Below are 288,358 nucleotides of genomic sequence, written 5' to 3'. Positions count from 1 at the left end.
TATCACTGTCATTGGTAAATCTAGCTCAATATTTCGACTCCGTGAAGACATGGAATATGGCAAGGAAGATCTTTAAGTAACGTATATTTGTATGCATAGATACATGATGATGTGCAAAACATGCTTTAGAGGCGTTGCAGTATGTTGAACATTAAGTAAGTAAATATGACTCGTAGCAGAAAAATACAAATAATTAGTACATTTTTGTTTCGTAATTGATCCACTGAAGATTATAGTTTCTCTTTGTGATTAACGTACAGACAAGAAACAATTACAGTTGCAAGTAATTCCATAATTAGAGTATCTGCAACTAATTTCACCAAATAACGCTCGTCTTCCTGCAACAATTTGTTGTAGGTTTCTGGAACGGCACGTCATACATGTTGAAAGTTGTTGTAGTTCATAAGAAGGTTTTGCAGGACAGATGCTCAAAACTACTGTTAAAAATTCATTGACGTGAGTAGGCTTCACACTTGTGGAACGTGTTTTGCGCTCACGTGTATTCACTGTGTACATCGAACAACTGCTTGGTAAAAATTAACATGAATGTTAAATGAACCGATCGTATGAAATGCAGCTCGCCCGTGTCGTCCAAGAAATTAGGCGGGCCGTATGTAGTGGATACGATGTTTCTTGATTTTCGGAAAGATATCGATATTGTTTCACACTGTCACCAGTAAACGAAATAAACTAGATATACTGTCAAATGAAGAACTGGATGTTTGCATTATCTTTAATTTCAGTCTATTTTTTCCCTGACAATAACAGATTTCGTTCAGTTACAGAACGTCTTCTGAACCGTTGAAGATAAGTAAAAGCCTACTGCAGGAGTTTGCAATTTTGCGCACATTTCTTAAAGAAAACAGAAAAATTGCTCGATAAAGAAAACGAGTTTCAGAGGTATAGCATTTTTAACTTTTATAGAGACATACCGCCTCCTACACACTGACACCAATACCGCCAGAGCGATGTTTTCACCGGCCTGTAGGTGAGAACTAGGCTGCCCCAACAACGGAGCAAACCAGTGCGCGTTACTTTCTCCTGAACCATGGAAAACTATGCCCTCTGCTGGAATGCTACCATAAAGCAGTAGATTGAAGACGCGGTGACCGCTGAGAGAAAGAAGTAACAAGCAAGATAAGAAATGTATGCAGCACCTGAAACTATATTACATAGCTGAATTGCATGATTCTTTTCTGTTGCTATTTTAACTTTGTGCTGTGTTCGTAATTTTATTTTTTCAACTGTTTTGATTTAGATGTAATGACTTTGCCATCTTGATTTATTTATCTTTTTATTTATATATTCGTCCATAAACCATTTATTAAAATAGAATCGAGCATGTCAGATACGTTACAAAAATAATATATACATATATAAAACATTAACAAAGTAGAAAAGAATCAGGTGAGGATAGGACAAGAAGTCAAATATACCACAAATTGAAGGTGACACTTTGAAATTTCTTAATAATGTACATCCGCCTACTACTTTATAAATCCTACCTCCTTTTCCAGTGCACAGCAGATCTTAAGTGTACTACTGCACGATTTAATAAGTTTATGAACATATTTTATACTTATATTTTTTTACAGAATTATTCTTGAATTCTTCATAAATGCTTCGGCTGCAGAGTGACAATGTATTGCTGCCAGACCACCATCGCTCCGACCGGTGAGAGAAAGAAGTAACAATCAAAATAAGAAATGTATGCAGCACCTGAAACTTGTAAGAAACCTGAGCGCACTATCGTCGCTAACTACCAGTATTCTCACCACTGCGCTCTCAGTTCTTGATAAAATGCGAGCCTACACGATAGCTTTTCTGTCCTGACCGTGACGTAGGCTTCAGCATTCATTCCCTACAGGCAAGTGTATTTAACCCCAGACCTTGGCTTCATTTTCCTTAAAATGATTGAAGGTTCTCTTACAAAATAAAGGTCAGTTGGGGTGCTTACAACGCTACTCCATGTTTGCGAAATATTGTCGCACTGGAATAGGTAGCAAGGAGTGCTAAAGTTTCTAACCTGAACATAGAATAAATGTGGCAGTCGTTCCTTGGTCAACTGGAGAATACAAATGAAAATAAATTTAACAAAAGAGACACCTCGAATACTGACGCGAACAAGAGGGACATGGCCCATCGTACATTGACCGACGAAAACTGCGAAGCACCCAGAAGACAGTGTCAGATATTAATACGAGGGTTGGAACTTAAATAGTGGCAACTATTTATTCACAACCAATACAAAAGAGGTGTATGTTTGCACCTGTTACTGCCCTTCAAAGTAGAAACCTGCGTTGTGTAGAACCCGTTGCCAGCGAAGTGGAAGGCATAGTATACCGTTAGCAGAGCCTGTTCTGTTGATGGTGTGAATGGAGCGGTCTACTGCCTGTCGAATCTCTGGAATAGTTCTGAAGCGAATGCCACGCAGTGGTTCCTTCATCTTCGGAATCAAATCAAAGTAACAAGGACTTAAGTCCGGGGAGTGTGGTGGATGGTACAGTACTTCCCAGTCCCATCGACCGAACAGAGCAATCACAGCTTCCGCTGTATGTCGTGCAAAATGATGGGTGGGTTGCGTAGAAAGTGTCGCCGCTTCTTTCGCAAAGATGGTTACAGGTGTGCTCCAAAAACGAACAGTAATACTGTGCATTGACGGTCTGCCGTGGAGGAACGTAATGCGTTAGGATAACGGCATCACAGTCGTACACGTGAATCACCATACCTTTATACCGCTCCATTCGCACCATCAACAGAACAGCATCTGCTGACGGGATACTACTCCTTCCACATAGCTGGAAACGGGTTCTACACAACGCTGGCTACTACTCCGAAGGACAGTAACAGGTGCAAACATGTAACTGTTTTGTATCGGTTGTGAATAAATAGTTGCCACTATTTAAGTTCCAACCCTCGTATAACTTCGTACACGTACACGCCATTGGTGGGTCTGTAAATGATTAGAGTGGCAATTCTCTGTGATGGGTACAATCGTCACCAGAGAGCATTCGGGCTGTTAGTGTTTAGGGTTGTTACCAGACCTGATAGGGTATATAACAGTGTGAATAGCGTCATGTGTTATGTGACAACTGTGAAGGACAGGGAGATGCAGCGTACTCCTATGACACAATGTTATCAGCACCTCCTAGAGTCTTAAATAGGCCTCATTGTGGGTCTGCATTTAGTCGGCTGGTCGAATCGTGCACTATCCAGATTTGTAGGGTATTCTGATGTTACAATGACCCAATGTTGGATTGCATGGCAACGCGAGAGCAGATACATTCGTCGTCAAGGTTCTGGTCGAATGGTTCAAATGGCTCTGAGCACTATGGGACTTAACTTCTGAGGTCATCAGTCCCCTAGAACTTAGAACTACTTAAACCTAACTAGCCTAAGGACATCACACACATCCATGCCCGAGGCAGGATTCGAACCTGCGACCGTAGCGGTCACGCGGTTCCAAACTGAAGCGATTAGAACCGCACGGCCACATCGGCCGGCAAGGTTGCAGTCGGTCACGTCTGACAACCACAAGGGAGGAATACCGTATTGTGCAAAAAGTACATCGAACCGCTTCACACTTGCGCCTGCCATCCGAGAACAAGTAACAAACTCCCTGCAACATTATATGTCACTGCGTGCCATTGGACAGAGACTAGCAGCTGCCGTACTAGAGAACTACCGTCACATGGGTAGGCTGCTGTTAACACCAAAACACAAACAACTGCGTTTGGAGTGGTGTCGTGAGCGGGAACATGGACTCCTGATGAATGGCCTCGTATTGTGCTCAGCGATGAATCTGCACCTCCCTGGATGACCGTCGCGAGTATGGAGGCGACTTGAGGGGAACTCCCAGCCTCCCAGTGGTTTGATGAAGGTGGTTTTACTCCTGGCGCCGTGGTGTGGCAAGCCATGAGGTGTGACTTCAGATCACGACTGATAATGAATTAGGGAACCTTGACAGCACGGAAATTTTGCGTTCTCGTGTGTCACTTCTCATGCGACAGTCTCGTGGTGCTATTATTCATCGTGACAATGCTCGTTCACACATGGTACGGGTCTCTACGAACTGTCTGCGTTGAGCCAGATCTGTCCTCATGAAACATACATCACCTCCCTCCTACTGCCAGTATCCAGGTTATCAAGGACTAGTTACAACAAATGTAGGCTATTTTACCTCTGGAGAGGGAACAACGGCTTTATGATACCCTTCCCAACAGAATCGGTGAATGCATCCAGGCAAGAGGGATTTCAACACCATTCTGATAACTGTGTGGGGTGGCGCAGTGGTTAGCACACTGGACTCGCATTTGGGAGGACGACGGTTCAAACCCGCGCCTGGCCATCCTGATTTAGGTTTTCCGTGATTTCCCTAATCGCTTCAGGCAAATGCTGGGATGTTTCCTCTGAAAGGGCAGGGTCGATTTCCATCCCCATCCTTCACTAATCCGATGGGCTCGATGACCTCACTGTTTGGTCCCCTCTCCACTCGAACGACCACCATTCTGAGCTCATACCCCTAAGATCTGTGTAGATCTGACTAGATTATGTGATGACTGAGATAACATCACGTACCCTGTCGATCTGTGAAGTTTCATTTCGTTTCCCCCTCCTCTCGTTCTGAGTGCTTTACACTTTAGTGACAATAGTGCATGTGATCTATCAATATTAGTATAGCGAAATGAGTTATTGAAACTAGCGAACAATAAGGTGATTAAAATTATTGCTCACTGAAAACTGTCAGCATTCCCTGAGCTTCTGAAGCTTTAACACTCTGATAAGTTCCTACAGATATTGTGACTGAACTGCAGGTACATCTGGTTCGGAGGTTGAGTATATCGATCACAGAAATGTGTGTTGCTCTCTCAGAGACCAGCCAAACAGTGAGCGCAACTGCTTTCCTCGCGTACCATTTAAAATATGTCGCCGTTAGAAAAACTCTAAACTGACCAAAGTGGCACTACCTCTTATGATGTGAAATCTTAGGGTGCTAGGTTCTGAGGACATTTTACCACCAGCTTCACTTTGCAGGTGTAATCTTGCACGTGAAGCCAGGCTTTTGTCTTACAAAGACTTGACTGTAATTGAAATGACTCATATTGGTGATAATTTGAACCTAATTAATGTCATCTTGTGACAACACACATGTATCAGAAAAAAAGTACTGCTATTCCTTGGGAACCTCATTGTGATATCAGTATCTCTCGGCCGCCCTTGAAACACACGTAAAATTAATATTTTTGAGCTAATTAATTAATACATATTTTCATTAATTTTTTGTCTCAGTTGCTTCTTCAAAATGATTCAAATGGCTCTGAGCGCTATGGGACTTAATATCTCAGGTCATCAGTCCCCTAGAACTTAGAACTGCTTAAACCTAACTAACCTAAGGACATCACACACATCCATGCCCGAGGCAGGATTCGAACCTGCGACCGTAGCAGTCGCGCGGTTCCGGACTGAAGCGCCTAGAACCGCTCGGCCACCGCGGCCGGCTCAGTTGCTTCTCTTACTTAATTATGTGTGAGTCTTCCAGTAAATCTAAGGCTGTAACAATCCATCTCATGCCTTGGGATTTCCTAGTGAGGCACTTTTCTAGTCGATGTTAAAAAAAATGGTTCAAATGGCTCTGAGCACTATGGGACTTAACAGCTGTGGTCATCAGTCCCTAGAACTTAGAACTACTTAAACCTAACTAACCTAAGGACATCACATACATCCATGCCCGAGGCAGGATTCGAACCTGCGACCGTAGCAGTCGCGCGGTCTAGTCGACGAAACTCTACTGTATGTATATGATTGTACAAAAAAAGGAATTGGATAAAATTACCTCAATATAGGTAACTTGTTTCATCTAAAAGACCATGTTTTAATTAATATTAGTTGGTAAAACATCGATAACTGTTGAAATACTTCTTTTCGGCAAAATCGGATTCCAGATTAGTAATCTGCGAATGCAACCCCATATATGCATATTCTGTTCAGATTTATATTTTGGCATTTCTGTAGTTATTTTCTTTTTGTATATTTTTATACCCTCTATGCTCATATCATCTAATATGCCTTAATTGATGCCATAAGAATGACGGCACAAGTCATCATAATAAAAGAAACTGCCTCATCTGAAGGCGAGAAGTCTTATAGTGAATTTGGGTAGTTACTAGCAGAGTGGTTTTACAGCTTCGGACGACGCTGTGGATATTCTTTTCTGAGTAATTGTATGGTGGCAACACTGAAGACTAACACATTATCTGGAGCAGATGTTGTGCTGGGGTCCATCAATAATAAACAAATAATAAACAAATATTAAAGAAAATTTTGTAAATTTTTCAGTCCTCAGTACCATCTCCAACATCAAATATACCCGGTGGACGCGCAACCCTGGACAACAATAATATAAACACAACAAAATAAGTATATCTAAGGGAATCTTGAATTTGAAAAACTACTATTGGGGGCTCGAATTATATATAAAAAAGAACTAAATATAGGTAGACCTCAATATACACAAAAGAAAAGGAAACAATATTTATTCTGACACAGGTTACATCAGTGTGCAGGTTAAGTACTGATTTGTCTAGGAGAGAGAGTAAAATCTGTAGTATGATCCTTAATGAGTGTGAGGACGTTGTGTCAAATGTCATTCCTCCAGTCATTTCATAGCTCGTGGCATGCAACATACAGTATTGTCTCAACACAGCGTACATCTAGCCTAGGACTGCAAATTCTTTCAGGAGAAACTTTTACTTTCCCTTTTCCTATCGCTTTGGGTAGACGTTACGTAGTTTTGCCTCAGTGATTGTTCTTTATCAGGGATAGTTATTGGAACTCCTGGAATCGCCACATCATTAGTACCTCTCTTCGCCTGCAGCAACAATGTGCGCTGATAGCCTTGCCGTTAAGCTGCCTAAACTTCGCAACAACAGTGTGCATACGCTACGAATAAGAACAGTGTCAAAAGGGAAGGAAGGAAGGAAAACAAACATCGTTCACACGGTGAACAGTGTCTTCAGACGTTTCTCTCTAGGTGAAGTCAGTGACCACGCGGTTCAGTGCGAGTAATGATTTTGCTGATAGCTGATTTCGTTCGTGGAGGCCGTATCCCTTCAGATTAAGAGTTATTGCCCTAAATACTGTAGGATCCAACTTTCTTTCGTCAGGTTCCATGTGTGTTTAGAGTGTTTTGCTGCACTTTGAAGGAGTAAAGCCTGGGTCGGAAATTATGACTTGACTGTGGTTAGAACAGGAAACGTTGAGGAACTCCTAGCGCAGTAATGATAGAAGATCACTACCATGTAGAGATCCTTGTAGAAATACATGCTCGCCTTCTACTATTTACAAAGAGGGATCAAACTTTCCTTCCGCACAACTGCAGGCCTCGCATACGCCCCTTGCAACGCAAAACATTCTTCCGATGCCCTGTTCCTCACTAAAGATCAACTTAATCCACGTAGCCGAAACGCTGAGGCATTTCATCGATCGAGGAGAATACTGACCCAAACACACTTTTTCCCAATGAATTATTTGACCTTAGAGTGGTTTTCCTGCAATTGCTCTTCAAACTCTGGGTTTTAACATCTCAAAAGTTCCGTATATTTATTTAATATCTTTTGCTTCTCTACATTAACCAATACTACACTTCTATGCACTCTTTATTTGAAACAAACTTCTAATTGCTCATAAAATGGGTGCCTCTCTATTCTCTGGGGGTGTGCTCCGACAAAAAATAGGAGTGACATTCTTTTTTCCAATAGAGAAAAGCCCTTCAAATAAAAAACTGAAATTCGATATATATATCTCTCTCTCTCTAGAATATCAGATTTTGCAATTGTATTTACCAATAGTAAGTTCCCATGTCACACTGGGTCTTCTTTGCAGTCGGTCGTGATGGACTTTGCGTTTCCTTTCGTATTCTTCCAGTGTTGCGTGCAGTATTCTGTATCCACTCAGGCTCTGGAGTAGACGGAAACACTACAACTTCTTCTATGAAGGTCTTCTCGTGTTCTGCTTACTTTAATTCTTTCGATGTGAATCCGGTAACTAGCGTACTAGCAACTTGATGACTCCTCAAATTCAACACCATTTTAACAAAATTCAACAAAAATCATTTACGTAATTTTATAGGAGAGGTGTCGTTTGGTTATGCTCAATATCGTTAATCCAAATAATTTAAAAAAATATATAGTACTGGTCATTATTGTAGATAGGGTTTGATGAAGAAACAATTGAATTTCTTCACTAACGGTCTTTATTGAGACAAAATATTAAAAATTACAACTTTATACATAATTCAACATATCCAGTATTTCATTTATGTTTCTGCATTATTTTATTAAGCTAAGCGCTATAAATATAGGTTCTAAGCATTTAAATTCAATAGACTCGTAAGTATATCACATTTTGTGATTACCTGAATAAGTAGTTAAAAATATAAGTAAAAATAAATTTTTCAAGTAAGTTAACACATGAACAATCGTTTCCACAGGAACAAAATCTGTGTTTTACATCTTAAACCTGTGTTTTAAGCCCATGGGAGTAAAAAGGTTATTAAATTTAATTTTTGAATGTTATGTTCTAAGTTTCAACCATGCAGTATAAAAGGAGGATTATTTGAGTTTGGTGAAATCGTGAAAAACGGAGCCGGCCGCTGTGGTCGAGCGGTTCTAGGTCCTTCAGTCCGGAACCGCGCTGCTGCTACGGTGGCAGGTTCGAATCCTGCCTCGAGCATGGATGTGTGTGATGTCCTTAGGTTAGCTAGGTTTAAGTAGTTCTAAGTCTAGGGGGACTGATGATCTCAGATTTTAAGTCCCATAGTGCTTAGAGCCATTTGAACCATTTTTTGAAGAACGGAGATGTCGAGTTTTGATTTAATTTGCTATAATTAGGTGCCTTTTACGTTGACAAATATTCCGTTTTGTCCTACTTTCTTTTAGCCATTATTGAAGTGGCAGAATCACTTAGAAAATGCATTTTGAAAAAAATGGCGTTTGTTGAGTTTTGATGAAGCAGTCTTCAATTGTAGTAGGAATTCAATCTATTTGATATGCTTTTGATGACAATGAATATGGTCCAGTTTTCCTACATCGCGGAAGCTGCGTTCGACCAGGTTTTCCCGAGGCGTTGCAATAACTGGGCCAATGAACAGAATGTCCCTTGTTTCGTTCCCTCTCCGCCAAGAGCGAAAAACAAGTTGAGGCCCATTATGTGAAAGGAAATTGGAGATTTGTGGTAAGTTCCTATGGGACCAAACTGCTGAGGTCATCGGTCCCTAGGCTTACACACAACTCAACCTAACTTAAACTAAGGACAACACACACGCCCATGCCCGAGGGAGGACTCGAACCTGCGACAGGTGGCAGCCGCACGAAGCGTGGCAAGGCGCCCTCAGACCGCGCGGTTAGCCTAAAACATCTGGTGAGAACTATGGCGGTCTCGGTCCTTAAAGTATAAAACTTAACATGCGCCGGTCGGTGTGGCCGAGCGGTTCTAGGCGCTTCAGTCTGGAACCGCACGACCGCTACGGTCGCAGGTTCGAATCCTGCCTCGGGCATGCATGTGTGTAATGTCCTTAGGTTAGTTAGGTTCAAGTAGTTCTAAGTTCTAGGGGACTGATGACCTCAGATGTTAAGTCCCATAGTGCTCAGAGCCATTTGAACCATTTTGAACTTAATGTGCATTGTAAACACTTCTATTATGGCGAAAATATAATTTACTCTTTATACATTTGGTAACTTTCCCATTATTTCCACCGATATCAGATCTCTGAGTACGGCAACGGTTACATGCTGCAATTTTTCTGGCAGATTTTTCTCTCTGGTTTTCTCTTCTGGCAAAAACACTTTGCGTGACCTGCTTTACGGTCTTCCGTCCCATATCTTCAAAATATTTGCTCCTTTTTAACACCGCCCGCACATTTATCAAGACCACAGTGACCTAATAACACATGAGTCCAATCACTGAGTTCCGCTTATGTGGACTCAGGAATGCACAGTTTCCATTCTTCACCGTTCCGGTGGCTGCGATACAATAATACGTCTCCTTCATACTTTGTGATTCGTTAACGTTAGTTCTCTTGATCTATTTGTCCAGAATGTCAGCTAACAAAAAAGTCCTATAACGATTTTAGTGAGTTAAAATTAACATAAGATGACTAAGCAGACCTAGAGGACTTACTTATGAGTGGTATCCTCCAACATTTCATTCATTTCAGATAGTTACAGTCCCATCACACAATTAAGAGGACGTAAATTTTTCTTGCTGAATATAGAAGGAGATTTTTACGCATCAATCAGGATTTGAAAATCTACAGTTTAACACCGACCCCTACCGAAAATATTGTGGAGTGCTGCAGACTTTTTAGTAGTACATTAAAATGTGCTTGCAAGTTCATACTGTATTATCGACCATACGTCACAAAATCTTGTACACGTACTGTAGTGGCAGTTGTCAGATCCACAGCTTGTTACACGGAGCTTAGTGTTTGAAAAGTGCGTTTATACAGGCCATATTTTACGGCAATATGTGGCCGTAAAATGCTGCCTTCATCATTCTTGCAGTATGACAGCATTACAGGGCAGTATTGTGGGACTGCAGGACAATATCGCTGATGGAACAGGATGTTGCAGGTAGTTGCGAAGTGTTATCGGTGTTGTCCACCAAGGGTGGAGAATATTTCACAAGGCAGGGCCTTATCTGTCTCTGCCCTTGTCCCTATATGTTTCCCTATCACTCTCAGCCTTGCATCTCCTTTCTAATGCCGGCCGCCGCTGTGCCGATTCACGTGAAAAATGAGCAATTAACTTACGACAGTGAGTCCTGCACAGGTGCACGCCCTGTCATTTTCAAGGCAAAACTGCAGCAAGTGAACGCTGTGAAAGTGAACAAAAAACCTGGATCTGCAGAGCAATTTCGGAAAGATAACACATACACACACACACACACACACACACACACACACACACACACACACACACACATTAAACACTAATGCCACCACACAACCAAACACGACCGATGCCGGAAGTTATCGATAGTGAAAGTTATTAAACAACGGGTGAGGTAGCATTAACTCTGTTTCTGTGGTTTTGACATGGGAAAAAGCAAGATTCCACGCAGAATTCAAGCAAAAACCTCCATCTCTCTTTACAAGGCTACTTGCTAATTTCATCGCAACTACTTCGTTAATAAGACAAGCACCAATAACTGGAAGTGCATGCCAGAATCTTCATATTGTAGTATTCCATTGGAAGACCGGTGCCAAGACAATGTTCTGCAACAGCCGATTTGCTTGACTGTTGTACGCTTTTGTGCCGTTTATGCTCAGTACATCTGTCCTCCACCGTCCTGATAGTCTGACCAATATACTACATGCCACAACTGCAAGGAATAAGATAGACATCCGCCTTACGCAAACAAAGACCATCCTTAACGAAAAACTTCCCTAATGTTAGATGGAAATCGGAAAACACATTTCACATCCTATTTCCGCACAATGCGACCAGTGGTGTTGGAGATGCTCCCTATCAGAGGCAGAAAGACCGTAGACCTTGCTGCCAACTCGGTCTTCTCAAAACTCACCCGATGCACGGTTTGTCGATAGCGCAAAACACGTCTGATTTGTCTTTCACTATATCCGTTTTGATGGAAGGTGGCCTCAAGATGGTTTAAGTCAGCTGACAAATTCTCACAGTCTGAAATGACGGGAACCATGTGAATCAAGGTACGAAGTACCACCTCACGCCGAGCTGGATGGTGACAATAGACATACACTCCTGGAAATGGAAAAAAGAACACATTGACACCGGTGTGTCAGACCCTCCATACTTGCTCCGGACACTGCGAGAGGGCTGTACAAGCAATGATCACACGCACGGCACAGCGGACACACCAGGAACCGCGGTGTTGGCCGTCGAATGGCGCTAGCTGCGCAGCATTTGTGCACCGCCGCCGTCAGTGTCAGCCAGTTTGCCGTGGCATACGGAGCTCCATCGCAGTCTTTAACACTGGTAGCATGCCGCGACAGCGTGGACGTGAACCGTATGTGCAGTTGACGGACTTTGAGCGAGGGCGTATAGTGGGCATGCGGGAGGCCGGGTGGACGTACCGCCGAATTGCTCAACACGTGGGGCGTGAGGTCTCCACAGTACATCGATGTTGTCGCCAGTGGTCGGCGGAAGGTGCACGTGCCCGTCGACCTGGGACCGGACCGCAGCGACGCACGGATGCACGCCAAGACCGTAGGATCCTACGCAGTGCCGTAGGGGACCGCACCGCCACTTCCCAGCAAATTAGGGACACTGTTGCTCCTGGGGTATCGGCGAGGACCATTCGCAACCGTCTCCATGAAGCTGGGCTACGGTCCCGCACACCGTTAGGCCGTCTTCCGCTCACGCCCCAACATCGTGCAGCCCGCCTCCAGTGGTGTCGCGACAGGCGTGAATGGAGGGACGAATGGAGACGTGTCGTCTTCAGCGATGAGAGTCGCTTCTGCCTTGGTGCCAATGATGGTCGTATGCGTGTTTGGCGCCGTGCAGGTGAGCGCCACAATCAGGACTGCATACGACCGAGGTACACAGGGCCAACACCCGGCATCATGGTGTGGGGAGCGATCTCCTACACTGGCCGTACACCACTGGTGATCGTCGAGGGGACACTGAATAGTGCACGGTACATCCAAACCTTCATCGAACCCATCGTTCTACCATTCCTAGACCGGCAAGGGAACTTGCTGTTCCAACAGGACAATGCACGTCCGCATGTATCCCGTGCCACCCAACGTGCTCTAGAAGGTGTAAGTCAACTACCCTGGCCAGCAAGATCTCCGGATCTGTCCCCCATTGAGCATGTTTGGGACTGGATGAAGCGTCGTCTCACGCGGTCTGCACGTCCAGCACGAACGCTGGTCCAACTGAGGCGCCAGGTGGAAATGGCATGGCAAGCCGTTCCACAGGACTACATCCAGCATCTCTACGATCGTCTCCATGGGAGAATAGCAGCCTGCATTGCTGCGAAAGGTGGATATACACTGTACTAGTGCCGACATTGTGCATGCTCTGTTGCCTGTGTCTATGTGCCTGTGGTTCTGTCAGTGTGATCATGTGATGTATCTGACCCCAGGAATGTGTCAATAAAGTTTCCCCTTCCTGGGACAATGAATTCACGGTGTTCTTATTTCAATTTCCAGGAGTGTATCAAGGAAAGGAAGGGAAGGGGGCGACCCTTTCCAACCTCCATCGTGAAACGAATATTCTGTTGGATTCAGTTCAGCTGTTCTACAAAGTCGTTCAAATTCTCAATACTATGAGGCCAAACAACGAAAGTATCGTCTACATATATGAAAAAACACGCAGGTTTCAGAGACGCCGACTCTAAGGCACGTTCCTCGAAGTCCTCCATAAACAAAATTGGATTAATAGGTGACAACGTGCTCCCCATCACAAATCCATCTCTCTGCCCATAGTGCTGGTGATTAAACAAAACGCAGGTTCGAATCCTTCCTCAGGCATGGATGTGTGTGATGTCCTTAGGTTAGTTAGGTTAAAGTAGTTCTAACTCTAGGTGACTAATGACCTCAGATGTTAAGTCCCATAGTGCTTAGAGCCATTTTTGATTGAATAAAAAGCACCTGAAAGACAACACATGACGAAATACATTCGTTAATTCAACACCAAACCTATCCTCAATTAACCGTAACGAATCAGACAGAGGAACGAGAGTGAAGAGAGGGACCACATCAATACATCAATCATTCAAACGCATTCCCTCTAATCGACATAAGAAATCCGCCGAAATCTTAATATGATGCTCACGCCGACCTACTATAGAGCTCCACAGAGTAGCAAGGTGTTTTTTTCTACATTCTATGTCGAAGCACAAATGTTACTGACAATTGGACGAAGAAGAACCCCTTCTTTGTGGATCTTCAGAAGGCCATAAAGCTAGGGAGAACAGCATAATAAGAATTAAGACTCTTCATAATCTCCTGCGACAAAGAATTTTTCTTCAGGGGGCTATTAGTGCCTCTCTCAATACTTTTTTTAGGGTCAGCACCGACTCATACACTGAATGAGATAGTAAGCATTGCATCTTTTGAACATAATCCTGCTTGTCCAGAACAACTGCCGGCCGGGGTGGCCGAGCGGTTCTAGGCGCTACAGTCTGCAACCGCGTGACCGCTACGGTCGCAGGTTCGAATTCTGCCTTTGGCATAGATGTCTGTGATGTCCTTAGGTTAGTTAGGTTTAAGTAATTCTAAGTTCTAGGGGACTGATGACCTCAGAAGTTAAGTCCCATAGTTCTCAGAGCCATTTGAACCAGAACAATTATTACATTGCCCTTGTCAGCGGGTAAAATAACAATATTCGTATCAACTCTAAGTGAACGTAAAGTAGCCCTCTCTGCTGCTGTTATGTTACTCTTGGGTGCCCCAGTCAACACACAAAGTGCCTCCCATAGCCTCCTCAGCGAGTCTTCAATAGAACTTATAAAATTAACCACTGCCAAACGACTTCGTGTCGATGCAAACTTTAAATCTTTCTCTAGCACGGATAAAGCGGCTTCGTCAACAGATTTCTCCTCGAAATTTATTACAGAACGTCGAGATATGGTGTCAGACTCCGAGCCACGGAAACGTTATAACTTCTCCAAATGCCAGACAGTAACAGAATGCAACCGTCAGTCACACTGCGACCACGAAGCACCTTCCAGCCAGTCCCAAGAAGAAGCCGACTCAGGTCTCACATGTGGAACAATATTATTTCGCTTCAGTTCGAGAGGCACTCCATTTGTTTGTTGTTTACTGGAATGTAGAAGTCGACAAACGAGACAGCCATGAAATACGTGAATACAATACACTACTGGCCATTAAAATTGCGACCCCACGAAGATGACGTGCTACAGACGCGAAATTTAACCAACAGGAAGAAGATGCTGTGATATGCAAATGATTAGTTTTTCAGAGCATTAACACAAGGTTGCCGCCGGTGGCGACACCTACAACGTGCTGACATGAGGAAAGTTTACAACCGATTTCTCATACACAAACAGCAATTGCCGGCGTTACCTGGTGAAACGTTGTTCTGATGCTTCGTGTAAGGAGGAGAAATGCGTACCTTCACGTTTCCGACTTTGATAAAGGTCGGATTGTACCCTATCGCGATTGTGGTTTATCGTATCGCGACATTGCTGCTGGCGTTGGTCGAGATCCAATGACTGATAGCAGAATATGGAATCGGTGGGTTCAGGAGGGTAATACGGAACGCCGTGCTGGATCCCAACGGCCTCGCATCACTAGCAGTCGAGATGACAGGCATCTTATCCACATGGCTATAACGGATCGTGCAGGCCGGCCGGTGTGGCCACGCGGTTAAAGGCGCTTCAGTCTGGAACCGCGCGACCGCTACGGTCGCAGGTTCGAATCCTGCCTCGAGCATGGATGTGTGTGATGTCCTTAGGTTCGTTAGGTTTAAGTAGTTCTAAGTCTAGGGGACTGATGACCTAAGATGTTAAGTCCCATAGTGCTCAGAGCCATTTTAGGATCGTGCAGCCACGTCTCGATCCCTGAGTCAACAGATGGGAACGTTTGCAAGACAACAACCGTCTGCACGAACAGTTCGACGACGTTTGCAGCAGCTCGGAGATCATGGCTGCGGTTACCCTTGACGCTGCATCACAGACAGGAGCGCCTGCTATGGTGTACTCAACGACGAACCTGTGTGCACGAATGGCAAAACGTCATTTTTTCTGATGAATCCAGGTTCTGTTTACAGCATCATGATGGTCGCATCCGTGTTTGGTGACATCGCGGTGAACGCACATTGGAAGCGTGAATTCATCATCGCCATACTGGCGTATCACCCGGCGTGATGGTATGGGGTGCCATTGGTTACACGTCTAGGTCACCTTTTGTTCGCATTGACGGCACTTTGAACAGTGTACGTTACGTTTCAGATGTGTTACGACCCGTGGCTCTACCCTTCATTCGATCCCTGTGAAACCCTACATTTCAGCGGGATAATGCACGACCGCATGTTGCAGGTCCTGTACGGGCCTTTCTGGATACGGAAAATGTTCGACTGCTGCCCTGGCCAGAACATTGTCCAGATCTCTCACCAATTTAAAAGGTCTGGTCAATGGCGAACGAGCAACTGGCTTTTTACAATACGCCAGTCACTACTCTTGATGAACTGGGTTATCGTGTTGAAGCTGCATGGGCAGCTGTACCTGTACACGAGATCCAAGCTCTGTTCGACTCAATGCCCATTCGTATCAAGGCCGTTATTACGGCCAGAGGTGGTTGTTCTGGGTACTGATTTCTCAGGATCTATGCACCCAAATTGTGTGAACTTGTCAGTTCTAGTATAATATATTTGTCCAGTGAATATCCGTTTATCATCTGCATTCCTTCTTGGTGTAGCAATTTTAATGGCCAGTAGGGTATATACCTATACGACAGTACGTATGGAGTGCAGAAAATAAACACTGTAAGACCAAAAAAAAGACCACCTCCAAGGAATTATCCGAATGGGACGGGAATAGGTAGATGTGACATACATGTACAGACAAACATATGATTACAATTCCAAAAATAATTGGACGATTTGTTCTAAAGAAGGAGCTTCACAAATTGAATAAGTCAGTAACGCATTGGTCCCTCTGGCTCTTATGCAAGCAGTTATTCTGCTTGTCAGAGTTGTTGGATGCCCTGAGGGATATCGTGCCAAATTCTGTCCAAGTGGCGCGTTAGACCGTCAAAATCTCGATCTGGTTGGAAGGCCCTGCCCATAATACTCCAGACGTCCTCCGTTGGGAAGAGATCTGGCGATTTTGCTGGCCAAGGTCGGGTTTGGCAAGCATGTCCGAGGGAACATTGGATCGTAATTCGGAATAACACAGGCATTGCAATATCGTATTCATCCGCCAACACGGGGCAAGCGACTTTCAAGCAAAATGTCTTCCATTTACGGGAATATATATAATGGATATATGAGTACGGGTTGTAGACACGTCGTTGGCGACATTTTGGTCGCTGGCCGAAGTGGCCGTGCGGTTAAAGGCGCTGCAGTCTGGAACCGCAAGACCGCTACGGTCGCAGGTTCGAATCCTGCCTCGGGCATGGATGTTTGTGATGTCCTTAGGTTAGTTAGGTTTAACTAGTTCTCAGTTCTAGTGGACTAATGACCTCAGAAGTTGAGTCCCATAGTGCTCAGAGCCATTTTTGAACATTTTGGTCAGGCCGTGAGTCGCGCTCGGATAGTCAAATTGTAAGGCGACCGCTCGCGATAAGCGGGCAATCCAGGTTCGAGTCCTCGTCCGGCACAAATGTCGTCATTCTATTATACAACTGATGGTTGTCCGTCTTCGCAACTCCGAATACAATTCACGTACTTCATGTATTCCTTGTGAACGTTCGGAAGACCAGAAAATCTAGTACAGCGTTTATTACACTACTGGCCATCAAAATTGCTACACCAAGAAGAAATGCAGATGATAAACGGGTATTCATTAGACAAATATATTATACTAGAACTGACATGTGATTACATTTTCACGCAATTTGGGTGCATAGACCCTGAGAAATCAGTACCCAGAACAACCACCTCTGGCCGTAATAACGGCCTTGATACGACTGGCCATTGAGAAAACAGAGCTTCGATAGCGTGTACAGGTACAGCAACCTATGCAGCTTCAATACGATACCACAGTTCATCAAGAGTAGTGACTGGCGTATTGTGACGAGCCAGTTGCTTGGCCACCATTGACCAGTCGCTTTCAATTGGTGAGAGATCTGGAGAATGTGCTGGCCAGGGCAGCAGTCGAACATTTTCTGTATATAGAAAGGTCCGTACAGGACCTGCAACATGCGGTCGTGCATTATCCTGCTGAAATGTAGGGTTTCGCAGGGATCGAATGAAGGGTAGAGCCACGGGACGTAACACATCTGAAATATAGCGTCCACTGTTCAAAGTGCCGTCAATGCGAACAAAAGGTGACCGAGACGTGTAACCAATGGCACCCCATACCATCACTCCGGGTGATACGGCAGTATGGCGATGACGAATACACGCTTCCAATGTGCGTTCACCCCGATGTCGCCAAACACGGATGCGACCATCATGATGCTGTAAACAGAACCTGGATTCATCCGAAAAAATGACGTTTTGCCATTCGTGCACACAGGTTCGTCGTTGAGTACACCATCGCAGGCGCCCCTGTCTGTGATGCAGCGTCAAGGGTAACCGCAGCCATGATCTCCGAGCTGATAGTCCATGCTGCTGCAGACGTCGTCGAACTGTTCGTGCAGACGGTTGTTGTCTTGTAAACGTCGCCATCTGTTCACTCAGGGATCGAGACGTGGCTGCGCTATCCGTTATAGCTATGTGGATATGACGCCTGTCATCTCGACTGCTAGTGATACGAGGCCGTTGGGATCCAGCACGGCGTTCCGTATTACCCTCCTGAACCCACCGATTCCATGTTCTGCTAACAGTCATTGGATCTCGACCAACGCGAGCGGCAATGTCGTGATACGATAAACCGCAATCGCGATAGGCTACAATCCGACCTTTGGCAAAGTCGGAAACGTGAAGGTACGCATTTCTCCTCCTTGCACGAAGCATCACAACAACGTTTCACCAGGCAACGCCGGCCAACTGCTGCTTGTGTATGAGAAATCGGTTGGAAACTTTCCTCATGTCAGCACGTTGTAGGTGTCGCCACCGGCGCCAACCTTGTATGAATGCTCTGAATAGCTAATCACTTGCATATCACAGCATCTTCTTCCTGTCGGTTAAATTTCGCGTCTGTAGCACGTCATCTTCGTGGTGTAGCAATTTTAATGGCCAGTAGTGTATTTCAAATGTAATCGCCAAAACTGTTAATACATTTATCCCACATTTTGTGGGAGGAGGCGATATAGTCACATGAAGTAAGACTCTTGATAATCTCCTGCGATAAGGAAGTTTTATTCAGGAGACTGCTACTTTTACTCCCAACTCTTTTTGTGAGGTCAGCGCGGATCCTACGGTACGCTGAATCATATTGTAAACACAGTATCTTTTGAACGTAATCCTGCTTGTCCAACACAGCTGTAGCATTGCCATTATCCGCGGGTAAAACAGCAATATCCGGATTCACTCTGAGTGAATGTACAGCAACCCTCTACGCTGCTGTTAGATTACTCTAAGGTGAACGTGCCGCAGTCAACATAGGATACGCTTCCCTCCTATCTTCTCTGCAGCATCAGGAGGTAGTTTAAAAACAGCATGTTCAACAGAACTTACAAAACCAACGACTGGCCAATGCTTGCGTGTCGGCATAAAATTTAAACCTTTCCCTAGCACGGATAAAGGTGCGTCGACAAAAGCTTTCTCCATGAGACAGAACAAACGTCGAAATATAGTATTAGACTCCGAACCACGGAAACTCTCATATTTCGCCGAATGCCAGGTAATTAGAACCCACATGTTGCTAACGTTGTTTCGAATACGCTGCAGAATTTTCGCTGTGAAGCTCTTACACATCCTCCACACAGTCTGAATCTCTCCCCATGCGGTTTTCACATTTTTAGAGCCCTGAAGAAAGAATTTTCCTACCATCGTTTTACCTTGCACGGAGAGGTGCTCACCTGGGTACAATCACGGTTCCGTAACCAGCCGCAAACATTCTTACACGAAGGCACTGACCCTGTTGCCCAACAGTGGGATAAATGTGTTAACAGTTTTGGGGATACTTTTGAAATAATAAACAGTGTACTTACGTTTTTCCCATTTGTCTCGTTTTCATTTGACTGCCTCTTATACTATTCTAACACACGATAAATGGGAAAACCGGGCTGAAACTATTAAACAGAAAAACTGGAAAAGAGACTCGCCGGTACGTTACCATATAAAATACATCTTGCATTTTTCTCCTTCGCATGGACAGAACAGCGTCGTAAGTTACATTTCTAAACATGCAACTGCGAAAACAGACAATTTGGACAATTGAAACAAAACACAGCCAATTATTAAATACATGATAAGACGCTTGTGTTTAAAAAGGCCCAAAAAGAAATACGAATTATACCACACAAGATGGAAAGTCAGGTATTATTCAAAGGTAAACGGGGAAACATGGCACCATACTTGTCCCACAATCGTTTATATATGAAATAAAAAAAAATGGCTCTAAGCACTATGGGACTTAACATCTGAGGTCATCAGTCCCCTAGAACTTAGAACTACTTAAACCTAACTAACCGAAGGACATCACACACATCCATGCCCGAGGCAGGGTTCGAACCTACGGCCGCAGCAGCCGCGTGGTTCCAAACTGAAGCGCTTAGAACCGCTCGGCCACCGCGGCCGGCTATATGAAATAAAATAAATAATACGGGTATTTAATTTAATTTATCTAAAGGACGCTGCAATTAGGAACTAAAATAATGCTGCATAAAACTGGGATTTTACTAACGAAAAAGAATCTTATAAGGAGAGAAAGCAAAGTACAAACTTTCACTAATATTCCCAAACCTAAATAGTAGAACAGCGTTACTAAGTATGATTCCAAAATGAAATGAAGAAATGTTAACCAAGAAACTTATGAATTACCTACAGTAAATATCATTAAAATACACCGAAAAAATAACCCTATTGAAATTACTATTATTATTAGAGAAAATAAGAAACTTTAAAAATGATCTAAACCAACACCTGAAAAATCAAACCCGTAACATAAGTGGTTAGCTATTCAAGCGACTGTCTTTACTGTGCGATGTATTCTGTACTTACACTTTGAAACTGTCTTGGTTTCCAGCTTGTAAGAGAGTCATCCCCTTGCTGTAACGCTAGGAAGTATTTGGTAATTAACCACATCCACTTTGTCTCTTAGTCACCGGAGACTGTACACACACCAATCAAACAACCTTGTGACTGGGACAAAGGAGGGAATCTATTTGAACGCCAGGCAGATATGTATGCTGAAATGGGGTAATTAGTCAGTTGTCTGCTCTTCTATTTGTGATACGCCAATTCTGGGCGTCCAGTGTCAGTACAGTCACCCAAAACCGTAGACTGAAAGCACAGAGACATCGCTCCCATTGTGTGGGAGCAACTTACATTTCCCATTTCTTTAGGTTGTTTATGTCTTTGCAAATATTCTCTCTTTTCCAAAGTTGTGAAGCTTTCTGTATTCATACTGCCTGCATTTAGTGCGAGGCATCTCTATATTTTAAGTTCCTATGTAGTATAACATTACCTTACAGGTGACGACATCAGTGCAGGGAAGTTACAGTTGACGAAAAGGGAAAAGTACCCAAATGGACACTATGTGGTTTGACTTATCTAGGGCAGTATTCCACAACGTTTTGTTACTCATTGCACATCCAGATTGGGCCAGACTGGACACGGCACACCAAAATGTCAGTTCCCTCACAATTGTGTGAATTTTAAGATCGTTACGAATTATTACATAGTTATGTAATCAGTTATTATTATTAGGGTAGGGGTTCTCAGGAAACCACAGAAAGGATGTCCGGCTATAAGGGGGCAGATAAAACACAGTAAGGTAGTTGTAGAAACGATCGGTATTGTAGCTCTAAATTGTCATAGCTGTGTTGGGCAAGAACCAGAGCTCCAAGCCGTAATAGAAAGCACCGAAGCTCCTATAGTTACAGGCACAGAAAATGGCTACAGCCAGAAATAAGTTCAGCCGAAAGTTTTCAAACAATCTAACAGTGTGTAAGGCGGCAGAATAAATTAATGTCAATTTCACACCTTACATAAGAGTTTCATACATCGTAACGGGAAGGTGAACATGACACCTAACTTACTTTGGAGATAGTGAGCAGATTTGCCTATAAGTATGTAATGCCAAAGGGATGACACTTAATCGACGGTATTAACACACCGCTCCTATATAATGCATGTCAATGAGCAGAAGGTGAAACAAGCAGCGAGAGGAAACGTTTTGTGTGGAAGCAGTCACTGGCAGGGGCACAGGCCACACCGTGGGAGGCACCACGAAAAACTCTTAGGGGGTGTCCTGTGGCGGGAGTCAGCTACTGGACAGGCGACGCACGCTGGAGAGCAAGTAATAGGCCACTAGAAGTAAGACAGAAAGAAGCTTTAGAAAACTGCATTTCGGAATTCCAAATGGATACGAATAAAACCAGTGACGCAGCTGATCATGTGAACAGTGAGTGGTACACATGTGATGTACGCATGTAACTTTTAGGCGTCTGGAGCAGGCACAAAAAGGATGATTGGCGGAAGCGAACTAGGAAGGAGTAAAGTGCCGAGATTACGATGCAATTTTCCCACGCCCGGGTTCCCGGGTTCGATTCCCGGCGGGGTCAGGGATTTTCTCTGCCTCGTGATGGCTGGGTGTTGTGTGCTGTCCTTAGGTTAGTTAGGTTTAAGTAGTTCTAAGTTCTAGGGGACTGATGACCATAGATGTTAAGTCCCATAGTGCTCAGAGCCATTTTAACCATTTTTGAATCGATGCAATTTAATAGTAGGGCCCTTGCGATTGGTAGAGAGAGTTTCCACAAAAATAAGAAGAACACTCCTATTGGTCAAAAAAAGCCATGATGTGGAGACTGAAAGAACGCAGGTGGGGTGACAGTTCGGCTACGAGAAAGAAAAGAGCGAAATTTTCGGGGACTCTTCTCTGAATGCGTCAAGTGCAGAACGGGGCACATAACTCTCCGTATGACGCAGAGGAGAAATTTGTATGAACACTACGTTCACTGCGGCTGACATTCAGGTAGATGCTAGCTGTAGTGTCGTTGAGCTCCAACTGTGGAGTAAAGAACATGCCAGTTAGTTAATAATTCTTGTGAGGACTGAGAGTGCATTTTAATATGCACGCTGCTCCAGCCATGTGCGTGCATATCGCCATATTCCAAGACTAGGGATGGGTACATGTTTTCTCGCATAACGAGAAACATAGGGAGAGTTTCTGCTGGAAAAATCAGCAAACGCTTAATTAGTTTTTATAGGAATTTCAGAGGATGAGAGCAGCCATGCAGACAACAGCTCATCGTAGCTAAGGTAAATACCGTGAGCAGAGGCGTAAACTTGTTGGTTCACCAGCTTGCGTCCACTGTAAACTCGAGGGACCTTGGGTAATCTTTTGCTCAACTTGTCACAAAACTAATCATCCTCTGTAGACTTGATTGTCATCCTAAATAGTACTAAACTTTGAAATTGAATCGGATGATTTATCGTAGTACTGGCCAACATCATGACCTAGTCATAAGAATAATTTTCTAAAGAAACTTCTAGTTAAAATTTACCATTGTTGTGTTTAGGGTTATTTCACTTTCTGAGGACGAGGTGCGTTCGTTTGAGAAGTGTCGTATCATTGTCACATTGTAAACTATGTAAGTGCATGTATTTCTGTGATAAGCTTGCAACATTAAACCAAAGAAATATTTACAGCTTACACAGTCGTTGTTCTGTCCTCAAAACCTTACAAGTGTTCAGAAAGGATAGGATGGAGTATTTATTGCTGTCAGAAGTAGTTTACCTTGGATTGAAATTGAAGTAGACAGTTCCTGTGAAATACTATGGGTAGAGGTTATACCTGACAATCGGACTAAACTATTAATTGGATCGTTTTACCGACCCTCCGACTCAGAAGATGTAGTTGCTGAGCAATTCGTACCCCAGTCATACAATTATAGTCGGTGGCGACTTCAACCTACACTCGATGTGCGGGAAAAATTATACGTTTAAAGCTGGTGGCAGGCATAAAACGTCAACAGAAAATGTACTGAATGCTTTCTCAGAAAATTATTTTGAACAATTAGTTCATCAGCCCATTCGAAGCGTAAATGACTGTGAAAGCGTCCTTAACCTCTTAGCAACAAATAATTCTGGACAAATAGTCAGTATCGTGGCGAATACAGGGATTAGCGACCACAAGGCAGTTGCTGCTAGGCTGAATACTGTAACACCTACAACCATAAAAAAGAAACGCAAACTATATCTATTTTAAAAAAAAAGTTGATAAAAATGCTTTTAAAACCTTTTTAAGAGACAGCCTTCACTCCTTCCAATCTGATCATGTAAGAGTGGAAAAGTTGTGGAATGATTTCAAAGAGATAGTATCGACAGCACTTGAGAGATATATACCACACAAATTAATAAGTGATGGCACTGATCCCCCATGGTACACAAAACGGGTCAGATTGCTGTTGCAGAAGCAGCAAAAAAAGCATGCCAAATTTAAAAGAACGCAAAATCCCCAAGACTGGCAAAGTTTTGCAGAAGTTCGAAATATAGCGCGTACTTCATTGCGAGATGCTTTTAATAATTTCCACGACGAAATTCTGTCTCGAAATCTGGCAGAAAACCCAAAGAGATTCTGGTTATACATAAAGCACACCAGTGACAAGTCGCAATCAATACCTTCACTGCGCGATAACAACTGTGATGTCACTGATCACAGTGCCACTAAAGCAGAGTTATTAAACACTATTTTACGAAACTCCTTGACCAAAGAAGACGAAGTAAATATTCCTGAATTCCAATCAAGAACAACTGCCAAGATGAGAAACATAGAAGTAGATATCCTTGGTGTAACAAAGCAGCTTAAATCACTTAATAAAGCTAAGGCCTCCGGTCCAGATTGTATACCGGTCAGGTTCCTCTCAGAGTATGCCGATACAATAGCTCCACATTTAGCAATTATATACAACCGCTCGCTCACAGAAAGATCCGTACCTAAAGACTGGAAAATTGCTCAAGTCTCACCAATACCCAGAAAGGGAAGTAGGAGTAATCCGTTGAATTACAGGCCCATATCACTAACGTCGATTTGGAGTAGGGTTTTGGAACATATACTGTATTCGAACATTATGAAGTACCTCGAAGAAAACGATTTATTGACACATAGCACGGATTCAGAAAATGTCGTTCTTGCGAAACACAACTAGCTCTTTATACTCATGAAGTAATGAATGCTATCGGCAGGGGATGTCAAGTTGATTCCATATTTTTAGATTTCTAGAAGGCTTTCGACACCGTTCCTCTTAAGCGTCTTCTAACCAAACTGCGTGCCTATGGAATATCGCCTCAGTTGTGCGACTGGATTCGTGATTTCCTGTCAGAAAGGTCACAGTTCGTAGTAATAGACGGAAAGTTATCCAGTAAAACACAAGTAATATCTGGCGTTCCCCAAGGAAGTGTTATAGGCCTTCTATTGTTCCCGATCTATATTAACGACATAGGAGACAATGTGAGTGGCCCTCTTAGATTGTTTGTGGATGATGCTGTCATTTACTTTCTTGTAAAGACAACAGATGACCAAAATGAATTGCAAAATGATTTAGATAAGATATCTGCATGGTGCGAAAAGTGTCAGTTGACCCTGAATAAAGAAAAGTTTGAAGTTTTTCACACGAGTACTAAAAGGAATTAGCTAAATTTCGATTAGTCACACAAATCTGAAGGCTGTAAATTCAGCTAAATACTTAGAGATTACAATTACAAATAACCTAAATTAGAACGATCACATAGATAATGTGGTGTCACCGCCAGACACCACACTTGCTAGGTGGTAGCTTTAAATCGGCCGCGGTCCATTAGTACATGTCGGACCCGCGTGTCACCACTGTCAGTAATTGTAGACCGAGCGCCACTACACGGCAGGTCTAGAGAGACGTATAGGACTCGTCCCCAGTTGTACGACGACTTTGCTAGCGACTACACTGACGAAGCCTTTCTCTCAATTGCCGAGAGACAGTTAGAATAGCCTTCAGCTAAGTCCATGGCTATGACCTAGCAAGGCGCCATTAGCCTTACAGTGCTTGTATTTAAAGAGTCTCATTTGTATCGTCAAGAGCGATGTACCACAATGATGGATTAAAAGTTAAGTATTCCAGCAGCTACGTACTTTTCTTTATAGCATTCATTACGTATCCTGTTCCAGACCTCACGCCCGTCTGCGTTAGATTATAGCGTGCATTTCGGCCTCCTCTATCTACAAGGTGTTGGCACATTTGCCAACACATCAGATAATGTTGTGGGTAGAGCAAACCAAAGACTGCGATTCATTGGCAGAACACTTAGAAGGTGCAAAAGGTCTACTAAAGAGACTGCTTACACCACGCTTGCCCGCCCTATTGCTGTGCGGTGCGGGATCCGCATCAGGTGGGACTGTCGGATGACATCGAAAAAGTAAAAAGAAGGGCAGCACGTTTTGTATTATCGCTAAATAGGGGAGATAGTGCCACAGACATGCTACGTAAATTGGAGTGGCTATCATTGAAACAAAGGCGTTTTCCGTTCCGATGGGATCTTCTAATGAAATTTCAGTTACCAGTTTTCTCCTCCGATTGCGAAAACATTCTGTTGGCACCCACCTACATAGGGAGAAATGATCATCACGTTAAAATAAGAGAAATCAGGGCTCGCACAGAAAAATTTAAGTGCTCGTTTTTCCCGCACGCCGCTGGAGAGTGGAACGGTAGAGAGACAGCTTGAAGGTGGTTCATTGAACCCTCTGCCAGGCATTCTAGTGGGAATTGCAGAATAATCACGTAGATAAGATGTAGATTAGTATTATAAAATAGGAATAGACACGTGCATTTATTAACAACTTATTAACTTTAATTCACTGTAGGAAACAGGCATTGCTAATACGAAATTTAATGTAAATAACTAAACACATCCCATCAATTTGATACTTGAGCCTGCTTAGCTGCACACAGACGGCTGATTCGTGGCGTAATCGTTGACAAAGCAAGCGTTCCTTCGCCGATAGATCCGAGTCTCTCTCTCTCTCTTTTTGTCTGTTTTAATTTGAGTCAAAGTCAAGAAGCCCAGATCACACACATATGCTCTTTATTTTCTCCTTCAAAATGTTTTCGATGTCGCTGGACATGTCTCTAACTTGGCGGCCGAATGTGTCAGCAGACGAAAATAATTAACATCCTTACTTAACAGAGAGGAATGTTTTGTGGACAAATGTTGTTTCAATTTACTGGGAACCATAGCAGCATTACTGAGTTTCTCACCACAGAGAACGCACTTGAGCACTGGGCATGATTTGTCTGCACACGAAGAAAAAGCCCGTAAGATAAATAATTATCACTATATTGCCTTTGAACTACTTCCTGTTTCTCTTTTTCTTTGGATTCTATGGATTCACTACCTGAACTTGAGAATGGACCACTCCATAACAATGAACTTATCGGAAAAAAATAGTTTAATGCCACTGTAATAGAAAATACTGGTTTAACAATCACAATATTCGCACTGCAGCAAATCACAGCTGTGATAAAACTGAACTGAAATACTCAAACAATGGAAAGTCAGTATCCCTGAACTGAAATACTGTATGTACTGCAACAAGACAATACCACCACTCGGCTGACCACTCGAAAAGATTTCATCATTGGAATCTCCGAGAAAGCCTGCAGTCAAATAAATCAGTTGCCTGACAATGCTTGGCGGCGAATGAAAAGATCAATAAAGTTTAAGAAGCTACTACATACTGGAACAAATGTCAACACGAGGCAATAAAAATAATAAGAAAGGGACATTTTTCTGATCCCAGGAATTTTAGGGAAAAGCACGTACAGCCGGCCGTAAAAAAAGATATGGTGTTACAAAGTTCCCTCGCCCTAGCGGCGTATCTGCTGCAGTGCTACAAGTGAGAATACAGTTTACTTAGGATAAGCAAAGTATAGCAATAATATCGAGTAAATAAATTAAAGTTAATTTCTATGGAAATATAACAGTCTTTAGGGTGTACTGAATAGTTTAAGAATAAACAAGAATCTTCTTATCTAAAATCTAAGGAAATAAATTACAGTTAATCTTTGTAAAAACATAAATTTCGCAGTATGTCTAATATCGAAATCCCTTAGTTTCTTCAATAATCTATAAACGTTCGCGTCACTTCCTTCACATTATAGCGGCGCACCGGTTGGGGAATGGTGATCTGTAGAGTCAGCCTGAAATGTTTTAATATAAAACTAGATGGCTGCATTAAAAACTTAATTTTTCACTCAGCTGTGTCTTGAGCTAATTGCTAGTACTTATGGATTTTGTTTGTTCTGCTCAGGGTCTATCTTCGACGCCGAGAACGGAGTAAATGAAATGAGTTGCGATAGTGAAGGCATGTTATTTAAAGACCGATCGGCTCGTCACCAATCAATCACCGCAAAGAGCGCAACTAATATTTGCTTCTACACTTAGCTTTTCGCCGAAACCGGTCCACTAGTAAAACGTAGCGTCCATCAGAGACATCATGTAGTTTAGGTACTCAAAATTCCACCATTTCAAACAAGCTGAAAGAGATTTCAGGCGATTTTTCTCAAACATCAAGGTCGGTTGTAATGAATTTTACCTCACCTTCATTTTTCATAAACCTGTGCACGTAAATGTAAAAGTAATCCCTGCATATGGTTCAGGAACTTACGTGCTCGCTGTGCGCTCTTGAAGGCTATATGAAATAAGCAGACGTTTTTTACGAAGACTTCCATGCTGAAAAACTTAAGTTCTTATTTAAATATACTCGTAGATTTGCCTTTGCCAAGTTAATGCTTATCTCATTAAGAAGGGTTAAGATCACACGACGAACTTCGGGTTCCGAGCTGCAATCGCCCACTGTATTCTTAGAAATGTGTTAATGGAATTGATTTTCATGCTTCTTCCCCTGACCAATGAGTGAAATTTTAAGTGTATATCTGTCCGCTATGGACAGTGATGCTTTTCCAGAGTACGCCCACGCTCCTTCATGTACGGTAAGAGTATTCGGAAGTGTACGTTTCAGGCTCGTGACTGCACTGTTGATTTATCGGATCCGATTACTGCAGTGATAAACCAGTTCTGCCGTCCTTCTTCTGCCAACCTCTACATCTACATTTACATCCATACTCTGCAAAGCAGTGTGAAGTGCATGGCAGATGGTGCTTCCCATTGTACCAGTTATTAGGGCTTCTTCCCGTTCCAGCCACGTATGTAGAGCAAAAAGAATGAATCTACAAATATACAGGGTATGTCACTAACTATTGCCACCTAGAATAACTCCGCAAGTATGATAGGAGCTGAAAAGTTTGTGGGACAAATGTTGCATGGGACAACGAGGGCCATAATATGACGTTGGTTTTTTGTTGCTAGGTATGGTCGCGTCACAGATATGAGGGTCAACTTCGTTTTTTTAAATGGGATGCTATAGTTTGGTACTTATTTTCTGATAGCGGCTATCGAGACGAATTCAATGATGTGTAACAGTAAGGTCTTCGAAAGTCAACGAAGGTCAAACAGGTTGCGTGAACGTCCATTTGCAGAAGGTGTTCGAAGTGATGGCCATTGGTATTAGTGCAGTGTTGCAATCTTCTTATCATGGATTGAGTGGTATTCCTTATCACTTCGGCACTTACCGAAGCACATGCTCTGACAATTCTCTCTCGTATATCTTGCAAATAGTAAATATTCGCTGAATACGGCGTATCCATCTAACGTGCCACTGACATGTAAACACCATTCGACGGTTTCGGAAAACAATATTAATAGGAACGGTAAGACTAGTATTGTCGAATCAAGCGAATGTGAATGATGTATTCCTTCGAAGAACAAGTCGATATGCTTCTCATTTACGGAGAATGACAACGAAATTCAGCGAGAGCTAGATACTTATACGCTGAAATATATCCTCAACGTACTCAGCCTGCACGTCGTTCATTTAAATATGTGTATGATAAATTGAGAACAACTGGATCCTTAACGCATCGGAAACATATCCGGCAAAGGAAAGTTACTAACGAGGAAACGGAAATTGGTACTCATGTCACTGTGGTTCCAGATCCTTGTGTTAGTTCGCGTCAAATCGCAAGTGAATCTGGCATGAGCCAGAGTAGTGTTCTTCGTGTTGTGCATTGCCATAAATATAATCCTTACCATATCAGTCTCTACCAAGAATTAACTGGTATGGATTGTATGCGTCGCATTGAATTCTGCCGATTGGCTCAATTTCAGATTCAGGGGGGTAACACATTTATTATTTTGATTTTATTTACTGACGAGGCTACATTCACGACCCATGGAAATGTTAATTTGCATAACATGCATTATTGGGCAACTGAAAATCCATGTTGGCTGCGGCAATCTGCACACCATAAACCGTGGTCGGTGAATGTATGGTGTGGGATTCTGGAGGACAGAATTATAGGTCCCTATTTTATCGAAGGAAATCTTAATGGTAGGAAGTACACCACATTCCTGCAAGTAACATTAGGTCAGTGATTGGAAGACCAAGGAACAGAATGAGGTATCAACACTATGGGTGTCCGGCCCATTTTTCGCTGATGGCTAGAAATGAGTTGCAGGGACAATTCCCAAATCGTTGGACTGGATGCGGAGGAGATGTGTCGTGGCCAGCTCTTTCGCCAGACTTGACGCCTCTGGATGTTTTCTTGTTGGGATTCGTAAAAGACATTGTTTGTAAAGACGTTCCAACTACAACTGAAGATATGCGACAGAGAATTGTCAGAGCAAGGTCTTCGATAAATACCGATCTGAAAAGGAATACCATTCAAACGATGATAAGAAGATTGCAGCATTGCATTGATACCAATGATCATTACTTCGAACACCTTCTGTAAATGGACATTCTTGCCACCTTTTTGACCTTCGCTGACCTTCAAAGACCTTACTGTTACACGTCATTGGATTCGTCTCGATAGCCGCTACCAGAAAGTGAGTACAAAACTATAGCATCCCATTTAAAAAAAACAAAGTTGACACTCATATCTCTGACGCGACCCTACCTAGCAACAAAAAACCAACGTCATATTATGGCCACCGTTGTCCAATGCAACTTTTGTCCCACAAACTTTGCAGTTCCTATCATACTTTCGGAGTTATTCTTGGTGGCAATAGTTATTGACTCACCCTGTATGTGTTGTGTCTGTTCTTTCGGACATATCCGAACGAACAGACACCACATATATAATTAAGGCGAGGAAAGCCAATGCTCTCTTCAGTGTAGATGTCCACCAACCTCAAACTCTTACGGGAATCGGCAAAATGTCGCGTGTAATGAGGATAATAGTCGAGGGACGCTACATCAGTAGTTTGTGGATAAGTGAAGAATTTGGATTTGGCGAGAGGCGTGCTAACGTAGATCATGTAGTGACGATGAGCACCGTGTCCGGATGGGACAGGGGTCAGCGCATCTGCCTAATAAGCAGGAGACATATGTTTGAATCCCGGTCCAGCACAAATTTTCAACTTTCCCCATTGATTTAAATCAGTGCCCTGTGGCACCTAATGTCCTTAATTCCTTTGTGTCTTGACTCTATAAATGCTTCTGTGCTTGTTGTAATTAATCCTCGCATTACCACGTGGGGAGGGGGCGGGGGTTGCGGGGAGGGTACTTTATGCTCAACTTTTGAAAATATTACTATCTAGCCAGGTACTTTATATCTTAAAATTAAAAAAAAATGTTATTTGTTTTTAATGAAGTTCCTACAGGATTCCGTAAATGATTTAAAATTTTCACTTAAAATTAACCCAGAATTTAAGTCTTTGTAATAGATGTGACTTTTGACAACGAATATCATATTCAGTATTTTCAGGTTTCTTTAAAATGGATGTTGTGAGTAAAATATAATAACAATTAACCAAATTTATATTTCTTAATTTTTTTGTGATGTTCATAACGTACCCCAGACCCCTTAATAGTAAACTTTATTGAAAGTGCGTTGGTATTGCTGGGGTTAACCTAATCTTGTCCTTATGATCCATATAGGAGCAATACTTGGGGGGGGGGGGGTTCTGTATGTTCATAGAGTCATCATTAAAAGTCGTTTCTTGAAACTTTATGTTAATAAGGACTTTTTTTTCTCTGCTTGGATACGGACCGGCTATATGCAGCTCGAGCATTAGCACACTGAAGTCCGAGTCTTGTAGGAAGGCGGCCCAATTTTCAGCCGTTCTGCGCATCCCTCTTCACTAGCCACTGGCAGCCAATGATATTCATTGTCTTTCCGAGCGGCTAGCAGCTAGTTACAGCTAGACTGCGAGAATCTCGCTCCTACATGCTGCACTGTGCCGCACTTCGCGACAATCGAATTATTCATTCAACTGTCAGTTTCTTTTTTTTTTTCTTGTAGCAGTATACTTGTAAACGTGTATCTGTAATTATTTAAGTGCGATTAAAAAAAGTTAGGTGACGGCAATAAATGTAAAGCGCTTCACAAGCAGGCGAGGATGATTATTTACTGCATTTTTAACTTTTTCAAATGTGAATTTGAAAGCATATCTCCTACTGTTGACATTTGAAGATAAGAACGTACTCCAGAACCATGTGGTGTCGGCAAGAGAACTATAAAGAGAATTGTAAACAAGAATGTCAGAGCTGTAGGAACCGTAGAAAAGGTTGGTTTCGTGTCGCCTGGAAAGCATCGAAATCGCAAGGAACCTGTAACACTAATGGATGGTTTTAACGGCGATATTTTGAAGTGCTCCATGTGAATGATGAATGCCCGACCTCACAAAAACGTGTTACAGTTATGCAGGAGAAAATTGGTTTCAATGGTAAGCGCCTCGTCAATGTAAAGAATTTTAAAAGACGTTGGTTCCAGATATGTTAAGAAGACAGTTTTTAGTTCAAAGAACTGACATAGGTGCAACACAAACTACATCCCATATAAAGATTCACGATACAAGAGAAGGAGGTAGTTCAACAGTGTATTACCTTGATGAAACATGGGCCAATTAGACTCATTCCAGGAAGATCTGCTAGAAAATGAGTGATGGAACTGCTGGTTTTCAAATTCACATAGGATTATGTTCTCAGACAATTATTCTGCATACTGACTCTTCTGGTTGTGTCTCTGAGAATAAAGTTGTATTTACGTGTAAGAAAAATAGCAGTGTCTAGCATTCGGAAATGAACGCTGTCAGTTTCGTGACGTTCTTCACAATTTTTGCCATACCTTGCTTCGAAGTCGGTCATTGACAGTTATAATTCAACTGTTACAGCGAAAACACCAAGTACAAACACTAGAAAAGCGGATATTTTTCCCTGGCTTAAAAATAAATATATTAAGTACAGTGTAAACCAGACTCGTGCCGATATCCTGAAGCTCGTAGCTCGTTAATTTATACAAGTCACGTGACAGAACGTACAAACTTGACTTCCTTGCACGTGAATGTGTTCACACAGTTTTGCGTTTACCCACATGCTACTGTCAATGTAACCCCATGGAATTAATTTGGACAAAGCGTTAAGGCTTTGTGGGAAACAAAAACAAAACATTCAAGATAACATATGCTGAATCGCTTGTGCATGAGGTAATAGAAAACGTCCCACCTGTAGCAGGGGCACAGTCAGTGCGGCATGCTGAAAAGCTTCAGATAGAAGAATTTGACAGGGGCGTGATGATGGATATAAGCCTTGAACTTATCATCGTAAATTTACAATCAGATTGTTCGGAAACAGATTCAAATAGAAGTGACGATGGTATTACGATGTAGACTTCGGAACAAAGTAATATTATTTATTAGTTTTAAAGACTCGTGGTTAAAAAAAATGTGTCTGTCAACATATCAGTTGTGTACATAGTAATGAGAACTTCCTAGCTTTTTGATTAGAACTTTGTATCCTTTGAATTATGCAAACTATAATGTTCAACATATTGCCCAAGGAGAAGTTAAGCTTCTACCACCATGTTGTATGCTCTAATAACACGCGAAATGCAGCTGGATAAATTCGTCCGAATCCCGATATTTCCTCATGTAAAACCCTGTCATTTTCAATGCAGGAACTGGATAACGCCCTAAAATGACAGTAACTTTTACTTGTCGAGATATCGGTTGTTTTAGATGTTATCGGTCAGCCTTTCCTGGAGTTGTTTGCTTGTTCAATGGATTATGAATGCGGTCTTTCACTGTAATGTCGAACGAGTTCGTTTACACTCATAATGCCCGTTAACAGCGAAAAATATGACAACGTACTAATCGTTTTTACGTTAGTCTTTTTCATTAGACTTTTCTATCACTAATTCCTTTTTACACGCAGTGATTACAGTTAATTTTAGTCAAACACATCCAAGGCACACACTTCACACAGTTTCAAAACTTCTATTGAATAGAAGTAGTCGTAAAGCAAATATAATGATTTCGGTTTGTGCTTGAAGTTAATTTTGTTGTGTATTAAATTTTTACTTGAAATACAGTTCAAATCGCAATAAATGATAAGTACTGCAAGCAGTTTGTCGTTGGACAGTTGTCATTTTGAGAAAAATTGTACTTCACGTCTTCGCAAAGCAGATTCAGCTGTTCTCGACTCCCTACGTTACGCAGAGTAAATCTGTGGAGCAATGGACGCAACTCCGTCAAGATGTGAATTAATATTTCTCTCACGACTATTGATCGAAATTGGTTTTAATATTTAATATTCCCTCCTAGATTTGAACACGTAATACGATGTACCGTAGGCAAATGAGCCTGACTGTTGTCCGCAGCAACGCAGTTCGCCAAACTGGACTTCGTTTGCCCACACTCTGCTGCCGCACATGCGCAGTTCTCATCCCTCCACGCTTCCTTACTGCCCCGCCTCTATGCGCGGAAGCGTCGTCCTACGTGGCGCGGACTATAGTATCCTTGGCTATTGAGGTGGGTTTTCTGGTGGACAGTTAGCACCCACCCATCACACAGGTTCTCTTTCACTTGTGTATGGAATGAACTATGGACCTTGCCGTTGGTGGAGAGGCTTGCGCGCCTCAGCGATACAGATAACCGTACTGCAGGTGCAACCACAACACAGGGGTATCTGTTGAGAGGCGAGACAAACGCGTGGTTCCTGAAGAGGGGCAGCAGCCTATTCAGTAGCTGCAGGAGCATCAGTCTGGATGATTGACTGATCTGTCCTTGTAACATTAACCAAAATGGCCATGCTGTGCTGGTACTGCGAACGGCTGAAAGCAAGAGGAAACTACAGCTGTAATTTATCCCGGAGGCATGCAGCATTACTGTATGGTTCAATGATGATGGCATCCTCTTGGGTAAAATATTCCGGAGGTAAAATAGTCCCCCATTCAGATCTGCGGGCAGGGACTACTCAGAACGACGTCGTTATCAGGAGAAAGAAAACTGGCGTTCTACGGATCGGAGCGTGGAATGTCAGATCCCTTAATCGCGCAGGTAGGTTAGGAAATTTAAAAAGGGAAATGGATAAGTTGAAGTTAGATATAGTGGGAATTAGTGAAGTTCGGCGGCTGGAGGAACAAAACTTCTGGTCAGGTGAATACAGGGTTATAAATACAAAATCAAATAGGGGTACCACATGAGTAGGTTTAATAATGAATAAAAAAATAGGAGCGCGGATAAGCTACTACAAACAGCATAGTGAACGCATTATTGTAGAAAAGATAGACACGAAGCCCACGCCTATCATAGTACTACAAGTTTATATGCCAACTAGCTCTGCAGATGACGAAGAGATTGATGAAATGTATGATGAGATAAAAGAAATTATTCAGATAGTGAAGGGAGACGAAAATTTAATAGCTGTGGGTGACTGGAAATCGGTAGTAGGAAAAGGAAGAGAAGGAAACGTTGCAGGTGAATATGGAATGGGGTAAGAAATAAAAGAGGAAGCCGTCTGGAAGAGTTTTGCACGGAGCATAACTTAATCATAGGTAACACTTGGTTCAAGAATCATGAAAGAAGGTTGTATACATGGAAGAAGCTGGAGATACTTGAAGGTTTCAGACAGATTATATAATGGTAAGAGAGAGATTTATAAACCAGATTTTAAATTGTAAGACATTTCCAGGGGCAAATGTGAACTCTGAACTGTAGATTAAAACTGAAGAAACTGAAAAAGGTGGGAATTTAAGGAAATGGGACCTGGATAAACTGAAAGAACGAGAGGTTGTAGAGAGTTTCAGAGAGAGCATTAGGGAACGACTGACAAGAACGGGGGGAAAGAGTACAGTGGAAGAAGAATGGGTAGCTGTGAGAGATGAAATAGTGAGGATCAAGTAGGTAAAAAGACGAGGGCTAGTAGAAATCCTTGGGTAACAGAAGAAATATTGAATTTATCTTATGAAAGGAGAAATTACAAAAACGTAGTAAATGAAGCAGGCAAAAAGGAATACAAACGTCTCAAAAATGAAATCGACAGGAAATGCAAAATGGCTAAACAGGGATGGCTAGAGGACAAAAGTAAGGTTGTAGAGGCATATATCACTAGATACATACTAGATATATACTGCCTACAGGAAAATTAAACAGACCTTTGGAGAAAAGAGAACCACTTGTATGAATATCAAGAGCTGAGATGGAAATCCAGTTTTAAGCGAATAAAGGAAAGCAGAAAGGAGGAAGGAGTACCTAGAGGGTCTATACAAGGGCGATGTACTTGAGGACAATATTATGGAAATGGAAGAGGAAGTAGGTGAAGAAGAAATGGGAGATATGATACTGCGTGAAGAGTTTGACAGAGCACTGAAAGACCTAAGTTGAAACAAGGCCCCGGGAGTAGACAACATTCCATTAGAACTACTGATAGGCTTGGGAGAGCCAGCCCTGAAAAAAATTCTACCGTCTGGTGAAAAAGATGTATCATACAGGCGAAATACCCTCAGACTTCAAGAAGAATACAATAATTCCAATCCCAAAGAAAGCAGGTGTTGACAGATGTGAAAATTACCGAGCTATCAGTTAAATAAGCCACGGCTGCAAAATACTAACACGAATTCTTTACAGACGAATGGAAAAACAGATAGAAGCCGACCTCGGGGAAGATCAGTTTGGATTCCGTAGAAATGTTGGAACACGTGAGGCAGTACTGACCCTACGACTTATCTTAGAAGATAGATTAAGGAAAGGGAAACGTACGTTTCTAGCATTTGTAGACTTAGAGAAAGCTTTTGACAATGTTGATTGGAATACTCTCTTTCAAATTATGAAGGTGGCAGGGGTAAAATACAGGGAGTGAAAGGCTATTTACAATTTGTACAGAAACCAGATGGCAGTTACACGAGTCGAGGGACATGAAACGAAGCAGTGGTTGGGAAGGGAATGAGACAGGGTTGTAGCCTACCCCCGATTTTATTAAATCTGTATATTGAGCATGCAGTAAAGGAAACAAGAGAAAAATTCGGAGTAGGAATTAAAATCCATGGAGAAGAAATAAAAATTTTGAGGTTCGCCGGTGACATTGTAATTCTGTCAGATACAGCAAAGGACCTGGAAGAGCAGTTGAACGGAATGGACAGTGTCTTGAAAGGAGGATATAAGATGAACATCAACAAAAGCAAAACGAAGATAATGGAATGTAGCCGAATTAAGTCGGGTGATGCTGAGGGAATTAGATTAGGAAATGAGACACTTAAAGTAGTAAAGGAGTTTTGCTATTTGGGGAGCGAAATAACGGATGATTGTCGAAGTAGAGAGGATTTAAAATGTAGACTGGCAATGGCAAGGAAAGCGTTTCTGAAGAAGAGAAATTTGTTAACTTCGAGTATAGATTTAAGTGTTAGGAAGTTGTTTCTGAAAGTATTTGTAAGGAGTGTAGCCATGTATGCAAGTGAAACGTGGACGATAAATAGTTTAGACAAGAAGAGAATAGAAGCTTTCGAAATGTGATGCTACAGAAGAATGCTGAAGATAAGATGGGTAGATCACGTAACTAATGGGGAAGTACTGAATAGAAATGGGGGGAAGAGAAATTTGTGGCACAACTTGACTTGAAGAAGGGATCCGTTGGTAGGACATGTTCTGAGGCATTAAGGGATCATCAATTTAGTATTGGAGGACAGCGTGCAGGGTAAAAATCTTAGAGGGAGACCAAGAGATGAATACATCAAACAGATTCAAAAGGATGTAGATTGCAGTAGATACTGGAAGATGAAGAAGCTTGCACAGGATAGAGGATAGAGTAGCATGGAGAGCTACATCAAACCAGTCTCTGGACTGAAGACCACAACAACAACAACATGGAATATAGAGAAAAATATTGTCTAAATTCTTCATTAACTTGTCTGCGTGGCTAACATCACACAATCTTGGTAATTCTCGGTAAACCCACTGGAGTAACCATGACAGAAATTTTCTCTCGTAAGATTTGGTCCACAAGAGCAGTAAAGGCAGCAGCAGATTCCAGTCAGCTGAATGTGCACCGATTCTGAATTTTCACAACTGTTGATGTAGGTGCTAGGGCTTCCACAGCCAGTGACAGCTTGAATAAAATCCTTTTGAATGCTAGCACACGTTATTAGGAAACAGTAAAACAACTATACAATCGATGTATCTCTTCCCCTTCCGGAAGTAAGTAGTAAATAGTAACTCAGTCGAGCGAGGTGAAGCAGTGGTAAGACTCTTGACTGGTATTCGGGAGAACGACTGACAAACTACCCCCGAGCCATTCAGATTTACGTTTTCCGTGAATTCCTTGAACGTTTAAAGTAAATTCCAAGACTGTTCTGCTGAAAACACACGGACAATTTCCTTCCTAAATTCAGCTTGTGCTCGGCGTTAAGTCGAAACGTAACCTTCCTTTCTCCTTTTTTGTTATCAATTGCATGGAAGCGGAATGTTACTAGCCAAATCTATGATAAATCTGGTGTGGAGAAGGATATATACCAGTAGCCGATTTCGTCAGCTTCCATTCCATCACTTCGCATCAGTCCACAATACAGGCACAATACTACTCTTGCGACTTTACGTAACGGTTATTAGAGTAGCTGCTCTTCTAAACGAGCAAACCTGTTGCGTCTTTACCTGCGATTACTCACTACATTGCACCCGTGGTCTAGGGGATCCAGCACGGTAGCTCGGTCAGAGGGCTGCCCTCCCGCTTTAATAAAAAACTGAGTAAAGGAATCAACGATCAACTTGAACGGATGTCTTCTGACGTCCGCCCAGACCAAACGCAACGAACAATACCGAACAAAATGAAACAAAAAGGGGGTAGCGTCTTTGATTCACAATCAAAAACGTTTTCGGTCCCGGTTTCGAATCCTGCCACTCCTTAAATTTCGATTAATAATCAGCATTGGCGGCAGAAGACTTCCGGCATAAGAAGCCACTCTCATTCGGCCAACGGCCTCGTTAATGAGGGAGGAGGAGCGCACAGAGATTCAGGGCACTCTCTTGTCCTACGGGCGAGAAACTGCCCCTAAAGGCGGCAAAATCAACAATGATGAACGGCATGAGTATGCAGAAGGCAATGGAAACCACGGCATTAAAGACACATAACGTGTATCCACAGGGCATGTAGCCTGTAACTGAAGAAGTTTCATGATAATTTCTCCATTGGCAAAAGATTACGGAATAGTTACCCATTCGGATATCCGGTAGGTGACTGCCAAGGAGGAGGTCACCATGAAGAGAAGATTGAATAATCAACGAAAGGATAACGTTCTAGCTTGAAAGTGGTAGGGAAACTAGAAAATCTGAAAAGGGAAATGCAAAGGTTCAATCTAGGTATAGTAGGGGTCAGTGAAGTGAAGTGGAAAGAAGACAAGAATTTCTGGTCAGATGAGTATAGGGTAACATCAACAGCTGCAGAAATCGGTATAACGGGAGTAGGATTCGTTATGAATAGGAAGCTGGGGCAGAGAGTGTGTTCCTGTGGACAGTTCAATGACAGGTTTGTTCTTATCACAATCGACAGCAAACCAACACTGACAACGATAGTTCATGTATACATGCCGACGTCGCAAGCTGAAGATGAAGAGATAGAGATGGTACTCGTATATGAGGAGATTGAAAGGGTAATACAGTACGTAAGGGTGGATGAAAATCTAATCGTCATAGGGGACTAGAATGCAGTTATAGGGGAAGGAGTAGAAGAAAAGGTTACAGGAGAATATGGGCTTGGGAAAAGGAATGAGAGAGGAGAAAGACTAACTGAGTTCTGTAACAAGTTTCAGTTAGTAATAGCGAATACTCGGTTCAAGAATCACAAGAGGAGGAGGTATATCTGGAAAAGGCCGGGTGATACGGGAAGATTTCAGTTAGATTACATCATGGTCAGACGGAGATTCCGAAATCAGAGACTGGATTGTGAGGTGTACCCAGAAGCAGATATAGACTCAGACCACAATATAGTAGTGACGAAGAGTAGGCTGAAGTTTAAGACATTAGTCAGGAAGAATGAATACGCAAAGAAGTGGGATATGGAAGTACTAAGGTACGACGAGATACGGTTGCAGTTCTCTAAGGCTATAGATATAGCAGTAAGGAATAGCTCAGTAGGCACTACAGCTGAAGAGGAATGGACGTCATTTAAAAGGGCCATCACAAAAGTTGTGAAGGAAAACGTAGGTACAAAGAAGGTAACTGCGAAGAAACCATGGGTAACAGAAGAAATACTTCAAATGATCGATGAATGGAGGAAGTACAAAAATGTTCTGGGAAGCTCAGGAATACAAAAATACAAGTCGCTCAGGGATGCAATAAATAGGAAGTGCAGGGAAGCTAAGACGAAATGGTTGCAGAACAAAATGTGAAGACATTGAAAAAGAAATGATTGTCCGAAGGACAGACTCAACATACAGGAAAGTCAAAACAACCTTCGGTGACATTAAAAACAATGGTGTTAACATTAAGAGTGCAAGGAATTCCACTGTTAAATGCAGAGGAGAGAGCGGATAGGTGGAAAGAATACATTGAAAGACTCTATGAGGGGGAAGATTTGTCTGATGTGGTAGAAGAAGAAACAGGAGTCGATTTAAAAGAGATAGGGGATCCAGTACAAGAATCAGAATTTAAAAGAGCTTTGGAGGATTTAAGATCAAATAAGGTGGAAGGGATAGATAACATTCCATAAGAATTTCTAAAATCTTTTGGGAAAGTGGCAACAAAACGATTATTCACGTTGGTGTGTAGAATGTATGAGTCTGGCGACATACCATCTGACTTTCGGAAAAGCATCATTCACACAATTCCGAAGACAGCAAGATCTGACAAGTGTGAGAATTATGTTACAATCAGCTTAACAGCTCATGCATCCAAGTTGCTTACAAGAATAATATACAGAAGAATCGAAAAGAAAATTTAAGATGCGCTAGATGACGATCAATTAGGCTTCAGGAAAGGTAGAGGCACGAGAGAGGCAATTCTGACGTTGCGGTTAATAATGGAAGCAAGGCTAAAGAAAAATCAAGACACGTTCATAGGATTTATCGGCCTGAAAAAAGCGTTCGACAGTGTAAAATGGTGCAAGATGTTCGAAATTCTGAAAAAAAGTCGGGGTTAGCTATATAACAGCCAAGAGGGAACAATAAGAGTGGACGGCCAAGAACGAAGTGCTTGTATTAAAAAGGGTGTAAGACAAGGATGTAATCTTTCGCCGCTACTGTTCAATCTGTAACAATGATGGAAATAAAAAAAGGTTCAGGAGTGGAATTAAAATTTAAGGTGAAAGGATATCAATGATACGATTCGCTGATGACATTGCTATCCTCAGTGAAAGTGAAGGAGGACTACATGATCTGCTGAACGGAATGAACAGTCTAATGAGTACAGAGTATGGACTGAGAGTAAATCGAAGTAAGACGAATGTAACGAGAAGTAGTAGAAATGAGAACAGCGAGAAACTTGACATCACGATTGATGGTTACGAAGTAGATGAAGTTAAGGAATTCCGCTACTAAGGCAGTAAAATAACCAATGATGGACGGAGCAAGGAGGACATCAAAAGCAGACTACCAATGCAAAAAGGGCATTCCTGGCCAAGAGAAGTCTACTAATTTCAAATATTGGCCTTAATTTGAGGAAGAAATTTCTGAGAACGTAGGTCTGGAGCACAGCATTGTATTGTAGCGAAACATGGACTGTGGGAAAACCGGAACAGAAGAGAATCGAAGCATTTGAAATGTGGTGCTATAAACGAATGTTGAAAATTAGGTGGACTGATAAGGTAAGGAAAGAGGAGGTTCTGCGCAGAATCGGAGATGAAAGGAATATGTGGGAAACACTGATAAGGAGAAGGGAGAGGATGATAGGACATCTGTTACGACATGAGGGAATGACTTCCAGGGTACTAGAGGGAGCTGTAGAGGGCAAAAACTGTAGAGGAAGACAGAGATTGGAATACATCCAGCAAATAACTGAGGACGAAGGTTGCAAGTGCTACTCTGAGAGGAAGAGGTTGGCACAGGAGAGGAATTCGTGGCGGGCCGCATCAAACCAGTCAGAAGACTCATGACAAAAAAAAACTCATTCTTTTGGTACCTGGGTTATGCACGACTCTGTTTAAAAAGAACAGCTGGATGCAGTCATAGGCCCGAGTCACAGACTTCTCCTTTCATGCCCCACAGCTAATTCGCTGCAAATAATAATCTGTAGCTTTGATGCTGTAGTCAAATACTCCATGTATTGGATAGAATTGTGAGTTAATAAAATACACGGAAATACGAAATAAAAGTTTAATGAATAATCTAATAACAAGGGTTTTATTCTAATGTCTGTAATTTATGTAGACGACAGACAACTATGTTAATGTTTATTGAATAAAGAACGTCTCAAATAAACTGGAAGTGGTTCTAGGACAGTCAGTTAAAATACAGACAGAAAATACAATCAAATACAGTAAAATCACGTTGAGGGCATTATCAGAATGGTAGCAAAATCCCCAGACTAACCAGTCATCAATGATGCATGAAAACGAAGTCCGTTTCGTGCTCAACACACGAAATATTCACCAGCTCAAAACAGTTCAGAGTTCGACATAATCATTCACAAGTTATGACACGCAATACAAAAAATGGTAACGCATATTCTGTCTATCCTCAGTTCCGTAATACAAGTGGAGCACATTCAGACCTATCCTGAGTTTGAGTCCCTTTAAACCTTAGAGTATTGTACCGGCCTTTCATTGCCCAGTATCAATCACCTATACGACTGAATCACGCACTTTACCATGGACAAGTCTGCCTCCTTCCAGAACTCGCGCCAAAGTGTGCAGAATCGCTTCCTTGAACTCTTGACTCGAGAAGTCCCAGTCCCCACCTCACTCCTGTAGTGTTCCGCTATTGTCATCTTCTTCATTGGCTGAAGGCCGTCGCCACAAAAAATACGTTGTTCTGATTCGACTCAACATGACCACATTCCTGCACTAAACTAATATATACACAGAACTCCTGAAGATATACGTTGACTGTGGATATTGTATCACAGACACAGTCCCTTTGACTGTTCAGAGATGTCACTAAACCCGCCCAAAGACGTAAACAACAATGCATGAGCAGCGCCTATTAGACGGAGGGGGTCCGACAGCTGATCAGTTCTAGTCATTCCACGAGGAAGGAGGTACACGGCTCGTGTTGTCTGTAGTTCAACCATGCCTAGACGGTCAATACCGCGGTTCGATCGCGTCCGCATTGTTACTTTGTGCCAGGAAGGGCTCTCAACAAGGGAAGTGTCCAGGCGTCTCGGAGTGAACCAAAGCGATGTTGTTCGGACATGGAGGAGATACAGAGAGACAGGAACTGTCGATGACATGCCTCGCTCAGGCCGCCCAAGGGTTACTACTGCAGTGGATGACCGCTACCTACGGATGTTGGCTCGGAGGAACCCTGACAGCAACGCCACCATGTTGAATAATGCTTTTCGTGCAGCCACAGGACGTCGTGTTACGACTCAAAATGTGCGCAATAGGCTGCATGGTGCGCAACTTCGCTCCCGACGTCCATGGTGAGGTCTATCGTTGCAACCACGACACCACGCAGCGCGGTACAGATGGGCACAACAACATGCCGAATGGACCGCTCAGGATTGGCATCACGTTCTCTTCACCGATGAGTGTCGCATATGCCTTGAACCAGACAATCGTCGGAGACGTGTATGGAGGCAACGCCTTAGACACACTGTTCAGCTAGTGCAGCAAGGTGGAGGTTCCCTGCTGTTTTCGGGTGGCGTTATGTGGGGCCGACGTACGCCGCTGGTGGTCATGGAATACTCCATAACGGCTGTACGATACGTGAATGCCATCCTCCGACCGATAGTGCAACCATATCGGCAGGATAACGACATCGCTCGACTAGTGTCCAGCATGTTCTTCAGAGATGAACCATATTGAACATGCCTGGGATAGATTGAAAAGGGTCGTTTATGGACGACGTGACCAATCAACCACTCTGGGGGATATACGCTGAATCGCCGTTGAGGAGTGGGACAATCTGGACCAACAGTGGCTTGATGAACTTTTGGATAGTATGCCACGACGAATACAGGCATACATCAATGCAAGAGGACGTGCTACTGGGTATTAGAGGTACCGGTGTTTACAGCAGTCTGGACCACCACCTCTGAAAGTCCCGCTGTATGGTGGTACAACATGCAATGTGTGGTTTTCATGAGCAATAAAAAGGGCGGAAATGATGTTTATATTTATCTCTATTCCTATTTTCTGTATAGATTCTGGAAGTCTTGGAACAGAGGTGATGCAAAACTTTTTTGGTGTGTGTATATCCTCACTAAATTTCTAGATAGTTCATCACTTCCTGTTTACAGGGGATTCTAGTAAGACGCTGATCACATATGCAAAAAAAAAATGGTTCAAATGGCTCTGAGCACTATGGGACTCAACATCTTAGGTCATAAGTCCCCTAGAACTTAGAACTACTTAAACCTAACTAACCTAAGGACATCACACACACCCATGACCGAGGCAGGATTCGAACCTGCGACCGTAGCAGTCTCGCGGTTCCGGACTGCAGCGCCAGAACCGCTAGACCACCGCGGCCGGCTACATATGCAAAGAAAGCAATCGTTATGAGGTGACACCCAACAGGTATGCAACACACCCAATGTACAGATAACACAGTTACGACTTTAACCGACCAAATCAACTAGGAAACTACCGTAGTTTACACTTACTTACGGTAATCTACAGTAGTGCTGGCGACGACAGTGTGAACACGTGTGAATGAGATTAAACAGTTATCTAGCGTGTGCGGACCAAAGAATGTTAGTGGACCAGGTAGCCCAAAGTCAAAGAGGCGAAATGATTTTTCGGAAGATCAGATGGGATTATTGCTGAAAGCCATTGCAGAGCTCGAAAAAGTTAAAATTGATATTGATGGGATACTTGAGGATAAACTGTAAGATATCAGAGTAGAAGTGGGCAAACTTTCAAATGATGTTGGGCTTGTGAACAGTAGGACAGACTCGGTTGAAAATTCTTTAGTGCCAAGAATGGAAAACGTGCAGAGGCAATGTTCCCTTGAGAAAGAGACCAGTCAGTCGGTTAACTGTCTGTCAGGAAAACTGGCAGAGCGTATGATAGAGGTTTGCAAGTACTAAACAGAGTGTAGAAAAAATAATACATAACGAAGCTGCCCAATACGAGCAGGAAATTAAAGAAATACCAACAGATTTAAACCCTCAACAACTGGACAGGCAGTTACAATAGCTTACCATGAGGTCGATCTGGTAATGCTAAATGGTTTGCGAATGATGGTGAATATCATTCTGTAAATTTTCTAGCAGCTTGCAGAGACAATTTCGTGCAGGGTATGTCAGATGAGACCAAAATTAAGTTTGCTGAAATCCAGTTAGAAGGTGGCGTTCAGTCTTCGGTAAATTTGATGACCGACTCGTTCACGGGCTATGAGGTGTTTGAAAAGTGCTTTCTCAGTAAATTTTGGAAAGAGGCGAAAGAGACGCGACTCGAGGAACGGTGGTGTTTTCTTGCAGGAATTTTGTGTACGTGAACTGGCTAAATTAATGCATACTCGTATATCGCTGGGAGTCCTAACAGAAATTATGACTCTGAGAAGACGGTTGCCAGAATTTTGTACAATGGGACTTGGTACACAGTTCAACTAATTCTATTGACGAATTTTTAGATTTCGTCGAAAAACTGGAGAATCATTAAAATTTAAGCCACATGTTTCTAATATCCGACAGAGAAGTAATAACCAAAATATGTATCAAAGTAATTATCAGGAACGCAACCAAAATAATCATTATAACAGAATAAATCAGGGTAAAGTTACGGAATCGAGATGGGGTTGGACGAAGGGACGGACCGCAAAACCGAGACGGGAAGTTGGAAAACTAGGATCAGCCGCATCTGAGGTCCGGAGGACCCGCTGGAAAAAGGGTGCGGTATATACTAAATCAAAGAGTATTAGGGAAATCGGTAGACACGGTGCATATAATGGAAACACAGGTAGTAAAAAGTGAGAATAAAGTGTTGAGAGATGACAAGCAGGATGAAGGAAATAAGAAAGTAATTGAAGTTAATAATATATCATACGACAAGGAGATGGGGCTGGAAAGTTTATTTCATTCAGGGAAGAAGTTATTAATGATGGCAAAAATTTGGGGAGTGGGGGATTGCAATCGCCGTCGGAATCTGGAGGAAATTCAGACTTGGGGGAAATCGAATGTAGAGTGAATTCAGTGGACGTACGATTCAGTAGCAGCAGTTCATGTGATTGTAATTTAAATGATGAATGTTATAATATATCAGCGGATGTTGATAAAGATGTTTATGAATGATTTCTTGAAGCCTTCAGCTGCCATTTTCTTTATTACCTGCGCGACCGTACAATTTCGGCCTTAGGCCATTTTCAAGTATCTAAAACGGAAGTTTCATACACTGGATACATTAGTGACATTTGTGATTTTGATGTAGGAACAAGTCATATCTGTAGATATACTAGGCGCATTATAACTTACTTTATGGATGATTTTTTGGTAACAGATTATGTCATATACGTCGCTGCTCCTAAATTAGTTGCTCATAAATTAGTTCGAGGTTTTCACGCTATTTTATGAGCACTTTACTTTCGAGCAGTTGTTGCAAAGCTCTTATATATAACGTACTTAACACTAGGGAGATTATAATTGTTTTACAGAATTTTGCTACTTAATCTGCCATGCGGGATTAGCCGAGCGGTCTGAGGCGCTGCAGTCATGGACTGTGCGGCTGATCCGGCGGAGGTTCGAGTCCTTCCTCAGGCATGGGTGTGTGTGTTTGTGCTTAGGGTAATTTAGGTTACGTAGTCTGTAAGCTTAGGGACTGATGACCTTAGCAGTTAAGTCCCATAAGATTTCACACACATTTCAACTTTTTTTTTTTTTTGCTACTTAAACTGCATATGCTTTTGTTCTCAGTTATATTTAATTATCGTTCATCATTGGTGTAAATATGACTGTATGCAATTTCTTTAAAGTATCTTGTAAATATTTGTATCGGCAGATGGAGATGATGTTTCTGTAAAACTGATAACGTGTTGATCAAAGTCAGCGTGGGACTATGATGTGTGTGATAAAGTTAAGTGAGAGAACTGTCTTGCTACTGGATTCGATACTTCAGAAGATGACATCAGTTCATTCATTTCTGCAGAGGTAGGCGAGTTGGTTGCTTTTGACGAGGAGAAAAATTCAATCATGTGTTAGAGACAGGTCAGGGAAATGTAGTGAGAAACTGTCGATTTAGGATCCGATATTAATGCTGAATGCTGTATGAAAGAGGAACTTTAATATGATATTGATGACTGGAGATCATACGGGAAGGTATCAAAAATTTTGTTACCTCAGTTGTGGGCAACAGATAAACGCAAAGTGGCAAGGGAACTTGAAGGGATAAGAGAAGAAGTGGGTGCAACAGAGGCATATGATGATTTATTAGATGGCGCTAATGAAATTGAAAGTGCATCTACAGTTGATATATTTGAGATAAATGGGAAATAAAAGAAGTATAGTGTGCAGGTGATTCACGTCGAAAATTATGCGCTACGTAGGCTTCAAAGTGGTTCAAATGGCTCTGAGCACTATGCGACTTAACTTCTGAGGTCATCAGTCGCCTAGAACTTAGAACTAATTAAACCTAACTAACCTAAGGACATCACACACAGCCATGCCCGAGGCAGGACTCGAACCTGCGACCGTAGCGGTCGCTCGGCTCCAGACTGTAGCACCTAGAACCGCACGGCCACTCCGGCCGGCTGCGCTAGGTAGAGAGGCAGACGTAAGTTCAAAGTTGATGGAAATTGAGTGCACAGAGAATTCCCAGAGAGAACTTTGCATTAGCTACAATGATGTTAGTATGGTTGAAGAAAGGTTATTAAGTAATGTCTCTGAAACCGACTAACCTGTAGTCTCGCCAGCTGGAGATAATAATTGGGTTGTGTCGACGAAAATCAGTGAATTGTTGATCGGAAGAGACAGAGCTATTAATTTAAATTATAAAGTTATACATGTGGAGGTTGAAACTGATGGAATAAATATGACAGAGGAATGTACTTATGCTTTTATTTCTGGTGAACTGCAGATTCTTGATGCAGATGTAGGATTAGACTGGAGGTCGAAAGATCTGTGTGGATATACTATAGAGGACCGGAGGTCGTGAAGCTTAATCTATAAATCGCATACATCTACGTGGAAATATGAAAAATATCAGATAGCTATGGAGATTGAGAAGAGGAGAAGTGAAACGGGGTGATAGACGTATTTAACGAATTATTTGAGGAAAAAGATGGTGTGTTAGATTTCTCAGTACTTAACATATGTGCTATGGAAATGGGCGATAGAAGAAGGGACAGGGAAAACAATTTGCTAAGAGAGTGAGGTTTGGAGAGAAAAGTGATTGAAATTGTGCAACCAGTAGTTGAAATTGATGTTTATGATGAAAATGTATGGACCTTCTCGATTCAGGTAGTGATTTACAGCCATATCGGAAACTTTTATAAACAGACACAAACACAATAAACTAGTAATTTTGCCAGTCACTGGTGTCAAGATTAAAACCACCACAGGTAGGTTAATCAGGCCAATAAAGAATGAAATTGAAGTTAAAATCTTCTGCGTTATTAGGCTGCGTCATGTTTCTTCTAAAATGTTCGATGTTTCGACCCCTCTGCTGGGATCTTCCTCAGGATCTAGCAGTAGTGGACACCAAAAGATCCTGAGGAAGATACCAGTAGAGGGGTCGAAACGTCGAACATTTTAGAAGAAACATGACGCGGCCTAATAGCCCAGAAGATTTTAACTTCAGTGACAACGACCACGAAAGCCTGCAGACTTACATAAAAGAATGAAATGTTGTTAAATTTTAAGTGTGAAGATTGTCATTTTAATATGAGTAAATTGGATAATTAAAGCTGTTAGGCACAGATTTCTTAAGTAAGTACAAAGTCTCGCCAAATTGTGAAAATAAATAATATGAATTCGTCTTTGAGAATATGAGGCGAAAAGTAAAGTCGAAAGATATTTTAACTGGGAATGGCGAGTCGCCTAGACAGAAATCTCTGAATGTTGGTATGATGTGGAATCTTCAAATGATCAAATTAGGGAAATTATAGAGCCAACTGATAATATCTCAACTACGCAGAAAGATGAACTATGTCACTTCTTAGGCAGTTGTGAGGATGTTTTCTCAGACAAACCATGCAGGTTGGTAGATTTAATGTGTGTGGCACCACGTGAGCGTATCAAAGCAAAACTTCACTGTACCGCATTAGCTGGATTGGGAAGCTATGCAGGCTATATTAAAACAGATGCTGGAATGGGATGTTGTAGAGTAGTGTAGGAGTGAACACTGTAACCCCATTGTAACTGTAAAGAAAGAGGAGGACTCTGTGAGGATAGTTATAGACGTATGTAAACTAAGCAAAGTACTTGTAATGAAGCATAACCAAGTGGGCAGTGTGGCAGAACTATCACAGAATTTCCAAAATGTAAAACTGTTGTCGAGTGTAGATCTTACATTTGGCTTCTGGAAAATTCAGTTGGCAGAAGAAATTAAACAATATACAGCTTTCATCTTTGAAGGACTAAACTATTGTTTTAAAGTTGTTCCGTTCAATCAGACCATCTCGGCTGCAGTGTTTGTGAGGGCACTGAGGCATGTGCTAGGAGCTGAATTAATGCTCAAGCTTAGGGTCTACGTTGACTATATATTAATTGCAACAGATTCTTGCTGTGAACATTGCAAAATAATGGAGGAAGTTTTCTTGGCCCTAAGACGAGGAGGCAGGACCCTAAAACTAGCAAAACGCGAATTCATCAGGGCTGAAATACGGTTTTTAGGGCATAAGCTCAATCCATGGGTATACTACCAAGCATTGAGAAGCTAAAAGCTCGCTGTAGCTGCATGCAAGCGACCGACTATGGAGAAACAACTGAAGTCATATTTGTGTCTAAGCGGTTTCTACCAAAACTTTTTAGGATATGGGACCTTAACTGTACCAAACTTATACAAATTACTGAAAAGGAATTCCACGTGGGGACTGAGCAACAAGTGTGAATGTAAATTTAATATTTGAAAGGTAGTCTATGCAACAGAAAGATGTTATATTACACAGATACGTCGTTCCCATTCGGTTTTACGATGGAGAGTTAAGATTATGGAGTGGGATGTCAGATATTTCAGAAAAAATGGTAGGAGGGAAGCTTGTACAACGAAGCATGGCTTTTGCCAGTCGAATGCATAGTAAGCACAGGTCTAGTTACAGTATACCAGATAAGGAGTTAGTCGTTATCGTGTGCGTCTTTCAGAAGTTCTGTTCTATCTGGAGGTTCACGAGGTGACTGTACTTTTTGATCATATAGCACTTAGCTTTCTACAGAATTGTAGGTTAATAAATTAATGACTCATGCGTTAGGACACGTTTTTATCTCATTTACCTGTTTGGGTAGAAGAGAATGTTGATGAAGACAGAATGAAGAATTTCAACTCTTGTATATGAGTGGAGCAGAAGGGGAAAAGGATAATCATGATGGCTGCAGAGACATGCGAAGAATGGAAAATGAGGGCCCAATACTGAAACTAATGAATACAAATGCTGACATTAAAGACTGTGAAAAGATAACAACGTGTTATAATATCTATAAGGGAGTTACGTTTTGGGGAAACTCTGGGAAGATGGAACTTTGGAGTCTGTGTTTTCCAGAGAAGTATGTTGAGGATCTTATAGACTATGTACACCATAGTTATGGCATTACTGATCACAAATATGTACCGAGCTTTTACATGAATATGTACACATGAGTAACTTGGCGGGATGGTGTGTAAACAGCTGGCTCCGTGCGGTTAATGCCAGTGGGTGAACAATTGCACTGTGGATTAACAGAGATCAGTGCAGAATATGATCCCTATTAAGATAGGGGAATTGTTAGCAGTGGATAAATTTGGAAATATTGCAACCATTTGTGGTGGTATGAAATACACATTCTTAGCTGTAAATGTGTTTTCAAAATTTATCGGTCTGTATCCGATACAGAAAGCAAATATCTAAAACTTTGATGGCCAAACTGGAGAATGATTACTTTTCCAAAGTGGTGAAACTAGAGAGGCTGTTGTCTGACAACGGATCACAGTTCATTTTAAATATCTGGAATGATTTTATAAACAAATAAGACATCATTTGAGGATGTATTAAATAGTGTATAGAGCAATGCCATGTGCTCTTCACCGTATGATATGACGATGAGTAGTATGCCTAAATCATTAATTTTCCTCCGAGTAAAGAAATCATGGCAGATGAAAGAGAGAAAACAATAAAGGCTCGAAAGAAACAAATGGCAGACGAAAGGTGAAGGAGACATGAAGGTCGATTTAAGCCTATAAAATATAAAATCGAGGACTAAGTAGTAATGAAAACTAACGAGAAATCGAGTGATTTAGACAGAAAAAAAGTTTTTCGAGCTACGGACCATTCATTGTTGCAGAATGTCCGTATCCAAAAGCATACAAGCTGAAACATCTGATGTCAGGAAAGGTACTCATACTGAGAAATGTGACCAAGTTACGACTGTATACAGAGAAGTGAAGACTTGAATTATCTGCGTATTTCTTGTTTAACAGTTAAGATTTTGGACGGATATCTATTAAGTGCACTATTGAATGGTAGTATCAGATGCAGAAAAGAATGAGGAAGTATGCTTTTTAGTTTGTGGAGGTAGGGCATTTATAATGGATAAACTTTGATTCAAGACAGTCGACAGAGGTGTAAGTTTTCTGCAGGGCAAAAAGGTAAATTTCAAGGCTGTGTGGGGGTAACACATTTGTGGATACTTTTGTTGGGGTAACATCATTCAATCACGCACTATTCTGGAAGGCTTATTATGTGTTAATGAGTGCAAGTGATTCATTAAGAAAAAAATTTATTTAGTTAGTAAAATATTAATTTAGGTGTGTAGCTAAGAATAATTTAAGAATTGTGCAATGTATGCTATCTGCTGAAATGAGAGTTCTGGACAAGATATTTGAGTTAAAGTTTTGGATTCATGCAGATTTTATTAGTGACTGTGAAAAAATTGTTGGTTATTGTTTTCAACGTATTTATTAACCCGAAAGTCATATTTTCTTGTGGAAGCGAGTAAGGAGTGCTAGAGGGAGCTTTGCTCTAAATCAAGGGTATTTTGCCAAATTGTAGATCAGTTTGCATTACTATTCTGTCTTGTATATGTGTCGACTACACGGGGGAGAGCTTTCAGAGTCTGATCTATATGGAGACGTTATAGTACAGGGTGAGCACAAAGTCTTGCCCTGATTATAAAAATTTATAACAGAATAACCGTTTGACATAATAAGTTACATTTGATGCCGTTACATGTAAATTATTATGTCAAACGGTTATTCTGTAATAAATTGTTATAATCAGGGCAAGACGTTGTGCTCACCCTGTATAATTTCACTTTTCAGTGCTACATGCACGGGCACAGTTTTTGGCAACAGCAGCCATACAGATCAACGGTAGATTCTGAGGCATGAGCGCGAATGGAAATCGACACCAGAACTTTGCTAAGGTGCTTTGCACATGCATGAAAGGGTATTGCGACATCGTATTAAAAGTATTAAGCAACGCAATATGCTGACTAGTTGCAGACAAAAGATTTAGTGGTGTTTTGAATCTTAAAGCTTTGTTTCACATAAGTGCTATTGTGCAAAAGACTGATTTTTACCTAAAATTGACGCTACGTTTTGTTAAAATTCAAATTGTCGATACTAATTTTGACATATAATTAGTACGTTAGTTATCAGTAATTTTATATTTAATTCTCTGAAGGTACATCAGTTAAGTTCATACTGCTTCATACGACACTACAAATTTGTTGGACACCACTTTTCCGATTCCAAAGTAGCGTATACTTAGTTTAAATAAGACGCACATGGTGCTACTGAGTGTGTCTATTTAGCCAACTAAATTCCACATTAAGTGGAGGTATATAACTCGATGCATATGCTCGATAATTCGGAGGATGATGAAAATATTTCAAAGCTAGACTTAAGTGTTGGTTCAGATGAAAGAGCTTTGAGCCCAGGTTGGCGGGGAGGCCGTGTGGTTAGCGACAAAGGGAGGATTAATTAAGGCACTTACCTTAATAGCTATGAAAGGCGTGCCGGCATCTCGCCTGCTCTTAAGTGAGTGAATCTAGACACTGGCAAGAATTTAAAACTTACAAAAGTCGGCCGTTCTTAAATACATTTATAATCTGTGATAATTCAGGAAAAAATGGTAGAGCAAATCTCAGCATATGAAAACAATCACTGGAATGCAATGTATCTAATAAAATGTCACCCACAATGAATCAGCAAAAATATAGAAGTTAGAAATCACAGCACAACTAATAACATTTCTACAAACATTTCAAATATTAAATATTAAATGATGTAGTCAAACATATTCATCAGGGTGCTGGATAATAGCACATCACCATAAATATTATCGCAACAAACAAAATCACAATACATTCTTAAGTTCCTATGTTGACTAATTTTAAGTATTGTATTATGTAAATGTGTCAAGCCAGAAGAGTCTTCCACACTCATACAACCTAATGAAAAACTATGGGGTTCTTTTATGTTGATTATTTCATTTAATCTAATGCAATGTTTGTTATGTTATTATAAGCGCATGTGTGGTAGATTCATATGTAATTATTTAAGTCGAAGCGTTTATTTGAAAATTTTGTGTTTAGTATCATTGGGAACATTAGCAAGTAAGCTTTTATTTCAAATATATGTGTAGTTTGTAGGATTTTTAGTATTGTAATGGTGGTCCACGTTGTGCATTTTATGACCTTACTGGATCTTGAAGAATCAGTGGCCCGCATCTCGTGGTCGTGCGGTAGCGTTCTCGCTTCCCACGCCCGGGTTCCCGGGTTCGATTCCCGGCGGGGTCAGGGATTTTCTCTGCCTCGTGATGGCTGGGTGTTGTGTGCTGTCCTTAGGTTAGTTAGGTTTAAGTAGTTCTAAGTTCTAGGGGACTTATGACCACAGCAGTTGAGTCCCATAGTGCTCAGAGCCATTTGAACCATTTTTTTGAAGAATCAGTAGAAGAGGAGGTACTGGCAGAACTACAGCTGTGAGGAAGGGCCGTGAGTCGTGTTTGGGTAGCTCAGTTGGTAGAGCACTTGCCCGCGAAAGGCAAAGTCCCTACTAGTTCGAGTCTCGGTCCGGCACACAGTTTTAATCTGCCAGGAGGTTTCATATCAGCGCACACTCCGCTGCAGAGTGAAAGTCTCATTCTGGAAACATCCCCAAGGATGTGGCTAAGCCATGTCTCCGCAATATCCTTTCTTTCAGGAGTGCTAGTTCTGCAAGGTTCGCAGGAGAGCTTCTGTAAAGTTTGGAAGGTAGGAGACGAGATACTGGCAGAAGTAAATCTATGAGGACGGGGCGTGAGTCGTACTTGGGTAGCTCAGACGGTAGAGCACTTGCCCGCGAAAGGCAAAGGTCCCGAGTTCGAGTCTCGGTCCGGCACACAGTTTTAATCTGCCAGGAAGTTTCATATCAGCGCGCACTCCGCTGCAGAGTGAAAATCTCATTCTGAGGAGCTACTTGATTGAGAAGTAGCCGTCTCGGAAACTGACATACGGCCGGGAAATCGGAGTGCTGAGCACATGCCCCTCCATATCCGCATCCAGTGACACCTATAATATGAGGATGACACGGCGGCCGGTCGGTACCGTTTCCATTCTTTTGTACAGAATTCGTGTTATTATTTAGCAATTTAACAACCACGACTTATTAAACTGATAGTACGGTAACATTCTCACCTGTCAGCACCTGCTGTCTTTGGAAATGGAATTATTACACCCTTCTTGAAGTCTGATGGCATTTCGCCTATCTCATACATTTTGCACACCAAGTGGAAGAGTTATATCATGGCTGCCTCTCCCTAGGCTATCAGCAGTTCTGACGGAATGTTGACTACTCCCGCAGCCTTGTTTCGTCTTAGGTCTTTCAGTGCTCTGCCAAATTCAACTAGCAGTTTCATATCTCCCATCTCATCTTAATCGAAGTCCACTTCCATTTCTATACTATTGCCGTCAAGTTCATTTCATTTGTACTCTGTATTCTCCTTCCTCCTATCAGCTTTCCCTTCTTTGCCGTAGGACTGGTTTTCCATCTGGGCTCTTCATATTCATACAGCTGCTTCTATTTCCTCCAAAGCCTTCTTTAATTTTCCTGTAGGCGGTATCTATCTTTTCTGTAGTGCAATAGGTTTCTAAATCCTTACGTTTGTCTTCCAGCCATGCCTGCTTAGCCATTTTGCACTTCCTGTCAATTGCATTTTTTTAACGTTTGTATTCCCTTCCGCCTGCTTAATTTGCTACATTTTTATGTTTTCTCCTTTCATCAGTTAAATTCAGTGCATCCTGTGTTATCTAAGGTTTTCTACTGTATATTGTCTTTTCACCTATTTGATCCTCTGCTGCCTTCACTACTTCATCTCTTAAAGCTACCTTTTCGTCTTCTACTGTGTTCTTTTCCCTATTCTAGTCAATTGTTGCCTAATGCTGCCTCTGAAACTCTCAACAGCCTCTGGTTCTTTCAACCTATCGAGGTCCCATTTCTTAAATTTCCAACCCTTTTAAGGTTTCTTCAGTTTTAATCTACAGACCACAACCAAGAAATTGTGGTCAGAGTCCACATCTGCCGCTGGAAGTTTCTTACAGTTTCAAATCTGGTTCCGAAATCTCTGTCTTGCCATTGTATAATCAATCTCAAACATTTCGGTGTCTCCAGGTCTCTTCCGCATATACAGCCTTTTTTCATGACTCTTAAACCAAGTGTAAGCGGTCATTAATTTGCGCTCTGTGCAAAATTCTAGCCGGCGGCTTCCTGTTTCATTTCTTTCCCCCAGTTCATATTCACCTACAATTTTTCCTTCTCTTCCTTTTCCTACTGTCAGAATTAAATTTTTAATTCTCTTAAGTATCTGAATAATTTCCTTTATATATTCAACATTTCTTCAGGCTCTTCATCACCTGCCGTTGTTTCGGCGTATACAGGGTGGTCCATTGATCGTGACCGGGCCAAATATCTCACGAAATAAGCGTCAAACGAAAAAACTTCAAACTTTTTCATGACTCTTAAACCAAGTGTAAGCGGTCATTAATTTGCGCTCTGTGCAAAATTCTAGCCGGCGGCTTCCTGTTTCATTTCTTTCCCCCAGTTCATATTCACCTACAATTTTTCCTTCTCTTCCTTTTCCTAATGTCAGAATTAAATTTTTAATTCTCTTAAGTATCTGAATAATTTCCTTTATATATTCAACATTTCTTCAGGCTCTTCATCACCTGCCGTTGTTTCGGCGTATACAGGGTGGTCCATTGATCGTGACCGGGCCAAATATCTCACGAAATAAGCGTCAAACGAAAAAACTTCAAAGAACGAAACTTGTCTGTCTTGAAAGGGAAAACCAGATGGGTATGGGTGTGTGTGTGTTGTTTTTAGCATGATAGTTTAAGTTAGTTTAAGTAGTGTGTAAGTCTAGGGACCGATGACCTAAGCAGTTTGGTCCCTTAGAAAAAAATGGTTCAAATGGCTCTGAGCACTATGGGACTTAACAGCTGAGGTCATCAGTCCCCTAGAACTTAGAACTACTTAAACCTAACTAACCTAAGGACATCACACACATCCATGCCCGAGGCAGGATTCGAAACTGCGACCGTAGCGGTCGCGCGGTTCCATACTGAAGCGCCTAGAAGCGCTCGGTCACTGGGGCCGGCGGTCCCTTAGAAATTCACACACATTTGAACATTGAACATACTCCATATGAGAGTATATTACTAGTAACACTCAATCGAAAGCACTTCAGAAATATATTTAGCCCTGTATTCTAGTAAGTTTAATTAATGTACGATAAGTAACCTACTTTTAAAGGTTGCTCAATCAATACACATCTCTCAGCTTTAAGCGAAATTTAATAAGACATTTCCTTTTATTTTGTTCTAACCGTAATACAAAGGTAAGAATAGAAGATATGGTAATTACTGACGACGGTCACGATTATAACAGAAGGAATCTTAAGCAAGGGAGTGAGACAATGCATTCACGCTCTCAGCTCCATAATACTGGTTGAAATGGCAGCCGCGTTCGTAGTGGGTTCAAGTATGCACTAAGTATAAGACATTTATTAGCTTTAAAGACACTAAAATAGACCCATGTTGATTTCCGGAACAAGTACGATTTTCGTCATGTAATGAAATAATCATACATTCTTTTCTTGTATCAGTGTTTTACGTAAAACAGAATAGACAAAATCTGAGCCATACAATTGTTCTTTCTATGAAGAGTGATCACCCAAGAAGAACCACGATGTGATCGTAAACTAAATAATAGATTAAGGTATTTAATAATAACAGATTGCCTTCAATTCCCATATTTGTCACTTTTCTGATCTTGGATGCGTTAAGTTATTTTTAACGACTAAATTTTGGCTTTTGGTGGTGTATCAGAATTAAATTTTCTCCTGGCAATTACTGAAAAAGGGCGTTGCTAATTTTACGCGAACAACGTGTCAAAAGTGATTTACTGCAAAAATAGTTGAAAGTATTGTAAACAATACATATCTTATTTAATACATTGCATTTATGCTGTCTAAATCACGTATAATCTTTGAAGGTGAATCTACTACAACTATAGCTGCAGTCTAATGAGTACTAGCAATTTAATATGTAAACTTCCACGGGGTTAACTTGTAAATTACGATATTTTGTTGTAACATTTTCTGTTTCTGATAATTTATGCATACTATTGAAACAAGATGGAGTGCCATTGTAGAAGGAGTTGAATGCGAGTAGGATGAATTGTAGGAAAAGAGAGAGTGTGTGAAAGTGTCAGATGGCGTCCTGGCGTAACGGAAGTTATTCTAAATTACGTAACTGATTGAGCAGTTGGTAAAGCTGGTGCAAAGAGTGATAGATATTCGTTTCCGAACTGCACTGTAACTGTATTGGTATGCAATAATACACACTCTGTCCAAAAAGTTGTGAGAATGATGTCATTCCTGGTGTATAAGTGACGTCAGAATGGCACCTTGAACTAGCAACTGTAAACAACAGTTGTGCATTCGACCAGTCAGTTGTGAGCAGGCAGTGTTAAATAGTGGACGTCTGCCCAAGTGTAAGGCGTGTGGAAAGCTTGACCCGCACACCTTGTCTCCCGAACAGACACAACGATATTAACGCCTGCCGCGACTTAATTGAAATTAATTCTTTTCTGGAAAAAGATCATCTCGTATGACGACACTTAGTGTTACAAATGCGAACCTCCCACAAAATGACAAAGTGCAGAAATTCACGTGAAGGGTCATCGCTTTGACAATATAACCGACATTCAATCCAGTGTATCGCGCTATTTGAACGTGATCCCAAAGGACTTTTCCAACGGCTTCACATGGTTGCATGAACGTTTCGTGCGTTTCACTCGAATGGGGGTAGGCCATACAGAACACATGGAGCATAACACCACCATTTTAATTTTTGTCCACTTTTTATTAATCCAGTGTCGAAACCTTTGTACTAATTGGATGGTCACCTTAAAATGTGCTTGAGTTCGTTCAGAATAGGTGAAGATATCAGATGAATGATTTTATTTTTGCATCTAAAGGTCCAAACCCAAATCTACAGAAATTTAAGCACATAGTCCTTAAAGACATCACGCACACTTATTTGCATATGCGCAAACATTCCAGTCATCTCCCAAGCAGAAGGCAGTACTAATCAAATGATTTGCGGTCCAAACAAACTAAAAACGAAAATAAAACTGGGTCACATTACTTGGAGGAAGGAAGATCAGTAAGGCATCTTAGAAGATCCGAGGTCACTGGTGATAATGAATCAGTTAAAAAAAGTTTCTCTCGTGGTCGTAACAAAAATCATTGATGGCATTAGCAGACTCTTACCAAAACAGAGCATCCTCATTATAGTGAGACAAACAAAGAGATCGCGTGAACATCTGAAAAAGAAAGAAAGGAAGATAAGGGTTTAATGTCTCGTCGACATCGAGGTCGTTAGAGACGGAGCGCACGCTCGGAATTTTTAGAGGATGGGGAAGAAAATGGACCGTGCTATTTTAACGGAACCATCCCAATATATGTGTGGGCTCTGTAGGGAAATCACGGAAAATCTAATCTGGATGACCGCATGCTGATCTGAACCGTCGTCCTCCCGAATGCGAGTCCAGTGCGCCAACCACTGCGCCACCTCACTCGGTATGAACATTTGAAATCCATCCTTCTCTAGCCATGAGAGATGAAAATGCACGAGTACACGTTGGAATCACTGAAAGAAATACCACATCGGTCGCAAGGAACATAAGAACAGTTGTCACTTGACCAAAAAAGACAAATCAGTAGTGCCGGCCAATGCTGCTGGGTCAGGTGGCCAGGAACTTGGATTTACCACAACAAAAACTTGTCCTAATCTAATTATTATCAAGCTAGAAATTTGAGGCTGAGCAATTTTTTGAGTATGATAGTAACTTCACCAGAAAAGAAAAGAAGCTCAAATTATACAAGATCTAGGCCAAGATATTCAATAAAGAAATAGAGAATGTTACTCGTTGAACACGATCTATAAACCTCTTTCGGATCAGTGTGGTCATCTTTGACGTCATTCGGATGGCGTCACGACGCGGAGGCGGTAGTAACCTATACGAATAAACAGTTCAGTTATCTTTGCTGTATCTGCCTGTAAAATCTTCGAAGCGTTCGTTTCTCAAATTAGTAAAAGTCACAGAAATCAAACACCTATCTTTATGGCATCCGACGATGTCTTTCGCAGGAATGGAAGAAATTTTAGGCAGAAAAGTATGCCTATATCATTGCCTCATCTTTGAAAAATCAAACGATACAACAAAAGATCATTGTTGCCGAACAAGGTGACGTAGTGGCTAAGGCATTGTCTCGTATGCTGTAAAACATGGAATAAATTATCTGTCCAGCCATCCTGTTTTACATGTGTTGAACAAAAACATAGACACATCACAAACACAACACATTAGCATGCCTAATACGGTGTAGGAAACCTGTTGGCGTTCAAAACAGTTTCCAGTCGTCTCGGAATGAACGTATACAGGTCCTTTATGGATTTCAAGGGAATCATATACCATTCTTCCTGCAATATAGTTGCGAGTTCAGGTAATGATGATGGAAGTGGATAGCGATTACGCAACCTCTTCTCCAAAGTAGGCCACAAAGGCTCAATAATATTGAGATCTGATGACTGTGGTGGTCAGGGGAGTTGATCCTCGTGCTCAGCTGTGTGAACAGGTGCCCTGTCATCTTGGAACACAGCATCACCATCGACGAAGAAACATTGTACCATAGGGTGGACCCAATCAAACAAAATGGTCACATAATCCATGGCAGTAATGCGACCATGCAAGATAACCACTGCGGCCATGAAATACCACGCTATGGATGTCAAAAGCGTCACCTGAGCCCGCTAAGCTTCACTTCAGGGACGTAAGCTCGGCCAGAAGACAGAAACAGTGTGAAACAAGACTCGTGCGACCGAACGACTTTCTTCCCTTGCTCCATAGTGCAGGTTTTACGGCTTCGGCACCACGTTACCTGTTAGGCGCATTTGCATCTCTGAAGAGTAATTTTGGAAGTCCATGTCGCCCTGCAATTCCTAGCTTATGAAGCTCCCCTCTCGTTGTTCTGGTGGTGACAGGGTTCGCGAGAGAGATTCCGTTTCTGTAACGTCTTTTAAACTTGTCATCCTCTTATTTTTCGTCACAATCCTCTCCAATGATCGTATGTCACGATCACTCTACACACACTGTCGTCCGCGTTGTGGCTTAGCGAATGATGTTTTTCTGCTTTCTCTGCATATAGCATAAATCTTCGATACGTTGCCTACTGAAACACCAAACACTTCGACTACCTTTGTTGCGGATGCACACACCTTACGAGCACCAAAAATTTGCTCCCGTTCGAAATCACTGAGTTTTGCACTCGGAACGAACAAGAACCCTGTCCTGACCACGAATGACACTTGAAATGTATTGAAGTCATTGCACAGGTGCCGTTTGTGGTCAAACACAACAGCACAACTTGCAGACTTGGCTAGCATCAGAATTTACGTGAATTTCTCGCGGGGTTTCCACTGATTTGTCCAACCCCTGTAGGTTTTCCGTGCTACTGCTGAATTACTTAATGATTGATCCAACAAAAATCCTAGCCTCATAGATTTCTGGGACTAGGCCAGGCTTGTGGCCCTTTCAGGACAACGTGCTGGATTCTATTACTTGAAACGTCTTCGAGGCACACGCATATCCGAAAACCTATTTTATATGCTCGGACCTATGTTATCAGTCTTCAGTGCGGCACTGGGTGAAATGCTTATGTTGTTTATAATGAGGTTTTCACTCTGCCTCGGAGTGTGTGCTGATATGAAAATTCCTGGCAGATTAAAACTGTGTGCCGGACCGAGACTCGAACTCGGGACCTTTGCCTTTCGCGGGTAAGTGCTCTACCGTCTGAGCTACCCAAGCCCGACTCACGCCCCATCCTCATAGCTTTACTTCTGCCAGTACCTCGTCCCCTACCTTCCAAACTTCACAGATGCTCTTCTGCGAACCTTTCAGAACTAGCACTCCTGGAAGAAAGGATATTGCGGAGACATGGCTTAACCACAGCCTGGGGGATGTTCCCAGAATGAGATTTTCACTCTTCAGCGGAGTGTGCGCTGTGGCTAAGCCATGTCTCCGCAATATCCTTTCTTCCAGGAGTGCTAGTTCTGGAAGGTTCGCAAAAGAGCTTCTGTGAAGTTTGGAAGGTAGGGAACGAGATACTGGCAGAAGTAAAGCTATGACGACGGGGCGTGAGTCATGCTTGGATAGCTCAGACGGTAGAGCACTTGCCCACGAAACGCAAACGTCCCGAGTTCGTGTCTCGGTCAGGCACACAGTTTTAATCTGTCAGGAAGTTTCATATCAGCGAAGTTGCTTATGTCGTTGTTGTATCCGGATCCCGCTCCACCTACTGCCAGGTCTGGGTTGTTACCATGGATTCTGGCAATGTTAGTTACAGAGGGTGACTGGATGCCTTTCCTGTCACCATCCCATGCCCCCCCAGGACGCAAGTAGTGTACCCCAGCTGCCTGCATCTAGTGTAAACCGTGAAAGAGTGTGAACGTTTTTCAAATGCCTGAGAGTCGTGTAACTGAGGCGGGACGTGAGGACCAGCCCGGAATTCACCTAGTGGGATGTGGAAAACCGCCTAAAAACCACATCCAGGCTGGCCGGCACACCGGCGCTTCGTCGTTAATCCGCTGGGTGGATTCGATCCGGGGCTGGCGCGCATACCCGAGTCCACGACACAGCGCATTAGCGCTCTTTAGTTTTATCTTTTAAATTGTGTGCCGGACCGAGACTCGAACTCAGGGCCTTTGCCTTTCGCGGGAAAGTGCTCTACCAAGTTTTTTTAAAAAGTTCAATCCATCTTTTTTTTATTTTTTTAGCGCCTTAGACCGCTTTTTTTTACAATAATATGGATCGGGGGGAGCCGCCCGGGCTGTGACAAGACGCCTTTTTTTTAAATTATATATTTTTTTAATTTGTTCGATTTTGAAAAAAAAATTACAGGAGCAGGATTCGAACACGGTACCTCCAGCTCGGTAGCTGCAAACCTTTTTTTTGTTTTTTTGTTTTTTGCTTTTTTTTAATTTTTTTAATTTGTTTTCACTGTAAATTTTTTCTCTACCAACTTTTTTATATGGAAAAAGGCGTCTTTCAGTTACGACAAACAAAATTAGAATGTACATCCGTAGCAACAACAGAACAAGAGTTCCTGCTAAACTATGAAATAGAATTTGAAACTAATAGTATGATGATAGATAAAAAAGAAAGAAAAATGTAACCAAATCCCGCACGCCATCCATGTGCATGGCCCATCTGCGTACAGATTCCATATCACAAATTGATAAAACATTTCGCAGCGTGTGGAGCTCCATGACGGCGGTCATCCTCTGCTCGGTACTCCCCAACTGTGAGGGGGGGTTATCGAAGACACTGCGCAAATAGTTCGCAAATAGTTGTCGGTATCGGGGTGCACACTCAAGTGTGCTATGACTGTCCTGGAGAAATTGCCAGTAATCAAGCACCATCTTATCATCTCGAAAGAGGTAGTATATGGACATGCCTTTAAACCATGTGAGAGCGTGAGTCTTCGCAGGTGGGAAATAAGTATCCTCTGGACAAAGAAGGAGCCGTGGCTCAATTGTGTGAGGCGCGATACGTAGGTAGAGGGCGAGGATCTTCTGTACTAGCAGCCATACCTCTGACGCCGATCCACATGTTAAACGGTGTTCGTGAGTATCCACGAGGTGACAACGTGGGCAAAGGGGGGAATCCGTCATCCCAATAGCGTGCAGCCTTTGTCGTGTTACAACCTTCCCGTTCACCACCTGGTACCACGCGGTTCGTGCCCGCGTGGGGAGGAATGGCTTCTGGACTGCTCTCCACACTGCAGGCCATAGGGTCGTAGTGCTCTTCCTCTCAATCACATTGCGAGGGGTAGACCTTAGCAGCAGCCTGTAACGTCTCTAGCCTTGGGAGTGCGAGTGTTGGGGAGGTCTGGGTGCACGTAACTATACTCAAGAATAAATGCCGAGAGGTGCGAGAGTGAGGGTGTAATGTGCGCAATCGTGACAGGTGGCAGAAGAGACGCCGGCAGCAATTCCTCTAACAGACGTCCCGTAAGGGAAGCATCTTTGTGGGTCCACAATTTCATCATTGTGCACAGGTATAACGCTGTAGCTCTCGCTCGTACATTTATAAGTCTCAGTCCGCCATCACGCGGAGGGAGGGTGAGTGTTTCGTAGCGGACTTTGAATAGGTGTCCGGCGGTAAGGTAATATCCAAACGCTGCTTGCAGTCTGTGTGCCATCGCTGTCGATATCGGTAGGACCTGAGCCATGTGGATCATCTTAGTCGCCACGTGAAGGTTGAGGTATTCCACACGCTGTAGGAGGTCCATCCGTCGAAGCAGGTTCCGGCGAACTTCTGTGCGTATTGCCTGTAGTAATCGTGCATAGTTCATGGCAGCCGTGCGGCGCACATCCTGTGTAAATGTTATGCCCAAAAACCGGATCTTGTTGACTAGTGGGAGTGGGGCTAAAGCGTCCTCCTGTAGACCTCTCCCAATGGGCACATTCATGAGGCTGCCAACTGCCAATACATAGCGATTGATCCATTGTATCACCGAGCGTACCTCGTCACCAGATCGGACAAGTAATAGAAGGTCATCAGCATATATCCTGCAGTGAAAGGTGTGACCCCTCAATGACATGCCCTAGAGCCTGTTTTTCAACCCTCCGACAAGTGGTTCAAAATGGTTCAAATGGCTCTGAGCACTATGGGACTTAACATCTGTGGTCATCAGTCCCCTAGAACTTAGAACTACTTAAACCTAACTAACCTAAGGACATCACACACATCCATGCCCGAGGCAGGATTCGAACCTGCGACCGTAGCGGTCACGAGGTTCCAAACTGAAGCGCTTAGAACCGCACGGCCACACCGGCCGGCTCCGACAAGTGGTTCGAGTGCGATCGCGTAAAGGATCATGGAGAGTGGGCATCCTTGGCGAACTGACCGTCGGATCGGAAAGGGGACCGCAATCCGTCCATTCACCAGTACACGGGATGCAGCTCCACGGAAAAGGCGCTGAAAGATGTCGAGAAAGTCAGGCGGGAAGCCCGTGCGGGCCATAATGGACAGAAGGAACTTGTGGTGAACTCTGTCGAAGGCGTAGTCGAAATCAATGGAGATCAGAGCAGCTCGAAGGCGACAGGATGTGGCGATGGCTATTAAACCCCTGCCTTCGCTGGTTGCCGTTTGCATGTTGGTCACTCCGCCCTGTGTCGTTTGCTCCATGGAGAGGAGTAGGGGCAGAACCTTCTTTATGCGGCTGGCGAGTAGTCGGGCGAAGATTTTATAGTCCGAGTTGAGCATTGTAATTGGCCTGTAGTCCTTGACCCTCCGACCTCTGAAAGGCTTGTGTATCGGTATGAGGAGACCTACCACGAATCCAGGTGGCACGTGGGAACCGGGGGTCATCAGTTCTTGGTACATGACGATCCATCGGGGCATCATTAGATCGCGGAAAGTCCGATAAAACTCGAGCGGCAGTCCGTCTGGCCAGGGAGATTTGTTGAGGGCACCCTTGTGAAGCGCGTCCTCGATATCGTCCCGTGTAAGCCCAGCTAACAGCGTCGCCGCTGCTGCATTGTCGAGACTGTGCGGCACGTGCTGCAGTATGTCGTGATCGTCCGCTTCCTCTGTATTCACCTCGCCGTAAAACTGGCGATAGTGATCTGCAGAGGCGTCTGTAACCGCCGCCTGAGTCATTACGACCCTACCACCTGGCAATATGAGGTCCGTGATCAGCTGCTGTCGGCGTCGGCGGCTGTCGAGCACGATGTGATGCATAGACGGGTTTTCTCCTTCCGCTCGGTCTTGACGTCGCGATCGCACGACGACCCCCTCCAAACCCTCGTAAGAGACAATATTTTACCTTTAATTCGTCGGCTTTCCATTTGTCGGTTTCGAAATGGTGGTTGGCTGGCGAGGTCGCGGAGCATCGTGTAATAAAAGTCCAATGCGTGAGTTCGCTCTCGGCTAACCTGGTGGGTTGAAATGCTTATGCTTCTCGGAAATCTATGAATATGGGATAACCTGGCTGCCCCTCATGCACAATTCGCAGGCTACCATATGAGAAAAGGGCAACCTGAGTTTGGGACGAGAGATGCTTTCTGAAACTGTGCTGATTTGCGGACAAAACCTTTTCTCTCTCAGGGATTTTATTATATTCAGACTTACAAGGGGACTACATCTACTTGTCATCACTCATTTCGTCCAAATTTGCGGTTTATGCAGGGCTTGGCCAGAAATGAAAATGACAGCAGTGGCCAAGCGTTGAGAAAAAATAGCATCTTGAACACGGGTCGGGAAAGCCATGAGCAGTTTCCAAGCAGTGATTGGCGCAGCGGACGGAGTACAGAACGGAAGTCAGAGGGAAGTGAGGTCCAGACCCTTTGCGGAGACTTTTTTAATTCTCAATTTTTCGTTATTTACACTGAAAATAAACCGAAATAATGTTCAATATATTGTGCCTATTAATCTTTTCATAAAATACATGAAAAGGAAGAGTAAAGGAAAATTTGGGACTGCAAAATAATTTGCAAGACAGGTTTGTACTTACACAGCATCCACGAGGACTCCGTAAATAAATTTCCAGGAAAGCATCGTAGGCGTACTCAGGAGCTTCGTTTACCAAATTAGGTTATTTCATTATTTTACAGTTGATGATTTACGCGTCCTAGGATTATACTTATTCTAAAAAAAAGCGGAAGTAGTAACTTTCTCTTCATCTTTCATACTTTATAAACGCCGCATTTTTTTTTCAATTCCATCGTTCTTTTTAGGTTTCTATAGAAAAACAAACTTGGTTTATATTCATAAAAGGTTCTTTCTCATTGCACAGTTTGGCAGCAAATCACTCGAAACCTGAAACTAACGGCATACGAAGTCCTGCAAGCTTTAATTATTATCCCTTTTCGCAAGTTATTTGCAGAGTCCTTATGGAATCTGTAAGTATAATCCTCTTTTGGAAACTTGTTTGCTGTCCTAAATTTTCATTTTCTTTCCATTTCACGTCTTTTACAAAAATATTAATAAATAAAATGCACTGAGCATTATTTCGGTTTATTTGTGGTGTGCTGACGTAAAAATAGAAAATAAAAAGAACTTTCCATATAGGGATTCGACTCTACGACTCTCCCACTACCGTTTTGTACTCTTCGCTCAGCGCCAACCGCTGCTAGTAAATTACTCTAACATACACCGCCCGCATCTCGTGGTCGTGCGGTAGCGTTCTCGCTTCCCACGCCCGGGTTCCCGGGTTCGATTCCCGGCGGGGTCAGGGATTTTCTCTGCCTCGTGATGGCTGGGTGTGGTGTGATGTCCTTAGGTTAGTTAGGTTTAAGTAGTTCTAAGTTCTAGGGGACTGATGACCATAGATGTTAAGTCCCATAGTGCTCAGAGCCATTTTTTCTAACATACACCGATGAGCCAAAACAGTACTGCCACCTGTTTAACAGCGTGTTGTTTCACTTTTCAAACACAGTACAACAGAAATTTTCTTTGGCATGGATTCTACAAGTTCTTGACAAGATTCCAGAAGTATGTGGAACCGTCTTCGCACAGGTCAAGCAATTCCTGCAAATTACGAGATGGTGATTTACAGGCACAGAGCTGGCGATATGTGTTCCAATAGGTACAAACAGATCAGACACATTTGCTGGCCAACACATCAGTATGAGTTCGCTATAATACCTTTGATATCACTGTAGGACGATTCTGACCTTGCAACATGACAGTTATGCTGCTGTAAGAGGTTTCAAGCATGAAGTGAAGCAGGTGGTCGGCGATAACATTCACGTAGTTCACTGCTGTCATGGCACCTTCGATTACCACCACAGGTCCCATAGAAGCCCAACTCAATGTACACCACGGCATAATTTTGCCCTCAATAGCCTGCATCTGTGGCGTGCAGTGCATGTTTCGTACTGCCATTCGCTTGGATCACGGCGTGTAAGAACACAACCATCGACCTGGTGTAATATGAAGTGCGATTCATTCGACAGGCGACACGTTCCTAGCGATCCACGGTGTAAACTCGGCGATGGTTTGCCCACTGCAGTCGTAACTGACGATGTCGTTAGGTCAACACAGGAACACGTTAGGGATCGTGTGATGTGGAGCTCCATGTTCAACATTGGCCTTTGAACGATGTGCACCGAGAAACTTGTGCCTGCACCAGAACTGTGCTCTTTCGTCAGATCTGCCACAGATCGCTGCCTGTCCTGGATTACACAGTGGGGGATCCTCCAACCTCTACGTTTTGTGATCAGGCATGGTCGTCCAGTATTATGCAGCCTATTCGTTATTTCACCACTCTTCAACCGCTTTCCATAGGTGCTCGCGACAGTAGTATGCCAACAGGTGACCAGTTTCCCCGTTTCAGAGATTCTCGTATCCAGCCGCAGAGCCACAACAATGTGCTCTTTGTCAAAACCGTTTACATCAGTGGATTTCCGCATTTGCGGCGCTTTATCTTCTCTATACTGACTGCGTATTCGACTCTCTTCCGCCGGCTGCTGTGGCCGAGCAGTTCTAGGCGCTTCAGTCCGGAACAGCGCTGCTGCTACGGTCGCAGGTTCGAATCCTGCCTCGGGTATGGATGTGTGTGATGTCCTTAGGTTAGTTAGGTTTAAGTAGTTCTAAGTCTAGGGGACTGATGACCTCAAGTGTTGAGCCCCATAGTGCTTAGAGCCATTTGAACGATTTTTGTCTCTCTTCAGCTTACAGTCTATCCTTACTGTGTCACGTACGCGCAACACCACCAGGAGCCATTCAACCTCGCGGTGGGCAGTGGTCATATTGTTTTGGCTCACCAGTGTCAATGTCTCATGTCTCGCTCTACCCGCGTTCAAACCAATATTTTTTTCTAAACGCTTGGCCATCTAGAGCCAACGGCCTTGCTTCAGTGGTAACACCGGTTCCTGTCAGATCACAGAAGTTTAGCGGTGTCGGGCTGGGCTAGCTCTAGGATGGGTAACCATCCGGTCTGTCGAGCGCTGTTGGCCAGCGGGATGCACTCAATCCTTGTGAGGCAAACTGAGGAGCTACTTGATTGAGAAGTAGCGGCTCCGGTCTCGGAAACTGACATACAGCAGGGAGAGAGGTGTGCTGACCACATGCCTCTCCATATCCGCATTCAGTGACGCCTGTGGGCTGAGGATGATACAGCGGCCGGTTGGTACCGTTGGGCCTTCTACGTCTACATCTACATTTATACTCCGCAAGACACCCAACGGTGTGTGGCGGAGGGCAATTTACGTGCCACTGTCATTACCTCCCTTTCCTGTTCCAGTCGCGTATGGTTCGCGGGAAGAACGACTGCCGGAAAGCCTCCGTGCGCGTTCGAATCTCTCTAATTTTACATTCGTGATCTCCTCGGGAGGTATAAGTAGGGGGAAGCAATATATTCGATACCTCATCCAGAAACGCACCCTCTCGAAACCTGGACAGCAAGCTACACCGCGATGCAGAGCGCCTCTCTTGCAGAGTCTGCCACTTGGGTTTCCTAAACATCTCCGTAACGCTATCACGCTTACCAAATAACCCTGTGACGAAACGCGCCGTTCTTCTTTGGATCTTCTCTATCTCCTCTGTCAACCCGACCTAGTACGGATCCCACACTGATGAGCAGTACTTAAGTATAGGTCGAACGAGAGTTTTGTAAACCACCTCCTTTGTTGATGGACTACATTTTCTAAGGACTCTCCCAAAGAATCTCAGCCTGGCACCCGCCTTACCAACAATTAATTTTATATGATCATTCCATTTCAAATCGTTCCGTACGCATACTCCCAGATATTTTACAGAAGTAACTGCTACCAGTGTTTGTTCCACTATCATATAATCATACAATAAAGGATCCTTCTTTCTATGTATTCGCAATACATTAGATTTGTCTATGTTAAGGGTCAGTTGCCACTCCCTGCACCAAGTGCCTATCCACTGCAGATTTTCCTGCATTTCACTGCAATTTTCTAATGCTGCAACTTCTCTGTATACTACAGCATCATCTGCGAAAAGCCGCATGGAACTTCCGACACTATCTACTAGGTCATTAATGCGGTAAATTTGTTCCCAAATAAGACACAGAGCATATACTGTCGACGTTTGCACCTTTGTGTAGACATTGTCAGTGCAATACAGCCTTCATGGCCTGTTTGGGCGGAGTTTTGTTTTTTTGTCCATCTGGAACTCCCATTTCTGGCACTTTCATTTCTAGCCAAGCTTTGCACATACCATAAATTTAAACTAAATCGATGATAGCAAGTAAGCGTGGTCCCCTTGTTCGACTAAGCCGAAGAATTCTGCAGCAAACCGACGTTAAGGATATCTGCAATTTTCCGGATCCATTCTTTTAACCTTCTTATCTACGACAGTCACCTGCGCTTTTTTTTTTTCAGTAGCTTGGGACTTTCCAATGGGCGAGACATCCGCGGTGAATGCAAGCTAATTGTGAGGACATTTCCGAAACTGTGAACTGTAAACAGCTAGGTAAACGTTAGGAAAGAGTGAAAGGGTACAGTACCGCCCGACGTTGAAAATAGGTACAACATTCTTCGTTGTTCTTGTCAGAACAACCTTCGTTGTTCTTGTCAGAACAACATATTTTTTGTAATAATAACTCAATTTCACTTAATACACCGAAGCCGGATACCAGTGTAGGAAAGAATGACAATTTATTTATTTAATTGATCACATGTGCACTCCCACAAAATAAATCTGTACATCCAATTTGGTGAAATCTGCGAAATGAATGAATGTATGGTTGTCTGCTAACCGCCGATAGTGAATGTGCAATATATGATCATCTTTGAGACGGTCCTTTAGTCACCTTTGGTGGAACCAAAGAGATGAAATTTACCTGATCTTTGAGCGCCTGAAATGTGGCTGACCAACACGGCAGCAAGGCGCTCCCCCACTTCGGCAGAGGTGCGAGATGACCTGAAGAACGGCCATGTTTCAGCACTCTGGCGCTGGATCTTGTGTTGGTAAGACCTGTCTTAGGTGTGCTCCGTAAAGACAAAAGAGTGGAGAGAATGTTATGCATGTGGAATACTTAAGAGTAGTTTGGAATAATTAGTTCTCTATTTCAGGAACTTTTGGGGGGAGAATTAAACGACAGGCAGTTAATATTAAGGGGATCGTAGTAACCTTCAGAAGTGACCAACGGTCACAATGAAACCACGTGTAACAATAAGTTGAAATACTTGCGAGTGCTAGTACTAAGTGCTAAAGTTAAGCTGAATTACTGGCGTGTGTACTATAAGTTGGAAATATTTAAGGAATGGGATGTGCAGGAACTGAAATTAGAGACTAGCACTTCCACGTGGTGAGTACTGTGTGAGTCTCAATCTGTGTATGAGACAAAGGATAAAGAGAAGTACTCGTCCATGATATCAGTTGAGGACTCGCGTGTGTGATGAATATGATCTTAATATTAATTAGATTAAAAACAGCCAACCAGTTGCAAAGGATAAAGTAATCTTTACCTAGGTTTCGATAGATTTAAATCTATCTTCTTCAGAAGGCGGCCTGAGGAAAATGAACATCGTAATTTATATGAAAGGTATACACATAAGTCAAGTTTTCTTTTCTTTTTTTTTTTTTTTTTTTCTTTATTGAATTTCAATTCCCCCCCGAAGGGGTGGGCTGGCAGCAGCTTAGGACGCCGCTCTGCAGCCGACAGCTTTGCTGAGAAAGAACAGGAGAATAAATAATAATAAAAAACAGGCGATAAAATCGGGGACTTAGTGAGTAACAAGGTGAAAAGAAAACGGGGAAATTAAAACAAGCAACAGAGGGATGATGAAGCGAATAAAAATACATACGGAGCAGACAGGGAAAACAATAGACAATTAAAAAAACACGGCGACAGTCTGGATTCTGTTCGCAAAGTATATAAAATTCACACCCAGCGACAGCATGGTTTCTGTTCGCAACACAACACTGAATAGTCACTAGAACACAGCACGAAAAAGTCGGCAAAGGTGACACCACAGTCGAGAGCAGGTGGGGGGAAACTGGACAGGAGATGGGAAAACAAAAAAGGGGGGAAAGGAGAGTAAAAGCGAAGGGGGGAGGAACCGGGAAAGGAGCTGATGGAGGATGAGGACCCACAAGAGGGGTGGGGGGCAGACGCGACAGGGAGGGGGGTGGGTAGGCAGAGGAGGGGAATACAAAAGGACTGGGGGGGAGAAGGGAGGTACGGAGAGGTGTAGTGGGGAGGAAACAGGACGGAAGGGGGGGGGGGAAGAGGGAGCCCAGGGAAAGGACAGAGGAAAGGAGGGGGAGGGAGGATCAGAGTTGATAGGAAGGATAAATAAAGGGAGAGAGGGCATCATCCGGGAGGGGGAGTTGACGGAAGCCACCTTGGGAAAGGAGATGTAGGGTGTAGAGATGGAGGGTAGGGGGGACACAACGGTGAAGACGTGGCAGGGGGCGAGGATGGGAGAGGAGAGGAGCAACCAGGGGGTGAGGGGGTTCAAGACGGCGGGAGGTGTAGAGGATGCGGATATGTTCGAGGAAGAGGAGCAGATGGGGGAAAGGAATGAGATCATAGAGGATCCGCGTGGGGGACGGGAGGCGGATACGGAAGGCGAGGCGGAGTGCATGACGCTCAAGGATCTGGAGGGACTGATAGAATTTGGGGGGATAAGTCAATTTTTTTTTCTTTATTGTTATTTTAAAACCCGTACAAAACAGGCAGGCTGTCAGCAGCATGGTACGCCGCTCTTCAGCCGTAGAGGAGAGAAGAAAAAACAGAAAGAATACACAAATGCGACATAACGGTGGTTAATAAAAAGGAGACACATAAAGACAAACACGGAGCCGTTCACACTCGACGATAATTCACTACAAGCTGTTGTCACGACGCACGAACACTGAAGATGGCGATGGCACAGGTGAACGATGGAGTACGACAGCAACACTGAACACTAAACATGACGGCACACACGATACACTGATGGCGAGACCTCCGGCGCGCGAATGTTCACTCAGCGTGTACGAGTCCGGGGACCTGCCAAGAGTGGAGGTGAAGGAGGAGGAAGGGGAGATGGGAGAGGGGAGAGCAGAGATGCCATGGGCAAGGGAGAGAGGGGGAGGGAGGAAGGGGGAGGGGAAGCCCGGAGGAGAGGGTAGGAGGGAGGGGGGAAAGGAAAGAGAAGGGAAGGGAAAGGGGGGAGGGAGGGTGCCTAAAGGAAAGGACACAGGAGGTGGGGGGGGAGGATCAAAGTTGATAGGAGGGGTATAGGCAGGGGAGGAGATCATCAGGGAGGGGGAGCTGGAGGAAGCCACCTTGGGAGAGGGTAAGGAGGGTGGAGAGATGGAGACCAGGTGGGATGATGGAATACAGGCGCGGCAGTGGGCGGGGGTGGGAGAGGATCGGGGACACGAGCAGGTGAGGAGGATCAAGTTTACAGGAGGTGTACAGGATCCGTATCCTTTCAAGGAAAAGGAGGAGGTGGGGGAAGGGGATGAGATCATACAGGATCCGCGTGGGGGAGGGGAGACGGATGCGATAGGCAAGGCGGAGAGCATGGTGTTCAAGGATTTGGAGGGATTTATAAAAGGTAGGGGGCGCGGAGATCCAGGCGGGATGGGCGTAACAAAGTATAGGGCGGATGAGGGATTTATAGGTGTGGAGGATTGTGGAGGCGTCCAAACCCCACGTACGGCCAGAAAGGAGCTTGAGGAGACGGAGTCGGGAACGTGCCTTGGCTTGGATTGTCCGGAGATGGGGAGTCCAGGAGAGGCGACGGTCGAGGGTGACGCCACGGTACTGAAGGGTGGGAGTGAGGGCGATAGGACGGCCATAGACGGTGAGATAGAAATCAAGGAGGCGGAAGGAAGGGGTGGTTTTGCCTACAATGATCGCCTGGGTTTTGGAGGGATTGACCTTAAGCAACCACTGGTTGCACCAAGCAGTGAAGCGGTCAAGATGGGATTGGAGAAGGCGTTGGGAGCGTTGCAGGGTGGGGGCAAGGGCAAGGAAGGCAGTGTCATCGGCAAACAGGAGAAGGTGGACGGGGGGTGACGGCGGCGGCATGTTCGCCATGTACAAAAGGTACAGAAGGGGGGAGAGGACGGAGCCTTGGGGCACACCGGCGGAGGGGAAAAAGGTGTAGGAATCTGTGTTATGGATGGTGACATAGGAAGGACGGTGGGAGAGAAAGGAGCCGATCAGACAGATGTAGTTAATGGGAAGGGCAAAGGTTTGGAGCTTGAAGAGGAGACTGGAATGCCAGACGCGGTCATAAGCGCGTTCAAGTTCAAGGGAGAGGAAGACTGCGGAGCGACGGGAATTAAGCTGTTCGGAAAGGAGATGAGTGAGTTGAAGGAGAAGATCGTCAGAAGAGAAGGACGGCCGAAAGCCACACTGGGTGACGGGAAGGAGGCGGTGCTGGCGGAGATGCTGGTGGATGCGGCAGGTGAGGATAGATTCCAGGACCTTGCTGAAGACCGAGGTAAGGCTGATAGGACGATAAGAGGAGACGGCGGATGGCGGTTTGCCAGGTTTAAGGAACATGAGGATACGGGAGGTTTTCCACAGGTCGGGGTAGTAACCGGTGGACAGGACTACATTGTAGAGCCTGGCCAGGGTGGAGAGGAAAGAGACAGGAGCTTCACGAAGGTGACGGTAGGTGGCACGATCGTGACCAGGAGCGGTGTTGCGTTTTGTGCGGAGTGTATCAATGAGATCCTGTGTAGTGATAGGGGCATTGAGTTCCGTGTGTGTAATGTTGTCCAAGTACTGGAAACCAGGAGCGAGGGGAGGGACAGAGGTGTCAGTTCGATCGCGGACATCCAGGAAGAGGGAATAATCGAACTGGGGATCATCAGGAATGGAGAAAACATCGGAGAGGTAGGAGGCAAAGTGATTGGCCTTACTAAGGGCGTCAGGGAAGGGGTGATCATCGTGGAGAAGAGGACAGTAGGGGGAGGGTTTAGTTCCGGTAAGGTGACGGAAGGCCGACCAGAACTTGGACGAGTTGATTGGTAGGGTTTCATTTAAACGGGTGCATGTCTGTCGCCAGTCCCGGCGTTTTTTAGCCGCGAGCAAATTACGAACGTGTCGCTGGAGTTGCCGGTGGCGTCGTAGTGTGTCCGGGTCACGCGTGCGGAGGAAGGCACGGTAGAGACGACGGGATTCATGGAGGAGGAGAATGGCGTGTGGGGGTAAGGTAGGACGGTGGGGGTGGATGGCGACAGTAGGAACGTGGGCCTCCACGGCCTCAGACAAGGTCTGCTGGAGAAAGGAGGCGGCATGGGTGACATCGTCAGGGTGGTGGTAGGTGAGAGGGTGGCTATCGACCTGGGTGGAAAGGGTATCCCGGTAGGCATTCCAGTCGGCTCGGGAATAGTCGTGGACATACTTAGGGGGAGGATCAGTACGAGGGTCGGGGCGAGGGCGACGACCGTCGGAAACGGTGAGGAGGACAGGGAGATGGTCGCTACCAATAGGTTCCAGGACATCCACCGTTATGCGGCCAAGGAGGTTGGGGGAGGAGAGGATAACATCAGGAGTGGAGTTGGATTCGGGACGGGTGTGCTGGGGGATGGGAATAAGGTCGCCTTGAAGGGAGGAGAGGAACCGATGCCACCGCCGTAACTGGGCGGCGGAACGACTATGGATGTTGAGGTCGGCGGCGATCACGTAGGAGGAGAAGGTACGGTCAATGTGGGAGAGGAAGTCGAAGGGAAGAGGGGCGTTAGGGCGGACATAGATGGTGGCGCAGGTAACGGTAAGGCCAGGGAAGAAGAGACTAAGGATCAGGTGTTCGGTGGGGTCGGGAAGGAGAGGTTGGAGCCGAACGGGGATCTGGCGGTGGTGCCCAATGGCAACTCCGCCACGCGCAATCGGGAGGGGATTATCGGAGCGGTGGAGGAGGTAGGGCGAAGTGTGGACTGTGTGGTGGGGTTGCAGGAAGGTTTCATTGAGGAGGAAGGCATCCACGCGGTGGGTGGCAAGGGTGTGCAGGAAGAGGTTTTTGTTGGCGGGAAGGGAGCGTATGTTGTTGAAAAGGATACGTTGCTGTCGCGCCATGACAGGGATTTAAACGAGGGTGTCAAGACGGGAGAAGGTGAAATGGGCCTGGTTGTTGGAGTAGGTGGCGTACATCTTGAGTTGGAATATGGAACGGGCGGCAAGGGAGATCTGCTGGAGGGTGTGGGGGCGCTGAAAGGGATGAACATTCTGGAGGACGATGGTAAGGAACCTGATGATGTCCTCAGTGGTGGGGGGGGGGGGGGGGGGACGAAGGGAATTGCCAGGAGGGGTGGGGGCGTCCAGGGGACGGACAGGGACGGTGAGTTCAGGAGTGGTTGGAGGGGGTCGGGCTTTACACTTTTGGGAGTAGGTGGGATGGGGGAGATTGCAGGTATTGCAGGAACGAGGGGATTGGAGATTAGGGCACTGCCTGAGGAAGTGCGCTTGCCGACAATGCGGGCAGGTGGGGGCCTCGCGGCACTCAGCTGTGGGGTGCGCGTTATAGTGCAGACACCTCTGGCAGCGCAGGGATTGAGGAGGGGAACGGGAGGGGTCGACCTTGTACCGCTGGTTAAAAAGGAGGGCACCCTCCTTCAGGAGACGGTCAATGGAGGGGGCGTGCTCAGAAAAAACCCGCATAAGGCGGGTGGGGCCGGCAGCGTTATGTATGCGGCGAACTGCACGCACCTCCAAATGGGGATGCGCCTGGAGCTCCGCCAACACCTCCTCCTCCGTGATCACTGGACTAAGCCTAGTGATCACGGCGGTGAGAGTTGGCGGGCGACGCGGAGGTTGGGGTTGGCGGGAGGGAGGTGGTGAAGGAGCAGGGGTGAAAGAGGCATGAGGGCCAAAGCGGGTGACAGGGATGTGGGAAAGGAGGTATGTGTGGAGGGTTGGGCTGGGGGAGGAGATGAGGACCGAATCACGGCGAGGAGTGAGGAGGGAGATGGGGGCACCAGGACAATGCTGGCGAAGGAAGAGGGTGAGGTTCCGGGCTTCAAGGAGAGAGGGATCAGGACGGGAGAGGAGGTAGCGGTAGGAGGAGGGGGTAGAGGAGGAGGAGGAGGGGGCAGGGACAGGCGGGGAGACATCCATGGCATCATGGTTGGTGGAAGGAGGACGAGGTGGAGCCTTTTTGGAAGCAGAGGAAGCAGGGGTGCCACTGGGGCGCTTAACGGCGGTGGAGGAGGTGTGGGGGACGGGAACAACGGGAATGTGGCGGGGAGGGGCAGGTCCCGGGGCCGGAGTCGGCGCCAGAGATGGTGACGGTGAAGGTGAAGGTGAAGGCGACGGCGACGATGACGATGACGATGACGGTGGCAGTGGCGGCGGTGATGGCGAAGGTGACGGGGAGAGCTGGGCGTGGACAGTGGCCCGACGGGCCACCACCCGAGCCGGAGCTGCAGTGACAGGCTGGGGGAGTGGGGGGAAAGGATCAGAACGAGAGGAAGAAGCGGGAGAGGGGGCGACAAAGATAGAGGGTGAAGGGAGAGGGAGGAGAGGTGGGATGGAAGGAGGGGGGTGGGACTGGGCACACCAAGTTATAGTGGTGGAGGCGGCGGAAGGGGAAGTATAAACAATGGCGGTGGTGGTAGCGGTGGCAGCGGTGGTGGGGGCGGACATGACGGTAGACAGAAACAATAACTAACGGAACGAAGAGGAGAGGACAGAAACTGGGGATAGACAAAGACGAAGACGGATGAAGACGAAGACGGATGAAGACGAAGACGGATGAAGACGAAGACTGAGGAAGACGAAGACGGCCGTAGACCAAGGTCAGGACGGCGGCGACCAGGCGGCACCGGATGGCGGCGGCGGCGGCGGGCACCGGCGGAGGCGGCGGGCACCGGCGGAGGCGGCGGGCACCGCCGGCAGTATTACATTAACATGGAGTGATATGTCATTGCCATTTTTACAAACATCTCCATAGCTCCATTAGTCCAAATAAAATATAGCCCTAAGAATAGGGTTTGTCAGATAAATAAAATTAAGTACATGGAAGATGGAGAGCGCATAAGCAACTGAGTAAAATCGGCCTGCGTGGTAGCACTGCGGCCAGGGCAGGTGGCGCTCAGGTCGCGAACTATGTGCCGATTGGCGTACTGAAGCAACATGTAAAATATAAATATTAATTGCGTCCTTAGATAGAGTGACAAATAAAAGGAAAGCATTTAACACTCCCATTATGACAATGTGGGAGCCTTAGGAACAATAACGTAAAAACATACATCAAAAAGGCAGGTGGCGCATACGCCATGAGTTACATGCAGTGGCATATACAACCAAAATAAAATTATATTACCATATTAGTGAAGCACATAGAACGTATATAAGTCAAAACTTTAAGAATAAACAGTAATGGCATCTTAAGACATAAATTACGAAACCTGGTCCACAATCTACTTAATATACATTCACTGGGATCCGAGGTTTTAGGATAAGCGAGAATTACATGAGGGCCGATGTAGTGGCAGCCATACATCATGAGTAAATCACATTGCATAAAGGGTAGTGAGCTTAGAGATATAAAAGTGCATTATTGCTTCCTGAGGAAATAGACTACTGAGGTTATCAACATTAATGTTACGAATTAAATAGTACGGGTTTAAAGCCTTCAAAAAATTGTCTACAGGCAAGGTTCAACTGATCGTTGAGTATATTACCGTCTTTGAGCTCTAGATGTTTAAAAATAAATAACTCTTCCCACAGATCTAGTCTCCGTCCTTTAACTTGTCTGTGTAGGATAACCGTGTCTTCTAACTGTTTAGGCGTATGGCCGGCTATCAAGAGGTGTTCAGCAAAAGTAGAGTTGTAAACATTAGCTCCTTTTTTACCTAATAGATATTCTTTATATCGTGTTTTAACAGCTCTGCCTGTTTGACCAATATAATATGAGGGGCAGTTATTACAGGTTAGTTTGTATACACCTGAATTAGAAAACCAATCGTTAGCAATTTCTACTGAATGTATAAGATTTCTTTTTAAACTGTTGTCTGTAGAAAAGGAGACGTTACAGTTATATTTTTTATTTAGAAGACGTTTAATCCTATACGATATGTTACCCAAGAAAGGGATGGAAATAAATTTTTTAGTTTCTGTGGTATCTGTGGGGAGGTTATTACTTAAAGTCGAGCAATTTTGGGAAATTTTCTTATTAAGCAGGTGATCGATCATATTCTGGTTGTATCCATTATTAACAGCAATCGTTTTGATGACATTCAATTCCTTTTGTTGATCCGCAGGTGATAAAGGCGTGGTTACCATTCGGTGAATGGCGGAATGAAAAAACGCCAGTTTGTGCGCTTTTGGGTGAGTTGAGTCAGCAGGAATGACATTATCTGAATATGTTTCCTTGCGGAAGATATTGAAATGGAAGGTATTATCTTGTGTAGAAATTGTTAAATCTAGAAAATTAAGTTCACGTTTATCATTTTGACGTTCTTTTGTGAAGGAAATTTTTTCATGTAAACCATTGAAAGTGTCGAAGAGCTGCTCTAACTCATGGTCAGTGCCATCAAAAGAAATGAAAATGTCGTCCACATAACGTGCATAATAGCGGATTTTTTGGTGTAATTCTGAACTAGAATTGAAAAATGTTGTTTCCAGGGCGTTAATGAAGACCTCTGCTAGAATACCGGCGAGGGGGCTGCCCATTGCTAGACCATCTGGCTGTATATACATTTTCCCATAAAATGTGAAATAATTGTATTTTAATATGACCTTAAGCAAACCAATAAGTTCAGCAATCTGAGTTTCACTTAGTTTTTTATGCTTAAAAAGATTTTCTTTTACAAGGTCTATGGTTTCATCAACCGAGACATTTGTATAGAGGCTGACGATGTCGAAGGACACCAGTCTAGTGTCAGGTGTACATCTTACAGATTGAATATTGTTAATTAATTCCTTACTATTTTTTATAGAAGAGTTATTTTCAAATGTGAAAGCATTTTTAATTTTAAAATGGAGGCGCCTAGCAAGAGTGTGATGTGGACTGCCTATACCATTCACTACAGGGCGGATCGGGTGATTTTGTTTGTGCAGTTTAAACTGGCTTCTGAGCACGGGTGGTTTCGGGTTCATATTTATAAGCCCTTTCTTTTGAAACTTATTGAACAGGCTGCCGGAATTAGTTAGAGTACGCCGGATTTCATTTTGCAGTTCAGCAGTAGGATCTACGGTAACCTCAGTGATGTCGTTTTCCTCAAAAAACTTTACAGTTTTCTCTATATATTCATTTTTATAAGCCACGACAACGGTGTTACCTTTGTCACTCTTAGTGACTAAGGCGTCGTGCTCTCTAAGTTTATGATTAATGTTTTTAACTATACTATATTCGCCCGACTGACTATTAGGAGATAATTTAATTTCTTTTTCTATTATGTTATTACATTCGTAGCCACATTTAACTTGCTCCGTTTTCTCTAATTTCAGAGATTCTAAGCCGGTTTTTAGATCTACAATGAGATTACAGATAACTGGATATTTATCGAGTTTAGAAGGCAAGTTATATTTAAGGCCTTTACACAATAAGTCACTCTCAGCCTGCGTAAAAGTGATATTAGTTTTATTTAGTACTCTTTCGTAAAATAGGTGCTTGCCACTATAGTCTGCTGTATTAACACTTTTACTTGTGGTTCTATTACTAAACTTCAAAAGCTTTCTTTCATGTCTAGCCTTGATTTCTTCTTTACGATTAAAGATAATACTATTTATATAATACTATTTAAAAATAATACTATTTAACAGGTGGTCAATTTGAAAATTACAAAGATCTTTAAAAGCCTACTTTGCGTGTTATGTTTTCGTGTGACACTAGATTCAAACTCTAATACTCTGAGAGAGAAGTAAGGTGAGTCAGCTGTCTATCCAGCAATGCCACTTGGCTTGCATTGCACAGGAAGACGTGCATATATCCTCCAGAGTTCTTAGTAGGAAAGAAAAGTTACGAAGTGAGGCAGTGTCGTGTGAAACTGGGATGAATAGTAATTGAAGTGGGAAAGCTGAAAGTGATGTGATTCTAACGTTGTGACTATTCTTTGTGTTGTATTCTATGTTGCCAGTGTGGTGTATTTCATGTAATTTAAGTATGTGTGGTTTGCATGGGAGAGTAGCAAGATAGGATCAGAGGCAGTGGGTTATGCATGTTCCTTTTTGTACCGCTCGGTCTGGAGGAAATTTTCGTGATGATGGGTGTGAGAGTCGAAGTGTGAGATATAGCAAAAGATCCACCATCCTCTCCAGAAAGTGCACTGTAGTGTTAGATAATTACGAGACCATAAGATAGAGAATCACCAATGTAAAGCCATTCCCACTGGGCGGAGTTTCTCATGTGTAATTGTATAAAATGTAATGGTGTGTTTAGGTTATAGAATTTATCGGAATAAAAAAGATAGTGAAAAGAAAAAGATTGGTGGCCTTGTTCTTCGAATAGTGTGTAGTCGTGATACCCAGAATTTATAATGTGTGCGCCATTCATATTCAGTGCGATGGCCACATGTTGGTAAAAGCCGTTGGGTAAGTAAGAAAATGTGGTATTGCCAGAGCGTAGTGAACAATCAGAGTTGTGTAAGTTACTAATAGTCAGATGTGCGTTATCCGTTTCCGTTGCGTAATATTCAAACAGGAGAATAAATTGTAGCTTAATTGTGAGTACTAGAGCTCATAATCAGTCACTGATGTTACTCGATAAATAAGAATAAATACACACGCTTGGCAGACCACTCATCTTGCAGGCCTGACTGCTTGATGCCACAGTATGAGCAAGGCATGTGGGTGTCTCTCAAGAGGAAGAGAGACAGTAACTGCATCTCTGAATTAGTTGTGATCGGGATGAGCAGCGAAATTAGGAGGAGGCAGAGGTGGTGGCGGTGGCGTTTGGCGTTTCTGTGGGGACGCGATCATGTGAGCTGCTATTTCTGGACGCCGGGTCGCGGATGGCCGCAGTCCGCTCGTGGTCGCCGGCCGGAAGGGACAGCCGAGGTACGTCGCCTCAGCTCGCCGTCCGCAAGTCGCGAAGCGCGGCTACCGCCCTACGTTTCGGCTCCATCCGTTTCTGCCACGAATCGGAATACTTCCGCAATACGGACTTCCGTGTACACAAGCTGTCTTCGTTTCTCTGTGACGATGTCTGCAGGCGCTGTGCTGTCGCATTATGTAACAGACACCGCAGTGATGTTTTAGGCTGTTGAGTGCACTGTGGGAGAAACAATTTCGTGTTTCTACGTTCTTTAACTGTTCAGCTAACACTCCACTTTTGTGAAGTAACAAACGCCGCTGCGTGCGAAATGTAACATCTCGTTCTGTTTCTTCTCTGATCATAATAGTTTTATTGTGTACAGGGTACAAACGGTAACTGTTTACAACGTACCACAGTGGTGTAGGAGGAAGTCGAGACTAATAAATGGGTACAGCGCCGTTTTCGTCTATGAAGCCGGGAAACAACCTCAAACTGGCTTACGAAAGCCGCCGCAGCTAAGGCGCATGCACGTAGCGCGAGGCTTTGAATATCCTCTCGTCCTCTTAAGCCATCAACTTGAGCAGTCATACCCGTTTGAAGCTCGTTTCTTTATTTCGCTAAAATCGTCCTTGAATATTAAACATTCGTTCTTGTTGCACTTGCAACTGCAAAACTGACATTAGTACAAATTTTACCTCAAAATATTGTAAATTTTTAACGGTGTTAAATTAAATATTAAATCGTTTTATGTCTGTGGTGTTCTTACGACGAGACTATTGTTCTTTTAAGGGTCAAGTTTAGGTCTAACTGTAAACGTAATTAGTTTTTATAGTTGCCGTTGTTGTAGTCTTCAGTCCGAAAACTGGCCTTATCCATAACTTTGACAAAAGTCTTTTTTCTTTTAATATCATTACTCTCACTAGGAATTTTTAATTACTACTGTTAACGAAATACAAAATTTCAAATTCTGAGTGACTAAGCCGATGGCGTAAGTGTACAAGAGTAGACCACAAGAGTGCTACATCAAACTGTTCGTACCAACTTCTTCTACACCACTGTAGTGCGGTGTAAACAGTTGTTGTTTACATCCTGTACATCTACAGGGTAAATCCGAACCACATCACAAATAATGTCAGAGGTTATTCACAATCCTTTACTGAGTATTTTGGTAGCAAGGACCCGTCGTATTGGGTGACTCGTTACAGGGTAATAATGTAATTGTGATTTATTCGGCTTGTCGTCCCTATTACCTTCGTTTCTGTAAAATACCTTCGCAACTGTGAAAAAGCCTGTAATATGCACATATCACACGCACGACATAGAACACAGAGTAATGCAGCACAGCTTGAAAACAGATAAAACGCAACTGTATTGAATGCAAGTTTGTCGGCGAAGAGTAAAGTGCGCATCAACATATAGTGCCATGATCAACTGGGGAAATTTGTTTCCAAACAAGACGCACAGCATATACGGTCGACATTTGCACCTTTGTGTAGATATTGTCGGAGCAATACAGCTACAAACTAAGTAGGGGTAAGAAGACAAACGAAATGCAATTACGCTATAATAAAATTGCGGGATCTACAGGTCTCTCATACCAAAATATTCAATAAATATCTCTAAAAAACTCCGAAATTTTATCTGTGCAGCTCGACTTCCACAATAACAATCTCAGCGTTTCAAACATACGAGTTACGCCAAAGTTATCTCACCTGCATTTTGTACGACATGCAACAAATAAGTGCTAATTATATTAATTCAGTGTTCATTAATGCTTTGTATAATAAATTAATATTTACGAGAGAGAAACGCAAACTGTAAATATTCCAGCGTATATATTTTTCTTTTTCATCTGTTTTCGACTTGTAAGGCCATTATCCGACAATAACAGACTACCACTGTAAAAAACGATTGTCTATGGGTAAACAGCTTTGAAAAAATGTATGGTAGCTTAAGGACGTTCAAAGAAACGCGTAAAGTTGTCTTTTACAATGCAACGTTGAATCTAAGCGTACAGTAAATATAAAGGGTATCGGAGGACGGGGGGGGGGGGGGGGAGGGGGGGGGGGAGGGGGACGGTGGGGCAGGGGGAAAACGAAATATGATAAATAATATTGTTGGCAAGTATCTGCGCTATAGCTAAACTGAAATCTGTGACTAACAATTTGCCTATTGTTTTAAGATTCATATATCAGGGTAGCTTAGTTTATACGAATAATAACAAATATCAACAGAAGAATGTTTAAATGTTAAAAAAGTAGGGTATTTAGGAATGTAGTACATTGAAAAATTAAATAAATACGAAACAATGTAAATGTGAGACTTTGTTTAGGTGCGTGTTGAGCGAAGATCACAAGTACCAAATACAGTCTAACGGACCTTCTTCAGGCGAACAGAGGGCGAAGGGTGAACCTGCTGAAAGACATTGACACCAATAAAAATTTAGCACACTGCCCTCCGTTGATTTTAGATAATACAACACAGTATAGCAGCTTACATCTGCAAAACTTTACGTAATTCCTTAAAATAGTTCTCATACTTCCAGACCGTTGATCTCACCCTACTCATTCACTTTCTTCTTTATTAATTCAATAATTTTCAGTGCATACTAAATATATGCATAACTTGCTGGTTTAATATATTTACTACGGTTATGCGGTATTTTTCGTATGCGGAATGTTCCAGGAGGAATGTTCTACATTCAGGGATATGACAGGAACGATCATTCTAAGCTAAAACTCTAAAATGCATACTTAAGAGCTAAGAGCACTTCTTCAACTTAGCTACTGTGAAACACATCTCTTCCACTTAACAAATGCGCTTAGCTCTTAAGGTAAACCTTTAAGAGCGCATGTTTACTAGATAATTTTTTCTTGTTTTTGTCCATATTGCTTCCTCTCAAAATATGGAAGGCAAGGAGCTTACAGTAGAAGAATTGTTTCATAGTATCGAAGATGAAGAAGTGCTCATAGCTACTAACGTACGCATTTTAGAGCCCACATTTACTAGACTTTTTGCTTCGAATGCTGTTCCTGTCATATACCTGAATACTGACCATTCCTGCTGGAACACCCCGTATAGAAACCTGGCCTGATATACGTAACTTATTACAATACTTACAAATTTCAATTTTGTTATGCCACGGTTTTTAACAGGTAGCCAAATTTTTCTCATCTCTATACACCCGCCCGCTTGCACTCCATTATCTTGCTTAGTTTTGACACCGTCTGATGTTTGTTATTGTTGCACTGTCAGAGACCGCTGTTACTCTGTGATTTATCCTCCACACCTTCCGGGGTTAATACCTTTTCCTAAAGTTATTCAGCGATACACAGAGGCAACGATAGTCATTTGATGCGTTTGTGACTTCCCATGCCTGAAACCAATTAATAAGAAAAATAAAAACTGAAGAACAATCACGGGTTGTGTTTGATAAAAACAGTATATACTTAATTTATGCTTTATTATGTTGTTTTAAAAGAAACTAAAGTATTTATTAAAGTTTTAGATACTTTTTTTGCGACACTGATTAAAATATTCATTTTAACGAACAACAATACAGAATCTGTTTGCCGAAATATTTTCTGATGTGGTGATATGGAAACGGTGGCAAAATTTTCTGTGAAATTTATGGAAAAGGTGACGTACAGTTGTGGTTATTGGAGTATGTTTCCATCACTGTAATCAACACCTAAGCTCAGGGAAAGGAATCAAACGAAAAGCAAATAACTCCGAAACGAGCCACCAAAGACCATGTGTCCGTTGTAGCGAAGAACTCAGAAAATATTCCGGAACAACCTCCGAAATTTTGTCGATGGAATTCGTGTTCATCGTGTCTATTAGTAGCATCAATGATCAGGGAACAGGTGGTCACACCTTAAGAGCGTAATATAGAAGTCATTCTAATTAGTTCTTGTGATCGGTCCTACTATCCCATTATCCGTGATGAAATTACAACTTGCTCTTTACAAGCCAGATTGATCATTGTTGTGAATTTCACTGTCGCGCTATGCCACGAGGAGTGTTCAAATAGACAGACATTCCGGCAGTTGTTTTGACTCCGGTATACAGTGTGAGTCACCTAGCATGACCGCTGGATATATTTCGTAAACCACATCAAATACTGACGAATAGATTCCACAGACCGAACGTGAGGAGAGGGGCTAGTGTAATTGGTTAATACAAACCATAAAAAAATGCACGGAAGTATGTTTTTTAACACAAACCTACGTTTTTTTAAAATGGAACCCCGTTAGTTTTGTTAGCACATCTGAACGTATAAACAAATACGTAATCAGTGCCGTTTGTTGCATTGTAAAATGTTAATTACATCCGGAGATATTGTAACCTAAAGTTGACGCTTGAGTACCACTCCTCCGCTGTTCGATCGTGTGTATCGGAGAGCACCCAATTACGTAGGGATCCAAAGGGAACGGTGATGGACCTTAGGTACAGAAGAGACTGGAACAGCACATTACGTCCACATGCTAACAACTTTTTATTGGTCTTTTTCACTGACGCACATGTACATTACCATGAGGGGTGAGGTACACGTACACACGTGGTTTCCGTTTTCAATTACGGAGTGGAATTGAGTGTGTCCCGACACGTCAGGCCAATAGATGTTCAATGTGGTGGCCATCATTTGCTGCACACAATTGCAATCTCTGGCGTAATGAATGTCGTACACGCCGCAGTACATCTGGTGTAATGTCGCCGCAGGCTGTCACAATACGTTTGTTTCATATCCTCTGGGGTTGTAGGCACATCGCGGTACACATTCTCCTTTAACGTACCCCACAGAAAGAAGTCCAGAGGTGTAAGATCAGGAGAACGGGCTGGCCAATTTATGCGTCCTCCACGTCCTATGAAACGCCCGTCGAACTTCCTTTCAAGGGTCAGCCTAGTGTTAATTGCGGAATGTGCAGGTGCACCATCATGCTGATACCACATACGTCGACGCGTTTCCAGTGGGACATTTTCGAGCAACGTTGGCAGACCATTCTGTACAAACGCGATGTATGTTGCAGCTGTTTGGGCCCCTGCAATGAAGTGAGGACCAATGAGGTGGTCGCCAATGATTCCGCACCATATATTCACAGTCCACGGTCGCTGTCGCTCTACCCGTCTGAGCCAGCGAGGATTGTCCACGGACCAGTAATGCATGTTCCGTAGATTCACTGCCCCGTGGTTTGTGAAACCCGCTTCATCGGTAAACAGGTAGAACTGCAACGCATTTTCTGTTAATGCCCATTGACAGAATTACACTCGATGATTAAAGTCATCACCATGTAATTGCTGATGTAGCGACACATGAAACGGGTGAAAGCGGTGACGATGCAGTATGCGCATGACACTACTTTCACTCAGTCCACCGGCTCTCGCAATGTCCCGTGTACTCATGTGTGGGTTCATGGCAACAGCAGCTAACACACCAACTGCACCCGCTTCTCCTGTGACGGGCCTGTTACGGTCCCGTTTGCGTGCTACGACCATACCTGTTGCATACAGTTGGCGGTAGATATTTTGCAATGTGCGGCACGTTGGATGCTCTCTGTCCGGGTACCGTTCTGCATACACCTTGTAGGCTTCAGCTGCATTTCGTCGACACTCGCCATAGATGAGTATCATCTCCGCCTTTTCAGAGTTCGAATACACCATGGTCATAGTTCCTACAACACTACACTATCACAGACGTCCGGTAACACGGTGTACTACAGTTAGTCTGCGTGCGGAGACGAATGCAGAATAACAATAGCAGCAAGCGCTACATGCGGACACTGCGACAGCTAGACCAAACCACACCAGTGCACTACAGCCACACTCGTAAATACGGTCGTCATCGTAAACATGTCCCTGCAGATACTGCTCGCCAACCGTGGCCCGTGTTTGTTACAACACGCAAGTGAACGTCGGAGGTTTCAAGCGTCAACTTTAGCTTACAATATCTCCGGATGTAATTAACATTTTACAATGCAACAAACGGCACTGATTACGTATTTGTTTATATGTTCAGATGTGCTAACAAAACTAACGGGGTTCCATTTAAAAAAACGTAGGTTTGTGTTAGAAAACATACTTCCGTGCATTTTTGTATGGTTTGTATTAACCAATTACATTAGCCCCTCTCCTCACGTTCGGTCTGTGGAATCGGTTCGTCAGTATTTGATGTGGTTTACGAAATATATCAAGCGGTAACGTTAGGTGACTCACCCTGTATATAAAAACTCTCATTTTATATAACTGGATTGCACCTCACAGAATTAGTTCATTTTTTCTCCTAAGAGCCGTGTGAGAAAAACGGATTATCTACGTCTCACGAGGGTTATTCGCAAAGCAACATCCGATCGGTCGCGAAATGGAAACCAGAGTGAGAACCCTATGAAGCTTTGCGCATATGTATTGGTCAGTGTCACCAGAACGCCCGTTGGTGGCGTCGCGTCATTCTTTTCAGTTCTGAGCTCACAGTAAGCGTGTAAAAGTACCTAGAAAATAATGTCACCCGCCAAGTATGGGTGTTTGCTGAGAGATTTCCCTTGATTTCGCATAACCCTATGTAACCTAACTGTCATACATTTCATTTTTCATGACAATTCTGGACCGCACACTGCAAGGGCAATGAGGACACGTCTGCAGCGTTTCGGATGGGAAGTGTTTAATAACGCACCATACAGCCCGGACTTGGCTCCCTCTGATTTTTGTCTCTGCTGACATGAATCACTGGCTCTGAGGACAATATTTTGGCACAGACAACGAGCTTCAGACCAGAGTTGAGAATTGGCAGAAACCATAGGCAGCTGCCTTCTATGTCGAGGGCATTGGAAAGTTGGTACAAAGCTACAGTAAATGTCTGAGCGGCGACTATATAAAGAAGTAGCTGGAAGGTCTAGCCTAGCTAACTGTTGCAAATAAAATATTTTTGAGTTTAAGTGTGGTGTCGATTTCGCGACCGATCGGACCTTACTTTCCGAACAACCCTCTTACTTTTAGGGCCCTATTAAGAGCGTGTGTCACGTCAAAGACAATCATAGCGTCCAAACTATCTCACAAGGGAAGCCACGACGTTTGGAACGCGGATTTACTGTAAACTTCGTACACTCTTAGTACTCAATGAAGACAACAAAATGTGTAAGCAGTAGCGCGTACTTCTCAAGCGTTATTGAGAAAATCGGAAGATAATTTCTATCGTCGGATATATATATCTGTGCGTGGCCATTTTAACCATGAAGCGGCTGCACCCGAGTGGTGCCGGCACGGTAGCTCAGCATGTTCGGTCAGAGAGCTGGTTGGCCTCTGTAATAAAAAACTGAGTGGAAGGATCAACAAACGAACTTTAACGGATGTCATGTGACGTCCGCAACGACCAAACACAACGATCAACAACGAACAAAATGCACAAAAAAACAAAAAAAACGTGTTTGGTCAGAGCGTTAGATACCCTTTATAATAAAAAACCTCAGCGAACGGATCATCGACAAACTGAATGGGTATCATTGGACGTCCGCCCTGAAATAAATTCAACGAACAATATAGAACAAAACGTGTTTTTTATGTGTTTGGCGTTCAAGCCGCTGGATCGCTGGATCGATTTGCGTTCGTCAGTTCCTTTTTTATTTTCAACACAGTCATTTTCTTTATTATTTATATTACAACTGATATAATGGGGAAAGTACGTCTAATCGGATGAAATTTTATTAAATTTACAATGTTATTTGGCAGTCTACTAATTTTTATTATCGCAAATAATGTAATATTCATAACTATCTACTAGTAAACGACCAAATGCATAAAGTCATACTGAAAATGTATGCTTGTCCGTGATTTGAGAAATCCCTTATACCTGGAAGGAGCCCGAAACGACTTGTTACCTTCAAGTTTTGACCGGCACAGACGGCTTTCGAAGGATGTATAATTAATCGTCGCTTTCCACATTACGAGTACAAGTTGCAGGATGGTATTTTTCGTAAAAAGATGGAAAACATAAAGTTAAACGGCACCAGCCCCATTGAATAAATGCTATGTTTCCGCATACGCAAGGTCTTTTGACGTTTTCTGTGGAAAAACAAACCTTGCTGACATTTTCAAAAAAAAACTCTCTTTCAGACGATGGTTTGGAAGCAAACCATGCATAACGCAGTATTCCTTAAAAATCGGCGCTGATAATTGGTTATGCAGTATCGAGTGTATTTTAATAGCGGTTAAAAAAAATTTGTTCTATATTGTTCGCTGAATTTGTTCAGGCGGACGTCAGATGACACCCGTTCAGTTTGTTCGTTCATCTGTTCGCTCAGTTTTTTTTTTTATTGGAAAAGGAAGCTAACGCTCTGACCGAACACGCTGAGCTACCGTGGCGTCACCACTCGGCTGCAGTCGCTTCATGGTTAAAATCGCCACGCACATATATATATATATATATATTCGACGACCGAAATTATCTTGCGATTTTCTCAGTAACGCTTAAGAAGTACGGGCTACTGCTTACACATTTTGTTGTCCTAATGGAGTACTACGAGTGTATAAAGTTTACAGTAAATCTGCGTTCCAAACGTCGTGGCCTCCCCTTGTCAGTGACATACAAGAGTCTCGAAAGGAGAGGTCGACAATTGTGAATCACGGATTTTGACGAAATCTTGCATAGGTAAAGGAACTGACTTCTATTTAGGTTTGTTATTCGGCATACTGCAGTTGCCGGCCGTTGTGGCCGAGCGGTTCTAGGCGCTTCAGTGCGGAACCGCGCTGCTGCTACGGTCGCAGGTTCGAATCCTGCCTCGGGCATGGATGTGTGTGCTGTCCTTAGGTTAGTTAGCTTTAAGTAGTTCTAAGTCTAGGGGACTGATGACCTCAGATGTTAAGTCCCATAGTGCTCAGAGCCATTTGAACCATACTGTAGTTTTTGAGAAGATGACGAAGAAATTTTACTTTGACGCCTAAGTACTAATGTCTGTAATTGGTTGACAACCTGATCCGTTGGGCAAGGGTTGGATGCACTACACTCCATGCAGAATTTCATTCAGATCTGCGCCCGACAGTTACCTGCTCTGCTTGTTAGTTTCATCGTCTGATCGGATGCGTTTCATATGGTTCTAGCAGCTCCCCGTTACACTTGTGGTCGAGCCGCCAACGTATTTATGTATGTGTCCCATCGCACCCGATAGCTGAATGGTCAGCGTGACGGACTGCCGTTCTAATGGGCCCGGGTTCAATTCCCGACTGGGTCGGGGATTTTCTCCGCTCAGGGACTGGGTGTTGGGTTGTCTTCATCATCATTTCATACCCATCCAGAGGGCAGGTCGCCCATTGTGGCGTCGAATGTAGTAAGACCTGCACCAAGGCGGCCGGACCTGCCTCGGAAGGTGCCTCCCGGCCAATGACGCCATACGGTCATTTCCATTTTTTCCCATCGTAGATATACAGGGTGAACATTAATAAATGGTTCAAATGGCTCTGAGCACTATGGGACTTAACATCTATGGTCATCAGTCCCCTAGAACTTAGAACTACTTAAACCTAACTAACCTAAGGACAGCACACAACACCCAGCCATCACGAGGCAGAGAAAATCCCTGACCCCGCCGGGAATCGAACCCGGGAACCCGGGCGTGGGAAGCGAAAACGCTACCGCACGACCACGAGATGCGGGCAGAACATTAATAAAATCGACAAACTGCAGGGACGGATTTATGACTGGAAATGGAGGAAAAAAAGGTCCCATGAACACGTGTCCGGAAATACATCGTTGCCGCGGTAGATGACGCTTATACGAATGAAAGTTCTTCTGACAACGTGCCGTGTATTCCTTGTGTGTTGCAGGCTGTGCGATTAACGCATCGTACGGTATGCAGCGGAATGGTTCGGTATTCATTTCAGAAACAAACCGAAATGGTGTTTGTGTACGGCCAAGTAGATGGAAACGGTCGAGAGGCAGCATGGCTATGCCAAAACAAGTACCCTCACAGGCACCAACCACATCACACAACATTTCAAGTCGCCTCTCTGCACGTTCGTCTATCTGAAAGGACCCATGATCACACAAACACCCAAAAAGGACTTGAAATATTGTGAGATGTGGTTGGTGTCTGAGAGGGTATTTGTTTTGGTATTGCCGTGCTGCCTCTCGACCGTTTCCATCTGCTTGGCCATACATAAACACCATCTCGGCTTGTTCCCGAGATGAATACCAGACCATTCTGCTACTTACAGTACGCTGCGTCAATCACACAGCCTGCAGCACTCAAGGAACACACGGCACGTGGTCAGAGGAATTATTATTCGTCAGCGCCATCTCCCGTGGCAACGATGCATTTCCGTTCACTTGTTCATAGGACATTTTTCCTCCTTCCAGTCAGGAATTCGTCCCTGCAGTTATATGAAGATGGTATCTGTTCTTTCGGACATGAGGATGCACACGCACTGCACGAACTCCTACGGGACGCGGTAAGATTGTCTGCCGCGAGTAATGAGTGTAATGGGCAGGGCACTACGAATGTAGTGTGTGGACATTAAGGTGGGAATGTGGGTCTCACGGGGAGCGTGCAAGGGATAAACCCCTGAAGTCGCAGTATCCTCTGTGCCCTCGGTGGCTCAGACAGCCAGCACGGTATCTCAGCGTGTTCGGTCAGACAGTTAGCTGCCCTCTGTAATTAAAAAAAAAATGAGTTAATCGATCAACGACGAACTTAAACGGGTATTTTACGACGTCCGATCCGAGCAGATTCAACGAATGAAAGCGAACAAAATGAAAAAAAGGATGGATAGAGCGTCTGCCATATAAGCAGGAGATCCTGGGTTCGAGTCCCGGTCGGGGCACACAATTTCAACTGCCCCGTTGATGTATATCAACGCCTGTCGACAGCTTACGGCCTTGATTTAATTATCATTTCGTCCCTGCGGTTTGTCGGTTTTACTAATGTTCACCCAGTATACGTATGCTGTTTGGATGTCACTGCCCTATGTCACAGCCTAATATTAGTCTTGCCTCCGTCTTGCTCTGACAGGAAAGTCTTTTGAGCACCGTGCATCTGCCAAAACAGTTGGACACCCTTTCTAAGCTGCATGCGTATGTGATCCTCTGCAATTCGTGGCTGTAATGACACTTTAAAAAATTTTCACGTGATCCGTAAGATAGCTCAACAACAGGTACGTGTTTGCGATCTGTGTCACAGGGCAGAAATGTGCATTAATATAGTTTCTGGACTGTGGCCAACCTGAACAAGTTTGTACGTTTCTTGCTATATGATGTTCCACGGATCGACGACATCTCTTAATACTTCACAAACCGATGAAATGTTTTGCATGTCAGAAAATGCAAATGGCTGAGTATTTTCGTGTATACTTAGTATTCGTACCATTTTTACCTATGGAGATATTGTGTTTTTAGTTTTTTTAACAACATCCTGGAGCTCTTAATTAAAAAAGGAGAGTAGTGATATAATTCCCATTGAAGCCTACAGGGGATACTACCAAAACAAGACAGCAATGTGGTAAATAAAACCGGCACGGTGTAATTTTCTTCCACATTATCTCATGTCTGCGTGGACAATACAGCCGCAGCTAAGTTATGCTGGCAATATACCTCTTTTGCAAATAAAGGTGAACTGCTCGTGTTATCAAGTGTTATACCATTATACTTCTTCGTTTTAAAAACTCAAATGACCTTAAGAGAAATATTTTGTTCAATTTAAAAGAAAATGTACTTGGACTGTTAACTGTCAAATCTGTCAATTTTCTTACAATAGCTTATTTCATTTCGCAATGTATATTTTGAATCATAGCTTTATCTTTATTATTTAAACTGTCCTATGACAGATTTAAATCGCGCTGGGTTCCGACGGAAACATGTATCTGCGAATGCCACTGCATTTATGCGTACAGCATGCTAAATGTCTTTCTCCATGAATCAACTTACATGTAATGTCATGAAATACAATACAATAGCTTATTTCATTTCGCAATGTACATTTCGAATCATAGATTTATCTTTATTATTTAAATTGTCCTATGAAAGACTTAAATTGCCCTGGGTTGCGACGGAAACATGTATCTGCGAATGCCACTGCATATATGCGTACACCATGCTAAGTGTATTTCTCCATGAATCAACCTACATGTAATGCCATGTAGGTATGTATTCGCAGCTTGGTATATAAGTGACTGGAAACAAACGAAAATTTGCGCCACAACGACTAATTTTAATAGTCTAACAGTGCAGACAATTAATCCGATTCCGCCAGTAAACTGTGGTGCACTGCGTTGCGAAATTTGTCTCGCGCAGCATATCGCTCAGACAACGTGTCGCTACCGTCTCAGCCTTTAAAACTGCAACCGAATCTTGTGGCAGATAGCGTCGTATGGGGCAATCCGCAATAACGCGGTTGTCTCCCACGCACTGCCGAAGGCCGTATTCCCCCTCCCCCCCCCCCCCCCCAAGGTACGTGTATTCATGATGCATACAAAAGAGCGAATTCTTCCTCAAGCTACATGCCTGAGAGGTAACACGCGAGGACGCAGGATGTCTGTGACATACTGTTGTGGCGTCAGAGCCTCAATCACCACCAGCCGTGACCTGAAGTCATACCCGATGGATACCTACACCATGATGTTAAGCATAACAGCGATGCGTCTTCTCCAAATGATTGGAAGAGTGGGACCTCTCCCAAGGTTGTCGTCATACTCGCCTACTATGGTTATCCGGCATACTTCATGTCGCTGAAAACAATGTGATGCCATTCACCAGCAGTCCATGTGCGCCGATCATGGCGCGCCACTCCGTACGTAGCCGTTTGTTTTATGCTCTCAACGGCAGCTTATGCATGAGGCGGTAATTCCCTACCCCAGCTGCTGTTAGTGTCTGACCAATGATACAGGATGACTCAGAATGTTGCAGGGAGTTAAATACTTGTTCTCGACTAGCAGGCACAAATGAGAAGGAGTTCAGTGATTTTGGTGCACAATACGGCGATTCTCCCTTGTGGAGGTCTACGTGACCGACTGGAACCTTGACGACAAGTATTGCTGCCCTCACGTTCCCGTACAGACCAACATCGGGCCACGGTCAGATGCGAATGCCTCACAGATCTGGATAGGTCGGTCAAATGAAGATCCTGAATGGGGACCCTTTCAAACTAGGTCAGGTCCGGATAACGCTGTCTGACACAAGTACACATCTTCGTGTCCTTCACAGTGATCATTCAACATCTGACGCTGTTCACGCTCCGATATACACCCTCAGGCCTCATAAGAACACAAAAGACCGACAACACTAATGCACTCCAGTGGCCATCTTACCTCTCATAGAGTGTTGCACTTCAAATCGTTTACATACCCGCCGATGGCCCTCCCGGTTAGCCGAGCGATCTAACGCACGGCTTTCGGGAGTGGGAAGGAGCGCCTGGTCCCCGGCACGAATCCGCCCGGCGGATTTGTGTCGAGGTCCGGTGAGCCGGCCAGTCTGTGGATGGTTTTTAGGCGGTTTTCCATCTGCCTCGGCAAATGCGGGCTCGTTCCCCTTATTCCGCCTCAGCTGCACTATGTCGGCAGTTGCTGCGCAAACAAGTTCTCCACGTACGCGTACATCACCATTACTCAACCACACAAACATAAGGGTTACACTCGTCTGGTGTGAGACGTTCCCTGGGAGGGTCCACCGGGGGCCGAACCGCACAATAACCCTGAAAGAGTGGTTCGGTGTGGGGCGGCGGAGGGGTGAAGTGGACTGTAGTAGTCATCGTGGGGTTGTGGACCACTGCGGCTGCCGCAGGGACGGAGCCTCTCCATCGTTTCTAGGTCCCCGGTTAACATACAATACAATACAATACATACCCGCCGGTGGTTTGTAGGTGTACGAAGTTACGTTGACATCCGACCATGTCTTCTGGGTGCTTCACATTCTTTTGTAAGGCAGTGTATTTTGAAGAAACTGTTACGTAAAGAAAACTGGTAGTTTAAAATGTCAGTCTCACTTCGCTTCGTGATAATGAAATAATTGTCTTTCTTTCTATCATTGCCATAATTATTATAATTTTTTTTATGGGACTTAACTGCTGTGGTCATGAGTCCCCTAGAACTTAGAACTACTTAAACCTAACTAACCTAAGGACAGCACACACATCCATGCCCGAGGCAGGATTCGAACCTGCGACCGTAGCGGTCGCGCGGTTCCAAACTGTAGCGCCTAGAACCGCTAGGCCACTTCGGCCGGCTACTATAATGTTTCGAACCTAAGTGACTCAGGTTAGAGTCTGCACAGAAAATGAAGTCGCCGGCTATTTCCCGTCTGCTGGACTGTAGCTCGTACATTTCTGTGGAAGAAATGGGGCTAATATATCAAAGTTACTTTTAAAGCCTGCCGGCCGAGCGGTTCTACGCGCTTCAGTCCGGAACCGCGCTGCTGCTACGGTCGCAGGTTAGAATCATGCCTCGGGCATGGATGTGTGTGATGTTCTTAGGTTAGTTAGGTTTAAGTAGTTCTAAGTCTAGGGGATTGATGACCTCAGATGTTAAGTCCCATAGTGGTTAGAGCCATTTGAACCATTTTGAAGCCGGTACCAAAGTCATATCTACGTCCAGTCATGACTGAATCGATTTTAAACAGCTGAGGGGTGTGCAGAGTCGCGCTGCGTTCATATGGTATATTTATCTGTAAGACGAGTTTTCTGTCCTGTTCACTGCATTATGACCACTGCCCATCGCGAGCTTTTCGCGCATCGCTGTCGTGAGCATGCAAGGGAAGTGGTTGTAAGACAGTGAAACCACGAGTAGGCGAGAAGGTGTTGGGCGTAGAAATCGGAAACTTATCCGCTCTATAAAGCGATATATACGGCGATGTATAGCAGACGTAACGACGCAGTACAATACTCCAGCAGGCACAAATATTTCGGAGCACACCTTTCAGCGTACTTTGTTGAACACGGAGCTCCGCGCAAGACGACCTGCGACGTAGTAATTATGATGACCATACCTACACAAATAGTGTTCACTCACTTTGCAGTGATTTCTTCTTCTGCAGTGCGGTCCACGCGCCTTCCCTGTTAAAAAATAATTATGTTCCTGTACTGGAAGAGCTGTAGTAGAACCAGTAACATTAAATCCGGTGGATGCAACAATTTTTTTTCAGTATAAAGTTAACTAAGCGACTGATTGAAAGACAGTTTGTGAGTGGAAACTTCGATATAAATATAACAGCAGTTGTTTGATACGAAAAAGACACTGCAAGCCGGTGCTAACCTTAATTTCTAGTTTCAACACTCACATGCAATCAAAGTCACTTGTAATAGCTATCTTACGGTAATTAACCAAACCCGTTAACAAAAAGATTACCAAACAGGTTAACTGTGACAGAATGCTCGCTCAAGTATTAGACAACCCGACCACTATGCATTTTCCTTTTGCGGTCACGGCTTGTAAACATGCCACGCTGATTTTGGTTATTCGGAAGTAACAGTTTAAGTATTAAAATCAGAATTTCATGTGTTCCTTTTTCTCACACGTTCGCATCCAATTTTCAGCAATCTATGATCAAGTTTTAATCGTTCCTCTGCAAAATTATCCCACCTATTCAGAGATCCTTATATCTGCATCCGAACATGATGACGGCAGAGCTCCGAATTGACTCTTTATGCTTCACAAAGCAATTCCTTAGCCCATCCCACACTACAGAAATTCCATAAACATCAAACTAACTCCTTCTCTAAATAACAGAGTTATTTTAAAATGTTTGTTGTTTTCCCAGACCCCTAAACTCGCTAGTTGTAACTTACAATATTCCCCTCAGAGTATAACTCACTTTCTCTGTACAATCACAGTTGTCACACTAACTTGTACTCAGTTAATAAACATAACAATATTCATTTAAGATCTTACTTTTCATTCACACCACTATTCACATTAATAAACAAACTAACAATAATTAAATTGATCTATTACTTACTCCCGACCATGCCCACCACCACCCCACCCCGGATGGCGTCACATGTTTTCCTCAACCTGCACGTGGGTGCCCGTACCCTCCCCCTCCCCGCACCCCCCAACCCCCTCTCCCACCTACCCTATAGGCAGGAGTTTCGAATTTTGGCTGCAATATTGTCTAGATTCTCCAGCAACAAACCATGGGATCCTGCTGCGTCTATCACGCCTCCTTTCATACTCTTAAGGATCCATGAAGACATAATCAACCCAATTCCGCTATTTTGTGTGCTAGATGACCGTCGGAAGGACGGAGACAGTCCTTCGTGAGTATTATTCTTATGTACGGTACAGAACAACACATTACTTGTGTAATTAGGACCGATTGGTCTGATTAATTACGTAATTAGGACCGATCTTCACTTCAATTACCCAACCAAAATAAATAAAGTGCACTAACCTAACCTTCCTCTCCTGCATCTGGGTAGTTTCCATGTGTTGGTGAGTACACTTGGGCTTTCCATGCAGAAGGACCAAGGTTTAATCCCAGAAAGGGCACCGCCATTTTTAAGTTCCTGTCAATTCCAAGAGCCTCTGGTGGGATGATTGTGTTGTATAGGAGGACTTGGGCTTTCCGTCCAGGAGGACCAGGGTTCGAGTCCCAAAAAGAGCATCGCCATTTTTAACTTCCCGCCAATTCCCAGGTGGAGGGTGGGGTGGGACGTCAGCACAGTTTAGGGACAAAGAAATTCACACCATAATTCGACATTCTCGACAAAATTCGAAATTCCCGACAAAATTCGAAATTCCCGACAAAATTCGTAGTTCCCACCAATAAGGTAGGTGGGGGTAGGGGATGGGAGGGGGTAGGATGTGAGGACCAACTTGCAGGCTGAGGAAAACATAACGTCATCTGGGAGTGGGGTGTGGGTGGGTATGGTTGAGGTAATTAATTGACCAATATAACTAATTTGCATATCAATTTGATATCGAAATTGCACCAGGATCCACATTACCCTACTACTAGCGAGTACTTCCATCCTCTGCTCCGTAAGGACTGTGCATATCTGCCCTTCCCTCCCAAGAACAATGCTCCGACTCCTGTCCTCTCCACACAGTAACAAACATAAGAGTGTTCCCATTTGATGACAAACTGAAGCAGAGCAAAAAGTCTCTGCAGTGTGCACAGGTGCTGCCCTCTATGCAACACCTATCATACAGGCATTTTCACAGCTAAAAGCAACACGTTCACGTTCCAGTAAGAGGCGGAAAACCCGTAGTGTTGTCCCAGCTGGCCTATCCACAGCTATATTGACTACAGCGTTGCAAATGAAGGTAATAAAACTTCAACCCGACTCTCTTTTACCTCGATGTCTCTAATATATTGAAACCGTCCCCCTGTAGACCTGTTACCATGACAGCTTGGGTGCCATATTGTGTGCCTACCCTCCTGGCACAGCGTGACACTGTTCAATGACTTCCAGCGCCGTACGCTAAGGGATGGAAACATGGGTTGCTATGTGAAATATGCGTTTTATGACCCAGTCTACAAGCGCTCTCATTTTCTACACTCATTTTAGAAACACCATATATATAAGGAGCTGTGCTATTTACATTGGTACAAAGCATCTGAGCATGACTGACTCCGTCTTCTCTGGACATGGATTTTCGAACTGAGGATCTTACATGAGAATTTCTAGTGCATTATGCGATTGCTTTTCAGCAGCCACATTTACAGAATAACTAAATTATGTACCATCAGAATAACCAAAGCCCAATGTTTCTATAGAGGGGGAACCTGTCACAAGAAAACTGAGCCTGACCAACAAAAACTGATTTCATTTTTTGAATATACGACTGACAATTGTTCTAAAAATCATTCGCAATTTTTACCCTCGATATGTTGGCGAAAATACACGTTTAATTCCTGAGGTACGCATAAAATATCATCCGAAATTGTGCTTAAAGCATTCTCTGAAAATTATTTCGAGCAATTAGTTCATGAGCCCACGCGAATAGTAAACGGTTGTGGAAACACACTTGACCTCTTAGCAACAAATAATCCTGAGTTAATAGCCAGCATCAAAACCGATACAAGGATTACTGAACACAGTGTTGTCGTAGCGAGACTGAATATTGTAATCCCCAAATCCTCCAAAAATATACGAAAAATATACCTATTCAAAAAAGCAGATATAAATTCACTTAATGCCTTCCTGAGAGACAATCTCCACTCATTCCATATTAATAATATAAGTGTAGACCAGATGTGGCTGAATTCCATGAAACAGTATCGGCAGCAATTGAGAGATTTATACTAAATAAATTAACAAATGACGGAGCTGATCCTCCTTGATACACAAAACGGGTTAGAACACTGTAGCAGAAACAACGAAACAAACATGCCAAATTTAAACAGACGTAAAATGCCCAAGATTGGTGATCTTTTACAGACGCTCGAAATTTAGAGCGTACTTCAATGCGAGATGCTTATAACAGTTTCCACAACGAAACTTTGTCTCGAAACCTGGCAAAAAATCCAAAGAGATTCTGGTCGTATGCGGTTTTTCGCGGATGATGCTGTAGTATACAGAGAAGTTGCAGCATTAGAAAATTGCAGCGAAATGCAGGAAGATCTGCAGCGGATAGGCACTTGGTGCAGGGAGTGGCAACTGACCCCTAACATAGACAAATGTAATGTATTGCGAATACATAGAAAGAAGGATCCTTTATTGTATGATTATATGATAGCGGAACAAACACTGGTAGCAGTTACTTCTGTAAAATATCTGGGAGTATGCATACGGAACGATTTGAAGTGGAATGATCACATAAAATTTATTGTTGGTAAGGCGGGTGCCAGGTTGAGATTCATTGGGAGAGTCCTTAGAAAATGTAGTCCATCAACAAAGGAGGTGGCTTACAAAACACTCGTTAGTCCTGTACTTGAGTATTGCTCATCAGTGTGGGATCCGCACCAGGTAGGGTTGACAGAGCAGATAGAGAAGATCCAAAGATGAGCGGCGCGTTTCGTCACAGGGTTATTTGGTAAGCATGATAGCGTTACGGAGATGTTTAGCAAACTCAAGTGGCAGACTCTGCAAGAGAGGCGCTCTGCATCGCGGTGTAGCTTGCTGGTCAGGTTTCGAGAGGGTGCGTTTCTGGATGAGGTATCGAATATATTACTTCCCCCTACTTATACCTCCCGAGAAGATCACGAATGTAAAATTAGAGAGATTCGAACGCGCACGGAGGCTTTCCGGCAGTCGTTCCTCCTGCGAACCATACGCGACTGGAACAGGAAAGGGAGGTAATGACAGTGGCACGTAAAGTGCCCTCCGCCACACACCGTTGCGTGGCTTGCGGAGTATAAATGTAGATGTAGATGTAGAAGTATGTTAGTAGCAAGAAACAATCAGTGCCTTCTGTGCGTGATAGCAATGGAGATACTACCGAAGGCAGTGCTGCCAAAGCAGATTTGCTAAACACAGCCTTTGGAAATGCCTTCACAAAAGAAGACGAAGTAAATATTCCAGAATTCGAATCGAGAACAGCTGCCAACATGAGTAGCGTAGAAGTAAATATCCTCGGAGTAGTAAAGCAACTTACATCACTTAATAAAAGTAAGTCTTCTGGTCCAGACTGTATACTAATTAGGTTCCTTTCGGAGCATGCTGATGCATTACCTCCATACTTAACAATCATATACAACCATTCGCTCGAAGAAAGATCCGTACCCAAAGACTGGAAAGTTGCACAGGTCACACCAATATTCAAGAAAGGCAGTAGGACTAATCCACTAAATTACAGGCCCATATCGTTAACGTCGATATGCAGCAGGAATAGGGAACATATATTGTGTTCGAATGTAATGAATTACCTCGAAGAAAACTGTTCAAATGGTTCAAATGGCTCTGAGCACTATGCGACTTAACTTCTGAGGTCATCAGTCGCCTAGAACTTAGAACTAATTAAACCTAACTAATCTAAGGACATCACACACATCCATGCCCGAGGCAGGATTCGAACCTGCGACCGTAGCAGTCCCGCGGTTCCGGACTGCGAAGAAAAACTGTCTATTGACGCAAGTCAACATGGGTTTAGAAAACATCGTTCTTGTGAAACACAACTATCTCTTTATTCAAATGAAGTATTGAGTGCTATTGACAAGGGATTTCAGATCGATTCCGTATTTCTGGATTTCCGGAATGCTTTTGACACTGTACCACACAAGCTGCTTGTAGTGAAATTGCGTGCTTATGGAATATCGTGTCAGTTATGTGACTGGATTTGTGATTTCCTGTCAGAGAGGTCACAGTTCGTAGTAACTGACGGAAAGTCATCGAGTAAAACAGAAGTGATTTCTGGCGTTCCCCAAGGTAGTGTTGTAGGCCCTTTGCTGTTCTTCATCTATATAAACGATTTGGGAGACAATCTGAACAGCTGTCTTCGGTTACTTGCAGATGACTCTGTCGTTTATCGACTAATAAAGTCATCAGAAGATCAAATCAAGGCGCAAAACGATTTAGAGAACATATCTGAATGGTGCAAAAAGTGGCAGTTGACCCTAAATAACGAAAAGTGTGAGGTCATTCACATGAGTGCTAAAAGGAATCCGTTAAACTTCGGCTACACGATAAATCAGTCTAATCTGAAGGCCGTAAATTAAATAATTACCTAGGTATTACGATTACAAACAACTTAAATTGGAAAGAACACAAAGAAAATGTTGTGGGGAAGGCTAACCAAAGACGTTTTATTGGCAGGACACTTAGAAAATGTAACAGATCTACTAAGGAGACTGCCTACACTACGCTTGTCCGTCCTCTTTTAGAATACTGCAGCGCGGTATGGGATCCTTACCAGATAGGACTGATGGAGTACATCGAAAAAGTTTAAAGAAGGGCAGCACGTTTTGTATTATCGCGAAATATTGGAGAGAGTGTCACAGAAATGATACAGGATTTGGGCTGGACGTTATTAAAAGAAAGGCGTTTTCCGTTGCGACGGAATCTTCTCACGAAATTCCAATCACCAACTTTCTCCTTCGAATGCGAAATTATTTTGTTGACACCGACATACATAGGGAGAAACGGTCACCACGTTAAAATAACGGAAATCAAAGTTCGTACGGAAAGATATAGGTTTTCGTTCTTTCCCAGCGCTATATGAAATTGGAATATGGAGAATTGTGAAGGTGGTTCGATGAACGGTCTGCCAGACACTTAAATGTGATTTGCAGAGTCATGTAGATGTAGAATATTTATGATAAAAATGTCGTTGACTAGTCTTATAGAGGTCTTAGTCAGACAGAGTGTGATTATGACCAACTGCACAAGATACCTGATGAGCCTATTGCCCGCATCTCATGGTCGTGCGGTAGCGTTCTCGCTTCCCACGCCCGGGTGCCCGGGTTCGATTCCCGGCGGGGTCAGGGATTTTCTCTGCCTCGTGATGGCTGGGTGTTGTGTGCTGTCCTTAGGTTAGTTAGGTTTAAGTAGTTCTAAGTTCTAGGGGACTGATGACCATAGATGTTAAGTCCCATAGTGCTCAGAGCCATTTGAACCATTTGAACCTGACGAGCCAAAACACTGTGAGCAGTGCCCACCCAGAGAAAGGAAAGTATACAAGGTATTAAAAAATAGTTCAGATTTTGAGAGGTGGTAGTATGGACCAAAAGACGACAAAAATGTCCAGTAAACACTGGCTCTAAAATGCACTGATGAGTTGTAAGCACTTGTTCGTATTCTCTAGTGTTAAACACAGCTCTTCTACTGCAAGCTGCATTATTGTCCATGGACACAGCATACAGTAAAAATCTGTTAGTGTTGTTGTAGTTAACAATATTCACAGTTTGTGGTAAGTGCTACGCATATATTAGTTCTAGTTGATAAATTCACGAAATTATTTTGCATTGTAGTTTTATCTGTGCACTTAATAACGTAATGGCAGCCTGTTATTCCACGCTAGTAATGGCAAACATGATCTCCTGTTATGCTGACAAGTGGGAGGAACCGCCGAGCCCGTGTCCCCTATGCTGAAAAATGTTCAGAACGCAGGGTACATCTGCACAATTATACAGCAATCTTTTCCAGTGTGATTCCCTAAAAGGTCGGAAGGAAGCATGTCTTATTATGAGCGGACACCATATGGAGGACCTCCTTTAGCAATGGCTCACAAGTGTAGGTGGTATGTAATAGCAAGCAGATTACATTAGAAGCCCTGCTGTTTCACAGTAACAGAATAACGTGTTCTCATTTGGTTACTGTACTCTGTATGTCTTTCGTAATCGGAAAGAGCTTGCACTAGAAGAGACGTGTTTCTCAGTAGCGAAGATGAACAAGTTTTCATACCTCGGAGGGTATGCATAAGAGCCCATATTTACTGGACAATTATTTCTTGTTTTGGTCCATACTACCACCTCTCAGAGTATGGAATACATCATTAACACCCTACATAAGCGGAGCAGAAATGAATGAGGATTCATTCTACCGACGGTACGAGCCGCTAATGAGAGAATCCACTGACATTCGCAACGGGCATATTGTTATGGCGCGGAGCCTGGTAACAAGCGTCTCGTAAACGGCCAGCTGATCGGCTGTTCGCATGCTACTTCCGTGAGCATTTCTGGGAAGTGGTTGAAGAGCGGTGAAACCACGAGTGTCGGACGTCCACGCCTCATGACAGGACGTCCAGATCGGTGGTTTTTCCACTCCTTGATGCAGTACAGACGACGATCTCTGATAGGTCCAGCGCACATTGTTAGACGTGGGGCAACACAGCAAACGTTCCTATGTTGACCGAACGACATCGTCAGTTACGAATGCAGTGGGTCCGAAATCCTCGAGATAGGACCGTGGAGCAGCGGAAACATGTTGTCTGGTGGCATAAACCACGTTTCTTCTTACACCAGGTCGATAGCCGTGTCAGGATATGGCGTCACGCAGGGGAAGACTGCTCGAGACATGCACAGTGCCACGCAAGCAGGCTGGCGAGGGCGATATTATGCTATGGAGCATTTCCTGGTCTTCAGTGGGACCTATGGTAGTGATCTAGTGCACCATGATAGCTGCGAACTGCGTGAACATTATTGTGGACTACCTGCATTTCTTCATGGCTCTGAGCACTATGGGACTTAATTTCTGAGGTCATCGTCTCCCGGGGTGGCGGAGCGGATCTAGGCCCTATAATCTGGAACCGCGTGATCGCTACGGTCGCAGGTTCGAATCCTGCCTCGGGTATGGGTGTGTGTGGTGTCCTTAGGTTAGTTAGGTTTAAGTGGTTCTAAGTTCTGGGGGACTGATGACCTTAGAATTCAAGTCCCATAGTGCTCAATGCCATTTGAACCATTTCTGAGGTCATCAGTCCCCTAGAACTTAGAACTACTTAAACCTAACTAACCTAAGGACGTCACACACATCCATGCCCGAGGCAGGACTCGAACCTGCGACCGTAGCAGTCGCGCGGTTCCAGACTGTAGCGCCTAGAACCGCTCGGCCACTCTGGCCGTCGCCGGCCGGTGTGGCCGAGCGGTTCTAGGCGCTACAGTCTGGAACCGCGCGACCGCTACGGTCGCAGGTTAGAATCCTGCCTCGGGCATGGATGTGTGTGATGTCCTTAGGTTAGTTAGGTTTAACTAGTTCTAAGTTCTAGGGGACTAATGACGTCAGAAGTTGAGTCCCATAGTGCTCAGAGCCATTTGAACCACTCTGGCCGTCCATTTCTTGATGCTTGATACTTTCCCCGACAGCGATGGCATCTTCTAGCACGAAAACTGTCCTTGTCACAAGACTAGAATCGTGCTACAGTGGTTTGAGGAGCATGGTAGTGAATCCATGCTGATGTCTTGGGCACCAGATTCTCCTGTCTCTACACAACGGAACGTATCAGAGACGGGCCAACTCCACGCTCACAGCCACCGGTCCATAATTTACGGGAATTGCATGGCATGTATGTAAAAATGTGGCGCCACGTTCACACGAAAACAAACCAGAGACCTGTCGAATCCATGCCATGCAGAACAGCTTCTGCATTGCTTTCCATAGGTGGACCGACACACTTTTAAGTAGATGGACATAATCCATAAGGAGATTTTCACTCTGCAGCGCGGGTGTGCGCTGGTATGAAACTTCCTGGCAGATTAAAACTGTTTGCCGGACCGAGACTCCAACTTGGGACCTTTGCCTTTCGCGGGCAAGAGCTCTACCATCTGAGCTACCCAACCACGACTCATGACCCGTCCCCACAGCTTCAATTCTGCCTGTACCTCGTCTCCTACTTTCCACAGAAAATCTCTAGTGAACCTTGCAGAACTAGCACTCCTGGAAGAAAGGATACTGCGGAGACATGGCTGTGCCACAGCCTGGGGGATGTTCCCAGAATGAGATTTTCACTCTGCAGCGGAGTGTGCGCTGATATTAAACTTCATGGCAGATTAAAACTGTGTGCCGAACCGAAACTCCAACTCGGGACCTTTGCCGCCCGCGAAAGGCAAAGGTCTCGAGTTCGAGTCTCGGTCCGGCACACAGTTTTAATCTGCCAGGAAGTTTCAGATGGACATAATGTTTCGGCTCATCAGTGAATGTGGCTATGGCTCACAAAAACCGGCAAGTCCGTAAGCCGCAACGGCGAATTTCACTCTGTTATGAGGCACCCGATCAAACTGCACCGCCACCAATCTGGTACCGCTGCAGGAATGGTGGGCCATTCTCTTCCCAAAGAAAGTATTTTTTTGAAGACACGACATTCGTGATTCCCAATTTCAACGAAACATATACAGTGGCTGATCAAAACCATCTGCACAGCCCCATGTAATGCAATACTGACCACCAGGTGACACGAGGGGAGAGCCCGCCAGTATAAAAGGCGGCAAGAAATTCTTGTTGTCAGTAAACAATCAGTAACAGCAGAATGGGTTGGTGAGGAGAGCTCAGTGACTTCGGACATGGACTAATCATTGGATGTCACCCGAGTAACAAATCCATCACGAACATTTCAACCCCTGTAAAATTGCCGAAGTCGACTGTTGGTGATGTAAATGTGAAGTGGAAACGTGAAGGTACAGCCACAGCTAAACAAGACCAGGCAGATCTCATATATTGGAGGACATGGACCATCGAGCGGTTGTAAAATGTCGCATGCAATCAGAGGAAGGAACCATTCGTTAATTTCAAAGTGCTGCCAACAGTTCAGCTAGCACAATGACCGTGTGTAGCGAGTTGAAAAGTGCTCGAGCATCTCCTCGTAAGTCACACATTTCTGTAGTCAGTAGCAGCCAACACTTGAGATGATGTAAATAGCGAAGTCACTGGATAGTGGACGATTGAAAACGAGTGATTTGGAGTGACGAATCACGCAGTACTCTATGACAATCCGATGGAAGGTTTGGGTTTGACGAATGCATGGAGGACATTACCTGCCGTCATGTGTAGTGCCAATAGTGAAGTACAGAGGAAGTGGTGTTACGGTATGGGGGTGTTTCTCCTGCTTAGTATGTAGTCCCCTCACTGCGCTTAAGAAAACTCTAAATTCGGAAAGAGATGAACACGTTTTACAACAGTGTGTACTATAAACAGTAGAGGAACCGTTTGGAGAGGATGATTGTTTATATCACCACGACAGTGCATACCATAAAGCAGCATACGTGAGGTAATCGTTTTTGGACAATAACATTCCTGAAATGGACTGGTATGCCCAGAGTCCCGACCTGAACCCAGTGGAACACATTTGGGCTGAGTAAGAACGTCGACTTCGCTCCATACCCCATCGCCCAACATTACTACCTTCTCTGGTTTTAGTTCTTGAGAGAGAATGGGCTCCATTTAGTCCACAGACATTCAGCCACCACATTGAAAGTCTCTCCAGCAGAGTTCACGCCATCGTAAAGATGGACAGTGGATTCACTCCATATTGTATGTTGTATGTTAACCGGGGGGCCTAGAAACGACGGAGAGGCTCCGTCCCCGCCGCAGCCGCTGTGGTCCACAACCCCACGACGACTGCTGCAGTCCACTTCACCCCTCCGCCGCCCCACACCGAACCCACGATTATTGTGCGGTTCGGCCCCCGGTGGACCCTCCCAGGGAACGTCTCACACCAGACGAGTGTAACCCCTATGTTTGCGTTGTAGAGAAAGGGTGGTGTACGCGTACGTGGAGAACTTGTTTGCACGGCAATCGCCGACGAAGTGCAGCTTAGGCGGAATAAGGGGAACCAGCCCGCATTCGCCGAGGCAGATGGAAAACCGCCTAAAAACCATCCACAGACTGGCCGGCTCACCGGACCTCGTCACAAGTCCGCCGGGCGGATTCGTGCCGGGGACCAGGCGCTCCTTCCCGCTCCGGAAAGCCGTGCGTTAGACCGCTCGGCTAACCGGGCGAGATCACTCCATATTAGTGTCCACTAACAGGTGTCCAAATACTTACGATATGATAGTGTTCAATTCGGCTACTTTAAAATGCAGTATAAAGAAAACCATTTCACCTATCTGGCTATCACTAGACTTACATTACTGGCGAACATGTAAAACAATATTTTGGTCTCAACTTCATATGTGTGTCAGGGTGAAACATTATCTGCTCCCGCTGGCACAAAAAAATCTGAGTTGCCCGCAGCGCTAGAAATGGTTTATTTTACTTGACAGAAGTATTGTTTTGCAGATGGACTGGGATCCGGACGCGGTGCTGGCAGCGGTGCGCGGCCTCCCAGAGGCGGCGGAGCTGGCGGAGGAGGTGGCGGCCATGCGCACCGACCAGGACAGGGTCGCCCGCGTGCTCACGCTGCCCTGCCTCGCCGACCTCCAGTGCGTACCAACAGCGATGTATAAGGGGCGATCAAAAATATTCCGTTTCAGGGTGTTGTTGGAGTGTATGTGCGACGTAATGCAACTCAGAAGCGGATATACACTATGTGATCAAAAGTATCGGGCCACCTGGCTGAAAATTACTTACAAGTTCGTGGCGTCCTCCATCGATAATGCTGCAATTCAGTATGGTGTTGGCCCACCCTTAGCCTTCATGACAGCTTCCACTCCCGCAGGCATATGTTCAATCAGGTGCTGGAAGGTTTCTTGGGAAATCGCAGCCCATTCTTCACGGAGCGCTCCAATGAGGAGAGGTATCGATGTCGGTCGGTGAGGCCTGGCACGAAGTCAGCGTTCCAAAACATCCCAAAGGTGTTCTGCAGGATTCAGGTCAGGACTTTGTGCAGGCCAGTCCATTACAGGAATCATATTATCGTGTGACCATTCCGCCACAGGCCGTGCATTATGAACAGGTGCTCGATCGTCTTGAAAGATGGGATCGCCATCCCCAAATTGCTCTTCAACAGTGGGATGCAAGAAGGTGCTTAAAACATCAATGTAGGCCTGTGTTGTGATAGTGCCACGCAAAACAACAAGGGGTGCAAGCTCCCTCCACGAATAACACCACCGCCTCCAAATTTTACTATTGGCACTACACACGCTGGCAGATGACGTTCACCAGGAGTTCACCATACCCACACCCTGCCATTGGATCGCCACATTGTGTAATACGGTTTACCACTGTTCAGTCGTCCAATGTTTACACTCCTCACACCAAGCAAGGGATTCATTTGGCATTTACGGGCGCGATGTGTGGCTTATGAGCAGCTACTCGACCACGAAATCCAAGTTTTCTCACCTCCCGCCTAACTGTCGTAGTACTTGCAGTGGATCCTGATGCAGTTTGGAATTCCTGTGTGATGGTCTGGATAGATGTCTGCCTATTACACATTACGACCCTCTTCAACTGTCGGCGGTCTCTGTCAGTCGGCAGACGAGGTCGGCCTGTACGCTTTTGTGCTGTACGTGTCCCTTCACGTTTCCACTTCACTATCACATCGGAAACAGTGGACCTAGGGATGTTTGGGAGTGTGGAAATCTCACGTACAGACGTGTGACACAAGTGACAGCCGATCACCTGACCACGTTCGAAGTCCGTGAATTGTGCGGAGCGCCCCATTCTGCTCCCTCACGATGTCCAATGACTACTGAGGTCGCTGATGTGGAGTTCCTGGCAGTAGGTGGCAGCACAATGCACCTAATATGAAAAACTTATGTTTTTGGGGGTGTCCGGATAGTTTTGATCACATAGTGTATAAGCACTGACATATAGGCAGAGGACTGGTGTCGTATTCTTGTCCTTCAGACATGCGTACGGTAAATGCAAAAACGTTATCTATAATGACGTTGTCACCAAATGCATCCAAACGCTGCTGTTATTGTTTTCTTCCCTGCCGAAGAAAAACACTGGTAGACAACCATTGGAAAATGAAGAATATGTACGGGGCAGTAAGTCTATCGAAAACAAACGCTGTTGAATAGTGCACCAACTTCCATTACTGTTGCTCGTCGCCTCATCCATTACACTAAGTCAAGTGGAAAACACTCGAGCACCCGCCCTATAGTCTTGATCTCTTCCCATGCGATTACCACGCCTTCGCTCCCTTTAAAAAGGTTTCTTTACACAGCAGGACATGGTGTTTTATCAAATGGTTGTCTTAAGCCTGATAAGTCGGTGGGATGACTGCCTCAATGCTTACAGCGATTCTGCCTGATTGACATACCGGCTGTGGGCTGTACGGCCTTCAAATGGAAACTTTTTGATCACCCCTTATACCAGTCGCAGATCCACAGGGGGTTTCCTGAGGGTCATCACCCAACCCAAACACTATTTTAGTAGAAGTGTTTGCATATATATTTTTCATACATCAGTTTCCAAATTTCAACTTCCTCGTGTAGTGCAACATGCAGCGCATACATATTGCGAAACATGGAGGTGAGACAGACCCAGATGGAATTCGCGCGGCGGATTAAGGACCGTGGGTTTGTACACTGGCCAGACTGAGTGTAGTTTTTAGAGGTTTCCCATGCTCTTTTAGATGAATGGTGGGCTGGTCTCCGAAGTCCGCCTCAGAAAATGCGATGCATAATCAGTTAATATACGGCAATACACAAAACAAAGTTTACACGTTTCGCACCACTCCCGTCCTTTAGGTAACCTTGGCGACTGTGACGCTAGAAAGGGCGTCCAGGCACGATGTTACATACTACAGTAAAAATTTGTCAATCGGACCTTGTAGTAGACGACATCAGCGCCAGAGAAAAGAAGAAGAATTTCCAAATTTCATAGCTAACTTTTGGGTATAAATTATCGCGAAAATTAAAGTGCCTTGGAAATGGGAAAGAAATCTAGAAATTTCAATCTACGGGGTGTCCCAAAAAGATATATACACTCTTTTACTCATCCTTAGAAAGATACGGAAACAATTCAAAATTAAAAATAATGTGAAAAAATATGGAAACCAACCGTTTATCTAAATTGCTGACCACTACGGTCCAGACGCTGATGACGCTGATAGATGAAATTCAGCACGTTCCTAATCGTTGAAATTGGTATTTTTGGCTCATTCGTTTTCAGTGGCTGCTTTCAACTCATTGACTGTAGCTGATCTTGTGCTATAAATATTGTGCTTAACATTCCCGCATAGAAAATAATCCGTAGAGCTCAAATCTGGTGAGCGTGGTGCGTAGTCGTCGCTGCCTTTTCGTCTTATCCACCTGTTCGCTATGTTTCATCAAGGTAGGCCCTTACGTCGCGTTGGTAGTGGGGAGATCCTCCGTCCTGCTGGAAGTACCATTCTCCATCCCGAAACATCTCTTCAATGCGTGGCATGGCGTATTCCTGTAGTAGGCTCTCATAGGTTTCGCCAAAAAAGGAAGATCCAGTCAAACCAAATACTGATGTACCACACCACACTATAACTACTGGTAGATTCACATGGTATACCACCGTCACGTGAGGATTCTCAGCTGTCCAGTAGGTATACGTGTGACGATTAATCGAACCATTTAATTTAAAAGTGGGCTTATCACTCCAAATAATCTTGTGTGGGAATTGTGTGTCCTGCGCGCATCTTGCTTGATACTTCTCACAAAATTCAGTTCTCCGGTTATGATCATTCTCATTCAGACCGTGGAGTAATCTAGGAATAAAACTTTTCCATTGAACACGCTTCTATATGCGATGGACGCTCGTTTTAGAAACTCCTGTTTCATGATCCGCTTGCAGCACAGACTTTCCAGGAGATCGCTGAAACCTTTCGATGACTTCCCTTTCTCCTGTGGAGCCGGTGAATGATGGTGGTCCTCCGGAATGGTTCCTTTGGGCATTCTGAACAGCTCCCTCTTCCTCAAACTTATCTCACAGGCGAGTAATGGTGAGTCGCGTTGATGCATCTCATTGAAACTTCATTTTGAACTGTCTTTGCACTTCACTTGCGTTCTCAGTCTTCCAGCAGCACTTCAGAATGAAATTCCTTTGAGCAAGGTTCAGCTTCCCTCCAGCCATTTCTTCAAACCGTCTCACATGAAAAAGAAGAAAAGTACTGTAGCTATGAGTTGTAAAAGAGTGTGTACATTTTTAGGGACAACGTGTATATTTAACAAAGGATAGTTTTCATTTTCTTGACTGAGGGCCTAGCCTCGTGGATGGGCCTTCGACCTGACTCAGAACATTGCAGCCAGATAAAGGCGTACATTAACTGACTGGCCGTAGCTACAGTAAGCAACAGATTTTACGCGATTCATGAGTCCACAGGTAGAACTCCCAGACCATAGGAAGTTGATTAAGTAAAATAAAATGGGCAAGACCCTCCAGCAAGAAAACAAAAATAACAGAGAGTTTGACTTCACAAGCGCTGTACGACAAGGTAGAAAAGTCGCATTCCCATCATTTATACGCGCAGACAGCCGTAGTCTGCAGACCGCTGTTTACAATAGTAGTACTAACTGAAATGGTGAGTACTCTCTTCGATTTTAAACCGTTTAAATTATGACACTGTCAACGTTGTGAGAGCTTCTTGCTAATATAATTCTTAACTTAATTTGATCACATATGCAATTCTCAAATTTTTGGAAGAATGCCTTTCAGATACTTCTCTGACTTACAATTTTCTGGACATTATGTTTAAGTGATGTACTAAACGCTAATGTAAAAATTGTTACTACTACTATCATTATTATTTTAAGGTTTGAGTCATCTAAGGCCCACTCGCCAATTTCGACGCTACCATCTCCTTTGTTCTTCTTTCTTGTTCCTCCAGTTTTCTTTCATTTTCTCATTATGTTTACTTTTTCTCTCCTCAGACCATTTTGACCCTGTCTTCTTCACCCTCCTGCCTTGGAATCCTTCCATTTTCAACAGTTTCTTCTTAGAAATCTCTTTCTGTTGAGTCTTTTTCACTTATATTGTTTCTTTCTAAATCTTTCCTAACTTTTTGAGTCCTGGATATTGTTGATTCCTTGTCCCACAGATATTTAAAAACCTGTGTGATGAACCTGTTCCTGTTCGTTCTCTTTAAACGTCCAAAAAATAGCAGTCGCCTCTTCTGTATCGTTTCAATTATGATTTCTATGTTGCGGTATACTTCTTCATTATTTCTTTATTTCCATACACCTGTATTTCTTAGCGAACCGAGTATTTTTCGAGTGATTCTTCTTTCTAGGACTTCAAGTTTGTGAAATTTGTAATTCAATACTAAACATTCACTTGCATAAAGATATTCTGGTTTTACTACTGTGCTGTAGTGCTGTCTTTTCAAATCTTCAGACAGTGACCTTTTGTTGCAAATGTTCCTGATTATACCATATGCTCCCTCTATTATACGTACTCTTTCTTCTACAGCTAATTTTTCTAAGCCATTTTCCTGAATCATTTCTCCAAAATATTTAAATTTATTGACCTTCTTTATCTGTCTAATATCTGTTGCTAGGATTTCTGGAGTATTTTTATGTTTGCCACAATTTTTTTCAACAGAAATCATTATACCTGCTTTGTTAACTATTTTTCCTAACAGATAGATTTGTATTTCTGCATTTGTTAGGTTTTCCGAAAGAATGGCAAAATCATCCGCAAATCCTAGACAGTGAATTTTAGAACCATTATTCTTAGTTCCCAGTCTTATTGGTGATGGCTTATGTTCTTTAAATTTTTGTTTCCATTCTCATACTATTTTCAGCTGCCTTACACCCGTTTTTGTTTTGAATTCCTTAGATATTTCACCCCGAAACTTTACTTTTGGTGTCTGTGAGCGTTTCACTAATAAGGTTTGCTAGTTTAGATTTAATGCCAAATTCTCTGGTCACTTTATCCAGTGCTTCCTTATCAACCGAATCAAATGCCTTTTTAAAATCTATAAATATTACAACTGTGTCTTTAGAGTTTTTAAGTCTGTAACGGATTGTGGACTTGAGATTGAAAATCTGTTCTGAGTAAGATCTGCCCTTCCTAAATCCACTCCGATATTCTTCCACATGGCTATCAAGTGTTGCTTCTACGTGGTTTAGTAATATTGCTGAAAATATTTTATAACCCACTGGCAACATATATATATATCTCTGCAGTTATTTGAATCATGATTACCGCCCTTGTTGTTCAAAGGGTGGATAAGAGACACTTCCAGTCTTCTGGAATCTTTTTAGTTTCCTACATTTCTTCAAACATGATCTGAATGTTGGTTACAACTTTTGGTTGAGACATTTTTGTAAGTTCAGCTGTAATACGGTCTTCTTCACTGGATTTGTCGTTTTTCAGGGTATTTATTGCTTTTTTTTTTTTTTAAATTCCTTCAGCTGTGGTAGGTGGGAGATAGGTGGGAGACATGCTTCTGGGTTCCATGAAGATCTAGAAATTTTAGCTTACAGTTCGCTTCTTCAGAGTTCAACAGTTGTACAAATTACTTTCTTAGTATTTAACAGTTTTGGGTATGCTTAGACGTATTTTGCCATTTTCATTTCTGAAGCAAATACTTGGACCTTGGTAGCCCTTTTGATGATTTTTAAGCATCTGATAGAAATTCCAGAGTTATTTTCAACACAGCTGTTTTGTATGTCAAGAAGTGGTGACTTCTCAAAAGATCGCTTAGTACTCTTTATTATCCTTGTTGTTTCTTTCCCTTGCAGTTTAAACTCATCAAGATACTCAGTCTTTTCAGAACATTTCGATTTTTTCCACTGTTTCGTTCTTTCTGCAACTGCTTTTTCTCATGTTTTATTCCACCACACTTTCTTTATAATTTTTTTATCCAAATTCTTTCTTCGCTGACTGTTGATTTCTTTGGATAATTCTTCCCGTTTTCCTGATTTAACTATTTTAATTTCTTCTTGAAAATGTTTTATCGTCTCTTTTGTGATGTTGAGCTAGTCTGTATTATATTTAATCAATTTTTGCTGCCTCTTTTGGTTTTTATTAGGGCGAATTTTCAGTTTAATTTTAGTCAGGTAATGATCAGAGCCAAATTCCCTGTTTCTTGTTACTTTTACATTCATGATTTCTTTAATATTTCTATGAGAAATAGCCACGTGATCTAACATTAATTCCCCTAATATTATATTTGGAAATATCAATGTTTTTGCTTTTCTTGGCAGTTTTTTGAAGGAAGCTGACATTAACTTCAACTGAAATGTTTTACAAAGATTGCCATTTTTGTTCGTTCTTTTATGGGCTGGATATTGCGACGGTACCTAATAGTAACTGCTGAATAGTTTCTCTTCTGAACAGCAGCCCATACGAGCAGACCAGTTGCGACTTTGCCTGATATTGCTCGTACCTTAGGCACTTGTGCTAAGCACGTCTTCGTTTAAAAAGAATAGCCCCATGTAGTCATAGGGTCGAACCGCACACGCCTACTCTCATGCCCCGCAGCTAATTCGCTGCAAATAATAACCTGCAGCTATGATCCTGCAGTAAGATAATCTATGCATTGGCTACAATGGCGAGCTAGTAAAATGCACAGAAATATAAAATAATAGATAAACGAGTAATTTGATAAAAAAGGTTCTGTCATAACGTCTGTAATTGATGAAGACAATAGAGAATTATGTTGAATAATGTATATTCAAGAAAGAACATCTCAAACAAACGAGAAGTGGTCCTACGATATTCAGTTAAAATACAGACAGAAAATACCCTTATCAAATGCAGTAAAGTTGCAGTGGGCGCCTTACGGGAATGGTAGCAAAATCTCCAAACCGAGTAGTCATCAAGTCTATTTCGTGATCACAATACACGAAGGATTCACCAGCTCAAAATAGTTCAGAGCTCAGCATAATTATTCACAAATTATCACAAGCTGTACGAAGAATAGTAACTCATGTTCTGTCTATTCGAAAGCGGAAAACGTTAAGTGTCTAACTCTGGAGTACATTCAGAACTTTCGAATTATAAAGTCCCTTCACAGCACAGAATCGAACCCCTCTACTATCGAATCACGCTCGTTATCATACGCAGGTCTGCCTTGTTCCTGCACTCGACAACAAGTGTCCAGAATCACTCCCCTAAACGCTCCACTCGGAAGTTCCAGCCTCCATTTGACTCCAGCAGTGTTCCGCCACTGTCCAATTCTCTTTGTCTGAAGGCCATCCCTACCAAAAATACATCGTGCTCAAGCCCTACAGATGTGATGTGATTCAGATTGACCACTTTCCGGACTAACCTAATATAGTACAACAATATTTAAATAAGGAATGTCAGAAACATTCTGTTACACTCAGATCATTTACAATAAATATAAGTAGTAGTTGGTTCATAAATAAACAAGGCAGTACTCTTCGCAAGTGCGCTCAGGTTAAATGACTACAGATTGTCGCTAAGTATTATTTGAACAATTATTTATGCCTGCTTGTCAGAGGCGTCTTTTGGAACTCTTTACAAAAGTGGTGTCAGCGAACACAAGCGACTGACCACTTTTAAATTAGCACAGTACTTGCAAGCAAGGTTTAAGTAAATTTACTGGCAAACCAGTAAACTATTCATGAAATAAACACACAAGTATAACAAAATATGAGGTATTCATGCTGCATTAATTTGCTCTGTAAATGTGGGGAATAAAATGTTCTGACAAATATTTGTATAATGAAGGAAATGCAAAAGCGTCGTAAATCAATAAATAAAACAGAGACAGACACGTAGTTTTCAGGGATGTTTGCTGTAGTGCAATTTTATCACCTGAGATACCGTTTGTTGAAATAGCACGAAGTGATTAAAAGTTATTAATTCAGGGTTTCATTATGTAAATGTTTATTCATTGTGAAATATTAACTTCTGCAGTTTTAAAGACATTATTATGCCTTTGGATGTGCCTCATTTTTCGGAGACCGCAGATGTATGCACATTTGCGCTAATATCTGACTGCGAGTTATTGTCGAATCTCAAAGAGCTGTAACTTAGCCCTCTTTAAGATTTTCTTACACTTCCCCATTTCCCGCAGCATCCCATGCACAAAGGACCTGCGAGTAACAGCCGTCCAGATTCGCAGCTTCGAGATTTTCCCCACATCCGGTCCGTTGCTAACGAACGTTGCTCGCCCGGTGCGGCAGTAGCGGCCCGCGCCGCCCCGTCGTGATGATGCTGGTGATACTTGGTTTCTACGGCGCTTAACTACGTGGTTATCAGCGCCACTAGAAGTTCCCAATGTTTCCACTGTGCAGTATCACCACTTTTTCCGAATGATGACGAAATGATGAGGACAACACAGACACCCAGTCGGGTATCGAACACGGGACCTCATGGTCCAGAGGCTGTAACGCTAGCTAATAGAGCACGGCCGCGTCATGCTTTCGGGCCTGCGGCTGCACAACTGCGCAAACAAATTCACCTTACCTTGTACGAATTCTAGGCGGACGACTAGCTCGCCTACATACGTGTAACGTTACAATATTCTCCTACTGTTTTTCGAAAAGTTTATTCCACCCCTATTTGTGTGCTTAAAATTCCCCAGTACTACCACAACATTTGATTTTGGAATTTTTAATATTTCGTCTTTAATAGTTCCCAGAACGCAGCTACGTTACTCGGATTTCTCTTATTGTCAACATTAATTGGAGCACCGCAGTTAACAAATGTACATACACTGAAGCGCCAAAGAAACTGGTACATGCATGTGTATTCAAATACAGAGATATGTAAACAGGCAGAATACGGCGCTGGGGTCGGTAACGCCTATATAAGGAAACAGGTGTCTGGCGCGGTTGTTAGATCGGTTACTGCTACTACAAACGCAGGTTATTAAGATTTAAGTGTGTTGGAACGTAGTGTTACAGTCGGCGCACGAGCGATGAGACACAGCATCTCCGAGGTAACGATGAAGTGGGGATTTTCCCGTACTACCATTTCACGAGTGTACCGTGAACATCAGGAGTCCGGTAAAACATCAAATCTCCGACATCGCTGCGGCCGGAAAAAGATCCTGCAAGAAAGGGACCAACGACGATTGAAGAGAATCGTTCAGCGTGACAGAAGAGCAGCCCTTCCGCAAATTGCTGCAGATTTCAATACTGGGCCATCAACAAGTGTCAGCGTGCGAACCATTCAACGAAACATCAAGGCGAACTCGTGTACTCATGATGACTGCACGACACAAAGCTTTACGCCTCGCCTGGACTCGTCAACACCGACATCATTGGCCTGTTGATGACTGGAAACATGTTGCCTGGTCGGACGAGTCTCGTTCCAAATTGTATCGAACGGATGGACGTGTCTGCGTATGGAGACAACCTCATGAATCCATAGACCCTACATGGCATCAGGGGATTGTTGAATCCGTTGGAGGCTCTGTAATGGTGTGGGGCGTGTGCAATTGGAGTGATATGGGGCCCCTAATTCGTCTAAATACGACTCTGACTGGTGACACGTACGTAAGCATCCTATCTGATCACCTGCATCCATTCATATACATTGTGCATTCCGAAGGACTTGCGCAATTCCAGCAGGACAGTGCGACACCGCTTACTTCCAGAATTGCTACAGAGTTGCTCCAGGAACACTTCTGAGTTTAAACAATTCCACTTGTCACCAAACTCCCCAGACATGAACATTATTGAGCATATCTGGGATGCCTTGGAATGTGCTGTTCAGAAGAGATTTCCACCCGCTCGTACTCTTACGGATTTGTGGACAGCCCTGCAGGATTCGTGGTGTCAGTTCCCTCCAGCACTACTTCAGACATTAGTCGAGTCCACGCCACGTCGTGTTGCGGCACTTCTGCGTGCTCGCGGGGCTCTACACGATATTAGGCAGGTGTATCTGTTTCTTTGGATCTTCAGTGTATACTTTTTACTTATGCATTTCGCTGTGATAAGTGACAGTCTTTCTGAATTGGATTTGGATTCTGTAATGTTAACTTCTAAATTTTTATGAATATATATGGCAGTATCAAGTACTGGCATTTCATAATTTTTATTGTTGCTTTGCCCTTAAAAATTCTGCGGTTTTTTGTTTCTGTAACGTTTTCGTCCTAAAATTTTGTTTCTTGTACTGTTAAAATTTGTATTTTATGCTTATTACGAGTGTTTCAATTTCTTTCTATTTACCAATTTTTAGTAACGGAGTTTACATTCTAGGTGCCTGCGAAGAATTTCCTTGTGAACCTTAGGTCCCGATGCATTGCATAAAGCAATGATGGACTCCTCTTTCGAGTTGCCATCTGGTGTTATGCTTACTTTTAGCAGACTTTCCATTCTGAAATTGTACATTATACATGACAGGAAATAAATTCCAAGATAAGATCGGATTGTTAGTCCGAAATGATTATTTTTGATGGTTTTCTCCATTAGGTTCTTCCGTTCTCTCTGCCGTTTGGAGCAGGATTCATCTTCCACCTTTGAGACCGTTGACAGGGTTTCACCTATAACCCTAGGCAGTGTGCTACCATCCGGAGCCAGATTGACCCAGAGATTTTTTTACGAGGTGTTACTCCTCCCCTTTGTCCTTCCTCACGACTCGCGAGATGAGGCTCCGGCGTTGGGACCAGTAGCGGTCGAGTTTATTATTATTATATTCAAACATTTAAGGGGGGTATGACATCAAACGGGCCGACTCCGAGAAGTAGAGGCACCACAGGACATTTTAATTTGCACTGTCTATACTTTTACAAATAAATTCATAAAACTTTGTCAGAACGACCAGGAAGGATTCAGGATTCACAATCATAGCAGTGGAAGTTCAAAAACACGAAAAAATAATATTTTTTAAATATGAAATTTCATGATTTTTTTTCACTTACTGTTGGCTGCATTTGTTGCTATAGGTACACTTTTCTTCATAAATAAGAGAGAGTCTTCGATGAATTTAGCGCAGCTTACAAACCATACTTACAGGTGCATGAAATTCTAGAATTTATTTAATCTATGGAAAAATGAATGGGCTGTTACGTTTTAAACTTTGTGTTTAGAAAAACTCGAATTTTATAGTTAATTATCTCAATTTTTACCACAGTTTTTAACAGATTTGGGAAATTCTAGAGTTTCATACACCTGTAAGTATGGTTTGTATGCTGTGAAAAATTCATCGAAGAATCTCTCTTACTTAGGAAGAAAAGTGTAGCTACAGCAACAAATGCAGCCAATACCAAGTGAAAAAATGATGAAATTTCACATGGAAAAAAATTTGTTTTGTTATGTTTTTGAACTTCCTCTGTTATGGGTGTGAATCCTGAATCTTCCTGGTCATGCTAACAAAGTTTAATGAATTTATTTGTAAAAGTATAGACAGTGTAAATTAAAATGTCCTGTAGTGCCTCTCCTGCTCCAAGTCGGCCCGTTTCACGTCCTACCCCCCTTAATATATTTTATTTTTATTATTATATCTGAAGAAGTAGAATGGTTTAAATACCTATCGTTAGTAGTAAATAAGAGAAATGATGAGAAATATGAAATGTAAGCGACGACCAAAGCTGCACGCCGGTGGGTCTTATTCACCCAACAAATTACTGACAGACAAATTTTTTTTCTAGAGGAACCAAAATAATGATACATAAAACTATTAAAAAATCAGTGTTACTCTATTGGGCAGAAATATAAACTATAGATAAGTGTACAGACAGTAAGCTAAAGGAGTTCTAAAATAAAATCCTATGGAAGATGTGGTTCAAATGGCTCTGAGCACTATGGGACTTAATATCTGTGGTCATCAGTTCCCTAGAACTTAGAACTACTTAAACCTAACTAACCTAAGGACATCACACACATCCATGCCCGAGGCAGGATTCGAACCTGCGACCGTAGCGGTCGCTCGGTTCCAGACTGTAGCGCCTAGAACCGCTCGGCCAGTTCGGCCGGCCTGTGGAAGATGTCTGAACCAGTTTGTGAGAGAGGAGAATGGCGAAGAAGAAGGAACTAGAAGCTCGAGACTGAATATAATGAACCAGACTGAGATGGGCCAGCCACATCTATCGAAGAAAGGAGAGATCAAGGCAGATAGAAGTGTCAGAGAAGAAACACTGAAGAACGAACACCTTTAGGCAAACCGAAAATAATATGGCCACGGAACTTCAGATACTTGTAGGAACAGAAGGCTGTCTAGGAGGCTACTTGACTGCAGTTTGTAGAGCAAGGAGAAAAAGTAAGTATTATTCTTAAAATCGTAGGAATTTTTGTATGCTAAAAGTGAGCGGAACGGCAAATTATATTTGTTTTGTGCGGTTGGGGGTGGGGCAGAGTGAGGAGAGGGCGACTGGGGGCGGGGGGGGGGGGGGGGGGGGAGGACAAAACAAACGGTGACCCTTGCACGACAGAACCGAACTCTGGATCCACGCTTGTACGATACCTATGAGGACGTGCTGAAAAGTAACGCCTCCTAATTTTTATGTGAAAACTTTCAAAGCTTTTTAAATATAGCAAACGATATTAAATTTCTGCATCTTGATTCTATATATTTGCAGCCATCTGACGGTAGAGGGCTCCGAATTGTAGTGTGTTAACGTAGTGGTGTGCAACGTAACTGTGTTGGTGCGCGATCAACATCGTGCTGTAATCTACTTTCGAAATCGAAGAGTTCATCCACATCGAACACCTTTTCCTTCAGCATGACAATGCCCACACCGCACACGAGTGCTGCGATATCTGCAACAACCCAACGCTTAGGGTTCACTGTCATCCATCATTCTCCATACAGTCCCGACTTCATTACATCTGACTTTCATCTGTTTCCAAAACTTAAAGGACACTTTCGAGGGCTTCACTTTGACAGTGACGAAGCGGTACAAGCAGAAGTAAGGTTTCGGCTCCATCAACAAAGTCAAAGATTCAACAATGACAGTATCAACTGACTGGCATCTCGTTGCGAGAAATTTGTTCGCCGCCAGGGTGACTATGCTGAGGAATAAATATGTTGTTGTTGTGGTCTTCATTCAGACGACAGGTTTGCTGCTACTTTCCATGCTACTCTATCCTCTGCAAACCTCTTCATCCCCGAATATATACTACTTACTGTATTCATTTCTTGGTCTCCCCCACACTTCCCTCTAGTACTAAATTGGTGATCCCTTGATGACTCATAATGTGTCCTATCAACCGATCCCTTCTTTTAGTCAGCTTGTGCCACAACTATGTTGTCTCCTCAATTCTATTCAGTATTTCCTCATTAACTATATGATCTATTCATCTAATCTTCAGCATTCATCTGTAGCAAAACATTTCAAACGCTTTTATTCTCTTCTTGCCTAAACTGTTCATCGTCCATGTTTCACCTCCATACATGGCAAACACTCGAGACAAATACCTTCAGAAAAGATTTCCTAACACTTAAGACCATACTCGATGTTAACAAATTTCTCTTCTTCAGAAATGCTTTTCTTGCTATTGCCAGTCTACATTTTATATCCTCTCTACTTTGACCGTCATCAGTCACTTTGCAGCCCAAATAACAAAACTCATCTCCTACTTTAGATGTCTCGTTTCGTAATCTAACTCGCTCAGCATCACCTGATTTAATTCGACTACATTCCATTTTCCTTGTCTTTCTTTTGTTGATGTTCATCGTATATCCTCCTTTCAAGACACTGTCACTTCCGTTCAGCTGCTCTACCAAGTCATTTGTTGTCTCTTACAGAATTACAATGTCATCAGCAAACCTCAAAGTCTTATTTCTTCTTCCTGAACTTTAATCTCAACTCTAAATTTTTCTTTGGTTTTCTTTACTGCTTGCTTGATGACAGATTGGATAACATAGGTGATAGGTTACAACCCTGTCTCACTCCCTTCTCAACCACTGCTTCCCCTTCATTCTCCTCGACTCTTATAAATGCCGTCTGGTTTCTGTGTAAGTTGTAAACAGCCCCTTCAGAATTTCAAAGAGAGAATTCCAGTCAACATTATCAAAAGATTTCCATAAGTCTACAAATGCTATAAAAATAGGATCATTATTGCCGCGTGTGTTCCTAAGTTTTTCCGAAATCCAAACGGATCTTCCCCGAGGTCGGAATCTATAATGTTTTCCCTTTTTCTGTAAAGACTTCCTGTTAGTATTTTGCAACATTGACTTATTATGAAAAATGATAGTTCGATGGTTTTCACACCGGTCAGCACTAGTTTTCTTTGGAGCTGGAATTATTACATTCTTGTTGAGGTCTGAGGGATTTCGCTTGTCTCATACATCTTGCCCATCAGGCGGAAGAGCTTTGACATGGCTCTCCCAAGGCTAGTAGTAGTTCTGACGGAATGTCGTCTACTCCTGGAGCCTTCTGTCGACTTAGGTTTTTTCAGTGCTCGTCAAATTCCTTTCCCGGTATCGTATCTCCCATCTCATCTTCTTCTACGTCCTCTTCCATCTTTATAATTTGGCCTTCAGTTTCATCTCCCTTGTATAGATCCTCTATGCACTCCTTTCACCTTTCCCTTCTTTGCTTAGAACAGGTTTCCTAATTGTGCTCTTGATATTCATGAAGCTGTCTTTCTTTTCCCCCGAAGGCCTCTTTAATTTTCCTGAAGCCGGTATCTATCTTTCCCCTAGTGAAGTCTACTTCTAAATCCTTACATTCCTCTTCTAGCTTTTCCTGTTTAGCCATTTTGCACTTCCTGACTGTCTCAGTTTTTTAAGCCATTTGTATTCCCTTTCGCACGCTTTATTTGCCGCATTTTTATATTTCCTCGTTTCATCAGACAAATTCAATATCTCCTGGGTTATCCAAAGATTTCTACTAGGCCTTGTCTTTTTACTTATTTGATCCTCAGCTGCTTTCACTATTTCATGCCTTAAAAATTGCCCATTCGTCTTCTACTGTATTCTTTTCCCCTGTTATAATCTATCTTTGCCTAATGCTCCTTCTGAAACTCTCAATAACGTCTGTTTCTTTCAGCTTGTACAGGACCCACCCCCCTGATTTCCTAGCCTTTTTGCAGTTTCTTTAGCTATAATCTACAGCTTATAACGAATCAATTGTGGTCAGAGTACACATCTGCCCCTGGAAGTGTCTTACAGATTCAAACCTGGTTCTGAGCTCCCTGTCTTACCATTATATAATCAGTCTAAAACTTTCCGGTGTCTCCAGGTCTCTTATTCTTAAACCAAGCGTTGGCGATGATTAAATTATACTCTGTGCAAAATTCTACCAGGCAGCTTCCTCTTTCGTTCCTTTCTGCCAGTCCACAGTCACCTACTATTTTTCCTTCTCTTCCTCCTCCTACTATAGAATTCCACTCCCCCATCACAATTAAATTTTCATCTCCCTTAACTATCTGAGGGTAAAAATCGTAGAGAGAGACCAAGAGATGAATACACTAAACAGATTCAGAAGGATGTAGGCTGCAGTACGTATTGGGAGATGAAGAAGCTTGCACAGGATAGAGCAGCATGGAGAGCTGCATCAAACCAGTCTCAGGACTGAAGGCCACAACAACAACAACTATCTGAATAATTTTTTTTTACCTCATCACACATTCCCTCAATCTGTTTATCATCTGCGGAGCTAGTTGTCATATTAACTTGTACTATTGTGGGTGCTGGCTTTGTATCTATCTTGGCTACGATAATGCATCACTATGTTGTTCACAGTAGCTTACCCACATCCTATTTTCGTATGCATTATTAAACCTACTACTGCATTGATTTTGTATTTATAATCCCGTACTCGCCTGGCTAGAAGTCCTGTTCCTTCTCCCACTGAACTTCACTTATACCCTCTATATCTAATTTCAACCTATCCACTTCCCTTTTCAAATTTTCTAATCTTCCTGCGCGATTAATGGATCTAACATTACAGCTCTGATCCGTAGAACGCCAGTTTTGTTTCTCCTGATGACGACATTCTCCTGAGGAGTCCCCCCCCCCAGAGATCCCTATGGGGACTATTTTACCTCCAGAATATTTTACCTAAGAAGACGCCATCATCATATAACCGCACATTAGAGTTGCATGCCTTCGGGAAAAATAAATATGTAGACATGAAGAATAAAGATGTAGACTATTAATGAAGTTTGTTATATTTAATCAACATTAAGAGATTTCGCGTAAGAAATTCAGAGGCATTACTTCTCATCACGCCCTCTTTCAGTAAACACCCTCTTAACGTGTTGTTGATGCACTAAACAGCCTGAATCGTCCTGAAATTGATGGATACGCTCACTGGACAAGATATTAGACGTCCCCTTCAAAGAACACACTGGAGGTATTAGGGCGCCGAAGATGGTGTGGAACTGGCATCAGACTGTCACGTGATCCTCCACCGCTGGCTGAAGTCAGGACAGTGAAGCAGTGTGTCTATGCCAGCCGAAATCAATGCATTGAGATACGCCGACGTGGAGACGTGACAGAATGGCGAAGAGAAGTTGTCGTATTTGGAAATGCCCATGACCACACCGTAATTGAAGTTGCCTGATTTGTTGATGTTTCGGTGCATATTCTCCAACGTGTCTATAATAAATGGTGTACTACTCGCAGACATGTAACACGGCATACGACGAGTTGTCGTGAAAGGATTCTAACTGATTGGAACTGGAGATGAGAGTCACTTGTTTGCAATGGCTACCGGTTAGAAGCAAGACAGGAATTGTTGTTATCCGTCCCATCTCACTCAGTAACCGAGAGAACGTTGCGAAGAGATCCCCCTCAAATAGCCATTCTGAATCGCAGACATAAAGATACAGGTCTTGAATGAGCTAAACAACATAGAAAGTGGACAGCAGTAGACTGGAGGCATACATGATGATGATGATGTTTGGTTTGTGGGGCGCTCAACTGCGTGGTTATCAGCGCCCGTACAATTACCCAATCTTTGCTCAGTCCAATTTCGCCACTTTCCTGGATGATGATGAAATGATGAGGACAACACAAACACCCAGTCATCTCGAGGCAGGTGAAAATCCCTGACCCCGCCGGGAATCGAACCCGGGACCCCGTGCTCGGGAAGCGAGAACGCTACCGCGAGACCACGAGCGGCGGACTGGAGGCATACAGTGTGTTCCGACGAGACACTATTTTGCCTCTTTTTGAAATGGTGCTAGGTGTCGAGTGAACCGACGGCCTAATGAAACGTTTATCCTAAAGTGGTGGAAAGCAGACATAGTTCATGCCAGAAATGGGTCTGCTATGTATTAGAGGTGTTTTATGTACCAGAATATGAACCAGGATATTTACATCAACATTCGCAATGACCAAGTGCTACCCTATCTTCTACACCTTTATGATGAGTATGCTGTCTCCCAAGATGCAAACAATCATGTTTACAAGGTTGCACACTTACATTCTTGATAGAATGAATGCTAAAGCATCTTATCGCATCTAATGGTTCAAATGGCTCTGAGCACTATGGGACTCAACATCTTAGGTCATAAGTCCCCTAGAACTTAGAACTACTTAAACCTAACTAACCAAAGGACATCACACACACCCATGCCCGAGGCATGATTCGAACCTGCGACCGTAGCAGTCCCGCGGTTCCGGACTGCAGCGCCAGAACCGCTAGACCACCGCGGCCGGCTTATCGCATCTAAGCTGGCACGCTAATTTACTCGACCGTAATCCTATAGAATACGTGTGGGACTATTTGAAACTGCAGGTAAAAGGTAACAATCAACATCTCCACAGTTTCGTAGCTGTGAGGATTCTAATCATCCATGAGTGGCTTGAGGTGGATATAGCATACGTGAATAAACAAATGGTCTCTCTTTTTCACCGAACCGTGCGGTTCTGGGCGCTACAGTCTGGAACCGAGCGACCGCTACGGTCGCAGGTTCGAATCCTGCCTCGGTCATGGATGTGTGTGATGTCCTTAGGTTAGTTAGGTTTAATTAGTTCTAGGTTCTAGGCGACTAATGACCTCAGAAGTTGAGTCGCATAGTGCTCAGAGCCATTTGAGCCATTTTTCACCGAAATGAGGCTTTTGTCGAGGTTACAGGCAACGTAATACGATATTAGAGTGATGTCTCCCAGGGATGAATAATTTGTTGTAAATACTGAAAGAACAGAAATAACAACTATCAAATATTAACAGTAGTATAGCTAGGTTTGTTTCTCATCCACTTTGGTTGGTTGGTTGATTTGAGTGAGGGGACCAAACAGCGAGGTCATCGGTCCCTCATCCACTTTGTTTGCATTTGTAACTTCACTCGTTCAGATCAGTGCCCTACCCATGACGTCACAAGCCACTCCTCCTTATCTATTACATGACCAGTCACGTCCCCCCTCTTATCTCTGACTCCACAAACCAAGATGGCGCTAAGCCCCGCCACTTTCCTCCAATCACAGTGCAATATAACACCGCGAAACAGCCAATCACGGCTGAGTACTTAAGAGGTCAATCAGTATACAGCCACCATGTTCAAAAGAATCTGAACAATCTTTAATATCTATCAAAAGTACGAAAAAAATGTTTATGTCAAATACTGTACCTATCAAGTCATATGAGCACACACGGCATCAAAAATTACGTAAGGTATGTAATGTGCAACGTGCCCACATCTAAAATATGTAAGCTTCGTCATCAACAAAACACACATACACAATTTTTATGCTATGAACTTACAAGTTAAGCATCTCTTGTTCGATCACTGTACCATGCTCATTTAAAGCCTAACGGACCCTCAAATTATATGTTTTCCACATCTAAGTTGTTCTGTGATGTTTATCAGGTGCTACAATGTTAATTCAACATCTAAAATGTCTGCGAAATTGTCCATCTAAATTGATATCTAAAACATGATTGTGGACTATCTAATTAACTGCTCCAAAACTATTTCCACCGTGCGGGATTAGCCGATCGGTCTAAGGCTCTGCAGTCATGGGCTGTGCGGCTGGTCCCTGCAGAGGTTCGACTCCTCCCTCGGGCATGGGTGTGTGTGTTTGTCCCTAGGATAATTTAGGTTAAGTAGTGTGCAAGCTTAGGGACTAATGACCTTAGCAGTTAAGTCCCATAAGATTCACACACATTTTTGAACTATTTCCATGTCTAAACTGCTACAAAACACATCCGGCTAAAAAGTAACGTCCTAAGCAAGTGGTTGGTATTTAATTTTTAGGCCTATGTTGTTCATAGTGGGACAAAGATCGTCTGAACTGAACACTTCCCCTGTTATCTCAGTCTGTGAATACGCCATAGGTAAGAATTTAAAGACTTGTTGTACAGCGTGTTTTCATTAGTTGGTAGTTCAGGATTTTTTATCTTTGCAGCACCGAGGTATAGTTTCTGCTTTCGCCTTGGTCGTATTACACCTGTCTTCATACACAATATACAGTAATGACAATGATAAAATTACATAGAGTGTGACACATTAAGAACTATACAAATGTCATTTTTTCTTTACATCATCATGAATCGAATAGGAAGAAGAAAAAACATAGGAGAGATGGTAATACTGATGCAGCCACTGTCCACCATTGTTGTTGCTAGTGGATGTAAATGTAAATTTGGTGTAGCTGTGCCAATTTTAGAATGTAAACGTTCCAATAAAATTCTTCTGAGCCTGTGACAATTGCTTTTTAATTTGATCCTGGAGAAACTAATTCAGGAAATGAAAAAGAGATCGCAAAGCGTGAAGCTAAATGGAAGAATACAGTCATTGGGATATATAGAACATAAGCAAAGTGGAAAACTAAACAGCTTGCCACATTGTTCAACAGGCATAATAACTTAAAACAGGAAACTAACCAACGTATTGTCAATGGGCCTAAGGTTATTTCAGTGTGAAGCAGATAATTTCATCAAAAAATTTATTAATTCATTGTTGTTGTTGTTGTTGTCTTCAGTCCTGAGACTGGTTTGATGCAGCTCTCCATGCTACTCTATCCTGTGCAAGCTTCTTCACCCCCCAGTACTTACTGCAACCTACATCCTTCTGATCTGTTTAGTGTATTCATCTCTTGGTCTCCCTCTACGATTTTTACCCTCCACGCTGCCCTCCAATGCTAAATTTGTGATCCCTTGACGCCTCGGAACATGTCCTACCAACCGGTCCCTTCTTCTGGTCAAGTTGTGCCACAAACTCCTCTTCTCCCCAATTCTATTCAATACCTCCTCATTAGTTATGTGATCTACCCATCTAATCTTCAGCATTCTTCTGTAGCACCACATTTCGAAAGCTTCTATTCTCTTCTTGTCCAAACTATATATCGTCCATGTTTCACTTCCATACATGGCTACACTCCATACAAATACTTTCAGAAATGACTTCCTGACACTTAAATCTATACTCGATGTTAACAAATTTCTCTTCTTCAGAAACGCTTTTCTTGCCATTGCCAGTCTACATTTTATATCCTCTCTACTTCGACCATCATCAGTTATTTTGCTCCCCAAATAGCAAAACTCATTTACTACTTTAAGTGTCTCATTCCCTAATCTAATTCCCTCAGCATCACCCGACTTAATTCGACTACATTCCATTATCCTCGTTTTGCTTTTGTTGATGTTCATCTTATATCCTCCTTTCAAGACACTGTCCATTCCGTTCAACTGCTCTTCCAAGTCCTTTGCTGTCTCTGACAGAATTACAATGTCATCGGCGAACCTCAACGTTTTTATTTCTTCTCCATGGATTTTAATACCTACTCCGAATTTTTCTTTTGTTTCCTTTACTGCTTGCTCAATATACAGATTGAATAACATCGGGGACAGGCTACAACCCTGTCTCACTCCCTTCCCAACCGCTGCTTCCCTTTCATGCCCCTCCACTCGTATGACTGCCATCTGCTTTCTGTACAAATTGTAAATAGCCTTTGCTCCCTGTACTTTAACCCTGCCACCTTTAGAATCTGAAAGAGAGTATTCCAGTCAACATTGTCAAAAGCTTTCTCTAAGTCTACAAATGCTAGAAATGTAGGTTTGCCTTTCCTTAATCTATTTTCTAAGATAAGTCGTAAGGTCAGTATTGCCTCACGTGTTCCAACATTTCTGCGGAATCCTAACTGATCTTTGCCGAGGTCTGCTTCTACCAGTTTTTCCATTCGTCTGTAAAGAATTCGCGTTAGTATTTTGCAGCCGTAACTTATTAAACTGATAGTTTGGTAATTTTTACATCTGTCAACGCCTGCTTTCTTTGGGATTGGAATTATTATATTCTTCTTGAAGTCTGAGGGTATTTCGCCTGTCTCATACATCTTGCTCACCAGATGGTAGAGTTTTGTCAGGACTGGCTCTCCCAAGGCCGTCAGTAGTTCCAATGGAATGTTGTCTACTCCTGGGGCCTTGTTTCGTCTCAGGTCTTTCAGTGCTCTGTCAAACTCTTCACGCAGTATCCTATCTCCCATTTCATCATCAACTACTTCCTCTTCCATCAAATTTAAAGTATGTGATGGAGTGCTAGTGCCAGGGTTGTTATTTGGACAGAAACCTTAAGCACTACAAAGAAAGATGAAGAGAACCTGTTGATCTTGAATCATTAGAAAAATCTTTGCACCAATCAACGAAGATAATATCTGGAGACATAAAAAGGACCAAGAACTACACGACCTGATGAAACAACCAAACATCGTACAGAAGATGAAAGCGCAAAGAATAAGCCTGGGAGGGCACTTTGCCGTGCTAAGGCTGTGTATACTGAAATCTGATGGTATTCGCCCAACTGAACACCAAGGAAGCGATGGGAGGATGAACTGCATAAGGACCCTGAGCAGCTGAATGTCCACGAGAACTAAATCGAAAGCGCACAAGTTCGCCATCTATGGAGGAACACTGTAAAGATCAGTGCACGATCTTCAGGGTCCGTGATCGCTGAAATGTGTGAATGTGTGACCGGGTCACAATCCTACAAAACTACCGTCGTTTCGGCTACTCCTGCAGGCAACCTTCATCAGGGTGACTACTCCTGGCCAGTGGTTCTTCTTTGCGTATACTACTTCAAAATAGGTATATGCCTGTCGCGTACTATGTACAGATTGAGTGAGAGGATCAACGGGGAGGGATTTTAGATGCTGTTGCTCGGAATAGTTCATTTTAAATTTTATTACTTGCAACCGGCAATTCCAGTGGATATTATCAACTTGACGTAGCGCTGCATGCCTATTAGCTGAGTTATCAGCTGCTGCAGGCCGGCGAGCCGCCCCTGCTTACGAGAATGTCCCATCCTGTGGCGTAAACACCACACCGGAAGCACTCACAGGCCTGAGGTGCCACCGGATAATACGCAAGCATCACTAGTCACGATCGTAGTTCCCACTGGATTCGCTGATAACCAACAAAAATCAATAATAAATATACATAACAATAGAATCTGATGTCCTTTTTCGTTGATTCTGATACTCAAACGAAAAACATCATATGCCCAGACACCCAGTCATTTTCAAATAATTTATAAAAAGTGCTCAAAAAGTCCTGTTACGAACTTCTAGGACCTGTAGTGCGGCTGACTAGACAATATTTTGCACTGGAACCCATGTCCGAAAACGTATCGTTTCTGTGGTACAGCCGTTTAAAAATGTGTTTGCCATATATGTATGCATCAGGATAGTCATGGTGGGGGGAGGGGGGTTACGTCTGATCGGCTGATGCCATTTGACGTCTGTCATATCTCTCTGACATTGTTCTAGGCTCTTTCACGTAAGTGTTAGACTCGCAGGGCCGGCCAGAAATTCTGCACGCGTGCGGTGCTCCTGCACATGTGCAACTTCCGGGTCACAGCGTGCACGCCGCAGCCGTCAGCGTTCATGTAGTGCATGTTTCTACGCACAGATGTCGCTTTATCCACTTGCTGAGATACTCTGTACCGGCGCATTCTAGTGCTCTTTCCACAGCTTGCAAGCCAACCATGGGAAGGTATTTCGCGTATTAAACATGTAAAATACTGTCACAGTCTACTCATTGAGACGTTTACTTTTATGTTAACAGTTTAACCCAGTAAGACAAGTAATACAGTTAACAACTGTGGGTTTTTATTAAGGCAGCTTGACTGACGGTACGTAAATACGCGTAGTGTTTTTGATCTAGTATTTAAGAAAGAGAGCACTTAGCGACTTCCAACGAACCTTAGTCATAATTTCAAATAACATTAAACTAATGCAAGGTTTCCTATAACTAATTCTCGGTGCCCTGAGTTATACCCACATAATTTCTGTCTCACTGACCTCTGAACAGAATGACAACCGCAGACCTCTCGATGATGACCTGTGCCATTATTGCTATATCTTTCATCAGTTCCGTCTGAAATCTGCACAATAACCGACAATTAGATGAATGTTATGTTTTATCGACTTCAGCTGAGCGTAGCCCTTCACACTTTTTTTTTTTAAAGAACCTAAATGTAAGTATACAACAATCGGTTTAATGACCAATTTTCCTTATAATAATGTAACATGGAGCAGAGTGAGGCAATAGTGCACAGTTAGTTAGTAAACAATAATTTTTAATTATGAAAGGAATAAATCCAAACACGTTTATCACTGGTCATGAGAAATGATATAGCTAATATCGGGCACAAAAGCACGGCTCATTGACAAACGCGAGCAGTTGCGGGAGATTTTCATCACTGATGCTTGATCAAAACGACTGAGAACATAGATCTTCCGTTCTTTGCTTTTTCACAGTACGTGCCATTTCTCAGTACTTCTCTGTTAAAGTTACGGTCACCAGGGGTAAACGAGACTGGGTATGTTGCGCTCTTGCTTGTACCACATAAACAGGGAAGAGGAGCCGCCGCCGTTCGTTTAGGACACATGCCTAATAACAGATGTCGCTGTCGCTCGCTGTCGCACACGTCTGCACAATGTGCAGCGTTTGGCCGGCCCTGTGTTAGAGGAACATGGTTGAGTCACGTTTGCAGAATATACCGAATTGATTCTTCTATATGGCGAAGCTCAAGGTAACGGGAGTGCTGCTCGTCACCTTTATCAAGATCATTATCCACATCGTCAGACTCGATCGCACATCGTTTTCACCACAATTACGCAACGGCTTCGAGAAAAGGTCAGCAGGCGTGACTGTGGTGCCGCACACCAAAATTGGAAGACAGTGTATGTGAGAACTAGTTAAGTTTCCTTTTTGTTTCTTTGGTTGATAATTAGTGGAATTGTGAAACAAGTGATGTACTAGGTCAAGCTAATAAATTACCAGTGAAAGTGGTCGCGTAACCAATATGTTTTAAAATGGTTGTAGCAAGAAAATAGTAAGTTTCCGGGCATGAGTTCCAATTTAAAATATTATCTATTCAGTCCCCTATACGAGTATTAGAATTTTGTAAGGGGAATTTTAGAGCACTCTGTATAAAGCACAAACAACAAACAGACATCCTTATAAGGTCTGCCCGCAATACTAGCCGAAAATTAGTTTTCTAATATCAGAACCCGGTCTCAAGCCCAGAAGAATTTTATTACACTGTGACAGTTCGTACAAATGAGATGTCTGCAGTAGACTTTCGTGTTATGGTGAATTACAACAACCAGATTTATCTACCTTTCTTTTATGTTCGATATGTTCACTGCAGTAAACAAGTAACTCTGAAAAGATTTTTCAAAACTACTTCAAGTATCAAAATATAAAGAGTTTTGTAAAAACATTATTTAGCTTTCACTATGTGTGCAGTACAGATAGTTCTTATTTAATTATTTATAAGCGCACTCAGTGACATACCGTCAAATAAACTATAACAGAACTTGGTGGATAAATTTTAAATCTTGACTTTTTAAGATGATAGGAAACCTGAGAGTGCATATTTCAGACTTTGTGCTCGGAAAATTTCATTAGCAGTTTCGTTTCGTAAATTTATTAATATTTATATAAACTTGATTGAAATTTCTCTTAATTAGAGATACGAAGGAGAGCCCTGTAATTATTTTGGAGAAGATTTAATAGCCAAGATCGCATTCATTACTATTTATCCCTGGTTACGGGTTTCAACAGTTAAGATGTCATCTTATGACCTTTAAACATTTTTTGCTATGCATCCTGTTCCATTACGACTTTATCACACATGCCATGTTGACGTTCTATTGGATGTTGTGTATCGCATTACACACAGGTTTCTTAAAAATAAAAACCGGCTTCACAAATAAAAACAATACTGTTAAAATGCCCCTTGTGTAACTAGGGATGTCCGCACATATAACATCCCACTGATGCCTGTTGGATGTTGAATTGCGTAACTATGCACGTTTCTACACTTTTTTACGTTTACATCACGAGTTACATACATCATGGATCTACATTCCTTGATGTACACAGATCAACTGAACTGAACTGTGTACTTCAAAGAATGTCGATCCATGGTGTATTTAACTCATCTAAATGTGAAAAAGTGCAGAAATATGCACTGTTACGCAATTCAACATCTAATAGGCATCAGTTGAATGTTACGCGTGTGACATCCCTAATTGCACTAGCGGCTTTTTAACTGCATTGTTTTTATTTGTGAAACCGGTTTTCATTTTCATTTTGAGAAACCTGTGTGGAATGCTCTACACAATATCCACTAGAATGTCAACATGATATGTATGTGATACAGTCATAATGGAAGGACGTTTAACAACAAGTCTTTTAAATATCAGAAGATGGAATTCCTAATTGTTGAAACCGGTAATCTGGAATAAATAGTACTGAATGCGATCTTGGCTACTAAATTTTCTCCACAACTTATATAGCCTGTTCTCAACATATTACTTTCACCCGTAAATAAATGTTGTGTGTCTACTAATTACTAAACGGCTGTCCCAATGCACAATCACAGTTGCAGGTTGCCTACCTAACGTCTTCCAGGGGCAACAAAAATTTTATTTTCAATACTTCATACAGTTGATGACAGAATTTTAAAATTTAATGTGCTGTCGTAATCTGCTCATAAGAGGAATAATCTTATGTTAATTTTTTAACACAGCAAGACGAGTATAACAGCTAGAAACTGAATATATGTTCTGCGGCAGCGTAACTGATGGCACACAAATTACCCAGAATATATTCATACAGTATTTGTGAATAAGAGCACTTAACGACGTCCAACAGACTTCGTGCATAACTTAAAATCTTTACAAACATTTTCTCGCTAGTGCCCCCACAAAATGATTAAATGAAAAAAAGTTTATAGTTTACTACACTTTCGGTGCTCATGTGATAAAACTCCAGCATCAGGTATGACGTTTCCATTTATTACTTATTTAACACTAACTCCGCACGCAATACATTTTGCAGACAATATTCACATATACCACTGAATGCACCTGCAAAATTATGTCATTGAACAACACATAGTTCAGGAAATAGGACGTCATGTCTGAAGAACTAGCTTTTCCTTAAAACGGAGCGCAAGTTACTCGGACTGTGCCCATCCAGTGCTTGATGGAGAACTTAGCATCATCCAATAAACTTTAAAAATAATTTCAGATATTTTCTAAACTTCTTTTCGCTTACAAGCTTAACGTCAAACATTTAAAATATTAATTCACTTGTATAGTAATCAGACTTTGAAGCTGTTTTATGCATAGGAGTTCGATTATTTATAGAATCGGGGTTGTCAGTTTGTGTGGGTATTTATCACGTAATTTAACTACCTATTGAAAATGAATTATATGTGTCACTCTCAAATGTTTTTCAGCATGCACTCGGAAAATCATTGTGCATGCTGAGGACACTAAGTGTGTGAGGAGATGCAGAGTGTTTAGATGTAACAGACCTTCCATCTTCTTCTCTGAATTTAACTGAAAAGTTCATTCACTTTACGGCACTCGGACGAGTGAAAGGGGTTCATTACATCAGTCACACAATTTGCTATTATTCGAACCGTGGGCCTAGACCAACCTGCGTACGGCTTCCTCTATGTATAATGAACTATAATTTACAATTTTCTTGAAATGATAACAGTCTCTCTAAATTAAACATGGATTATTTTTCACTTTTAGCCAAATCACGGTCCCTCATCAGATTCCATCAATCGAACGGCACTCAGCTCGCTTAACCATAGATGCCGGTTTCTTCCAACTATCTCACGGTGCGAAAAATTCAGTCGTTTAGTTACTCCAACAGATTGTCAACCTATGTTTAAGACGTGGTAAACTTTATGTAACACTACGCGATCTTCGAAAATACTTGAAAGTCACGATTCTACGCACTTTTACTTCGCAGAATTACTTGCTCTGAATATATACCACAAACACGACTCATATTTTTTTTCTTTCCCCTATTAGACTCAACATACCTCAGAATTAAACGCTTGTCCACGCCTCTGGGTCGCAGTCCAACCAATAACCGTGGTCACTCGCTATCGACTGACGCTTTGACGACTGGGAAGCGCCTACCTGTGACTTCCAGACTTTCTACAACTTAAGCTATATTGCAGCCGCCGAGAATGAGCTGCTGATATCGGTATTTTAATAAGAATATCAATAATGACATCCTTACGTTACACACACATGTCCTTAAGTTACAGGAACCTTCAGATCCAGGAAATAAAAGACGACAGCAATAACGTGCGCAACTGAAAAGAAAGGTACTTGGGCAACACTGTGCCCTGTGACACTCCTTTGGCACCACATTTCTGTTTGTAATTGTCTTACGCTTTCCTCCCCATATACATATCTGTTAATTATGTTCAACTGATAACAAATCAAACTTTGATATCTATTATAGAAAGATACAAAATAAAAAGTTATTGTATTCCGCAATGACAAGATGACAGCTGCGTTTTCCACTACAGGTGGGAGCACCAGCAACCCGCAGATACTGACGAGCAACCAGAAAATGATGACGACAGTCACGCACATGTCGACGACATCTCTCATGTAAGTAACGCCCTCATTGCTGAAACTATAAATTCATTTTTCGTATCAGAGCTAAATAATATTACAGCTAACAATGAACCTGCTCTGTCGTTTTCTTTCCACACCACTAATTATGTAAATGTACGTCAACTACGGGAAACAATAATAATTATGTTTATTATTAATACAACTACTCTTTTATATAAATACGTCTTTTCTTGAGACGCTTGCCGTCATTTGTGTCTTACTCTTTCATGCGCCCGCTAGAAATGTGCTACTTGTGACTATAACAAGATAGTGACAGCTCCACTCAATATGGGATTGTCAAAGGAATGCAAGTGTCTTCATATTGAAGCTGGTGTCCTATATTCTCACGCCATGAACCTATATCGTTAATTCCTCAGACTCTTTTGACGTTAGGCCGGCCGGAGTGGCCGAGCGGTTAAAGGCGCTACAGTCTGGATCCGCACGACCGCTACGGTCGCAGGTTCGAATCCTGCCTCGGGCATGGATGTGTGTGATGTCCTTAGGTTAGTTAGGTTTAAGTAGTTCTAAGTTCTAGGGGACTTATGAACACAGCAGTTGAGTCCCATAGTGCTCAGAGCCATTTGAACCATCTTTTGACGTTAGCCTTCATTACAATTGATCGTGAGCTTTTCACTCCCTTAGAACTTTCGTATAAACCTGTAAACCAGTGATGAACTGATTCGCCCATCTCCTTAAGCCTTACAAGTTTGATGGTGATTAGGTGCTACTGTCATATTTCGTGCATACGAAAATCACGCAGCGACCATTTTGCCAATTTCAAATCTATAGAAAAAAGCCACTTCCTACGCACAATTCTACTGACATCAACAGACGTTGCTAGGTGTATGTGACAAATGGCACTCGCAGCATGATGTTACCAAGATTCTCATCATTGTGACTTGGTTTACAACTGTCGTATTGTATGATAGCAGGTAAATTCAAGAGGTGACATTAAACTGTATACTTTAGAAAAACTTGTTGAAGCAGGTAATTCTTGGATTTTTTTGACAAAGGCAAAATATTTTTAAAAAATATTTGACACAAGGGTAGTTTAATATATGCTCTTTTAAAATACAGGGTTATTACAAATGATTGAAGCGATTTCACAGCTCTACAATAACTTTATTATTTGAGATATTTTCACAATGCTTTGCACACACATACAAAAACTCAAAAAGTTTTTTTAGGCATTCACAAATGTTCGATATGTGCCCCTTTAGTGATTCGGCAGACATCAAGCCGATAATCAAGTTCCTCCCACACTCGGCGCAGCATGTCCCCATCAATGAGTTCGAAAGCATCGTTGATGCGAGCTCGCAGTTCTGGCATGTTTCTTGGTAGAGGAGGTTTAAACACTGAATCTTTCACATAACCCGACAGAAAGAAATCGCATGGGGTTAAGTCGGGAGAGCGTGGAGGCCATGGCATGAATTGCTGATCATGATCTCCACCACGACCGATCCATCGGTTTTCCAATCTCCTGTTTAAGAACTGCGGAACATCACGATGGTAGTGCGGTGGAGCACCATCCTGTTGAAAGATGAAGTCGGTGCTGTCGGTCTCCAGTTGTGGCATGAGCCAATTTTCCAGCATGTCCAGATACACGTGTTCAACAGTTTCTTCGCTCACTGCAGGCCGACCCGTTGATTTCCCCTTACAGAGGCATCCAGAAGCTTTAAATTGCGCATACCATCGCCGAATGGAGTTAGCAGTTGGTGGATCTTTGTTGAACTTTGTCCTGAAGTGTCGTTGCACTGTTATGACTGACTGATGTGAGTGCATTTCAAACACGACATACGCTTTCTCGGCTCCTGTCACCATTTTGTCTCACTGCGCTCTCGAGCGCTCTGGCGGCAGAAACCTGAAGTGCGGCTTCAGCCGAACAAAACTTTACGAGTTTTTCTACGTATCTGTAGTGTGTCGTGACCATATGTCAATGAATGGAGCTACAGTTAATTTATGAAATCGCTTCAATCATTTGTAATAGCCCTGTACATATACGAAATTTTCAACTTTCTGAAAAGGATTTTCAGTTTGTCATGGGTCTACTAATACGAGGCCAGCACCCAATATTTGAAGAAAATAACATACACTGAGGTGATAAAAGTCATTGGATACCTTCTAACATCGTGTCGGACATCCTTTTGCCCGGCGTAGTGCTCAGCTCGACGTGGCATGGACTCAACAAGTCGTTTGAGGTCCCCTGCAAAAATGTTCAGCCATGCTGTCTCTATAGCGGTCTATAATTGGGATAGTGTTGCAAGTCCACACCGTTACTGATCCACCACCAGCTTGCACAGTGCCTTGGGACCATAGCTTCGTGGGGTCTGCGCTACACTCCAATCTTACTATCAGCTCTTACCAACCGAAATCGGGTCCCATCTGAACAGGCCACTGTTTTCCAGTCGTCTATGGTCCAACCCATATGGTCACAAACCCAGGAGAGGCGCTGCAGTCGATATCGTGTAGTTAGGAAAAGCACTTGCGTCGGTCGTCTGGTACCACAGCCAATAACGCCGCATTTTCCAACGGATACTTTTGTTGTACGTCCCACTTTGATTTCTGCGGTTATTTCTTGCAGTGTTGCTTTTCTGATAGCACTTGGCAATCCTACGCCAACGTCACTGCTCTCTCTCGTTAAGAGAAGCCCGTCGGCCACTGGGTTGTCCGTGCTGAGGGGTAATGCCTGAAATTTGGTATTCTCGACACATTCTTGACACTGTAGACAGCGGAATATTCAATTCCGTAACGATTTCCGAAGTGCAGTGTCCCATGTGTCTGGCGTCAACTACCAATTCGCGCCCAGAGTATGTTAATTCCGATCGTTCGGGCATATGCGCGTCGGAAATCTTTTCACACGAATCGCCTGAGTACAAATGACAGCTTTGGTTATGTTTTGCTATTTTATACCTGGAACACGTGAGGCAATACTGACCTTACGACTTATCTTAGAAGAAAGATTAAGGAAAGGCAAACCTACGTTTCTAGCATTTGTAGACTTAGAGAAAGCTTTTGACAATGTTGACTGGAATACTCTCTTTCAGATTCTAAAGGTGGCAGGGGTAAAATACAGGGAGCGAAAGGCTATTTACAATTTGTACAGAAACCAGATGGCAGTTATAAGAGCCGAGGGACATGAAAGGGAAGCAGTGGTTGGGAAGGGAGTAAGACACGGTTGTAGCCTCTCCCCGATGTTATTCAATCTGTATATTGAGCAAGCAGTAAAGGAAACAAAAGAAAAATTCGGAGTAGGTATTAAAATCCATGGAGAAGAAATAAAAACTTTGAGGTTCGCTGATGACATTGTAATTCTGTCACAGACAGCAAAGGACTTGGAAGAGCAGTTGAACGGAATGGATGGTGTCTTGAAGGGAGGATATAAGATGAACATCAACTAAAGCAAAACGAGGATAATGGAATGTAGTCGAATTAAGTCGGGTGTTGTTGAGGGTATTAGATTAGGAAATGAGACACTTAAAGTAGTAAAGGAGTTTTGCTATTTGGGGAGCAAAATAACTGATGATGGTCGAAGTAGAGAGGATATAAAATGTAGACTGGTAATGGCAAGGAAAGCGTTTCTGAAGAAGAGAAATTTGTTAAAATCGAGTATAGATTTAAGTGTCAGGAAGTCATTTCTGAAATTATTTGTATGGAGTGTAGCCATGTATGGAAGCGAAACATGGACGGTAAATAGTTTGGACAAAATGAGAATAGAAGCTTTCGAAATGTGGTGCTACAGAAGAATGCTGAAGATTAGATGGGTAGATAACGTAACTAATGAGGAAGTATTGAATAGGATTGGGGAGAAGAGAAGTTTGTGGCACAACTTGACCAGAAGAAGGGATCGGTTGGTAGGACATGTTCTGAGGCATCAAGGGATCACCAATTTAGTATTGGAGGGCAGCGTGGAGGGTAAAAATCGTAGAGGGAGACCAAGAGATGAATACACTAAACAGATTCAGAAGGATGTAGGTTGCAGTAGGTACTGGGAGATGAAGAAGCTTGCACAGGATAAAGTAGCATGGAGAGCTGCATCAAACCAGTCTCAGGACTGAAGACCACAACAGCAACAACAACCTCCTGTACGCGACGCTACCGCCATCTGTATATGAGCATATCGCTATTCCGTGACTTCTGTCTCCTTAGTGTACACTGTGCGGAATTAGTATTTAATTTAGGGGCGACGAGACACTTCAACAAGAACGACAAACAACAGGATTAGCGTTGCCACAACTCAACAAATAGCCTCTAGTCCCCTAATGTTACATCAACGGCCGTCCCAACTGGCCATGGTTGATTGGCTAATGGAGATGGGTGCCTTCAATAACTGCTTATACAACATTACTGATTTACGTAACTTATTAATAATAGTTCACTGAAAAACAAGTCTTAAAACACTACATTGAAAGGCTGGTTAAATAATTGTTCCTTTGATTAATCAGGTAATAAATTCTCAACCAATAACAGTTGCAATCAACATCACTTCCAAATAAAAACTTACAGACTCGTAATGGTAGAAAGGTACCTTACTAACTTAAAAATTCACTTTCATTTAAAACGCAGAAATAAAAACTCACAGTTAGCATATCTGTTAGATTCTACACTACTGGCCATTAAAATTACTACACCAATAAGAAATGCAGATGATAAACGGGTATTCATTGGACAAATATATTATCCTAGAACTGACATGTGATTACATTTTCACGCAATTTGGGTGCATAGATCCTGAGAAATCAGCACCCAGAACAACCACCCCTGGCTGTAATAACGGCCTTGATACACCTGGGCATTGAGTCAAACAGAGCTTGGATGGAGTGTAGGGGTACAGCTGCCCATGCAGCTTCAACACGATACCACAGTTCATCAAGAGTAGTGACTAGCGTATTGTGACGTGCCAGTTGCTCGGCCACCATTCGCCAGACGTTTTCAGTTGGTGAGAGATATGGAGAATGTGCTGGCCAGGGCAGCAGTCAAACGAACATTTTCTATATCCAGAAAGGGCCGTACAGGACCTCCAACATTCTGTCGTGCATTATCCTGCTGAAATGTAGGGTCTCGCAGGGATCGAATGAAGGGTAGAGCCTCGGGTCGTAACACATCTGAAATGTAACGTCCACTGTTCAAAGTGCCGTCAGTGCGAACAAGAGGTGACCGAGACGTGTAACCAATGGCACCCCATCCATCACGCCGGGTGATACGCCAGTATGGCGATGATGAATTCACACGCTTCCAATGTGCGTTCACCGCGATGTCGCCAAACACGGATGCGACCATCATGATGCTAAAAAACAGAACCTGGATTCATCCGAAAAAATATCTTGCCATTCGTGCAGCCAGGTTCGTCGTTGAGTACACCATCGCAGGCGCTCCTGTCTGTGATGCAGAGTCAAGGGTAACCGCAGCTATGGTCTCCGAGCTGATAGTCCATGCTGCTGCAAACGTCGTCGAACTGTTCGTACAGATTCCATATTCTGCTAACAGTCATTGGATCTCGACCAACGCGAGCAGCAATGTCGTGATACGATAAACCGCAATCGCGATAGGCTACAATCCGACCTTTATCAAAGTCGGAAACGTGATGGTACGCATTTCTCCTCCTTACACGAGGCATCACAACAACGTTTCACCAGGCAACGCTGGTCAACTGCTGTTTGTGTATGAGAAATCGGTTGGTAACTTTTCTCATGTCAGCACGTTGTAGGTGTCACTACCGGCTCCAACCTCGTGTGAATGCTCTGAAAAGCTAATCATTTGCATATCACAGCATCTTCTTCCTGTCGGTTAAATTTCGCGTCTGTAGCACGTCATCTTCCTGGTGTAGCAATTTTAATGGCCAATAGTGTATTATTTATAACCCACTGAACTACAGCGCAGAACAGACAATTTCAAATCTGTCCAATGAGTAATCCTGATAACAGAAAATTATGCTCACCAATAAGAAATATAATAACTTTATGACGACGCCCATCCGGCATTGGCCACACTTTTACACAATCGTTAATTTCGTTGAAAAGTTAAGTAAACTAACACTGCAGAAGTCACTGAAAGTTAATACACGTACCGTATTCCACTGCTTTCTTCTCCAATATCATGACATCCTTACTGTGGGCGAACATGCTACAGCATAGCGTGTTCAGGATGGGCCCCCGCTGTCCTGTTTATCTGCCGTGGCAAAACACCCACAAACGACATCGGCGACAGCTCGCCGTAAACTGCGTCCATACAATTGCAGAGCCCACGGCTTATCGTTCCACAGCAGCGTTGAATTCCCAAGCGTCTCGGTTTCACCACCAGCTCATTTCGACAGGCCGGCCGAGGTGGCCGAGCGGTTCTAGGCGCTTCAGTCTGGAACCGCGCGACCGCTACGGTCGCAGGTTCGAATCCTGCCTCGGGCATGGATGTGTGTGCTGTCCTTAGGTTAGTTAGGTTTAAGTAGTTCTAAGTTCTAGGGGACTGATGACCTCAGATGTTAAGTCCCATAGTGCTCAGAGCCATTTGAACCATTTTTCATTTCGACAGAGTGGCAAAATTATTAACTCACAATTCGGACCATCCGGACCCCAACACTCTGCCGTTCTGTCTTCCTCGCTCGGTACGCTCCAGCCCTCCTCTCCTCGTCGCCAGCGGGCCCTCGGCGCCCCAGTATCTCTGGCGATGCCAATATCGACCTTAACACAATCGTGCCGAAAATCGGTACAACACTGCCTGACAAAGAAAGTGAAGCGCCCAGAACGGGTCGAGAAAACGAAATAAAACTTCGCGGATTGAGCAGGTATGTGATGTTATTGCAGTGATTATAAAATCGTACCAAATTTAAAAGGACTTGTCAGTTTTAGCCCCCTTATCAGTATGATGTTGCACCCTCTCTAGACTGGTCCCATCCACTAATACGGTTGGGAAGGTTGTCATAAAGCTGTTGTTTGGCAAAATAACCCACAAGTGTTGTAACTGGTCCTTGACATCCTCGATACTAGCACTGGGATGGAACTGACACGCTGGTTGGTCCCACATATGTTCTATCGGGGTAGATCTGGGAATCTTATTGGCCATGGGTGTACCTCAGCATCACGCAGACAGTTCATAGAGATTAGTATTATGTGTGGATGAGCAAATAGCACCACGATAGGGTTGCTCTAGAGGTAGCACACGAGGATGCAAATTGTCCGTGACGTACTGCTGTGTTCCCTCACTCACTACCAGCAGATCAAATGGCTCTGAGCACTATGGGACTTAACTTCTGAGGTCATCAGTCCCCTAGAACTTAGAACTACTTAAACCTAACTAACCTAAGGACATGACGCGCATTCATGCCCGAGGCACGATTCGAACCTGCGACCGTAGCGGTCGCGCGGTTCCAGACTGTAGCTCCTAGAACCGCTCGGCCTCTTCGGCCGGCTACTACCAGCAGTGACCTGAAGACATGCCCCACGCCATGACACCAGGAGTAATAACGCTGTGCTTCTCCAAAACATTGGAAACCTCTCCCCAGAACACCGCCGTACTCCCTGGCGATTGTTATCCGAGTTACAGCAGAACATCGCTGGACACAATGCAGTGCCATCTATCAGCAGTCCATGCTTCTCGAACACACTACTATTCCAAACGCAGGCTTGTATGTTGTTGTGTTAAATGCTGCATACACACGGGGCGGTAATTCCATAGTCTGGCTGCTGTAAGTCTCCTACCGACGGTGTGGGATGACACAGAATGTTGCAAGGAGTCCATTACTTGTTCTCAGATGGCAGGGGTATTTATGTGATGTGGTTGTTTGGCGCTCAATACAGTGATCTTCCATGGTGGTGGTCAGACGTGGTCGACTGGAGCGTTGACGATGAGTATGCATGTCCTCACGTTCCCATACAGTCCAACATCTGGCCACTGTCACATCCGAAAGCCCCACAAATTTTGATATTTCACGATTAGAGTAGCCAGCCAAATGGGGACCCACAATGTGACCTCTTTCAAACTCTGTTAGGCGCTGATAACGCCATCTCACACGAGTATGCGGCATCTCCGTGTCCTTCACAGTGATCAGGCAACGTCTCACGTTATTCACGCCCCTTGTATATCCTACCAGATCTGGTAACAGCACTAAACACGAACAATATTAATGCTCTCTGTCAGGGAGAGTTGCAATTCTAGCCACTTACACACTCGGACCTGGTGTTCTGCGAGCTTCATTTTTTTTTGTTAGACAGTGTACTTATTTTACAATACGTAAACTCTACGCTAAGTAAACGAGTGGATCGTAGAGAGCCACGAAGCTTTATGAGGAATTGTTGTAGTATATGCAGATATAGATGCCGTGGCAACATTGTAAGTCGTGACACAGAGATACGAAATCAATGTTTACTAGGAAGCTGACGATGGACCGTGGGTAATGCCATGGGTGAAGTACCTCTGCTGGTAGCACACAGAGCAGCAATACAAGGCGTGATGCCGTTGTGAGGCAGTACAGGATGCGCACCGCATTACATGCTGTAGACCAGGCCGTCCAGCATGTCTGGCGATAACCCTTTCCTTCGGCCGAAACTTCCCATGCACTTTCAATCGGATGTAAATTAGTGGAGCTGGTTATTCTAGATGCGTGCGTGGATGTACTCATCCGAGAGACCAGCCCTGTGTGCATATGATGCTTAAGACGAAAACCAAGCCCACATCCTCCACTTCTGGAACCAGTATACCTCTGCAAGGTGTCATCTTTACAGATCTGCTGCTACAATAACACTAGGAAACTATTGCAAACTGCGAGCTAGATGAACGGAAGACAAGGATCACTTTCCAAGCTAAAACTAGCATTCTTGCGTGAACAGGACACTTTCCCAATGTTCCTAGATGTTCACGGGGGCAACACAATGCATCCACCGAAACAGTCTGTGTCTTTGTACAAGGGGAAGGCATATGGCGGCTCTCCGAACAGTATGAGCAATCTCTCGAAGCAATCGAGGCAGTCAAACGTGCGTTTACACCTATGCAACTTTCCGTGCGCACTAGGTACTCGCTGCCGTTGCGCGAAGGGTAAAGTGGACGTATGCAAAGGCCCGAAGTCACGCATGCTTTTGCTCGCACTAGCCAATTTGCGCAGGCTCTCCCAATCTCTGTCGGGGAAAAACGTGCAACAGTCCGTTTAGGGCTTTGTTTCACTACACCCTACTGTTAAACGATTTAGTTTTCCGTGCACATTCTAATTTGTCTTCGCGTTTACGCTTTGGCCGAATGTTACAACGAGAAACACATGGAATTTGACGAGCATTATCACGTATTGTCTTGTTTTTGCTTCGTTAACTCGGCGAATTATAAAGACAGAGTGAAACTAAACGACTGCCTACAATTCCTCACGAGTAAGAACAACCGAGAAACAACAAAAGCAAGTCTGAAGAAAATAAGAAGCCTTCGTTGGTACTTCCAACGGGTACCTTTCGAAGAAAAGGAATGATTTTGGTGACCTTGGTGTGCCAAAACCGTCTTGGTTCCTTTAGGGGCGGCTTTGGTTTATAAGTAGTTTGTGTCGACGATAGAAAATAAAGGAACACTGGTACCGTGCTCTCAACTGAAATAACTGCTGACACTGTTTTATGGGTACTGCAGAACAGCGTGTTTGTTGTCCAAAACCCCGAAACAGTGCGACACCCAACCACTCTTCTCTAGTGTTTGGAGGCTGAAGGTAAACAAAAAACAAACAAAAACTGGAAAACATACATACACAGACAGAGACACACACACACACACACACACACACACACACACACACACACACACACACACACACACACACACACCAAAACTAAAGCCCGTGATGGGATTTGACTGACGTACATGTGAACGGAAATGTGTTATCCTTTCAGGGCTTCCATTTTGTATACCCTTACAGTGCTACATGATCAGAAATAAACTCATATGTGCATATTGTGGAACTATCGAATGTAAATCCTAAAAGTCAAATATATGTTTCGTTTTCCAGAAAGAAGAAATTTTAAGCGCTCATCAAGTTACTTAATGTAGTTTTCTACGGATTTCAGCAGGTCCTGGAAAACTGGGACGATGTTAAATTTCGATGCAATAGATTCCTTAAACTGGAACTTCAAGCAGGGGTAATTGTCTCCGGTAGCAAGGATTGGAAGTGTCAGAGCTAACAGTGTCGCCACAGTATAACGTTTCCGCATTTTGCATTTACCTTCGTCATAAGAAGCCCAGCAGGATGACGTATTACGGGTACAATTATTAATGAGAATACTGTTGCCACCCGGGTAGCTGTGTTCGCGGTGTGTGCGGTAGGCCGGGCGCATAGTGCAGGAGAGTAGTGCAGAATACGCCCGGAGGCGTTAATGACACAGCGGTATCTGTAACAACATTTATTTTCCAGGATGAGTTTACGTATTGTAAACTCATCCTGGAAAATAAATATTGTTACAGATACCAAAAATGGCTCTGAGTACTATGGGACTTAACATCTATGGTCATCAGTCCCCTAGAACTACTTAAACCTAACTAACCTAAGGACAGCACACAACACCCAGCCATCACGAGGCAGAGAAAATCCCTGACCCCGCCGGGAATCGAACCCGGGAACCTGGGCGTGGGAAGCGAGAACGCTACCGCACGACCACGAGATGCGGGCTTACAGATACCGCTGTGTCATTAACGCCTCCGGCTAAGTAAACGAATGGATCGTAGAGAGCCATGTGAGGAATTGTGATAGTATATGCAGATATAGATGCCGTGGCAACATTGTAAGTCGTGACACAGAGATACGAAAACAATGTTTCCTAGGAAGCTGACGATGGACCGTGGGTAATGCCATGGGTGAAGTACCTCTGCTGGTAGCACACAGAGCAGCAATGCAAGGCGTGATGCCGTTGTGAGGAAGTGCAGGATGCGCAACGCATCACATGCTGTAGAAATGTTTAGTGAATGAACTGGAAGTGGGGTGTAGCAAAGCTAATGCAGTGAGCGCTCAGCTACGATCTACTCTCTTCTGCAAGAAGGAAGTCAGTACCAAGACTAAGTTATCTGTGCACCGTTCAATCTTTCGACCAACTTTGTTGTATGGGAGCGAAAGCTGGGTGGATTCAGGTTACCTTATCAACAAGGTTGAGGTTCCGGATATGAAAGTAGCTAGGATGATTGCAGGTACTAATAGATGGCAACAATGGCAGGAGGGTGTCCACAATGAGGAAATCAAAGAAAAACTGGGAATGAACTTTATAGATGTAGCAGTCAGGGCGAACACGCTTAGATGGTGGGGTCATGTTACACACATGGGAGAAGCAAGGCTACCCAAGAGACTCATGGGTTCAGCAGTAGAGGATAGGAGGAGTCGGGGCAGACCAAGGAGAAGGTACCTGGATTCGGTTATGAATGATTTTGAAGTAATAGGTTTAACATCAGAAGAGGCACCAATGTTAGCACTGAATAGGGGATCATGGAGGAATTTTATAAGGGGGGCTATGCTCCAGACTGAACACTGAAAGGCATAATCAGTCTTAAATGATGATGATGATGATCAGTTTACAGTGTTACAAAGTGTCTCAGTGCGTCGGACGGTGGCAGGGTATAAGCATGAGCCACGAAGAAGTGCTGATACGTCCCATCAGTGAGTCGTGACGTCAGACCTGCGGCAGACTGCAGTGCCGGCGGCGGCGTGGGGCGCGGCGGCGGCGTGGGGCGCGTAGGCTCGTCACCTCATTCGAAACTTAGGCTGCGAACGTCCAGACCTTCAACATAAGAGACCTAAATTAACCCTCACGCGCCACTTTAGGGACATTTAAAACACACAAACACACACACAGAACAAACATTTACTCAAAAACACGCACACAAACCAAAACACAATATTCATAAACCCCCGAGCGCATTCCTAGAAGTCAGACGGGCACAGCCCAGTGGTACTTCATTACAAAAGTGCAAACAGACAGCCGGTGCCCATCCAGAAGACGTGCAGTACGGTACGGCCCACACCTCAGCGCTCTCGTAGACAGCCCGTCACGGGCTCAGGTGAGAGCAGCTGACTGTGTGGTTCGGGATGTCGTTTGTCATGAAGACTGGGCGCTGGTCAGCCATCGTGGACCAACCAGGTGTTCGCGAGTCGGTCAGGTGGCTGCGCAAACACACCACGCCTGGACGGAGTGGACAGGACAGATTGTTGTTCATGTATCAGTGACCCTCAGTGCAGGAATGTTGGCCACACACCAGGCAGAAACAACGAAACAAACATGCCAAATTTAAACAGAAGCAAAATCCCCAAGATTGGCGATCTTTTACAGAAGCTCGAAATTTAGCGCAGATTTCAATGCGAGATGCTTATAACAGTTTCCACAACGAAACTTTGTCTCGAAAACTGGCAGAAAAAACAAAGAGATTCTCGTCGTATGTGAAGTATGTTAGCGGCAAGAAACAATCAATGCCTTCTCTGCGCGATAGCAATGGAGATACTATCGAAGACAGTGCTGCCAAAGCAGATTTACTAAACACAGCCTTCCGAAATGCCTTCACAAAAGAAGGCGAAGTAAATATTCCAGAATTCCAGAATTGGTAAGGCAGGTGCCAGGTTGAGATTCATTGGGAGGGTCCTTAGCAAATGTAGTCCATCAACAAAGGAGGTGGCTTACAAAACACTCGTTCGACCTATACTTGAGTATTGCTCATCAGTGTGGGATCCGTACCAGGTCGAGTTGACAGAGGAGATAGAGAAGATCCAAAGAAGAGCGGCGCGTTTCATCACAGGGTTATTTGGTAAGCATGATAGCGTTACGGAGATGTTTAGCAAACTCAAGTGGCAGACTCTGCAAGAGAGGCGCTCTGCATCGCGGTGTAGCTTGCTGTTCAGGTTTCGAGAGGGTGCGTTTCTGGATGAGGTATCGAATATATTGCTTCCCCCTCCTTATACCTCCCGAGGAGATCACGAATGTAAAATTAGAGAGAATCGAGCGCGCATGGAGGCCTTCCGGCAGTCGTTCCTCCTGCGAACCATACGCGACTGGAACAGAAAAGGGAGGTAATGACAGTGGCACGTAAAGTGCCCTCCGCCACACACCGTTGCGTGGCTTGCGGAGTATAAATGTAGATGTAGGTGTATGTTAGTAGCAAGAAACAATCAATGCCTTCTGTGCGTGATAGCAATGGAGATACTACCGAAGGCAGTGCTGCCAAAACAGAGTTACTAAACACAGCCTTCCGAAACGCCTTCACAAAAGAATTCGAATCGAGAACAGCTGCCAACATGAGTAACGTAGAAGTAAATATCCTCGGAATAGTAAAGCAACTTAAATCACTTAATAAAAGCAAGTCTTCTGGTCCAGACTGTATACTAATTACGTTCCTTTCGGAGCATGCTGATGCATTAGCTCCATACTTAACAATCATATACAACCATTCGCTCGAAGAAAGATCCGTACCCAAAGACTGGAAAGTTGCACAGGTCACACCAATATTCAAGAAAGGCAGTAGGACTAATCCACTAAATTACAGGCCCATATCGTTAACGTCGATATGCAGCAGGATTTTGGAACATACATTGTGTTCGAACATTATGAATTACCTCGAAGAAAACGGTCTATTGACACACTGTCAACATGGGTTTAGAAATCATCGTTCCTGTGAAAAACAACTTGCTCTTTATTTACGTGAAGTGTTGAGTGCTATTGACAAGGGATTTCAGATCGATTCCGTATTTCTGGATTTTTGGAAAGCTTTTGACACTGAACCACACAAGCGGCTCGTAGTGAAATTGCTTGCTTATGGAATATCGACTCAGTTACGTGACAGGATTCTTGATTTCCCGTCAGAGAGGTCACAGTTCGTAGTAATTGACGGAAAGACATCGAGTAAAACAGAAGTGATTTCTGGCGTTCCCCAAGGTAGTGCTATAGGCCCTTTGCTGTTCCTTATCTATATAAACGATTTGGGAGACAATCTGAGCAGCCGTCTTCAGTTGTTTGCAAATCACGCTGTCGTTTATCGACTAATAAAGTCATCAGAAGATCCAAACAAACTGCAAAACGATTTAGAGAAGATTTCTGGCGTTCCGCAAGGTAGTGCTATAGGCCCTTTGCTGTTCCTTATCTATATAAACGATTTAGGAGACAATCTGAGCAGCCGTCTTCAGTTGTTTGCAAATCACGCTGTCGTTTATCGACTAATAAAGTCATCAGAAGATCCAAACAAACTGCAAAACGATTTAGAAAAGGTATCTAAATGATCCGAAAAGTGGCAGTTGACCCTACATAACGAAAAGTGTGAGGTCATCCACATGAGTGTTAAAAGGAATTCGTTAAACTTCGGTTACACGATAAATCAGTCTAATCTAAAAGCCGTAAATTCAACTAAATACCTAGGTATTACAATTACGAACAACTTAAATTGGAATGAACACATAGATAATGTTGTGGGGAAGGCTAACCAAAGACTGCGTTTTTTTGGCAGCACACTTAGAAAATGTAACATACCTACTAAGGAGACTGCCTACACTACGCTTGTCCGCCCTCTTTTAGAATACCGCAGCGCGGTATGGGATCCTTACCAGATAGGACTGACGGAGTACATCGAAAAAGTTCAAAGGAAGGCAGCACGTTTTGTATTATCGGGAAATATGGGAGAGAGTGTCACAGAAATGATACCGGATTTGGGGTGGACATCATTAAAAGAAAGGCGTTTTTCGTTGCGACGGAATCTTCTCACGAAATTCCAATCACCAACTTTCTTATCCGAATGCGAAAATATTTTGTTGCCACCGATCTACATAGGGAGGAACGATCACCACGATAAAATAAGGGAAATCAGAGCTCGCACGGAAAGATATAGGTGTTCGTTCTTTCCGCGCACTATACGAGATTGGAATAATAAAATGGTTCAAATGGCTCTGAGCACTATGGGACTTAACATCTGTGGTCATCAGTCCCCTAGAACTTAGAACTACTTAAACCTAACTAACCTAAGGACATCACACACATCCATGCCCGAGGCAGGATTCGAACCTGCGACCGGAGCGGTCACGCGGTTCCAGACTGAAGCGCCTTTAACCGCACGGCCACACCGGCCGGCTATTGGAATAATAGAGGATTGTGAAGGTGGTTCGATTAACCCTCTGCCAGGCACTTAAATGTGATGTAGATGTAGGCCTTCTCATCCGCGATGTCCCACTAGGCAGCACTGGCAGGCCACGGCTGTTGTTTGCATCAAGTTGGTTGCATAGCAGACAGACCACCATCGATCAGCTTGTCGTGGCTTCACTGCAACTCAATACATCACCTTTCTCTGTGGTTAAAGTGATGCGGACGGAATGGCAGCACAGCTGTCCGTGCCATTGATCTCCAAAAGAGCAGAGGCTGCGCCTTTGACGAGATGGCTCTGGGTGCGACATCGAATTGACCCTCATTTATTGGTCTCATCAGCAGTTCTTGCCTCGCTACGGTAGTTCAATAATTATTCTGTAGCATTTGACTACTGCAGTGACAACCTGACGCTGAAGTGACGTAGTGTTACTTCCTACCATCCTGTTACGTAGGGCTGAGGCGTTTGTGCTTCTGCTTCCCTCGCTCAGAGGTTGTGTGGCAATGCTCACTTGGTGCCCTGTCTTCCACTACATAGGCGGTACGCCTTGTTGAACTTCCGATTCGCACACCGGCTCTGATCTAGCCTTCTGAGCTTCGAGCTTGCCTAGTAGAACTTTAATATTTTTAGGCATCTACAACGAAACTACTCCGTGGTGCAGCAATACTCCTTGCCATCAGTCTCTCTACCCCCACACTCACACATGTGTACCTCAAAAGATATCAATGATCCCATTACTTGCACTTTGTCTGCGATTTCATCGTCGTCTCAAGATATACCAGCTATGGTGACAGTTGCTGCTAGAAAAGCACTCGTCTAGGTTACTGGATCAGAGTGAAAGCCTTGCACAACTTTATGCTTTAAACTGTGAGTTCATAAGAGACTAAGGCTCCGTTCCTTACTGTCCTGAAACATTACCCCTTTGTATGAAATCTGACCCATAAGTGAATAAACGCAAACCAACTACCTTTCTTTTTTTTAATTTCGTAGTAGCAACAACTTTTTAATAGATGATGTTTAAATGTTCAGATGTGTGTGAAACCTTATGGGACTTAACTGCTAAGGTCATCAGTCCCTAAGCTTACACACTACTTAACCTAAATTATCCTAAGGACAAACACACACACCCATGCCCGAGGGAGGACTCGAACCTCCGCCGGGACCAGCCGCACAGTCCAAACTTTTTAATACTGCAACCGAATAATTAAACATGGGCTTCACATGAGTTACATCAACACAAAACTGAAACTGTACTCCCCACAACAGATCTCTGGCAGCTGCGTACATCTTACAAAATGGCTCTGAGCACTATGGGACTTAACATCTATGGTCATCAGTTCCTTAGAACTTAGAACTACTTAAACCTAACTAACCTAAGGACAGCACACAACACCCAGCCATCACGAGGCAGAGAAAATCCCTGACCCCGCCGGGAATCGGACCCGGGAACCCGGGCGTGGGAAGCGAGAACGCTACCACACGACCACGAGATGCGGGCGTACATCTTACACTGAAGAGCCAAAGGAACTGGTAAACCTGCATAATATCGTGTTGGGTCCCCGCACGTTCCAGAAGTGCCACAGCACGACGTGGCATGGACTTGACTAATGTGTGAAGTAGTGCTGAAGGGAATTGACACCACGAACCTTGCACGGCTGTCCATAAATCATTAAGAGTACGAGGAGGTAGAGACCTCTTCTGAACGGCACGGTTCAAGGCATCCCAGATATGCTCAATAATGTTCGTACCTCAGGAATTTGGTGGCTAGCGGAAATGTTTAAACTCAGAAGAGTGTTCCACGAGCAATTCTGTAGCAATCCTGGACGTGTGGGGTGTCGTATTGTTCTGCTGGAAATGCCTACGTCAGTCGGAATGCACAATGGACATGAATGGATGCAGGTGACCAGACAGGATGCTTACGTACGAGTCACCTGCCAGAGTCGCGTCTAGGCGTATCAGGGGTCCCACATCACTCCAACTGCACACGCCACACACCGTTACAGAGCCTCCACCACCTGAAATAGTCCCCTGCTGGTATGGATTCATGAGGTTGTCTCCATACCCGTACACGTCCGTCCGCTCGATACAATTTGAAGCGAGACTCGTCCGACCAGCAACTTGTTTCCAGTCATAAACCGTCCAATGTCGGTGTTGACGGGCCCAGGTGAGGCGTAAAGCTTTGTGACGTGCAGTCATCAAAGGTACACGAGTGGGCCTTCGACTCCGAAAGCCCATATCGATGATGTTTCGTTGAATGGTTCGTACGCTGATACTAGTTGATAGCCCAGCAATGAAATCTGTTGCAATTTGCGGAAGGGCTGCACTTCCGTCAAGCTGAACGATTCTCTGCAGTCGTCGTTGGTCCCTTTCTTGCAGTATCCTTTTCCGACCGCAGCGATGTCGGAGGTTTGATGTTTTACCGGATTCCTGATATTCACGATACACTTGTGAAATGGTCGTACGGGAAAATCCCCACTTCATCGCTACATCGGAGATGCTGTGTCCCATCGCTCGTGCGCCAACTGTAACACCACGTTCAAACTCACTTCAGTCTTGATAACCTGCCACTGCAGCAGCAGTAACCGAGCTAACAACTGTGCCAGACACTTGATGTCGTATATAGGCTTTGCCAAACGTAGCGCCGTACTCTGCCTGTTTACATATCTCTGTATTTGAATACGCATGCCTATACCAGTTTCTTTCGCCCTTCTGTGTATATGCACGATGGCGTGCTGAAGAGTAATAACTCCGATTTTTCCATTCTGTTCTCAATACCGGTTGAGATAGTACATGTCATGCAAACTACTCCGTCGACTTTCCCACTTTGCATATGCAAGCTGCAACCATCTGTCGCTATAGGTCTCCGAATTTTAGTGTGTGACATGGCGGTATGTGACGTAACTACGACGGTATGTGAGAAATAGCGTCCTGCAATCGAGTTTCGAATTCGAAGAGTTCACAAGGAGTACCCTCCCCTTCAACGCGACAATGCCAGACCACACACGAACACTGCGACATCTGCAACAATCCGCCGCCTAGGCTTCACCGTCATCGATCAAACTCCATACAGTCCCGACTTGGCCCCATCCAGTTTTCATCTGTTTCCAGTACTTTAAAAACACCTTCGAGGATTTCACTTTGATACTGTTGAAGCGGTGCAAATAGAGGTGAGGTGTGGCTGCATCAACAAACTCAAACATTCAATAGTGCTGTATCAAAAAACTGGTCTCTCGTAGGGAGAAATGTGTTAGTCGTCAGGGTGATTGTGTTGAGAAATACATGGTTATTACCAATGATTGAAGCGATTTCACAGCTCTACAATAACTTTATTATTTGAGATATTTTCACAATGCTTTGCACACACATACAAAAACTCAAAAAGTTTTTTTAGGCATTCACAAATGTTCGATATGTGCCCCTTTAGTGATTTGGCAGACATCAAGCCGATAATCAAGTTCCTCCCACACTCGGCGCAGCATGTCCCCATCAATGAGTTCGAAAGCATCGTTGATGCGAGCTCGCAGTTCTGGCACGTTTCTTGGTAGAGGAGGTTTAAACACTGAACCTTTCACATAACCCCACAGAAAGAAATCGCATGGGGTTAAGTCAGGAGAGCGTGGAGGCCATGACATGAATTGCTGATCATGATCTCCACCACGACCGATCCATCGGTTTTCCAATCCCCTGTTTAAGAAATGCCGAACATCATGATGGAAGTGCGGCGGAGCACCATCCTCTTGAAAGATGAAGTCGGCGCTGTCGGTCTCCAGTTGTGGCATGAGCCAATTTTCCAGCATGTCCAGATACACGTGTCCTGTAACGTTTTTTTCGCAGAAGAAAAAGGGGCCGTAAATTTTAAACCGTGAGATTGCACAAAACACGTTAACTTTTGGTGAACTGCGAATTTGCTGCACGAATGCGTGAGGATTCTCTACCGCCCAGATTCGCACATTGTGTCTGTTCACTTCACCATTAAGAAAAAATGTTGCTTCATCACTGAAAACAAGTTTCGCACTGAACGCATCCTCTTCCATGAGCTGTTGCAACCGCGCCGAAAATTCAAAGCGTTTGACTTTGTCATCGGGTGTCAGGGCTTGTAGCAATTGTAAACGGTAAGGCTTCTGCTTTAGCCTTTTCCGTAAGATTTTCCAAACCGTCGGCTGTGGTACGTTTAGATCCCTGCTTGCTTTATTCGTCGACTTCCGCGGGCTACGCGTAAAACTTGCCCGCACGCGTTCAACCGTTTCTTCGCTCACTGCAGGCCGACCCGTTGATTTCCCCTTACAGAGGCATCCAGAAGCTTTAAACTGCGCATACCATCGCCGAATGAAGTTAGCAGTTGGTGGATCTTTGTTGAACTTCGTCCTGAAGTGTCGTTGCACTGTTATGACTGACTGATGTGAGTGCATTTCAAGCACGATATACGCTTTCTCGGCTCCTGTCGCCATTTTGTCTCACTGCGCTCTCGAGCGCTCTGGCGGCAGAAACCTGAAGTGCGGCTTCAGCCGAACAAAACTTTATGAGTTTTTCTACGTATCTGTAGTGTGTCGTGACCATATGTCAATGAATGGAGCTACAGTGAATTTATGAAATCGCTTCAATCATTTGTAATAGCCCTGTATATAGGTAGACATGAAAAATAGAAGTGTAATGTTAATAACATTTGTTGTATTTAAAAAGCATTAAGAGTTCAAACATAAAATATTCGTGTCCATTACTCTTCAGTGCACCTTCGTAGATGTAATTCGTGCGATGCAAATGTGTTTGCAGTTTGTATCCTTCAATGCCTAGTAAGGTCTGAGATAGTATGATAACGAAAGTATCTGTCCCTGCAAACACCAGTCTGGAAGTTCACCCGATCTTAACTGAATAGCTGAAAGTTTCAGTTAAATAAAAATCTCATCACTGTTCACTGTTGAAGACAGTTTATTCTGTCTCGGCTTTAAAATTAGTTACGGAGACCGTATTACGTCCGAAACGTTAGCTATAAGAAAAAAACTCAGAGCAGTGAGAAATAAGTTCACAGAAATCTCAGATTATATGAAGACTTAATACACTGTTCAGAAACTGAATACAATATATCGTGTTGTATATTTGTATATACAACTCTCATTCGGCGGATCACGTGTTTTTACATAACGATGCACATACAAAAGACAAAGAAAATCATCATATATTTATATTAAAGACCAAAATATTATGTGATGAATGGAAGAGCAACGAGACGAACAACCTGAATGATGGGATCAGTGAATAAAAGTTGTTCTAACAAAGGTGTGATCTCGAACTATCTCGCGGAAAGAAATCTACTATTTCACAAACTGAAAAGACACTTAACGTACAATCATATAAGCAAGCAGCCAGCAACTGTCTCACCATAATCCAGAAAATGTTGCTTCAATGTGACTATTTCATTATCACAAGACAAAGCGTCTGTACTAAACACATCAGCACATCCTCATGTCACCATGCGGAAGCCGCTGACCATACGGCCACGCTAAAGCATTCTACTGCCAAGCGTAAAGCTAACGTCAAAGTTCAGGTGACTCCTTGAGACATGAAATCACAGTCGTCCTCCAAAGACAGGCAACCCCAGTAGATGGAGAAGTGACTACAGATTCTTTGAAACAGACAAGTGGCTACCGACGCGCGCATGAAACACGACATGAAACGTCTCTGACAGGGTACGACTTTCAAGGGTGCGTGGTTCTATATAGGTGTGAATGGAATCACGCATGCCCACGTGCTGAGGTAGAGGGTTTCCATCTACATGCATGCCTCTTCTTGCGTGTGAAGCAAGTACAGGCAGACGCTGACCAGGCGCAAGGCGTACAGTTGTATAATGCGGGATGAGCGACCCAGAGGCTGCCACGAGGTTTCTAGCCAGCGCGTGTGCTGTGTTGTTGGACGTCTACAGATATTTACGGCAAGATAACAATGCTAGTGTTGGGATGTAGCACACGGTCGACGTTACACACACTGCGTTTTATGCCTTCTTTCTCGGTGCTTTTTTTTCCACGGTCGTAAAGTGACGCCACAGGCAACATTGAACGCCTGGCATACATCTCGATGACTGTGGCTAGCCTCCAACCTCTCAACTGTCCGAGCACGCATACTGTCACCCACGCTGTGCCATCCTGCTTCCCAACGATTAGAATAGTGTGTGCCAAACGCACACGTCATGCAGTCAGAACTACAGTACGCAAGCTCTCTGCTCACACATACATAACGGAATGAGGAGGTTGGCGTGATCACAGCACAGGACTAGGATTCGGATTGATCGGGGTTCAGATTCTCTTTCGGCAATCCAGAATTAGGTTTTCCGTGGTTTTCCTAAATCAGTTACGACGAATGACAGAATGGTTCCTTTGAGCTACTCGAGCTTGTGCTCCGTATCTAATGTGTTCGTAGCGACGTAACTTTAAACCTTGATTTTCCTCCACTTTACATTTTTCGTTGCAGCACAGTTTCCTACAGGAATGACGTTTATGTCATCTGTGTTCGCGTTATTCCACCAGAGTTATAACCAGACTAGGGCGCCACTAAACACTGTTACTTTGCTGACCTCGAAGCTCGTTTCTCTTACGGTCATGAGTATAATTCAGCACGTATTAGTAGCCCCTGATACAATATTATGATCGCTGATCATATGATTATGGTCGCCACTGTAGCGTAATCGGACCAAAAAAAAAAAAAAAAGTAATGTGTATACGAAACCAGGCAACCAGCGATTGATCATATTATCACTTCTGACAACAGGAAATTAATCTGCGTCGACGTTCTTGCAATTTGCTTTCCTGTTTCTGTGGTAGCTAAAAGCATAGATGGAACTGTTAGAAAAAAAGCCAAATGTTCTATAGCGTCATCGTCTATATTATTAATGGAAATGATGCACTCTAACGTCGAAACTTGCATACGTGTATCGTCAGCATCACAGTTCGCGCTATAATTTTTAATCAACTCGCGCCATATTTTTTAATCTGCACATTAGTTGCATGAAAACTAGTTATCGACAGTCTTGTAAAAAGGCCAGTACTCTTACAATTTTGCGTATCAGTCGTCTAACAAACGATTACCGAATCGAATCTAAGAAATTTTACCGAATAAAATTACATAAAAAAGAAATCGCTAAATATCCTCCGACAGTTCTCTAACGAAGTCAGGCTTTGACATAAAATAAATATCATGCAGTGACAAAGTTGATTACGACCCCTATTACATCGCACCTCACAGAATTCACAACAATTATGAAAAGGATATAGAGAAAGCTGCAATAAAATAACACTTACATCTATTCAGGTCATCAGTTACATAACAAAATCGACCTCAACAAGGAGGCTTTCTACACAACACATAATAGTTACTGCTGGATTCTGTAATGAGGCATAATCGTCGTAAAATTTTAATTTGAGATTTCCATTTCAAATAAAAAAAATTTTTGCATCACCCCAGTTCCCAGAACTCCTGAAGATAGATGCTGACTGTGGATATTTCATCATAGACACAGTCCCTTTGACTGTTCAGGGATGTCACTAACCCCTCCCCCCCTCCCCAAAGATGTAGCAACCATGCATGAGCAGCGCCTATTAGACGGAGAGGGTCCGACAGCCGATTAGTTCCAGTCATTCCACCAGGAAGGAGGTACACGGCTCGTGTTGTCTGTAGTTCAACCATGCCTAGACAATCAATACCATTAATACCGCCGTTCAATCGCGTCCGCATTGTTACTTTGCGCCAGGAATGACTTTCAAAAAGGGAAGTGTCCAGGCGCCTTCGAGTGAACCAAAGCGACGTTGTTCGGACATGAAGGAGATAGAGAGAAACAGGAACTGTCGATGACATGCTTTGCTCAGGCCGCCCAAGGGCTACTACTGCAGTGGATGACCGCTACCTACGGATTATGGCTTGGAGGAACCCTGACAGCAACACCACCATGTTGAATAATGCTTTTCGTGCAGCCACAGGACGTCGTGTTACGACTCAAAATGTACGCAATAGGCTGCATGATGCGCAACTTCGCTCCCGACGTCCATGGCGAGGTTCATCACTGCAACCACGGCAACATGCCGAATGGACCGCTCAGGATTGGCATCACGTTCTCTTCACCGACGAGTGTCGCATATGCCTTCAACCAGACAATCGTCGGAGATATGTTTGGAGGTAACCCAGTCAGGCTGAACGCCTTAGACGCACTGTCCAGCGAGTGCAGCAAGGTGGAGGTTCCCTGCTGTTTTGGGGTGGCATTATGTTGGGCCGACATACGCTGGTGGTCATGGAAGGCACTGTAACGGCTGTACGGTACGTGAATGCCATTCTCCGACCGATAATGCAACCATATCGGCAGCATATTGGCGAGGCATTCGTCTTCATGGACGACAATTCGCGCCCCCATCTTGCACTTCTTGTGAATCACTTCCTTCAGGATAACTACATCGCTTGGCTAGAGTGGCCAGCATGTTCTCCAAACACGAACCCTATCGAACATACCTGGGATAGATTGAAAAGGGCTGGCCGAACGGTTCTAGGCGCTACAGTCTGGAACTGCGTCACCGCTACAGTCGCAGGTTCGAATCCTGCCTCGGGCATGGATGTGTGTGATGTCCTTAGGTTAGTTAGGTTTAAGTAGTTCTAAGTTCTAGGGGACTGATGACCTCAGCAGTTAAGTCCCATAGTTCTCAGAGACATTTGAACCACTTGAAAAGGGCTGTTTATGGATGATGTGGCCCAGCAAACACTCTGAGGGATCTAGGCCGAATCGCCGTTGAGGAGTGGGACAATCGGGACCAATAGTGCCTTGATGAACTTGTGGATAGTATACCACGACGAATACAGGCCTGCATCAATGCAGTAGGACGTGCTACTGGGTATTAGAGGTACAGGTGTGTACAGCAATCTGGACCAAAATCAAATGTGTGTGAAATCTTACGGGACTTAACTGCTAAGGTCATCAGTCCCTAAGCTTACACACTACTTAACCTAAATTATCCTAAGGACAAACACACACACTCATGCCCGAGGGAGGACTCGAACCTCCGCCGGGATCAGCCGCAGAGTCCATGACTGCAGCGCCTTAGACCGAATCTGGACCACCACCTCTGAAGGTCTGGCTGTATGGTGGTACAACATGCAATGTATGGTTTTCATGAGCAATAAAAAGGGCGGAAAATATGCTTATGTTGATCTTTATACCAATTTCCTGTACCGGTTACGGTACTCTGGGAACCGAGTTGATGCAAAACTTTTTTTGATGTGTGTAAATGTTATGTATCGTATGTTAATATTAGAAAGTAAGCTATTACTGTTAGGAACAAAACAATTTATTTTTACTAAAGTGAAACTATGGATTTTCAAGATTCAATGAAAACTGGAATTTGAGTTCAGATGAATAATTTTTCCAACAACCGAGGATGGAGGAAGACAGACTCTCTTTGCTGAAAAAAGACACTCTTTGAATGAAAAGAGTGGAGGTTCTTACAATTCTAAATAAAGTCAGCTTAATCGATGCTGTTCCACGCCTATTGCGACTAGGGTTTCCACCTGTACTTTACAATAAAGTATTGTACGTTATTTCGGGCACCTGTCCTCTATACTTGTATGAGAACAATAAAGTACCTGAAAATTCACTGACGGAAAAAAATCGCAGAACGAAGAAAAGGTTGTGCGACGTAAACGAAAGTTGGTAGGCGTGTTTCTGCATCTGAAAGACGATATCTAATTCGATTTTGCTCCAGTCACATAACAGTGGCGCTAGAAGCTCCACTACGAGGTTGCGGATCAGGTTTGTATTAAATGCACGCTGTAACAGTCGTGAGCGTTAGTACCCTTTGATATTAGACGTGGTAGTTAATATTAGTCAAGAATGCCTGTAAGGCTACAAAGACGCCATTATCAAAACCTCACTCAGTTTGAAGGAGGTCGTGTAGCAGGGCTACGAGAAGTTGGATGTTCCTTCTGCGATACTGCAGAAAGACTTGGCAATAATATAGCCACTGTGCATGATTGCTGGCATCGGTGGTCACGATATTGCACGGTCTCAAGAATGACGAGAATGTACGGTCGCAAGAAGACCGGGCACCGGATGGCCTCGTGGCATTACCGAGAGGGAGGACCATCGTTTTCGGCGTATGGCTTTGGCGCATCGTACTGCATCTGCAGCGGCAATTTTGGCAGCAGTTGGCACCACAGTGACACAAAGAACTGTTACAAATAGGTTACTTCAAGTACAGCTCCGAGCCAGGCGTCCTGTAGTGTCAATTCCAGTGACTCCAATGATGATGATGATGATGATGATGTTTGGTTTGTGGGGCGCTCAACTGCGTGGTTATCAGCGCCCGTACAATTTCCCAACCTTTGCTCAGTCCAATTTCGCCACTTTCCTGGATGATGATGAAATGATGAGGACAACACAAACACCCAGTCATCTCGAGGCAGGTGAAAATCACTGACCCCGCCGGGAATCGAACCCGGGACCCCGTGCTCGGGACCACGAGCGGCGGACCAGTGACTCCAAACCACCGCCATTTGCGACTTCAGTGGTGTCAAGCGAGAGCTCACTGGAGCGCAGGGTTGAGGTCTGTTGTGTTTTCCGATGAAAGCTGGTTATGTCTCGGTACCAGTGATGGGTGTGTATTAATTAGAAAGAGACCAGCAGAGGGCCTGCAAACAACCTGCGGCCTGGCGGTGTTAAAAAAGGTCGCTACGCTAGAACTGAGTGAAGCAAGATGCAAATTAATGTAGACCTACCTCAGTACAGCGTTCGTTCACCATCCGTTGCTCTGCATTCGTAGGTTCTATGTAGATGATGTTAAAAGCAGCGTTGAAGAAAACCATCGTCCATACTTACGATTGCATAGTCCGCGTAACTCACGTAACAAAATAAACCTGTCAATCTCTAGTAATAACGGGCAAAAGTGGATGCTTCCTTCCTTCATTGAAAATCTCCACTTCCCGATACTCATGTTTTTATTGTCTTTTAGTTATGGTCTCAACAAGCCCACATTTACGTCGATAACACATCTACTGCTAGTTCATTCAGCTTATATCACACGGAAGACAGCCTGAAATGTACTAAGTCCGACCCGAAATATTACGAAATTAATTCAGTCAGTACTCTGCTACGAAATGAGTTTCACACTCGGTCCTTATCAGTGTATTCTTCAAAGAAAGATGCTCGCCAAAAAGTGTTCTGTAAATGCATACTGAACACGCCACACAGAATTCTTCACAACGGCCGATAGTTTCACATGCGGTTTTCTCTACAACAAACACTCCAAAATCTCCCAAACTTCACCGAACTGTCTGTAAATTCATCTTCTTGCACGGTGACATAAGCCGAACGTGAAATAACAGTCACTTCTTCATTTTACAAATAACTTTTTCGGACACATCTAACATGACCTTCTCGTCCGGCAGTGAGTCCACGACTCTCTGAATGCCGCTGCTCACAGCGCATATGCTACTTGATAGAGCGCAGGAAAGACTTTACTCTGATTGGTTGATCAAAACGAACAGCCAATCAGCTCAATCTTTCAAGATCGAATTCGCGCTTAAACTGTTTTACTCCAATCAACATTTGCAGATGCATTTACGTCATTTCATGCTGGAAATATTAACAAAATGTTCCGCCAAACCAAACAAAACGAAAACTAAGAGAAAACTATGCTTGAAATATACAGTACTTTAGAACTGATTATCCTCTTATTACCTTTTTGGCTGCCTTATTACAAAAGCAAACACTCGTAGACATATGTCATCCGCTAGTTAGGGGGATTTACAGTTTTCATGACACCCTGGTGGCGTAGCACTTGCTACGAGGGCTGTTCAGAAAGTAAGCTCCGATTGATCGCGAAATGGAAACGACTATGATAATCCGATAAAGCTTTGCACAGATGTGTTGGTCAGTGTCTCTAGTATGACCCTAGATAGCATCACGTCACTCCTCTCATTTCTGAGCTCACAGTGATCGCGTAAAGTTGTCTAGAGAATAGTGTCTCCCGCCAAGTACGAGGACCTGGTGAGAAATTTCGCCTGAAGCTATACAGCCAACATTACATAACTGTCGTGCAGTTTCTTCTACAAGGCAATATTCTCAGCCGCATTCCGAAGGGGCAATGAAGATGCTCCTGCATCGTTTTCAATTGGAAATGTTTGACTACCCACAATACAGCCCGTAATTGACTCCCCCTGCGTTTCATTTCTGCTCACATGAACCGCTGGCTATGAATACAACATTTTGGCACAGAAAACGAGCTGTAGGCCAGCGTAGAGAATTGGCGGAAAGCACTGGCGGCTGTCTTTTATGATGAGGGTATTGGAAAGTTGGTACAACGCTACGACAACTGTCCTAGTCAGAACGGCAACTACGTAGTGAAGTAGCTGGATGGTGTAGCTAACTGTTAAAAATAAAACGTTTCTAATTTTCACTGTGGTTCCCATTTCGCGATCAATCGGAGCTTACTTTCTGAACAGCCCTCGTAGTTATGTAAGGCGTAATACGATATAGGATTGAAATTTGACGTATGTCCCACACACATACACTCATATTCACTCTCATTTACTCTCACCCTAACACAAAATATAAATATTAACTTTTAAACTGTTATTTTTATTATGAAAGAAAAATTATCGAAAGTTTAGAATTGAAAATCTTTATAGAATAAACCGGCACACTGAGAGTGCTATTACTGTTTCAAAAAACAAAAGAAATATAAACTGTTATTGTTTCTATCTGAATTTACTTTCTTAAGTGTCGGTTAAGTACTTTTTGAATGGGTTTTTTGTATTTCCTAAACTATTATAGGTAGCGGTATAAAATTTTGACACGAAGTTCGTCCGAATAACAAAAGATGATGTAGGGTCCAAATTTAGAATAAAGCAGATAATTTGTGACATAGTTATTTAGTTTCTTAGGTGAGGTGAATAAGCGATTTTAGTATGCGCCACAGTGAGCATTCTCACTCTCCGGTTTGGCGACAGGTATACCCCTGTTGTAACCCAACACGCTCTACAGAGTGTCGACATGTTGCCTTGGCCTGGTCGATCACCAGATCTATGAGGCATACGGCAGGCCACAAGTCGGCCGCCGCCGAATGCTACTATACTGCAGGCTTCCAACACAGCTTGCCATAACGTAACAAAACTTATTGCAAAAAATCTGCAGTCGCGTAATAGCTGCGACGCTACAAACCTGTCTGCGTGTTAGACACACTGGACCAACAACTGGAATTATGGTATGGGGAGCGATTTCGTGTGACGGCAGGAGCAGTCTCGTGGTTATCCCACGCACCCTGGCTGCAAATTTGTACGTCAAGCTGGTGATTCGACCTGTTGTGCTGCCATTCATAAGCAACATTCCAGGGGATGTTTTCTAACTGGACAACGCTCGCCCATATACCCCTGTTGTAACCCAACACGCTCTACAGAGTGTCGACATGTTGCCTTGGCCTGGTCGATCACCAGATCTGTTTCCAGTCGAGCATATATGGGACATCATTGGACGACAACTCCAGCATCGTCTAGAAACAGCACGCACAATGCATGCACGTTTGCATTCAACATTCTGGGGGTTACACCGTATACTAATGTACCAGCATTTCACATTTGCAATTGCTTACCTCGTGATTACATTAACCTGTGCCCTTTTTAACACAGCCTATCCTCAGATGTGGACAGTGTTGATAAATTTAAAAAGCAGGCCTGAATTTGACCATTTTGTTAACATACCGGTAGTTCAAAATTTAAAGCTGCAAAAATTCCATTTTAAATGTAGATTATCTTTATGGGGAAATCACATGACTAAACAAATTATAAGAATAAATATATACTTCAGAAGATTTTGCAGAATTAACCACTGCACAAATATTTATTAAGGCAAATGGTGATTGTACATATTTCCACAAATTAATTTCATTTCTGTTGTCGATTCCTGCCACTCCATCATTCACAGAGTGTGTTTTTTTTGTGATAAATATGTAGCGGCGCGACGAAAAAAAGAAAGCGTCTTTGAATTTCATAAAAAATGAAATATTTATGTATCTTAAGGATAGACTGTAAAGATGCTGTAAAGCTGTTTAGGAGTGACAACTATTTGTTGAATACGTCTTAAAGCAATAAAAATATATTTTTAAACAAAGTAATTAAGCAAAATAAATAATACTTTGATAAAATTGCCAACGGCCTTGCCGCAGTGGTAACACCGGTTCCCTTCAGATCACCGAAATTAAGCGCTGTCGGGCTGGGCTAGCACCTGGATGGGTGACCATCCGGTCTGCCGAGCGCTGTAGGCAAGCGGTGTGGACTCAGCAAACTGAGGAGCTACTTGATTGAGAAGTAGCGGCTCCGGTCTCGGAAACTGACATCCGGCCGGGAGAGCGGTGTGCTGACCACATGCCCCTCCATATCCGCTCCAGTAACGCCTGTGGGCCGAGGATGATGCGGAGGCCGGTCGGTACTTTTGGACCTTCATGGCCTGTGCGGGAGGAGTTTTTTTTATAAAATTACTTTTTCCCCTACCTTGAATAACCAATGTACTTTCTTTGCCCCAAAAAAAGGTATCAACCCTAGTTGCAACGTGCAGATCGTAGGCACGGCCGTCTCGATCCCAGACGTCAGTTCACCGTACAAAATACTGGTCATCTCCTTAAAAGAACACACTGGTTACTTTGATGCGCTATAGATTGCGTAGATGTGGTAGCAGAAGTCCATGTGACCCTCCACCGCTGAAGCAAGTCATGGCAGTTGTATGAAATCATCGGAATACGATCGACCGACCTGGAGACGTGGCATAATGGCGGAAAAGAGCTATCGTATTGGGATGTTCCCATGACAACGCTGTCTACGAATTTGCTCGATTCATCGGTGTACCTACAAGGAAAAGTGTACCAATCACAGCCACGTAACTCGGAGCAATGACAGTGGTGGTTAGGTGGTGGTTAGTGTTTGAACGTCCCGTCGACAACGAGGTCATTAGAGACGGAGCGCAAGCTCGGGTTAGGGAAGGATTGGGAAGGAAATCGGCCGTGCCCTTTCAAAGGAACCATCCCGGCATTTGCCTGAAACGATTTAGGGAAGTCACGGAAAACCTAAATCAGGATGGCCGGAGACGGGATTGAACCGTCGTCCTCCCGAATGCGAGTCCAGTAATGACAGTGGTCATAAAACACCCTAGCCGCCAGAGACCAGAGACGAGAGGCACATTGTGTGAATGACAGTCGGTTTCAAATGCGAGGGTAACTGCTGCTGTCAGTGAACGCAGGTTCCTCGTAGCAGCACATGAAGCTGCGACCAGCACACAAAGACTCGACAGTACCTGACCGGAGACGTGTAGTGTGGCCCGATGAGTCGGAATTTTGCCTTTTCAAACGACACGAAGTGTCGAGAGCTCCGACAGCCCTGTTAGGCGTTTATCCTCGTAGTGTGTCGAGTGTGTCGTTCTGTCTGGATATGATTCTGTGATGTTTTTTGGGTGTTTTCGTACCATGACTTTGGCCCACTCATGCAGGTTACCATGCTCATTGTGGTATACACCACTTCTAACAAACACCGAACAACGCGCTCCAGTACGCGGCCGCTAAATACATCGCTGGCCGCACTTCTCTGGGCGGCCCGCTGCTTCCATCGCTGGCCGTTTTCACACGCACGCTCCCTTACGTGGCCGAGAAATACATCGCTGGCCGCACTTCTCCGGGCGGCTCGCGGCTACCATCGCTGGCCGCCTACGCGCGCGCGCGTTTGTCAGCACACAGCAATTGGCTACGCCAGGAAACATTGCGATTGGTTTTCCCTGGAAAACAGCGACCCCAGCCGACGGCTCCATTAACTAGCAAGCCTTATATAAACCCGGCCGCCGCCGCAAACGACAGTTCTCATCGGGAAGTGCAGTACGTCGTGTTGCAGCTGCTTGTGGATGACTCGCCGCACCACTCGAGATTACCTGGCTGCTCGGCGGAAAATCTTGCGACCTCACTTGGAGAGACTGAACTTCACTGGACTTTGGAATAATTACGGAACGTGCACCCCACCATGCACATTCGGACATTGGTATAACCAAACTTTAATTCTGCATTACTTCTGAGTGTGAGCCTGGTTAGACGCTTGGCTAACATAATTGTTAAAAAGTGATTTGTGATTTAATAAACCAGACAAGAGGTTATTGTGTTATTCCTGGTTATAACACTCATGAACGAGGGTGTACGAGGGCTATTCGTAGCCCGATCGCTCGCGAAATGGAAACCACAGTGAAAATCAAAACTGTTTTCTTTGCACATTTAGCTACACCTTCCAGGTACTTCTCTACATAGTCGCCGCTCCGACTTAGACATTTGTCGGAGCGTTATACCACATTTCCAACACCATCGTCATAGAAGGCAGCCGCCTGTGCGAACGATAAATCTCTACGCTGGTCTATAGCGTGTAGCCGGCGCCCAAGTTCTGTCTTCGTATCCAGCGTTTCATGTGAACAAAGATGATACTCAGGACGAGCCAATTAGGGCTGTGTTGTAGATGATCGAACACTTCCTATCGAAAAGGCTGCAGGAGTGTCTTCACTGCCCCTGCAGAGTGCGGCTGAGAATTGCCATGAAGAAGGAAGTGCGTGGCAGTTGTGTTAGGTGGGCTGCATTCATTAAGGCGAAGCCTCTCAGCAGGCCCTCCTACTTGGCGGAAGACATCGTTGTTCTAGGCACCTTTACTCGCTCACAGAGCGCTCACAACTGAAAAGAGCGCCTTGATGCGATCGACGGGCATACTAGAGACACTGACCCAAACGTCTGTGAAAAGCCTAGTCGGATTTTCACACTGCTTTCCATTTCGCGAGCGATCGTTCGTCACTTTCCGAATAGCCCTCGTACTGCAAGCAACTTCTCTTCATAGTCGCCGCTATGACTTACGTATTTGTCGTAACGTTGTACTAACTTTCCAATACCTTCGTCATATAAGGCAGCCGTTTGTGCTTTCTGCCAATTCCCTACGCTGTTCTGCAGCTCGTTGTCTGTGCCGAATGGTCGCCTTCATAGCCAGCGGTTCATGCGAGCAGAGATGAAACTCAGATGGGGCCAGGTCCGGGCTGTATGGTACATGATCGAATACTTCCCCTCGAAAATACTACAGCAGCATCTTCATTAGGCCTGCAGTTCGACGCCGAGAATTGTTATGAAGAAGGAAACGAATGACAGTTACTTTATGTGGGCTGCATGAAATCAGGCGTAATCTCTCAGCAGGCACTCATACTTGGGGGAAGACACGACTTTCTAGGCATCTTTATATGTTCGCTGTGCGCTTAGAACCCAGAAAAGCGACGTGACGCGATCGACGGGCATACTTCCCAACAAATATGTGCAAAGCTTCCTCGGATTTTCATTCTGGTTTCCATTTCGCGACCGATCGCACGTTAATGAAGAAATAAGCCTCGTATATGTAAATAAAATCGCCATTTCCTGCTGCCACTTAATTTACTTTTCCCAGACGCTTTTCGACTTTTTCTTGCTCTAAGGCATCATCAGTGGGATTATTTTCTGTGGTCTGCGTTTCCTCTCATCTGGTCTGGAGGTCGCACTACCGCTTTATAACCGACATATAAGCACTGTTTTGAGTTCCGACGTCTTTCACACTGTTCACCAGTTTACTCCTCCTTTTTTGTGGTGTATTATTACTCTTCTGCTACTCGATATAACTATTTCTTTGGTCACTGTGCTTTTAGCAACGAAAAATATTGAAACACGTAACGACCTTACAATATTTACGTTGTTAAAAGCACACTGCCCGAATAAACAGTTATATCGAATGGCAAAAGAATAATAATACACCACAAGAAAGAAGAAGAAATAGAATGAACAGTGTGAAAGAGGTCGGAAAACAAAATAAAATGTTGGCAATAAAATGGTAGTGCGATCTCCAGACCAGATGAGAGGAAACGCAGATCACAGCAAATATCCCACTGACGATGTCTTACAGCAAGAGAAAGGCGAAACACGTCTGGGAAAAATAAGTTAAGTGACAGCAGGAAAGGCGGTTGTATTTACAAAGCAAGTTCAGATGTTCAGATGTGTGTGAAATCTTATGGGACTTAACTGCTAAGGTCATCAGTCCCTAAGTTTACACACTACTTAACCTAAAACATCCTAAGGACAAACACACAGACCCATGCCCGAGAGAGGACTCGAACCTCCGCCGGGACCAGCCGCACAGTCCATGACTGCAGTGCCTCAGACCACTCGGCTAATCCCGCGTGGCACAAAGCAAGTAATTCTGTGCTTGCTGCGCAGGATGGCCACGCAAACAAGCTTGTTAGTCCTCGCATATTTCAGATTCCTCGGTGACGAAGCGTTGCCCTATCTTCAACATCTTCATGATGAGTATGCTGCCTTCCAAGATGATAACAGCCGTGTTCATAGGGCTACACGCATACTTTCCTGATTTGAGAAAAACTCGAGACTTTAGGGCATCTCTACTGGCCCGCTAAATCATTCGATCTTAATTCCACAGAAAATGTCTGGGATTGTCAGGAACATTGGATAAAACGCAGTAATATACATCCCAGAAGTTTAGCGGTTCTACGGTATCTAATCATGAACGAGTGGTTTCATCTGGATATGGCATATGTGAAGAAACGTGTTTCGAAAAAGACGGTCATGTGAAACCCAGCTCGCGCTATTCGTCCACGAGACTCAGAGGGCCATAGACACGAGTTCACAGGTAGATGCCGTGTTTCTTGACTTCCGCAAGGCGTTCGATACAGTTCCCCACAGTCGTTTAATGAACAAAGTAAGAGCATATGGACTATCAGACCAATTGTGTGATTGGATTGAGGAGTTCCTAGATAACAGGACGCAGCATGTCATTCTCAATGGAGAGAAGTTTTCCGAAGTAAGAGTGATTTCAGGTGTGCCGCAGGGGAGTGTCATAGGACCGTTGCTATTCACAATATACATAAATGACCTGGTGGATGACATCGGAAGTTCACTGAGGCTTTTTGCAGATGATGCTGTGGTGTATCGAGAGGTTGTAACAATGGAAAATTGTACTGAAATGCAGGAGGATCTGCAGCGAATTGACGCATGGTGCAGGGAATGGCAATTGAATCTCAATGTAGAAAAGTGTAATGTGCTGCGAATACACAGAAAGATAGATCCTTTATCATTTAGCTACAAAATAGCAGGTCAGCAACTGGAAGCAGTTAATACCATAAATTATCTGGGAGTACGCATTAGGAGTGATTTAAAATGGAATGATCATATAATGTTGAGCGTCGGTAAAGCAGATGCCAGACTGAGATTCATTGGAAGAATCCTAAGGAAATGCAATCCGAAAACAAAGGAAGTAGGTTACAGTACGCTTGTTCGCCCACTGCTTGAATACTGCTCAGCAGTGTGGGATCCGTACCAGATAGGGTTGATAGAAGATATAGAGAAGATCCAACGGAGAGCAGCGCGCTTCGTTACAGGATCATTTAGTAATCGCGAAAGCGTTACGGAGATGATAGATAAACTCCAGTGGAAGACTCTGCAGGAGAGACGCTCAGTAGCTCGGTACGGGCTTTTGTCAAAGTTTCGAGAACTTACCTTAACCGAAGAGTCAAGCAGTATATTGCTCCCTCCTACGTATATCTCGCGAAGAGACCATGAGGATAAAATCAGAGAGATTAGAGCCCACACAGAGGCATACCGACAATCCTTCTTTCCACGAACAATACGAGACTGGAATAGAAGGGAGAACCGATAGAGGTACTCAAGGTACCCTCCGCCACACACCGTCAGATGGCTTGCGGAGTATGGATGTAGATGTAGATGTAGATGTAGAAATCTTTTGTCCAGTGTGCTTATCTGCAAGGAGCCAGCGACTAGCTTTGCTTTGGTGGTGTGTGCAGATGCAGGCGCAGCTGCTGGGTGGGCGCCACGCCGAGGTGCCCTGCATGTCGGCTGCTCTGCTGGTTCGTCGGGACCCGCAGCGTGGTCTGCACCTGGTCGCCGCGCAGGACATCCCAGCAGGTTTGTTCCACAATCGCCAAAGCCGCGCGTCCACATACTGACAAAATCTTCATCACACAGGTTTGGCAGCCTCTTGCGGTTGCTCGACTACCTCTCAGTGTTTATGATCAATGACAAGAAATGAGGTGGTCCTCCGCAGAAGGAACGAGTAGCGAAACATATAGAAAACCTCAAGAAATAAATTCAGTAGGACTTGAGAGAGCTATAGAGGGTAAAAACTGTTGGAGAAGACAAAGATTGTAATACACTGCCAGACAAAAAATGTGAAGCACACAGAACACACGATCCGTGACAGTATTCAGGGTGTAAATTTAAAGTTGACAAACCAGAATAACTCGAAAAATAAGCTTCACACGAAAAAATGTGTAGAATCCAAAGTTGATTATTTTCCAGGAGGACATCTGCTGGTGCTAAAATTAGCCCTCCATCCCAGCCCCACTTTATTGTCTTAAACATTTGTTTTGATTCTTGGTAGTTGCCACTGTAATTCAAGAAAATCAGTGTTCTCATTTTTGCGTGGAAAATGGTTACGGGTAAATAAAAAATACTTATTTACTTCGTAAATTTTGATTCACTAAAACTAAAACTCTCCCTATTTCCCCATAGGGTGGGCATTCAGAGACAAGAATTAGAGTTTTACAAATGTTGTCTCAAATATTTGGGTCAACATTTGTAAAACTCTAAATCCCAAATATCTGGGTCAACATTTGTAAAACTCTAATTCCCAAATATTTGGATCAACATTTGTAAAACCCTAATTCCTCTCTCTCAAACCCCACCCTATGGGGAGAGAGGGAGAGTTTTAGTTTTAGTGAATCAAAATTTACGAAGTAACTAAGTATTTTTTATTTATCCGTAAACATTTTCCACGCAAAAATGAGAACATGGATTTTTTTGAATTACAGCGCGAACTACCAAGAATCAAAAAATTTGTTTAAGACAAAATGTACATAGTTTTTTGTGTAGAATCTGATTCTGCAATAAGAAATGGGGGTTCCCATTTCAAATTTTAAAGTTGCCTCCCGCCCCACCCCCAGGGGGCTGGGGTGACCGGCTAATTTTAGCACCAGCAGATGTCCCCCTCGAAAATATCAATTTTGTATTCTACACAGTTTTTTCGTGTAAAGCTTATTTTTCGAGCTATTCTGTTTTGTCAACTTAAAATTTACACCCTGTATACTGAAGTCAAAGAAACTGGTACACCTGCTTAATAGCGTGTAGGGCCCCGCGAGCACGGAAAAGTGCCGCAACACGACGTGGCATGAACTCGACTAATGTCTGAAGTGGTGCTGGGGGGAACTGACACCATGAATCCTGCAAAGCTGTCCATCGATCCTTAAGAGTAAGAGGGGGGTTGTGGAGATCTCTTCTGAACAGCATGTTGCAAGGCATCCCAGATATGCTCAATAACGTTCATTTCTGAGGAATTTGGTGGCCAGCGGAAGTGTTTAAACTCAGAATACTGTCCCTGGAGCCATTCTGTAGCAAGTCTGAACGTGTGGGGTGTCGCATAGTCCTGTTGGAATTGCCCAAGTCCGTCGGAATGCACAATGGATATGAATGGATACAGGTGACCAGACAGGATGCTTACGTACGTGTCACCTGCTAGAGTCGTACCTAGACGTATCAGGGGTCCAATATCACTCCAACTGCACACGCCCCACACCATTACAGAGCCTCCAGCAGCTTGAACAGTCCCCTGCTGACATGCAGGGTCCTTGGACTCATGAGGTTGTCTCCATACATGTAGACGTCCACCCGCTTGATACAATTTGAAACTAGACTCGTTCGACAAGACAACTTGTTTCCAGTCATCAACAGTCCAATGTCAGTGTTGAGGGCCCAGGCGAGACGTAAAGTTTGGTTTCGTACAGTCATCAAGGGTACACAGGTGGGTATTCGGCTCCAAAAGCCCATATCGGTGATGTTTCGTTGAATGGTTCGCACACTGACATTTTTCGATGGCCCAGCATTGAAATCTGCAGCAATTTGCGGAAGGGTTGCACTTCTGTCACGTTGAACGATTCTCCTCAGTCGTCGTTGGTCCCGTTCTTGTAGTATCTTTCCCCTGCTGCAGCGATATCGGAAATTTGATGTCTTACGGGCACACTCGTGAAATTGTCGTACGTGAAAATCCTCACATCATCGCTACCTCAGAGACGCTGCGTCGCATCGCTCTTGCGCCGATTATAACACCACGTTCAAACTCAGTTAAATCTTGATAATGTGCTGTTGTAGCAGCAGTAACCGATCTAACAACTGCACCAGACACTGCATACTCGTGTGATACAGTGTTATCGACGCGTGATAGAGTTGCAAAAGCGCACGCTGTGGGTCTCCATTTGACCGGCTGGTCGAATCGTGCAATATTCAGATTTTTAGGCATTCAGCTGTGGCAACAGCCCGATGTTGGTGTGCATGGGAACGTGAGAGCTGGACTACTTGTCGTCAAGATTCCGGTCGACCAGATCTGATCACAAGGCAGGATCGCCGTATTGTGCACCAAGTTGATCGTTACCCCTCACATCTACGCCTGCTATCCGAGAACAAGCAATGGATTCCCTGCAATATTCTGTGTCATTGCGCGCCATTGGTTGAAGTCTAAAAGCAGCCGGACTACGGAATTACCGTCCCATGCAGAGGCTGCCATTAATACCACAACACAAGCGGTTGCAATTGGAGTGGTTGCGTGACTGGGATGCATGGGCTGCTAACGAATGGCGTCGAGTTGTGTTCAGCGATAAACCGCGGTTATTCACTACCACAGAGGACCATCGTCGGTGCGTATGGCAGCGACCACGGGCGAGATTCCATTCTCCCAATTTTTTGGAGAAGCACAGCGGTGTCACTCCAAGCGTCAGAGTGTGGGAAGCCATCGGTTATGGCTGTTAGTAATTGTAACCCAGTCGAGGAGCACCAAAAATGGTCGAATATGGGACATAACTCTTCTGTCGTCAAAAAATTTTTATGGTGGCTGGTGGGAGTGTCATAAACAACGTATTAAAATCGACTGGTGGGGTATCAGCGTTGAGGCAGGGGTGGTAGGAGAGGGAGACGTTTAAATGTCATTTCCCTATGTTTTTCTTGAATATATATAAGGTTCACCGGCCATTTGACTATCTTCTTCTGTGCGGATGCACAAACAGAGCCCGAACTCTTACGGGAATCGGCAAAAAAGCCGCAAGTAATGAGTATAATGGGCAGGGGCACTATGAATTAGTGCGGGACAATAAGTTGGGAATGTGGTTCTCACTGGAGGTATGCCAGAGATAAGTCCCTGCAGTTGCACTATCCTCTGTGTCCTCGGTGGCTCAGATGGATAGAGCGTCTGCCATGTAAGCAAGAGTTCCCGGGTTCGAGTTCCGGTCGGGACACACATTTTCAACTGTCCCCGTTGACTTATATCAATGACTGTATGCAGCTAGGGGTGTTCATTCCATGGTAATTTCTTGAATATCTAGCAAAAAATGTTTCCTGGTACGAAATTAAACTACATTAAATTTCCTGGAAAAAAGGTCATATTTAGTTTTCTCTAAGACTAACAGTTTCCGCGTTGCAGGGGATAGAAAAATCCCTAATTATTAAAAATAGTGTTTTAATGTCATAAAATTAATGTTTATTGTTAAATAAATTGAGTTAAAAATACATATTAAATACGTGTACCACATACAAATGCAGTAAAACCGTATTTAGGAATAAATTGTGTTGTGGGGATGTAACAAGTTGGAAAGGGTGGGGGGAGGTGGAGGATCGATGACTGAGGGAAGGAAGGTTGCCGGTTTGTGGTCATCCACGCCCTCCTATGCACGCTGCAAACTGAGGAGCGAGCAGGCGAGTCCCCCTTTCTCTAACCCACTACGTCGCATAAAATTACTAAATGGTATTTCACGAAGTTATATCGACCCTTCCGCAGCTCGTGTTATGAATCACTCGCGACGCATTGCACAGATACTCCTGAGTGTGGGGGGGGGGGGGGCTTATTTTCTTCAAAGTGTATTAACACTACATTGAATTCAGTTATGAGTTGATAACAATACTTGTTATGATGACGACGATCGAGTCGTCGCCAATGTTGACTGGTGGTCAATGCTAAATAGAAACATACAAATCACAGCAGGTTTGTCAGTAACGTAGATAAGGTGCTCGCCACGAGTGCTGCTGGCTTTTCAGCTTACCACAGACCATACCTCTCCAACATTTCTTGTCCAGTTCTTTTAAAAAGTAGACAAAATAACTTCAATGCAGTGAGCTCGTGTTTATGAAGTGGAGTTAAGCGGGTACTTATTTGCAGTTGTTAACTGAGCTTTTATGTACAATACGTTGCTATAGTAAATGGCTGAGAAGTGCTTAATTTGTAACTTTGCTGTTGTTACCGACCTATGTAGTGCTGATGGAAAAGAGATTGGACTGGTAAATGTGGCATCTTGCTACTGTCTGTCGTTGACAGCATGTTGTGAAGCCGTGTAACCGTGTTGTAGTCATTTGGGGCTGAGTTAATGAATGACCAGAAGGATACTGCACTTCTCTCAACATTGTGTTACTGATAGACAGCGTAAATTTCTTCTATTCAGGAACTGCTGGCACTTGTAGAGTGGGCTGCACTGAAATTTGTGGTAAGGTTCTATGGGACCAAACTGTTGAGGTCATCGATCCCTAGGCTTACTCACTAATTAAACTAACTTACGCTAAGGACAACACATACACCGATGCCCGAGGGAGGACTTGAACCTCCGACGGGGGGAGCCGCGTGAACCGTGACAAGGCGCCTTAGACCGCACGGCTACCCCGCGCAGTGGCTGCACTGACTGGAGGCACTTACCACATATCCACAGTATGTCTTGCAATATGTCAAATAGAATAAGATTGTTCATGTTCACATCTAGAACAGTAATCTGCTGTAATGCCTTGCTTGACTTACGTTCAAGTATCTGAAGTTCCATGGCACCTTGTTGGTCTACTTCTGTTGCAGAGGGAGCCAATTCAGGCCTCTGGGCCTCTTCAGATGTTGCTAGAGTTGAGACTAAGTTGATGCATTTGATGCCCTCAAGCCATGAAAAGTATTCCAGTCATTGGTAGTGGAGATAATGAAATCAACATTAAATGGCTCTGAGCACTATGGGACTTAACATCTACGGTCATCAGTCCCCTAGAACTTAGAACTACTTAAACCTAACTAACCTAAGGACATCACACCACACCCAGCCATCACGAGGCAGAGAAAATCCCTGACCCCGCCGGGAATCGAACCCGGGAACCCGGGCGTGGGAAGCGAGAACGCTACCGCACGACCACGAGATGCGGGCAAAATCAACATTATCGAATACATATTTCCAATAGGTTAAACTTGGACAGGCTCTTCACTGTGGTGGACGGTTGAAATCTCCAGAGTGGCTTTTTTACGTAACAGCTTACTTAACAACTGCAAATAATTACGCGTTTAATAAACTAAAAACAACTCCATTATATACTCACGAGCCCAGTGAAGTTATTTTGCATACGCACAAAAGAAAACTGGAAAGATAACATAAGAAAGGAATAGTATGTTTATAAACTGAAAAGAGAGCAGTGACTGTGGTAGAGGAGATTGATTTTTCCAGAAGAACACTGCAGCTGTCGTACAGGATGATTAAGAATCGATTTCCAGCTAGCAATGTAGAACAGTGTGCAGAGATTTACATACATTTAGTCCATATGCATTTCTAGTTTTAGTATGATTAGTGACTGACATATGTATTCCATATAGTGTTAACGAACTTTGTGGAAAATAAACACCCCCGTACACGTCTGCACGCTGCATCGCCAGGGATTCATAAGGCAAGTTGTGAAAGGGTCAGTAAAACTTTGTGAAACACACTGTAGTTGCTTTTTGTGAAGTAGTGCGGTATACAAGATGGGGAATTAAACTGCGATTTTTGCATTCCCTGCAACTCGGGAACTATTAGTCTCAGAGAAAAAATGAATGAGACATTATTTTGTACGAAAATTAACGTACCTTAATTTTTTACAGGGAAACATTGTCGCTAGAAGCCGCAATTTTCGAGTTATTCAAGAGAAACTTAAAAAAGGTACCTTTAAAAGCCCCCGTCCCCCACCCCAACTAACCGCTCACAGGATTTTTAGTATGTTGTTCGTGAAACTCCCTCCTATCACTATACCAAAAATTTGCGACTACATGAGTTTCTCCCTCCAATTTTCCTTCGTTGTTTAGACTACTGAGGGAATTCTGATGACACAACGGTATTTCACGGACATCGTGCGATCCCACGTGTTACCTCTTATGCGACAGTATCGAAGTTCCAGTTTTTCAACAAAACAAAGCTCGTACACACATAGTAACTGCCTCTATGAACTATATGTGTGATGTGGAGGTACAGCGAGATGCCCAGATCTGTCATCAATAGAACACGTGTGGGTTCAGCTCGGACGTCAACTCTGTCCCAGTATCCAGGATATCAATAGCCAGCTTGCCTCAAGAGATGATACAATGGCTTTATGAGACTCGTCCCACACGAATCAGTGCATGCATCCAGGTCAGAGGGGCTGCAGCGTCATATGCTCATACTACCAAGCTCTTTGTAAATTTGATTTTATTCTCTGAAAGAACATCACAGGAGACTAATTCGGCGCTGACTGCATTAAACCGATCAGAAGACGATACCAAAACTAATAAGTAAATCAATAAAAATGCAAGCCAAACAGCGTCAGGTTCCATTCCATCTGAGCAGTTGTTCAATGAGGATTTTGGTACATTCGATGTCATATAGATTCACCAATTCAAGAAGGAAGATTTAAGGTTTAACTTACCGCCACCGACTATGTCATTACACATGGACCACAAGCTATGATTGAGGGAAGGATGGGAAAATAAATAAGCCCTGCCTTTTGAAAGGAATCATCCCGACATTCACCTTAAGGTGATCCCTAGAAATCCACACCAGGAGGGAAGAATGGGGATTTTAATCACCGTCTTCCCAAATATGAGAACTGTCTAACCACTTCTTTCAGCTACAATTCGACGAGGCTGCAATTACATTACTTATGGTCCCTCACCATACACCCTTCATGTTGCGTTGTTGGCTTCCTGTGGGGAAAATGTGATTTGGTGTCAATAGTCAACACCACACTATATCACAATCCAATATTAAATTGATTATTTATATTGTATAAAAAGTGGAGAAACTGTGAAGTACCGATATGTCTATTATGATATGTTAAAATGGCGCTGCATTTTCGGTGGTTAGGCGTGCTGTATCATGAATGAGATTTTCACTCTGCAGCGGAGTGTGCGCTTATATGAAACTTCCTGGCAGATTAAAATCTGCTAGGAAGTTACGTGCTGTATCATGTCTGAACTTCAATGTGTAGTCACAATTAAAAAATGTTGTCAACCAGGAGTCGAAGCTGAATTTTCTGCTTTTTGCGAGCGGTGGCTTTAACCCCTGTTTTTATGTGATCCCTCCTTCTTTCCCTACGTCCCTTCTTTGCTCCCGGCAACTGACCTAGATTTAAGCTTGGAGTATTTTCTCGAGGAAGCCTTCCTGGGATCTACGCTGGTTCTTCTATCAATGCCGCGAAATGCTGCCTTCAGATGAGTACAAAAAGTCTTCATTGAGTCTTCTAAAGTAAACATCTTCTTCGTACTATAGTAGTGCGTTCGCATATCCAGTTGAGGAATGAAGTAATAAAATTTCAAATTAAAGTAGCTGATAAAATAAAATGGATAGACATGAAAGCAACAGAGCTCTTAATCTAAAGGTTGTAATGAAGGGAGTATCACTTCCGCATGCTGCAATGACCTTGACCATCAGGTTATTGTTCACGGCTACATACCTGGCTCTAATTTCCAATTTCACTGTAGTTTCCGCCTTTAATTTCCGAACACTTCTACCACAAATTTTTTCACGAGTAATGGGTATGCACTGATACAATCTGATCTCACTGCAGTTTCATTGATCTCGCCCCATAGATCCATTTCAGTGCACTTAATTTATTTCACATACATTCCTTGTAGCAGAGTAAGCCACAGTCCTATTCCTGCGTATCCTGTTTTGTGCTACCACATCTTCGACATTAAAAGTTAGGGTCACTGTAGATGGCACAGTCAGACAGTGAAGGGTCTGGCTCAAATTTTCAACTGTCGCCACATTTTCATTACAGTAAGAATTCAACATATATCATCTGTTTGCTCTGATATCATTTTATGTCACTTCGTTTCCACTGATTTTATAGCCACTGGTCAATTTCAGTACATTTAATTCATTTATTGTTTGAACTTGTTTTGCCCCAACCCCAGGGGGTTTGAACCAGTTCTTCAACGTCACGTCGCTCTCCAATTTATTTCAGTACCACAGCATACTCTGCAGGTGTTAACAAGCTCTTCAAGATCACTTCCAGACGCCAGAGGGCCACTACTCCTCCCTCATACTCCCCCCCCCCCCCCCCCCCGTGCCCTCAAGGTTCAGTGGGGAGATACAAAATAACTTTTCTTGACAAGTCTAGCAAACAGTGTGCGAATTATGATTCCACTGGTAAGTAATTCATTGGGACTTCTCAACTGCAGAAACACTGCAAGCACTTGCTTGTGTTGTTCCATGGCTTTCAGGGCGGCCAATGAGAAAAGCACAAGTTGGGTTTCCCATGAGCAAATGTTTCCGGAATCCATGCTGGCTGGCAAGGAAACGGTCAATCTGTTCGAGAAATATCATTACATCTGAGCTCAGAATTAGATTCTACTACAGAAGGATGTCAAAGATATCGAACGGAAGTTTCATGGATCGTTCCTGCTACCTTTCTTGTACTCATATGACGTGTGGTTCCTTCCAAATACCAGGCAAAGTATTTTTATTGACGAATCTATGATACGCTTTTGTTAAAATAGGGGTGAAATAAGATGAAGATTCTGTATAGACTCTGATAGTGATTCCATTAAATCCTGATTTGTTGAGTTCTACCGATATTATCTGTTTCTCAACCTCACTGACACTAATGTCTATAAAGGGCAGTCAAATGAAAACCGAACACCCGCCACAATGTGACCAAGAAATGGTTCCATTCAAAAGTAATCACGCGTTAAAACATTTATCCCCCTGGGAGACGGAAGATCCATTACTCCTGTTTCGTAGAACGTGATCGGCCGCTGTCGGATCCACAACCGCACCCACCCTTACACTTCCTCGTCCGACTGAAACCAAAGCCCAGGCATGTCTTTCTGCGGGTCGCCAACATGTCAAAAAATCCACGGTGAACGATCCAGGCTGTTACAGAAGATGTTGCGGGGTTTCCCAACCAAGTTGCTGAAGTGTAGCCTCTGTCCGATTGTAGAGGTGGAGGAGCGAGTATAGTACAACAGGGCGATTCCGTCCGACAGCAATCCTGGACGTTTTGACTTCATGGTGTGTCACAGTTTCTGCAAAGTGTCTTAATAGCGCTGTACATTGGTTGTGGTTCCACGCTCGAGGTACTCATCGAGCAGACGGCCCCTGCAATCGAAGAAGAAGGTCATAATGTCCATACCGGAACTTATGTGAATAGCTTTGCATTTCGTTGGAGAAGGAAATGTGGGATGTTTCGACCGTTGGCTTCGTCGTTGGCCCTCGGGCTGTCTGAATGCTGTCGGACGGAATTATCCTGCTGCACTGCCAGTTAGACAAAGCATATGCTCTAGCGGTTTGCTTGGGATACACTGCAACTTGCTCCGTATAGCCTGGGTCTTTCACCGTGTGAGCTTTACATCTTTGACAACCTGAAGAAAGACACGCGTGGCCGTCAGTTTCGGTCGGATGAGTAAGTGCGAGAGAGGCTGAAGTTCTGGGTCAGTGAGCGGCCGACTGCGTTCTACGAAACTAGAACTGATCGCTGCGTGTGATGATTACTTTTGAATGGAACCATTCTATGGTCCCGATGCGGCGGGTGTTCAGTTTCATTTGGCTGTTTCTCATATATCAATCAACTTTTCAGTGATTCGATAGTTAAAATCATCACTGATGTCTGGGCACTAACACTGAGACCACTGAAGCTGTTACAAAGAAGCTGGCAAGAAATTGAATATAGACTCGATATTCTTCGTGCTACAACTTTACATGTAGAGGTGTATTGATAATAAATAAATTCTTTGAGAGGTTCTACAATGTGGTGCATTTTTCATTGTAGTACCTACTGTGGCTTTTTTTTCCTGGGTATTTGAAATCAGGGAGGTTTGAGTGGGACACTCTGTATTAGCCAAATGCTCATTCTGTAGCATCTTTCTGCTGATAGCCCCATTCTTTGGTTTACACTTATTGTGCAGTAGTGGCTGTTTCTTTAGGTGTTTCTATACAGGACTTTTAAACTACGGAGGAGTCGCTCCCGTTTACTAGAGTACGTATTTATGCTTATTCAGTTATTTTTCTGAAATTGACCCACATTTCTTCTATATGCTGCTATACAGTGTTAAATATTTCAAGTTTCTCCTTGAAATACAACACTACTGCCTCTCTATCTAGTTTACTGAAATGTAAATTTTTCTTCCTGATTTCGTTGTCCTTTGTACAGCAGTCATGATTGTTGCTACAATCGCCTAAAAATTACTTTCCACGTGGACATTCTCAAAGAGGTCAGGCCTGTTTGTTGCCTTTAGAGCTAACGTATTTCCATTATGACTGGGTTTCCGAACTATCTGTTCAAGTTAGTTTTCAGAAAAGCCATTTAATATTATATCGCAAGATGTCTTGTCACGCTCACCACTTAGAAAACTATAATTAAATCTTCCTCCAACTATGAAAACATGATTGCGGAACAAATGTACTAGCGAGCCAATGTTTTCTCGAAGGCGTTCTGTTATATCTGGGGAAGTCTAGTGGTCGATAGAAGTATCCAATAATAAATTTGTACACACACGTGATACTGTATTACCCAAAAAGTCTCGTATACAGCTTAAATTGCCGTCTCGGTGGATTTGAGTTTCCTGTCTACTGCGACAAATACACTACCTTCCTTCCCCATTAGCCTATTCTTTCGACAAATAATTAGATTTGCCTCAAAAAGCTCACTGCTGTCAACTTAGGGTCTTAGCCATCTTTCTGTATCTAACATTATATGAGCTCCACTGCTTTTCATGAGCACTTCAACCTCGGCCATTTTTTTGTCACTAGGATTGGAGGGGTGGGGTGGGGGGTGGGGGGAGTGGCGACACTTCATTGGTTCTTGCACAAATACTGCAGGGTCTCGTATGACCTTACAGTTATCAGCCCTTGACGCAAGTCTAGGAAGTCGCAGCCTAGTTTGTCACAGAACCTTCGAAATGAAGTGCAGTCCAAACCTTCTACTCGACACAAAACCATGGGGTCACAATCATTTCTGCGAACAATGCTGAATATTGTGAGCTTCTCCGAAATTCCAGAAGTGACACTGGTCTTGTCAGCCTATTGTGTCAGTCGCTGTAATGGTCTTGGAGGCCAGGCTACAGACATCATTTGTTCGAACGTGCACAACAACCTGCAGTTGCTTGTACCTTGTACCCTGAATGGCTGGCGGAACATGCTCTTTAACTTATTCAATGACGCCTCCACTCACAAACTGAATGCATAATGTGATCGTTCTCAACTCTTACTATTATGTTCCTAAGGAGTATCATTAACTGCCTTATGTTCGAACTTGTGACGACTGACCGGAATTCCAATGCAACTAGAACACCTATGTGTGAGTCGTGAGAATTGTACCGGTTCTTCGCATATAACACCACACTTTAGTTGTGCAGACGGAAAAAACGTTGTAACCCTGATTTAGAGGAAGGTCATAGTCCATCCAGGCTTACTGTATGCATTTACTACGAATACAACTACACTCAAGCGCCAAAGAAACTGGTAGAGGCATGAGTGTTCAAATACAGATATATGTGAACTTGCAGAATACGGCGCTGCGGTTGGCTACGCCTATATAAGACAACAAGTGTCTGGCGCAGTTGTTAGATCGGTTACTGCTGCTACAATAGCACATTATCAAAATTTAACTGAGTTTGAACGTTGTGTCACAGTCGGTGCACGAGCGACGGGACACAGCATCCCCGAGGTAGCGATGAACTGGGGATTTTCCCATAAGACCATTTCACGAGTGTACCGTGAATATCAATAATCCGGTAAAACATCAGATCTCCGACATCACAGAGGCTGAGAAAGATCCTGCAAGAACAGGACCAACGACCACTGAAGAGAATCGTACAACGTGACAGAAGTGCAACCCTTCCGGAAATTGCTACAGATTTCAATGCTGGGCCATCAACAACTGTCAGAGTGCGAACCATTCAACGAAACATCATCGATATGGAGCCGAAGGTCCACTCGTGTACCCTTGACGACTACACGACACAAAGCTTTACGTCAACACCGACATTGGACTCTTGTATCTACCGGTTGGACGTGTACGGGTATGGAGACAACTTCATGAATCCATGGACCCTGCATGTCAGTAGTAGACTGTTCAAGCTGCTGGAGGCTCTGTAATGGTGTGGAGTGTGTGCAGTTGGAGCAATATGAGACCCCTCATACGTCTAGGTATGACTCTGACAGGGCCGGCCGAAGTGGCCGAGCGGTTAAAGGCGCTACAGTCTGGAACTGCACGATCGCTACGGTCGCAGGTTCGAATCCTGCCTCTTGCATGGATGTGTGTGATGTCCTTAGGTTAGTTAGGTTTAACTAGTTCTAAGTTCTAGGGGACTTATGACCACAGCAGTTGAGTCCCATAGTGCTCAGAGCCATTTGAACCATCTGAACTCTGACAGGTGACACGTACGTAAGCATCCTGTCTAATCACCCGCATCCATTCATGTCCACTGTGCACTCCGACGGACTTGGGCAGCAGGACAATGCGACACCCCACACGTCCAGACTTGCTACATGATGGCTCCAGGGACAGTCTTCTGAGTTTCAACACTTCCGCTGGCCACCAAATTCCTCAGAAATGAACATTATTGAGCATATCTTGGATGCCTTGCAACGTGCTGCTCAGAAGAGCTCTCCACCCCCACGTACTCTTATTCATTTATGGACAGCCCTGCAGGATTCATCGTGTCAGTTCCCTCCAGCACTACTTTGGACATTAGACGAGCCCATGCCACTTCGTGTTGCGGCAATTCTGCGTGCTCGCGGTGGCCCTACACAATATTGGGGAGGTTTACCAGTTTCTTTGGCTCTTCAGTGAAGGATTAAAACACGAAGTAGATAACGTACGGTTGATTGCTGTCTTGTCGAAAGTTGGCATTGTGAGAATCGTGGCTGCAGTACACGTACAAGATTTGTAATTTAACATAGCAACCAGACAAAAGTATTGTTTCTGAATGTGCGGCTGTTGTTTGGCAGGGAGCGTGCTGCTGGTGGAGGAGGCGTTCGCGTGGTCCCTGACGGCCGAGGCGCTGGCCGACCACTGCACACACTGCGCAACGCCTCTGCAAGCCCGCGTGCTGCCCTGTCCCACATGCCAACAGGTGAGCGTCCTTTCACTACAACAGAACGCCAAAATGGAGTAATCATAAATTCTACGAAACATTTCAAAAATAGACACAGACAAATGACCAAGAAATGGTAGAATTTTTTAATTTTTTTATGTCCTATGTGTCGACTATTCGTCACAGGGCACACATCTGATTGGTAGTCCAGATCTGCCCATACCCGATCCAGCATATCAAGAGTGACGGTAAGAACAGCTGCTGCAATATTGTGTCAGAAGTTTTGAAGGTTCTGTGGTTCGACAGCTACATCTACATACTCCGCAAGCCACCGTGTGGTGCGTGGCGGAGGGTACACTGTATTGCTACTAGTCATTTCCGTTCTTGTTCCACTCGCAAGTCCGCCCCATTAGTTGAACGGACAGCGCGTTAGAACGCCACGCACGGGGACCCAGATACGATTCCCGGCTGGGGTGGGAGATTTTCTCCCCTCAGGGACTGGGTGTTGTGCTGTCCTCCTCATCATTTCATCCCCATTGTCGACGCGCAAGTCACCCAATGTGGCGTCGCACTCAATAGGACTTGCACTTGGCGGCCGAACTTACCGCGTGGGAACTCCATGCCATTTCCATTGTTTCCACTCTCAAACAGAGCGAGGGAAAAACGACTATCTATATGGCTCCGTATGAGCCCTAATTTCTCATATCTTATCTTCGTGGTCCTTGAGTGAAATATATGTTGACGGCAATAGAATCGTTCTGTGGTCAACTTCAAATACACGTTCACTAAATTTTCTCAATAGTGTTCCTCGAAATGAACGTCACCTCCCATCGAGGGATTCCCCTTTGAGTTCTCTAAGCATCTCCGTGATACTTGCTTGTTGTTCGAACCTACCGGTAACAAATCTAGCAGCCCGCCTCTGAGTTGCTTCGATATCTTCCTTTAATCCGACCTGGTACGGATCCCGAACACTCGAGCAGTATTAAAGAACAGGTCGAACTAGTGCCTTATATGCCGTCTCCTTTATAGATGAATCACACTTTTCCAAAATTCTCCCAATGAAACAAAGTCGACCATTCACCTTTCCTGCCATAATCTTCACATGCTGGTTTCATTTCAAATCGCTTTCCAACGTTATGCCCACATATTTAAACAATGTGACTATGTCAAGCAGGACACTAGTAATGCTGCATCCGAGCATTACAGGTTTGTTTTTCCTACTCATCCGCATTAACTTACATCTTTCTACATTTAGAGCTAGCTGTAATTCATCACACCAACTGGAAAGAATGTCTAAGTCATCTTGTATCCTCCTGCAGTCACTCAACAACACCACCTTCCCGCACCTTCTCCCTTATGGTTGTTTACTGATAGTGCTGTGGTGTGCGGGAAGGTGTCGTTGTTGAGTGACTGTAGAAGATACAAGATAACTTAGATATTGTACAGGGTGGTCCATTGATCGTGACCGGGCCAAATATCTCAACTAAAACATTCATATTTCTTTACGTACTACACGAATATGTAATAAAGAATGGGGGTTCCTATTTTTAAAAAAACACAGTTGATATCTGTTTGACCTATGGCAGCGCCATCTAGCGGGCCAACCATAGCGCCATCTGATTTCCCCCTTCAAGCTAGACAAGTTTCGTTTTTTGCAGTTTTTTCGTTTGTCGCTTATTTCGTGAGACATTTGGCCCGGTCACGATCAATGGACCACCCTGTATATACTGCGGTCTAATACGAGCTGTACCATGGAGCCTTATTTACAGTATGCGTGGTTTCCTCCTAGAGGGGTGGTACTGTTCCTCATACATCATGTCCGCCGATCGGGGTCTCGCGGTAGCGTTCTCGCTTCCCGACCACGGGGTCCCGGGTTCGATTCCCGGCGGGGTCAGGGATTTTCACCTGCCTCGAGATGACTGGGTGTTTGTGTTGTTCTCATCATTTCATCGTCATCCAGGAAAGTGGCGAAATTGGACTGAGCAAAGGTTGGGAAATTGTACGGGCGCTGATAACCACGCAGTTGAGCGCCCCACAAACCAAACATCATCATCATACATCATGTCGTAGTGCCCTCTCCTACCATAATAATTGGTAATGTTCTGTCCGATTCACTTCTCTTGCTGACTCATCTTGTAGATGTGATACGGCGTAGTACACAATGGTTTCTTATTCGAATTGAGAGCTTGCCGACATGGTGTTTACTTACGGAAAGGCAAATGGCAACGGGTGGTGGGCAGCAGGGTTGTACCGGGAGACCTATCCCTGCCGACAACAATGACAGCGTTCGATGTTTCCAGCAGTGCTTCGCCGTTTGTCTGAAAATGGTTCAAATGGCTCTGAGCACTATGGGACTTAACATCTATGGTCATCAGTCCCCTAGAACTTAGAACTACTTAAACCTAACTAATCTAAGGACATCACACAACACCCAGTCATCACGAAGCAGAGAAAATCCCTGACCCCGCCGGCAATCGAACCCGGGAACCCGGGAGCGGGAAGCGAGAACGCTACCGCACGACCACGAGCTGCGGACCCGTTTGTCTGAGACAGGGTCATTTCAGGAAGCAGGAAATCATTAAGGACATTGAAAAATGTGTGTCAAATCTTATGGGACTTAACTGCTAAGGTCATCAGTCCCTAAGCTTACACACTACTTAACCTAAATTATCCTAAGGACAAACACACATATCCATGCCCGAGGGAGGACTCGAACCTCCGACGGGGGAGGCCGCGCGAACCGTGGCAAGCCACCTTAGAGAGCGAGCCGTGGCAAGGCGCCTGAGACATCGCGGCTGCCCCGCGCGGCGAAAATGTGATAACACTGTGGAAGGCGACTACCGTGTCAGTACCAGGTAGTTGACCCGATAGTACAGGGAAATCCAGACGACCGTGTAGAATATTCTCCACGATAATTGTTACTCCCTTATCGATTACAGCGTGTGCAGGGCTTACTAGCGACAGGCTTTCCACATCGGGAGCAATTTTGTCACTGGTTTCTTTACCAGACAACCACGATTTGTGTCATCCATCCTATCCACAGATGAAGCCACCTTTACACGGTGTGGTATCTTCAACTTTCATAACAGTCATCCTGTGGGATAGTATGCAGAATCCCCACAGTATGGTGACAGCGATTCATCAGCATCGGTGCAGCCGGAATGTGTGGACCGGAATAATTGGCGACCGTATTTTGGGACTAGTCTTCCTTCCACCTCGCCTAACAGGCCGGAACAATTTGTGTTTCTTGCAGATGACTTTGCTTCCTGCTGAAAGAAGTGCCATTGGTGATATGAAGGTTTATGTGGCTGATCCAGTCCACTTCGCTGTTAACGTCTGGACGCATCTCAATCGTGTCTTCCGTAGCCGACGGATCCAGTTGCACGGCCTGCTAGTTCACCGGATCTCAACCAGTGCGATTTCTGGTTATGGGGCCATCTCAAAAGTATCGTGTACACAGAGACCCTTCCAGATGTGGAGACACTGGAGCAGCGTATTCATGCTGCCTTTGACACTGTTCGGATGCAGCCTGGATGATGTGAACGTGTGAGATAGAACATGCTACAGCACAGACACGCATACGTAGAGTCATATGGAAACCGTTTTCAGCACATACTGTGACTGTGGCTGCATGGTACAGCGGATATTATACTGCAGTCACTGTAACAATGCATGATGAAATAAATGGTCCCTAGCTGAAAACCATGCATTTCTGTACATGAGTTCAATAGACCTTTTTTGTTGCTTAATATCTCAGCGATCGATCCCTGGAGTTTGTACCCGGTGGAAAAAAAAGAGAACTCATCTGGAAGTAAGGTCCGATAGGTCGCGAAATGCAAACCACTGTGAGAATAAAAAATGTTTTATTTGCTACAGTTACGTACACCTTCGAGCTACTTCTCTAAATAGTCGCCGCTCCAACTTACACATTTGCCCTAGCGTTGTACCACCTTGCCAGTACCCTCCTCATAGAAGGCACCCGCTTGTGCTTTCCGCCAATTCTCTATGCTTGTCTACAGCTCGTTGACTGTGCCAAAAAGTTGTCTTCAGAGCCAGCGGTTCATGTGCGCAGAGAAGAAACTCAGATGTATCCAATTATTGGGTGTATTGTGGGTGATCAAACACTTCCCATCGAAAACGCTGCAGGAGCATCTCCATTGCTCCTGCAGAGTGCGGCCGAGAATTGTCATGAAGAAGAAACCGCATGACAGTTCCGTTATGTGGGCAGCATGACATCAGGCGAAATCTCTCACTTGGCCCTCATACTTCGTGGGAGACACTGTTTAGCTCATCATCTTTATGTGCTCACTGTGCGCTCAGAACTGAAAAGAGCGAAGTGACGCGATTGACGGGCATACTAGAGACACTGACCAACATATCTGTACAAAGCTTTATCGGATTTTCACTGCGGTTTCCATTTCGCGCCCGATCGGACCTTACTTTCCGAATAGCTCTTGTATATACAGGGTGGTCCATTTATCGTGACAGGGCCAAATATCTCACGAAATAAGCGTCAAACGAAAAAGCTACAAAGAACGAAACTTGTCTAGCTTGAAGGGGAAAACCAGATGGCGCTATGGTTGTCCCGCTAGATGGCGCTGCCATAGGTCAAACAGATATCAACTGCGTTTTTTAAAATACGAACCCACATTCTTTATTACATATTCGTGTAATACGTAAAGAAAGATGAATGTTTTAGTTGGACCACTTTTTTCGCTTTGTGATAGATGCTGCTGTAATAGTCACAAACACATGGCTCACAATTTTAGACGAACAGTTGGTAACAGTTAGATTTTTTTAAATTAAAATACAGAATATAGGTATATTTGAACATTTTATTTCGGTTGTTCCAATGTGATACATGTGCCTTTTTGAACTTATCATTTTCGAGAACGCATGCTTTTACAGCGTGATTACCTGTAAATACCACATTAATGCAATAAATGCTCAAAATGATGTCCGTCAACCTCAATGCATTTGGCAATACGTGTAACGACATTCCTCTCAACAGCGAGTAGTTCGCCTTCCGTAATGTTCGCACATGCATTGACAATGTGCTGACGCATGTTGTCAGGCGTTGTCGGTGGATCACGATAGCAAATATCCTTCAACTTTCCCCACAGAAAGAAATCCGGGGACGTCAGATCCGGTGAACATGCGGGCCATGGTATAGTGCTTCGACGACCAATCCACCTGTCATGAAATGTGCTACTCAATACCGCTTCAACCGCATGTGAGCTATGTGTCGGACATCCATCATGTTGGAAGTACATCGCCATTCTGTCATGCAGTGAAACATCTTGTAGTAACATCGGTAGAACATTACGTAGGAAATCAACATACATTGTACCATTTAGACTGCCATCGATAAAATGGGGGCCAATTATCCTTCCTCCCATAATGCAGCACCATACATTAACCCGCTAAAGTCGGCTGATGTTCCACGTGTCACAGCCATCGTGGATTTTCCGTTGCCCAATAGTGCATATTATGCCGGTTTACGTTACCGCTGTTGGTGAATGACGCTTCGTCGCTAAATAGAACGCGTGCAAAAAATCTGTCATCATCTGTAATTTCTCTTGTGCCCAGTGGCAGAACTGTACACGACGTTCAAAGTCGTCGCCATGCAGTTCCTGGTGCATAGAAATATGGTACAGGTGCAATCGATGTTGATGTAGCATTCTCAACACCGACGTCTTTGAGATTCCCGATTCTCGCGCAATTTGTCTGCTATTGATGTGCGGATTAGCCGCGACAGCAGCTAAAACACCTACTTGGGCATCATCATTTGTTGCAGGTCGTGGTTGACGTTTCACATGTGACTGAACACTTCCTGTTTCCTTAAATAACGTAACTATCTGGCGAACGGTCCGGACACTTGGATGATGTCGTCCAGGATGCCGAGCAGCATACATAGCACACGCCCGTTGGGCATTTTGATCACTATAGCCATACATCAACACGATATTGACCTTTTCCGCAATTGGTAAACGGTCCATTTTAACATGGGTAATGTATCATGAAGCAAATACCGTCCGCACTGGCGGAATGTTACGTGATACTTATACGTTTGTGACGATTACAGCGCCATCTATCACAAAGCGAAAAAAGTGGTCCAACTAAAACATTCATCTTTCTTTACGTACTACACGAATATGTAATAAAAATGAGGATTCCTATTTTTAAAAACGCAGTTGATATCCGTTTGACCTATGGCAGCGCCATCTAGCGGGCCAACCATAGCGCCTTCTGGTTTCCCCCTTCAAGCTAGACAAGTTTCGTTCTTTGTATTTTTTTCGTTTGACGCTTATTTCGTGAGATATTTGGCCCGGTCACGATCAATGGACCATCCTGTATATGGATGAGGTGGCACATAACGCTATCCTTGGTGTAACCCTACAAGAAAATTCGCAATGTGTTAAGTCCAGAGACCACGGCTGCTACTCAAGTGGTGCCAGGTCAACGACGCAACACGACTTATCCAGCTACGTTGCAACGTCTCATTCAGGTAGTTTCTTACACTTCTTGTTTTTTCCTGGCCTTCTCCCGTGTCTTCTCAGGGTCGCTTTGTTAATCTGGTTTTGGCAATATTAGTAGCAGCGGGTGGCCGCCACTCCTTCTCCCCTGAAATGGAATTTGTGCCCCCCATCTGTCTGCCTCTGGTGTGATCCCATGTGAAAGTGTGAGACTTCGAAACGTTTGCGAATCGCGCAACTGACGCGGAACGTAGGTACCAGTCCGGTATTCTCCTAGTTAGGTGTGGGAAACCAAAGCAATTAAAAAACTTCATTCAAGCTGAACAGCACACGTACCCTCTTCGTTAATCCTCCGGGTGAATTTGATCCGGGGCCGGCGCTCTCACCGAATCACAGACGCGGCGTGCTAAGGCGCGTGGGTCCAGTTAATCACGTACACAATTATGGAAATGTGGAGGGGCGCCATATTGTTGCAGGATGAAAACCTGCCGGTCTAAGGCGCTGCAGTCATGGACTGTGCGGCTGGTCCCGGCGGAGGTTCGAGTCCTTCCTCGGGCATGGGTGTGTATGTTTGTCCTCAAGATAATTTAGGTTAAGTAGTGTGTAAGCTTAGGGACTGATGACCATAGCAGTTAAGTCCCATAAGATTTCACACACATTTGACCATTTTTGAAAACCTGCTTTCAGTTTGAAGCTGTGGCGTAAGCTACAGTTGCAGCATACCAAGATAGGTGATACCAGTGCCAATTGTTCTTTCAGCACAAACAACCGTCTTCGAATTTCTTGGACCGCTTCACTACACTGGTGTAAAGGTTTGAAACTTCAAATGGTTCAAATGGCTCTGAGCACTATGGGACTCAACATCTTAGGTCATAAGTCCCCTAGAACTTAGAACTACTTAAACCTAACTAACCTAAGGACATCACACACATCCATGTCCGAGGCAGGATTCGAACCTGCGACCGTAGCAGTCGCGCGGTTCCGGACTGCAGCGCCAGAACCGCTAGACCACCGCGGCCGGCTCAGGTTTGAAACTATGGTTCAAGTTTGTTGGAAGTTGCTAAGTGCTCTTAATATGAAATACTTGATGAATATAGTCTGGGTAATTTGCGCTCCATTTCAAGCAAATACTAGTTTTTCACGTACCTCAATGTTTATGACGCCATATCTCCTGAACTATGTGTCGTACAAAGATAAAATTTTGCAGGTACACTCAGTAGTATTTGTGGATACTGCCTGGAAATTGTGTTGCGAATAGAATCATTAGTAAAGGTGTAATACAATTAAAACGTCATGCCTGTTAGTGAAGACTGACTGCATAAATAACGAAAATATAATAAGCGATAAACTTTCTTCCTTTTAACATTTTGTGGGGTGTGACAGCGTGAAGAAGTTTCGTAAAGGTTCGAAATTATGTGTAAAATTTGTTGGAAATCTCTAAGTGTTCTCATTCTCAAATGCTGGGTGAATGTAGTCCTGGTATTTGCGCACCGTCAGTTACGCTACCACTAGACAAACACACAGTTTCTAACTGTAGTACTTGTGTTACTAAGGCGCTGCAGTCATGGACTGAGCGGCTGATCCCGGCGGAAGTTCGAGTCCTCCCTCGGGCATAAGTGTGTGTGTTTGTCCTTAGGATAATTTAGCTTAAGTAGTGTGTAAGCTCAGGGACTGATGACCTTAGCAGTTAAGTCCCATAAGACTTCACACACTTGTGTTACTGTGTTGAACTTTTAACATAAGATTATACCTCTTATTGAGTAGATTATGACAACCTTTTGAATTTTTAAATTTGGTCATCAATTACGGGAAATATGGAAAATCAAATTTTTGTTGCCCCTGGAAGCCGTTAGATGGGCAACCTTCAACCGGTTTCGATTCTGGGATAGCAATTTTATTTTTTCTTCTTTTTCGAAGCGGCAGGCCAATGGAACCTTCTTAATTTAAAATTTAGCATTTGCTGTTTCCTCCTCCAGCTTATTTATCAGAAAGTATTCGTTCAGATGTTTTTGATGTATTGAGGAGTTTAGTTTCCTTTGCCAACCTTCGATGTATCAGTGATCCTGTGCCGCTGATTAAAAACATTCCACATTTCAATTGTCATACTAGGATTTCTCGCCCACTGATTGAGCTGTATAGTCTGATAATTTCATGACCTTCGCCCTACTAAACATTTCCTCCATTATTACAACCCACTCTGCATCAACACTGTTTGGTGAAATATGTGCCACTGCACCACACATGAGGCAAAAAATCGAACTTCTTCTCTGTGTCTGTACTCCTGCGGTAGTCCCAATTACTGTATTTTCTTCCACAGACCTCGGTTGAAATGGAAATTGCAATCGGAAAGTGATGTTCCGTGGAACATGACTGTCATAGCTTTAACTGTAGCCATTTCAAAGTCTAGCACTGCAGTGTTTTCAGTACAGAAAAAAAGTCTTCCATATGTATTTTGACTTGATTTTCTCTGCTTCTTCCCAACTAAATATCAGGATGTTTTTGTCGGTAACAGACTCATCATCTATTTTCAAAAAACTATAACCTGCAATTAATTTCAAAACGTCATTGCTCCGTTGAATCTCCGAACTAGCGCTAGGAATCTGGGTCGTCCCAGTAGCTTCCCTCCTTGCTTTGCCGACCATTTTAGCCGAACTGCTCTAGGCGCTTCAATCCGGAACCGCGCTGCTGCTACGGTCGCCAGGTTCGAATCCTGCCTTGGGCATGAATGTGTGTGATGTCCTTAGGATAGTTAGGTTTAAGTAGTTCTAAGTCTAGGAGACTGACGACCTCAGATGTTGAGTCCCATAGTACTCAGAGCCATTTGAATCATTTTGAACCATTGAACCCCCCTTGCTTTACACGGTGAGGTCTATGACTTCTCATCATCTGGGATATTTGCGGCTAAATCTAAACCATTAATTTTTATCTTTCAAAAGTTAAAATTCTTCTTTAAAAATGTGGGAAACAGGCACTGTATATTGCGGACTCTTCTACCGTAGTCATGCATTTGTGCCTTAATCTGCATATTTGGTTCATCAGGTGGGTAAGAATGTTCAGCCATGATTCTCCCATTCGCAATTTTTAAACGGCATCAGCAGCTATTCCGTTCGGAATTCACGCCCAACCAGTTCGTTATGCATCACATTTTCTATGCATCCGGAAGCGATGGCCGTCCCTGAGAAGATGCGGCTTCCCTTTCGTTCTTGTTATAATTTCCATTACTCACAGCTTAGGCGTACCAAACTTTACGGAAACGAAGGCCGTTGGCGAGGGCTTGTCTGAGTGACAGTAACAGTCTACTTCGGAGCGAGGCTCTGGTCGGAGAACCTACAGTACCAAACTCCTTGTTCGGAAGTCCCACGATACCTGCGGGACCCTAAAAGGGTCGGAAACACCGCAGTCGGAAAGCTCACGAAGCGAACCACTTCGTAATTCTGTTAACAGAGCTTCTGTAAGATGTTGCTTAGCATGAGGTACTTTCAGAAGTTTCTCTGCGAGTGTTGCAAAACACTGACCGTCGTGGGGAGAATCACCAGATCTTGATCCACACTCGTATGCCAAGACCACAACCAATTTAGGAGGATTAGGGAAAGACGGCTCGTCAACTGCAGGCTGAAGAAAGTGCCCCCCAGAATTCCCTCCTTTCGTAGACAATAGCCACTGGAGCAGCACACAGGCGCGGTCCGGAAACGATCAGTGGCAACCGGCTAGAAACTACGATATGGGCATCACATTTAGGAGATCATCATAACGTGACAAGACATTGTAGGTCCCCCAAACAACGGCCAATATAAACTCTTAAATTTTTTAAATAAGATAAACGTTATTAACATTCTACATCTCTATTCTTCATATCTACATATTTGCAGCTCTCTGCTGCTAGAGGGCTCCGATTTTTTTTTTAAGGGACCAAACTGCTGATGTCATTGGTCCCTAGACTTACACACTACTTAATTTATTTATTTTTTATTTATTTATTTATTGTTCCGTGGGACCACATTAAGGAGAAGTCTCCATGGTCATGGAACGAGTCAATACATGAAATTATAACATGATTGTAGAAACAGATAAAATGAAATATAAGAAACATATTCAGGCGACACGTCATTAGTTTAAATAAAGAAAATCAAGAATGTAACACTGGAATTTGCTTAATTTTTTAGCTCTTCCAGGAGCTCCTCGACAGAATAGAAGGAGTGAGCCATGAGGAAACTCTTCAGTTTAGACTTAAAAGCGTTTGGGCTACTGCTAAGATTTTTCAGTTCTTGTGGTAGCTTATTGAAAATGGATGCAGCAGAATACTGCACTCCTTTCTGCACAAGAGTCAAGGAAGTGCATTCCATATGCAGATTTGATTTCTGCCTAGTATTAACTGAGTGAAAGCTGCTAACTCTTGGGAATAAACTAATATTGCTAACAGCAAACGACATTAAAGAAAATATATACTGTGAGGGCAATGTCAGAATTCCCAGACTATTGAATAGGGGTCGACAAGAAGTTCTAGAACTTACACCACACATAGCTCGAACAGCCCGTTTTTGAGCCAGAAATACCCTTCTTGAATCAGAAGAATTACCCCAAAAAATAATACCATATGACATAAGCGTATGAAAATATGCGAAGTAGACTACTTTTCGTGTTGAAATGTCACTTATTTTAGATACTGTTCTAATGGTAAATAAAGCGGCATTTAGTTTCTGAACAAGATCCTGAACATGGGCTTTCCACAACAGCTTACTATCTATCCGTACGCCTAGGAACTTGAACTGTTCCGTCTCGCTTATAACATGCCCATTCTGTCTGATTAAAATATCAGTTCTCGTTGAATTGTGAGTTAGAAACTGTAAAAACTGAGTCTTACTGTGATTTAGCATCAAATTATTTTCCACAAGCCACGGACTTATTTCATGAACTACATTATTTGATAATGTTTCAGTATTACACACAAGATCCTTCACTACCAAGCTGGTGTCATCAGCAAACAGAAATATTTTTGAATCACCTGTAATACTAGAAGGCATATCATTTATATAAATAAGAAACAGCAGTGGCCCCAGCACCGATCCTTGGGGAACGCCCCATTTAACAGTGCCCCATTGGGACTGAACATCATTAAACTAACTTATAGTAAGAAAAACACCTACACCCATGCCCGAGCGAGGACGCGAACCTCCGGCGGGAGGGGCCGCGCAGTCTGTGACATGGCGCCTCAAACCGCATGCCCACTCCGCGCGGCTGGCTCCAAATGGCTCGGAGCACTATGGGACTCAACTGCTGTGGTCATAAGTCCCCTATAACTTAGAACTACTTAAACCTAACTAACCTAAGGACATCACACACACCCATGCCCGAGGCAGGATTCGAACCTGCGACCGTAGCAGTCCCGCGGATCCGGACTGCAGCGCCAGAGTGTAATATGGCGGTCTGTAGCGTAACTATATCGGTGCGCGAGAACCAGCTTGCTCTAGTCGAGTTTCGAATTCGAAGAGTTCGACCACACACAGAGCACACTTTCTTCAGCATGACAATGCCAGACCACACACGGGCGTTGCGACATCTGCAACAATCCGACGCCTTGGGTTCACTGTCTTCGATTATCCTCCATACAGTCCTGAGTTGGCCCCACCCGCTTTTCACTTCCAAAACTTAAGCAACATCATCGAGGACTTCACTTTGTTAGTGAAGAAGCGGTGCGAGCATAGGTGAGGTTGTGGCTCAGTCAGCAAAGTCTAACATTCTTCAGTGATGGCATAAACAAGCTGGTCTCTTGTTGGGAGAAATGTCTATCGTCACCAGGGTGACTGTGTGGAAAAATAAATATGTAAACATGAAGAATAAAGAAAATCCAGAAAACCCAGAGAGATTCTGGTCGTATGTGAAGTATGCTAGCAGCAAGACAAAATCAAAGCCTTTTCTGCGCGATAGCAATGGGAATACTATCGACGACAGTGCTGCCAAGGCATCTACATCTACATCTACATGACTACTCTGCAATTCACATTTAAGTGCTTGGCAGAGAGTTCGTCGAACCACAATCATACTATCTCTCTACCATTCCACTCCCGAACAGCGCGCGGGAAAAACGAACACCTAAACCTTTCTGTTCGAGCTCTGATTTCTCTTATTTTATTTTGATGATCATTCCTACCTATGTAGGTTGGGCTCAACAAAATATTTTCGCATTCGGAAGAGAAAGTTGGTGACTGAAATTTCGTAAATAGATCTCGCCGCGACGAAAAATGTCTTTGCTTTAATGACTTCCATCCCAACTCGCGTATCATATCTGCCACACTCTCTCCCCTATTACGTGATAATACAAAACGAGCTGCCCTTTTTTGCACAGTTACTAAACACAGCCTTACAACATTCCTTCACCAAAGAAGACGAATTAAATATTCCAGAATTCGAATCAAGAACATCTGCAAACATATGTAACGTAGAAATAGATATCCTCGGAGTAGTGAAGCAACTTAAATCACTTAACAAAAGCAAGTCTTCGGTCCAGACTGTATACCAGTTACGTCTCTTTCAGAGTATGCTGATACAATAGCTCCATACTTAACAATCGTACACAACCGTTCGCTCGACGAAAGGTCCGTACCCAAAGACTGAGAAGTTGCACAGGTCACACAATATTCAAGAAAGGTAGTAAGAGCAATTCACTAAATTACAGGGCCATCTCATTAACGTCGATATGCACCAGGATTTTGGAACATATAATGTGTTCAAACATTATGAATTATATCGAAGAGAACGGTCTATTGACACACAGTCAAATGGTTCAAATGACTCTAACAAGGGAACCTCCCCATCGCACCCCCCTCAGATTTAGTTAAAAGTTGGCACAGTGGATAGGCCTTGAAAAACTGAACACAGATCAATCGAGAAAACAAGAAGAAGTTGTGTGGTACTATGAAAAAAGTAAGCAAAATATACAAACTTAGTAGTCCATGTGCAAGATAAGCAACGCCAAGGACTCTAGGAGCGTAAGAGTGCCGTGGTCCCGTGGTCAGCGTGACCCGCTGTGTAACTACAGGTCCTTGGTTCAAGTCTCCCTCGATTGAAAATTTTACTTTCTTTATTTTCGCAGAGTTATGATCTGTCCGTTCGTTCACTGACGTCTATGTTCACTGTAATAAGTTTAGCGCCTGTGTTTTGCAACCGCACCGCAAAACCGTGCGATTTTTATTGAAGGCCCGAGCTACATTTGCTGGATTCATATTGCCCACGGAATACATTTCACGTATTTAATGCACTCTCGTCCAAAGTAGTGAACAGTCAACTGTCAGCCAGAGAGCCTCATTAGCATGAATACTCTCTCTTCCGTGCGCTGTAGTCGACTGACGTCGTGTGTTTCGATGTTTGTTTAGGTGTGGCGTCCCCATACTACGGCGCAGTTACCTTGCATCGGACGGACGGACAGATAATAATTGTCTGAAAATTAAAAAAATTAAACTTTTCAGTCGATGGACGACTTGAACCAAGGACTTCTCGTTCCACCGCCGCTCACGCTAACCACGGGACCACGGCGCTCTTGAGCTGTTATTCTCCTTGATGTTGCATATGTTGCCCATTGACTACTCAGTTTGCATATTTTGCTTATTTTTTCATAGTTCCACACAACTTCTTCCTGTTTTCTCGATTGATCTGGATCCAGTTTTTCAAGGCCTATCCACTGTACCAACTTATAACTAAATCCGAGGGGGGTGCGATGGGGAGGTTCCCTTGTAAGCACTATGGGACTTAACATCTGAGGTCATCAGTACCCTAGAACTTAGAACTACTTAAACCTAACTAACCTAAGGTTATCACACACCTACATGCCCGAGGCAGAATTCGAACCTGCGACCGTAGCGGTCGCGCAGTTCCAGACTGAAGCGCCTAGAACCGCTCGGTCCGCAGCTCGTGGTCGTCCGGTAGCGTTCTCGCTTCCCGCGCCCGGGTTCCCGGGTTCGATTCCCGGCGGGGTCAGGGATTTTCTCTGCCTCGTGATGACTGGGTGTTGTGTGCTGTCCTTAGGTTAGTTAGGTTTAAGTAGTTCTAAGTTCTAGGGGACTGATGACCATCGATGTTAAGTCCCATAGTGCTCAGAGCCATTAGAACCGCTCGGCCGCACCGGACACACTGTCAACACGGATTTAGAAAACCTCGTTTTTGTGCAACACAACTAGCTCTTTATTCACATGAAGTGTTGAGTGCTGTTGACAAGAGATTTCAAATTTATTCCGTATTTATAGATTTCCAGAAGGCTTTTGACATTGTACACAGAAGCGGTTTGTAGCGAAATTGCGTTCTTATGAACTATCGTCTCAGTTATGTGATTGGATTCGTGTTTCCCTGTCAGAGAGGTCACAGTTCGTAGTAATTGACGGAAAGTCATCGAGTTAAAACAGATGTGATTTCTGGCGTTTCCCAAGGTAGTGATATAGGTCCTTTGCTGTTCATTGTCTATAAAAAGGATTTAGGAGCAATCTGAGTAGCCATCTTAGGTTGTTTACAGATGATGCTGCCCTTTATCGCCTAGTAAATTCACCAGAAGTACAAAACAAATTACAAAACAATTTAGAAAATATATCTGTATGGTGCAAAAATTGGCAATTGACCGCAGATAACGAAGAGTGTGATGTCATCCACATGAGTGCTAAAATTAATTCATTAAACTTCAGTTACACGATAAATCAGTCAAATCTAAAGGCCATAAATTCAACTAAATACTTAGGAATTACAATTACGAACAACTTAAATTGGAAGGAACACATAGAGAATGTTGTGGGGAAGGCTAACCAAAGACTTCGTTTTACTGGCAGGACATACAGAAAATGTAACAGATCTACTAATGAGACTGCCTACACTACGCTTGTCCGTCCTCTTTTAGAATACTGCTGCGCGGTGTGGAATCCTTACCAGATAGGATTGACGAAGTGCATCGAAACAATTCAAAGAAGGGCACCACGTTTTGCATTATCGAGAAATAGGGGAGAGAGTGTCACTGAAATGATACAGAATTTGGGGTGGACATCATTAAAACAAGGGCGTTTTTCGTTGCGGCGCCATCTTCTCACGAAATTTCAATCCCAAACTTTCTCCACCGAATCCGAAAATAATTTGTTGACACTGGCCGTCATAAGAAGAAACGATCATCATATAACACAAGGGAAATCAGAGCCCGCATGGAAATATATAGGTGTTCGTTTTCTCCGCGCGGTATACGAGATTGGAATAACAGAGAATTATTGCGAAGGAGGTTCGATGAATCCTGTATCAGGCATTTAAATGTGATATGCATAGTATCCATGTAGGTGTAGATGTACATGTAGATGTAGAAAGGTGCAGACTTTTTATGACGTCTGTTTTATTTAAAAAAGCTTTAAGAGTTTTCACACGAGAAATTCGGAGGCATTACTTTTCAATATGCTCTCATAAGTCGTGCCGTAGCATTCCACACCTCAGGACCGTGCCAGGTAAAATACTTTAGTTTTTTTTTTTCAATTATTGGCTTTCGTAATGCTCCCATACAGCTACGTTAACGCTGGAGATGTTACACTACAGTTTGTTTTGACAATTCAGAGTATACATTAGTTTGTCATATCCTGGTACGAAGTTACATAGGCTTCACAAAGGACACCTTCCGACACAAAACAAATTTTACATCCACAGTACACTGAAACGAGTAAACAAGACGATAATGCACAGAACAAACACAGAGGTTGCATGCTATAAAAATCTCCCTGTGGTAACACAGTGAGAAATGATAAATCGCCGTTGGTACACGTTTGGGATATTCACAGTTCAATCCATATTAAGAGTATGTATCTAAATTAACTCAAAAATGTTCTTTTGTATGGCCTGCAAGAACTGTTTCAAAAGCTGCGGATAGAGAACTGATTTTGTGCAGGCTGCTACATCGTTGGATGCTAACAAGGTTTGGAAGCTGTTTGGGAACTGATGACCAACATCCCGAAGATTACTTTCAAGGACGTCTATGTGATACATGTTTTGAGGACGTTGTAGGACTATATGGATTGGGCCTTCTTCATCTCCGCAAGTACATAAAGAGGTGCACATAAGTTGAGCCGACAGAGGTATTTGTTGAACTTCCAGTGATTAATTTCAGCCGTGCTGTAACTGGCGTGAAGCTCCTCGATGGTTATGTCTATTTATACCATGGTACTCTTGGAATCGTGGAAGGGATTAATGCATAGTGACTGATTTTAGATGTCCTCGACCATTCCTCAATCGCTTTCTGAGATGGGTATCATATTTGTGAGATGGAGTTTATCACATTTAATAGCTCCATGTAGAGATGCTTGCATTTCTAGGACATCTTCTTGTTCATCCCCAGGTATCCCAGAGTGGCCTTTCATCCATACCATCACGATGTTGCGATAGTTCCGCTGCACCCAAAACATAATGTCGATAATTGCTGCAACTTGGGGTTAGTACAACTACACTACTGACCATTAAAATTACTACACCAAGAAGAAATGCAGATGATAAACGGGTATTCATTGGACAAATATATTATACTAGAACTCACATGTGGTTACATTTTCACGCAATTTGGGTGCATAGATCCTGAGAAATCAGTACCCAGAACAACCACCTCTGGCCGTAATACCGGCCTTGATATGCTTGGGCATTGAGTCAAACAGAGCGTGGATGGCGAGTACAGGTACAGCTGCCCATGCAGCTTCAACACGATACCACAGTTCATCAAGAGTAGTGACTGGCGTATTGTGACGAGCCAGATGCTCCGCCACCATTGACCAGATGTTTTCAATTGGTGAGAGATCTGGAGAATGTGCTGACCAGGGCAGCAGTCGAACATTTTCTGTATCCAGAAAGGCCAGTACAGGACCTGCAACATGCGGTCGTGCATCATCCTGCTGAAATGTAGGGTTTCGCAGGGATCGAATGAAGGGTAGAGCCACGGGTCGTAACACATCTGAAATGTAACTTCCACCGTTCAAAGTGCCGTCAATGTGAACAAGAGGTGACCCAGACGTGTAACCAATGGCACCCCATACCATCACGCCGAGTGATACGCCTGTATGGCGATGAAGAATACGCGCTTCCAATGTGCGTTCACCGCGATGTCACCAAATACGGATGCGACCATCATGATGCTGTAAACAGAACCTGGATTCATCCGAAAAAAATGACATATTGCCATTCGTGCACCCAGGTTCGTCGTTGAGTACATCATCGCAGGCGCTCCTGTCTGTAATGCAGCGTCAAGGGTAACCGCAGCCATGGTCTCCGAGCTGATAGTCTATGCTGCTGCACACGTCGTCGAACTGTTCGTGCAGATGGTTGTTGTCTTGCAAACGTCCCCATCTCTTGACTCAGGGATCGAGACGTGGCTGCACGATCCGTTACAGCCATGCGGATAAGATGCCTGTCATCTCGACTGCTAGTGATACGAGGCCGTTGGGATCCAGCACGGCGTTCCGTATTACCCTCGTGAACCCACCGATTCCATATTCTGCTAACAGTCATTGGATCTCGACCAACGCGAGCAGCAATGTCGCGATACGATAAACCGCAATCCCGACAGGCTACAATCCGACGTTTATCGAAGTCGGAAACGTGATGGTACGCATTTCTCCTCCTTACACGAGGCATCACAACAACGTTTCACCAGGCAACGCCGGTCAACTGCTGTTTGTGTATGAGAAATCGGTTGGAAACTTTCCTCATGTCAGCACGTTGTAGGTGTCGCCAACGGTGCCAACCTTGTGTGAATGCTCTGAAAAGTTAATCATTTGCATTGTCACAGCATCTTCTTCCTGTCGGTTAAATTTGGCGTCTGTAGCACCTCATCTTCGTGGTGTAGCAATTTTAATGACCAGCAGTGTATCATGATGGTTTTTAGTCAGTTGTAGGGCTGACGTACCATCAGACATTCTACTATTATGTCTGCACAGCTTCCAAACTGGCAATCAACTCGGCTGTTATAATAGTGAAGTTTGGATGCAGCTTGTATAGGCCTTGTTGACTGCTTCGTGTTTGCCAATAGGTGCTACCAGCGCCGTCACTAGTACTTTAATTTACCAAAAAAAAAAAAAAAAATACTCTACTTTTAACCCGTTCATGGATAAAATTCATTTTTTACAGATTTTTAAAATATTAAGGCGATAACAGTTTCTTTTCAGTCCCATTATTATATTTTCACCACCAAAATATTTTTTAAGTTCTCCATTTTTTCACCACAGGAAGTGAGACACACATGTCCCATGAACCAACGCAAGATACCTTTTCTGCTGACTGACTGATTTTGTAATTTTATTTTTTTAGCCATAAACAGGATTTTGCAGAGAATAAAATAACTACAAATTATACATACATGTAATCTTTTTATTTGTGTAGAGCCAGTGTAAAAAATATTCATTACATTTCGGTTTTCATGACACATGATCAATACTTACAAAACTTTACAAGCCATGAAACTTGGAGAAACATGGTGTGGCGCAGAGTGGTACACCACAAGCAGTGCAAACAACTTTTGTTCTCTTCTCTTTAGAGTTTGTGCTGCAGAATCTGCATCGCTTCCTAGTGCCACTGTCTTTCGGTACATGTCTGCCTACGTTCACGAGCCGGACGTCATCTGGCACACTAGTGACTCCTCTCTTTGCTGGGAAGAAAGTGGGCATTGATCCCGTCTTTTTCCTGGATGAATACCCATTAATCAATTGTCTTGCTAATGGTTCAAATGGCTCTGAGCACTATGGGACTCAACATCTTAGGTCATAAGTCCCCTAGAACTTAGAACTACTTAAACCTAACTAACCTAAGGACATCACACACACCCATGCCCGAGGCAGGATTCGAACCTGCGACCGTAGCAGTCCCGCGGTTCCGGACTGCAGCGCCAGAACCGCACGGCCACCGCGGCCGGCTGTCTTGCTAATCTTTACAAATAATGTCTGCTGGGACACATGTGTCCTACTAATTTTATTTCGATTATAAGATAGTACAGTCGCTGAGAAGTACATTCCACACTGTATTTGTACTAAAAATGATTATTAAGTTAATAATAAGATGTATTACTTACTTCAGCATCGCTGGAAAGTGAGAAATGATGAAAACTGAATAATGACACAAATAAGTGGCATTGCAGCGGCCATATATACACGCCAGTCAACAAAAGTAGTCACCGCTTCTCTATTGCCTTTGCAGTGCAGTCCCGATTTTTTTCTTAGGTTCAGTACAGTCGTCCCTAGATGGCAGCACCGTGCAGAGCTGGGTAACATATATCCCGACACTCGAACTGGCGCTCAAAGTTAGTGGGACATATATGACCCATCAACCACGAAAGGGTTAACAAGCAGTTGTGGTCGCGTGATGCAGGCGCTGTTCTGCAGCGCGTGGTGCCGCCGCCAGGCGCTCGACGCCTATCACCGCCGCGAGTGCGTCCTGGGGCTGCGCAGCTTCCTAGAGTCGCCGCTGCTCGGCTGTGCGGCGCTGCTGGCGCTGCGGACCGTGTTCGCCGAAGACCGGGCCTGCGACACGGACTATAGGTACTTGCAAATCTTCACAGCACTAGATTCACATTTCACGTTTCATTGGTTCAGTAGCTATTACCAGAAGGAAAAATTATCCTAACCCTCCTAATGTGGTAAAGAAAACAGTGACCAGTCATTGTGGAACCTGAAACAGCATCCTATCGGCCAGTGCTCTAAATCTACACCGTGCTACATAATTAAAGGATCACTTTTTCGAAATCCGGTAGTTCTTTCCCATTGCGATGTGTAAGTTTAAAACTTGGGTAAAAGGTGCCTACAACGTTCCTCTGCAATGGTGCAAAAGTGAGGCGCCTAGCGCCCTACAACGCCACCCTTGAGCACGGTGGCAGTTCAGAAGCAAGGTGCCGAAACATGCAAAAAAAGGCCAAAATTCAGAAGTTCATGTGAGGTGGAAGGTGGTTAATGATGTCTCATTGGCGCCAAATTTCACCACCATTGTGCTCAACGCTACCGTGGACGTGACACACAACTGGAAGATCGTCGCACCCCGTATTTCGCAATTTCACTCCTTCTTTTGACGCCTATGCGACGGAGGTTAGAAAAGCGAGACCCAACGTTAAAATCACACGGTGTTCTTACGTGTGACCGAGGAAAACGCTTCAGACACACTACACTCGAAAAGGCCTCAGGGGCTGGCATAAAGTGCATCAATGAAACTACCACTTCCCGTGAGGCGTTCTTAAAAATCTGACACTGTTGACCCCCATGGATGCTTCAACATTTCTCCAAAACACGTCGTGGGCCAGAACCCCCACTGAATGTGCTCGCATCTCTTTGAAGTGCAGTGCGACCGCAATTTTTGCTCTGGTGTGCAGAGTGGAACCAGCATGAACCGTTCAAAAATGTTGACGCAATTTGAACGTTATCCAAAGGAGCAAAGAGCGCTTACGCTTTTTCAGCCCTCCTGTTTTCTGCCTTCATGCAGCGTGTTCACAGAAGGGTGCTACATTGACAGTTACGTGAATAAAACGGCAAAGGGTCCCTATAAGGCCACCCACTTCGGCGATACCCTCAGTGCCACCCACCCACGTTTGTTGAGCACTCTAAAAATGTACCTGTACAGAGAAAACTTGTGACAACAGTCCTAGGCGCCTACAGGTAGGCAATCATTTAACACACCTCCATTCTGGCATACCTACTAGCAGGCAGCCAGGATTCAGACACGTGTTTTCTCTGTGCCAATGTGGTTATATTAATCCACATTACACCTCACTTCAACTTTGAGCTCTATTTTTTTTTTTTTTTTTTTTTTTTTTTTTTTTTTTTTTGCATGTGTTGACATCTTGCTGATAGAAGTGTTGCCAAGCCCGAAGGTGACATCGCAGGGTGCCACACTTTTTCATCGTTGCAGAGGAAGGTTGTAGACACCTTTGAGCCATATTTGAAACTCTTACAACGCAATGGGAAATAATTACAGGTTTAATTCTGTTGTGCAGTGTAGTAACCTACCTACAGTTCTGGAATTATTGTTTAGGAGACACACAACAACAAGGGTAGTTCAATATAGGTTGACTCTCACACAGAAGATTACAGCAACCAGCCACTTTTTACAATGCTCCGTTCCCGGTTTCGAACCGCCAGGTTAATCTTCAGTCGGTTAGTTCACGTTTTACATTATATTTCGCCTTTTGTTTCCCCACCTGACGAAATTTCCTTGGGGTGGTGGTGCCCTACAGCCAAAACAAGATGTAAGACAACGTCCTTTTTAACTGTAACTGTGCCTCACAACGATTTTAAGTTATGTAAAAAGTTATTATTATTAAAGAGAAGATGTATCGGTTACTTACGATGAAGAATCCGCGTCATTATGTCCCAGTTCAGGTTGCTCATCGTCTTGCAGCAGTGAAGACTGTACAATGCACTTTTTTGTGTATGTAGATGCACATAATGTAAGGCACCACTCACACACTAAGAAGTTTCATCACATGGAGGTATATATACAAAGATGGCGATATTACAACAATAACAATGCCAAAGACTTCCACTCTCAGAGATATTTCATTATGCATATGTATGTGACAGTAGAAATTTACAAATTGCTAATGTTACCTCACTTACTATTTACATTGAAAGAGAATTGATTAAAATTAAGATAAACAAATAAAGCGTTACACTACGTAAATATTATGGCATACACTGGAACAAAAGTAAGTGACAAGGGCCAGATGTACATAAATACATGTTACAACTATGGACATATTTTGGCATACTTTCAAGGCACAGTAAATGGGCTGTGATGGATGTGCATATATAAATAACACAACAGTGGCCATATCTGTGAGCTCATTGAGTTACTCACCTTGGTACTGTCACACAATTACTTCATTTTCAATACTAAAACTATGAATCACTTCAGTACACTGCTGTGCTCCAGGCTTACATTCTTAGAAATTTCGGCTTTATATTAAGTGTATGACCCTAGTATATTTCTTTTAGCGAGAGTAGCCCTCTTTGCCTGCACTAGTCTGCTTCTTCTGTTGCGCTTGCCGCATCCGTCATACAGTATTTTGCTTCCAATGTAGAAGAATTCTTTCACTTTGTCTACTACGAGATCCCCAGTTAGGATATTAAGTTTATTGTTAAGCCTAGTTTATACGACGACATTGGGTTGCGCCACTCGTTGGGTGGAATGAGTTGCACGCATATGGTTACATATTTGACTGTAGACATGGTGAAACCAGTATATACTTCAGTTTCGTCGTTTTGTGGGTTCCTGAGTCGTGTCTGAAATGAAAGTTTTGGCAGCTGCACGTCGCACGAGTTGTGATGGAGTTAAAGCTTGTTGCGTGGAATCGCTGCATAAGATAAAAATAAGAAACGTGTTTCGATTCGTGACTGGATGAAGGAAAGACGTCAGCTCGGTTGCTCAGCATCCTTGCTGAAATAATCTGTAATGGAAGACCCAAGAAGTTCTTTTAATTATCTTAGAATGTCACCAGAACAGTTAACGTTTCTTCTAAATAGAGTTAATTATGCGACAAGGAATAAAGATATCGTAATGCATGAAGCACTATCGCCAGAACAGAAATTACGTATCACATTGCATGCATTACAATCGGGAACACCCAGCATGTTATAAGATGCCGTTTTAGTTGGTGATGATGCTTTTTCATTAACATCAATAATTATTAACAGTAATAATCATTACCATAAACAACAGTAATTGTTCGAAGCAGACCGCATTTAAGAAGAGAATGGTTTCCAAACTACTCTCCTGAAGATGGTAATGTTTCAAAATTCAAACATATGTAAATGGGGAGCACTGCTGCAACGTTTTAAATAGAAGAATATTGAATAAAGAATGTAGCTTCTTGATTTACGTAGCCTTCCCTCCTGTCAACAACATTCGGTAAAAAAAAAAAAAATAAATAAAATAAAGAGGTGGGCTAACTTGAACGATGGGATTTTAGTCTTGTAGACAAGAGAATTTCTACAGCTAGAATTACATTTGCTTGTATTTGTCTTAATTCAGTTGTATATGTGCTCCTAATTCAATAAATTTTGCCCTGCAGCTCAGATATCGTCAAACTATCTATGGTCTGATCGCACATGAAGGTCTCAGGAGCAGCAATATGTTGCTTATTTTTGTAATCAGCATCACTGAAATCCCACAAACACGTATACAAAAAGCGAACATTATTCTCCGTTTCCCACTTCATATTTCAGTTTGTCTACATTCTACGAACACACATAACCTCAAAACTCATGCAGCTAGTGTCGCCAAAGTAGGAACACCCCGAGAATCTAATGTCATCGACGAGTTGCGCAAATGCACGGCGCGCATGCGCAGTGGCTGGTAGCGCAGTTGCCTGCAACCCAGTGTAGTCGTGTAAACTAGGCTTTAGTCTCATTTCCGCTACGCTACTCTTCATTACTTTCGTCTTTCTTTGGTTTACTCTCAGTCCATATTCTGTGCGCATTAGACTGTTCATTCCATTGTGCAGGTGCTGTAATCTTTCCTCGCTTTGACTAAGGCCGGTATTACACTATCAAATTTCTTTGTCAAAGATTTGATCAAAGATGTGATCCAATATTCCGTCCAATATATTTGACAAAGATCTTTGACGTAGCGCTAGAGGGGGTATTACACTGTCATCAAATTTTTCGTCAAAGTTCAAGATGGCTGACAACAACTTGTTATTAACCGCAGCAGTTTTACATACTCCAATTGCATTGTGTGCACATGCGGAAAAGAAGTGGGGGAAAAATGGAACCAGACATACGAGGTTGACAGTCTTAAAAGTCCTGGGATTACAACTTGATAATAAATTCAGTTGGGAGGAGCACACCACAGAACTGCAGAAAGGCCTTAACAAATCTGTATTTGCAATTCGAATATTAGCAGACATAGGCAACATAAAAATGAAAAAGCTTGCATACTTTCATTCCATAATGTCATATGGGATAATATTTTGGGGTAAATCTTGAAGTCAAACAAGTTTTCAAGGTCCAAAAGCGTGTAATACGTATTATTTGTGGAGTAAATTCACGGACCTCCTGCAGAAACCTCTTCAAAGAACTGGGTATACCAACTACTGCCTCTCAGTATATTTACTTCTTAATGAAATTTGTCGTAAATAATACATCTCTTTTTCCAACAAACAACTCAGTTAATACATACAATACTAGGAACAAAAATGATCTGCACAAGGACTTAAAAGCACTTACTTTAGTTCAAAAAGGGGTCCACTACTCAGGAACACTCATCTTCAATAATTTGCCAGGAAACATAAAAAATTTAGTTAGAAGTAAAGATCAGTTTAAAAGGATCCTGAAAGACTTAGTACTGGCTAACTCCTTCTACTCCATTGGCGAAATTTTTAATAGAAACAAATGATGTATTTATTCATACTATTAGTATTGTTATTTCAGCTTAAAAAAAATCGACATGTTCCACATCCACGAGGCTCTCCTCAGCACGGATCTATGGAACGAAAAAGTAATCTAATCTGGGTGAAGCCGTGGTTTTTACGACGACACGATAAAAGCATTCAACAAAACTTGTTACGTGAGCTTACAGTGGAAGACGTCAAGTCATACACCAATTACTTAAGAATGGATGAGCATACATTTCTGTATGTGCTCAATGAAGTGTATCCTCATATCACAAAGCACAATATTCACTTAAGAACTGCTACATCTTCAGAAGACAGTCTCACTGTAACACTCCGATTCCTTGCTACAGGAGAGGGTTATGTTAGGTTAGGTTAGGTTAGGTCGGGTCAGGTCAGGTCAGGTCAGGTCTCCAATCTCCTTAATCTATTTTTGTATTCAGGGTGCCTCACGTTGTAAAGCTCCCCACCAGCTTCATACATCTCTATTAATTTTGTAGTTGTCGGCACACATCAATTGTATTTACCGCCAATGTTTATAAAAACACTACAGACGACACAACGCTGCAGCGATGCTAGCGCTCCATGTGGTAACACGTCACACTGCAGTGAACAGAAGACAAGCGGTTTCTTTGATCAAATATACAGCGAGGCCCTAGATTTGATCAAATATTGGACGACATTTGACAAAGTCCCTATTACACTATCAAATATCTTTGACAAAGATATTGGACAAAGATATTGGACAAAGAAATTTGATAGTGTAATACCGGCCTAAGTACAGCAATGCACCCTACAGCTCAAATGAAGCAACCTTGAGAGTAAGTGATGGCAGTGGCAGAGAGTCAAGTTGCCAGCACTGAGTCGTCACAAGTTGATCCCTGACAGTTGCAGTGCGCTGGGCGGCACAGCTTCGCCGGCCTACCTCAACCAATAACGTAACGTGATTTTGTAAACATCTGTATGGCAACGCCTCAGTGTTGTCACAGCTCTCTAGACGGCTACTATTTTTCACTTTCAACCGTGGTCTTTCGAAGTTGAAAGCTTGCAACAGTGCTACGAGCTATCACGTGGCTTCTTACGCCATCTCGACTGTAGCTACTGGCTTATTTGATTGACAGTTGCGCGCTCACTGCAAATAAAACAAAACGTTCTTCCAGATAGTTGTCGCCGACTTCGTTGATTCTGAAGAAGCCAGTAGTGTACGGGCAGCAGTTGTAGTCAACACGATACGTGTACTATACCGTAATTACATGTTGAAAGGTGACTAACATCCATAAGATTAGTATTCATTCTCACACAGCAAATGTAGCTAAGTAACAAGTTTCCTTATAAAACAGATAAAATTGTAAATACAGAAGACTATTTGTGTTACTAGAGGCTGTACCACCAACGAATACACTTCATTCAGTCTTCAATGTGTTCGCTAAAACACTTGTCAGAAGTTAATAAAATGATTAGTTACTAGTTGTATCTTTCAGTACATATCTAGTCTCTCACGCTTTCGTTATTGCTTCCCTTGTGTGTTGCACAACATTATATCACTCTGGTGACGAAATTTCATTTCAAGCTTGTAACTGACTAGCATGTAACCACACTTTTGAAACTAATCATGTGTACGTTTCCTGTAAAGTGACTCACAAGCTAACATCCCAAAGATGTTCGGGCTCACCTGCGGTTCCTCTTCGTCGAAATGTCTTGGCTCAGACTCGTCTAGGGGTTGAACGGCACGTGTCGCATTACACGCCCTAAATTAGACACTTGTGACCATTTGGTTAAATTATTTGGCTGATGGCATGTTTGCGAAATACAAAGTTAACATAACATATAATAGCAGTATAATAATATCGGTGACTAAATTAACGATCCATAAATAATGTAGGCAACAAAGTTGCGATTTTGTTTAGATTATTGTTTATTCATAAAGCAAACTAATAGCGAAAGTGGTCGTATTTAGAGTTACTGTTACACTCGAACACATATCCATTTGACACAGTTCGATCATTCACAATCTCATCGTGAATTAAAAGTTCAACATTCCACCTCGTTAACTATGCGAAAAGTTAAGAGTTCACACCAGGCGCGCGGTTGCTCACCTCTCAGAGACAAAGTCCCGCGATATCACACAACGCGAAACTTCCTATGCCGTATCACTTCCTAGCTACCTAAAGACCGATCGTCCGCTTCTGCATCTTCACCAGCACTGTACCCTTCGATGTCACCAGTCGAACTGTACTCTTTGGTGTCTAGACCGCCGGCAGGGGTGGCCGTGCGGTTCTAGGCACTACAGTCTGGAACCACGCGACCGCTACGGTCGCAGGTTCGAATCCTGCCTCGGGCATGGATGTGTGTGATGACCTTAGGTTAGTTAGGTTTAAGTAGTTCTAAGATCTAGGGGACTGATGACCTCAGAAGTTAAGTCCCATAGTGCTCAGAGCCATTTGAACCATTTTTGTCTAGACCAGAACTGCCCTCTGCCCATCTCCGACCGCGTTTCCCGCGCGCCGAACATCTTCGCTCAACTGACTAGCGCAGTTCCCTTTCCTGAAGCCGTCCAACTGATTGGCTACAGCTTATTCTGCATTACTTTACATTTTAACAAATTTTAATAATCAAAGCTTGACCACTTTCACGTTCTAAGTAAAGTAACAATAACACCCATTACATAATAAGCGTTAAATTATTTTAGATAAAACCAATACAATTTCCTTCTTAACATTGAATGTCACGGCCAATAGCCTTGCACCAATTTGCTTTCTGATAAATAATTAAATAACAAAAGTAACTATTATGCACTAAACTTTACAACAAATATTCTATTACCTAAGGATTCGATAAGGTGTCATGCTGTCATCGTTCAATGTGTTTTGTGTGGAGGAAATGATGATCTTATGCTTAGCTGAAAATACTGATAATTTAAATTTACTACATTTTTAAATAAATAAAGTTACAGAGTTGATATTTACAACGTTTGTCATTCTGATGATGCGCTTCTGTATGAAACGTCCATCGTTAAGATTGACCAAACCGTTCAGATTTTAGCATGCAGGTCTTTGTTACAAAACTTGTTAATTCCACTTTAACAGTAAATCCTAAACTATTATACATATGATCAACATTCAAGTTTTATTGGGATCACCATGAAAATTTATGGAGGATGGCAGATTAAAATTACTGTTTTCATAAATGTTTCCCTTTATGGCCGATCTTAGGTCCGCCATATTTAACACTGCTACGTCTCCTCGGCCACAAAACCCTTCTACTGGGTTTCCCTATGACGTAGGTTCTCGTCTGTCTCACTCGCACACTACAGTGCTTAGGCCTCAATAGACAATAGATACCTGTGAGTCCCCCACCTTGTGGTGAATCTGCGCCCTTTGTGGCATCCGGTTCTGGACGACAGGGTTTGTTTCACAATTACTGAAAGCTGACTCTTTCGGCCATATATTTAAATGAGAGCGCAATGCTCGTTAACTCACATTCTGAAGGAGCCAGTAGTGAGGGGCAGCAGTTGTAGTCAACGCGATACGTGTACTATACCGCAATTACATGTTCAAAGGTGACAAACACACATAAGATGAGTATTCATTCTCACACAGCAAATGTAGCTAAGTAACAGGTATCCTAATAAAACAGACAAAACTGTAAATTCAGAAGACTATTTGTGTTACTAGAGGCTGTACAACCAACGAATACACTTCACTCAATTTTCTCTGTGTTCGCTAAAATACTTGTCAGAAATTAATGAAATGATTAGTTACTAGTTTTACACTACTGGCCATTAAAATTGCTACACCATCTGCACGAACAGTTCGACGACGTTTGCAGCAGCGTGGACCATCAGCTCGGAGACCATAGCTTCGGTTACCCTTGACGCTGCATCACAGACAGAAGCGCCTGCGATGGTGTGCTCAACGACGAACCTGGATGCACGAATGGCAAAACGTCATTTTTTCGGATGAATCCAGGTTCTGTTTACAGTATCATGATGGTCGCATCCGTGTTTAGCGACATCGTTGTGAACGCACATTGGAAGCGTGTATTCGTCATCGCCATACTGGCGTATCACCTGTCGTTATTGTATGGGGTGCCATTGGTCACACGTCTCGGTCACCTCTTGTTCGCATTGACGGCACTTTGAACAGTGGACATTACATTTCAGATGTGTTACAAACCGTGGTTCTACCCTTCATTCGATCCGTGCGAAACCCTACATTTCAGCAGGATAATGCTGTACTGACCTTTCTGGATACAGGAAATGTTCGACTGCTGCCCTGGCCAGCACATTCTCCAGATGTCTTAGCAATTGAAAACGTCTGGTCAATGGTGGCCGAGCAACTGGCTCGTCACAATACGCCAGTCACTACTCTTGATGAACTGTGGTATCGTGTTGAAGCTGCATGGGCAGCTGTACCTGAACACGCCATCCAAGCTCTGTTTGACTCAATGCCCAGGTGTATCAAGGCCGTTATTACTGACGGAGGTGGTTGTTCTGGTACTGATTTCTCAGGATCTATGCACCCAAATTGCGTGAAAATGTAATCACATGTCCGTTCTAGTATAATATATTTGCCCAATGAATACCTGTTTATCATCTGCATTTCTTCTTGGTGCAGCAATTTTAATGGCCAGTAATGTATATATCCAGCGATCACAGGCCCTGCAGCCCACACGCTGCATCCACAAATTGCCTCCATTCCTTCCTGTTTTGTGCCCGGTTCCTCCAGGTGTCTTGAATTCCCAGGGCTGCTAGGTCCTTCGCCAGGTCGTCCATCCAGCGCTGTCTTGGTCGTCCAATGGAGCGTTTGGTGTTTGGTTTTCCCTCTAGTGGCATCTCCGCCTGTCTTCCATCTAGCATACGGGCTACATGGCCCACGCATTGTATTCTTTTGCTCTTTATCTTCTGTAGAATAGTTGGTTGTCGCATCAGAAGGAACATTACCTCGTTTTACCTCCTCCGCTATCTAAAACTGGTTCCCAATATCTTCCTCATTACTCTTCTTTCAAATACACTACTGGCCATTAAAATTGCTACACCAAGAAGAAATGCACATGATAAACGGGTATTCATTGGACAAATATATTATGCTAGAACTGACATGTGATTACATTTTCACGCAATTTGGATGCATAGATCCTGAGAAGTCAGTACCAGAACAACCACCTCAGGCAGTAATAACGGCCTTGATACACCTGGGCATTGAGTCAAACAGAGCTTGGATGGCGTGTACAGGTACAGCTGCCCATGCAGCTTCAACACTATAGCACAGTTCATCAAGAGTAGTGACTGGTGTACTGTGACGAGCCAGTTGCTCGGCCACCATTGACCAGACGTTTTCAGTTGCTGAGAGATCTGGAGAATGTGCTGGCCAGGGCAGCAATCGAACATTTTCTGTATCCAGACAGGCCCGTACAGGACCTGCAACATGCGGTCGTGCTTTAACCTGCTGAAATGTAGGGTTTCGCATGGATCGAATGAAGGGTAGAGCCACGGGTCGTAACACATCTGAAATGTAATGTCCACTGTTCAAAGTGCCGTCAATGCGAACAAGAGGTGACCGAGACGTGTAACCAATGGCACCCCATACCATCACGCCGAGTGATACGCCAGTATGGCGATGAAGAATACACGCTTCAAATGTGCGTTCACCGCGATGTCGCCAAACACGGATGCGACCATCGTAATACTGTAAACGGAACCTGGATTCATCCGAAAAAATGACGTTTTGCCATTCGTGCACCCAAGTTCGTCGTTGAGTACACCATCGCAGGCGCTCCTGTCTGTGATGCAGCGTCAAGGGTAACCGCAGCCATGGTCTCCGAGCTGATAGTCCATGCCGCTGCAAACGTCGTCGAACTGTTCGTGCATATGGTTGTTGTCTTGCAAACGTCGCTATTTGTTGTCTCAGGGATCGAGACGTGGCTGCACGATCCGTTATAGCCATGCGGATAAGATGCCTGTCATCTCGAGTGCTAGTGATACGAGACCGTTGGGATCCAGCACGGCGTTCCGTATTACCGTCCTGAACCCAACGATTCCATATTCTGCTAACAGTCATTGGAAGTCGACCAATGCGATCAGCAATGTCGCGATACGATAAACCGCAATCCCGACAGGCTACAATCCGACCTTTATGAAAGTCGGAAACGTGACGGTACGCATTTCTCCTCCTTACACAAGGCATTACAACAACGTTTCACCAGGCAACGCTGGTCAACTGCTGTTTGTGTATGAGAAATGGATTGGAAACGTTCCTCATGTCAGCACGTTGCAGGAGTCGCCACCGGCGCCAGCCTTGTGTGAATGTTCTGAAAAGCTAATCATTTGCATATCACAGCATCTTCTTCCTGTCGGTTAAATTTCGCGTCTGTAACACGTCATCTTCGTGGTGTAGCAATTTTAATGGCCAGTAGTGTATCAATAATTTTTCCTTTTCTCGCTTAGTCATGTTCAGTGTTTCTGAACCGTACATTACTGCTGGGCATATCATTGTGTTGTAGATTTTCATCTTAGTGTTCACTGAGATCGATTTAGAGCCGAAAGTCTCTCTGAGGGAATGCATGCATTATTCCATTGTATCCATCCACGTCCGAGGGAAGTTTGTGTCCCGTAACAAAGACTTTTTTTACAGGATTGGGTTGTTAGCCCAATGCCAAACCCATCTCCTTTACCCAGGCTTGGGACCAGCAGTGCCTGTTGCAAGCCAACTGATCCCAGGCGGAGTTGAGCATCCGGTACTACTGACAAATCGTTCTTCCAGCTTCATGTCTGTCAGTACCTCTGTTCGACTTTCCAAACTTCTCATAAACTCCCATATGCCTTGCTGGAACAGCAGTCCTGGATAAAGTGTATTGTGAAGAAATGTCTTAGCCAAAACCTAAACGAATTCGCCGAAACCTAGCCATTACAATTGTAACACCAGAACTACAGCAAATAACGAAATTTTAATTATTGTGCGTATATGGTATAGTAAGAAGATTCATGATTAAATTTATATATGATTTGGGGTATACAGGGTGCGAATTAGACCATACAGAAAAATTTGGAAATTTGTGGTAAAGTCTTATGGGACCAAACTGCTGAAGTCATCGGTCGCTGAGGTTACACTCTATTTAATCTAATTTAAACTAACTTAAGCTAAGGACGAAACAACACCCATGCCCGAGGGAGGACTCGAACCTCCGACGGGGGCAGTCACGTGGGCCGTGACAAGACGCCTGACACCGCACGGCTACCCCGCGCGGCTGAGCACACAGAGCTGTCATGGATGACAGATATAGCTACGTCATTCTACATCTACAGGGCTTGGACAAAAATATGGAAACACCGCGAGAAATACAGGTGGTAGTCAAGCCTGCGGTTGCACTGTTGTTTTTGACCACGAACAGCACCTTTGTAATGTCCTCAATACGTTGAAAGTGTCAATCGTGATCGAAACAGTGTTCTGTCTAGTTGTGAGTGCATTATGTCGGAGCTAGCTAAATTCGAACGTGGCTCGTTGGTGTTTAAAGAGGCACCGCATCGAAGATTTGTACCACTTACAGGGAAGACAGAAAAACGTCATCCGCCCACTCACATGGCGGACGAAAGGGGATGTTAACTAATCGTGACAGACGGTCAGTGAAGAGAAGTGTGGTGAAAAATAAGAGGAGGACAACTTAAAAAGTCACTACAGAACTGAATATCGCACTTACGAACCCTGTCAGCATCGAAACAACACGGAGGGAGCTCCATAAGCGGAGAATTGCAGGATGAGCTGGAAATCCAAAACCACACATCAGTGACGCAAATCCCCGTAACTGGAAAACGTGCTGCCGAAGCCGCAAATGGTTCAAATGGCTCCGAGCTCTATGGGACTAACATCGGAGGTCATCAGTCCCCTAGAACTTAGAACTACTTAAACCTGACTAACATAAAGACTTCACACACATCCATGCCCGAGGTAGGATTCCAACCTGCGACCGTAGCAGTCGCGCGGTTCCGGATTGAAGCGCCTAGAACTGCTCTGCCATCGCCGCCGGTTGCCGAAGCCACAAAACCTGGGCTGTGGAGCAATGTAATAATTTATGTGGTAGGACGAGTCTTGTATCACACTGTTTCAAACTCCTGGCTAAGTTTACGTTAAAAAAATGGTTCAAATGGCTCTGAGCACTATGGGACTTAACATCTGAGGTCATCAGTTCCCCAGAACTTAGAACTACTTAATCCTAACTAACCTAAGGACATCATACACATCTATGCCCGAGGCAGGATTCGAACCTGCAACCGTAGCGGTCGTGCGATTCAAGACTGAAGCGCCTAGAACCGCTCGGCCATAGCGGCGGGCGCCTAAGTTTACGTCCTAAGAGCGAAACACGACGGGGGTTCAATGACGACTTGGGCAGCCACATATTGGTATTCCGTGGGTCACATGGTTACTCTTCAAGGTCACATTACTGCCAAGGATGACGTGACCATTCTGGCTAGCCAGGACCATCAGATGGCACAGTGTTTGTTCTCCAACAGTGATGATGTGTTCCCAGAGGACAGGACTCTTGTTCACATCGTCCAGAACGAGGCTGTATTGTCGTATCTCCCCTGGCCACCAGTCACCAGACCTCGGTCTTATTGAGCTTTTGTGGTCCTATTTGGAAAGAAGAGTGCGTAATCGGTATTCACGTCCATCATGTATGCTGTATGCTGGTAGAATTGTGTAAAGCTCCCTTTAAATGCTCATAGGACATGTATTTACCCCTTCCGAGACGACTGGAAGCTGTTTTTGAAACCAAGAGTTTTCCTACTCACAGTTAGGCATGGTATGATGTTGTGTTCTTGGTATTTCCATATTTTTGTTCACCCGCTGTACGTCTACATACATACTCTGAAAGCCACCATACGTAGCATGGAGGAGAGCACCTTGTACCATTACTAGTCCTTCCCTTTCCTGTTCCACTCGCAAATGGAGTGAGGGGAAAACGACTACGAATATGCCTTCGCACTAGCATTAATCCCTTATCTTGTCTTCGTGGTCCTTACACGAAACGCACGTTGGCAGCAGTAGAAGCTTTCTGCAATCAACCGGAAATGCCGGTCCTCTAAATTTCCTCAAATTCAGGAAAAGAACGTCGTCTTCTCTCCAGGGAACCCATTTGAGTTTATGAAGCATCTCGGTAATACTCGAGTGCTGATTGAACTTGCCGGTAGCAGATCTAGTTAACGCCTCTGAACTGCTTCAATGTCTTTCTTTAAAAAATGGCTCAAATGGCTTTAAGCACTATGGGACTTAACATCTGACGTCATCAGTCCCCTAGACTTAGAACTACTTAAACCTAACTAACCTAAGGACAGCACACACATCCATGGCCGAGGCAGTCTTCAAACCTGCGACCGTAGCAGCGGCGCTGTTCCGGACTGAAGCGCCTAGAACCGTTCGGCTGCAGCGGCCGGTTCTTTCTTTAATCCTGCACGATGAGGATGCTAAACACTATAGCAGTTCTAAAGAAGGGTTCGCACTAGTGTTCTATATGCGATCTCCTTTATAGACGAGCTATACTTTCCCAGAATTCTCTCAATAAAACGAAGTCTACCATACAGCTTTAACTCAGTACCAGAGTTCATCAATCGTAGCGGCGGGCAAGTGATGGCATGCCAATCTCTCGGCAAACAATGACTAGATGCTTTCAGTTCTTGAGAGATCTGGAGAACGTGCTGGCCTGAGTAACAGCCAGTATGATTATTAGAAGTAAGCCTTATAACTTCGATGGAGACATACAGCTCAGGCCGCTTTCACCAGTTCAGTACGTGGGGTCATACGCTTCGGAAAATCGCTGATTTAAAGCTTACTGATTGCGAATTTATGGTAAAAGGCGATACAATCACGTACCATCTATAATCAAACAGGCCCAAATACCGAATATCGAGGCTCTGTAACGTCAGGCAGAGCAGAGTTCCAGAGAGAGAAGAGTTTCAATCAGCAGCCTCGGATAAACAGCAGCCTACATCAGGTACTATGTGAGTGAGCCTCACATTTCATCAACCTTGCAGCCTAAGAGGGATTTGTACACTGAAGTGACAAAGTCATGGGATAGCGATATGCACACATACAGATGGCGGTAGTATCGCATACACAAGGTATATAAAAGGACAGTGTACGGGCGGGGCAGTGTGTTGTACTCATGCGATTCATGTGAAAGGATTTCCAACGTGATTATGACTACACGATGGGAATTAACAGACTGTGAATGTGGTATGACAGTTGGAGGTAGATGCATGAGACATTCCATTTAGGAAATCTGAGATCCACAGTGTCAAGAATGTGCCTCGAATACCCAATTTCAGGCGTTACCTCTCTCCACGGAAAGCACAATGGCCGACAGCCTTCGCTTAACGACCGAGAGTATGCGGCGTTTAAGGAGAGTTGTCAGTACTAACATAAAAGCAACACTACTACAGAATACAGCATGTTGTTATCAATGGAGAGACGTCTACAGACGTTAAAGTAACCTCTGGCGTGCCACAGGGGAGTGTTATGGGACCACTGCTTTTCACAATATATGTAAATGACCTAGTAGATAGTGTCAGAAGTTCCATGCGGCTTTTCGCGGATGATGCTGTAGTATACACAGAAGTTGCAGCATTAGAAAATTGTAGCGAAATGCAGGAAGATCTGCAGCGGATAGGCACTTGGTGCAGGGTGTGGCAACTGACCCTTAACATAGACAAATGTAATGTATTGCGAATACATAGAAAGAAGGATCCTTTATTGTATGATTATATGATAGCGGAACAAACACTGGTAGCAGTTACTTCTGTAAAATATCTGGGAGTATGCGTGCGGAACGATTTGAAGTGGAATGATCATATACAATTAATTGTTGGTAAGGCGGGTACCAGGTTGAGATTCATTGGGAGAGTCCTTAGAAAATGTAGTCCATCAACAAAGGAGGTGGTTTACAAAACACTCGTTCGACCTATACTTGAGTATTGCTCATCAGTGTGGGATCCGTACCAGATCGGGTTGACGGAGGAGATAGAGAAGATCCAAAGAAGAGCGGCGCGTTTCGTCACAGGGTTATTTGGTAACCGTGATAGCGTTACGGAGATGTTTAACAAACTCAAGTGGCAGACTCTGCAAGAGAGGCGCTCTGTATCGCGGTGTAGCTTGCTGGTCAGGTTTCGAGAGGGTGCGTTTCTGGATGAGGTATCGAATATATTGCTTCCCCCTACTTATACCTCCCGAGGAGATCACGAATGTAAAATTAGAGAGATTAGAGCGCGCACGGAGGCTTTCAGACAGTCGTTCTTTCCGAGAACCATACGCGACTGGAACAGGAAAGGGAGGTAATGACAGTGGCACGTAAAGTGCCCTCCGCCACACACCGTTGGGTGGCTTGGGGAGTATAAATGTAGCTGTAGATGTAGATGTAGACTGCGTGAAATAATCACAGGAATCAGTGTGGGATGTACGACGAACTTACCCGTTAGGACAGTGCGGCGTAATTTGGCGTTAATGGGCTAATGGAGCAGACGATCGACGCCAGTGCCTTTGGTAATAGCACGGCATCACCTGCAGCATCTTTCCTGCACTCATGACTGGAAAACAGTGGCCTGCTCAGATGAGTCCCGATTTCAGTTGGTAAGAGTTGATGGTTAGCTTCGAGCGTGGCGCAGACCCCACAAAGCCATGGATCCAAGTCACCAACAAGGCAATGTGGCTGGATAACGGTGTGGGCTGTGTTTACATGGAATGGGTTAGATCCTGTGATCCAACTGAACCTTTGATTGACTGGAAATGGCTATTTTCGACTACTTGGAGACCATTTGCAGCCATGGACTTCATCTTCCCAAACAACGATACGTCATGTCACCAGGCCACACTTTTTCACGATTGGTTTGAAGAACATTGTGGACAGTCCGAGGGGATGATCTGAGCACCCAGATTATCCGACATGAATACCATCGTATGTTTATGAGCTATTATCGAGAGGTCAGTTCGTGCACAAAATCCTGCACCAGCAACGCTTTCGCAGTTATGGACAGCTATAGAGGCAGCATTGCTAATTATTTCTGCAGAGGACTTCCGATGAGTCCATGCCACGTCGAGCTTCTGCATCATGCCGGGCAAAATTAGGTCCGAAACGATATTAGGAGATACCTTTGTCACCTCAGTGTAACTCTTGCCTATATGTACCTCGACTGTGGATATTGGTTTCAAAAATGGTTCAAATGGCTCTGAGCACTGTGGGACTCAACATCTTAGGTCATAAGTCCCCTAGAACTTAGAACTACTTAAACCTAACTAACCTAAGGACATCACACACACCCATGCCCGAGGCAGGATTCGAACCTGCGACCGTAGCAGTCCCGCGGTTCCGGATTGCAGCGCCAGAACCGCACGGCCACCGCGGCCGGCGATATTGGTTTCCTTCTTATGTTTGTCTATTTCTATACAGACCTGTATCTGTTTGTCACTTCCATTGTGAAATTCAGCTGAACCTAAGAGTAGACTAGAGAAACAGAATTTGGCAATTCCGTGATTCGCGGCCTGTAGTACCATGCGTTACTGTGTGAACTCAAAAAAATGGTTCAAATGGCTCTGAGCACTATGGGACTTAACATCTGAGGTCATCAGTCCCCTAGAACTTTAGAACTACTTAAACCTAACTAACCTAAGGACATCACACACATCCAGGCCCGAGGCAGGATTCGAACCTGCGAACGTAGCGGTCGCGCGGTTCCAGACTGAAGCGCCTTTAACCACGTTGCCACACTGGCCGGCTTTGTGAACTCAAATCCTAATAAAGTTACAGGCCATGGTAACTGATTGGAGAATCTAGTAAGCCTCACCTGAGTTTTACGCTTACTGAAGCTATAAACCAGAGTCTCATTTCCTTATCTTCACAATCTCTACCTGCTTAGCCTGACGTCAGAGTTATTCTGTACTGTCTCTAATCACAGAGACCTGAAAATTCTCAGCTTGACAAATCGCCGTCTCGCTCCTGCACGTAGCCGCTCGTGTGCCACACACGGATGGCCCCAATTCCCTCGTCACCTCTGATCTTAGAGTGAGCTTCTAAGTAAGTATGTTACGACCCATGTCTCTTTACGACACCGAGCAGTTTGCACTCTTGCATTACCTTGAAAGGTGCCGGCCGCAGTGGCCGAGCGGTTCTAGGCGCTTCTGTCTGGAACCGCGCGACCGCTAGGTCGCAGGTTGGAATCCTGCCTCGGGCATGTATGTGTGTGATGTCCTTAGGTTAGTTAGGTTTAAGTAGTTCTAAGTTCTAGGAGACTGATGACCTCAGATGTTAAGGTCCATAGTGCTCAAAGCCATTTGAACATTTTTTGTTGAAGGGTTAACTCACGGATACCTAGAAGATAGGGCACAGCCACCGGCCTTAACCAGTCAGAGATTAAACGCCTGCTGTCCATATTAGCGGCTATGCGAACGAAAAGTGAAAGTGTTGTGTTATCAGTGGCACCCGGTACTACCGCTCCAGACGCTGCGACCTTATGACAATGACGAATGCAAGCTGGTAACGTTCGTCCTCCTCGGAGCCAGCACACACGGACGGCTCCATCATGATATGGTATGCAGAACCATAACTTGTCTGAAAAACAGACATAGTGTGACTCCTGTTCCAGTGTTCAGCGTGCCCCTCTCTGCTGCTGCGTCATGGGAAGACGCAGTAATGGTCAAGCTGCTGAAAGCCCTCTTGAGGGGTAGTCTCGAGACCTGTGAAAGATTTCGTACGAACAGTGCTTGTTCACTTGGCGTCTCTCGCCTTGATAGATCTGAAATTCTTACCACAGCAGCAGTGAAGTGTTTCACGTCATTTAGGTAACGAAAAACGGATTATTAAAACCACAAAACCAAAAGATCTAGACGTAAAAACACTAGCTGACAAAAAAATGAAGCCCTCAGAAGGGAAGGAGGATACGAAATGGAGCTTCGCAGGTTGAGAGGGTATATGACGTTACTTAGGTGACTGGAAAACCGAGTCAGATTTATAAAGAACTCGAGTGAGTGAGCCCACTTATCAGGATGATGATGTACTCCTCTGGCCCGGGTGCATGCACTGATTCGGTTGAGAAGTTCGTTATAAATCAGTTCTATCTTCTCCTGAGGCAAGCTGGCACAAAATTGTTGTAACTGATCCCTGGTTCAAATGGCTCTGAGCACTATGGGACTCAACTACTGACGTCATCAGTCCCCTAGAACTTAGAACTAACTAACGTAAGGACATCACACACATCCATGCCCGAGACAGGATTCGAACCTGCGACCGTTGCGAACTGATCCCTGGTATCCTGTATAATGTCACGGGCACAGAGTTGACATCCGATCTGGACCCAAGCATGTTCTATAAGGGACAGATATGCGGATATTTCTTACAACAAGATTACCTCGACATAATGTTAACAGTTCATAGCGGCACATACCACGTGTAGACGAGTATTGTCCTGTTTAAAAATGGCGCCCCAACACGGTAGCATAATAGAGTATGCAGACACAGTAGTACCTTTCTTAGCAATCATGTACAACCGCTCTCTTGACGAAATGTCTGTTCCTAAAGACTGGAAAGTAGCACAGGTCACACCAATACTCAAGAAAGGAAATAGGAGTAACCCACTGAATTACAGACCCATATGACTGACCTCAATTTTCAGTAGGATTTTGGAGCATATACTGTACTCGAATATTATGAATCACCCTGAAGAAAAAGACTTATTGATACATAACCAACACAGATTCAGAAAATATCGTTCTCGTGCAACACAGCTAGCTCTTTATTCCCATGAAGTAATGAGTGCTGTCGACATGGGATCTCAGATCGATTCCATATTCCTAGATTTCCAGAAGGCTTTTGATACCGTTCCTCACAAGCGACTATTAATCAAATTGCGTCCATATGGAGTATCGTCTCAGTTGTGTGACTGGATTCGTGATTTCCTCTCAGAGAAGTCACAGTACGTAGTGATAGATGGTATATCATCGAGTAGAACAGACGTGATATCTGGCGTTCCGCAAGGTAGTGTCATAGGCCCTCTGCTGTTCCTGATTTATATAAATGATCTAGGTGGTAATTTGAGCAGCCCCCTTAGCTTGTTTGTAGATGACGCTGTAATTTACCGTCCAGTAAAATCCTCAGATGATCAATTCCAATTACAAAATGATCTAGAGAGAATTTCTGTATGGTGCGAAAAGTGGCAATTAGCACTAAACAAAGAAAAGTGCGAGGTCATCCACACGGGTACTAAAAGAAATCCGATAACTTTAGGGTATACGATAAATCGCACAAATCTAAGGGCTGTCAATTCGACTAAATACCTAGGAATTACAATTACGAGCAACTTAAATTGGAAAGACCACATAGATAATATTGTGGGGAAGGCGAAAAAAAGACTGCGCTTTGTTGGTAGAACATTTAGAAGATGCGACAAACCCACTAATGAGACAGCCTACATTACACTGTCCGTCCTCTGCTGGAATATTGCTGCGTGGTATGGGATCCTTACCAGGTAGGGTTGGCGCAGGACATCGAAAAAGAGCAATAAAGGGCAGCTCGTTTCGTGTTATCGCGCAATAGGGGTGAGAGTGTCACTGATATGATACGCGAGTTGGGGTGGCAGTCACTGAAACAAAGGCTGTTTTCTTTGTGGCAAGATCTATTTACGAAATTTCAATCACCAACTTTCTCTTCCGAATGCGTAAATATTTTGTTGACACCCACCTACGTAGGGAGAAATGATCATCATAATAAAATAAGAGAAATCAGAGCTCCAACGGAAAGATTCAGGTGGTCCTTTTTCTTAGGCGCCATTCGAGAGTGGAATGTTAGAGAAGTAGTATGAAAATGGTTCGATGAACCCTCTGTGAGGCACTTAAGTGTGAATTGCAGAGTTACCATGTAGATGTAGATGTAGATGTAGATGTAGATGGGTAACACGCGAGGATGTACTATGCCAATGACATGCCGTTGCTCCGTTGCTCCGTCAGAGTTCCCTCAGTCACCACTAGCCATGACCTGAAGCCATACGCGATCGCCCCTCACACCCTGACGTTAGGAGTCACACATCTGTGCTCTCCATAGAAAGAAAGGGAACTCTTCTCTGGTCGCTGCCATACTCGCCGACGATGGTCATCCGGAGTAGTGCAAGATGGCGATTCATCGCTGAAAACAATGCGCTGCCACTCATCAAAAATGGTTCAAATGGCTCTGAGCGCTATGGGACTTAACTGCTGTGGTCATCAGTCCCCTAGAACTTAGAGCTACTTAAACCTAACTAACCTAAGGACATCACACACATCCATGTCCGAGGCAGGATGCGAACCTGCGACCGTAGCGGTCGCGCGGTTCCAGACTGCAGCGCCTAGAACCGCTCGGCCACTCCGGCCGGCTGCCACTCATCAGAGTCCATGCTTCCCGGTCACCACTACAATCACAGCCGTTTTGTTAACGGCAGCATACGCACGGGACGGTAATTCCCTAGTGCGGCTGCTGCTAATATCCGACCAATTGTGTGGGATGACACAGATGTCGCAGGGAGTGCATCACTTGTTCTCGGATGGAAGGAGCAGATATGCCTGTTCTCACGTTCCGATGCAGCCCAACACCCAGCCACTATCACGTGTGAAAGCACCAAAAATCTGGATATTGCACGATACGATATGCCCACACATTGGAGGTATACACTGAAGAGGGAAAGAAACTGGTACAACTGCTTAATATCGTGTAGGGCCCCCGCGAGCACGAAGAAGTGCCGCAACACGACGTGCATAGACTCTGCTAACGTCTGAAGTTGTGCTGCAGGGAATTAACGCCATGAATCCTGCAGGGCCGGCCGCGGTGGCCGAGTGGTTCTAGGCGCTTCAGTCCGGAACCGCACGACTACTACGGTCGCAGTTTCGAATCCTGCCTCGGGCATGGATGTGTGTAAAGTCCTTAGGTTAGTTAGGTTTAAATAGTTCTAAGTTCTAGGGGACTGATGACCTTAGATGTTAAGTCCCATAGTGCTCAGAGCCATTTGAAGCATTTTTTGAATCCTGCTGGGATGTCCATAAATCCGTAATTGTAAGAGGGGATTGAGATCTCTTCTGAACAGCAGGTTGCAAGGCATCCCAGACATGCTCAATAATGTTCATGTCTGGGGCGTTTGGTGGCCATCGGAAGTTTTAAACTGAGAACAGTGTTCCTGGATCCAATCTGTGGCAATTCTGGACGTGTGGGGTGTGGAATTGCCCAAGTTCGTCGGAATGCACAATGGATATAAATAGGTGCAGATGATCAGACAGGATGGTTACGTACGTGTCACTTCTCAGAGTCGTATCTAGACGTATCAGGGGTCCCATATCACTCACACTGCTCATGCACCACACCATTACAGAGCCTCCACCATCTCGAACAGTCCCCTGTTGAATGCGGGGTCCGTGAATTCATGAGGTTGTCTCCATACCCGTCCACGGCCATCCGCTCGATACAATTTGAAAAGAGACTCGTCCGAGCATGCAACCTGTCATGAACAGTCTAATGTCGGTGTTGACGGGCCCAGGCGAGGCGTAAAGCTTTGTGTCGTGCAGTCGTCAAGGGTACACGAGTGGGCCAACGGCTCCGAAAGCCCATATCGGTGATGTTTCGTTGAATGGTTCGCACGCTGACACTTGTTGATGGCCCAGCATTGAAATCTGCAGCAATTTGCGGAAGGGTTGCACTTCTGTCACGCTGAACGATTCTCTTCCGTCGTCGTTGGTCCCGTTCTTGCGGGATCTTTTTCCGGCTACAGCGATGTCGGAGATTTGATGTTTTACCAGATTCCTGATATTTACGGTACACTCGTGAAATGGTTTGTACGGGAAAATCCCCACTTCATCGCTACCTCGGAGATTCTGTGTCCCATCGCTCGTGCGCCGAGTATAACACCACGTACAAACTCACTTGAATATTGATAACCTGCCATTATAGCCGTAGTAACCGACTTAACAACTGCTCCAGACAGTTTTTGTCTTATGTAGGCGTTTCCGACCGCAGCGCCGTATTCTGTCCGTTTATATATCTCTGTATTTGAATACGCATGCGTATACCAATTTCTTTGGCGCTTCAGTGTACATTAAGACTCCTCTCAAACTTTGTCAGGTGCTGATAACGCTGTCTCAGACGAGTATGCGGCCTCTCCGTGTCTTTTATTCTGATCACTCAGTATCTGATGCCGTTCACGCCGCTGGTAAGAAAGTTAAACACGAACCAAAAAGACTAATGAACTCTGGCGGCCGTGCTACGTGTTACAGAGAATTGCAACTCTAATCTTGCACATACACACCAATGGTGCGTTTGGGTACAAAGTTACGACATCCGATCTTGTCTTCTGGTTGCTTCAGTTTTTATGTCAGGCAGTGTATACGCCAACATTTCGTGAGTGTAGTGGAAGTGAGCCCTCTAACCTATGATTAGGTGAGAGCAAATGCAGATTTTGTGCTGGAGAGCCCGATAACTAGGGAATCCACTGAATACTCGTATGTCTTAACTATAAAAGACTAAACACATCTGGAAGGTAAATAAATGATCAGAGAAGTTTCGAGACTGCAACTGGTCTTACATTGCTACACTCTACAATATTTCGACTTGGCACCTGCCAGTCACCTTCAGGTGAGTCTTCGAAGACTGACGGCGACTTCCCCCGTTCCACAAATTATTAGCATTCTGCGATCGTTGTGACAGACTGATCACATGATCACATTCCTCGGCAGGCAGTGTCCTCGCTGGTGGAACTGCGGAACTCAGCCGTCCTCAGGTTTGCCACTAGCCGTGGCCATTAGTATATGCTGTCGTCTTTGAAGCAAATTGTGGAATGATGGAGTTCCACACATTATCCAACCGGTAACCGCTATCACAGTTCATCAGATTTTCCGCCATGCGTGTTTCCACTGATTCTTTAATAAGGGTTCCCTAAAAGATGTATCTGTGGCCAAAATTATTGTTTTATCGCACTCCTTTGAATGTCCGGTGAGGAAACTATGTTCACCAATAGCAGCCTGGGTTGGCTGCAAAAGGCGAGTGTAGCTTTGATGTTCAGTGCGGCGTTCTTCCATGGTGCGCCTGTTTAGTCTTTGTAAGCCATTCCACATTGACAAGGTGTTTTGTCAACTCCAGCCTTCACTGATTCCAGAAGTTCTGCAATCTTACACAGTGGGTAGGAAACCACTTTAAACTGAAATTACCGGAGCATTTTGAACGAAATATTGCCATCAAAGGGAAGAAAAGCTGGGGATATTGCCGACGTGCCCTCCTCTCTATCCACTTTCTGTTTTTTGTCTTTAACTCTCAGCGCTCTGTTTATCTGCTGGGTAAAATATTCACTTTCTGTGATCACTGTCTTTATATAAGCGAGCTCTTTAGGCAAACAATATGAATCTGAAACTGTATGACGTACGTGTGCTGGTGTTTTGAGCACACCCATATTTCGCGATGGGTGATGACAACTCAACGATTATATGTTGTGGGTTGGCAGGAGAGCCAACCCGGTATACTAGAGGAAGCCGAAAGGCACGCGTTTTAGCTCACGCAGGCTGGCGTGAGGTCTGGAACAGGACAGGGAAATTAGACTTTAGCAAAAAACGTACGTAGCTGCTGGAATACTTAACTTTAATCCATAAATGGTGAACATCGCTCTTGACGGTACATTATTCATAATCTCAATAGTAACTGGTAGTGGCGCCTTGCTAGGTCGTAGCAAATGACGTAACTGAAGGCTATGCTAACTATCGTCTCAGTAAATGAGAGCGTATTTTGTCAGTGAACCATTGCTAGCAAAGTCGGTTATCTCACTGGGGCGAGTGCTAGGAAGTCTCTCTAGACCTGCCGTGTGGCGGCGCTCGGTCTGCAATCACTGATAGTGGCGACACGCGGGTCCGACGTATACTAACGGACCGCGGCCGATTTAAAGGCTACCACCTAGCAAGTGTGGTGTCTGGCTGTGACACCACATTATAAATGCAAGGTAGACATCATTCTTCAACCTAACCAAAACGTCTAGGACCGGGACACAACTTTCTTCCTATATTTCCGTACTGAACTGGATGTTCTTATGAATTTAGGTGAGATGATGTAAGCATGCAAGTCTGCAGACCTTCATGGCCGTTGTCATTAAAGTTAAAATAGTCTGGGTTGTTAGGCCGCGACATATTTCCTCTAAAATAATCTACGTGTCGACCCCTTTGCTGGGATCTTCTTCTGGATGTTTCGGTGTCCACTATTGCTAGAACACGGCACTGTTCTAGCAATAGTGGACACCGAAACATGTAGAAGACGATCCAGCAAAGGGGTCGATACATTGATTATTTTAGAGGAAATATGACGCGACCTAACAACCCAGAAGATTTTATCTTTAATGATGTAAGCACTCCATTAATTTATCTTCTCCTCGAGGCAACGTTATGAAAGTCTATATACCTCAGAAATACATTTCGTTTAAGGTAAATAAATATTATACTGCTGCAAGAAAAAGGCATATGAAATTATAAAACGAATACCCAGATGCTTGTATGAGACGTCTCCTTCCAATTGTGACTCATTGATAATTTAATTATAGAATACTATAAGGGGCGATCAATAAGTTTCTGTTTGAGGGCATCGCTGCAGGGTGTATCCAACGTAGCGCGACAGCGATGCGGGTATATAAGCACCGACAAGTGGGCAAGAAATAAGTGTGGATTTTATGTCTTTCCGACATGCATGCGGTGAATACATAAACGTGAACTATTGGGACATTACTATCAAATGCGCCCAAACAGGAGCAGTGTGCTGTTATTCTTTTCTCAGCTTCCAAAGAACAAACACCGATAGACATCCATCAGAGAATCAAAAAGATGTGTGGAGCAGCATGTCTGTCGAAACCCACCGTTTTGGAATGGTGCGCTAAGTTACGTGCTGGTCACGATTCGACACAAGACACCGTTCGATCTAGGAGGTAGAAGTTGCGCCAACTCAGGTGAGAGATGTACCACAATTGCACTGTGTGCACACGTGGAAGAGAAGCAGGGGATAAAAAAGAAACGTACCTGGGTGAAGCTGTGGGTTTTACGACGACACGATAAAAGCATTCAACAAAACTTGTTACGTGAGCTTATAGTGGGGGACATCAAGTCGTACATCAGTTACTTAAGAATGGATGAGCATACATTTCAGTATGTGCTCAGTGAAGTGTATCCTCATATCACAAAGCACAATACTCACTTAAGAACTGCTATATCGCCAGAAGTCAGGCTCACTGTAACACTCCGATTCCTTGCTACAGGAGAGAGTTAGGTTAGGTTAGGATAGGTCTCCAATCTTCTTAATCTATTTTTGTACTCTGGGTGCCTCATGTTGAAGAGCGCCTCATCAGCTTCATACATCTCTATTAATTTTGTAGTTGTCGGTTCACACCAATTGTATTTACCGGCAATGTTTATAAGAACACTACAGATGACAGAACGCCGCAGCGCTCCACGTGGTAACATGTCACAATGCAGTGAACAGAAGACAAGCAACTTCTTTGATCAAATATGCAGCGAGGCCCTAGATTTGATCAAATTTATTTGACGACAGACGAGATTTGACAAAGTTTCTTATTACATCAAATTTCTTTGACAAAGATATTTGACAAAGAAATTTGACTGTGTAATACTGGCCTTATGGAGAAATAAGATGATTGCCTCAGTGCTCAGGGCGATTTTGCCTGTCTGGCATACCGATTCTAGACTGTACGGCCTTCGAACGGAAACTTTTTAATTGCCCCTTATAAGTTGCTGTGATTTGTGACGTGGAAAACTGAACATTTGGTAACGTGTGGTGCGGCAGCGCGAGGCGGGTGCGCGACCAGGTGACGCACGCAGAGCAGCGCACGCCGAATGACATTCTGCGGCGGGCCGTGGCGGCCGCCTGCGTGGGTCGGCGCCTGCTGCCGGCGCCGGAGCAGCGTGCTGAGGCAGAGCAGCTGGCCGGCCGCCTGCTGGCGCGCATGCAGGCCTGCTCATGCAACGCCTACCAGCTCTCCGAGCAGCTGCTCGCCTCGCCTCACGACAAGGTAGGTACACACACACATATCATCTGCTATACGCATCATATGCCCCTTCCACATCCAGGGCGTGCAGGTTACCCGCTTAAGGCCTGGCCAGACAGAATGCGGCCTGGCCGTCCGGCCTGTGGCCTTGAGCCGCAGCCGGCAGGCCGCACTGTTGAATCGCTCGTTATTGTATGGCGGCGGTCACACAGAGTGCGGCTTTGCCGCACCGGCATACGGCCTGCCGCACCGGCCGCCGCCGGGTTGTCACAGATTACAGATTCGCCGCAAGCCTGAGCGGCTGCTTGCCTCTGTTGGCGCATTCAACCGCTCTGCTGTCACACTGGAAGCAGCGGCGTGAGGCGGTTTTTGTCTTGCAGCTCGTAGTGCATGCATCATGGACACAGAAAGACTTACAGAGGAGATGAGAGAATACAACTTTTTGTCTGATACACGCGATTTGGAGGTAGAATACTTTTGCCCTCGATATACTCATGATAGAAAGCTGAATTCTCAGAAATAGTGTTGTCGCTGTGACGTCCATAACTTCCAATATCAACTACTGTAAACTCCGTAGTATGGATCAACGATCGCCAGGAGAACTAGCTAAAAGAACTGTTCGTAACAGAAGAACTGGGATCCACTATCCTTCGGGCATTTTAACCTGATACGCTTTCCGTCTATGCTTCCAAGGCAGTTCGGAAACCCCCAAAGTTCTAGAAATCCTCCTTCAGATTTCTTCCACATCTCTGTTGTAGAAGTATGTAAATAATTGGGCTGTAGAACAGTCCATATTGCCTGGCACACTTATTTCACAATATCTGAGACTGTTGAACGTCCTATCCGAAAAGTAAAAGCTATGGTCTGGTGACTATCGCCTGTAGTCAAGTATCTGGAAAAGATTAAAATCTGTTATGCCGATAGAACGAATGGATAAGTTAACGACCAAAGATATGTTTAAATTCAGTGACAGTGGTATGTATACAATGAAAGAAAACAATCTATTAAGTAGAAAGTTCTCTCTAGCGGGACATACGGAACTAGATGTTACTATCGTTTGCTGTATTCGTAAACACTGCAAATAAATTTAACACTCCACTCGTAACTACGTTGTAGGATAGCACTTTCTTCCGCCGAATCTTTCATATGATACAGCAAAACTGAAATGGAATAATTTATATGACTTCTATTTCAAGCACAAAGAGGCCACAAACGGTAAAACGTACCTCAAACAAACGTCTGGTCTGTGCCTTGTATCAACTGGCTTTCTCCGGTTCGTTGTGCAGTTCTCGGTGCTACCTTTTTATCAGCCGATGCATTTCCTCGCAACATTTTCGCGACACACGAAAAGATTTGAAGAACCTATCTTCGTCAGACTTTAGATCAATACACATACGATGGTATTCTCCTAAGCTTTCTTTCATGCTATCAATGTCGTGCACCCAACATCTTTTCTTGGTGCCATTTCGTATTGCTAGTGCAAGCTTCTCATTTCTGCAATTCAAAAAAGAGAGAGAGAGAAAGAACTCGTACAAAGATAACGTGTCCCGCGTGAATATTCCAAATCGTCTAACGCAAGACAATCGCGCTATGCAAGCAAGCTTAATAATGGATTTCGGCCCCTTCCACAGTGTAACAACTGACGCATCAAGAGTCGCTGCGGCCGGCCGTCGCCTGTGTGGCGTCCCTGGCCGCTGACGGGTCCGGCCCACCGCTGCGCCGTCCGTCGCTGCGGCAGGCCGGATTCTGTCTGGCCAGGCCTTAAGGCCGGGGCCACACGAGCGGAATAGCTGCGGAACGTCAGACGCGCGGTAAATGACCGCACCGCTATGGCGCATGGGGCAGATGCAGCAGTCCACACGGGGCGGAACGTCTGCGGCTGCGGAATTTTGCCGCTTGCCAGCCGCATCGCCCATAGCGAGGCGGAAAACCCGCTGCGGCACACGCAGCGCTATGGGCCATGAGAATCAATTGGGCATTTCACACGGGCGGTGTGACAGGTGTGCGGAGAAGGGCCAGCTGACAGCAGTCAGTGCTGAGAGCGGAGTAGAGTGGCCATTTGCAGCAGGCAGTTGCGTGCTCCGTTCCGTGTGACTACAAAGTGACTCCCACGATGTGCCCACTAGACATTGAGAAAATAGATATGGAGATTCTGATAATGGAAATGGAAAAAAGGCCTTGTATTTGGGATGCAAGGACAGAGGAATACAAAGACAGACATAAGAAGGATGCAGCATGGCATGAAATCTGCTGTGCATTATTCGATGATTTCGCAGATCATTCAAGCACAGAGAAAAAATCCGTTGGTAAGTTTTTCGTCCACTTTTAGAATAATGGATTTGGAATCCATTGGGAATACTCTTCCACTCCTCCTCTGTCGGCCGAGGCAGACACTTGTCACACAGGCAGCCCCAAATCGCACAGCACACTTTCCTCACTATGTCACTGGCTGTTGACTTGCCTATTCTGTATGTATAGTGCAGATCAACTAAGTGACAACCAGTAGCCAAATACCTAAAACCAAAGATACAAATGTATAAAAATTACGTTCAATATTTAGTCATTATTTAATGATGTTAAAGATTTTAAAGTTACGTTAAATTTCCGTTTCCTTTTTTCTCCTTTGTAGGCCAGAAGGCACAACAAAAGTGGCGTAGGGACTATTATCGGAAATATGTAAGGAAAGTGAAGAAATCTGGTTCAGAAGCAGTAAGAATATTAAAATACGTGTACGCTGACCAGCTGGGGTTCTTGTCACATTCATTTAAAGTTAATTGATGTTTCTTATCCTCAAAAGACAGATTTACATCTAACATTTCATTAATAAAGAAAAGAGAATTAAACTTGTTCGTTTATTGACCTAATAATTATCTTTTTTTAAATTGAAATGAAAGTGTGAAAGTGTTGTTAAAACTAGTGATAGACAATACTGAGTTTCTTTAATTTTAGCTGAGATAATTTTTGGCTGAGACAGGATACTTACACATTAGAATTCACTTACCTTAAAGTTATAGCAAGCATTTCCATTGAAGGTATAGCGAGTCTTACGTTCGTGTCTTGCTTCTGTAAAGCGTTTCTAAGCGTGTGATGTAATTCATCGAAGCTTGAGAAAGACATTCGGAAATAGTTACAAAATTTCATTTCATCCTCTCGTAGATCGTTAAATATAACGTGAAACGCTCCTTGCAACAACCGACTATTCACCACTGGATGCACCCAGTACTTTCGGTGTATTTTTCTCTTTTTCAGTATTTTTAACCCTACGTATGCCACTACTGCACAGTGTCGAGCATCCATCGCGACTACCAGATTAAACAAAAAAAAGGAGAGAACAATTCAGTCTATTTGCTTGGCCTCCTCGCGGCTACGAAGCGAACTATTTCCATTCTAAGAACATTTCGCGCTGTACTAGAATGAAAAGTGTATTTTTTTCTCGTCTCTATTGTCATTTAATCGCAAGGTAAACAGTTACCAGGTCGACTTTACTTACTTTCTTAAAAATTGTGTTGATAATAGTTATTTAATGTTTCGTGAATGAAACAGTGTAGACAAGAAAAAATGACACATAAAGCAAATCATAGACGACATGCGGAAAATAAACGCGGCACAACTCTGCATTGTGAGCGAGAATACCCTCGAGCGTGGCGCGCCGTAGGCAGCTGCGGCCTAGCGCCAATATATATCACTCGATTACTCGAGACTGGAAAGAGATATGGCTCTCCTTCCAATGTTAAAAACAATTTCGATATCTTAGCTACAATTCGTACGCAGCATTATACGACCTCAAATGCACCAAACGCAAAGTAGCCAGCGACGACATTTTTTACTGCAAACTTTTCAAAATACGCGCTGTATTTTACTTAATTATGATGTATCACGATAACCATGGGCAGCAGCGAAAAGAAAACCAGTTCATTATCAAGCTGTGATATCAGGCTATAACACGCGTAAAAATAAATTTTTTTCGTCGAATAGTTTCCTCACAATCGAATGAGAGAGATTGCGTAGCGCAGAACACAGACGAATTTCAAAACAGTGGTTTTTAATTTTTTACACGAAAAGTATAAGTTGTAATGAGAAACTAACTACATGGACGGATGTAGCTTTCCTTCGTTTACATGAAACAATTTTTTTCGAGACAAAATAGATGACTAGATATTTGGCTCTCCGCACGAACATTCCGCAGCTAGCCGCATGGGTACAGGACTCTGCGTCTAGCCGCAGGCCGTCGACCGTTGCGGAAACAATCCGCTCGTGTGGCCCCGGCCTAAAGCGGAGGCCAGACGGCCTGAACCAGTGCGAAGAACATCGCCATTTAATCTAATGGGGCAGCTGGCAGCCGGGTAGGTGCGCCGACCGCAGCGGACACGCACTGCCAGCCTAGCCTGAAAATAGAGGTGGAGGTGGAGCCCCTCCACGCCCACACCGGCATGATGGCCAACACAAAAGGTCTACTGCCATCTCTGCATAAGGGTTAGTATTCACTAAAGTGAGTTGTCGCAGGATGTGGGTACTGCGATGTTTGCGTACGTCTGGTTAGGATTAACCATTAATACGCGCTCATCTGGAGATAGATTGGTCGAAATCTGACGAAGGGTAGCGGTTTGAAGGGCAGAGGAAAAAAAGTGCCAAAGCAAGAGCCAAGGGAAAAAAAACCTCTGCGAAAGTTAGGTCGGGCGGCAAGAGCAGTAGCGGTTGTCTTGCTGCCTGCGATAGGTTGTGCAAGGATAGGCTTTGTTAGTAGTGGGTATCATGCATGTCGATACCTTGACGTTGTGCGTTTGTGCTGCTCGGCGGCTGGCGCTGGGTGCTGGTACAGAGTCCTCGTTCAGCGTCCTGCAACCTGCAACAGTTAGGTTTGTTATCGGTCTTGTGTCCGATAGGTCATATACCGGAGGCACAGTGTGAGGGAGTTTTGGGAGATTGTTCGTGCGTCTGTGGGCGAGCTCGTCGGTGTCCCTGCTGTGGCCTGTTGGTCGGCTCTAATAGCAGCTGGTAGTTGCCAGTCAGTGTTGCTGATATGCAGGGGCTTACCGACGTTTGTCGCTGTTTGCGTATGTTAGTTTACCATAGGTGGTTATGCCCTAGCTAGCAGTGTCTTTGGTCGCTTGTGTTTCCACCTGTGGTTGTGATCGTAGTTTCCCAGAGTGAGGATGAAAGGATTGTTCGAGTGTCTCGAGTTCCTGTATAGTCGTGTGGCGTGTTTCTTGAATACTTCCTTGAGGGTATCAAGGCGGTATTCATGGTGAAGATCCACGGTGCGTGTGTAGCGTGGAGCATTGCTAATGATTCGTAGCACTTTGTTCTGTATGATCTGCAGGCGGCGCAGTCGTGTGGGAGCTGCATATCCCCAGACGGGAGCTGCGTACGTCATCAGAGGTCTAATCAGTGTCATGTATAAGGACCTCGACACCCTCCTATTCAGTGTGCTTTCCCTGTTGAGCATTGGGTAGAGCTGTTTGAGCCTCGCGTGCGCTCGGTTGGCAACGTATTCGATGTGGTCCCCCCATGTAAGTTTCCGGTCCAGCCAGACACCAAGGTATCTGACTTTCTCTCGGAAACGTATTGGGCGTGTATGTAGTGTTATCGGTTTACAGTGTTGGTGTTTGCGCAGTAGTTTCGGTCTGCGTGTGAACAGAACTGCTTCGCACTTGTCGACGTTTACTTTAATACGCCATCGCTCCAGCCAAGGCTCAGCTGTTCTGAGTGCTGTCTGTATTCGTGAGTTGATGTTCGACGGTTTCCAGTCTTGCGCGAGGATGGCTGTGTCATCCGCGTAGACGTCTAACGTCGTGTTTCGTGTCGCTGGGAAGTCATTAATGTACAGGTTAAACAAGATGGGCCCTAGGATGCTTCCTTGGGGTACTCCAGCTTGGATACCGTGTTGTGTTGATTGTTTATCCTGCACGTTAGTGTTGAAACATCTGTTCGTGAGATATGAGTGTACGAGACGTACGAGTCCGTCCGGGAAACCAGCTTCGCTTAGTTTGCGTATGAGTCCGTTGTGCCAGAGACGATCGAAAGCCTTTTCGATGTCTAGGAACACGGCCCCTGTGGCTTTGTTCACGTTGTAGCCGTGTGTTATATGTTCGACTACGCGGAGGAGTTGTTGTGTTGTCGAGTGGTGATTCCTAAAGCCGAATTGCTCCGGTCTTAGGCTGTCGTTGGCGATGCAATGCCTAGTGATACGTTTTAGTATTACCTTCTCAACAATCTTGCTGAGCGAGCACAGCAGACTGGTGGGTCGGTAATTTTGTGGGAGGGAGTGGTCTTTCCCTGGCTTCCTGAACATCAGGACCTTGGCCGCCTTCCAAAAGTCAGGGAAGTGTTGGTGTGTCAGGATGGCATTCGTTAGGTGTGTGAGGTATTCTACGGCTTTATCTGTGAACTCCTGAACGAACGGAATATCGTTTGCTCGCTGCGGCAGTGCAGGTTGTCCGACGTGCTCCACTGACAAAACTAGTCAGCTACTCAGCAATCTTTCTCAAACGACTTTACGGAAACGATTCGGTAAAAAAAAGGTTATTTCGTCCTTGTAGAGTTATGTATCCGATTCGAAGAGAACTGCTTATCTTTATGGTCATTGCTATTGTGATACTTTGAATTCAAATAACCTATGGCACAAAATTCGTACAGTTTACTATGAAAAATATGGGTCGTTATAAGTCTGTGTTTGGTGCATAATAGGCCATACACTGCTGTGTATGAAAATAACTGACACTGAATTTTTCTTTAGAGCTAGGAGGCTCCTACGGTGTGACCGAGGGGTTCTAGGCGCTTCAGTCTGGAACCGCGCGACCGCTACGGTCGCAGGTTCGAATCCTGCCTCGGGCATGGATGTGTGTGATGTCCTTAGCTTAGTTGGGTTTAAGTAGTTCTAAGTTCTAGGGGACTGTTGACCTCAGATGTTAAGTCCCATAGTGCTCAGAGCCGTTTGAACCATTTAGGAGGCTCCTATCTTGAGAAAGTGGGCTTTGTGTAGTTTTTTTTCCACTTGCAAGTGCTAGCAATACAGTGATAGTGAATTATTCATATCATCTATCATACACTCCTGGAAATGGAAAAAAGAACACATTGACACCGGTGTGTCAGACCCACCATACTTGCTCCGGACACTGCGAGAGGGCTGTACAAGCAATGATCACATGCACGGCACAGCGGACACACCAGGAACCGCGGTGTTGGCCGTCGAATGGCGCTAGCTGCGCAGCATTTGTGCACCGCCGCCGTCAGTGTCAGCCAGTTTGCCGTGGCATACGGAGCTCCATCGCAGTCTTTAACACTGGTAGCATGCCGCGACAGCGTGGACGTGAACCGTATGTGCAGTTGACGGACTTTGAGCGAGGGCGTATAGTGGGCATGCGGGAGGCCGGGTGGACGTACCGCCGAATTGCACAACACGTGGGGCGTGAGGTCTCCACAGTACATCGATGTTGTCGCCAGTGGTCGGCGGAAGGTGCACGTGCCCGTCGACCTGGGACCGGACCGCAGCGACGCACGGATGCACGCCAAGACCGTAGGATCCTACGCAGTGCCGTAGGGGACCGCACCGCCACTTCCCAGCAAATTAGGGACACTGTTGCTCCTGGGGTATCGGCGAGGACCATTCGCAACCGTCTCCAAGAAGCTGGGCTACGGTCCCGCACACCGTTAGGCCGTCTTCCGCTCACGCCCCAACATCGTGCAGCCCGCCTCCAGTGGTGTCGCGACAGGCGTGAATGGAGGGACGAATGGAGACGTGTCGTCTTCAGCGATGAGAGTCGCTTCTGCCTTGGTGCCAATGATGGTCGTATGCGTGTTTGGCGCCGTGCAGGTGAGCGCCACAATCAGGACTGCATACGACCGAGGCACACAGGGCCAACACCCGGCATCATGGTGTGGGGAGCGATCTCCTACACTGGCCGTACACCACTGGTGATCGTCGAGGGGACACTGAATAGTGCACGGTACATCCAAACCGTCATCGAACCCATCGTTCTACCATTCCTAGACCGGCAAGGGAACTTGCTGTTCCAACAGGACAATGCACGTCCACATGTATCCCGTGCCACCCAACGTGCTCTAGAAGGTGTAAGTCAACTACCCTGGCCAGCATGATCTCTGGATCTGTCCCCCATTGAGCATGTTTGGGACTGGATGAAGCGTCGTCTCACGCGGTCTGCACGTCCAGCACGAACGCTGGTCCAACTGAGGCGCCAGGTGGAAATGGCATGGCAAGCCGTTCCACAGGACTACATCCAGCATCTCTACGATCGTCTCCATGGGAGAATAGCAGCCTGCATTGCTGCGAAAGGTGGATATACACTGTACTAGTGCCGACATTGTGCATGCTCTGTTGCCTGTGTCTATGTGCCTGTGGTTCTGTCAGTGTGATCATGTGATGTATCTGCCCCCAGGAATGTGTCAATAAAGTTTCCCCTTCCTGGGACAATGAATTCACGGTGTTCTTATATCAATTTCCAGGAGTGTATTTTATAAACAGTTCAAGATATGGAAACAAGATTTTGACAAATGACAATACACAAAAGAAGAGTATTTTGGCGTGCCACTAATATATGAAACTGTTGTGTATATTACAATAGAAAACTATCAACAGCTTATGAAAGGAGAAAGCGTGTGGGTGGGCAATGATGTAAGTGAAGAGGCTACACAATTATTTTTATACTGCCAATGAGCTATTTCCCCCTCAGGAGACACCGCCTTAACGAAACACTGTCCGTGTGGGCGAGGGGGCCTATGCGATCGAATGAAGTGGAGGGCTATACCGGTAGTGGTCTAACTACCAGCAGGGCCTCCCAAGCCGGACAGGTCTCCATAGAGGATCCAGACGAAGTGTGTCTCACAGCGTCCCGTCTAGTGTCCTATCCTGTCCTATCCTATCCTATCCTATTCTCTCCCTTCCTTTCCTGTTACTCTCTGTGATTGTGTGGCAGCAGGTACAGTCCCCTAATGTGGACAGCGGAAGATCCTTAGAAACCAGGACAACGGTGATGCACATAGGCCTTGCTGCAAAGGGATGGATAGCGTTCTGTAGTCGCGGTGAAGACAAGCTATCTGAGGGGTAAGGCCCTGAAATAAAACCTTGGCAGGTGTCCAGGCCATGACGTGGCAGCCCCACCAGGGCACTCGGGGATTGTGGGCTGATAATCCGCACCACCAAAAAACACATGTCACAGAAACTAAAAAGACAAACAGCTGGATGGATCTTAAGGATATGACCTTTGGCGTGAAAAGAAAAACCCGTATTGGTTTCTGAAATGTAAGGACGTTGAGAGAGGCAGGAAGGCTAAAACAGGTTGAAAAAGAGATGGTGAACTACCGACTAGATATATTGGGACTAAGCAGAATAAGGTGGCCAGAATCTGGGGAATTCCAAACACAAAATGGTGGAGTGCTGCTGTATGCGAGTCAAGACAGGAGAGGACGCGATGCATAGGAATGGTGTAGGGATCTTACTACCTAAAAGCAGCAAGAAGAGCTTACAGGAGTGGAAAACAGTCTCAGAACGGATAGTAACAGCACGCTTTAAAACAAATGTGCGATATGTCACTGTAATTCAATGCGATACACCTGCTGAAACCTATGAAGGAGAATTAAAAGATGCATTTCATACAGAGCTTAACGGAGTCCTTAGACAAACAAATACTAGGGACCTAAAATTTTTAATGGGTGACTTGAACGCAAAATTTGGTTCAGAAAATGAAAGGCTTGAACATATAATGGGTGTACATGGCACGGAGATAAGAAATGTAAATGGTGAACTGTTGATAGATACGTATGCTGAACATGACGTAGTCATTGGAGGCACATTGTTTCCACATCGTAACTGCCATAAGATAACGTGGGTTTCTCCATAGCCATAAGATGCAAGTTTCTACACTCTCTGTTAGATGTCAGAAATAGAAGAGGAGCAGACGTTGGAAGTGATCACCACCTAGTTTTGGCGGAATTCAGACTGAAGATAGTGGCAAATAGAACCAATCATAGGAGCAAGAAAATATATGTGGCAAGGTTAAAAGATCAACAGAGCAAAGAAACATTTTCCCTTGAACTATAAAACAGATTCCAGGTCCTCTCTGAAGAAAAGTTTATGGAAGAAGGAATTGAAACAGGTTGGCAAAAAATCAAAGACAGTTATTTAGACGTGAGAGGAAAAATCTTAGGATTTAAGGAACATCAAAGGAAGGAATGGATCTTCGATGCTACATGGAATGAAATCAGCCACCGGAAAGAACTAAAACTTAAGTTAAATCTTTGTAAGACAAGAGCGCAGAAGAGCGAAGCGCATAAAGAATGCACGGAGGCGAACAAAAAAGTGAAAATATGGCTACGTCGAGATAAAACGAAATGGATAGATGAGGAAGCAAAGTTAGCAGAAGAGGCAGCAAGACAAGGAAATATGAAATAGCTCTACAATATAACCAAACGGTTTTCAATTAAGAACTTCAGACGTGAAGGACCAGTTAAGAACAAGGATGGAATGATGCTTTACAACTCAACAGACACAGCTAGAGATATGGTAGGAGCACTTCAAGGAACTGTAAAATTGTGAAGACAACTAAGAGGAACAGGTAAGAGATGTTCCAGAGGAAGTCGAAGAAGATCAAGATGTAAATCTGCAGTGCCCCACAATGGACGAAATTAGGATTGCTTTGAAAACCCTAAAGAATGCAAAGGCTCCAGGCCTAGACAACATAGCACCGGAACTCTTAAAAGCCGATATTGAAAATACTGTTAAAATGCTCCATCCCTTTTTGAAGCATATTTGGCTTGAAGAGAAATCTCCAAAGGAGTGAAAAAATGGTTTGGTAGTAAAGCTCCCAAAAAAGGGAAATTTGTCAGTCTGTAACAACTGGCGTGGTATTACATTGTTTTCAGTGCCCAGTAAGGTCCTCACCAGAGTTATTTTAAATGGAATTAAAGAGTCTCTTGAAAACCGTCTGCGTAAAGAACAGGCCGATTTTATGGCACAACGCAGTTGTGCTGGTCTTATTGACACTCTTAAGATTATTTTAGAACAAAGCAAAGAATTCCAAGCAACCAATCATTGATTTTCAAAAGGCCTTCGATTCTGTGAAATATAAAGTGCTCTGGTAGGTGTTGCGGAAGTATAATATACCACAGAAGATCTCAAACATCATAAAAGATCTATATGATGGCTACAAATGTTGCGTACTCCACAAGAGTTACAACTGGAGTCCGGCAGGGTTGCATTTTATCACCAACACTTTTTCTACTTGTTGTAGACTCAGTTATGAGAAGAGTCACAGAAGGCAGGAGACGAGGAATCCAATGGGGGATCCATGAACCTCTGGAGGATTAGGATTTTGCAGACGATCTAGTTTCACGATCTAGATCACTGTTAATAGAGGAGCAGCGGGTGGAGACTGTCAACTCATTTCTGTATCTGGGTAGTATAGTGACGGAAGATGGTGGACCTGGAGATGACGTGAAAAACGGTATTGAAAAGGCAAATGCTGCCTTCATACAATTGTATCCAATATGGAAAAATAGAAATATCAGGTACAAAACAAAAATCCGTATTTTTAATACAAATGTGAAGGCTGTCCTTCTGTACGCCAGTGAAAGCTGGAAAATGGATAAAAAGATAATATCCCCGTTACAAAGCTGCACAAATACATGTTTCTGACACTTCAGGAATATCTAGTGGCCAGAAAAAATATGTAATGAGGAGTTCTGGCGAATAACAAACCAGATACCTGTAGAAGACCAGATTCGAGAGACAAAGTGGGGGTGATCGGGGCACACATTGAGAAAACCAGATGGAGCTATCGAGAAAGAAGCATTGGAATGGAATCCCCAGGGAACAAGAAAGAGAGGAAGACCTAGGGACACATGGAAGAGGACAGTGAAAGGGGAAGCAAAAAGAGTTAACAAGTTGTGGGCAGAATTGAGGCATATGGCCAAAGACAGAGACGGTTGGCGAGTTCTCCTGGATGCCCTATGCCCCCAAAGGGGCAAAACGAATTAAGTAAGTCAATGAGCTATTTCGTAAGCTATTGACTTGTCTTGACGTCAGATGCTTGTTTAATAATAGACTAAGATTTAGAATTTTGTTGCACATTCAGCTGCCTTAGTATGTTAGTGAAATTAAGTTGTGTAAACTCCGTTATGTTTTGGCAAAAGAAGTAAAAATGTATCATGATAACAAGAGAAATGTCTTACTCAGCATGACTCCCCTCTGAAAAATAAGGATAACAAGTCAGGGGACAATAAGTTCTCACTCTTGTTGCAATTGCAGATAATCCTGTACTCCAGTGTATTTTTGGTAATGAACAGCTGGAACGGAAACGTATCAAAGGATTTTCTTTCTACACCTCAACAACCAGTAAAATATTGAAAAAAATTCACAGCAAGTAGTATAACAATATTTTGTTTCTTTCTGAACTTTTTCATTTCAAATATCTTATAATTCGTCAAAGACATTGATAATATGCTTTCATCTGGACAAGTAGTCAGCTGTATTTTGCGGGTTGTCAGAGTATTCACAGCTTTAAATCTATCAAACAGTTATGTTGTCTGAATGAGAATTACTATTCTGGAACTAAATAGCTACATCGTTCTGTCTGAAAAAACGACAGAGTTGATACATGTATCACTATGGATAATAGGATTGTCAAAACGTGCTACTTATTTTTGTGTGTGTGTGTGTGTGTGTGTGTGTGTGTGTGTGTGTGTGTGTGGGTGTGTGTGTCTGAGGTGAGTAGTCACAAGTGGCTCACAATATATATACCGGTTGGTTATAATTAAACTTTCCCTATTTAACACTTGATAGCACGGAAACAAATTACTGTACGAGTACCAAACTTGGTAGCATTAATGTCAAGGACATGGGGAAGAGAAATAGTACAGAATCAGCTCAGTTGAAACACTTGTAATGTGCTGCTACGGTACAGCATACCCATTACATACCGGTATCATTACCACTACAAAAGGAGCTCAATATGGCGTCAGTGTCCAGAACAGTGTGAAAGCGCGGAATTGCATTCTACACAGCAGAACGAAACATGTGCGTAGGTATGCTGGCTGCCTCCCTTGATATGCTGCGCTTCAGATCAACACATGTGTGAATGTTCCCCTGGTAAATCTTGTCCTTCAGGCAGTCCCAAAACCAGAAATCACAGAGAGTAAGCTCAGGTGACCGTGCTGGCCAAGCATTTGGAAACGATCGGCTTATAATTCGATCGTTTTCAAATGTGTTTCGGAGAAGCAGGTGAACTTCACGAGCGACTTAAGGGGCTCCGGAAAGGCTCAAAATCATGAAAAGTTCAATTCTTACTTTTTTGCGTTTTCTGAATCTGCAGACTATTACCTTTTAATAGATATATAATTTATTCAATTCCAAAGACTACAACTATTTTTAAATTTTTTTTGAAATGTGTTCTACATGGGCGTGACCCACTGTGGCGCTGTTAAACTGCTGTCAAATGGTTTTATTATTAACGTCCGTGTTCATCAGGTTCATTTTAGTGATGTGAGATGAAGTATGTGTTGTGGCTAACCTGTGATGGTTCAGTATATATCGCTGGTGTGATTGTCGATTGTTTCATGTTTATTTACTCCGTCGTTATCTCGAAAATATTCGTAATCAATTCTGTTTCTGGAGTCTCTGTTTTGTTGAAGTATAATAATGAGTAAAAGTAAAGTTATTAGAAATCCTCTGAAGGCTTTTAAGAAAAGGAGAAATGTTGGAAAGCCAAAGGTATGTGTTATTACTGTAAACGATAAAGACGATAACCAAGTGAGTGAACCTAACCTCTCAAGTACACCTGCCCATAGTAGTCAAAGTGGGAAAGAAAATACTTCACAGAAGAAGCTTGGTTCAATGAGTGAAAACTATGAATGTTTTATGGGCGAATCGGATGTGAATGAAATATTTGATATGTCGGTTCTCAAAGGAATTTTTTCAAACTGTGTAAGATGTATTCATTCTAGTGAAGTTGGTCTGGAACTCTCCATAATAAAGCACGTAGGACTTGCTAGTGAAATACAACTGAAATGTGATAAGTGTTCATACATGACCACCTTTTGGAACAGTGTTGCAGTAACTGCAACTGAAGAAAATGGTAGCAAAATCTACGAACACAACATTAGATTTGTTTATTCCTTGCGTTCAGTTGGTAAGGGTGCTACTGCAGGTGCAATTTTCTGTGGCATCATGAATCTTCCAAATCCCCCAACCAAGTTTACGACCTATAATAAATTAATAGGATCTAAAGTAGAAGATGTCTGTATAGAATCTATGAAGAACGCTGTGGAAGAGGCAGTAATGGAAAATAATGGTAACAGAGATTTGACTGCAGCGTTCGATGGTACCTGGCATAAACGGGGAACTCTCTTCATGGTGTAGTATCTGCCACCAGTATGTATACAGGGAAAGTTTTAGATGTAGCAGTAATATCAAAGTATTGTAGATGTCCACAAAAATATAAAGGTACACATGAAAATAATTGCAAAGCTAACTATAGTGGCAGTAGTGGAGGAATGGAAGTGGCTGGTGTTGCCAGTATATTCCAGCGTTCTGAGGCGTGTGATAAAGTGCGATATGTTAATTACCTTGGTGACGGTGATTCTAAAAGTTTCAAACATGTTCAAGGACTGAAGCCCTATGGTGATGATGTTGTAGTGCAGAAATTTGAGTGTATTGGACACGTACAGAAGCAAATGGGAACAAGACTTCGGCGACTGAAAGCTTCGTACAAAAAACAAAAACTCAGTGATGGTAAAGGGTTGGATGGGAACGGAAGGTTAACTGACAGTGTAATTGACAAAATACAGAACTATTATGGAATGGCTATTAGGCAAAATACACAAAGTGTCGACGAAATGAAGAAGGCTGTTTGGGCTCTTTTTTTTTCATACTTCTTCAACCGATGAAAATCCCCAACATAGCTTGTGTCCCAAAGAAGAAGACAGTTGGTGTAAATATAACAAAGGATTGCTATCTGGTGAAGTGTACACTCATAAGCATAGTCTGCCTCATGCAATAATGGAGGTGATAAAACCTATTTTCAGAGACTTAGCAGCACCTGAACTGTTGAAAAAGTGTATTCACGGAAAAACTCAAAACCCCAATGAAAGTGTAAATAGTGTTATATGGTCGAGAATCCCCAAGAGTGTATTTGTTGGCATAGAAACACTTCACTTTGGTGTGTATGATGCTGTTGCGACTTTCAATGATGGCAACATTGTAAGGTGCAAGGTATTTAGAAATATGGGAATGAAAATAGGTTCTAACATGGTACGAGCGATGCTTGCTTTAGACAAGGAACGCCTTCGGGCTGCAGACAGGGCTGTAAAGAGTCTAGAAATACAAGCAAGAGTAAACAGGAGGAGGAACAAGAGGAAGCTGGAGGAGGAGTTTGCAGAGGATGAAGATAATCCATCCTATGGACCTGGAATGCACTAAAAAGTTAATCCAATCTTTGTCTCTCGATTCCCAAAACTTTTATTTTCTCATACTAATTACATGTTTTCTAAGGATCTTCCAAACATATTTGTTTCAAACTTTCAGTAAATGTTACACAGTACCTTCTGCATAATTTAACACAGCCTTTTTCCAAAAAACTGTATATTTTTGAATATATAAATAAAAAATTGCAAAAAAATGTTGTGAATTTTCATTACAATTGAAAAAAAAATCATCTTTAATAACTGAACTAAAATTTTGTAAAATCCCTGTGTTAAGTTGTAGCCCATATTCCAATAAATAATCTGTAAAAAGTTCAACTTCCTACCTCAAATACTTTGTGAGGAAAGATGTAATTTATAAGCGTTATTTTAACATTGCAAGTATAGGGCGTTCCGGAGCCCCTTAAGGTCGGGCTCCATCTTGCATGAAAACTGTTGAGTTCAGTGCGTCTCTAGGGCGGGTATGACATGCTGGTGAAGCATATTGCAGTAACGCTGACCAGTCACACTGCACGTCTTTGGTCCTTAAGCGTCAGCCTGTTCAAAAAAGAATGGGCCAATGATTAACGTAACCGCGAAGCCACACCATACGGTGACACGTTCACCATACAGAGGAACTTCACGCACAAGAAAGGAAGAATGAATTGATTGTTGGTGTTAATAACGATCATCCTCCTTTACCTCCTCTGCATTACTGCAGATGACGTGTCACTGGTACATTTGTTCTGTGCATGCGATACACGTGAGGCGCCTAGTTGTTTCCACTGCACTGTATGGAATACGAAGGTTCTGTTATAGTTCACTAGCCTGCTGTCTTCAAGTTGATGTCCCCAGCGCAGAAAAAAGCACGCAGTTCGTAGGTTCTGTATCTTGAGGCTGAAACTGACTTTTTAGCGAGGTTCTGTTCTGAAATAATGTATCACTTCTTTGGGATGCCTCTCGCGTATTTTAATACAGTCACACGAGAAGACTACATGATCTTAATACAACACCTTCCGATACAGCAAAGTACATGATCAAACACAATGTTTACGAAAATGTATCTTTACACTATTTGTGGCACGTGTCTGTGCCTCATGACTACCGGAGTGAATCTTTTAATACTGAATACTGGCAAACACATCCTGCCACAGACAACATGACTGTACATCTCGACTGCCTAATCCATAGTGACGAACAGGAACTTAAATAAAAATTGGAAACACATCCTACGACAGACAACATGTCTGTTCTTCTCGACTGCCTAATCCAGAATGACGAACAGCCCGAAAAACTTCGCGCGCCATACCAAAAAAGGCGTGACCCGAATGCTTCCGAAGTGCTTCGTCTGCAATGTCGTCATTCTTTTGTTTTTGATTTAAATTGTTTTTAATAATTCTAAAATGACTGACTGATAATCAGCTGTTGAGAGATATTTATATTAAAAAGTGAAGTCATTCCAATTAGTAGTTTAACTAATAATAATAACTATACTTTAACGTTTTGGTGCCCTTGCTCCGAACACAGCAGCCAATCACAGAGCAGCAGCATTATCCAGGCGGTCTTTCTCACGGGAATGGTACCGAATCTAACATCTGTCACAGGTACCTCACACCACATTTCGTCATCTATATACTTCTTGCATCTCCACTGCTCTGGGAACAGCTTCTTGGAGCCTAATATGATGGCTGACTAAGTCATAAATATTACAACAGTGACTGGAGGTGAAGATCCCCACACTGGGCAGTTCTGTGTGTTCACCTCACTCGTCAGAGAAAAATGAGGTTCGTCTGTCCATAGGATAGTCCTGGGCGAGCTCCCGCCAACTTTAGTCCTTGCGACAAATTGGAAAGCGAAGTCAACACGTCGTTGTGCGTCCCGTGGTGCAAGCTGCCGTTTACAGTTGTATATTTCTCTCTCTTTTTAAACCATTCCATGGACCAACGTCTTGTTTTCTCCTTCTTTAAACACAGTGCCAAAGTCGATGTTAGAAATGCTTTTCCTGCATTTGTAGCCATTCCCGCTAGTGCCAAAAGTAAGGTTAAATTGTTCCGGAGTGGAAAGGAGTGCCTGATCCCCGGCACGAATCCGCCCGGCGGACTTGTGTCGAGGTGAGCCGGCCAGTCTGTGGTTGGTTTTTAGGCGGTTTTCCATCTGCCTCGGCGAATGCGGGCTTGTTCCCCTTATTCCGCCTCAGCTACACTATATCAGCGATTGCTGCTCAAACAAGTTCTCCACGTACTCGTACACCACCATTACTCTACCATGCAAACATAGGGGTTACGCTCGTCTGGTGTGAGACGTTCACGGGGGGAGGGGGGGGTCCACCGGGGGCCGAACCGTACAATAACTCTGGGTTCGGTGTGGGGCGGCGGAGGGGTGAAGTAGACTGTGGTAGTCGTCGTGAGGTTGTGGACCTCTTCGGCTGCGGTGGGGACGAAGCCTCCCCGTCGTTCCTAGGCCCCCGGTTAACATACAACATGAAACGTACAAGGTTTAATCGACAAGCTTTCTAGGTACGTCTACGGCCTTGTTTGACACATCCGTGGCTAGATAAGAGCGAACTTGATAGATAATTTTGCTCTTAGGAGGTGGGAGCTTGATCAGTTTTAAAAAGTTTTGTGGTTCATTTGAAAAAAGCTGCTGTAATCATTGGGTTCTTAGAGTAATATTTCCTTTAGCAGATATTCATGTGTAAATCCTCGTTTTAAGCCATTGCGTGGACCAGAGTCTTCTCTTCTTCTTCTTCTCCTTCTTCTTCTTCTTCTTCTCATTCTTTGCAACGGCATTGCCACAGTGGATACACCGGTTCCCGTCAGATCACCGAAGTTAAGCGCTGTCCGGCGTGGCCGGCACTTGGATGGGTGACCATCCGGGCCGCTATGTGCTGTTGTCCTTTTTCGGGGTGCACTCAGTCTCGTGATGCCAACTGAGGAGCTACTCGACCGAATAGTAGCGGCTCCGGTCAAAGAAAACCATCATAACGACGGGAGAGCGGCGTGCTTACCACACGCCCCTCCTATCCGCATCCTCAGCTGAGGATGACACGGCGGTCGGATGGTCCCGATGGGCCACTTGTGGCCTGAAGACGGAGTGCTTCTTCTTCTTTAAACACTGTGCCAAAGTGAATGCCAGGACTGTTTTGTCGCCGTTCTCACTACTGTCAAAATACACACGAACAGCGCCTGCTTCAGACTGAGGTTAAACTGACAAACATTGTTTGAACGTGTACGGGCTTGCTCGCATTCGGGAGGACGACGGTTCAATCTCGCGTCCAGCCATCCTGATTTAGGTTTTCCGTAATTTCCCTAAATCGCTCCAGGCAAATGCCGTGATGGTTCCTTTGAAAGGGCACGGCCGATTTCCTTCCCCATCCTTCCCTAATCCGATGAGACCGATGACATCGCTGTGTGGTCTCCTTCCCCAAACAACACACACACACACACACACACACACACACACACACACACACGGGCTTGCTTGGCAAATCCTTAGCTAGGTAACAGCGATTTTGTAAAATACGTTCTGTCGTTTACGGGGTCTTTAAATAACAAACATTAAATGCTGCGTCACAAACTTTTGTCTACATTGGTATTTTTGTAGGTTACGTATGACAAAATATGGTCGGGTGAGGTCCGCAGCAGACGTGTGTTTAGTGTTGGGGAGCTCGTGAATGAGTCGTTCAAATGAACGCTTCACTCCAGTGAAGTGTGAACTAACCACTCAATTTCAATGAACTGGTACTTCAAACTCTTCACAGATAGCACACACCACACTTTTTTCTAGTTCACTCACTCTCTTCCCCTCTCCCTCTCCCGCTACATCGGCGCTACGTCACTCATCCTCCCTTGGCTTCAGTCCTCCCTCTACTGCCTGTTGACGAATCGCGCGGTGTTTGTGGGGAACGATGGGTTTACGATGGGTAGGGGTGATGTGGGGATAGGGGAAAGCAGCGTCAGTTGTTTCCTGCTGTGCTGACATCATTACCCGTGACTATTTTTGCAGTTAAACTTCGCGTCTACGGGTAGCCTACCGTTGGCAGCGATTGCAGACAAATGAATATTAAAGATACAAACGAAGAGGCTGGCTGTGTGAGCACGCACAGCCAACATGAAAATAAAAGGTTTGTTAATAACACTGAAAGAGGGATTTTACCTGAAATCGTACTAGTGACTGCATGTGAGAGTTTACGTTTTGAATGTGGAGGGTTATTATTCTCAACAAAAATATAGTCTTAAGGAAAACTTCTGAATAATTACTTAACGTAGGTGTATAGACTTTATGACAGTAGTAAACATACTTGCCGGCCGCGGTGGTCTAGCGGTTCTGGCGCTGCAGTCCGGAGCCGCGGGACTGCTACGGTCGCAGGTTCGAGTCCTGCCTCGGGCATGGATGTGTGTGATGTCCTTAGGTTAGTTAGGTTTAAGTAGTTCTAAGTTCTAGGGGACTTATGACCTAAGCTGTTGAGTCCCATAGTGCTCAGAGCCATTTGAACCATTTTTTTGGTAAACATACTGATTCTATTTTGCATTAAATTTTAAAAGGAACATAAAATTGGACTGCATTTCGTTGGTAGCCCTAGTTTTCAGTCCATGAATACAACAAATAATGTTTCATTTGGCAGATAAAGACTTTTTTGGGCGCTTCATGAGAAAATGTCGAGCAAGATTAAATGTAATACCTTCTTTATATGTGACAGGCTTCTCTGTTTAACTTTCCTTTGTCCCCTTCGACCATGCTCTATTTAACTCAGACGCTGTAAGAGCATAAAACGTTGCGTGCACGTTACTGCATAGTTCGGCTATCTGTTGGTAAAATTATGAAGTATGTTGTTGTTGTTGTTGTTGTGGTCTTCAGTCCTGAGACTGGTTTGATGCAGCTCTCCATGCTACTCTATCCTGTGCAAGCTTCTTCATCTCCCAGTACCTACTGCAACCTACATCCTTCTGAATCTGCTTAGTGTATTCATCTCTTGGTCTCCCTCTACGATTTTTACCCTCCGCACTGCCCTCCAATGCTAAATTTGTGATCCCTTGATGCCTCAAAACATGTCCTACCAACCGATCCCTTCTTCTAGTCAAGTTATGAAGTATTACGAAGCTTTATTGTACGAGCGAGGCGAAGCGAGCGCAGCCGCGGCTGAGCGGCGTCCTGGGCAACTTCGCCAGGCTTCCGTACATCACGAGTGAACTACTTCATTTGAACGCTTCACGGCAAAGAGTGAAATGAATGAAGTAGTTCACGGGAATGGACGAAATCGACCCATCTGTACGTGTGTTGTCTGTGAGCAGGAGGGCGAGCCGGTGGAGCTGGGCGGCGCCGTGTACCCTGCGGTGAGCCTGCTCAACCACGCCTGCTGGCCCAACGTGTCGCGCCACACGGCGGGCCGCGCGTGCGTAGTGCGTGCGTCGCGGCCCGTGGCGCGCGGCGCCGAGCTGCTCGACAACTACGGGCCCAGCTTCCTGGCCGAGGACCGCGACGAGCGCCTGCAGCAGCTGCGCGCGCAGTACTTCTTCACCTGCACCTGCACGCCCTGCGAGCAGGACTGGCCGCTCGTGCATCAGCTGCCGCCCACGCGGTCAGTACCGCCGCCTCTTCTCCTTTTTATACCACTGGCCATTAAAATTGCTACACCACGAAGATGACGTGCTACAGACGCGAAATTTAACCGACGGGAGGAAGATGCTGTGATATGCAAATAATTAGCTTCTCAGAGCATTCACACCAGGTTGGCGCCGGTGGCGACACCTACAACATGCTGACATGAGGAAAGTTTCCGACCGATTTCTCATACACAAACAGCAGTTGACCGGCGTTGCCTGGTGAAACGTTGTTGTGATGCCTCGTGTAAGGAGGAGAAATGCGTACCATCACGTTTCCGACTTTGTTAAAGGTCAGATTGTAGCCTATCACGATTGCGGTTTACCGCGTTGGTCGAGATCCAATGACTTAGCAGAATATGCAATCGGTGGATTCAGGAGGGCAATGCGGAACGCCGTGCTGGATCCGAACAGCCTCGCATCACTAGCAGTCGAGATGACAGGCATTATCCGCAGTCCGCAGCTCGTGCTCGTGCGGTAGCGTTCTCGCTTCCTACGCCCGGGTTCCCGGGTTCGATTCCCGGCGGGGTCAGGGATTTTCTCTGCCTCGTGATGACTGGGTGTTGTGTGATGTCCTTAGGTTAGTTAGGTTTAAGTAGTTCTAAGTTCTAGGGGACTGATGACCTCAGATGTTAGGTCCCATAGTGCTCAGAGCCATTTGTAACGGATCGTGCAGCCACGTCTCGATACCTGAGTCAACAGATGGGGATGTTTGCAAGACAACAACCATCTGCACGAACAGTTCGACGACGTTTGCAGCAGCATGGACTAACGGCTCGGAGACCATGGCTGCGGTTACCCTTGACGCTGCATCACAGACAGGAGCGCCTGCGATGGTGTACTCAACGACGAACCTGGGTGCACGAATGGCAAAACGTCATTTCTCGGAGGAATCCAGGTTCTGTGTACAGCATCATCATGATCACATCCGTGTTTGCCGACATCGTGGTGAGCGCACATTGGAAGCGTGTATTCGTCATCGCCATACTGTCGTATCACGCGGTGTGATGGTATGGGGTGCCACTGGTTACACGTCTCGGTCACCTCTTGTTCTCACTGACGGCACTTTGAGTAGTGGACGTTACATTTCAGATGCGTTACAACCCGTGGCTCTACCCTTCATTCGATCCCTGCGAAACCCTACATTTCAGCAAGATAATGCACGACCGAGTGTTGCAGGTCCTGTTCGGGCCTTTGTGGATACAGAAAATGTTCGGCTGCTGAGCAGGAGAGCACATTCTCCAGATCTCTCACCAATTGAAAACGTCTGGTCAATGTGGTCGAGCAACTGGCTCGTCACAATAAGCCAGTCACTACTGTTGATGAACTGTGGTATCATGTTGAAGCTGCATGGGCAGCTGTACCTGTACACGCCATCCACGCTCTGTTTGACTCAATGCCCAGGCGTATCAAGGCCGTTATTACGGCCAGAGGTGGTTGTTCTGGGTACTGATTTCTCAGGATCTATGCACCAAAATTGCGTGAAAATGTAATCACATGTCAGTTCCATTATAATATATTTGTCCAATGAATACCTGTTTATCATCTGCATTTTTTCTTGGTGTAGCAATTGTAATGGCCAGTAGTTTACATTATATTCAATCCGCTTTTCTTCACAAATTTTTACTGTTGTTGCTGCTACTGTCGTCTACAGTCTGAAGACTGGCTCGATACAGCTCTTCACACGAATCCGCTCTCTACAAGCCTCTTCATCTCTGCTTGTTGGCCGAGCGGTGTAGCCAGGCGGTGTGAGGCGCCTTGCCACGGTTCGCGCGGCTTTCCCCGTCGGAGGTTCGAATCTTCCCTCGGGCATGGGTGTGTGTGTTGTCCGTGGCGTAAGTTAGTTTAAGTTAGATTAAGTACTTTGTAAGCCTAGGGATCAGTGGCCTAAGCAGTTAGATCTCATTGGAATTTACCACAAATTTCCAATTTTTTCTGCTCGTTGTTGTGGTCTTCAGTCCAGAGACTGGTTTGATGCAGCCCTCCATGGTACTCTATCCTGTGCAAGCCTCTTCATCTCCGACTAACTGCATGAACAAGGAGATCTAGAAAAGTAAGCATCTCTACATGAAGCTATTAAATTTGATAAACTCCCTCTCACAAATATAATATCCATTCTCAAAAAGCGTTTGTCATCGAACTGGCAAGAGGAATGGTCGAGGACATCTAAAATCAAAGGCAGTCACTATACGTTAAACCCTTTCATGATTCAAAGAGTACCATGGTATAATTCGACATAAACATCGAGGAGCTTCACGACAGTTACAGCACGGCTGAAATTAATCACTGTAAGTTCAACAGACACCTCTGTCGCCTCAACTTAAGTGACCACTCTACGTTCAAATGGTTCAAATGGCTCTGAGCACTATGGGACTTAACATCTGAGGCCACCAGTCCTCTAGAACCTAGAACTACTTAAACCTAACTAACCTAAGGACATCACACACATCCATGCCCGAGGCAGGATTCGAACCTGCGATTGTAGCGGTCGCGCGCTTCCAGACTGAAGCGACTTGAACCGCTCAGCCACACCGGCCGGCTCCACGCTTCACTCCAGTACTACACTCCTGGAAATTGAAATAAGAACACCGTGAATTCATTGTCCCAGGAAGGGGAAACTTTATTGACACATTCCTGGGGTCAGATACATCACATGATCACACTGACAGAACCACAGGCACATAGACACAGGCAACAGAGCATGCACAATGTCGGCACTAGTACAGTGTATATCCACCTTTCGCAGCAATGCCGGCTGCTATTCTCCCATTGGGACGATCGTAGAGATGCTGGATGTAGTCCTGTGGAACGGCTTGCCATGCCATTTCCACCTGGCGCCTCAGTTGGACCAGCGTTCGTGCTGGACGTGCAGACCGCGTGAGACGACGCTTCATCCAGTCCCAAACATGCTCAATGGGGGACAGATCCGGAGATCTTGCTGGCCAGGGTAGTTGACTTACACCTTCTAGAGCACGTTGGGTGGCACGGGATACATGCGGACGTACATTGTCCTGTTGGAACAGCAAGTTCCCTTGCCGGTCTAGGAATGGTAGAACGATGGGTTCGATGACGGTTTGGATGTACCGTGCACTATTCAGTGTCCCCTCGACGATCACCAGTGGTGTACGACCAGTGTAGGAGATCGCTCCCCACACCATGATGCCGGGTGTTGGCCCTGTGTGCCTCGGTCGTATGCAGTCCTGATTGTGGCGCTCACCTGCACGGCGCCAAACACGCATACGACCATCATTGGCACCAAGGCAGAAGCGACTCTCATCGCTGAAGACGACACGTCTCCATTCGTCCCTCCATTCACGCCTGTCGCGACACCACTGGAGGCGGGCTGCACGATGTTGGCGCGTGAGCGGAAGACGGCCTAACGGTGTGCGGGACCGTAGCCCAGCTTCATGGAGACGGTTGCGAATGGTCCTCGCCGATACCCCAGGAGCAACAGTGTCCCTAATTTGCTGGGAAGTGGCGGTGCGGTCCCCTACGGCACTGCGTAGGATCCTACGGTCTTGGCGTGCATCCGTGCGTCGCTGCGGTCCGGTCCCAGGTCGACGGGCACGTGCACCTTCCGCCGACCACTGGCGACAACATCGATGTACTGTGGAGACCTCACGCCCCATGTGTTGAGCAATTCGGCGGTACGTCCATCCGGCCTCCCGCATGCCCACTATACGCCCTCGCTCAAAGTCCGTCAACTGCACATACGGTTCACGTCCACGCTGTCGCGGCATGCTACCAGTGTTAAAGACTGCGATGGAGCTCCGTATGCCACGGCAAACTGGCTGACACTGACGGCGGCGGTGCACAAATGCTGCGCAGCTAGCGCCATTCGACGGCCAACACCGCGGTTCCTGGTGTGTCCGCTGTGTCGTGCGTGTGATCATTGCTTGTACAGCCCTCTCGCAGTGTCCGGAGCAAGTATGGTGGGTCTGACACACCGGTGTCAATGTGTTCTTTTTTCCATTTCCAGGAGTGTATATTGATGATCCCTTGATGCCTCAGATCATGTCCTATTAACCGATCCCTTCTTCTAGTCAAGTTGTGCCACAAATTCCTCTTCTCTCCAATTCTGTTCAGTACCTCCTCATTAGTTACGTGATCTACCCATCTAATCTTCAGCATTCTTCTGTAGCACCACGTTTTGAACGCTTCTATTCTCTTCTTGTCCAAACTATTTATCGTCCATGTTTCACTTCCGTACATAGCTACACTCCATACAAATACTTTCAGAAAAGACTTCCTAACACTTAAATCTATACTCGATGTTAACAAATTTCCCTTCTCCAGAAACGCTTTCCTTGCCGTTGCAAGTCTACATTTTATATGCTCTCTACTTCTACCATCATCAGTTGTTTTGCGTCCCAGAAAGTAAAACTCATCTACTATTTTAAGTGTCTCATTTCATAATCTAATTCCCTCAGCATCACCTCATTTAATTCGACTACGTCCGATTGTCCTCGTTTTGCTTTTGTTGATGTTCATCTTATATCTTCCTTTCGAGACACTGTCCATTCCCTTCAACAGCTGTTCCAGGTCCTTTGCTGTCTCTGACAGAATTACAATATCGTCGTCAAACCTCAAAGTTTTTATTTCCTCTCCATGGATCCCTCCCTTCTCAATCACTGCTTCCCCTTCTTGCCGCTCGACTCTTATAACTGACATTTGGTTTCTGTACAAACTGTAAATAGCCTTTCGCTCCCTGTATTTTACCTCTGACACCTTCAGAATTTGAAAGACAGTATTCCAATCAACATTATCGACAGCTTTCTCTAAATCTACAAATGCTAGAAACGTAGCTTTGCCTTACCTTAACTTATCTTTTAAGATACTTGTAAGTCGTAGGGTCAATATTGCCTCGCGTGTTCCAACATTTCTACAGCATTTAAACTGATCTTTCCCGAGGTCGGCTTCAACCAGTTTTTCAATTCGTCTGTGAAGAATTCGCGTTTTTACATCTCTGCTTATCTATTGCAAAACACCCAATCAGTCAAAAAAATTTCGAGTCTGGATTAAGAAAAAATATAGTAGGGTAAAGATGGTGGTTTTAATGCTTCATACGTTCTACATCGTTTCCCGCCACTTGACAAGAACGGACAGAAATTTCGTGCAACCGTGTGAAACCATCAGAAAAGTCCTCCTTTGAGACGTTCAACTGCCGCCCCACGTTGGCTTGAATGTCGTCAAAGCGTTGGCCTTTCATGTGAATGTCTGCACATTGTCGTTTTGTGGTTCGTATTAATAACACTAAGCCTCGTCACCTACGATGATAATTTGGAGAAAAAAATTGTCCGTCTTTTCCACTTTAGTCAAATCTTGGCGGGTGTCCCCGCATTGCTGTTTTTGTTCGGGAGTTACGGTGTGCGGAACAAACTTTGCACACCCTTTTCTCCTCTTCAAAACAGTCTAGAGAATGTCTTGAACACTTCAGTTGGACATGTTGTTCCATTGCGATTTGTGACAGACCAACGTTGACACACTACTGCTGTACGACTGCCTGCTCACATATGAATGGTCGAATGGACATCTGTTGTTTACAGTTGTCAGCTCAAGTTGCCAGTGCAGTTACTGCGCTGACGACGCTTATACGCCGGGAATAAAATCAGTCCTGAAACTTTTTGGATGGATGGTGTACATCAAAGTTGTACCTGAAACTTTCATGGCAGATTAAAACTGTGTGCCGGACCGAGACTCGAACTCGGGACTTTTGCCTTTCACTGGCAAGTGCTCTACCATAGGCGGGAGACGAGGCACTGGCGGAAGTAAATCTGTGAGGAGGGGTCGTGAGTCGTGCTTGGGTAGCTCACTCGGCAGAATACTAGCGCCCGAAAGGTAAAGGTCCCCAGTTCGAGTCTCAATCCCCAACACACAGTTTTAACAGGCCAGAAAATTTCACATCAGCACACATTCCGGTACCAAGCCTTGGTCTCCCTCTGCAATTTTTACCCTCCCACATTTCTTTCCAAACTGCTGATTCCTTGCTGCCTGAAGTCGTGCCCTATCGGCCAATTCCTTCTTTTAGCTGCCACAAAATTTCTTTTTTGCCCAGTTCGGTTCAGTACTTCTTTATTAGTTATTCGATCGACCCATCCAATCTTCAGCATTCTTCTATAAAATCACATTTAAAAAGTTCTAGTCTCTTCTTGTCTGTACAGTTTACAGTCCACAAATTTCTTTTTTTTCCCAATTCAGTTCAGTGCGTCCTTATTAGTTACTGAATCGATCCATCTAATCTTCAGCATTCTTCTGTAATACCACATTTCAAAAGCTTCTATTCTCTTCTTGTCCGAACGGTTTCTAGTCCACAAATTTCTAATTTCCCCATTTCGGTTCAGTACCTCTTCATTAGGTACTCGATTGACCCAACTAATCTTCAGCATTCTTCTGTAGCACTACATTTCAAAAGCTTCCATTCTCTTCTTGTCTGAAGGAACGCTTTTCTTGCTATTCCCAGTCTGCACTTTATATCTTCTCTGCCTCGGTCTTCGTCAGTTATTTTGTTGCCCAAATTACAAAAGTCATTAACTGGTTTTAGTATCTCATTCCTCAGTTAATCTGATTTAATTCTACTGCATTCCACTGTTCTATTGTTGATTTCCATCTTATAACCCCTTTTCAAGACATTATCCTCCCATTCAACTCATCTTCCGAGTCCTTTTCCGTGTCTGAAATAATTAAAATGTCATCGGCAAACCTCAAAGTTTCCTCAAAATTTTGATTGCTTTTCCCTTAGCTTTGATCCCCTTTCCAAATTTCTGCTTGCTTTCATTTACTGCTTCTTCAGTGTACCGATTACATAACACCAGGAAAAGGCTACAAACCTTGTCTTACTCCCTCCTCAACAGCTGCTTCGCATTCATGTCTTTCGATTCTTATAACTATAGTCGTCGTTACTTGGTCGACATACGTCTGTCCTTCGTTTCGGATTGTAGTTCTGGGTCTTCTTGGGTATTCTTTCACCTTTCACTCTATTCGCATGTTGTTTCGAACTCCGCCTGCATTCTGTTATGTTCTCATTAAGAGCATGTACATGCAACTAATTTCAATCTTCATTCTTTATTAAATCCCTTGTTGTTCAGCCCTTTACTCTCCTCAAAAATCTCTCTCTGTTGTTGTCATCTCTCTTTTTATTTGTCCGCCGCGGTAGTTAAGTAATCAGTGCAATTGACTGACACGATGGGAACCCGGGGTCAGTTTCTAGCACTGCCAGAGATTTTGCCTTGGTGGGAGGACTGGGGTGTACTCAACCTGGCGAGGCCAACTGAGGAGCTATTCGACCGACTGGTAGCGATTGCAAGGTCAAGAAACCCGACAACGAGAAGGAGAGTGGCGTGCTGACCACATACCTCTTCCTACCTCATCCAATGATGCCACAGGCAGAGGATGAAACGGCGATCGGTCGGTACCGGTTGGCTCGTCTAGGACCAGAACGCGGAATTTTACTTTTACTTTTTTCTTTTTGTATATCCAACTCTCGCTTCCATACAACAGTAATGGAATCGCCGTAGTTTTATAAACTTTTTTTGTATTTATTCGGATTTTGTAGTTCATACTTGTGATTATTTTTACACATGTTATTTGATATTTTTGCAGCATTTCATCTATATCATTATCACTCGCGTGGCAGCTCGGGTATTTAAAATATGACGTTTTTTTCAATTACTTTGTTGTTAATTACTGTTTTTGGTCGTAGTGGGTATTTACCTTGAAGGGCCACAAATTTCGTCTTATGCAGTGAAATTATTATATTGTTCTGCAATTATTTGGTTTAGCCAGTGTACTGCTAACTGCATGTCGTTTTCACTTCCTTGTATTATGCTTTAACATCTGCGAACTGTAAAGCACTGAGATTACTGTGTTTATCTAATGTAATTGCAGGATAATTGTATAGTTTCAAACTTTTAAGGACATTAGTAATATAAAGGTTAAAAAGAGAGAGTGGAAGGGAACACCTCTATCTCACTGCTTGATCGATTGATTTTTATCTCTCTTCTCTCCTGTACATACTACTATTTCTGGGTATAAGCTGTTGATTACCCTTGTGATCTGTGATTGGTAGCCACTGTCATTAATTATTCTCCATAATTTATTTTGATCAACTCGATCGAGAGTTTTTTCAAAATCTGTCAAAGCTTTGTGGGTTCCAAGATCAAATTCTGTTTATTTTTCTTTGGGACGTTCTATCGTACAGATAATGTCATTTTCTAAATTCATTTTGATCTCCTTGGAGAACTGCCACTGTTAAAACTGTTAAAAAAACTTAGTTCAGCTACATTTGCACTTAGACTCATTGCAAATCTTGGGGAGAGACAAATCAGAAATTTGACATATTTTGTATATTTTTATTCAATAATGTCATATGGAATAATGTTCTGGGATAACTCATCTTTAAGAAAGAAAGTCTTCATTGCCCAAAAACGTGCTGTAAGCGTAATATGTGGTGCACGTCCACAATCATCTTATAGGCATCTGTTAAAAGAGTTGGACATTCTGACTACTGCTTCACAATATATTTATTCTCTCATGAAGTTTGTTGTAAGTAATCCACTGCAGTGCAAAAGGAAAACTGATGTTCATAATTACAACATCACCAGAAGGAAAAACGAGATTCATTACTCTACATTAAGGTTGTCTTTAGGACAAAATGGGGTGCACAGTGCTGAAACAAAAAATTTTGATAACTTACCCAGAGATATAAAATGTCTAACACATGACAAAGCAAAATTTAACAACAAACTAAAAAAGTTTCTCCTTGATAACTCCTTCTATACAGGAGAAGAATTTATATTATTCTAATATGTAAAAGGTGGTGGGTAGAAAATATTCACGTTTTTAGATATTTTTAAAAAAATTAAATGTTCAGCATGTAACGACATTTAAAAATTAAGTTGTAGTGTATATGTAAAATGACTCGTTCCACGTCATTAGGAATTATCATGCAAATGATCCATAGAACATTAAAATAACTAATAAATAACTAACTATTCTTGCAGCTGTCCTATTTTTAGTTCTATAGTTATTTTTTTAGTTAATCCATTATTATATTGTCAATATTTACACATTCATTTTCTTCATCAAAACACATATCGTTCCCAGCATCATCCTGTTTTCACAGTAACTCTTGGTAATGTCCAGTCCTTTCATATTCTTTAATTATATTCAGTTTGCTGTAACTTTTTCTGAGTAGTTCATTTGTTTCATTTCGTAGTAAGCTAGAGTTTGTCTTTCAGGTAGCTCATGTTTGATGTGAGAGATGAATCTGTCCCAAAATTATTGATGGCCCTGTCATACAAGTTGTCTACCAAAATTTAATTTCTGTTGATAGTGGTTTCCTGCTTCAGGTGTGCTTTTCTGCAGAAGCTTATCATATTCTTTATCTTTTCCCTTTTATGTATGCTTTCTGCTTTTAATATATCATTCTATATTCTTAATTTTTTCGGTTTTGTTCTTTTTTTTCTTTTCCACACTGCTCCTTTAATTGCATTTGCTATATAGTTCCTTAAATTGTGCCCCTCTTCATCAATATTATTCCTAGTTGACTTTTTCCTAGATATTGATTTAATCATTTTTATATAGTGTCCTTATGCTATCATCTTGGGTGAAGTTTATTTTGTATACTCACTGAGCTGTTGTTATTTTTCTTCTTCTTCTTATTATTATTATTAGCTTTCTCCATCTATCTAGCAGTATAAATACAGACACTAGTAGATAGTGGTCCAAATATGTCACATCCTCTATAACGCCATGTGTCTCAGACAAGAATTTTTCGTTTGTGATTATTTAATCTATGAGTGACCACCACTTCCGCACGCTCATTGTGCATTTATGGCTAATTATTTTTCCAGAGGAAAGTATTAGTTAATTTTAACTTGCTGAACGTTGCAAACTATCTGAGCTCTTCTCCAGTGCTGCTCGTTCCATTATCCATAAAGTTTCGTATCACACATGCTACTGACAAATTTCCATCATGGACATTCAGACCGCCACATATCAAAAAATTGTCTGTTTTGTTGATTCTGTTCATTGTTTGTTGTAATTTGTCATGGAACGTAGCTGTATCATATTTTCTTTCTTCTTCTGGTCCATATACGCTCTCGTTACTTACTTAAATCTCACAGTTATTATTCTTTCATTAATGTAAGCTTGGCTCATTATTATGTTTTTCCATTTGTTATTTAAAAGTACAGCCACTCCGCAACGTGTTCTTCTATGTTGTGGTAGTCCACTGTAAATCATAATGTAATCATCTAGATCTTAGATCCATTTTAACTTATTATTTGTGTTAGACGTGATCCTGATATCTGTCTTTTGTTTCGTCAGTATCCTATTACGTTCTAGTTCTTTGTTTCTTAATTTTCTTGCATTCCATGCGATGATCAGAATTCTGTTTTTTATGCCAAATCATTTGACCATTTCCTGTCTCGTTCTTCTCCGTAGAGATATATCTGGATTTTCTTTGTGAAATTTGTATGTATGAGGGTCATTCAATAATTAAAACCACAAACTGGTCTGGGGGAAAACTGTTAGTAGGGCAAGTTTGTTACTTAAGCTGGCACCACTAGGATGAGCCCTGATCAGCTGATATATCAACATTGTTTTGTTCATAACCTCAAAAATACATTTCAAGACGGCGAGTCTGCTTGAAACGTCCACATTAGTTGAACAACATTCTGTTATTCGTTTTTTACTTGCTGAAGGCGAGAAACCATGAATATATACTGTAGAATGTCTAAAGTTTATGGTGAAGGTTGTATGAATCGTGCAAATTTTTACAAGTGTGTAGAGTAGTTCAAAAATGGTCGCGACACAGTGACTGACGAACACTGTTCCGGCCGTCCAGCTGCAGTTTCAACTCCCTCACTTGAAAGTTGAATTGATGAAATTATTCGTGCCGACCGACGTGTTACTGTGGAAATGATAGTTGATTAGGTTCATGTTAGTACTGATACAGTTCATACATTATCTGTAACAAACTGAAGTACCGCAAAACATGTGCAAGATGGGTCCCAAACAAGTTGTCGCGGCTACAGAAGGAAACAAGGTTGAGAGTGTGCACAGAGCTTAAGGAAAGTTATGAAAGAGAAGGATAACACTTCCTCAACAAAATTTTAACTTGTGATGAAACTTGGGTTCACTATTATGAGCCAGAATCAAAAAGACAAAGCATGGAGTGGAAGCACACCAACTCACTTGTCAAGAAAAAATTCAAAACCCAAGCGTCAGCAGGAAAAGTCATGTTGACAGTTCTTTGGGTTGCTGAATGTCCAGTTTTTTGTGATTATCTCGAAGAGCAGCGTACAATGAACAGCCAATACTAAACAAGGTGAAGCCAGCCATGAGAGAAAGATGTTGTGGGCCTCAGAGGAGAGGTGTGATTCTCCAGCAAGGCAACGCACGTCCTCATATTGCTCAACCAACCCGTGAAACCATCGACAAAATGGGCTGGGAATTACTGCCTCCCCCTCTTACAGCACTGATTTAGCACCTGGTTATTTCCATTTGTTTGGTGCTCTGAAGGAGACATTATGCAGGAAAAGGTTCCAAGACAACAAGGACGTGAAAAAGTTTGTGGGAAATTGATTCAAACATCAAGATAAAGAGTTCTTTGCAGCTGGAATAAAAAAAGATTGTAGCTCATTGGAACAAGTGCATAAATGTTCAAGGGGATTATGTTGAAAAGTAGAAAAAGTATTGTTTTGTAAAAATAAATGCATTTTTCTCCAGACCAATTTGTCTCTTTAATTGTCCAATGATCCTCGTAAAAGATTTCCCTATAGTATGAAGTACCACACCATAGATGGAGCAGTTAGCTGTTAATGCTACCACATTTCATTCCATATCTCCATAAATTGCTACAATCAAATATTTATATCAAATTTCTGATCCCAATTGTGAATAATTGATATCGTAATCATAGGATACCAAGTTTTTGCATATTGTAGAATGCATAACTTTATATTTCTCAACATTTAAAACTTTGCACCACTGTGAAATCTTATCGAGATCAGACTGAATATTTGTGTAGTTTTTCTAATGTAGCCCATCATTATAGAAACTACATCGTCTGCAGAAAGTCTGAGATTGATACAAATATTGTATGGTAGGTCTTTGATACGCAAAATAAACGACAATATGTATACACATGTAGATTTCTTCATTTTTATTATTTTTGGTACACATTTCTAAGGGAATGAACATTTTTCTGTCAAAACTGAAGAATAATTTCAGCTCATGCTTCAAACATTTTAGTGAACCAAATGCCTCACTGGAAAGAATAATCTCGTAGAATCACCTTCATTCAAAAAGATTCGGTCAGGGCTCATATACCTAGCCCGCTTGCATAATCGCATGTCTTAATGGGACATTGTATGCCCTATGCCGCCAATGTTAAATTATCGAATTTTGTGACCCATTATCTCGGAAACTTTTTAAGACACCAACTTACAATTTTCCATAATTAGTGAATGCACCTTTCTAGATACACTGAACTAGAATTATTACTAAAATTGTATTGTGTCGCATGTTATCTTTTTTTTCAAACACTCAATTTTTTGACAGAATTTTTGTAAATGAATGAGCATAAAACAAAACAACTCAGGACATTTTAATTATTCTTGTTCTATACGTGTTGAATCTCACACTTGGAATGCTATGAAAATGTCATGTCTCTACTATCAGTACTTTTCTAGAAAATGGGACATCTATTGCAAAAAATGTAGTTCAGAGATATTGAGGTTTAAAACTTTTTTATTACAAATTCCTACACAGTCTTACATTTCTGCACTAGAATTGCCATGGCCCATAGTCTGTGTATTCATCAGTGTCACAACAGCCCAGTGCTTGCCTCCTCCTTTTCTTTCTTGCTTCCTTTGGCATTTGCTGAGCATCTACCTCTGCTTCACATATACAAAGTTCATTCAGTTCCTGCAGTCTTTTACCTGTGTTCTGTCCAAATATTGTTCCCAACTTCTCCACAACCTTAAGTCTTTCATAGCTCCCACCATTGAAAGTTATTACAGCATCAGACACTGCTAACTTTAGTGTCAGAAGGCCAACAAATACATTTTTAGGCAGACGGCACCACACAACATTACTGAAGGACTCATTCACATTCTGGGTCTTCCCATGTAAACACTTCTTTAGTAGCTCAGGATTTGGCAAATATCTAAATAGGTTTGATTGCCTCCATTACTGCCAAATGAAGAGCATGTTTACATGTAAATTCATGCCGGGTATCAGAAAATTCAGCTTTCCTATATTTACACCAAGTGTTTTGTGGAGATGGACACAAAACATGACATGGCTTTTCATCGGTTGATATTCAATGAAAGAAAGTACCCGCAAATTTGCGTTTGTTGAAGTTACTTTTACGCTTAGTCATTTTATTTACGTTTGAAAAGCAATAGAAGTTAGCTTACTACAAAAATAGCCGATAATCACACTACTTTCAACGAAAACTAGTATCAGAAACAAAGGACTGATCTGTTTGTTTTTAATGCTAACTTCTGAGACGTAGCAGTAGGCACAAAACAAAGCAATTCACAGCCTTCTAGACTGTGTAGTTCCCAAGATATGACTGCTCAACTCTGCCAGTATATGCGTAGCCACGAAATTTGACAGTCACACATCAACATTCAAACTATTATTTGAAGGTCTCACAATTGTCTGATTTTAATGTATTATATACCAAAATGTCCAGGAAAGTCCAAACTACATTATGGAGTAGAAAAAAGAAAATGTCAAATTTCAACGAATTTCACATAAAATTCCCCTTAACGAAGCCACTTCTGACACAGGGAGGTACACCGACCACAGATAGAGTCCACCCAGTGGATGGATGATGATGGGTTTTTAGGCCGTTTTCCACATCCCAATAAGCGAATACAGGGCTTCTTCCCTCACCTCAGAAACAGGCTAAGCAAACATATAGAACACTTTCTCACATTTGCACACAGAATTTACTGTATACACAGACGGGTTTGGTGCACTCCTTCTGTTCTGACGGTGAATGAGGGATTGATGACTTTAGCTATTTCATCTCCTTAAATACCCAGTCAGCATCTGCGTCTTATACCTAACAGATTTCATTACAATGTTTGTCTAACACAGTTCAGACTATGGTAATTTTTACACACTTTGTGCTTAACGTCACAACACGATTAGTGTGACGATTGTCCATTGTGTATGTTTCAGTTACAAATGTCCGCAGTGCAAGAAGCCAATAGAAAGCAACCTGACTGCAGTTCGCCGCTGTCCGCATTGTAAGAAGAAAGTCGACTTCAAGAAAACAGCATGTAAGATAGCCGAGTTCTCACAGTCGTACAGGGAAGCTGTCGCTAAACTTTTGGAAGGAAAGTTCGATATAGCTATACAGCTGTGCGCTAAGAACATGCATTTCTTGGATCCCATCGTCATTCACCCATCCATAGACTTTTTAAAATGTCAACAGATACTGAATCAGTGCTGGAGTCTTACTGGCAACACCAACGTCATACAAGATAAAGTTCTTTAACGTGAAAAGATAATGCTCGTAGGAACTGTAAAGCTACTAATTTTTGCTGTACTGTGTGTGTGTGTGTGTGTGTGTGTGTGTGTGTGTGTGTGTGTGCGTGTGTGTGTATGGTTTTTTTAAAGGATGATATAATTTAATGCCTTATTAATCTAAATGGTTGATATCCACATGTGAACTACCAGTCGAGCCAAAAGTAACAGAAAAAGAATCAATGATTGTGAGTGTCGTTAGTAGTGTGAGTCAGTCCCCCAGCAAATGCGCAGTAAATATTAAACTATTTTTTTTAATAATGCCAGATTACTGCCAGAATATAATGAAATCCAGCAGCTCTGACAAGAGAACCGCGCCTACTCGACAAGGATCGGGCAAGTCATGAGCCGTTTATGTTAGCGTAGCATCCAGATAGCGATAAGACTGCTGAACGGCAATCTGAGCATCGTGGATTCGAGTCCCTATGTGGAAATTTTTTCTTATTTGTTTTCAGTTTTTACATTATTTACATTTTGTATATAATCCGAAATAATGATCCATATATTGTATTTATTAATATTTTGATAAAAGGCATGAAATTAAAGGCAATGGAATATTTGGGACTCCAAATTAATTTCCACGAAAGGGTCGTACTTACAGCGTCCTCGAGGACTATGCAGTTACTTTTCCAAGAAGGGATTGGAATACTATCATGCAGGACTTTGTTACGCGTGGTCTGCTGCAAAAATGTCCGATGAGAGAGAACCTTTTATGTGTGTAAACCACGTTTTTGTAGAGAAACTTTAAAACAACCTTGTGATGGTGAAAATACAGCGTTTATAACATGTACAAGATGCCGCGAAAATTAGTGCCTCCTCTGCTTTTACGACGAGTGTCTCTCCAGCGCATGTAAACCATCAACTGTAAAATAGTCAAAGAATCTAATTTTTTTTTTCTAAGTTCTTATGTTCGTCTTACAATCTCGCCCTGGGAATTTATTTGCAATCGCAGGTTGACCTTTGCCATTCTTTTTCGTGCCTTTTATGAAAATATTAATAAATACAATATACTGAGCATTCTATGGTTTATTTTCAGTGAAAGTAACAGAAAAACTGAAAAGAAAAAATGAAAAAGCTTTCGCTTATGGACTGTGCCGTGCGACCCTCGGATTACCGTTCTGTACTTTTTCCGCTGCGCCAACCGTCGCCTGGATGCTACACTAACATAAATAGCACGAGTCGCCCAATCCGCGCCAAAAATGCTATTTCTTCTAAACTCTCGGCTGTCTGGAGCCGCCACTTCCATCACTTTCATTTCTGGTCAAGCACTACATATCCCATAAATTTGGACGAAATCGGTGACGACGAGTAGACGCGGTCCCCTTATGAGAATGTTATAGCGCTGTCTTTCGTCCAAAAAGTGACTACTGGGGCAACTGTTTTTGCATTGTTAATATAATGCTTGCTTTCCTGTGAGGAAGCAAACCAAATTTAAAAAGAAAAAGCACACTACTGGCAATATTTTCGAGTTAAAGATTTTTCACTTTCCCTGCTACTTTTGATGCACTGGGATGGTATATGTAATACGCAGTAACAATAGTAAAACACACTTCTGCGTTCGTTATACTGTAAAGGACAATAAATTTTTAATCTCTGTTACTGCAGCATATTTAATGATAAAATCCTTCTACCGTATTTACAAAGGCTGTTTTTTTTTTCCTTTATCGGGTTTCGATTCCCTCTAAAGGGGGCGGGCTGGCAGCAGCTTATTACGCCGCTCTTCAGCCTACAAAATTTGTTTTAAAAAGATGAAGATAATAAAAAATAATAACAGTTGGCGATAAAATCGGTGACTTAAAGGTAAAAATGGCAGAAAATTCTGGAGCATAAAACATAAAACACAGGGTCGATGAAGCTAATAAAACACACAGAAAGCAGAAAAACAATAGACAGACAATTAAAAAAACACGGCGACAGTCTGTGTTCTGTTCGCAAGAGATATAAAAAGCACACCCAGCGACAGCATGATTTCTGTTCGCAACACTGTGGAAGGACGCACAACACTGAACACTCACTTAAACACTGCGCTAAAAGTTGGCACAAATACGACATACCACACCCGAGAGCAGGTGGGGGGAAACTGGTCAGATGACGGAATAAGGGGGGGAAGGAGAGGAAAAGTGAAGGGGGAGGGGGGAAAGGAGCCAATGGAAGAGGCGGATCCGTAAGAGGGGTGGGGGATGCTGAGCAGATGGGCCAGGGATTGGGGAAGGCAGAGGAGGGGAGTACAAAAGGACTCGGGGAGGGGGGGGGGAGAGAAAGGAGATGATAGGCGGGGAGAAAACACAGGATGGAAGGGGGGAGGAAGAGGGAGCCCAGGGAAAGGACGCGAGAAAGGAGGGGGGGGGGTTGAGGATCAGAGTAGATAGGAAGGATAAATGGAGGGAGAGAGGGCATCATCCGGGAGGGGGAGCTGATGGAAGCCACCTTGGGAAAGGAGATGTAGGGTGTATACAAAGGCTGGGCAGTCATTATAGTTTAATGTCCTGTTAACCCAAATTACGACAGCCCCATGAAGTCTTATCTGTTGGAGATTATGAAGAACTTTACACGAAGATACAAGCAAAAATTGCAGTAGAACGAATGGAGAATGTACAGGGTGCCCCAAAAAGAATGACCCGATTTTAACTTGTAATAATATTGAGACAAATGTCACTACGTAACTGAAACAGCGCTAGATGTAATCGGTATGGCCTAGAATTTCAGAAAAGAATCCACTAGATGTCGCTACGAGCGCATCCTCAGTGCCAACGTGCCTCAACGTTGGATAGGGCTTACAAGACCGCGAGACCAGGCTTTACACTCTTGGCCTCCTAGGTCCCCTCACTTAACACCATGTGATTTCTGCCTATGGGGATATGTCAAGCAATGTGTTTAGGTTCCTCCATTACCTCGTGACATTGATGAACTAAAAATCAGAATATCAGCTGCTGTAGCTTCAGTGAGAGAAGACACCTTACGCTCAGTTTGGGATGAATTTTGCCGCGCGGCATTAGCCGAGCGGTTACCTGCCCCCTGTAATAAAAAAACTGAGTTCACCGATCAACAACGAACTAAAACAGGTGTCTTACGACGTCCGCCCCGAGCAGATACAACGAACGAAAGCGAACAAAATGAGATCTAAAAAAAAAAAAAAAAAAGCGGTCTAAGGCGCTGCAGTCATGTACTGTGCGGCTGGTCCCGGCGGAGGTTCGAGCCCTCCCTCGGGCATCGGTGTGTGTGTTTGACCTTAGGATAATTTAGGTTAAGTAGTGTTTCAGCTTAGGGACTGATGACCTTAGCAGTTAAGTCCCATAAGATTTCACACACATTTGAACATTTTTTTGGATGAATTTGGCTATCGGCTAGATGTCATCCGTGCAGCCAATAGAGAACATTTTGAACATTTACGATGGATTTTTAGAAACTTTTGTCTTTTCTGAGTAATTTAATATGCAATTTCTTGGTGTTAAGCCCTTCTTCCTAATAAATAATTCTATTTAAAATCGGGTCATTCTTTTTGGGACACCCTGTATTATGCACCTGGAATTGTTGCTTCTTTTTTGCTTGTGGTATCTAATTCAGGTTCCTTGCTCACGTTATTTAGGTTGTGTGGCCGGGCGTGGGTCCAACGGATAAGTGGGTAATGATCTTCAGCAAAAAAAGAAAAAAAGGCAGAAGTGCTTATACACTACCGAAAAATGAAAAATAAAAAAAAACCTTGACACACATGACTAACGCATACTATACTTGCACAGGGCACTAAGAGAGGGCAGTTAATGTGATGATCAAATCCACAGGAACCACGTTATCAGCCACGGGATGTTGCAAGTTTCGCAGCAGTTGTTCATCTACAGAGCCAGTTTGCCGTGACATACGGTACTCTACCTGTGTCTGCAACATTGTTAGAATGCCATGACAGAGTGGACGTGAACCGTTTGTGAAGTTGATGGAGTTTGAGAGAGGGAGTATAGTGTGTCTGCAGGGGTGGGTGCTCGTAGTGCAGAATTGCGCTGTACATGGGGCGAGAGATTTCCACAGTGCATCGACGTTGTTGTCAGTGCTCAGAAGAAGGTGCACATGCCCGTAAGCCTGGGTCCGGACAGCGCTGACTTATACGAGATGCACACCAAGACCGTGCCATATCGGACTACACCACGGCTTCGCAACAAATTAGGGACTCTGTTGCTCCAGGGGTATCAGCGAGGACCCTTAGCAGGGTTACGATCCTGTTGCCGTTAGGGCATCTCCTTCTCACGCCCTAGTATCATGCATCCCGCCCCTAGTGGTGTCGCGATAAACTCTTGTATGGGTAGACAAATAGAGACTTGTCTTCTGTCACGAGAGTCGCTTCTGCCTTTGTGCCAGTGATGCTCATGCATATGTAAGGCGTCGTGCAGGTGAGCGTCAATGTCTGGAGCGTGCATGATAGAGGGACACAGGGCTAACACTCGACACCATGGTGTGTGGGTAGCCACATCTTACAATGGCTGTTCTCTGGTGATCATTCGAGGGGCGTTTGAAAAGTCCATGCAAAGTCCGAGAGATGGCACCACCGGCGCGTATCGAGGTCGTATTTAGTTAGCAGCACCTTTGGAAAGAACTCACACCAAGTTTCAGCCATATTGGTCTATCTCTTTGTGTTTGGGATTCGTGTGAATCAAGGAAGTCGAGTGATTGCCAAAAAATGGACGAAAAAGAATTTCGTGTGGTGATTAAACATTACTTTATGAAAGGCAAAACGCCTCAGGAGACTAAAGAGAAGCTTGATAAACATTACGGTGACTCTGCACCTTCGATTAGAACAGTTAGTAAGTGGTTTCAAAATTTTCGGAGTGGCCATATGGGCACAACTGATGCTGAACGTTCTGGGCGCCCTGTGGAGGTTACGACTCCAGAAATCATTGATAAAATCCATGATATGGTGACGGATGACAGATGAGTTAAGGTGCGTGAGGTGCTGTGGGCATCTCGAATGAAGGGGTACATAATATTTTGCATAAACATTTGGACATGAGAAAGCTATCCGCAAGGTAGGTTCCACAATTGCTCACGCTTGACCAAAAACGGAATCATGTGAAGTGTTGAAAGGATGGTTTGCAGCTGTTCAGGAAGAATCCGCCGGTCTTTAAGCGCCGTTTCGTCACTGTGGATGAAACATGGATACATTACTATACTCCTGAGACCGAAGAACAATCTAAACAATGGGTTACCAAGGGAGAATGTGCATCAAAAAAGGTGAAGACCATTCCTTCGGCCGGAAAGGTTACGGCGACTGTCTTTTGGGATTCGCAAGGGATAATCCTCATCGACTATCTGGAAAAGGGTAAAACTGTTACAGGTGCATATCATTCATCGTTATTGGACCGTTTCAAAACCAAGCTGGAAGAAAAACGCCGGCGATTGGACCGCAGAAAAGTCATTTTCCATCACGACAATGCACCAGCACACACCTTAGCAGTTGTGGTCGCAAAATTAATGGAAATAGGATTCCAACTCGTTTCACATCCCCCCTATTCTCCAGACTTGGCTCCCTCGGACTACTATTTGTTCCCTAATTTGAAGAAATTGCTAGTGAGACAAAGATTTTATTCAAACGAGGAGGTAATTGCAGCAACTAATAGCTATTTTGCAGACTTGGACAATTCTTATTATTCGGAAGGGATCAACAAATTAGAACAGCGTTGGACGAAGTGTGTAAGTCTAAAAGGAGACTATGTCGAAAAATAAAAAGAGCTTACCCCAAACACATATGTAGTTTTTATTTTTGCACGGACTTTTCAAACGCCCCTCGTAGAGGGAACAATGAACAGTGCGCAGTACACTCAAAACGTCATTGAACCAATCGTGCTACCGTTAGTGCACCAACAATTTGATGTGCTTTTACAACACGACTATGCACTTCCACATGTATCCGTGCCATCCAATTTGGTCTCCAAGGTGTACGTCAACTACCCTGGCCAACACGATCCCCAGATCTGTACCCCAATGAGCGTGTTTAGGACTGAATGGAACGTCATCTTGCGCGGTCTGCAAGTCTGAGCTGAGCTGAGACACCAGCTGGACATTGCATGGCAGGTCATTCAGCAAGACCACATTCGTCACCTCTACGATTGTCTCCGTGGGAGAACTGCAACGTGCATTGCAGCAAAAGGACATTATAAAAGGTACTAGTGCTCAAATTTCTCACGCCCTGGCGACTGTACTATATGCGGATGGCTCCGTCAGAATGATCGTTTGTTATATACGTCCTCGAGAATGGGTCAATAAAAATTCGTGATAGCTCACAATTATTTTTCCTTTAATAACAAAATCTATATTCAGAATTATAATTTATCAATGAGCAGTGGCTTAACTGGCTTACTACATCTGTATGAATGATCTACAAAACAAATTTTTTAAAGCAAAAATAAAAAAAAGAAGTTAACAAAACTGTTTATTATAAACGCTATGTTGATGATACATTGATACTATACAATGGGACAACCACTGAAATAGAAACCTCATCTTGTTGTTGTTGTTGTGGTCTTCAGCCCTGAGACTGGTTTGATGCAGCTCTCCATGCTACTCTATCCCGTGCAAGCTTCTTCATCTCCCAGTACCTACCGCAACCTACATCCTTCTGAATCTGCTTAGTGTATTCATCTCTTGGTCTCCCTCTACGATTTTTACCCACCACGCTGCCCTCCAATACTAAATTGGTGATCCCTTGATGCCTCACCGAGCGAGGTGGCGCAGTGGTTAGCACACTGGACTCGCATTCGGGAGGACGACGGTTCAATCCCGTCTCCGGCCATCCTGATTTAGGTTTTCCGTGATTTCCCTAAATCGCTTCAGGCAAATCCCGGGATGGTTCCTTTCAAAGGGCACGGCCGATTTCCTTCCCCGTCCTTCCCTCACCCGAGCTTGAGCTCCGTCTCTAATGACCTCGTTGTCGACGGGACGTTAAACACTAATCTCCTCCCCCCTTGATGCCTCAGAATATGTCCTACCAACCGATCCCTTCTTCTAGTCAAGTTGTGCCACAAACTTCTCTTCTCCCCAATCCTATTCAATACTTCCTCATTAGTTATGTGATCTACCCATCTAATCTTTAGCATTCTTCTGTAGCACCACATTTCGAAACCTTCGATTCTCTTCTTGTCCAAACTATTTATCGTCCATGTTTCACTTCCATACATGGCTACACTCCATACAAATACTTTCAAAAATGACTTCCTGACACTTAAATCTATACTCGATGTTAACAAATTTCTCTTCTTCAGAAACGCTTTCCTTGCCATTGCCAGTCTACATTTTATATCCTCTCTACTCCGACCATCATCAGTTATTTTGCTCCCCAAATAGCAAAATTTCTTTACTACTTTAAGTGTCTCATTTCTTAATCTAATTCCCTCAGCATCACCCGACTTAATTCGACTACATTCCATTATCCTCGTTTTGCTTTTGTTGATGTCCATCTTATATCCTCCTTTCAAGACACTATCCATTCCGTTCAACTGCTCTTCCAAGTCCTTTGCTGTTTCTGACAGAATTACAATGTCATCGGCGAACTTCAAAGTTTTTATTTCTTCTCCATGGATTTTAATACCTACTCCGAATTTTTCTTTTGTTTCCTTCACTGCTTGCTCAATATACAGATTGAATAACATCGGGGAGAGACCTCAACCCTGTCTCACTCCCTTCCCCACCACTGCTTCCCTTTCATGTCCCTCGACTTTTATAACTGCCATCTTTTTTCTGTACAAATTGTAAATAGCCTTTCGCTCCCTGTATTTTACCCATGCCACCTTCAGAATTTGAAAGAGAGTATTCCAGTCAACATTATCAAAAGCTTTCTCTAAGTCTACAAATGCTAGAAACGTAGGTTTGCCCTTGCTTAATCTAGCTTCTAAGCTAAGTCGTAGGGTCAGTATTGCCTCACGTGTTCCAACATTTCTACGGAATCCAAACTGATCTTCCCCGAGGTCGGCTTCTACTAGTTTTTCCATTCGTCTGTAAGGAATTCGCGTTAGTATTTTGCAGCTGTGACTTATTAAACTGATAGTTCGGTAATTTTCTCATCTTAGAAAGTTAATAATATACGTCCCATAGTACATTTTATACTTGAACACCAGACACAACATGGAATTAATTTTCTTGACCTAAACATAACCTGTCACAACAAAAAATTTAAATTCCAAATCTATAGGAAACCCACCACTTCGGATGGGCCGGCTTAAGTGGCCGAGCGGTTCTAGGCGCTACAGTCTGGAACCGCGCGACAGCTACGGTCGCAGGTTCGAATCCTACCTCGGGCATAGATGTGTGTGATGTCCTTAGGTTAGTTAGGTTTAAGTAGTTCTCAGTTCTAGGGGACTGATGACCTCAGAAGTTAAGTCCCATAGTGCTCAGAGCCATTTGAACCATTTTGAACTTCGGATGTCACTGTAAAAAACACACTGTGCCACCCAAATCAACGTAAATTATCATTTTTTTAGATCAGCACTCAACCATGTAAACATAATTCATGCTAACCCTGATTTCAAAACTAAATAACTAAACATATCAAAAACAAAAGCGCACCCCGGCGGGGTCAGGGATTTTCACCTGCCTCGAGATGACTGGGTGTTTGTGTTGTCCTCATCATTTCATCATCATCCAGGAAAGTGGCGAAATTGGACTGAGCAAAGATTAGGTAATTGTACGGGCGCTGATAACCACGCAGTTGAGCGCCCCACAAACCAAACATCATCATCATCATCATCATCATCACAAAAGCGCACAACAATGCTGATGACCCATCCACCGTTGACAAGTTATATGAAAAAAAAATCAACTAGACAGCATCAGCAACACAGTCCATAACAGAAGGAACTAAATAATCTCCATGCCTTTCCTCAGTAACATTTCATATTAGCTTGCAAAACTGTTTAAGCCACACAAAGTTAAAATAAGTTTCCACACAAACAACAAAACACAAAACAAAAGAACTTATGAGACTGAAACAGCCACTCCACCGTTTCAAAAATCTGGTATATATAAATTAACCTGAGAGAGCTACACCTGCTACTACACTGGGCAAACAATACAACGAGCACACAGACACACACTCTTTAAGAAATTTAAATAATTCAAGTTTGAAGCCCACATAGCACAAAACAGTCATTCAGTTACAGGCACCAAAACAAAACTACATATTTTACACACTGTAGACAAAGGAATAAAGATGGATCTATTGGAACAATTACAGAATTTCACCCATAAGAATAAATCACACAACGCCCTCTTAAATGTACAGACTGATTTAGCAAATAACTTAAAATTAAAAAACTCCGGACAAAAATCTCTCTTTCTATCTCTCTCTCTCTCTCTCTCTCTCTCTCTCTCTCACACACACACACACACACACACACACACACACACACACACAACTATCCACAACGGTACACCTACGCATCACTCGTTTTCTCTTCGTCTAGTGCACAAAAAAAGCCTTCATGCAGAGCCCTATTGTTTATTTCATGAGTAATAATCAGTGTCTACGAGGTGTATTCAAGTTCTAAGGCCTCCGATTTTTTTTCTAATTAACTACTCACCCGAAATCGATGAAACTGGCGTTACTTCTCGACGTAATCGCCCTGCAGACGTACACATTTTTCACAATGCTGACGCCATGATTCCATGGCAGCGGCGAAGGCTTCTTTAGGAGTCTGTTTTGACCACTGGAAAATCGCTGAGGCAATAGCAGCACGGCTGGTGAATGTGCGGCCACGGAGAGTGTCTTTCATTGTTGGAAAAAGCCAAAAGTCACTATGAGCCAGGTCAGGTGAGTAGGGAGCATGAGGAATCACTTCAAAGTTGTTATCAGGAAGAAACTGTTACGTAACGTTAGCTCCATGTGCGGGTGCGTTGTCTTGGTGAAACAGCACACGCGCAGCCCTTCCCGGACGTTTTTGTTGCAGTGCAGGAAGGAATTTGTTCTTCAAAACATTTTCGTAAGATGCACCTGTTACCGTAGTGCCCTTTGGAACGCAATGGGTAAGGATTACGCCCTCGCTGTCCCAGAACATGGACACCATCATTTTTTCAGCACTGGCGGTTACCTGAAATTTTTTTGGTGGCGGTGAATCTGTGTGCTTCCATTGAGCTGACTGGCGCTTTGTTTCTGGATTGAAAAATGGCATCCACGTCTCATCCATTGTCACAACCGACGAAAAGAAAGTCCGATTCATGCTGTCGTTGCGCGTCAACATTGCTTGGCAACATGCCACACAGGCAGCCGTGTGGTCGTCCGTCAGCATTCGTGGCACCCACCTGGATGACAATTTTCGCATTTTCAGGTCGTCATGCAGGATTGTGTGCACAGAACCCACAGAAATGCCAACTATGGAGGCGATCTGTTCAACAGTTATTCGGCGATCCCCCAAAACAATTCTCTCCACTTTCTCGATCATGTTGTCAGACCGGCTTGTGCGAGCCCGAGGTTGTTTCGGTTTGTTGTCACACGATGTTCTGCCTTCATTAAACTGCCGCACCCACGAATGCACTTTCGACACATCCATAACTCCATCACCACATGTCTCCTTCAACTGTCGATGAATTTCAATTGGTTTCACACCACGCAAATTCAGAAAACGAATGATTGCATGCTGTTCAAGTAAGGAAAACGTCGCCATTTTAAGTATTTAAAACAGTTCTCATTCTCGCCGCTGACAGTAAAATTCCATCTGCCATAGGGTGCTGCAATCTCTGGGACGTATTGACAATGAACGCGGCCTCATTTTAAAAGAATACGCATGTTTCTGTCTCTTTCCAGTCCGGAGAAAAAAAATCGGAGGCCTTAGAACTTGAATGCACCTCGTATTAGACATGAAGATAAATGTCAAACGTAATTTCAGCACTGAAACTGTAGGCGGATATCATCCAAACTCATTGTTTATTAGATTTTGTAACTAGCACTTGTCAAGTTTGTAATGTCAATACATGTTATTTTTGCAATAATGAAAATAACATAAATAGATATGTACTTACTGTCACCAAAGTGCACTGCGAGTGGTGAATAAAGAAACTGCTCCAACACAAACTCTTAAAACATAACTTGAATCATGCTATTTGGTTTATTTATTTTTTATAAAACACGTGGAAGTTCTCACCTGTCGCTAAGTTTGTGAAGTAGTGTAAAATTAACGTCACTTTATGTTTTCCAAAACAATGGGTGCACCAAGAACAGATCAACAGATGTTAATAACTACAAGTAATGCAACTAAATTGGTCTCATAATGTGAATAATTCTCGCCACATTCAGTGCTTACATGCTTCGATTATACACTTTACCACAGCTACACGACCCCCACAATGCTACAAACATCCAGTAAAGATGTACCATCTGATGATGAATCGCTAGGCGATTCGAAACAGGCAATGGAAAATAAAAATTAAAGAATAAAACCTTTATCGATCACAGTCGCAGTGTTCCATATCCATAATGGGTAAATGTTTGAAATTTCGCTCTTTTGGGTCATCGAATTCTTAGTGTTCATTGGCTGATTGGGAACCACTCAAAAGTAACTCCTGTAAAAGGGTTCAGGTAATTTGGCCTTGGTTTTCGAAAACATACATAATCGTATAGGGGTCATTGCATGAGCGACAGATCGCAGAGATTTGTCGCGTGCGATACTGCTGCAATCGGTCGCTCACCTCGACCCCGTCACACTCGAGCGATCTGCTGAGCGATATCAATCAGTATTACCGCGAACGTCACTGTGTCGGGAAGTTCTGCAACGAAAATGAACTATGTTCAGCAGCAGTTGTATTTGATTTCCCCATCCCCACGAATTCTGGCAAAAAAATTAAAATTAAGAAAGCAATCATTGTTGCTAATTAAACCTGTTTTGAACTGATTTTATTGAGAAATTTAAGTTACATATATTACATTTTCCACTGAAGCAAAACGGGTTATGTACATTTTTCCAGTGTGTTAATACAATTCGTGTTTCATTTATTAGTCCTCAGTTAATTTTCCTTCAGTAATATTATAGTTTAAGTGCAAGTATTTACACAATTTATTTTGGCGTCTCGAAATGTCGATAGCAATGTTGTTAATAGCAGCAATGATTATACTATAACTCTCGTTAAAGATTATATGAGAGAGAGTTGGATTATCTGAAATGACAAGGGGCTTGACTATAGTTGTAGAGAGATATGCTGTGAATATTTAAATTAAAATGTTCACTTAATATTATGTTACATCATTCTGTTTATAAGTTTAAAACTTTATACAGTGGGTGTAATTGTTTCTTAAATAACTCATAATCATCTGGTGGACCACAGTGTCTCGTGACCATTACTATAAACTTCCGATCGTTTCTACTTCTACCACACAAGCTTCAATATGATAATCACTGCAAAATCGGAGGGTGTATTTTGTACTACGTGTTTATATTAGGCCGTCCGGTGCGGCCGAGCAGCTCTAGGCGCTACAGTCGGAAACCGCGCGACCGCTGCGGTCACAGGTTCGAATCCTGCCTCGGGCATGAATGTGTGTGATGTCCTTAGGTTAGTTCGGTTTAAGTAGTTCTAAATTCTAGGAGACTGATGACTTCAGATGTTAAGTCCCACAGTGCTCAGAGCCATTAGAACCATTTTTTGTTTATATTAATGCCAACTCCGGCTCCAACTTCACTTCGCACAGTGGTTCGTCGTCCCTCAACAGCTATACATTGAAACGTAAAGTCATTTCTCAACGTTGGCAACGCGAAATGAGACTAAACTACACAAGCATGCTCAATAACTAATAAAAGCGACATGCAGTCATATTGCCATATGTCGCTGCTAATCAGACAAGAAGCTATATTGCTTGCACAAATCGCATGTGATTCACCGTATTGCCTGGGATTTGCTCGCGATCAGCGACCGATCGCTGTGATTTGTCGTCACACGTGCGATCTGCGAAGCGATTGCATGCCCTTGCATCGAACTGCAGAGTTCCGTCGCTCACGAGTGGGGCCGTTAACGCATATAGCTTCGTACGAGGTGCATTCAAGTTCTAAGGCCTCCGACTTTTTTTCTAATTAACTACTCACCCGAAATCGATTAAACTGGCGTTACTTCCCGACGTAGTCGCCCTGCAGACGTACACATTTTTCACAACGCTGACGCCATGATTCCATGGCAGCGGCGAAGGCTTCTTTAGGAGTCTGTTTTGACCACTGGAAAATCCCTGAGGCAATAGCAGCACGGCTGGTGAATGTGCGGCCACGGAGAGTGTCTTTCATTGTTGGAAAAAGCCAAAAGTCACTAAGAGCAAGGTCAGGTGAGTAGGGAGCATGAGGAATCACTTCAAAATTGTTATCACGAAGAAACTGTTAAGTAACGTTAGCTCGATGTGCGGGTGCGTTGTCTTGGTGAAACAGCTCACGCGCAGCCCTTCCCGGACGTTTTTGTTGCAGTGCAGGAAGGAATTTGTTCTTCAAAACATTTTCATAGGATGCACCTGTCACCGTAGTGCCCTTTGGAACGCAATGGGTAAGGATTACGCCCTCGCTGTCCCAGAACATGGACACCATCATTTTTTTAGCACTGACGGTTAACCGAAATTTTTTTGGTGGTGGTGAATCTGTGTGCTTCCATTGAGCTGACTGGCGCTTTGTTTCTGGATTGAAAAATGGCATCCACGTCTCATCCATTGTCACAACCGACGAAAAGAAAGTCCCATTCATGCTGTCGTTGCGCATCAACATTGCTTGGCAACATGCCACACGGGCAGCCATGTGGTCGTCCGTCAGCATTCGTGGCACCCACCTGGATGACACTTTTCGCATTTTCAGGTCGTCATGCAGGATTGTGTGCACGGAACCCACAGAAATGCCAACTCTGGAGGCGATCTGTTCAACAGTCATTTGGCGATCCCCCAAAACAATTCTCTCCACTTTCTCGATCATGCCGTCAGACTGGCTTGTGCGAGCCCGAGGTTGTTTTGGTTTGTTGTCACACGATGTTCTGCCTTCATTAAACTGTCACACCCACGAACGCACTTTCGACACATCCATAACTCCATCACCACATGTCTCCTTCAACTGTCGATGAATTTCAATTGGTTTCACACCACGCAAATTCAGAAAACGCTGTTCAAGTAAGGAAAACGTCGCCATTTTAAGTATTTAAAACAGTTCTCATTCTCGCCACTGGCGGTAAAATTCCACCTGCCGTACAGTGCTGCCATCTCTGGGACGTATTGACAATGAACGCGGTCTCATTTTAAAACAATGCGCATCTTTCTATCTCTTTCCAGTCCGGAGAAAAAAAATCGGAGGCCTTAGAACTTGAATGCACCTCGTATTAGCGATCATGCAGTTTTTTCCTGACCTTCGTCCTGGCAGTTCGTCAGGTAGTAAATGTCATAAAACCACTTAAAACAAATAAATCTTCTGCGCCATATTCATATTATCGGTAAGCTTAAAATTTCACCGGTACGACGACAATTACATCCTGCGAGATTAATTTGTTTTCAACAGGATCAGTCTCCAATACAGATATCAGCCATGCGTCAAAAGTAGTTTTCAAAACAGTGAGATACCTCTTCTCGACTGGCTTGCTTCCGCGCCAAATCTCAGTCCCACAGGAAACGAACGGGCGGAGATGCAACGGGCTACGCGGAAAAACAGGTCTGACCCCCTTCAGGAATGTCTCACGCCAGTAAAACGCCTGGCTGCGTTGACGTTCTGACCTGAAAGCGATGTCACGTGAGTAGCTGCTGTACAAGCCTGGCTGCAACGACAGATGAACAGCTGATGCAGAACGCTATGATCGAGTCAAATATGATCGTATATTCGTAGGTATAAAATTTGTACAATTTTGCTTATTTTGATCCCTCAGTTATATGTATGTAGGAAATGAATTAGCCAGGATACTATAATGACTGAGTGTTATTAAAGGGAAAAATATTGCTTGATTACATTTCAGTTGCGCAGAAGAACTTTCCCCTTACTGGAAGACAGCATGTGATCGCTATTTTTGCAACACATAGTGTGTGACCCCGTTGCAGAAACAGTGTCGAGATTAAACATCTGTTGTAATGTACATGGTCGAGTTACTATCATTTTGCATTAAATACTGAGAACTATATTACAGAATTGAAGCTTTTCCTGCAAAATTAATACAGGAAGAGTGTGCCATATGGTACTGGCATATTGGTGATTACATTAAATACATGTATTATATATGTAATTGTTACTCTGTGCCTGTAAATTACTTCAGGAGGAAAATTAAAGATTTTCTAAGAAAATATGCATTTCATTCTGTTGACTATCTAAAGGCAAACTTGTATTAATTATCTTGACCTAATCCTTTCCCATAAAAAATTTAAATCTTAAGGGAAAAAAAGCCCGAAAAGTATTGTGTACATAGCGATCAACAGTGCTTGTAATTGCTGTAGTAGCCACCAGAAAGATCGTGGGTGGCGCACATCGGCACGGCGCGTTACGGACGGTAGTTGCCGCAAGTCCCGTCCACCAGAGGGCACGCGAGAATTCGGACGCGACCTCTGCCGGCGGAACAACAACAACAACAACTCAGGCTGCACGGGCCGTGCCCAGTGAGTTAACCTCGGACATCCCTAGGACAAAGTCCCGGTCTACGCTAATTAAAGTGCGACGCAAAACACGAACAGTGTCACTACAATTGCTTTCTATGCTTGCCTGCTTCTTAAGGCAGAATTTCTGTTTGTCAACTGTTTCATACAGCTATAAGGAAATAATATGCTTACATCAATATATAACATGCTCTATTAAGGTATTACAATGTATTTTCTATATTTTAGTAATTAAAATAGACACTGAGTCTTAAATCTTAAGGATTAGCCACTACTGTATTTGGCAAAATATGTGAGCTGAATTTTCATGTATATTTTAATTTATTTAGCTGCTCAACATAAATGTTAGGTTAGTGCAGCAGTTATTTAACATCTTCCATTGTTTGCAGATGTAATATGTGAAAATGTATTTAATATTGTGTTATCAGCCCCGTATCCTTGTGGTTACACAGTTTAAGATTTCTGTCCTTCAGATAAATCAATGCACACCCCTGACAAGGGTGCAAGCACAGGGAAAAAAAGACAAATAGATGGTTTAAAAACTAACCAGAAGAGATGCGCAAGTTCTCCTACCCCTATGTTCCTATCTTCGGCTTACGAAAAGATGCTCACAACTGTAAAGGCAAGCTGTAGCCACTGTCTTTCCTATAGTGTCGTTTCTTGCAAGCAGCACCAAAGAAACAACTATTGCCAAACAGGTGTCTAACACATTTTACGTAACAACAGTGCGCTCGTTTCACACACACAGCTTCCACCTGCACAGCTCACTCATATTCAACATGGGAGTTTTCGCTGATACTTCACTGCAGTATTGTAGAATCTCAAACAATGGCAACTTACTGCATAATCAAATATGTTATTTCACTCAAGGATTCTGGTTTTTTCAAACTTCTGCCAACTGAGGATTATTACGAATAATGTGAAATATTAGTAAGCTATTTCAATAAGCTGTTAAATTGTGAGGAACCAAAATTTCTAGAACAAAATTCAGCATGCATCTACACAAATTTAGAACCCCCCCCCCCCCCACCTAGCATAGATGAAATGCAAAATAACTTTAAACTTTTGAAAAATGATAAGGCTGACATGTGGAACATTGAAGGTGCTGGAACAGACAAGAAGCAACATTGAGTCTTTCAGAAAGTCTGGGAAACAGCATTAATTCCCCAATCCACAAGAAAAGAGATCAAACTGATGCCAGCAACTGCAGAGGAATTTCCCTCCTTCTAGTGACTTACAAGATTCTTTCAAAAGTGTTACAAAATAATCTGCAAAGCCGACTGAATCAGCGAAAAGGAGATCACTGAGGAGGGTTTAGAAAAACACAATCCTGTTTGGTACAAATTTTAAATCTGAAATTTAGAATCAGGTATAGAAGAACATTTAGTAAGAGTTTAGTGCTGACAACAAATGAGTGGCAATCGCAAAAAACATACCAAATGAAAAATTAAATTTTCAGGTGAAGATTTTTTTAGATAAAAACTGGTGTAAGACAAGGAGGTGAACTGTCTCCACTGCTGTTCAATTGGCTACAAGTGAAGGTAATCTGTGAACACAGGAAAAGAAGAGAAGAACAAGGAGGAATTTCAGAAAATCACAGTTGGGATAAAAGGGGATAATATGAGTATTGACTGTATGACTTTTGCTGACAACCTTGCAATCTTACCTAAACCTATAGAACATGCAACAATGCAAATAAATTTCCTACAACATACAGCTTCAATAGCTGGCCTATGTGGGAAAGAAGAGTACAAGACAGATGCACAGGAGGCACCAAAATAGGTGGAAAGTGATTATTGAAGAATAAATGAGGCTATAAAATTTAAATATCTAGGTGAAATATACAACTAAATGTTTTGGACAAAGAAGCTAACTTAGCAAGGTCAGTGAAAATGGAGGTGGATTTTCAATTAACAAAAACCTTCTACAACAAGAAATCTATTTCCATAAATGAAGATCTCCAATACATAAATGATGTGGATCAAAGAAGTTAAAGTAGACCTGAGGGAAATGGAAATAACATAGGAAGAAACAGGAGAAAGAGAAAAGCTCAAAGCAAATGCAAAAAGTTTCAAGGGTGGAATATTTTTCTTCAATGCCTTTTTCAACATACTTCATTTTTATAAAACTTACTTACAAAATCATAAAAACTGCTAAATCTGTGTAGAAAAAATTGCAGAAATGTACTTTTGTTAGAGGGCAGGACAGATTTAGCAGTTCTGCCAGGGGTGCAGCATCACCTCACAATAGTTCTTAATATGAAGTCACTAGATTAAGTGCTCTAATATTTAGATATTTTTTACTGTTGTTCCACCCTTCTCACCACTTCTCAGCTTCAAGTGCTTTTTTGATGTTTTCAATCCTAGGAATAATACATAGATTTTCTTGTGTAATTTTAAGGGGTGCATGCTTTGTGCTCAGTGTTAGTAAGGTGTAACTCCCTCAGCTACTCTCATAATTATGAGTCCTTTACTTTTATGAGCAGTACTGTACACTCTGTAACATAATTGGTTCCTGTGTGATGAAGTGGGCATTTCAAACTTCAGCCACTACCACTTTTTATGCTTTCAAGTATACAACATCATCAGCCACCTTCCCAGGGTGAAGTGTCGGTTCATTACACATCTTCAGCACTAGCTCTTGTGCCGTGGGGTACCTCTTTAGTACCTACCCCTATGCAATGAGTCAGTGACCATGGGTCACTGCATGGTAGAGTAATTATGGTGTACGCGTACGTGGAGAAAATGTTTGCGCAGCAATTTCTGACATAGTGTAACTGAGGTGGAATAAGTGGAACCAGCCTACATTCGCCAAGGCAGATGGAAAACTGCCTTAAAAACCATCCACAGACTGGCCGGCACTAATCCACCAGGTGGATTCGTGTGGGGGATCGGCAAGCCTTCCCGCCTGGAAAGCAGTGCATTAGACCGCACGGTGGTTTTGAAAGTGTAATATACAATACGTGAATGTACATTACTGCTTTTAATGCCAGGACTATCAGACCAATTGTGTGATTGGATTGAGGAGTTCCTAGATAACAGGACGCAGCATGTTATTCTCAATGGAGAGAAGTCTTCCGAAGTAAGAGTAATTTCAGGTGTGCCGCAGGGGAGTGTCATAGGACCGTTGCTATTCACAATATACATAAATGACCTGGTGGATGACATCGGAAGTTCACTGAGGCTTTTTGCAGATGATGCTGTGGTGTATCGAGAGGTTGTAACAATGGAAAATTGTACTGAAATGCAGGAGGATCTGCAGCGAATTGACACATGGTGCAGGGAATGGCAACTGAATCTCAATGTAGACAAGTGTAATGTGCTGCGAATACACAGAAAGATAGATACTTTATCATTTAGCTACAAAATAGCAGGTCAGCAACTGGAAGCAGTTAATACCATAAATTATCTGGGAGTACGCATTAGGAGTGATTTAAAATGGAATGATCATATAATGTTGATTGTCGGTAAAGCAGATGCCAGACTGAGATTCATTGGAAGAATCCTAAGGAAATGCAACCCGAAAACAAAGGAAGTAGGTTACAGTACGCTTGTTCGCCCACTGCTTGAATACTGCTCAGCAGTGTGGGATCCATACCAGATAGGGTTGATACAAGACATAGAGAAGATCCAACGGAGAGCAGCGCGCTTCGTTACAGGATCATTTAGTAATCGTGAAAGCGTTACGGAGATGATAGATAAACTCCAGTGGAAGACTCTGCAGGAGAGACGCTCAGTAGCTCGGTACGGGCTTTTGTCAAAGTTTCGAGAACATACCTTCACCGAAGAGTCAAGCAGTATATTGCTCCCTCCTACGTATATCTCGCAAAGAGACCATGAGGATAAAATCAGAGAGATTAGAGCCCACACAGAGGCATACCGACAATCCTTCTTTCCACGAACAATACGAGACTGGAATAGAAGGGAGAACCGATAGAGGTACTGAAGGTACCCTCCGCCACACACCGTCAGGTGGCTTGCGGAGTATGGATGTAGATGTAGATGTAGATGTAGCTATGGCATCACGCCAGATCAAAATTTTATGAACCAGCATAACAGGCCTCACTTATTTACTGGCAAGTATAAATGTTCTGCTATGTTGTAATCAAATATAAGTTCCAGGGATGTAACGTGTATCTAAAAAAGTCCCTATTATTGTATGATGGACTAATACTCCCTGCTTCTTAACTCATATACAGTGACAGCATTTAAAAATACGTGAAATACACTCCGTGGCTAAAAGCCTCTTCAAACCCACAATTTTTATTCTGGAGATGGTGAACAGGTAACAAATAGGTGAGAGCCTCCTCAAAAGATTAAACACTGTAATAATGGTAAAGGAGGTCCCCAAAAATTAAGTTCCAACAAATGGAGGCAAAGTGTGCTTCCATTCTTCGTTAATTGTCATGAATAGTTGTTTCCATAGTTTCTGGGCAAACTGATCTGGAATACAAACAACATAACTGGTCACCCCAAGGGTGTTTTTGGAGGTTTCGTCAGGGCTTTGAACTATTCAGCCAGCAAGTCAACCTGATTTCTTGTAGAACTACAATGCGGTGGCCTCATTCATGAGCATTATAATACTTACTCAGAAAATGGTCAGATTACAAATTTTTGCCACTGTGTGTGGGAAACTTCCTATTGTTTAAAAAATTCCATGAACATTTGCGTTAATTTTGCCATATATTTAAATGAATGGGCCCAGTACAAGCCAACAAATACTGATTCAGATGATTATACCAGCTCCATCAGGTTCCGCTGTCACTACAATCTGCTGCCATTCTTGAAGCTTTCTACAGATGTATACATGGCTGTTTGCTGGGTATGCCTTACATTGCAGCTTATCACTTCAGAAAACGTTCTCCTGATGCCCCACAAAACAATGGTAGCATTTTTTATACCACTCTAAATTATGCTGAGCACTAATTCTTGTCATTAGTGGCTTCTGGGCTACAGCAGTACTGTGAAAACCAAGTTCTGTATCTCTCAACAAATCCTTTTTTCACTGATCTTTCTACCAGAATTGCAAGAGATGTTATGTGCTACATTAAAAAGTGTGCCTCACAAATGACAATACTTTAGAGCTCAAAGTCAGTACCAATTTATTATATCATAGGCTGTGCATACGTAAGTTAATCACAGACGCACAACACAGTTTTAAGTACAATACAAGGAGACTGAATTACTGTCCGAGGTGAGTCCTAGTGGAGGTGGCTTAGCATTGGGTATCTCTGGCTTCCTGTTAGGTGTCAAGTATAT

The 288,358-nt window shown here is 43.6% G+C and overlaps 1 protein-coding gene and 2 pseudogenes across 1 annotated transcript; all 3 read left to right on the top strand.

Annotated features, from left to right (window-relative positions):
- The first annotated feature begins 81,797 nt into the window (after nucleotides 1-81,797).
- Nucleotides 81,798-268,998, top strand: LOC126183787 (SET and MYND domain-containing protein 4-like). The gene is made up of 9 exons (XM_049926026.1): nucleotides 81,798-81,823; nucleotides 108,359-108,501; nucleotides 136,600-136,684; nucleotides 171,603-171,723; nucleotides 185,055-185,179; nucleotides 204,967-205,136; nucleotides 231,791-232,016; nucleotides 252,695-252,981; nucleotides 267,203-268,998. The coding sequence occupies exons 2-9, from the start codon at nucleotides 108,359-108,361 to the stop codon at nucleotides 267,519-267,521; spliced, it is 1,476 nt and encodes a 491-aa protein (XP_049781983.1). The 5' UTR covers nucleotides 81,798-81,823; the 3' UTR covers nucleotides 267,522-268,998.
- On the top strand, nucleotides 165,909-166,026 carry LOC126185746 (5S ribosomal RNA; annotated as a pseudogene).
- On the top strand, nucleotides 250,182-250,299 carry LOC126186028 (5S ribosomal RNA; annotated as a pseudogene).
- Nucleotides 268,999-288,358: the final 19,360 nt, after the last annotated feature.

The sequence above is a fragment of the Schistocerca cancellata genome, chromosome 4 (genome assembly GCF_023864275.1).
Source record: "Schistocerca cancellata isolate TAMUIC-IGC-003103 chromosome 4, iqSchCanc2.1, whole genome shotgun sequence".
NCBI classification, from domain to species: Eukaryota; Metazoa; Arthropoda; class Insecta; order Orthoptera; family Acrididae; genus Schistocerca; species Schistocerca cancellata.
The sequence above is the reverse complement of the archived record's forward strand: the minus strand, read 5'-3'. Positions and strand labels throughout refer to the sequence as shown.

Excerpts from the sequence above, each read along its gene's own strand:
- LOC126183787 (XM_049926026.1), top strand. The coding sequence starts at position 108,359 with ATGGACTGGGATCCGGACGCGGTGCTGGCAGCGGTGCGCGGCCTCCCA. Across the intron at positions 171,724-185,054 it reads CGCGCAGGACATCCCAGCAG|GGAGCGTGCTGCTGGTGGAG; the intron begins GTTTGTTCCACA and ends GTTGTTTGGCAG. Across the intron at positions 185,180-204,966 it reads CCTGTCCCACATGCCAACAG|GCGCTGTTCTGCAGCGCGTG; the intron begins GTGAGCGTCCTT and ends CGCGTGATGCAG.